General features: G+C 45.1%; 1 protein-coding gene and 2 pseudogenes across 11 annotated transcripts; all 3 read left to right on the forward strand.

Annotated features, from left to right (window-relative positions):
* Window positions 1–49,606: 49,606 nt before the first annotated feature.
* Window positions 49,607–49,725, forward strand: LOC148523756 (5S ribosomal RNA; annotated as a pseudogene).
* A 32,358-nt stretch (window positions 49,726–82,083) lies between these two features.
* Window positions 82,084–211,397, forward strand: RAF1 (Raf-1 proto-oncogene, serine/threonine kinase). 10 transcript variants are annotated; one of them, XM_088472703.1, is made up of 18 exons: window positions 82,084–82,367; window positions 122,590–122,802; window positions 145,467–145,579; window positions 160,573–160,675; window positions 174,728–174,885; window positions 179,037–179,132; window positions 180,918–181,071; window positions 182,679–182,738; window positions 185,406–185,433; window positions 185,967–186,073; window positions 186,725–186,842; window positions 195,624–195,708; window positions 197,239–197,415; window positions 199,396–199,442; window positions 202,731–202,849; window positions 206,328–206,459; window positions 208,303–208,437; window positions 210,433–211,397. In XM_088472703.1, the coding sequence occupies exons 2-18, from the start codon at window positions 122,596–122,598 to the stop codon at window positions 210,571–210,573; spliced, it is 1,980 nt and encodes a 659-aa protein (XP_088328829.1). In that variant the 5' UTR covers window positions 82,084–82,367; window positions 122,590–122,595; the 3' UTR covers window positions 210,574–211,397. The 10 variants fall into 10 exon arrangements, with proteins under 10 accessions (XP_088328829.1, XP_088328827.1, XP_088328828.1 ...); XM_088472701.1 differs by having other exon boundaries at window positions 82,085–82,367; window positions 179,034–179,132; XM_088472702.1 differs by having other exon boundaries at window positions 82,085–82,367; window positions 160,576–160,675; window positions 179,034–179,132.
* Window positions 190,416–193,035, forward strand: LOC148523758 (uncharacterized; annotated as a pseudogene). The gene is made up of 2 exons (XR_015878424.1): window positions 190,416–191,089; window positions 191,295–193,035. The product of XR_015878424.1 is annotated as an uncharacterized LOC148523758 (transcript).
* Window positions 211,398–227,832: the final 16,435 nt, after the last annotated feature.

Here is a 227,832-nt window from a genome sequence, read left to right on the forward strand (position 1 = left end):
CGGGGGTTTCTAGTAGTTGTGCGGGGGGCAGGCTGCAGCCGGGAGGCTTGCCTGCCTTTCCGGGGGGTCGGAGCGGCACCCGATATTCGGGAGGCTCCCGACCAAATCGGGAGGGTAGGCAAGCCTGCAGTGGGCCCTTACTATTGCAATCCCCTGGTAGGCCCGTTATGCCCCAGTCCGACACTGGCTAGAGGTGCCAGCTCCTGCGGAAGCAGCTAGATCCCCAGTTTCTGCCGCAATGTATTAGTGAGCAGCGCGCCCGGCTGTCTCTGTCTGCCTCCCCGAGTAACTCCTATGTTGGCGCACCCTGATGCAGAGGGGAGTGAGATGTTAGGGAGTCATGCCAGCTAGAAGAATAGCAGTTTACAAGAGGAGCAAACGTGCACCTCCCTGGCCAGCCGCAGCCGAGCCCCATCAGTGACCAGGAGAGGAAGAAACTGAATAACAGGTAAGTAAAAAAAGAAGGGCACACAAGACCACTGAACACATACACAAATACTGTATAGGGAAAGGGTAAAGGTGGTCTTGGGGGGATAAAAAATCCTAAAATACATATATATTACATATATATATTCTAAGGAGTGTGGGGGAAGGCATAAATGCAATAAATATATAAGTGATGGGGTGGGGCTTGGAACGCGAAATCCTAAAATATATAAGTGGGGGAGTGTAAAAAAAACAGAGAGAGAAGGGGGGCTGGGGAGACACTGCGGGGCTGAAGTTGCAGGAACACGGATGGGGGGGCCCTGCTATTTTGTCAGTCCCGGGCACTACAATTTCTGATGGCAGCCCTGCACAGAGCACCCCTTTCCCCAATCCACATCCCACAAAGCACCCCTATCCACATCCCACACGCTGCTCCCCTTCCCCTATCCACATCCCACACACTAATCCCCTTCTATCCACATCCCACACACTATTCCCCTTCCCCTGTCCACAGCTCACACACTGCCTCCACATCCTCTATCCACATCCCACACACTGCTTCCCTTCCCCATCCACATTCCACACAGTGGCCCTTCCCCTATCCACATCCTACACAGCACCCCCTTCCCCTATCCACATCCCACACACTGCTCCCCTTTCCCTATCCACAGCCCACACAGCACCCCTTTCCCCTATCCACATCCCACACAGCACCCCTTTCCCCTATCCACATCCCACACACTGCTCCCCTTCCCGTATCCACATCCCACACACTGCTCCCCTTCCCCTATCCGCATCACACATAGTGGCTCTGCCCCTCCTCATAATCCCACAGTAACCCTCCCAGTGGTTGTGGCCCCCCTCACCTTGTGGTGGACATACTATACTAGAAAGTCGCCGGCTGCCGCTGGAAAGGAAAGGCTCAAGTTTATGGCTATTGCTGGCTCGGCTGTAGAGGCTAAGCACTGGGGTGGGGGCGTGGCTGTCTTATGACTCTGCACCTGCTGTGGCACAGAGAATTCTGAAGACTACCGGTGTCGGGGATCGGAGACAGAGTGCCAGGTTGCGGCCTAGGATCGGCCATTACTTATCCCAGCGCCGGCTTCCCCTAATCCCTTTGGTGGTCAGAAGCCAGGTGCGGCGGTGAGTGAAGCGCTGAGCATTATACCTAGAGCCATGTGGACATCCATGAGCTGTGCCATGCCTTGGTTACTGCGGTCGCCATCATGGATGCAGCTATGACAGTCTCCATCACCTGACTACCCTTTAATCAATGGTAGCATGGCAGTGGTCAGCTGACGCTGTCCACCAATGATCTGCTACCGCAGGGAATAAAGCCAGTCTCCGGACAGCAGGAACTTGCCTGTGCTACGTTGTCGCTACCTTTTGTATACTTGCCGTTACCTCGTTCCAGGTTCCCTTGTCGTGATACCCTCGAGTCTACAAGTGCCATCTCCTTTTGCAACAGTGCGTCAAAACATCTTGCCTGTGTGCTATACAAGTGACGTCTCCTTGTGCAATAGTGTCTGAACATCTTGCCTGTGTGCTATACAAGTGCCATCTCATTGTGCAACAATGCGTCCTAAACACCTTGCCTGTGTGCCATTCAAGTGCCATCTCATTGTGCCGCAGTGCGTCAGAACACCTCACCTGCGTGCAGTTACAAGTGCCACCTCTTGGTGCAGCAGTGCGTCAAAACACCTTGCCGACATACAGTTACAAGTGCCACTCCTTGGTGCAATTGTGCGTCAAGACACCTTTGCCAGTGTACAGTTACAAGTGCTACCTCGTTGTGCAAATATGTGCGTCAGAAACCCTTACTTGTGTACAACTACTAATACTTACTCTTGGTGCAGCTGTACTTCTTCCTGAAGTATTTCTCTTGGGCCATTGTTGTATTTTCTCTATTCCTGTGGATATCGGATACCTGACCAAAGGACCGTGACCTGCCTGCTGGGTGCAGCTTAAACCCATATCCCGCTTGGAGGGGTTACTGGTGAACACCTCCCGGCAGGTTAGACTCCGCACCTTTGGTCAGGTCACGCCAACGTCCGATATTCGTGGATGAGGAGATCTTATATACAGGCCCCACGTCTCCGATTCCTCCCTCAACCCGAGAGCTCAGTTTCCACCCCTTCAGTAGGTGATTTCCCAAAGCCAAACATGACACAGAGGCTCGGAGCACTGCCCTCTTTGGCAGCGCCCCTCTCTGCTGGGCCTCCCAACTAGCCCAGGGCACATACCCTGCTCGAACCCCCCCAAACACACACATTACGCTACTGTCAGCTGCACATATAGTAATATGTCAGAACGGAATCGGTTCGATTCCCGACAGCGCCTGGCCGACACATGAGCAAAGCCCGGCAGCGGATGCCCGACAGTGCTGGAAATCACGATCGTCGCTAAGGTAAGTATATACTAACCTAACCCCCTAACCCTCCTTAGGGGTGCCTAACCCTAACCTCCCCCCCAAGTGCCTAACCCTAACCCTCCCTCCCCCTAGCCTAGCCCTAACCCTCCCGGAGGGGTGCCTAACCCTAAGTCCCCCCCCCGGGTGCCCTAAACCTAACCCTCCCCCCCGCGGCTATCCGCTCGCGGCGCCCGGCATCCCTTCGATCGGAATGCCGGGCGCCGGTCTCCCAGCGTCGGGGAAATGTCAGGCGTCTACATGTAGACGCCCGGCATTTCACCCTCGCCGGCATATGACAGTCGGGAAGCCGGCTGCCGGTATTAAGGCAGCCAGTTTCCCGATTGTATACCGGTCAGAACAGGTCAAGCATAGTCTTGTTGTATATAAATATAAATATTTGGGCTTGAGGCTGCCGATAACAGACTTATATAGAATGTCCCATAATTTGTGCACTCTTTGGCCTGTGTATCAGTTTTAGAGAAGGCTAAATAGGGTCCACAGACCCTTTATTCAGTGCATGATGACTCCCCCCTCCCAAATGCCAGCAATCCACCATTATTTACGACTGGTATACAGCAATGAATGCCACTTTATTCATCTGCTTATAGTCCTGCAGCTGGTGTGACATCACATGTAATTAAGGTTTGACAGGAGTTGCGCTGACGTCACATCTGGAGTAACCTCTGAAGTGCAGACTGGCTCTGTGCACCTTGTGAGGTTTTGCAGTAGGATTCCTGATAAAGACTGACCTATGCATTTATGTAGTAGAGAGCAAACAACTTAAATGTCAACCCACCATGAACCACCATGTTAAACGTGCAGGGAATAGATAGTTATTTAGAGTTGTAATGTTCCAGATAATGATGTACCTATTGCAATATATGGAACATATAACATTCCTTGTCTTTAATAGAGTATAGCTTAAAGTTGTTAAAATTGCTATAAAAATATATTTGATGAGTGCAGTTGTTCCACAGTTTTCATTTTTTAACTACTTGTGGTACAGCACAATACTTTCTAACCTTTTTGTTTGTTAGCTTCGGCTACTGTGACATGCTTCACATTTTGTTGGCGTAATTACACCTACCATTGCTTAGTGCTTTAGCTTTGCCTATCACTGATGTCTCCGGGTATAGTGATGTACTAATCCCGTCTACTTTGGTGTTGGTTCCACCCGCGTGAGGCCACTTCTAGAAATTTTTCTAGAGCCACTCTTAGGGCCTGATTCAGAGCCGGACGCTATTTGCGGTCTGTTCACGCCTCTATGTCTGAACGAGCGAACAAAACATGCGAACGTAATTTTGAAAAAAACGCCCCCTGGCCGCTCGCATCATACGTCATGTCCGCTATTTATTAGATTACTCGAGTACATCGGACGGCGTATGAACTGCTCGCTATTCTTGTGGTTGGTCTTTCCTACCACAATCATGCGAGCAGTTCTGACTATAAAACAACCAACTGACGTGGTCGATGACGCTGCTTTGTTAATTATGCACACCCTTAAAACGCCCGTTTTGACCGTTTGGCATGCCTGCGTTCGGATCTCCACTCCCCTTTTTCAAGCACCTTCCCCTGTTACCACCCACAAACGCCTCATCCTGTCACTCAAAATAGCAGGCATTCGCTATTTAGTGAGCACATGATTTTCGGCCGCACTGACTGGTTCGCGCATGCGTATTAAAATCCGTACGCATGCGCAGTTGTGCAAACATCGGTAGGAACGAACGAGCGGCTCTGAATCAGGCCCTTAGTTCCCAATTCGCCCCTGCTAAGCACCACAATACTGATAATTCCAATGCTATCTCCTATTTTACACCGTTGTGGAGTAGGAATTAAGTGTTAGTAAATTATGTTAGTAAATTTGATTACAGAGAAATGTGTGTTTACGTGAAGCTGTTCTCAGACTATTAATCAGATAGCTCCAAGTAGAAGCAAATAATAAGTATCTACTGAATGAAAGTAAAGCACAAACATCTAGAGCAGCGCTTCTGAAAATATGTGTCGAGTTGGTGCCTATTGTGTTACATACAGTAAATCCTTGGTGTGTCGCAAACGGAATCGGTATGAAATACAGACGGATGAGATGACGGCTGTCAGTACACTGACAGCGGCATCCCGATGGTTGTAACCCCAACAGGGGAATGGTGAGTACTGTTCCCCTGTCCTATTTACCCCCTAACCCAGACCCTGTCTTTTTGTACGCTCACACTAACCCTCCCTACCCCACACCCTAACCCTCTCAGAAAAGTGTCTAAACCTAACCCTCCCCCCTTAGTGCCTAACCCTAACCTTCCCCCCTTAGTGCATAACCCTAACCTTCCTCTGGTGGTGCCTAAACCTAACTCCCCTGTCTGGAGCCTAATCCTAACCTCCCCCCTCCCACAGCCTAACCCTAAATCCCCCTGGGGTGCCTAAACCTAACCCTCCCCCGCCCCCTACACGACCGATACTTACCTTGCCCAGGTCTCCTTGCGATCGGGATGCCGGCTGCCGGGATTATAAAGTCGGCATCCCCAGTCATGTTGGGATTCTGGCGCCGGTGTTCTCTCAGTGATCAAGATTCTGGCGCCGGGATTTCAGCAGTCGGTATCCCAATCATAGGGATATTAATCGCATCCCATCGCAAACAATGACAGCGGAGTGAAAGGCTGGGTCCTGTATGAGGACGTGTTCAGGGCAATCAGTACAGCAAGGAGGGGAGAGTGTGCTTTCCAGCTCTCTCCCCTGCTACAGGAGGTGCTCTAGGCAATCAGCAGAGCAAGGGGAGGATTATGTACTTTCCCGCTTCCCCACCACTTCACTGGCTGTCATGTACCGCATCCTAAATAATGCACGATTTGGGTGGTTTATGGCGAGGTGGTTGGGGGTGGGGGTTTATTGGTGTGGTATGTAAATAATTGCTGGGAGTGTGCGCTTTGGGTGGGTTTGGTAAGATGTGTTAGGGGTGTTATCAGCACAGTATGTAAAGAGCTAAGAGTGTGCTTTGGGTGGGTATGAAGAGATGGGGGTTTAGGGGTGTTATCGGTGCAGTATGTAAAGAACTGCTGGGAGTGTGCTCATTGGGAGGATATGAAGAGATGGGGTTTAGGGGTGCTATCGGTGCAGTATGTAAAGAACTGCTGGGAGTGTGCTCATTGGGAGGATATGAAGAGATGGGGGTTTAGGGGTGTTATCGGTGCAGTATGTAAAGAACTGCTGGGAGTGTGCGCATTGGGTGGGTATGAAGAGATGGGGGTTTAGGGGTGTTATCGGTGCAGTATGTAAAGAACTGCTGGGAGTGTGCGCATTGGGTGGTTATGAAGAGATGGGGGTTTAGGGGTGCTATCAGCGCAGTACTGTATGTAAAGAACTGCTGGGAGTGTGCGCATTGGGTGGTTATGAAGAGATGGGGGTTTAGGGGTGCTATCGGTGCAGTATGTAAAGAACTGCTGGGAGTGTGCGCATTGGGTGGGTATGAAGAGATGGGGGTTTAGGGGTGCTATCGGTGCAGTATGTAAAGAACTGCTGGGAGTGTGCTCATTGGGTACATATGAAGAGATGGGGGTTTAGGGGTGTTATCGGTGCAGTATGTAAAGAACTGCTGGGAGTGTGCTCATTGGGTGGGTATGAAGAGATGGGGGTTTAGGGGTGTTATCGTTGCAGTATGTAAAGAACTGCTGGGAGTGTGCGCATTGGGTGGTTATGAAGAGATGGGGGTTTAGGGGTGTTATCGGTGCAGTATGTAAAGAACTGCTGGGAGTGTGCGCATTGGGTGGCTATGAAGAGATGGGGGTTATGGGGTGCTATCAGCGCAGTACTGTATGTAAAGAACTGCTGGGAATGTACACTTTGGGTGGGTATGGTGAGATGGGAGGGTTATCTGTGTTTTATGTAAACAATTGCTGAGAGTGTTAGCTTTACTCAGGTATGTCTAGCAGATTTTAATAGTAAACTAAGATTAATTAACATTTACTTTTATATCTTTAAAATATTGGTCATATTTACCTCTCTTCAGTGTGTCATGGCAGAAAAAAGCACTACTGATCTGGAACTAAGGGCCTGATTCAGAGCCGGACGCTATTTGCGCTCGCTCGTTCAGAAAAAAGGGGTGGCTATTCAAATGAACCGTTCGCTCTTTGCGGTCTGTTCACGCCTCTAGGTCTGAACGAGCGAACCAAACATGCCAACTGCATGCGCAGTTGTGCAAACATCGCTCGGAACGAACGAGCGGCCGCTTACGAGCGGCTCTGAATCAGGCCCTAAGGGCGGGATTCAATTAGCCCCATTAACTGAATGAATGCTAATTGATCACCGGCCTGGAATCAATTAGCCCCGCTCATTGGAGATTTCTTTTCGGGTCTCCTGAGACCTGAAAAGAAATCCCCGTTAACTGTGCTGTTATCGGGTTATTATAACTGACAGTTAACGCACAGGTCTATGAACTTGTTACAAATCCTGTGCATATAGGTAGATATTGATTAATCTGAAACATTTTGTCACGACCAGAGTTGTTGTACCTGGCGGTTCGCGGTCTCTGCCTGTGCGGGTGATTTGGCGCGATCCTACCGGTGGGGGTGCTGGTGTCTGGAGGTTGGTGCGAGGTGCGCGTGGTGGTTGTTCCAAGGGTACAGGCCATCTGGTGACAGGTGAGACTGGTAGCGCTGCCACGCTCGGGACTGCTGGGCGCCATCATCTTGTTTTTGGGCATGTGACCTGAATGGGCCAATCAGGTTGGAGCTTCTGGCATGTTACTCTCAGCAGCCTATCATGCACTTTCCCATGGTACTTAAGGGTGTTTAGCACACCCTCTAGTTGCCAGTGCAACGTGTACACAGCGCAAGCTGTGTGAGAGTTCTCTGTGCTCTTTAGCTCAGTGTGATTATTGCAGTCCCAGCAGTGCTCCGTTTCCTGCTCTCTCTCCACCTCAGGCTGTTCCCGGATACCCGCATCTACCATGCTATATCCCATTACTCACCCCACAGTTGTGACTCCCCCAGCTCTCCGGACTCAGAGCCCACTCCAGTACTTCAGATCTCTGTTCCTCAATCTCACCTCCATTGGATTTTATTTCTCTGCCTGACACACCTGTTTCCAGCCTCATTATTTGGACTTTGGGCCTGATTCAGAGCCGGACGCAATTTGCGCTCGCTCGTCCAGAAAATAGGGGTGGCTATTCAAATGAACCGTTCTGTTCACGCCTCTAGTTCTGAACGAGCGAACAAAACATGCGAACATAATTTTGAAAAAAACGCCCCCTGGCCGCTCGCATCCTACGTCATGTCCGCTATTTATTAGATTAATCGAGTACATCGACCAGCGTATGAACTGCTCGCTATTCTTGTGGTTGTTTTTTGCTACCACAATTTTGTGAGCAGTTCTGGCTATAAAATAATCCAGTGACGTGGTCAATGACGCGGCTGTATTAATTATGCACACCCATAAAACGCCCGTTTTGACCTTTAAGCACGCCTGCATTCGGATCTCCACTCCATGTTTTCAAGCACCTTCCCCTGTTACCACCCACATACGCCTCATTCTGTCACTCAAAATAGCAGGCATTCGCTATTTAGTGAACAAACGATTTTCGGCCGCACTGACTGGTTCGCGCATGCGTATTACGATCCGTACGCATGCGCAGTTGGGCAAACATTGCTCGGAGCGAACGAGCGGCCGCTTACGAGCGGCTCTGAATCAGGCCCTTTGTTTTTCTGTCAGAAATTTGTTTTCAGCCTTACATCATTTGGATTTATTTATTTTCTGCCAGTTTATATGCCTATTACCATTTCATGAATTGTAATACTGCTATTAAACCTGCTGCATTTCAATACTGCAAACCCGTTCCAGATTTTTCTCCTGCATCCAAACCGGGTTCAACAAATAATCCAGACCTGACACATTTAGCTAATGATGGTGTCCATCAGCATGTATTTGCAGTAGCCACCAGGCACCCGCAAGTGATATGGCTACTAATGATACTGACAGGCACATATGCTTCCATTGGTGAGTGTGCATCAGCTTACTATTAGGCGAACACCCCTTTACTGTAATTAGTCTTGCATGCACCTTTATTCCCCCATTCTGTATTTTGAAGCAAAAGGTAGGCTTAGACACCAGTGTATGTTTATGTTACTGCATGCGCTGTACAAATGTGTATATTTCACACTAAGCAAACAGTATATGTCTGACTCAGGATGAGTTATCAACACTCCAGTAACTATCGCTTTCCTATATCTACTTTCCCATATTTTAACAAAAATGTGTGCTTAGTGATATAGTCATTGTTTGGATCTTTGTATGTGATAGTTGGCTATTGCTGCTTATCTCCCTGTCCACATTCTCACTGTCTAGTTCACTGAGTAAGCAGTTAGAATGAAACCACACTGCTGTTTACTTGACATTATCCTGTCATTAGGAACAATGGGTGGCTAACAAGAACGGTGTAAAATGTTGCATACCACTGGGATCAAAGAACCCTTTGCAGTTAACAGAAGGATTCATATATTGTAATGGGATGTAGTTATGATCCCGGTACTCAGGATTCCGGCACTCAGAATGCCGGTGCCAGAATCCCGACACCAGTCAGAATCCCACCGCCAGTATTTTGACCGCTGATATCCCCACAGTAAGTATTGGGGTTAGGGGGAGGGTTAAGCACTAGGAAGAGGCTTAGGCACTGCATAGGCAAATGCGGGGGGGGGGGGGGGGGTTCCGTCTGCCTGGAAACCCCCCTCCCCAGCCCACACCATGACCACAATAGAAAGAGTAATATAATAGAATTTTACTAGTGCTGCATTTTATTCTCAGTATCACAAATGAAATAATTAGCACCACTTGTGGATCTTTTAACATGTATCAGCCAGTGATAAATAACCTGTGCACCAACTAGGAGATCTGGAAAACATGTACTGTTAGGGATGCACTGCTATAGAGCCAAATATGTACATATATGTCCAGGGCAGTGCTAGGTCCTTCTGCTGCTCCTACAGGATCCTGAACTTGCTCCAATGCTCTGGAATGGTGCTCACATCTAAAATAAATACATTCAGCTCAGGCAGGATGGCCCTACTGCTGCATATAATGGGTTACTGTGATCGCTGGTCCTGTATATGCTGGAATTATCACACACTTACAGTATGTATGACGCACATAATGGCTTACTGTGATCACTGGTCCTGTATATGCTGGAATTATCACACACAATACAGTATGTAGGACGCATATTAAAGCTGTTTAAGTACTAATTATGCCCTCTTCATGGACTGGCCACACTCGCTCTAAAATCAGGCATTTGGAAACCCCCCTCTAGAAGTCCTGTGTTTGCCACTGCACTAGGAGGAGGTTTAGGGTTAGGCACTAGGGGACGGGTTAGGGTTAGGCATTAGGAAGAGGGTTAGGTTTAGACACCAGGGGAGGGTTAGGGTTAGGCACTTGGAGGAGGGTTAGGCACTAGGGGGAGGGTTAGGGTTATGCACTAGGAGGAGGGTTAGGCACTAGGAGGAGGGTTAGGGCTAGACACCTGGGGGAAGGTTAGGCACTAGGAGGAGGGATAGGCATTAGGGGGATGGTTAGGGTTAGGCACTAGGAGGAGGGTTAGGGTTAGACACCTGTGGGAAGGTTAGGCACTAGGAGGAGGGTTAGGCATTAGGGGGATGGTTAGGGTTAGACACTTGGAGGAGGGTTAGGCATTAGGAGGAGGGTTAGGCATAAGAGGGTTAGGGTTAGGCATTAGGAGGAGGGTTAGGCATAAAGGGGTTAGGGTTAGGCATTAGGAGGAGGGTTAGGCAAAAGGGGGTTAGGGTTAGGCATTAGGAGGAGAGTTAGGGTTAGGCACGGAGGAGGGTTAGGGTTAGGCATAAGGGGGTTAGGGTTAGGCATTAGGAGGAGGGTTAGGCATAAGGGGGTTAGGGTTAGGCATTAGGAGGAGGGTTAGGCATAAGGGGGTTAGGGTTAGGCATTAGGAGGAGGGTTAGGCTCTAGGAGGAGGGTTAGGCACTAGGGGGAGGGTTAGGCTGTGGAGGGGAGGTTTAGGCTACGGGGGAGAGGTTTAGGCTGCAGGGGAGGAGGTTTAGGCTGCATAGAGGGATGGTTGGGTTTTGGGGTAGGGTTATGATTAGGATACTTACCAGTAGCTGTCAGCATTCTAACCCAGTCGGGATGCTGGCTTTGGGATTCTGAGCTCCAGGATCTTGAGCGCCGGCATCCCGTACCCAATGCATTGTAATAACTATATAGGATGCAGGAACTTAAACAAACCAACAACTAAACCAACTAAAACATTCATTTCTAAAACAAGGGGCACTGAATATTAAATAAAGGAGCATCTGAGTTGTAACATCGAAGGGTTCATCTATCTCCTTGAACAGGGGCTGGCTGGCAACTTTTACCCTGGGGGGCAAATGCATGCAGGCGGCCTTGGCAGAGGAGTAGCGTGTAGCCAGGGTGCCCGAAGAACGTGCGTGCTACGACGCCCCCCTCAAGTGTTCCAGGGAGGAGGCGGGTCCATATGGGATTAATGTAAAGTAAAAATAAAGATTAAGGACAGCCCCATCGTGGTGCCCATATGCAGTGCCCCCCTGTGCCCCAGGAGAAGACCCCCTTATGCAAGCTTCCAGTAGTGCCCCAGTAGTGATCCCCCCTGTGCAGTGCCCCTTTTACAGTGGCCCCAGTAGTGGTCCCCCCTGTGCAGTGCCCCTTGTGCCCCCAGTAGTAAGCCCCTTATATAGTGCCCCCTTTAGTGGTACCCCCTATGCAGTGCTCCTTATATAGTGCCCCCAGTAGAGTCCACACCCCATACAGTGCCCACAATAGTGGTAACCCTTATGCAGTGTCCCTTAAATAGTGGCCCCAGTTGTAGTCTTCCCCCTATGCAGGACCCCCAGTATTGCACTTTTTATAGAGCCCTCAGCAATGGTCCCTCGATGCAGTGCCCCCAGTGGTAGTCCCCTCCCCCCTATGTAGTGCCCCTAGTAGTAGTCCCCTCCCCCCTCTGCAGTACCCCTAGTAGTTGTCCCCTCCCCTTGTAGTGTCCATAGTAGTAGTAGTCCCCCCCTTGTAGTAGTCCCCCCCCTTGTAGTGCCCCCAGTAGTAGTTCCCCCCCTTGAAGTGCCCCCAGTTATAATCCCCATTAGTGGTCCCCCCTTGTAGTGCCCCCAGTAGTGATCTCCCCCTTGTAGTACCCCCAGTAGTGGTCTCCCTCTTCTAGTGCCCCCAGTAGTAGTCTGTCACGCTGGGAGGCGGTTTTCTGGAAGCTGAGGCCTGAGACTGTGGGAGGAAACGGAGGCGAGGGGCCTGAATGTACGACCTCCGCATCCACGGGTCTTAGTCGTTGGCGAGACCTAGTCAAAGGTGCGGAATCTAACCCACGAGGTGGTGTTCGCCAGTGACCCCAACAATCGGGATATGGGCTTGAGCTGCACCTCATAAGCAGGTCGCGGTCCTTTGACTAGGTGACCAAAGCCTGCGGGAAAAAGGAGAGACGAACACTCGTGGCCCAAAGGGTCGGTGCCAGTAAGGGGCACGTAAGGACACTGTACTTGAGGTACAAGGAAGTGTGCACTGCGGACACACTCTACCGGGTTGCCGGTCAGAAAGAGTGCACCATGGTGCAATACTGTAACACAAAAGTAGGGACCACAGAGTCTAGTAACGAGGTGGGTAGTAGTACTGGAGCCAGCCAGAGATTATAACGCTGGAGATTTTGGTACTTATAACTACACTCAGGCTGTGATGGTAAAGCACTGGTGAAATGGATAGTATACTGCACACAGGCGGCGGTGGTGACGCACTGGTGGAATGGAGGTATACTGCACACAGGCGAGGTGGTAACGCACTGATGAGATGAATGATATAGCTGCACACAGGCTGGGGTTGTAAAGCACTGGTGAGATGAATGATATAGCTGCACACAGGCTGAGGTGGTAAAGCACTGATGATATAGCTGCACACAGGCTGAGGTGGTAAAGCACTGGTGAGATGAATGATATAGCTGCACACAGGCTGAGGTGGTAAAGCACTGGTGAGATGAATGATATAGCTGCACACAGGCTGAGGTGGTAAAGCACTGATGATATAGCTGCACACAGGCTGAGGTGGTTAAGCACTGATGATATAGCTGCACACAGGCTGAGGTGGTTAAGCACTGGTGAAATGGACGATATAGCTGCACACAGGCTGAGGTGGTAAAGCACTGGTGAGATAAACGATATAGCTGCACACACTAATAGATCACTGGAAGCAAGGGAACCTGGAACGAGAGACCACTAGTAACACTAGCAGCGACAATGGTTGTTCAGGCAACTACCTGATACACAGGAGCCGGATATATACCCCTGGAAGTCCACTGATTGGTCCACAGCATCAGCTGACCGGCCAGACTGTCAGGGAAGGAAGGACAGTCAGATAAGGAAGTGTCATGGAGGCGCCCATGACAGGGACTCTGGCACCAGGCCACCCGAGACACCAGCATCAAGGAGAATGCTCAGCACCTCCCACGTCGCCGCACCAGCCGCCCGACTGCCCGGGAAGTGAGAGGAAGCCGGCGGGACGGTAAGGGATGGCCGATCCCCGGCTGAACTCTGACAGTACCCCCCCTTTCAGGGTGGACACTGGACACCCACCAGGTTTACCAGGAAATCTAATATGGAAGGCTCGAACCATTTGAGGCGCGTGAACATCTGTGGCTCTGATCCATGCCCTTTCTTCCGGACCGTACCCTTTCCAGTCAATGAGATATTGGAGGTTGTTAGATTTGGTAAATCGAGAGTCCAAAATCCTCCCTACCTCGAACTCTGTACCTTGAGAAGTTTGCACTTGAGGTAACTTGGGAGCAGAAGTTTGAAAACGATTCAGCACTAGAGGACGCAGCAAAGAAATATGAAAGGTATTGGATATTCTTAGTTGAGGAGGCAGTTCCAACTTATACGCGACTGGGTTGATGACCTTGCGAACACAGTAAGGACCAATGAAGCGCGGGGCTAGCTTCATACTGGGTACTTTCAATCGGATGTTCCTGAAGGATACCCAGACTTTATCTCCAACTCTCAGCAGAGGAACAGCGACACGTCGTCTATCCGCAAATTTTTTGTAGTTCTTAGACGACTGCTTCAGAGAAGAATGAACCCTCTTCCAAATGGTTGCGAAAGACTCCACCAATTTAGACACTGCAGAGACCTCTACTGTAGGTAAATTTCGAAAATCTGGGACTCGAGGATGTCTCAGAAAACACCATAAAAAAGGAGTGGCTTTGGAGGAAGTGTGATATTTGAAGTCGTGTGAAAATTCTGCCCAAGGTAATAGATCCAGCCAGTTATCTTGTGAGGAGGAAACGAAGAGTCTTATGAAAGTCTCCAGCTCTTGGTTAACTCTTTCGGTTTGCCCATTAGTTTGTGGTCACCAATTCCGTAGTTCTTTTCGCCAATGGAAAACTTACGAGAAAAATACCCACAGGGATGGCACTTTCCATCACTTGAGATATGAGACAGTACTGCCCCCACCCCTACTGAAGAAGCATCTACCTCAACTGTGAACGGTTTGTCCAATTGGGGTTGGCACAGGATAGGTGCAGTGGAGAAGGCTTCTTTTAATTTTTGGAAGGCTTGGATGGCAGTATCAGGCCAGCGAATGGGATTGGCACCCTTCTTTGTGAGATTTGTGATAGGTGACACCAGTGTGGAAAAATTTGGTATAAACCTCCGGTAATAATTTGAAAAACACAAGAAGCGTTGAGTAGCCTTCAAGGATTTTGGTAACGGCCAGTCAGAAATGGCTTTTAACTTCTCCGGATCCATCCGGAGGGTCTTTCCAGAAATTATGTGCCCTACGAAGGGTACCGAGGTTTGTTCGAAAAGGCACTTGGATATTTTTCCATAAAGATGATGCTTCCGGAGGCGTGACAAGACTTCGCGGACATGCTGGCGATGATCTTGCAAATTTTTGGAAAAAATTAGAATATCATCCAAATAGACTATAACAAAACTGTAGAGGACATCCCGGAAGATCTCGCTCACATAACCCTGAAATATCGCTGGGGCATTGCAGAGTCCGAAGGGCATTACGAGATATTCGAAGTGGCCGTCTCTGGTGTTAAAAGCGGTCTTCCACTCATCTCCAGCTTTAATACGTATTAAATTATACGCACCCCGCAGATCAAGTTTGGTGAACAAAGAGGCCCAGCGAACTTTATCAAAAAGCTCCGGAATCAGAGGCAGAGGATATCGATTCTTTACAGTAATCTGGTTGAGACCACGGTAGTCAATACAAGGCCGAAGCCCGCCGTCCTTCTTGCTAACAAAAAAACCCCCTGCCCCTGCTGGAGAAGTGGAGGGCCGGATAAACCCCTTAGCTAGATTTTCTTTTATATATGCCGCCATAGCGGCTGTTTCAGGAACTGATAATGGGTAGGTTCGACCCCGAGGAGGGTTCTCCCTGGCAGGAGCTCAATACCACAGTCCCAGGAACGATGAGGTGGAAGTTTATCTGCAGCCAGTTCGCAAAATACATCGGCAAAATATTCATAAGCTGCTGGTAGACCGGTAACAGAGGAACACTGGAGGACACTGCGTTAGTGCGGACAGGGAGTACTTGGAGGAGACATTCATGGAAACAACTTGGACCCCACGATAAAATCTGCATACTGGACCACTCAAACGTAGGATTGTGCTTTTGTAGCCAGGGGAGGCCTAGAACTAGTTCATAGGCTGAGTTGGGAAGAACAAAAAATTCAATTGTCTCCTGGTGCAGACATCCAATCTGGAGGAACACTGCCAGGGTTCCTGAGGAAATAGATCTCCCTAGCAAGGTCTTGCCATCTACACCAGAGAGCAGTAATCTGTTTGGCAATAGAACCACCGGAATGCCTAGGGTCTGAACCAGTGACTTAGAAATAAAACTGCCGGCAGCCCCAGAATCCACAAGGGCTTTAACCATCCTTGTCCTGGACCAGTAGGAGAGCGACACAGGCAATAAACTGTCATTTATTTGGGAGGAGTCAGAAATAACCCCCAATTGCATGCTCCCAACATCAATTAGGGTTTCGCGTTTCCCGCCAATACAGGACAATTCCTTAATATGTGCTCCGGAGCAGCACAATACAAGCACAATTTATTTTGAAAACGCAGGTTCCGTTTGGTGGTACTTAACCGGGATCTGTTAATTTGCATCGGCTCCACACTGCTAGAGAAGGAAGGAGAGGAATGACCTCACAAGGATGGGCGATCACGAGGACGATCTCCATGCCCCCTATTTCCCCACCGCTCTCTATGGCGAAGGTCAATTTTAATACAGAGGGATATAACATCCGAGAAGGTGGGAGGTAAATCCCTAGATGCCAATTCATCCTTCATCCTCTCGGATAAGCCATGTAGGAAGGCTGCCTTAAGTGCTTCCTCGTTCCATTTTAGTTCGGACGCCAGGGTTTGAAATTGTACTACATATTGCCCAACGGACCGGGTACCCTGACGGACACGAAGCAAATCTGAAGAAGCAGAGACCGATCTTCCGGGTTCATCGAAGATCCACGAACTCTTCATATCTAGATACGAGCGGATCTGCTCGTTCCCACAAGGGGGAGACCCAATCCAGAGCTGCCCCGGTTAGTAATGAAATTACATAGGCCACCTTAGACCGGGAGGTAGGGAAATTCTGGGGTAGGCATTCGAACTGGATCTCACACTGGTTTATGAAACCACGACATCATTGAGGAGTACCATCGAACCTCTGGGGAGTAGCCAAATGCAAACGGGATTTTTGAGGAATGACCCCCGAAGGCAATACAGGAGAAACCGTAGGAGCGACAGAAGGTGGAGCATGTGACATAGCTGCCAGAATGTTCTGAATAGACAGGAGCTGACCAGATAATTCCTGTAGGTACTGGGCCACATGTTGCTGTGCCGCCTCTTGGTTATCCATGTGAGCCGTTAGCTCCTGGAGATTCCCAGTACCTGGGGAGCCTGTAGCTTCCATTGGGCCTGAACAAACTGTCACGCTGGGAGGCGGTTTTCTGGAAGCTGAGGCCTGAGGCTGCGGGAGGAAACGGAGGCGAGGGGCCTGAATGTACGACCTCCGCATCCACGGGTCTTGGTCGTTGGCGAGACCTAGTCAAAGGTGCGGAATCTAACCCACGAGATGGTGTTCGCCAGTGACCCCAACAATCGGGATATGGGCTTGAGCTGCACCTCGTAAGCAGGTCGTGGTCCTTTGACAAGGTGACCAAAGCCTGCGGGAAAAAGGAGAGACGAACACTCGTGGCCCAAAGGGTTGGTGCCAGTAAGGGGCACGTAGGGACACTGTACTTGAGGTACAAGGAAGTGTGCACTGCGGACACACTCTACCGGGTTGCCGGTCAGAAAGAGTGCACCACGGTGCAATACTGTAACACAAAAGTAGGGACCACAGAGTCTAGTAACGAGGTGGGTAGTAGTACTGGAGCCAGCCAGAGATTATAACGCTGGAGATTTTGGTACGTATAACTACACTCAGGCTGTGATGGTAAAGCACTGGTGAAATGGATAGTATACTGCACACAGGCGGCGGTGGTAACGCACTGGTGGAATGGAGGTATACTGCACACAGGCGAGGTGGTAACGCACTGATGAGATGAATGATATAGCTGCACACAGCCTGGGGTGGTAAAGCACTGGTGAGATGAATGATATAGCTGCACACAGGCTGAGGTGGTTAAGCACTGATGATATAGCTGCACACATGCTGAGGTGGTTAAGCACTGGTGAAATGGACGATATAGCTGCACACAGGCTGAGGTGGTAAAGCACTGGTGAGATAAACGATATAGCTGCACACAGGAATAGATCACTGGAAGCAAGGGAACCTGGAACGAGAGAACACTAGTAACACTAGCAGCGACAATGGTTGTTCAGGCAACTACCTGATACACAGGAGCCGGATATATACCCCTGGAAGCCCACTGATTGGTCAACAGCGTCAGCTGGCCGGCCAGACTGTAAGGGAAGGAAGGACAGTGAGAAAAGGAAGTGTCATGCCGGCGCCCATGACAGGGACTCCGATCCCCGCGCACCAGGCCACCCGAGACACCAGCATCAGGGAGAATGCTCAGCACCTCCCACGTCGCCGCACCAGCCGCCCGACTGCCCGGGAAGTCAGAGGAAGCCGGCGGGACGGTAAGGGACGGCCGATCCCCGGCTGAACTCTGACATAGTCCCTCCCTCTTGTAGTGCCCCCAGTAGTGGTACCCCGTTTGTAGTGCCCCCAGTAGTCCCCCCCCTTGTAGTGCCCCCAGTAGTAGTAGTCCCCTCCTTGTACTGCCCCCATTAGTAGTAGTCCCCCCCTTGCAGTGCCTCCAGTAGTGGTCTCCCCCTTGCAGTGCCCCCAGTAGTGGTCTCCCCCTTGTAGTGCCCCCAGCAGTGGTCTCCCCTTTGTAGTGCCCCCCACATAGTGAAAAAAACAAAAAACACCTCAATCCCCGCTCCGGCCGTCGCCGTCCTCTCCTCAGCCTGTCCTACCAGGACCGCTCTGCATTATGGGAGAGACATCATATGACGTTATGACGCCTCTCCCATTGGCCACTGTAGGAGCCGGAAGATGGAGCGGCTCCCGCAGTGGGCGCAGCAGCAGCTAATGAGAGTCTGACAGACTCTCATTGGCTGCTGATCAAAACAAACGCACAGCTGCCGGAGCTGGCTGCTGTGTGTTTGGCACTTGTGTAGTGCTGACCGAACTCCGTCCAGTCAGCGCTACACACGCGGTGCAGTCTGTGTCACAGTGACACAGACTGCCCGCGCCCCGCATGATGTTGCGGCCCAGGGGGCACATGGCATCCTGCCCCCCTGGCCCAGCCCGCCACTGCCCTTGAATGACCTTGTGGCCAAGAATATATTGGCCGCACAAAAAGAACATTTACAATTAGAATTGGAGAACACATTAGTAATATTAAAAAGGGTTTCAGAACACATAGTGTGTCAAATCACTTCCTCACACTGGGCGGGGTGTACTAAAAAGTAAAATGCAGTGAAAACCCCGAAAATGCAGTTTTCAGGGATTTTACCGCATTCCCCATATGTACAAAGCACAGCTTCATCCCGATGAGTTACGCCATGTTCAGGTGGCATTACCTAATAGATTGGGACGCCTGTCCTGGGAGGGATCCAATCGTATTCCTCCCATTACCCCACGCATGCGCAGAAGGGAAGTCCCTCTAGCCGAGGGAATCGCAAAAGACAGCTCTTATCAGGAGAGCTGTCCTTTGCGATATTCTAGGTAATCAACCACATGTACCCGAAGAGAGGCGGGATGTTCCGCACCACGAATGCGATGCTTAGTGCTTCCTGCTCCGTGCATGAAAAAAATTCAAAAGGACTAAAATTCCTTGCAATCCAAAATATAAAACTGGATTGGAGAGGTGGTGATTATCTGGAGAGAATTTCAAAATCAGAGTCCAAATGGATCTACAAAATGAATACACAGCATCCAGATGGTTTAAATCTAGATCTTGATCTAAGGGCCTGATTCAGACCCGTCGCTAAGCTGCGAACGCACGCTATGGGCGATTATCGCACATTTGCGCATGCATATGCGTCAAAGTATGTATGCGCGAACCAGTCACTGCGGCCAGGAATCATGCTCTCATAAGACCTGATTCAGACCCGCTCGCAAGATGCAATCGCTCGCTGGCAAAAAGGGGCCGGATATTTAAATGAAGCGCTCGCACTACGTCGCGTAAGGATGCCCACTATGTTTTAGCGAGCTACAGCAAAGTGCACTAGCAAGTGTTTGAAGATGCCCCCTTGCCACTCGCAACACACGTCATCTCCAGGAAATGAAGGATTAATCAGGACCATCGAGAGCCATAGGAGCAGCTCGCAGCCCTTGGGGTTGTCTTAGCCTGCCGAAAGCACAGCGATCAGTGCTGGCTGAAATACATGCATGTCACGTGTACAATGACGCTACTAATTATGCACGCCCTTTAAATGGCGTTTTGGCGGCCTGACACGCCTGCGTTCGCACATCCACTGCCCCGTTCCCAAGCACCTTCCCCTGTTACCACCCACAAATGGCACTATCTGTCACACAAAGCAGCGATAGTGATAGTGGCTTACGAGCAACCAAAATCAGATTGCAACGAATGGCTTGCGCACGCGCACTGAGAATTATACACATACGCAGATGGGCGAAAATCGCTCAGAGCCAGCGTTCATGCCTTAGGGAGCGGGTCTGAATCAGGTCCATAGTAAACAGACTGGACACTACTATGAGTGACAAATAGCGCCGTTTGTGGGTGGTAACAGGGGAAGGTGCTTGTGAACGGGGGAGTGGTGCTGGAAACGCAGGCGTGTCTGGCCGTCCAAACAGAGTTTTATGGGTGTGCATAATTAGCAAAGAAGCGGCATTGCACATGTCACTTAGTTGTATTTCAGTCTGCAGTGATCGCAGTGTCACCGATTAATCACACACTTCCTGGAGATGACGTGCTATGAAAGAAAGGTGGGCGTCTTTATACTCCTGGCGTGCACTCACTGCTGTCGCTCTATAAGGCACAGAGGGTGTCCATTCACCATACAGTGCAATCGCGGCATTGCGTACCCGACCCATTTTAGCTGCATGAGAGCGCAGCTTAGCATCCGGGTCTGAATGAGCTCCAAAGTTCCTTTTGAAAAATATAAACTGTGTACTTAAAACAATTAATTTTGCTTTTAATAAATAATCCTGTGGGGACGGACTTTCAATAATGTAGCAGTTTTTGTGATTGCTGAGATTTGCAACAATAGATGTATTAATGTTACCTGTATAGACCGCTAAATTATTTAAATTGATCACAAGGATCTTGTTCTGTAATGTGTTAACAGAACCTTTAAAGGATTTAAAGTTATTTTAATGAACTAACAAATCATTTTGTTTTATTTTTATCTGCCCTGAATTAGACCAATCAGCAGAGACCTGAAACAATAAAGATTGTAAGGGGAAATTGTTCAGGCTACTTTGACAAAGTTACTTATGCTAAAGAAATGCGTTAGTTAACCTGTTGTGCATGCGCACTGCTCCCGCTGCTACTTTGGGACCAGGAGAGAACAACAACCTGGGAGCCAGCACATTTGGGCGTGTTCCCCATCCTGACGCCACTAGTGTGGAGTGAAGCAAACACAGCTGGCTCTGGGAGAGGCTGGGGGCTATCCAGCAGCTCCCGTGGTGGGAAAGCCCCTAGCATAAAAAACGAGGGCGTGGCTCGCTGTTACGGCATTTCACGTGAGGCCACATTTCCTAATTTTGGCGATCATAATTGTCCCGACCTCCACCTCACAAAAGTTGGGAGGTATTGTATTGCCTTTTAAGAAAGTGTAAAACAAAATGAAGACAGATATAATTTATCAGAAAACCACAATGATACAGGGTGTTTTATAAGAAAAAAGTGTTATACAGTTCTCACACTGAGCGTCTTTGTGCCATACGGTTTGAGCTCGGGCGCAGTGAGGAGGAGTTTACTAATTGCCCGGGCCAGTTGCTGAGGGGGACAAATGTCCCTCTTCTCAGCGCGCATAGTATTTTACAGCGTGCATATTATTTTTGCCCAGAGAGGTGTGGCGGTGCCTCCTGGATTTAGCTCTGTCCCCTTCTGTATCCAGGCCCTGTGGTCCTCTGAATGGCGCTGGGTGCAAGACAGCCAGCGTGACTAAGATGCTTCGCGACGAATAGTATACCATATTTTTTTTAAATTTAGCATCTTAGATGCAGACGCAGTTAAAAGTTGCTCACAGTATACCAGAGACGCTAGGCTGCATCTTTAAGCGCACAGGAATTTGGTTTTACACGCGTACAAAAGACGCAGATAAAGCACAATTGAACTTAACATGAGGTAAAGCTGCGGCTGCTTTCAGTTGTTTCATTTATTCAATTAAGAAGACACACGGGGAAGAGCTAATTGAAGCCACATCTGTACATTGAAAATATTGATAAACTGAATATAGTAAAATTCCTGGTGGGTAACTGGTGTTCATAGCATCGATTTGTATAATGGAAAGTGGTAGGTAAAGTACAAACTAGTTACGGTCATACCCTTTCATTAGCTAATCATACTCCCTGTCAACACACAATTTCATAGGCTCTTCAGGGCTCTATTTACTAAGCAGTGTTAGGAGACAGAGTGAAAAGTGATAAGGTGCCAGCCAATCCTCTCCTAACTGCCATCTCACAGGCTGTGCTTGAAAAATTACAATTGGGAGCTGATTAGCTGGAACCTTATCAATTTTCACTCTGTCTATTAACACTGCTTAGTAAATAGACCCCCTCAGTCTTATACAGGATAATGGGAGAGACACAAATGATTTCCATTATAGTAAAATGAAGACTGAAGTCGCCTTTCACAAGTTCCTTACCAGAAAGCACTTTAGGGCCACATCTAGGACATGATCAAGTATGGGTTTTCTGTCCTGCGCTCTGGAATGTTAATTACTTGTTTTTGGGAGCTGCTCTAATACTGGAGATGTCCTTCCTCCCCTTGCTCCTATTTTTGAGGTATATCGCAATGGGGGGTTGATTATAGCGCTACACCCAGATCATGCCTTTATGTAGTGCAGTATTCTCTATTGTACTTATATGGTGTGTTAATATTCACAAGGCTGACGTGCATTTGCCTTTATATTCTATAATGAAACACAATGCTCTAGATATAAATAAAATAAGGGGGTATGATTTTGAGTGTTAAGGGTGTAGGATACTCCTTCAGGGAGCACCTCGTGTACATACCTGGTCCAGCTGGCCTTGATGTACATATCCTGAATGTATACTCAGAGGTTCTGTTTGTTCCTCTTGTTGTGATATCCTGATGTGCTATGCGGCATCCTGCAGCGAGGAGACAATCGCACCATGGGTACTTCAAATGGATGTTTTTCGGCTGTTGCCTTTAGTAAGTGGTAACAGTAGTACTCTTGTCTCAGCAGCAAATCCAAATTTGTTAGTCTGAGGTGGGGACTCCTGGAGTATTGCCGCTTTGTCAGTTTTGTAACAAATCTTTACCAGCTCAATCAGGGTGTCATAAATCTTAGCCGGTAGTGTGTCTGTGCCGGGCTCCAATCCCTACCTCTCACCCTGCCACCAACTATGTACTCGGCAGTGTAGTTGTCCATTGCTCGGAGGAGGAGTTCTTGTTCTATGAGTGTCCTTCAAATGCATTTCAGCCTACGTCGAAACGCGTTGTGAGGACACTCATTGAACAAGAAGACTACATTTTGTATTGACTTTTTAATCACTCATTGACTTTCCAGGAATAGCGGCACATCTCTCAGCTGCGACATACCCCCGGACTCCTCAAGACGGCTGTGCCACACGAGACCTAGGGTTGGTCAACCCAAGAGTACTACAAGGATAGGTGTTATGGGAATATACACTGCCATTTACCAGAAGAAAACAGAGGCTTTCAGCTGCATATACTTCCACTTTCCTAGGGAAGAATTGTTCAGGATAATTAATTTTTCTGTATAGCATAGTCCACTTGCAGTCTTTTATTAATGCAGATCTTATATTTGGTTTATGTTTCCCATTGCCAACACAGCTTAGATCTTAGCAATATACATAGCAGATATGTGCTGAGTGTCCTTACCAATCTATTATACAGTATGATTTAGCAATCTAATAGACATTTTTTCAGCACACCTTCCCTTACCTTGATCTCTTGCTATTGAAATCATTCATCATTTGCGCATACGGAATAGAAACATCGCTGGGAAACACCATTTTCTCGGAGACCTGAACATGTGCAGTAGACTGTGGCACAACACCAGAGTCTACTCCATGTGCCGCCGGCTAGAGAGGAAGGGCCCCAGACAGAGATTGCACACAGGCCCCCTTCTCTCCTAATACTCCCGTGCCTGCTGATGACTTACCAGAGGACAAAGGGCCTGATTCAGAGCCGGACGCTATTTGCGCTCGCTCGTTCATTAAAAAGGGGTGGCTATTCAAATGAATCGTTCGCACTTTGCGGTTTGTTCACGCCTCTATGTCTGAACTAGGGGTGTGCACCGGCCACTTTTCGTGTTTTGTGTTTTGGTTTTGGATCTGGATCTTTCTTCATGTTTTGGATCTGGATTGGTTTTGCCAAAACCACCCTTCCGTGTTTTGGGTTCTGGGTTTTGTGTTTTGGATCTGTATTTATTTTTAAAAACCATAAAAACAGCTAAAATCACAGAATTTGTTGGTTTCTCTGCTCCTATGCTATTATTAACCTCAATAACCTTAATTTCCACTCATTTCCAGTCTATTCTGAACACCTCACACCTCACAATAGTGTTTTCATGTCCAAAAGGTTGCACCGAGGTAGCTGGATGACTATGCTAAGCGACACGAGTGGGCGGCACAAACACGTGACCCATCTAGGAGTGACACTGCAGTGGCAGACAGGATGGCAGTTAGAAAAACTAGGCACCAAACTGTACATAATGCAAAGAAAAAAAAGAAGTGCAAGATGGAATTGTCCTTGGGCCCTCCCACCCACCCTTATGTTGTATAAACAGGACATGCACACTTTAACAAATCAATCATTTCAGCGCCAGGGTCTGCCACACAACTGTGGCTGAAATGATTGGTTCGTTTGGGCCCCCACAAAACAAGCTGGCAATTAATGTGTCCCTGCACAAACTGGCTCTACGGAGGCAAGATGTCATCCTCATCCTCCTCATCCACCGATTCCTCACCCTCTTCAGTGTGTACATCCTCATCCTCACAAAGTATTAACTCGTCCCCACTTGAATCCACCACCACAGGTCCCTCTGTACCTTCTGGAGGCTGGTCTCCCTGGAAGAGCTGATAATTCATTTTGATGAACATCATCTTCTCCACATTCTGTGGAAGCAACCTCCTACGCCTTTCGCTGACAAGGTTCCCGGCTGCACTAAACACTCTTTCGGAGTACACACTGGAGGGGGGGCAACTCAGGTAAAATAGAGCCAGCTTGTACAGGGGCCTCCAAATTGCCTCTTTTTCCTGCCAGTACAGGTATGGACTGTCTGACATGCCTACTTGGATGCTGTCACCGATGTAATCCTCCACCATTCTGTCAATGGTGACAGTATCATATGCAGTGACAGTAGACATGTCAGAAATTGTTGCCAGGTCCTTCAGTCCGGACCAGATGTCCAAACTTGGTCCTGCCTGCCCTGCATCACCGCCAGCGGGTTGCTTAGGATACCTAAGTTTTTTCCTGGCAGCCCCAGTTGCGGGAGAAAATGAAGAAGGAGCCGTTGACGTGTCACGTTCCGCTTCAGCTGACAGTGTGTTCACCAGCAGGTCTTTGCACCTCTGCAGGCTTGTGTCGGCCGGAAAGAGAGACACCACATAGGCTTTAAACCTAGGATCAAGCACGGTGGCCAAAATGTAGTGGTCTGATTTCAACAGATTGACCACCCTGGAATCCTGGCAAAGCGAATGAAGGGCTTCATCCACAAGTCCCACATGCCGAGCGGAATCACTCCGTCTTAGCTCCTCCTTCACTTTCTCCAGCTGCTTCTGCAAAAGCCTGATGAGGGGAATGACCTGACTCAAGCTGGCTGTGTCTGAACTGACTTCACGTGTGGCAAGTTCGAAGGGCTGGAGAACCTTGCACAACACGGAAATCATTCTCCACTGCGCTTGAGTCAGGTGCATACCCCCTCCTTTGCCTATGTCATAGGTGGATGTATAGGCTTGTATGGCCTTTTGCTGCTCCTCCATCCTCTGAAGCATATAGAGGGTTGAGTTCCACCGCGTCACAACCTCTTGCTTCAGGTGATGGCGGGGCAGGTTCAAGAGTGTTTGCTGGCGCTCCAGTCTTCGGCACGCAGTCGCTGAATGGCGAAAGTGGCCAGAAATTTTTCGGGCCACCCAAAGCGTCTCCTGCACGCCCCTGTCGCTTTTCAGAAAATTCTGCACCACCAAGTTTATTGTGTGAGCAAAACATGGGACGTGCTGGAATTTGCCCAGATGTAATGCCCGCACAATATTGGTGGCGTTGTCAGATATCACAAATCCCCAGGAGAGTCTAAGTGGGGTAAGCCACTGGGCGATGATTTCCCTCAGTTTCTCTAAGAGGTTGTCGGCGGTGTGCCTCTTACTGAAACCGGTGATACACAGCGTAGCCTGCCTTGTAACGAGCTGGCGTTTCTGAGATGCTGCTACTGGTGACGCTGCTGCTGTTGCTGCGTAAGGTGATACATCTACCCAGTGGGCTGTCACAGTCATATAGTCCTTAGTCTGCCCTGTTCCACTTGTCCACATGTCCGTGGTTAAGTGGACATTGTGTACAACGGCATTTTTCAGGACACTGAGGACACTTTTTCTGACGTTTCTGTACAGTCTCGGTATCGCCTGCCTAGTGAAGTGGAATCTAGACGGGATTTGGAACCGGGGACACACTACCTCCATCAATTGTCTAAATCCCACTGCACTAATGGCGGATACCGGACGCACGTCTAACACCAACATAGCAGTCAAGGCCTCAGTTATACGTTTTGCTTCAGGATGACTGCTGTCGTACTTCATCCTCCTCGCTAAGGACTGTTGGAGGGTCAATTGTTTAGTAAAAGTAGTGGTGTTCCTACTTCCTCTCTGGGATGATGAACGACTCCCAGCAGCAGCAACAGCAGCAGCGGCAGCAGTAGGCGTAGCAATGCAGGATCCTCCAGAGGAATCCCGGATAGGAGAGTCAGTCATGCCAGTGACATGGCCTGCAGGACTACTTCCGATCCTGACTAAGGAGGAAATTGACGAGGAGGGAGTTGACGGTGTGGTTTGCAGGCGCTTGGATACAACAGGACAACGGGATTTAGGTGTCCCTGGACTGCTTACGGTCTTAGCCAAAGTTTCTGAACTTGACAGTAACTTTTTATGAACGCGCTGCAGGTGCCGTATAAGGGAGGATGTTCCTAGGTGGTTGACGTCCCTACCCCTACTTATTTCACCTTTACATATGGTACATATGGCAAGACAGTTGTTGTCCGGATTTGGATAGAAATATTGCCAGACCAAAGAGGTGGAATGTTTGGTCTTCTGCCCAGGCATGACCGTGATGGGCTTTTTCATCCCACGGACAACAACTGTCTCCCCCGGAGCCTGATTTAAACAAACCACATCACCATCAGAATCCTCCTCGCCAACTTCCTCCTCAGCGCCAGCTACACCAGTATCCTCATCCTGTTGTACTTCAACAGTGACATCTTCAATTTGCATATCAGCAAGTGGACTGTGGGTGCTCCTTTCAGCACTTGCAGGGGGCGTGCAAATGGTGGAAAGAGCCACCTCTTCCCGTCCAGTGCTGGGAAGGTCAGGCATCGCAACCACCACCACACTTGGACTCTCCTTGGGGATTTGTGATATCTTCTTAGAAAGCACAGTTCTTCGCTGTGCTTTTGCCAGCTTAACTCTTTTGATTTTTTTAGTGGGAGGAGGGCTTCCATCGTCATGTGAAGCTGAACCACTAGTCATGAACATACTAGGGATTGACCTTAGCCGTTCCTTGCCACTCCGTGTCGTAAATGGCATATTGGCAAGTTTACGTTTCTCTTCAGCTGATTTAAATGTCTTTTTCAAGGTCATATTCCTGAACTTTGCCATTTGGGATTGTATGTGCCCTCTACTATGACATTGGGCATCGGCCTTGGCAGACGACGTTGATGGCATGTTATCGTCTATGTCATGACTAGTGGCAGCAGCTTCAGCACTAGGAGGAAGTGGTTCTTGATCTTTCTCTATTTTATTTTTATCGGAGAAAGTTTGGTCCTCCATTTATGTTATATCGATTTGATATATACGTGCGGCTAAACACAGAAAATAATTTTTTTTTTGGTTTGGACTGGAGTGTACTTTGTGGGTTACAGCACCCTTTAACGGTCAAGCCAGCCGGCCCTTTACTTATGACACAGGCGCACTCTTGGCACTACTTTGTTGATGCACGTGCGGCTACTGCGCACACAATTCACAAACACAGAAAATAATTTTTTTTTGGTTTGGACTGGAGTGTACTTTCGGGGGTTACAGCACCCTTAACGGTCAAGCCAGCCGGCCCTTTACTTATGACACAGGCGCACGCTTGGCACTACTTTGTTGATGCACGTGCGGCTACTGCGCACACAATTCACAAACACAGAAAATAATTTTTTTTTGGTTTGGACTGGAGTGTACTTTCGGGGGTTACAGCACCCTTTAACGGTCAAGCCAGCCGGCCCTTTACTTATGACACAGGCGCACGCTTGGCACTACTTTGTTGATGCACGTGCGGCTACTGCGCACACAATTCACAAACACAGAAAATAATTTTTTTTTGGTTTGGACTGGAGTGTACTTTCGGGGGTTACAGCACCCTTTAACGGTCAAGCCAGCCGGCCCTTTACTTATGACACAGGCGCACGCTTGGCACTACTTTGTTGATGCACGTGCGGCTACTGCGCACACAATTCACAAACACAGAAAATATTTTTTTTTTTGGTTTGGACTGGAGTGTACTTTGGGGGTTACAGCACCCTTTAATGGTCAAGCCAGCCGGCCCTTTACTTATGACACAGGCGCACGCTTGGCACTACTTTGTTGATGCACGTGCGGCTACTGCGCACACAATTCACAAACACAGAAAATAATTTTTTTTTGGTTTGGACTGGAGTGTACTTTCGGGGGTTACAGCACCCTTTAACGGTCAAGCCAGCCGGCCCTTTACTTATGACACAGGCGCACGCTTGGCACTACTTTGTTGATGCACGTGCGGCTACTGCGCACACAATTCACAAACACAGAAAATAATTTTTTTTTGGTTTGGACTGGAGTGTACTTTCGGGGGTTACAGCACCCTTTAACGGTCAAGCCAGCCGGCCCTTTACTTATGACACAGGCGCACTCTTGGCACTACTTTGTTGATGCACGTGCGGCTACTGCGCACACAATTCACAAACACAGAAAATAATTTTTTTTTGGTTTGGACTGGAGTGTACTTTCGGGGGTTACAGCACCCTTAACGGTCAAGCCAGCCGGCCCTTTACTTATGACACAGGCGCACGCTTGGCACTACTTTGTTGATGCACGTGCGGCTACTGCGCACACAATTCACAAACACAGAAAATAATTTTTTTTGGGTTTGGACTGGAGTGTACTTTCGGGGGTTACAGCACCCTTTAACGGTCAAGCCAGCCGGCCCTTTACTTATGACACAGGCGCACGCTTGGCACTACTTTGTTGATGCACGTGCGGCTACTGCGCACACAATTCACAAACACAGAAAATAATTTTTTTTTGGTTTGGACTGGAGTGTACTTTCGGGGGTTACAGCACCCTTAACGGTCAAGCCAGCCGGCCCTTTACTTATGACACAGGCGCACGCTTGGCACTACTTTGTTGATGCACGTGCGGCTACTGCGCACACAATTCACAAACACAGAAAATAATTTTTTTTTGGTTTGGACTGGAGTGTACTTTCGGGGGTTACAGCACCCTTAACGGTCAAGCCAGCCGGCCCTTTACTTATGACACAGGCGCACGCTTGGCACTACTTTGTTGATGCACGTGCGGCTACTGCGCACACAATTCACAAACACAGAAAATAATTTTTTTTTGGTTTGGACTGGAGTGTACTTTCGGGGGTTACAGCACCCTTTAACGGTCAAGCCAGCCGGCCCTTTACTTATGACACAGGCGCACGCTTGGCACTACTTTGTTGATGCACGTGCGGCTACTGCGCACACAATTCACAAACACAGAAAATATATTATTTTTTTAGCACTTGGGTCGAGCACCCCTGATGGACAGAGCACCCCCTGGACAACACTACAGCACTCCTTTAGGACTGGGACACTGCACAGGACTTTGGAGTGGACACAGCCCCTATGGAGAACTGACTGCACAACACAGTCCAGCCAGCCCCTATGGACTTTGAAGTAGTGGACACAGCCCCTATTAACAACAGCAGCACAGCACAACACAGCCAGCCCCTATGGACTTTGAAGTAGTGGACAACAGCAGCACTACACTACACTACACTACACAGCCCTAACTCCCACCCTCCCTCTTCACTGTCCACAGCCGAGTGAGAAAATGGCGCCGACGCGGGTACCTTATATAGGATCCAAAACCCGCGAGACTCGGAAGGCGGGATGATGACGTTTTGCCTCGATTTCAGATCCGAGTCAGGCGGGAAAAGTCGAGCCTGACTCGGATCGGACTCGGATCGGGGGGCTCGGGGGGGTTCGGATTTCAGAAATCCGAACCCGCTCACCCCTAGTCTGAACGAGCGAACAAAACTTGCGGTCGTAATTTTGAAAAAGACGCCCCCTGGCCGCTCGCACCATACGTCATGTCCGCTATTTAATAGATTAATCGAGTACATCGAACAGCATATGAACTGCTCGCTATTCTTGTGGTTGATTTTTCCTACCACAAACTTGCGAGCAGTTCTGACTATAAATCAACCAAGTGACGTGGTCAATGAAGCTCCTGTATTAATTATGCACACCCATAAAACGCCCGTTTTGACCTTTAAGCACGCCTGCGTTCTGATTTCCACTCCCCGTTTTCAAGCACCTTCCCCTGTTACCACCCACATACGCCTCCTCCTGTCACTAAAAATAGCAGGCATTCGCTATTTAGTGAACAAACGATATTCGGCCGCAATGACTGGTTCGCGCATGCGTATTAAAATCCGTACGCATGCGCAGTTGTGCGAACATCGGTCGGAACGAACGAGTGGCCGCTTACGAGCGGCTCTGAATCAGGCCCAAATTCTGCTAATGGTTCATTTATAGCATATATATTTATGTCAAATAGGTCTTGAGTCTTGATCCATGTTAAATCAGCTTTCCTCTGATCACAAAGTATATTTCTCCCACACCAGACATGTAATACTAATTAGGGGTGATGTATCATGCCCTGGAGAGAGATAAAGTGGAAAAGTTGCCCAAAGCAACTAGTGAGCTTCTAACTGTCAATTTAGTGACTGTGGGGGGAATTAAATTCAGCGGGATGGTGAATAGCCACAGGAGGGAGCTCCCGCAGCTATTCAATTCAATGCGCTGTGTGCCTTGTCGGGAAGCAGGTAAGTTAGAGAATGCCAGTTCTAACGACTTAACCTGGGTGTTAAGGCGCGGTAACCGACATTCTATGACTAAAGTGCTGGGGCGCGGCTGTTAGCGCCGCGCTATACCAGCAAACAGCTGCGTGCCCGGCACTTTTGTCGGATTTCTCCTCGCATCCCCAGGGGGGTGCGAGTAGAAATCCTTTGCCCGCCCACACAGCGCGTTGAATTGAATAGCTGCGGGAGCTCCCTCCCGCGGCTATTCACTGTCGCGCTGAATTGAATTCCCCCCTGTGTTAGCAATAGTAATTACGTACAGTATCGCTAACACTTGAGAAGGGGTTTGCGATCCCTGGACGCATCAGGGTGGAGACTGGGAGGTGACCTAAAGTGATTACAAAAAGGGGCGAGTTATGGGAGTACCATAAGCGTGTCTGGGGACGTTGCTGCGTTCCCAATTGCAAATCCATAGCTTCAGAGGCCATGTTTAGTTGGATTTGAGCAGAGTAGCTAGAATAGATCCCAGGCTACCGCAAATGTCGATGGTGCGACCGATGTTGCAATGATGTTGGAGTGTTTGCAAACTCCATCGCAAATGCACAGATAGCAAAGCCTGAAAGTGAGCGTCTCACTGCTCCTACACATCGCACCGTGGAGCACAACTGAAAGGCAGAGATTATCATTTTCATAATTCCGTAACCGCTACTGAGAGAGTGACTGCCACGGCGGCTGCATTACCAACCATCTCTGAGTCAAGCCCAGTATAATTCAAACTTATTACCTATGTCTTTTGTGCTGCAACCTGAAATGTTTAGCAGCCGTTAAGATGTGCCTGATTTTGGAATGGAAATAAAGCAATCTAATTTAGATGTACAGAAAAATTTGAGTGAGAGGGACGCAGAACATTTGGTGAGTTCAGCTCTCTCTAAGGACTGGTCAGCAGCAGCTGAAAGATACGATCTCCATCGTAGTGTTAGAGCGCTGGAATGTCAGGGGACAATTTTATCTTATATTTAGCATGTAATTATATAGAGGTGTAACATGACATTATAAATGCAGGCTGTTTATTTTTAGTTACGGTCACTCCCCACCATAGCGTAACCTCAGTTGACTTAGATGTTGAATGGGTGTGCCATAATAATATCTGGTTTAGTGGAGTCTTGAAATAACACTTGTTAGGTGCTATAATGATACAGAAGATTCTATCTTATTTCACAATTTGTTCATCTGTCCATGACCTGAATGCTAGTAAGTTTTACACGGGAGAACTTTGGCTATATGACAAGTATTACAGCCTGGTATTGAGGGAAGAGCAAATGGATTTTTATAGTCCCTCCCTATGCATTTCATTACTTTCTGTTTGTGGCCTCTCACTTATGCTGGGCATACACGGCAAGATAAAATGTCTGTCAGACCGACAGACATTTTATCTGGCCGGCTGCCAGCCGCAGATGTCCGCGGCATACACTGTGAGATTTCTCTCACAGTGAATTAGGCACATCTGCGCTCCGCCCCCGGGGGAGTAGACAGTTCCCTGTTCCTTCCATAGGAAGGAACACAGGAAATGTCTGTCTGTCGGCCGCGCTGGGCATACACTGCCCGATGCGGCCGACAGTTACCGGGTAAATATCGCATCGGACGGGCATGCTGGACAATCCAGCATGCCCGACCGAGCAATATTTAACCCTCGGTTGCCCCCCCCCACGCTACAATTATCGCGGCGATCCGCCGATATCGGGCGGATCGTCCCGATAATTGCAGCGTGTATGGCCAGCATTAGAAATACCAGTGCAGATGTGTAAATCTCAGCACCTATGAAATATACTCTGTAAGGCATTATTGTAACTAGTTAGCAAACATGTAGCATGTCTGTAGCTTGTATTGCAAACCTATAAGGGTCGGTGTGGTCATTCCACACTGGGTGAGTGTCAGCAGCATATTGGGTCATTCACATCCCTCATACTTGCCGAGTTTTAAAAATCCCCCTTAAAGACTTCCAGATGTGGCATAGGTGAGGGGGGGAGCTTTGGTGTGGCTCTGTGATCAAGTCGTCTTAGTTTGAAGCTGTGATTTGCGCCGGGGCTATAAGGAGGGCAGGGCGGCCACTGCCTTCGCACAGGGCGTGATGCCAGCTGTACTTACCCTCCGCGGCAACCCACACCTTGTTCTGGTTTGTGACTCCTGAACTGTGTGTGGCGAGACATTATATCTTCTCCCACACTGCCATGGGATCTGATCACTCCTTCATTCTCCAATTTAATACTCACAAAATCCATGAAGCAGGTCCACTTCAGTCCAATTTGCATCCACGGGTCTTTGCAAAATTCTAAACCGAAGAACTGTCTCTATGAAGAGTCCCATCCAAATGATAGGGTCATTCGCAGACACTCTCCAGAGAAATTAAATGGGGAAGAGCTGAGTGGTTGAGAGTGCTGCTCCCACACTCTAGCCAATCAGTGTTTCCCAATTAATTCTATGGAGTGAACACAAGTGACACGGTCACATTCATGATGGACCATGCAAGGGGACAGTTTGTCTGTTTTTTTGTCTCATTTTGACAAGATCGTGGATGCTTCTAATGACATGAATCCTGGATTTTGTAAGTATTAAAGTGGAGAACCAGGGATGTGTGTGGGAAGTGGTTAATAAAATTATACAATGGTTGGTGTATGTGTCGTCTTTTTTTTTACAGGTCGACTACAGGGACCAGCGGGCCCTTAATATCTAGGTGAGTGAGTGCCGGATTATACCTATTTATATTCCATGATAGATGATGATATATAAATTATAAATAGATCTATGGTAAAATGCATGCAGGAAGTGATTTTTCACACAGTATACTGATCACGTGACTTGTTACATCATAGACAGCCTTTGTGATGTCACTGAGCTTTGGCAGAAAGGCCACCATTTTGTATAGAGCTGTCAGTTTTCAAATGTATCTGCTGATTTCACATCTCACAATGTAAGGTATGGCTATTTTAATCTTAATGTTATATATGAAAAAATAATGTTAAATAAACAGAGATAGATAGATAGATAGATAGATAGATAGATAGATAGATAGATAGATAGATAGATAGATAGATATGGTTAAATATAGGTAGGATGTGATTTATTACCTTAAAGGTACGTACACACTAGACGATATTTTGTACGATTTTCCCGATTTCGATGCATCGGAACGACAAATTGTGTAAAATATGTCCAAGTCATGAGTGTCCACTTACGATCATGATGGTGATTCACGTACCGGCGGGTCGTACATTGCATCTTTAGATCTTGCCTATTGCAGGCAAGATCTGCCAATCATACACGATCTGGCGGAATATCGTTCAGTGTTAATTCCTGAACGTTATGACGTTCGGATCCGTATACGATGACGACGTCACTTGCATGCACGGATCAGGGAGATCCGTGATGCATGCATCTGTGCAAAAAAATTAAGCACAGATGCATGGACGGATCAGTGAGATCCGTCTATGCATCTCTGTTAAAAAAATGAATACAAAGTGAAATAATAAAATAAAAATTGTGTGCCCCCCCCCCCCCAAAAAAAAAGCACAACCAGCCCTGGGCTTTGGAGACCCAGTACTGGCTGTGCTAAGTACAGGGGACAAACAACGTAGGGTTCCCCTGTATTAAACAAAGCCAACACCAGGCTTTTCAGAACCAGCGCCCTGGTTGCCAAAATGCAAAGGACAAACAACATATTTAGCGCAACCAGCACTGGGCACTGATCCTTTCCTGGTTCTGGAAATACAGGGGAAAAAAATGAGTAGGGTTCTCCTGTATTTACCAGAACCAGCACCGGACTGTTTCTAACATGAGGGGGGTAATGCCACAGCCAGGGAAACCCTTTCACCGGGTCCCCCAGCCAAAGCATTACCCCTGACTGCTAGTCAGCCCAGGACGGAGATCCCTGGGGAGTTGGGGCCCCCCCAAAACAAGGGGTCCCCCTCTCCAGTGCACTCCAGGCCTAGGCTGATAGCCCGGAGGTATCCCGGGACACCTGGCCGGTAGGTGCCGGGTTGATAATGTAGTGTGGTACATTTGAAATAGTTAGAAAAATGTTGTCTTTTGCTGTGGAACTACAGGTCCCAGCAAGCCTCCCTGCATGCTGGTACTTGTAAAACAACAAGTATTAGCATAGGGGGCATTACGGGCCCATTGCTACCTGTAGTTCCACAGCAATATTTTAAAAACCACAAAACACACACACCATAGAAAGTAAAACTTTATTAAAACATACATGCACACACATGTACACACTCATTAACAAACACTATCTCACATACCCACCTATGTATCCCTGTAGCCCATCGCGTCCTCTTTTTCAGTAGAATATCCATAGGGAATCTGTAAAAAAAAAATCCATACTCACCTGCTCCTATGTGTGAATCATGTCCTCTTCTGTCCATGTAAGCATCCACGGGCTTGGCAAAACAAAAAAACGGAAATACCTGAACCTGTGAACTAAGGGTCTGATTCAAAGCCGGACGCTATTTGCGGACGGACGTTCTGATAAAGGGGCCGGATATTTAAATTAAGCGCTCGCTCTTTGTGGTCTGTTGACGCCTCTATGTCTGAACGAGCGAACAAAACATGCGGTCGCTATTTTGACAAAAACGCCCCCTGGCCGCTTGCACCATACGTCATCTCCGCTATTTATTTGATTAATCGAGTACATCGAACGGCGTCTGAACATCTCGCTATTCTTGTGGTAGCATTTTCCTACCGCAATCATGCGAGCAGTTCAGGCTACAAGACAACCAAGTGACGTGGTCAATGACGCTTCTCTGTTAATTATGCACACCCTTAAAACGCCCGTTTTGACCGTTTGGCACGCCTGCGTTCGGATCTCCACTCCCCGTTTTCAAGCACCTTCCCCTGTTACCACCCACAAACGCCTCATTCTGTCACTCAAATTAGCAGGCATTCGCTATTTTGCGAGCACACGAATTCCGGCCGCACTGACTGGTTCGCGCATGCGTATTACAACCCATATGCATGCGCAGATGTGTGCGAACATCGCTCGGAGCGAGCGATCGGCCGCTTACGAGCGGCTCTGAATCAGGCCCTAAGTACCATCCTCTAAGGACAGTGCTACCCGAATGACCACTCAGTTGCGGGATTTCACTATGGAAATCCCGGTGCTTAGCGCTCATTGGCTGGGAGAGGAGAGCCTTCCGCCTCTCAGCCAATGAGCTGTTCCCACCATTGACTTCAATGGGGAGAATCGTGAGGTTACTTAAGGTTACCTTGCGGTTCTCACCATTGACTTCAATAGAGAGTATCGCTCACTGGCTGAGAGGCGGAAGGTTTGCCTCTCCCAGCCAATGAGTGCTCAGCACCAGTCATTCGGGATGTATCCTCCTCGTTCGCGGGTCCGGGTATTTCCATTTTTTTGTTTTGACAAGACCGGGTATTGCCTACATGGACTGAAGAGGACATGAACAATGCAAAGGATGAGGTGAGCATGGATTTTTTTTTACAGGTACCCATGGATGCTACATGGAGAAGAGGACGTGATGGGCTACAGGGATACATAGGTGAGTATGTGAGATAGTGTGTGAGCATGTATGTTTTACTTTCTACGGTGTGTGTTCTGTGGTTTTTTAATATTGCTTTTGCTGTGGAACTACAGGTACCAGTGGGCCCGTAATGCCCCACATGCTGGTACTTGTGGTTCTCCAAGTACCAGCAGGTAGGGGAGGCTTGCTGGGACCTGTAGTTCCACAGCAAAAGACAATATTTTAACTATTTCAACTGCACTAAATAATCATTTCGGCACACACTAGCAAGGGGTGCCGGGGATAGCCACGGGCTATCAGCCTAGGCTTGGGGTGCCCTGGAGAGGGGGACTTTTTTATTGGGGGGTCCCCAACTCCCCAGGGATCTCTGGCCTGGGCTGACTAGCGGTATGGGGTAATGCTATAGCTGGGGGACCCGGTGAAAGGGTTTCCCTGGCTGTGGCATTACCCCCCCCCCCACTAGAAACAGTCTGGTGCTGGTTCTGGTAAATACAGGGGAACCCTACTAATTTTTTACCCTGTATTTCCAGAACCAGGACCGGATCAGATCCCAGTGCTGGCTGCGCTAAATACAGGGGGCCCCTACGTCTTTTTGTCCTCTGTATTTTGGCAACCAGGGCTGGTTCTGAATAGCCTGGTGCTGGTTGTGCTTAATACAGGGGACCCCTATATTGTTTGTCCCCTGTATTTAGCACAACCAGTACTGGGTCTCCAAAGCCCGGTGCTGGTTGGTCTCTTTTTTTTTGGGGGGGGGGGGGGGCACGATGCCGTTTTTTTTTATGTTTACACAGGTTATTCATTTTTTAACCATAGCAGCACAGACGGATCTCAGTGATCCCGTCCGGGCATCTGTGTTTATTTTTTTTTACACTCTTTCACCAGTGCAAGCATCTGTGTCTCTGCTATGAAGCACGATCTAAAGATTGGCAAATCGTTAGATCGTGCAGGATAGATCTTGTGTCATATCGTGCAGCTTTTGCTGCACATCGTGTCCTGGAGTGCCAGGGTGCTGCTGGGGAGAGTTCAAGGGAAATTGCTCACGATATCGCATAATGAGCATATCGTCTAGTAGTGTGTTCACACCTTTAAAGGTTGATCATGTTACTTACTATGGAACTGTCAGTTATAAACTGTATCTACAAGGTCTACTGACCTTGTCATGTAAGATTATTTTAGCCTAAATGATAGATTGATTATAAATAGATAGCAATGGCAAAATGCATTGAGGAGGTGATTTTTCACCCCAGTATACCGACCATGTGACTTGTTACATCATAAACAGCCTTTGTGATGTTACCATTTTGTAGAGAACTGTCAACTGTATCTGTAAATATGCCTACTGACTGTGTAATGTAAGCTTATTTTAACCTAAATGATAAATAAATTATAAATAGAGAGAGATACAGGTAGGATGTGATTTATAACCTCAACAGGCTGATCATGTGACTTCCTAAAGATCTGTCAGATTTCAACTGTATCGGTTAATATGTCTACTGATCTTGTAATGTAAACTTATTTTAACCTAAATGATAAATAGATCATAAATAGATAGATGGCAACAAGTATACAGGAGGTGATTTTTCACCCCAGTATACTGATCATGTGACTTGTTACATCATAAACAGCCTTTGTGATTTCTCTCAGCTTTGGTAGAGAGGTCACCATTTTCAGGGCAAGAATAATGGCTACATGGGCTTGAGGCTGAAAATGTGCAAGGGCTTATACAGGTGCGTATTAAGAGAGGAGGGGGCCCGTGTTCACTCACCCTCTGGTGGCCACAGTGCACTGACAGGTTCAGTAGACTCCGGGCACTAGTCTGTGTCCGAAGTCTACTGCATACTGACCTACTCTCCCAGGAGTCGCAGAAGGCTCATGATTTTTTAGGTAACCCCCCGCACCACTGAAAGAGTAGGCAAATCTCCTGCATCCCGTCCACTTCCTAGTGAAGTGGGCGGGATGGGGAGATTTTCCGAGACATTTGTGGGTCCGTGCGAATCACACCATTTAGCCCCGTCCCCTCCTCACGGACCCGCGAATTGCGGGTGTTTCCTTTATAGGGGGCAGAGGCTAATGCCGACTATTGTCTGACCCCGCCCCTCGAAGATGAAAGAAGCAGGTCCTTTCCATCAGCTCCCGGAATGCTGCCCTGCAAAGTCGGTAAGTATGGTCTACTGCACATGCGCAGGACACCGGGAGAATTATTGCAGCGGCCATTTTCTAGGCATTTTGTGTAGCGCCTCTCCAGCCATCGTGGGGTTTTGGAGAGGTAAGTATTAGAAAGTATGGGTGCAGGGTGTACGGTGTGGGCCCCCTTGGCCTATACTGAAAAAAGGGAGGAGCTGTAACCAGTGCTGTGTGGGTGTGACCAGAGCCCCATGTGTGTGCATACCCCATATACTGTCAGCCCCACTGTCTCCCTAAACAGTGACATCACAAGGGGAGTACGGGGGGTGCGGGCCGCACCCGGGTGTCACCCACCGAGGGGTGACACCAAGGTGCAGACTCCCCCTCAGTGACAGGAGCAGGGGTGCTGCACTGTATAATAAGTGCAGCACGCGGCTTGGCTCCTGACACTGTTAGGTAGCCGGCCGGCACTGCACACAGGGCAGTCCGCACCTCCAGCACCCTCCCTGCCCCCCAGTAATAACGGGACCACGGGGGTTCAGTCGTGAGGCCACACCCCCTTTTTGCTGGAGCGCAACTTCGCCGCGCACACAGCATCCCTCCCCGCAGCGGTTGACACCACGGGGAGGGTCACCACTGTCCCTATATACATAAAAATAAAAACAAAAAGCGTAATTTTGTAAGAAAACTAGAAAAACTATTTTAATACTTATAGTTTATGGCTGACTGTGTGACCAGCTAGGCAGCTGATCATGATCATGCTGATGATGGGCCTATTTTTATGTGGAAACCTGGAACTGTAGTTCCATCCTCCCCACTGTTAACCTAGACCTGCTCCCAGCATGACATGAAACCTCAAATGCCAGGGGGTGTGGCCTACCTAACATGAGACCATGCCCCCTTTTGTGCGTCCACGCCGAAGGTCTGTGCGAGGAATCCCAGGTTGGGACAGTAAAATGTTGGGAGGAATGGGTAAAGGGTCATAACAAGTTACATTAGGGCAATTAACACAATTTGTTTTGCTCAGCTGAGGAAGCACAGAGCAAAATATAGCATTCAAAAAAAAAAAGTAAAATAACAGCATAATAAGGGTAAAAAAAAAACATGTTCAAAAGAATATCTTTATGACTTATTCAATATGGTATTTAATCTCTGTGAGATTTCATCCAATTTTTCCCAGTGCCTAGAACTTTTGCTGGAGATGCCAAATGGGAGGGCAACCTGACCCATGTCTTCTGGTCTAGTCCTATGTTGTTCTTGCTTATATGATAGAAGCACTGGTAAAGTGATAATGGCAGGTACATTTGTCCTAGGTTTTTGGCCTATGTGTTCTAAAAAACCCCAGGAGAAGTCTGTTTTGTAAACAGACCAGAGTATTGGCTTTTGGAAAAGCCGGTTTGGATCCTGGGGATGTGGATGTGAGGAGAGGGAGGGCTCCATCCACAGGCCACTCCAGGGTTTGGGCCTTTCAGCCTGGTAGCAGGCTCATTAGGGCTTATACCTGGAACTTGCTGATTTAAGCTGTGTTCAGTTGTAGCTGAGTGTCTCATACCTGGGAGAGCAGGCCGCAGGTTACCTTGCTCTGAGACACTCTTGGCTGTACACCAGAAGGTACTGTGGATGGGGATTTTGTTTAGTGTTCTGATAGTGAGGGAACTTAGGGCCTGATTCAGAGCCGGACGCTGTGACCAGAGCGCTCGCTCTGAATCAGGGCCCTCCTACCTAAACCTGGAGCGGCCTCCTGGCCGCTCGCATAGCTGTGGGTGACCACCCACAGCATATGCGAGCGGCCAAAAAGATGGTCGCGATGGTCAAGACCATCGCGACCCTCGGGCTTGCGACGAGACCCTGCGGTAGGGTCTCGGTGACCGCAAGCCCTGGAGTGATTTTGGCTCTGTCAGAGCCAAAATCTCTCCCACTGACATCACTAGTGATGTCAGTGGGGCCGGACCCAGACGGTAGGCGTTCCCATGGGAACGCCTCCGTCTGGCAGCCACGCCCCCGGCATGCCCACCAAAGGGGGCGTGCTGTCAATCAACATCGACAGCACGCCCCCTTTGGTGTGAGACCCATAACGACGGCTAACCCATCGTTATTCGGGTCTCGCGCATGCGCACGACGGAGCTCCCTCCATCGTGCGCATGCGCACTAGGGCACCATCGACCCGCTTGCGAGCGCTCAGTGCTCGCGAGCGCTCAGTGCTCGCGAGTGCTCAGTGCTCGCGAGCGGGTCAGAATCAGGCCCTTACTGTCTAGTTAGAACCCAGACTGGTTAGGATTTTGTTTGTTTTGTTTTATTTATGTACCTGACAATAAAGACTGGCTCCAACCAGCTTATACAAGAACCCCAGAATTGTGTCCTGTTTCTCCGGCTGCGGTGTGTGTAAAGAGGGAGTCCGTCTACTCCAGGAGGGGGACCCCTATCCCGACTGTGTCACACTATGAAAAAAGGTAATTTAATCTACAATATTACAAATGTAAATTCCCAGTGGCTCTCTCTTAATACCGTCTCCCACACCACCCAATTCCAAACACCCCCATACTGAGCACTGGTCACTGACCTGAAAGAGAATCTACCATCAGTCTTTTTCATGTTTAGCTACCAGCTGCTGTTCCTCTGTCTTTAAACGATTGGGAGTGTGGCAATGAAATCTCCTTGTCTGAGGAAGAGATGAGAGGGGCAGGTGTCACCTAATGCACATTCAAAGCTCCCACCAGCCCTGAAACCAATCTACTTTGATTCTGTGTACTACACACTATGCTTATCATAACTCTATTGTTCTGGCTGATGTCAGCTGCAAGTGATTATTAATAGAGTATTTTACTAATTGACCCCGTAGTTCTGCTGAGAGGAGAGTACACTTTGTGTACTCACTGTATATACTACTACCCACATAAATACAGTATACACAAACTAGGTCACCTTCAGGGGCTAGGAGGGCTGGTGTATGGGGTTGATACTTGTCAGGGAGCTACCATAGACTGACTAGATGGACCTCTAAATCTGCCAGTCGATGATCCTGGGCCTTCCAGGGTAGTGCAGCCTTGCCCTCAAGATGTTGTGGCCACTACACCAGAAGCATGTGAAAGGAGTCCTGGCATTTGGAACTGGATATGCCCCCGCATGTTTGGTCATGCTCACCCAGCAGGGGCATATCAAATGATCACTGGTCTCCTGTTTGCTCTGTGCAGTGTCCCGCAGACAGCTGTCATTAATAAATGATCCCTGGTTTCCTTCTGTCTCCTCTGCTCTTATCAGTGTCCTCCATTGATTGTTAATGTGTATCAGGCTTCTTATATGTCCCTTTATATCAGAAACATTTAAAATTAGAGAGACTAATTTCTAATATATCTCTTCTCCCACAATACCCACCACATACCAATCACCACTCACTAATTCCCATATGTCAACCTTGCAGGAAAAGAGTGCAAGCACCACATCAACCACAATGCTCTATTCGCACGGTAATTTGCATATATGCAAATTATCTTGCCCACAATGCACCTTGTTTGTTATTGATGCCCTCTTTTCCTGTGTTGTTGATATATAGAAATTAATAAACTGTGCTTGCATGTAGTAAGTGTTATAACTGAAAAAATATAAAAATATATATATATATTAAAAAAAAAGTATATATATATATATATATATATATATATATATGTCTCCCTATTTCTACAGGCGTGTAAATTGAACTACCTCCAGTGTAAGTACTAATAAATTTATCTTTTTCTCAGTATGGAGAATTGACCATGATCTCTCTAGATTGTGGATACTCAGGTGTTAGGATTAAAACATGATCCTTATGGACTGTTTTTATTATTGTGTGTGAGATAGTAATGGACCCGTGTGGGTTGTTTTTTTCAGTGAATTATATGGCAGAGTTAAAAAGCATAATGCAGTGTACAGTCCAATTTGAAAATATGTAAATTATTTTACCCATAATGCATGTTTGTTTTTGATGCTATGTTTCAAGCTTTTCCTGTGTTTTTTGGCATTAGTAAATAGTGGTTTGCAATAGAGTAAGTTCTGTAAAAGATATATATATTAAAAAGAGAAATAAAAAAAATTATTCTCCCTATTTCTACGGGTGTCTGAATTAAACTACCCCCAGTGTGTGTTATTTTATTTTTTCAAGTAGAAGCAGTCATTGGAGGGGGGCGCCATTCCCTTAGGTTGCCAGGGGCGCTCGGACCCCAAGATACACCCCTGCCACCCAGTACCATTGCCCAACAGATCTCCTGGCAGCCCTGTACACAAATCACAATACATTTATGGGGAGAAAAAAAAAACATTTAATTTTTGACAATGTTACATTTTACAGTATAACATGAATTCATATAAATTTGCTCATATGGATACATACGAATTTACATTTGCACTGACACTTACAGCCAGATGTTCAGTAGTATCAGTTTTCTCTGAATCACTTATAGTAGAATCTCATGACTGCTGCAGTTTTATTGAGGCCCGTTGCAGAAAAATTGCTGGACTTTGCAAAACGGTGCACACATGCCAAGGCACACAAGTTAGCCTTACTAGGCAACTGCAAACAAAATCAACATAACAGCAGTGAATATCTATATATTAAGCGAGAAAGCGTGTCTGTTTGTCTGTTCATCTGTTTGTCTTTTATGCATGACCAGATTTTTGGACCTAGCTCCAAAAAATTTGGCATGGTGGTGTAGTTTGACCAGGATTAGGTTTTTCCCTAGGTTTGAACTTCATTAGGGCCACACACTGTCACACAATCCCTAAAAATGAGGCCACTCTTAAATTACACAGGTTCCAAGGCTGGCTCCAGTGGAAATTGGCAGTCTGCCAAAAACCTGTGAGAAAGCTACAAAAGTGTCCTTTTGACCTCAGGGCCTGATTCAGATTGAGAAGCATTCACTCGCTGCACATAGACAGCCCGGCAGAATGAGTAGCAGGACAAGCCATTTGTGGGTGGTGACAGAGGTTGGTCTTTGAAAACGGGGGTGTGGAGGTGCGAATGCAGGTGTGCCTGAGCATCCTAACGCCATTTCAGAGGCATGTATAATTAAGACGGAGCATCATAGTACACGTCACATGGCTGGATTTTACACTGAAGCACTCGCAGTGCTTGCGGTAGGGTATGGTCAACCACAAATGCTGCGTTTGCATCCGATGGTACCGATGGTTGCATACACTTCCTGCAGATGACTTGCATCAGTGGGCGTCTTAAGACAGGCTGGTTGGCATCTTAATACACACCGCAATCGCACGCCATGACATAGTGGGTGTGCTAATGCCTTGCTGTGCAATCGCCTGCCTTTGCAGGATTTGCATACGCTGGGTGCAAGTGAACACATCTAGCAAGCGGGTCTGAATCGAGCCCTCAGTCTTAGCAAACTTGATGACTCATGCAAGTTCATATTAAATCCTGAGCCTCTGTGTTTGCATGGAAGTGTGTAACTAGAAATTTGTGGGCCACATAGCAAGATCTTAGGGCCCCCCCAAAGGTAAAATTGAAACATACATTTGCCCCCACACAGAGCCCATTCATGTAATGCCACACAGAACCCATTCAGGTTTTGCCACTCAGAGCCCATTTAGGTTATGCCACACAGTAGTACCCCTTATACACATTATGACACGCAGTAGTAGTGCCTATTATACATTATGCCACACAGTAATGATCCTTACACTACAAAGTAATGCCCCTTACACATTATACCACACAGTAATGCCCTTTACAGATTATGCCACCTAGTAGTAATGCCCCATATAACACATTATTCAACACAATAGTAGTGACCCTTACAACTTAATCCCCCCAAGCAACTCACCTCCTCGTGTTCCTCCAGCAGCCTCTTGCCTCCCCCTGTGTGCCATCAGCAGCCATCAGGTGTGGATTTGAGGCCAGGCCATCAGATAATTATAGCTGGCGCAGCGGCAGACAGCACAGGTGCAATTTGAATCTGGCGCTGATCACAAGCCAATCAGAGCTTGCGGACTGGCAGAAAATCAGGAGCCACCACTGTTGATTGGCTGCCGGTCCACGAGCTCTGTTTGCTTAGGGACCGGCGGCGCTGTGTCACCATGACTGCCTGCCAGGGAGCTAGTTGTAATCAGCTTGCAGACCAGCACAAAATCAACATTGCTGACAACCGGGTCCCCCTTGTTGGCCCTGACTGGACCGGCCCACCTTGTGAGCGTGACTGGGTGCAGGGGTAGCGGCTGGCCACAGAGACAGCTCGGACACTGTAAGTGCTACATCCCTGGCACCCACGATAGTTACGCCACTGTTTGCATGTAAGTTAGCAAACAGTGGGGTCCTTTTCAGGATCAATAAAATAGAGTTATAGGTGAGGACAATGTAAACAAATATAGGCTGCAGGTGTACTTCAGGGTCCAGTCTTCAACCTGGGAAACGGCGGGTATCCCAGCTAGTAGTAAATAAAAAAATAACAAAACACTGTTCGTCACTTGGTGCTGCTTGGTGTTAGATATGTCATTCTCTCAAAGATCATAGTGCTCTATTCATTATTCATTCATTATGTTAATTATCGGGGTCCGATAATGAACATTTCAACTCACGGCGATCCGAATATCACCTGTCTCCACAAATCTTATCACTGCTCCTTTTGGAGCAGAGAAACTTAGCACTGTCAACTCTGACTCGGCAATGCTAGTCCGCCTGCGTGAAATATTTATTTATTATTATTTATTTATTACCAGTTATTTATATAGCGCACATATATTTTGCAGTGATTTACAGAGAGAATATTTGGCCACGCAGGCACACAAAAGCCCCGACGGAAGGAGCCAGACAGGGGTAGAGGGATCCCAAAGGTGACTCTTTCCCAGGGCCGGCAACAGAAATCTTGGGGCCCAGCACACGTATATATGTTTTTGGGGCCCCTGTCTCCTCCCAGTGGGTACATGCAGGTTGGCTACTGTGTCTCTAAGCTTCAGCCCCTGTGTCTGTCAGCCTCAAACCCAGCCCCTGTGTCTCATAGCCCAAACGCTTCACAATCCCAGCCCCAGCGTCTCACAACCACAGCATCTCACAGCCCCAGTCCTTGCGTCTCACAACCCCAGCTCCTGTGTCTCACAGCCACAGCATCTCACAGCCCCAGCCCTTGCGTCTCACAGCCCCAGCTCCTGTGTCTCACAGCTCCAGCATCTCACTTCCCCAGCATTTCACAGCCTGAGCCCTTGTACCTCACAATCCCAGCCTGTGTCTCACAACCCCAGGGCTTGTGTCTCACATCCCCAGCCCATGTTTCCTCTCCAGCCCTGTGTCTTCATCTCCACCCCCCCTGCCACTTTATCTCCATTTTCCCCAACCCAAATAGTGTCTCCCCAGCCCCCATAACCGCCTGACCCGTGTCTTTCCACCCCAACCAACACTTACTGTACCTGTTGCTTGCTCTTCCTGTTTCCCGGCGGCTTAGACCCGGCTCATCTCTGACCCAGCGGCGCAACATCACGACATCACACGCGCTGCGCCGGGATAAAAAAAACTTTATTGTTCCAGGCTGCATGCGGCTGCCCTTCCTCTGTGTGCCCTGCTGAATACACTATAGGCAAGGGGGACACTCACAATCTTGAGGCCCAGTACATGTGTCCCCTTTGTGCCCCCTTGTTGCCAGGCCTGCTCCTTCCCATAGGAAGGAGCTGGTTGCCGGAGCAAACGCTATCTGAAGATGGCGAATGCTCCCGTAGTCAAGCTCTGAAAATATTATATTTTCGGTGCTTGATGATTTTACGTCCTCATACTAGTGTATGGGGACAGCGGACCAGATTGTGAGAGAAAGGTAAGCAAGAGATATCTGTGATATCTCCTACTTTACCTTTTTGATGAATGGCCAGAAAACTTCATTTCTATAAAAGCAGGTGAAAATGTTCATTTTCACCTGCTTTTGTAGAAATTAAGTGATAATGAATAGACCCATAGTATTGAAAACTACATCAGTAAATTAGCTTTGCCTTATAAAATTAAGGTATTAATTAGCAGGCTCCATGGAAATTAAAAATGTATTTTAAAATCAGTGTTCTTGTCATCTTTGTGCAAAAGTTTTCCATCCAACCATCAGGTTCAATGTTATGGGTAAGCATCACAGTTCAGCCACTCAAAGAAAAAAACAAGAGAAATATAGTATAGTGCAATAAAGTTTATTATACTATAAAAGACAGATAAGATTCCCAGAGGTGAGGAGTTTACAGGCATACAAATGAATGCATAAGTGCAGAACACTCCTATTGACTAGAATTGTTTAGCAGTGATCATGTGACCATTCAGCCCTGAAGATGGTGTCAGTAATAAATTAGGACTGGGGTAGGCTTCCAGCTAAGGAACGCCATCTCAGTTTACAAAGCCCACAGTTTATAATTCCACCAGGGAAATCAGCATTATGCAATATATAATATAATGCATGATATGAAAAAGAGATATTTCAATGGCAGAAAATTATCACTCAGTGTCAGTACATTTGGTTTTATCTACCTTTTATTGTATAATAAGTCATATTGCAGTAAACTCCTCTTCTTGTTTCTGTGAGCACCTGCGCTATGATGTTTACCCAATAAATATATTCAGAATAAATAATAAGTAGCTAAGGATGAAAGTCAAACAAGAAGCTAAGGATCAATAGCATACAAATGATGCCAAATACAAGCCAGGTCAATAATGCATAGACAGTAACAACAGAGAACCTATAACGAGTAGTCTGACAGCTTGTTCATGCATTGAGGCAGTGAGCGGACTGGCGTAAATAGACAAGAGTGGTCTGTGGCGTAAGTTCATCCCAGACATCCGGAGGCCATGTATTGGGCGGCCGTGATGGTACACTCCGGGTACATAGATACAGCCCTAAGTGGGGTGAATATGCTGTGGACAATAGAGGAGGTGCCCCTACAGAGCTGGAGCCCGGCGGCAGGCGCCTCCATTGTCTCCCATAGTTCTCCCCCTGAGACGGGTGATTTCAGCAGGTGTGAGAACATGCGCGTGTGCCGTAGGTCACAAGAAACGGGAAGAGAGGTGTTTGCAAAGAAAATATATGGAATGTGATAGGCTCCATTCTAGGCACCCTTGCTATAGTGGGGTGGGTGAAGACAGAGGTAAAAATGTGTAGAATAAATCCCTAGAACAAGGGTAGGCATGCTCTTCACCTTTAGGGGGGAAATCCAGTTGCAATATATTAAAAAACCCACGTCGCAGGGTTTTTCCCACAGCTGCAGGGTTTTGCTATTCAATTAGGGGAATGTAAATGTGATGCGGTGATTTCTATAGAAATCACCGCATCTTTTTTCTCGTACCTCCAGAGCAAGTCTGATTTTTTCTAAAATCGTTAAAATCTTAGGAAAAATCAGCGAGATTTGCTCTGGGACCCCTGCGGCACTCTCCCTGAAGACTAATTAAGCAATTGGAAGTTTCCAATGAGCTTAATTAGTCCTTAATTACTCACCTTCTGAAGTGGTGTCTCCTGCATCCAGCGTCGAGAGCTGGTTCTTCTGCAGCAGGGTGAGTATGTGAGTGTGTGTGAGTGTTTGTAAGTGTGTATGAGTGTGTGTATGTGTGCATGAGCGTGTGTATGAGTGACCCCCGGTGTGTGTGACGCCCCCGTCGCTTGAGTGTATACACCCCTGTAGCTGGCGCTTGGAGACCTACATCTCCCAGTCACCTTTGCGCCTCACAGCAGCCCCCAAGACTCCCAGCAGACCCCTCCCCAGTGACAAGATGGAGGGGAGGCCACTGGGAGCTGTGGAGACCATAGGACAGGTGAGTATTTTTTTTTATTATTATTATTTTTACACACTGCAGGGTTTCCAGAGCTGAAAACTCTGCAACCACATTTTTTTATTGGATATCGCGGGTATCGGGAGCGCAATTACCCACAGTAATCCAATATTGGGTGCTAGGCTTTTTACCTTGCGCCCAATTGAATCTCCCCCTTAGTATGTCTCGTTTCCTTAAAGCAGAAGGTGCTTACCGGTACTAGGTTGCCTCTAGGACTTCGACACATTGTAGAACGGTCTTTTTCTGAAACTGACTCTAGCTTTAGATATATAGGGAAGAGGGTAATAGCCGGAAACATAGTAAATGCATTGAAAAATTCACAAACAATGTAAAGTGTACTGAAAAAGCTGGGAATCATATAACATATATTGAAAAAGCAGGAAACCATAGTAAATGTATGAAAAAGCTGCAAACCATAGTAAATTAGTTGAAAAAGCCAGAAATCATATTAAACGCATTGAAAAAGCCGAAAACCATGTAAAGTGTATAGAAAAAGCCGGAACTCATAGTCAATAGCTTTATAATGGTTTCTGGCTTTTTCAATACACTTTACCTGGTTTCCAGCTTTTTCAATACACTTTACATGATTTCTGTTTTTTTCAATGCATTTACTATGTTTCCGGCTTTTACCCACACCCGATATATGGGGACACTACCGTCATGTAATACTGTACCATAATATGAAATCTAGGCACTCACAAAGCCAGGAGTCTGTACAGAACTCGAGCAACCTCTAAAATATAGTCACCATTCACTCACATGTCTAAGCTGACAAGCAAATGTTAGTGATTCAAAGAGTAGTGAAAGTCCATAGTTAAGGTCAAGGCATGTGGGAATCCAGAGATCCAAAGGGAAGTCAAAGTGTTAATTAATGGTCAGGGCAGGCAGCAATCTAAAGAAAAGTTTGTCTCAAAGCACGGCTCAACACCAGAATCATAACAGCAGAAGAATTGAGCTGTCTAAACCACAGGTTCTCAAACTCGGTCCTCAGGACCCCAAATAGTGCATGTTTTGTAGGTCTCCTCACAGGATAACAAGTGAGATATTAGCTCCACCTGTGGATCTTTTAAAGTGTGTCAGTGAGTAATGAATACACCTGTGCTCCTGCTAGGTGACCTGGAAAACGTGATCTGTGTGGGGTCCTGAGGACCGAGTTTGAGGACCACTGCTTTAAACTATAAAGAACAGCGAGACAACCAACTTGACTATGCTGTGATGTAATATATGTGACAAGTTGTTTTAATACAATTAAACTACGCTCATGCAATACTTTTGTTGATACTGTGTATTATTTAATAAAGTGGACTCCTCTGATGAGTTAGTCCTACAAACACTTCTGCATTGTGTATATCTGGGCATTCACATCCCCCACCCAGGCAATTAACTACAATCATACCATACTGGATATGCCCAATCTCGTCTGATCTTGGAAGCTATGCAGTAATGTGCCTGGCCAGTACCTAGATGGGAGACCACTTGGGAATACCAGGTGCTGTAGGTTATTAATATTGGAGGTGGATTGGGACGGTTTGGCAACACAGCAGAGAGTTAATTCAGTATCATAATTATGGTTTCTATAATCATTTAGGGATTATCATATTCCAGATATTAGTTATCATTGGACATACGACCAGGTTATTAGGGTATTTAAACAAAAAGTATGGTGGTCGCTCAGCGACCGACCAGGGTGATGGTCGCGATGGTCAAGACCTAAGGTTGGGTCTCGGCAACCGCAAGCCCCAGGGAGCTTCCTGCTCTGATCGAGCAGGAAACTCTCCACTGACATCACTGCTGATGTCAGTGGGGCCGCCCACAAAACGGCAAGCGTTCCATCAGGAACGCCTCTGTTTGTGTAGCCACCCTCCCGCCACGCCTACAAAACGGGCCGAGCTGTCGATCAACATCGACAGCCGGACCTTTTGTAGTGAGCTCCGGAGTGAGAGAGTTTGTCTCTCACTCCGGGGCTTGTGCACGCGCAGTGCGGCCGCTGCGCGTGCACAGGTCCAAAACATCGACCCGGTTGCAAGCGCACAGCGCTTGCGACTGGGTCTGAATGAGGTCCTGTGTGTGTAAGGGGCATACTTCCCTATCCTCCCGCATCCTTATTCAGTGCAGGATACACCCTGAATGGCAGCAGATATGCCCACAGGTGGAGTTAGACATGCCCTTTGAGCAGAGCATTACACATCCCATTAACAGCGCGCCGCGTTTCACATTCTACTACCAACTACAATCAACCTGAAATTAGTTTTCAAAAGTAGGCAAGTATGTTTCTAGGAGGCATCCATAGCAACCCAGCAGCTGGGCAAGGAAGTGGAGGATCACAGTGGAATGTGTTTGTGCTCCTAACTCATTGCAAGTGGACTCAATTAACATGGAAAGCCTGTACATCCAAGGCCAGGATATTTCTTTTGGACTGCACCCTTTTCAATCTACATGACAGAATAATTTTATATGAGGAATTTAAGAATCAAAGATGATATTCAGTCAGTAGTTTGTGAAGCAGTTGTTTGAAGAGAAAATTATTTATCACTCAAATTATTGATCACTCAAAGAGGTAAATTTACTAAAGTGAGAGTTTTTTTTAAGTCAGTTTTAAAAGTGATGTTGCCCATAGCAACTAATCAGATTCTTGCTATTATCTTCTAGAAGGTGCTAGTTAAATGTTAAGTAGAATCTGATTGTTTGCTATGGGCAACCTCACTTCTAAAACTCTTCACTTTAGTAAATTTACCCCAAAGTCTGAAAACAAATATTTGCTATCCAGAGCCAGAAGGGCAACTTGAGCCAGAAAAAAAAATATTGTTTGTGGACTTTGTGTGGACAAATAAATACATCAAGGAAAAAAACAATGGTACACTTGGGGCCTCATTTATCATCGAGTTTTATCATTCACGAGTGATAAAACTTGTTGCGTATGATAATTGGTGCTCCAGCCATCAGCTACCAACTGTCATCTTTCAAACAGATGACAGTTGGGAGCTGATTGGCTGGAGCACCATTTATCATACGCAACAAGTTTTATCACTCGTTGTGAATGATAAAACTCATTGATAAATAGGTCCCTGAGTCTGATGATCTTGGCAGAAAATTGTACTTTATTTACAGCACATAAGAGAGGTGCATGTCTGTGTTGTGTAGCTGAGACTATTTTAATGAGCATAAACTTGGAGAGGAGAGTGTTGTGCATTGGTACACTAAAAAGTAGGTGTTTAGTAAGTTTGGAATGTGAACCACACATGAGGAGGAAAAAAAGTTTTTTTTATGACTTATGAGTAGTTTAACCAGTATTTTTTTTTGGATGGGAAGGGTCTTTCCCAAGGAAAAAATTACACCCATTTAGTATTATTAACTTTTAATTATAAGGCACCACAAAAGTGTAAACAGCGCCATACTAGGTATACATAGTGAACAGGGTATCAGGGTATAAATACAACATGCACTGGCCCATCATAGCATAAGTTCATAGCAAAAATATCAAACAACACACCACAGACTGGGTAGGATATGTTGCAGGGGCAGGGATAGGGCAACTCACTAAAGCTAGCAAGAGCATACATAAGTGAGTCTGTTAATTGCCCAGTGTCTTGTACTATATGGCCAAGCAAACAAAGTCAGAGTCACTGAATGGGAGAAGGAGACAAGGGAGCAGAGCGCAGCACTGGTGACAGGGCAAGTGTGGTTCAAAGGATGGGCGGGCTGGTAGGGCTATTGCCCAGGGCACTGCAACATGGGGTCACAGCCGCAGTCACCCCGCCAGCGCCATCTGTTAGAGGTATGCTCTGTGCTGCCTCTGTTACTGTTGGGCACTAGGAGTCTGCTCTATTGCCGCCGGCACTCACTATTATGTTGTGTATGTACTGTATGTATTTTGGACTTTTTTCTTTCAAAGAGGGAAGTCAAAACGCACATCTATATATGGTGAACAGATAACCATGACAGGTGCATGGTGTGCACTAATGAGACAGAGGGGGTCATTCAGAGCCGCTTGCGAGCGAAGGTCGCTCGCAAGCGGGTTGATGTTGGGCGAATGTGCATGCGCACGATGGAGGGAGCTCCGTCGTGCGCATGCGCGAGACCCGGCGAGCGACGAGAAATACGTCGCTCGGGGTCTCGCACTAAAGGGGGCGTGCTGTCATTGGTGACTGACAGCACGCCCCCTTTGGTGGGCATGCCGGGGGCGTGGCTGCCAGACGGAGGCGTTCCCATGGGAACGCCTACCGTCTGGGTCCGGCCCCACTGACATCACTAGTGATGTCAGTGGGAGTGATTTTGGCTCTGATAGAGCCAAAATCACTCCAGGGCTTGCGGTCACCGAGACCCTACCGCAGGGTCTCGTCGCAAGCCCGATGGTCGCGATGGTCTTGACCATCGCGACCATCATCATGGACGCTCGCTATAGCTGTGGGTGGTAACCCACAGCTATGCGAGCGTCCATGAGGGCGCCCCACAAACAGGTAGGAGGGCCCTGATTCAGAGCGAGCGCTCTGGTCAGAGCGTTCAGCTCTGAATCAGGCCCAGATATCACTGGTAATGACCTACTACTGTTTGATGTGATCCTGCTTTATAGCATTATGAAGTGGGCATCCGAAACTACTAACAATTGCTAGCAATCTGCTTATGCGTGGTCTGGATGCACTAATGCCAGAGACTTGCACCTGGCAGATCTTCCTCCTACTAAACTTGCACACAGACTAACATAATTGAAAAGCTGTACATAGAAATTTGAAGGAAAGACATGCTTGCATGGAGACCTTTTAGTTTAGTAAACAATGTTACACACTGAGCAATGGCTGGCTTTCTTTTGCTAGTAGTATATTTCAGTTATTAGATAACTAAAAATGACTAAGTTTATTGGAACTTGCCATAAAAGATGCATTTATTTTGTTTAAACAAACTGTGCATATTAATGAGCTACTGACAGTGTAGGACTGGAGCATAAAGGGCCAACCGGGGGAATGCAGTGATTGGGTCCCATGCGTAAGTCCACCACAGTAGCTTGACTAACTATTAGGCAAATTTTCTTGTAGTTTCTATAGAAGCAAACCAAGAACCGATTTATTAGTGGTCCTGCTCGACCGAGTAACTGACCCTCTAATAGTGTAACAATGTAGAATTCATTGCACAGTCTGGAAAATTACACCTAGAGGAGAGGGTGGGGTCCTCAGGCAGTGGGGCCCACCAGGGATTTCCCCTGTATCCCTGTGGGCCAGTCCAAGCCTTGCTGCAGAGCAAGAACGTTCACATCATTTATCATATGTAGGCAAACAAAGTTGATTTAGGAAGAAGTGCGCAGCAAATATTGTATTATGACTGAAAGAAATGTGTGCCCCATTATTGTAAGAAATGAGTATTTACTAGTCATCCCCAAACAATAAGTCAACAAGACAAACCTACAAAGTACATTTCAGACATACAGTACTTAGGGCCTCATTCAGAGCCGCTCGTTACCAGCAGTACGCTCGTTGCGTTCCGATGTTGACTAACCGCGCATGCGTCGGTGTTACACTGCGCATGTGCGTACGGCAGATTGCGAGCTTATTTTGTCTCGTTCGTCAAATAGCGTACAGGAAGTGACATATCAAATGTGATTGACAGAACAGGGCGTTTTTGGGTGTTGACGGGGGAGGAGATGGAAAAACGCAGGCGTGGCGAGGCGTTTTTTGGGCGTACATACATTAACAAATGTGAACGTCAAATGTGTTCGTACCAACTCATACGTCACTGGATGATCCTCTTTCCCTTCAAAATGCTCGCACAGCTTAGGGGCTGGATAACTCGAGCACAGTGGCGATGGCCTTTTCCTCCGTCCCGGCACTCCACGATGTAGCATCGATTAATCACGGCTTGTCAGAAAATCAATTAGTGTTTGATTGAAAACCGGCTTGGTATGTGTTTGGGAAGCAGTTTTTTGGGATAGCACAAAACCGAACGCAGGTGGAAATCATAGCTGCTAATGTCTGGATTACACAATCAATTAGCGTACATTTGTGGGGGTGTATTTTGGCCGCAATGTGTTGTTTTTGGACTATTGTAACAATAATGTCATCATGTTTAGGTTTGGTGCCTCATTTTGTGTTTGCAAGGTGATTTTCCTCCTTAGGTAATGTTTTAAACGTTCCTTAACGAGCCCTTTTTTTCCAATGTGTAAATTTTGTGGTTGAACGTTGTTGGCTTGTGGGCCCGGATTAAATGTAACCCATTTTTACAATAATGTCAGAATACAAAGTCGTACATTTGATGTAAATTTATTGGTATCCCCCAAAAAATAAATGCACATATTTAACCAAAACATTTTTGGCAGTGTTCATTCCACAATATTGATTAATTGTGCAAACAATAAATTTTTGGTAAACGTAAATGCAAAAAATAAAATCAATTCACAAGAAAGGAGAGGGAGGTTTTGGCCAGAAAGGAATATGAGGCAAGCACAGAAGGAGTGTGGGAAAAGTAGCCAATGTTGTCACCGTTTTTTCGGCCGTTTGGCTGGGGGAGGGAGGGCGCCAGACCGGGTCCGGGATGTCATCGGGCTGGCCTGTCCAGAGGCAGATGTTGTGGCCTCTGGACTAGGCACAGGGCTAGGCACATTTGGAGGATTGGCTGATGTTGTGCCAGAGGTGGAGGATCCTGATGTTCCGGCAGGAAGGGAGGTCGGCTCCACCATGTGCTGGTGAACGAGCTGCTCCAGGGCAGTGGCGATGCGGATGTTGGCCCTGGTATTTTCCGCCAGGGCCTGACCAATGGTCACGTTGGCCGCAGCATTTTGCTCCAGGGCCTCAGCCACCCGTACCAGACTGGCGTCCATCCTCTGCAGAATCTCCGTATGGAAATCCGATTTAAAATTGAGTTCTGTGAGGAGGGACACTGCCTGCGAGGGGGATTGCCCTGGACTGGCTTCTGCAGGGTCCTCAGCCGGATGTACTGGTTCCTCCCCTGCAGAGCCAGCAGAAATTCTGTGGCCAAGGCTCCCCTCTGGAGCAGACTCATCCGCCTGTGTCTCTGTTGGAAAAATGAGAAAAGACTCACATTAGAATCTACATATTGGCACAATAACATTTCAGAGTTGGTGACATCACAATATTTACCTGGGACAACATGAGGAGCCGCAAAGTCTGGCATGTCCGTATCCATGTTGGACATGCCAAACACCTCCACAGGCTGCACACACCCCTGTGCCAGCTCTTCTAAATCAGTCAACTCCAATGACACAGGGGTGGGACCCCCACCTGTCCCCCTTGCATGCCTAGCCCTATCCGCCAGTTTTTGCTTCAGGCGATATTTGAAGTCGGCCCATCTGTGGGATGAAATTGGAACCATTATCCTTTTGTTTAAAATGTGTTTTGGTTTTAGGGGGGGCAAGTGTTTACTTACCGCCGTTTGACATCCCGGGCTAGACGGACATAATCACCCACCCTATTGACATCCACGGCTACCTCTTCCCACATTCTCCACTTCTGGCTTGCACTCATATTACTGTCTGCCTGTGACAGGATGTCCACACACTTCTGAATCAAAACCACCATCTCCTTTCTTGTGAATTGTGGCTGCCTTTTCTATTTGGCAGGTTTGCCCGGAATACTGGGCCCAGCAGCCTCTTCCATGTCATCCTCCTCACCTATTTGTGTAAATTTGGAGAATTGTCAACTTCACAACTTGCACAATATTATGTTTCTAATTAATCATTGAGTCAAAATGCCTGAAATACTTAACGCCAGACTGTTGTCCATTGTTTCCCTGGTCTGTAGCCATGTCTGAGCTCCAAACAAGAAGTACACCAGAATGTTTGGTTTGGCTCGTGACGTATTTATACATGCAACCTTATTTTTCGGCCGCATCATTGATTGTGCGTTCCTATGTTCCCTCCTTAATTTGTGCGGGAAACTAAACACTATTTATGGCTTGGGGCATCTCGAATCGAGGTGGCGTTTTTTGAATGTTGGAGGTTACGTTTGTTGGAGTTGATTGTTGGCTGGTGTAGGAGTTTTCGATTTTGGAAGTATTTTTTTTGGATATATTCGTTTTTTTAGTTCCGTTCGCTTTTTATCGTTTCTAATTTTTTTGGCTGTTTCCAGTTGTGGTAAGTTTTGGGAAGTCAAACTTTGGTTCAATTTGTGTCTCCTTCTGTTTAAGATTTTTCAAATTTTTTTTGGGCGTCATTTAATCTCTCTTAGGTTTTATTTTGGCTCTGCCCCAAAGACCTTTTGATCCGGATTCTTATATATTATCTCTTGGTAAGTTCATTTGTTAAATTGTTTTGTAAATGTTCTTGTTTGTCTTTACGCAACTTTGGTTGGCCTTACACATGTAACCTTTGATTTTCTCAATCCGAAGTTTTTATTTTATTTTTTGGTTTTTAGGTGCGTTTTTATAACTTGTATTTGCAAACTAATTAGCGCATTTTTACTACTTACTATTGTGACTTGTATTTGCGAACTAATTAGCGCATTTTTACTACTTACTATTGTGACTTGTATTTGCGAACTAATTAGCGCTTTGTGAAATGCTTATTCATCCCTTAAAATTGTTAGTGTTTTCTCGGTAGCATTTGTTGCTTACATTTGGCCTCAATTTGACGTAGTGTGCGCAACGTTGTTTTGCTCTTTGCCCAAATGTGTGTGTCTCCCCTTTTATGTTTTGTCTTGCTTAAATTGTTGAAACAGAAATGGCCAGCATAAAATGATGTATATTTATGTTGTGATTATTTCCAGTTTCCACATATCATGACAATACCCTGGCATGTAAGCATCAATGGATGGTATCTTCAAGCTAAGTAAAAATTTTTATTTTTGGGGGGGTTAAAAAGCCTGACATTCAAATCTTGCCATTTCAGGTTGATATGGGTCGGATTGTTCTGGCCCTGCTCCCGGAAGCCGCCCAACCTCAATCTCGTCCCAGGCATAGGCATCGTAGGCGTGCAAGGCCCCAGATATTTCGAACACGTGTCACCCTTTTTGGAATGCCCGATGATGAGGTTTTAAGATGCTACCCTCTTCCTCCCAAAACCATCATAGACACTCTCTCATTAATAGAGAGTGATCTTGAGCGGCAAATTGACAGTCCTACAGCAATACCACCACTTACGCAAATTATGGCGGTGTTACATTTCTGTGCCTCAGGATCGTTCCAAACAACGGTGGGAATAGTGGCGGGCATATCACAATCCTCCTTTTCCCGGATCCTGAGGGCAGTGATGGAGGCACTTTTCAAGCACCTCCATCATTTTATTCAAATGCCTTTGGATATGGGTGCCCTTAGTGTGGCCAAGGCCAATTTTTACCAAATAGCTGGCTTCCCACACATCATAGGGGTTGTGGATGGTACTCACATACCACTTCAGCCTCCAGCACGGCTGTCAGTATGTGGGGAGGCCATACGCGATGATGTGGTGGCCAGATTTTTTAGGTAATTATTGACAAAACAACAGTGTTTATACCTAATGTGGTAGGGTTTGTTTAAGAACATCTAATTATTTATTTTTATTTTCTCCATCTTCTGTTTTTTCACATAATCTTTGGCACTCCAACGATGACTACTTCCTGCTACCCTTAAAAAACCTGTATGTGGACATTTTGGGGATATATTATGGAACCCATATTGCAAAGCCATATTTGTGGAATCATGTTGGCATGGTCCTTCGTCAACCAGTTCTTGATTTGTTGTTTTTTTATTTGGTTTTGTTGGTATGTGTTGTATTTGTGATTATCACTGTGTGTTTTTTTTGTGAGTGACCACTTTGATTTTTCAGTTATGTTGTGAATAAATGTTTTGAGAGTGAAATGTTGTACCTTTTTTGGAGCGTAACAAGCAAGTGTAACCAGGTTCACACACGTTACATTTGACTAAGGGGTAATCCAGTACTGACGCCAGTTGAGCTAAAATGTAATATGTTTTCAGGGTCCAAACCAACACCCAAAGGAATCCTGTACAATCATTTGGCTTTGTAAGATTGGCCTAAGCAGCTTGCACCCCAACTAGGAACCTGTAAAATGTAGTAATATCTAATTGTGACTACACCAAAAAAGGGAAATGAGATTGTTACTGTTAGGTGTTTCTTGTGGCTGTTTTACATAAAAATACAACACACAATCTTAGTGTCAAAAATTGGTAATCCTTGCAGGAACAGTCTACTTATGTCAGGGTAAAAAATCTGTGATTTCGAAAAAACGAATGAGCCAGAACGTTACTTAGAAAATAACACTTTATTTATAAAATGGGCAAAAAAAAAAAAAACTAATCCCTAAGGAGGACCGACATATGGTCAAGGACCACCAGCACACCGATTATATTGTGGCGCATCCGGGCCACACAGGCGGATAATTCTGCCCAATGCCTCTGTTCCTCTGTGGGTGAGAAAAGTGTGGGGATTAATACAACAATACTGAAACCACATTAAAAAACAAGCCAAAACCAAAACCCCCAAAAAATTTAAAAAAAACAAAAAAACATAATTACACCATTAAAACACATCAAACAAAAATGGTGTAGGCCAAAAATACAAGGGCAATGTACAAATTCTGACAGGTGTGATATGTGTATGTTGAAATCAGCAGTAACAGGTAAAGGCAATCGGCAAAATACACAAAAGTGTAGCCAAAAACCCCCAAAAAAGGAACCACACATGATTACATACAAACAGTTTGTGTCGATAAAAAATCACAAAGAAAAACATACCGGAAGATACAACGCCAGCTCCGGAAGGCCCTCCATCGTCCTCCTCGGAGGTGCCTCCATTCCCCAAAGATCGGGGTGGGGTAATTACCGACTCCGAGGAGGGGGTAATTCTAAGAGGGGTGGTTGGAGGAGAGGGGGAATTGGGACGGAGGGGAAGGAGCCCCGAAATTTCTGCCTGAGGGTCTTGGAAGGCTGGGGAGGAGTGGGGAATAGGGGAATTAGTGGTAGTGGAGTGTTGGCTGGGGGTTGGGGAGAGTGGCCGTGAGCTCTGTCTGGCCGGACGATGACGGCGTAGTCTTCGCTGGGCCCCTAAAAGATGTGAAACAAATTGTGGTTAGTTTCAACACAAATCCGCGAAAAACAACATTTTCGAATCCCCCCCCAAAAAAACGAACCATGCAGATATGAGTACAATGAATAAATATGAAATACAGGGAAAACATGGCCATGCAGATATGAGTACAATGAATAAATATGAAATACAGGGAAAACATGGCCATGCAGATATGAGTACAATGAATAAATATGAAATACAGGGAAAACATGGCCATGCAGATATGAGTACAATGAATAAATATGAAATACAGGGAAAACATGGCCATGCAGATATGAGTACAATGAATAAATATGAAATACAGGGAAAACATGCACACGCAGTTAAGGCCACAAAGACAAACATGAAAACCACAGTCCATAAAACTTACTTTCGGTGATCTGCATGCGAAAGCATGTCAGCAAGCGGGGCGTCCGCCGTTGCAGGTCCGACCACCTGCGCTCCAGCTGCCCGATCTGGCGGCGTGAGCCGAAGGAGCGCAGACGGGCCCGTACCTCCGCATATGCGGAACGCTTTTCGCGGTTGGTGATGGGTGGAGGCTGGCTGGTGATCCGCCTATCCATGACCTCCGTTAGCACCAGCAGCTCGCGCCTGGTGAATGCGGAGGCTCTCATGATGGCAATGGTGTTTTTAATAAAAATCATTTTTAATAAAGTGCCCCAAAAAATTTTGATTGGCTAATGTATTTGGGTAATTAACAGGACCAATTCTATTGGTTAGTGTATGAGTCATGTGTTCGACAGGGCCAGAAATCTCTTGAGACTTATGATAGGCTTGATGCAGTGACATACGTAAGCAAATTTAAATAAAGAAATGAACTCCGAGAAATATGCGGGTAGAAAAACAAATAGAACAATTATTTAATTGGGGCTAACATGTATTTTGACAATTAAAAGCGAATGTGTAAGCCGTACGTATTCTGCGGGTAAACACAAACACGGACATGAATAAAGTTTATTGCATTGTGTTAAAAAAAAAAAAAAAAAAACAATTAAGCTAATTGATATATTGATTGGCATGATACGATTGAGGGAGGTAGGCAGAATAAACGAGCAGTTAATCGAAATCTGACAGTCCAACTTCCGGGTAGTACTAGTGCGTGCGTTCCCTTCAAGCCACTTCGGGGATGTACGCTCGCTATTTGGCACGCTCGTTAGTTAGAGGAGGGGTCGCTTGAGTTTGGGGAGGATGTTTGGCTGCGTTCGAAAATACGAGCGAGTGCTTGAATTTAAATATTTTTTTACGTACGCCGAACGTACGAACGGCCACTTGCGTCCGGCTCTGAATCAGGGCCTTACTCCTTTGTGTGCGATACAGTGGAATGCGTTTCATATCACATGAACGTTATCCATTTCCCACGCTAATTAATTTCTAACATTTATAAATCTTAACCTAAATATAAAAAAAATGTATGTGTTTTTTATTCACACACATAAGACTGTATATATCACTCTCATATTGGTGTAGATATTGACTGATGGTATTTCTCTTTTGTAAGTTACACCTACTTATAATAATATGAAGGACCAGAGTGACATAGGGCCTTATTCAAAGGTGCACACCATTTGAACGCAAAGCTGATGTTCACATTGTTGAGAGATCATTTGCAAGTGCGAATGTGCAAAAAATTCTGAAAATCCCTACGACGCATGCATTACACAGAGCGCACGCACAATACGATTGGGACAGATGGCATGAGAGATGGGGCAGTAAAGTGATGGGCGTTCCTGGGGGAATGTGTATGGATGCCCGGTGGACCCTAATCTCCCCCCATGGGTGCCTAACGCTATTCTCCCCATCCCCGCTAAGCCTCATAGCCACAAACTTCAGAATGCCGGCAGTCGGGATGCCGACGACGGTATCCTCATCCTGTTCGGGATAGCAATGTCGGCATCTTCATCCTCTTCGGGATTCCAGCGTCGGTATATCAACGTCCGGCATCCCGTCCGCTGGCATCGTGACTACATCCCTTTCCTGGGTGGTGACTGGAAGGTTGCCTGAAGCGAACGCAAAAAAAAAAGTCTGTCTCATGGGCGTGTTATGGTACTGCAGCAGGTGTTTCAGTAAAAGTGGTTGCATTCTGAGATGCAGAGCCACAGGCACCAAGGCCATGGTCAGACAGAGAAACTGCACCTGCCATACAGCCAGTGCAGATGTCAATGGTGCACGTGATGGTGTGCCAATGGTGGAGTGTCATGAATCACCGGCAGTGTTACAATGTGCAGAGATGCTGAAAGTGGGCATTTCAGGGCTTGCTTATTGAGACCCAGGAGGGATGTAGTCCGGAATCCGATGGTCTAAATCCTGACCGCCGGCTTCCAGACGCTGTAATCCCGGCGTGGTACTAATGACAAGCATCGAAAACTCGCCGCCTGTCATTAACCAGACACCGAAAGACCGACGCCCGGCATACCGAACGAAGGTAAGCCGGGTTCCGGGCAGCTTCGGGCGGAGGGTTAGGTTAGGCACCCCCCTGGGAGGGTTAGGCTAGGGGAAGGGGGGGTTAGGGCTAGGCACCCTCGGGGAGATATTAGGGTTAGGCACCCCCCTGGGAGACTTAGGTTTAGGCAGTGGGGAAGGGGGGTTAGGTTTAGGCACTTACAGGTGGGATTAGGGTTAGGCACTTGGGGGGAGGTTAGGGTTAGGCACTCCTAAGGGAGGGTTAGGGTAGGGAATTAGGTTAGCGATACTTACCTTAGGACGATCAGGATTTTCACCCTTGCCGGGCAGCCGCTGTCGGGCTTTGTAATACTTACCACACCCACTCAGGATATTGCACCAGGGAAAGGCTGATACTAGTATTTGCATATTATCGCAGCCACAACTCAGCCAACAGACGCAACAGTGTCTACCTCTCCTGAGCCTTGCTGCTGCATTTGATGGTGTTGAACACTCTCTACTCATACAAATGTTACATTGTCTAGGTCTTCAGGACACCGGGCTTCATTCAGAGGCGGCCGTACGGTCTACGACCGCACGGCCGCCTCGATGTTTGTCCAGGGCGCATGCGCACGAGGGAGCCGGCTCCTTCGTGCGCATGCGTGAGACCCGCTACGACCGACAGCGCCGGTCGTAGCGGGTCTCTTTCCAAAGGGGGCGAGCTGTCAATGTTGATTGACAGCTCGCCCCCTTTGGAAGGCGGGCCGGGGGGGTGGCAGCCCAAACGGAGGCGTTCCCATGGGAACGCCTGCCGTTTGGGGGAGGCCCCACTGACATCACTAGTGATGTCAGTGGAGAGCTTCTGGCTCTGACAGAGCCAGAAGCTCTCCGGGGCTTACGACAAGTGAGACCCTACCCTAGGGTCTCGTCGTAAGCCCCGATGGTCGCGATGGTCTATGACCATCGCGACCATCACCCTAGCCATCGTTAGAGCTGTGGGTGTAAACCCACAGCCTAACGACCGAAACAGAGGCGGCCGGTCAGGATGCAAGCGGCCGCCCAGTTTCTGAGCGACCGCTTGCATCCTCCGACAGCCTCTGAATGAGGGCCACAGTCCTATACTAATTTTCACTGCAAAACTTTCTTCTACTACTGCTCTGCTCTGTCAGTCCCTACATTGGTTGTCTCTATTTTACAAATACAATACTCTACTACAATACAAGGCCATAAAAAAATGGCCCCAACATATAGTGGCATATTCAAGCGAGGTTTTCCTGCAGGTGCAGGATTTTTGCTATTCAATTAGGTGCATATTTTTTCTTTTTTTGTGCTCTGGGAGTGTTTTTTTCTCACACCTCCTGAGCAAGTGTGATTTTTTTCTGAAATCGTTAATTTTATGCAAAATCAGCAGGACTTGCTCTGGGACCCCGGTGGCACCCCCCGGAAGCTGGGTCTTCTGCAGCAGGGTGAGTATGTCAGTGTGTGTGGTGTGAGTGTTTGTAAGTGTGTATGAGTAAGTGCGTGTGTGTGTGTATCATACCCCTTTTACACCGGAGCTAAAACCTGGGTTTTTGAAGGGTTAACCCGGGCAGCTCCCTGGTGTAAAAGGGCAGAGGGTTGGATCGCCGGGTCGAGTGACCTGGCAATCCAACCCAGGTAACTAGCAGGGTTTAACACGGGTGTAGCCCGTGAAACCCTGCTATGGGAACAGCGCACTCCGGGTCACGATGACCTGGAGTGCGCTACTAGCTGGCCGATTGGTCCGGCTTCAGTGGCGCTTGGAGATGACGTCATCTCCAAGCGTCCACTTTCACTCCGCAAAAGCCGGGTCTATGCAGACCCGACTGCGATGTGAGCGGCGCTGACTCGGGAATATCCCGAGTCAGCGCCGGCAAAATTCCGGGTCTGATCCGGATAGGAACTTTGGGCCTGATTCAGAGCCGTTCGCTATTTGCGGTTGTTCGTTCAAAAACAAGGGGTGGCTATTCAAATGATCCGTTCGCAAATTGCAGTCTGTTCCCACCTCTAAGTCTGAACGAGCGAGCAAAACATACGCTCGTTTATTTGATAAAAACGCCCCCTGGCCACACGCACCATACGTCATGTCCGCTATTTATTAGATTAATCGAGTACATCGTACAGCGTATGAACTGCTCGCTATTCTTGTGGTTGGTGTTTTCAACCGCTATTTTGCGAGCAGTTCTGAGTTTAAAAAAACCAAGTGACGTGGTCAATGACGCTGCTTTGTTAATTATGCACTCCCTTAAAACGCCCGTTTTGACCTTTAAGCACGCCTGCGTTCGGATCTCCACTCCCCGTTTTCAAGCACCTTCCCCTGTTACCACCCACATACGCCTCATTCTGTCACTCAAAATAGCAGGCCCTCGCTATATTGCGTACCAACGATTTTCGGCCGCACTGACTGGTTCGCGCATGCGTACTAAAAACCGTACGCATGCGCAGATGTGCGAACATCGCTCGGAACGAGCGTACTGCCGCTAGCGAGTGGCTCTGAATGAGGGCCCTTGTTCCAACTCCGGGTCAGACCCGGAATTTAAGTGGAAAAGGGGTATCAGGGATGTGCGCTGGACCATTTTTGCTGGATTTGGATTTGGTTCTAATTCGTCGTCCGGCTTTGGATTTGTATTTGCCAAACTGCGGTGACTGGATTTGGGTTTGGATTTTTTTTTTAAAATTGACAGAAAAAGCTAAAATCACATAAATTGTTTTTTTTTTCTCTTCCTACAGTATTATTAACCTCGATAACATTAATTTCCAGTCAATTTAGCCCACCTCATAGCTTATAGTATTGTTTTCACCAATATTGGCCAAAGGTTGCAGTGAGCTGACTGGTTACTAAGTGACAAAGCAGCGGCACAGCAACACAGACACCACAGTTTAAAGCACATCTATGAAACATTACCACACAGCAGTGGCAGAAATGAAAAGTAGTGCACCCACCCAGCGGGGTACGGCCAGCAGAATCACAGTACTTGTATACACAGGTGGCTACGGCCCAAGGAGTCACAGTGCACAATCTTATTCATATTACACCACAAATAGGGCCTGATTCAGACCTGGTCGTAAGCGCTGAGTGCTCGCAACCGGGTCGATGTTTGCCCACTCCGTCGTGCGCATGCGCGAGTCCTGGCTAGCTCTGGGTGCTCCGTCGCTCCGGGTTTCGCACCAAAGGGGACGAGCTGTCGATGGTGAGTGACAGCTCGCCCCGTTTGGTGGGTGGGCCAGGGGGGTGGCCGGCCAAATGGAGGCGTTCCCAGCGGAACGCTTCCCATTTTGGGGCGGCCCCACTGACATCACCAGTGATGTCAGTGGGAGAGCTTCTGGCTCTGTTAGAGCCGAAACTCTCTGGGGCTTGCGGCCACGAGACCCTACCACAAGGGTCTTGTCGCAAGACCATCGCGACCATCATCATGGCCACTCGCTATAGCTGTGGGTGGTCACCCACAGCTATGTGAGCGGCCAGGAGGCCGCTCCTAAAAAAAACCTGCGCCCGCCCTGATTCAGAGCGAGTGCCCCTGATTCAGAGGCGCTCGCTGTTTGCGAGCACTCGCTCTGAATCAGGGCGGGCCATCGGGCTTGCGAGGAGACCCTGCAGTAGGGTCTCAGCTCTCACAAGCCCGAGAGGACTTCCTGATCTAATAGAGCAGGAAGTCCACTACTGACATCACGAGTAATATCAGTAGGGCAGCCCACAAACACCAGGCGTTCATAAGGGAATGCCTACGTTTGTGCAGCCACCCCCCCTCCCTGCCTACAAAACGGGGCAAGCTGTCAATCAACATCGACAGCCGCCCCGTCTTGTAGCGAGACCCGTTGCGACGGAGCTGCCGTCGCAGTACGGGTCTCGTGCATGTGCATGCTGGAGGCGGCACATGCATAGTCAGGGACCATTGACCCGCTTGCGAGCGCTGTACGCTTGCGAGTGGTTCTGAATCAGGCCCCTAGTGCCCTTGATTCACATTACACCATAAAGTACTGTCAATTATTTATGTTACGACACAGTAGTGCTCCTTTTACACAATGCCCACAGTAGTGACCCTTTTACACAATGCCCAAAGTAGTGACCCTTTTACACAATACCCAAAGTAGTGACCCTTTTACACAATGCCCAAAGTAGTGACCCTTTTACACAATGCCCACAGTAGTGACCCTTTTACACAATGCCCACAGTAGTGACCCTTTTACACAATGCCCACAGTAGTGACCCTTATACACAAAGCCCACAGTAGTAATGCCCCTTATCAGGGCCATCTCTTTCATTGGGCTTGTTGGGCAGTTGCCCAAGGGCCCGAAGCTTGTAGGGGCCCACCAACCCGCCCCCCTGCAGCCCAGCCAGTTGGTAAATTTGTGATATTTTTATAAGCCAGCCGCCGATGCACTGTATTCTGATCTAACCTCCCCCACTCCATCCTTCCCGGTGATGAGTATTCATCTCAGTCCCAGTTTCACTTCATCTGCCAGCTTCAGACAGAGTCTTTCTGCATGTGTGGTAGGTCTGATGGGCATGCAGGAGAGTTTAATTTTATTGACCATTTACATTTTCTTCCCGTGAATGGATGGGTAGGGGCCCCAGTGCATTGCTTTGCCCAGGGCCCACACTGCTGTTAAGACAACCCTGCCCCTTATACAATGCCCACAGTAGTAGTGCCACTTATACAATGCCCACAGCAATAGTGTCCTTTACACAATGCCCCCAGCAGTGGTGTCCCTTACACAATGCCCTTAGTAGTGGTGCCCCCTATGCAGTCCCCTTAGTAGTAGGGCCCCCTATGCAGTGTCCCCAGTAGTAGTGCCCCCAGTAGTATGTCCCCAATAGCAGTGCCCCCAGTAGTAAGCCCCCCAGTAGCTGTGCCCCCACTAGTAGTATGCCCCCCAGTAGTATGCCCCCATTAGCAGTGCCCCCAGTAGTATGCCCTCATTAGCAGTGCCCCCAGTAGTATGCCCCCATTAGTAGTATGCCCCCCATTAGTAGTGCCCCCAGTAGTATGCCCCCAGTAGCAGTGCCCCCAGTAGCAGTGCTGCCCCCAGTAGTATGCCCCCAGCAGCACCCCCTTACACACACACACACACACATATAAATTTTTTTTAAAAAACTTACCTGAATCCCGCTCCGGCTGCTGTCCATTCTGCTCTGTCACCTGCTAAGGAGGGAGCCGGAAGATGGAGCTTATGAATGAGCTCCACCCGGCTCCCTCCGTGCAGCAGCAAATGAGAGTCTGTGTGACTCTCATTGGCTGCTATAACAAACACACAATTGCCGCAGGCGGCTGTGTGTTTGTTTCTGTGTAGGGCAGACCGCTATCACTGCGGTCTGCCCTACACTAATGGGGCCCTGACATCGGATTCTCTTGCGAGAATCCGAAATCAGGAGGCTGCTGTTTGGCCTCGGAGGTCCGAGTCAGACGGGAACACCCGAACAGGGTTCGAGTAGACTCTGATCCCCAATGTTTGGAGCGGTTCGGATTCCACAGAATCCGAACCGCTCATCTCTAGTGTGTATAAGTGTTGTGTGTGTGACTCCTGGTGTGTGTGGCCCCCACAGTGTCTATGTGCCCCCCGGAATGGGCGGAGAACTACATCTCCCAGCAGCCCTTGCCCCTCTCACCTGCCCCTTGAGCCTCCTATCTAGTGAGAAGATAGAGGGGAAAGCCACCAGGAGCCATGGAGACCACCGGAGACCACTGGGCAGGTGTCACAGTTGGTGTTAGTGAGTTACCTGTCTCAGGTGATGAACTGGAATCACTGGAGGCCAGCTGGACTGGAACCATGGGGAACATGAATAGCTCTTTCAATATAGGAATTGGGTAGCAGTGAGAACTGCCTTTGGTGATGAGTGACTGGAACTGGAAACTAGCAACGTTGGAGTGAGACCAGAAGGAACTTGGAGGGACCGGACTGGGATCGGCAGGTAGGCTGACTGAGCTGGTCGGGGTACCAGTAGATGAGTTTGCAGATGGATGGTAGCACGGAAGCTACTTGGTGCAGCTAATGAGCCGTGAGAAGAGTGGACTTGGAGGAACCGGACTGGGACCGGCAGGAAGGCTGATTGAGCTGGTCGGGTTTCTAGTAGATGGGCTTGCAGATGGATGGTAGCGTGGAAGCTACTTGTTGTGGCTTGGGAAGCTGTGGGTAGACTTTGGTAGCTGGGTGGCTACGTGGAGTGGCTGGATAGCCGTGAGTAGACGCTGGTAGCTGGTAGCTACGTGGAGCGGCTGTATAGCCGTGGGTAGACGCTGGTAGCTGGGTGGCTACGTGAAGTGGCTGAATAGCCGTGGGTAGATGCTGGTAGCTGGGTGGCTACGTGGAGCGGCTGGATAGCCGTGGGTGGACGCTGATAGCTGGGTGGCTACGTGGAGCAGCTGGATAGCCGTGGGTAGACGCTGGTAGCTGGGTGGCTACGAGGAGCGGCTGGATAGCCGTGGGTAGACGCTGGTAGCTGGGTGGCTACGTGGAGCGGCTGGATAGCCGTGGGTGGACGCTGGTAGCTGGGTGGCTACGTGGAGTGGCCAGATAGCCGTGAGTAGATGCTGGTAGCTGGGTGGCTACGTGGAGCGGCTGGATAACTGTAGGTAGACACTGGTAGCTGGGTGGCTACGTGGAGCGGCTGGATAGCCGTGGGTAGACGCTGGTAGCTGGGTAGCTACATGGAGCGGCTGGATAGCTGTGGGTAGACGCTGGTAGCTGGGTGGCTACGTGGAGCGGCTGGATAGCCGTGGGTATACGCTTGTCACGGCCAGGGTATTTCAGCATGGTGCTAGACGGGTGTTACCTGTGAGGTCGTTGTGGCGCGGGCTGTCTGGTGGCGGAGCTGGTGTCTGGCGGGGGGCTTATGCTACGCGCGTTGTTGTACGGCCCTGTTGTCACTCTGCGCTGGTGAGGCCTGGCGGCGTCTCCGTTCCGTTTGGCATGGGCGCCGCCATCTTGCCTTCTGGCCATGTGATGCGGCTGGCCAATCCTGGTGAGTCACATGTTCCCTCCGGCCAGTAACAGCACGGCATGGGGTATTTAGGAAGGGTCAGTGCCTTCCTTCTTTGCCAGTGCAATGTGTATCTCAGCCTAGCTGAGAGGGAGTTCTCTGTGCTTTCCTGTTCCTGTGAATTCACTGTCTGCCAGTCTGCCTGTCAGCTCCTAGCTCCCACTGGACTACCCCGCTTCCTCCATCACCCTTGCCCATACCTGAGTGCCTGAGCCTGCTGACATCCTGCGCTTCAGTTCACTACCTGTATACCTGGCTTGTTTATTTTCAGTTCACTACCTGCATACCTGGTTTGATTATTTTCAGTTTCACTACCTGCACACCTGGACAGCTCTAATTGTTTCTACTTGGACATTAACCCTTTTACTCCTGCCACAGAACTCTTGTGCACATTTATATATTCCTGGACTTTTATTTACTGCCATTATATGTCTACTCAAGCGCTTATTAAAAATTCTAGTTTTATTTTCAAATCTGCTTCTGTGATCGCTCCTGCTACCACCCCGGGTCCACAAACAACCCAGAACATCACAACGCTGGTAGCTGGGTGGCTACGTGGAGCGGCTGGATAGCCGTGGGTAGACGCTGGTAGCTTGGTGGCTACGTGGAGCGGCTGGATAGCCGTGGGAGAAGCTGGTAGCGTGGAAGCTACTTGGAGCGACTTGGGAGCCGTAGGTGAGAAATGGTAGCGTGGAAGCTACTTGGAGCGACTTGGGAGCCGTAGGTGAGAGATGGTAGCATGGAAGCTACTTGGTGCGGCCTGGGAGCCGTGGGTGAGAGATGGTAGCATGGAAGCTACTTGGTGCGGCCTGGGAGCCGTGTGGAGAAGCTGGTAGCGTGGAAGCTACTTGGAGCGGCCTGAAAGCCGTAGGTGAGAGGCTGGTAGCGTGGATAGCTGAACGCAGCAGGCTTACGGATAGCTCTGGTCTAGGCACCAGCAGGAGCCTGGGACATACTGGTACTCAGAGGTACAGCTATAGCACAAGTTGTACACCACGGAACATAACGAGATGTTCAAGCACTGAGTGCTATTAGAGGAGGATCTATATACCTAGAGTCTGTCAGCGATTGGTGGATACAGACAGGTGGTCTGGCAGTGGCATTCTGAGTGGAGCAAGGCACAACATGCAGAGGGAGTAATCATCTCTGCAGCCCTTGAGAATCAGGACCACACCTGTGATTCCAATTAAGACTAGCAATGCTCACAGACAGAGCAGGGTCCAAGTGATTAATCAGTTTGGGAAGGAGAGCAGTCTGCACATACAGAGATGTCACAGCCAGCATGATTCAGCCAGAGCAGATGTCCCAGGAGAATTACAAAACACAGATCCATGGAGCAGCTGGCAGAGGTAAGTCACAAAAGGTAAAAACTAGCCAGGATTGTGACAGTACCCCCTCTTTATGGGTGGACTCTGAACACCCAAATAAATACATAGGAGATCATGAAAAAATGAGACACCCAGGAAACTGAAAAACTTTCTTCCAAACATGACATTACAGGAGCTTCAAACATAGGGACACCATCACTCTAGAAACATCTCTTTAGACATCTTCTTAATTCTTACATTATTTGGGATACCAGGAGTGGAAAATCTTCAAAGGGGATGGTTCAAGACCTTCGTCGATTCTTCTTTCTGCTGCGAGAACGTTTTGTGCCAATCAACGGACATGGGATCTCTGGTAACTCCTGTGGAAATACATGACTGGAAAGGACAGGGTCAAATGGCAGATGGTTTTCAGGGAATGGAGAATTATCATATGCAGGATCGAGTTCAGACTTCGAGTCAGTATCTAAAGGTAAAATCGAAGGTTTAGTAGGACTTGAACATTGATAGGACTCCTGGGAGGAACTAAGCGAAATATAACCAATTTTGATGGTGTTTTGGGAGGTACCGCAGTATGAAGAGGACAAGGAGGTGGGCGCACATCTCATGTACAGGGATGCCGATTCTATAGTGCCACTCTCCTTGGATGCTTCGAATTCAGCATGTTGGCCCTTGAAAACTTGACCTTGTTCGGATTTCAGGGAAGTGGAGGACTCAGCAGAGGATGATTCCTTATTATAACCGACAGACTGCTTGGAGCGATTTTTAGAACTGAGAATTTCACTAGAATTGCGTTTGACAGGTTTAAGACCAAATTCTTTAATAACAGCTTCACTGAAAGTCCTTATTTTTAGAAGCACAGGATCTTTAGACTCGATGAAAGGATTGGCCCAGTCCAATGCCTTACCTCTAAAGGAAGAGAGAAGGTACTTAGTAAAGTTGGTAGGAGTGATACCACAAGCTGGATCTGCTTCCATGATTGCAGCATATTGCTCCAGTAATGCAAAGTATTGCGATAAGTCCCCATCAAAATATATGCATCCTGGAGTATCCGATGAAGTTTGTGTGTTCGAGGATTGTGGAGCACATTCAGGTGCAGAGCTGGAAGAGACTTGAGGATGCTCCAATTGATGAGGAGTCAAAACAACTGAAGTTGACAGCTGTTCGGTACTTGGACTAACTAAAGGAACTGGAAGGAGTCCTGAGCAGCCAGAGACAGCAGCTTCAACAATCGAGGCTGAGAACAGACTACAGAAACTGTCATCCTCTGGAACGATATTAGCAGGAGACGTTGAACAGGAACCATGATCAGATTTTGTAGTACAAGACACTTCTCCCTGATAACTGGAACTTGAAACCCCTTCCTGAGGCATGAGACTCCCTCCTGGGGTGCGCGACTTGAGACCCCCTCCTTGGGTGTGAGACTTGAGACCCTTTCCTGGGGTGCGAGACTTGAGACCCCCTCCTTGGGTGCGAGACTTGAGACCCCCTCCTGGGGTGCGAGACTGGAGACCCCCTCCTGGGGTGCGAGACTTGAAACCCCCTCCTGGGGTACGAGACTTGAGATCCCCTTCTGGAATGAGGCACTTGAATTCCCCTCCTGGGGAATAGCACTAGAAACCCCATCCTGGGGTATGAGACTTGAGACCCCCTCCTGGGGTGCGAGACTTAAGACCCCCTCCTGGGGTGTGAGACTTGAAACCCCCTCCTGTGGTGCGAGACTTGAAACCCCCTCCTGGGGCACGAGACTTGAGACCCCTTCCTGGGGTGTGAGACTTGAGATCCCTTCCTTTGGTGCGAGACTTGAGACCCCTTCCAGGGGTGCGAGACTTGAGACCCCCTCCTGGGGCACAATTCTTGTAACCCTCTCCTGGGGTGAGAGACTTAAGGTCCCCTCCTGGAGTACAGAACTTGACACTCCGTGTTGGAGTATGGGACCCAAAATCCCCTTCTGGGGAAGCTGACTCGACTTTTCCTTTTGGGGTATGGAACATAAACCCCCCTTTTGGGATGCGAGGACAGAGACTTCCTCCTGGTTGTGAGTGACTCAAAACCCCTTCTTGGGTTACGAGACTTGAGGACCCTCCTGGGGTTGAGAACTGGAGTCCCCTACCGGAACAGGCAGAATCCGGGCTGGGACCGGAACAGGCAAAATCCGGGACGGGACCGGAACAGGCATTCAGAAGTTGACACATTGTTATACTGCTGGAATTGCAAAAGGGGACAGCCTTTGATAAAGTGGTCAGAAGCTCCACAATAGCGACAGAGATGTAAATCTTTACGCCGCTGGCGTTCAGCCACAGAGAGCTTGGAGCGCGGGTAACTTTGATGTCTCACTTTACTTGGCATGGAAGAATGTTTGGTTCTTAGAGATTCCAACACAGAGTTTTTAGTTGAGACAGAGGTAGCTCTAAGAAATTCAGGAATGATCTGAAAGATTTTGCTGAGTAGAGCCTGTAGCTGTTCCAGCAGTTGTTGGAAAGTTGTTAGCGGTTCAGGTAAGATTTGGGTATCATCTAGCCGGTTAGTCAGAATTTGCAGAAGCTGTAGTACTTGATGCTGTACCGCCACCTGTGAATCCAAACGAGTGATTAGGTTATGGAAAGCACTTGATCCAGGATTAGGTGCTTGATCCGCCACCATCGTTAGGCTTGAACATACTGTCACAGTTGGTGTTAGTGAGTTACCTGTCTCAGGTGATGAACTGGAATCACTGGAGGCCGGCTGGACTGGAACCATGGGGAACATGAATAGCTCTTTTAATATAGGAATTGGGTAGCAGTGAGAACTGCCTTTGGTGATGAGTGACTGGAACTGGAAACTAGCAACGTTGGAGTGAGACCAGAAGGAACTTGGAGGGACCGGACTGGGATCGGCATGTAGGCTGACTGAGCTGGTCGGGGTACCAGTAGATGATCTTGCAGATGGATGGTAGCATGGAAGCTATTTGGTGCAGCTAATGAGCCGTGAGGTGAGTGGACTTGGAGGAACCGGACTGGGACTGGCAGGAAGGCTGACTGAGCTGGTCGGGTTTCTAGTAGATGGGCTTGCAGATGGATGGTAGCATGGAAGCTACTTGTTGTGGCTTGGGAAGCCGTGGGTAGACGCTGGAAGCTGGGTGGCTATGTGGAGCAGCTGGATAGCCGTGGGTCGACGCTTGTACCTGGGTGGCTACGTGGAGCGGCTGGATAGCCGTGGGTAGACGCTGGTAGCTGGGTGGCTACGTGGAGCAGCTGGATAGCCGTGGGTGGACGCTGGTAGCTGGGTGGCTACGTGGAGTGGCCGGATAGCCGTGAGTAGACGCTGGTAGCTGGGTGGCTACGTGGAGTGGCTGGATAGCCATGGGTAGACGCTGGTAGCTGGGTAGCTACGTGGAGTGGCTGGATAGCCGTGGGTAGATGCTGGTAGCTGGGTGGCTACGTGGAGCGGCTGGATAGCCGTGGGTGGATGCTGGTAGCTGGGTGGCTACGTGGAGCGGCTGGATAGCAGTGGGTAGACGCTGGTAGCTGGATGGCTACGTGGAGCGGCTGGATAGCAGTGGGTAGACGCTGGTAGCTGGGTGGCTACGTGGAGTGGCTGGATAGCCGTGGGTGGACGCTGGTAGCTGGGTGGCTACGTGGAGCGGCTGGATAACCGTGGGTGGACGCTGGTAGCTGGGTGGCTACGTGGAGCGGCTGGATAACCGTGGGTAGATGCTGGTAGCTGGGTGGCTACGTGGAGCTGCTGGATAGCTGTGGGTAGACGCTGGTATCTGGGTAGCTACGTGGAGCGGCTGGATAGCCGTGGGTAGACGCTGGTAGCTGGGTGGCTACGTGGAGCAGCTGGATAGCCGTGGGTAGACGCTGGTAGCTGGGTGGCTACGTGGAGCGGCTGGATAACCGTGGGTAGATGCTGGTAGCGTGGAAGCTACTTGGAGCGGCTTGGGAGCCGTAGGTGAGAGATGGTAGCGTGGAAGCTACTTGGTGCGGCCTGGGAGCCGTGGGTGAGAGATGGTAGCATGGAAGCTACTTGGTGCGGCCTGGGAGCCGTGTGGAGAAGCTGGTAGCGTGGAAGCTACTTGGAGCGGCCTGTGAGCCGTAGGTGAGAGGCTGGTAGCGTGGATAGCTGAACGCAGCAGGCTTACGGATAGCACTGGTCTAGGCACCAGCAGGAGCCTGGGACATACTGGTACTCAGAGGTACAGCTATAGCACAAGTTGTACACCATGGAACGTAACGAGATGTTCAAGCACTGAGTGCTATTAGAGGAGGATCTATATACCTAGAGTCTGGCAGCGATTGGTGGATACAGACAGGTGGTCTGGCAGTGGCATTCTGAGTGGAGCAAGGCACAACATGCAGAGGTAGTAATCATCTCTGCAGCCCTTGAGAATCAGGACCACACCTGTGATTCCAATTAAGACTAGCTATGCTCACAGACAGAGCAGGGTCCAGGTGATTAATCAGTTTGGGAAGGAGAGCAGTCTGCACACACAGAGATGTCACAGCCAGCATGATTCAGCCAGAGCAGATGTCCCAGGAGAATTACAAAACACAGATCCATGGAGCAGCTGGCAGAGGTAAGTCACAAAAGGTAAAAACTAGCCAGGATTGTGACAGCAGGTAAGTGCAGAAATTTTTTTTACATTTTTTTTACGTGGCGTGGGGTTTTCAGAGCTAAAAACCCCGCAACCACTTTTTTTTAATTGGATACCACGGGTTTCGGGAGCTTGCACACCCGTGGTAATCCAAAATTGGGCGCAAGGCTTTTTACCTTGCTAAACCTCGCCCCCCAATTGAATGTGCCCCATAGTTAGGTCTATATATATTTGGACACTGACACAATTTTCATAATATTGGCTCTGTACACCACCATAATGGATCTGATATTTAACAATAGAGATTCAAATGAAGTGCAGTTTTAATTCAAGGGATTGAACAAAAATATCATATGAAAAGATTAGGAATTGTAACTTTTTTTTACACAATCCCCTATTTTGAGGGGCTCAAATGTAATTGCCATGTAGATCTACATGGTGCCCACCAAGTAGGCCATGGAGTCTCTGTTTTGAAACTTTTAATTTAAGCAGATTCTCTCAGGATGTCTTTCACTGCCTACAACTGCACTGATCTGAAGGCACAGGCTGATATGTACCAGTGGGGGCCAGGCAGAGCTCCAACGGAAGAGCAGTGAGTCAGATGATCAACTGTAACACTGCACCTGCACTGACAGTTACTAATTTCCTCCAAGCACATTTCCATATGCCATGGTCTGTGCATTATCCAACTGAATTTTTAAACTGCCAGGAACCACCAGGGATGCCTCTGCACAAATTATTTTTGAAGTTTGGTACACCCGATCATGCTGCTTAGAATGGTACAAGACTTTGCATAAAAACTTTCAGAGCCCAAGTCATGAAGCCACTATCATAACAGGATGTATTACATGATAGGATGTGTTCATTCCTTCCATCCCACTCATACCAACAGACATGCCATTTGAATTCAAGAGATTGAAATTTCCAACCCTACTCTCTTTTACAATGACCATCAATAAGACCCAAGGTCAGTCTTTGGAGGTAGCAAGTATTGACCTGCAAACTCCTTGGTTTCCCATGAGCAGTTGTATGTGGCATGCTCAAGAGTGGGGGCTTCCAACGGCCTTTTCATTCTGGCTCCTAATGGAAAAACATCAACTTTGTATAGCTCAGTGTTGAGGTAACAGTGTCTAAATACTCTATATAAATGGATATATAGGTCCTTTTCAGGGCTAAAACCATGTTAGCAAACAGAGGGTCCTTCTCAGGATCAATTGCATGGGATTATAGACAAGGAAAATGTAAAAAATGAAGGTTGCAGATGTACTTCAAGAAACATTCTTCAACCAGGGCAATGCCGGGCATCCCAGCTAATTTTTAATGTTTTGTTGAGAATCCTTTGTAGGCATTGACTGCCTAAAGTGTGGAACCCATGAACATCACCAAATGCTGGGTTTCCTCTTTGATTATACTTTGCCAGTCCCTTACTGCAGCTATCTGCAGTTGTTTATTGTTAATGGGTCTTTCTGCCTTTAATTTTGTCTTCAGCAAGTGAAATGCATGAACAATTGGGTTGCGATCAGGTGATTGACTTGGCCATTGCAGAATATTCAACTTCTTTGTCTTAAAAAACTCCTGGGTTGCTTTCGGGGTATGTTTTGGGTCATTGTCCATCTGTACTGTGAAGCGCCATCCAGTCAACTTTGCTGAATTTTGGCTGAATCTTAACAGACATTAAATTCCTATACACTTCAGAATTTATCCAGCTGCTTCTGTCCCTTCATCAATAAAAAATACTGACCCCATGCCATTGGAGCCGTGTATGTTCATGCCATCACACTGCCTCCACCATTTTACAAATGATGTGGTACTATATGCTTCAGATCATCCCAAGGCTTTTCCATACTTTTTTCTTCTAATCATTCTGGTACAGATTAATCATAGGGATATATTTACTAAAGTGAGAGTTTTTAGAATTGGAGATGTTGCCCATAGCAACCAATCAGATTCTATTATCTTCTAGAATGTGCTAGTTAAATGTTAAGTTAAATGTTATGCTGGGTACACACTGAACGATGTGTGCCCAGCACGATCCCATTCACGACGGGACTCGGTGGGGGACCCGGCATCGGCAAGTGCATACACACTTGCACACTTGACGGTCACTGTATGTGATCAATATTTCATGTAAACAGCTGCTTCGGCCCAAAAATTTTCACTGAGATTTGAATCCCTCAGCATAGCTCTGGCTCTCTCAGCTATTGTTCTGTTAGCTCTTTCACTGACACCATTTTGTTGTAGTGCATAGGCAATAGTTAGCTGATGCTGGACGACATTTTCTTTTATGTACTTGGCTAGTACCCCATTCTCGTGTTCTCCACAGTTTCAGCTTCTGACCTGTTTATTTTTCAGTTAGATTTTTGTACACTTTGACCCCATTTGTTACTTTGCTTTTGTTCTTCAAGAAATAAACATGTGTTGTCCTTGTAGCATCGTTGATGAGTGTCATGAAGTAATGCCTGCCATTACTGGATTCAACCTTCATATGTCCACATGCGTCAGCATGTACTAATTCCAAAGGCACTAGTGCTCTGGATGTGAACTTAGGAAAGGTGCAATATGTTTCACACAGCTCTCACATGATGGTATTTTTGGATTGCCTTAAATATCCCAGTCACCGTACCACTCTGAAGCTTCTGTACTCAGCCATCGCGTAAGTAACCCAAACGCCTGTGCCACCGTTCCATTGTTTGGGTGGATTCCTCAGCGACCATTGCACGGCACTCCACAGTGTCAAGGGTTTATAGTTGTTGGTACCGGTAGCTGCGGTAATAACAGTCCCTTTTTGGTTGTAAAAAATGCTCTGACCCTATGCAAACTGGACTTTATATCCTCTTCACTCAAGAACACTCACAGCAACCAAGTTGATTCTTAAGTTAGGTACAAACAGTGGGCCTGATTCAGACCCAGTCGCTAAGCTGCGTTCTCTCGCAGCTAAAAGGGTCCGGGTATGCAAATGATGCGATCGCACTGTCTGGTGTACGGACGCCCTCTATGTCTTAGAGAGCGACGGCAGAGCTAACGCACGCCAGTCTTTACTTTCTTAACACACGTCATCTCCAGGAAGTGTATGATTAATCATGTCCATCGAGAGCCATCGGAGCTGCTTGCAGCCCTTGAGGTCGACCCTACCCCACTGCAAGCACTGCGATCACTGCAGGCTGAAAGACAAGCAAGTGACGTGTACAATGAGGCTTCTTTGCTAATTATGCACACCCATAAGACACCGTTTTGACACCCAGACACGCCTGCGTTCGCAGCACCACTCCCCCGTTCACAAGCACCTTCCCGTTACCACCCACCAACGGCGCTATCTGTCACTCAAAGTAGCATCCAGTCTGTGTACTACGAGCGCACGATTCCTGGAGGCAGCGACTGGTTCGTGCAAGCGTACTTTGACACATATGCGAACGTGCAATAATCGCCCATAGCGTGCGTCCGCAGCTTAGCGACTGGGTCTGAATCGGGTCCTGTATGTCTTCCACGTCAGTGACAACTTCCTTGTCGCTCGCTCTTGGGCATAGTGCAATTGTCCTGACTTGCGAAGCATATAAGATCTTACCCCCTATACCTCGGACCTTAGTTGACTCACACTTATCTACACAAGCCATTTGTAGTGCTGTCCAAATATGATATAAGTTGTATCTTTTCCGTAGATAATAGAATAAACATGCAATTCCACTACTAGACCAATTTTCCCCATAGCTCTGTCTACATCTTCAAGACTTGGATTGTCACAGGGGCTACTAGTAACCTTCTACATTTTTAACTGCATCAATGGCACACTTCCATGTAGAGTAGTTGTCATCACCTTTCAGCTTTTCAAAAGATGTACTGTGCCCAGCACTGTACATTTTTATCATACAAATTAATAAGGGTCTGGCCGTACTCACTTAGATCCTCTTCATTTGTGTCATCTGCGACTTTGGTGATCTTGGTATCAGCGTATACTACACCAGGGGTATCAGGACTTTCCGCAGCCAGATTTGTGCACTGTAACGGCCTTGAAACAGATACGGCTTGCGCTAGCCTATTGATTAGAGAGATCTTTAACCTGTGGTAGATAATAACTGCTAGCACGCAGTTACTGGGCACATAACATTTTAGCTGAGACGGTGGTAACAACAGGTGATAGTGTAAATTGTCACAATGATGCGCATGCGGAATTTGCTGGGAGCAATAGTTCTCCAGATGGCCAGTGTGTGAGTGATGTTGTTTAGATGTACAGGGTGTTTCACTCGCTATTGACCCCAAAGTTTTTCTTATAACTTTTAAAGTAATTGATGTAATTTAGCGGAATTTGACACATACACACCTTGGTCGATGAGAAACATGAGGAAGTCATAGCAAGTGTTGAAAGTGTTCGCCATTAGCATCCAGGTCAGCTGTTCGCACTTGCGCGAAGTGAAGGCCAGCTGTTCACCTCCCTAGTTAGCAGCACAGTCCAAAATTCAAATAGGGGAGCCACACCAACTGCCAGCGAGAATATAACCAGTGAGGGCGGCAGTTGGTGTGGTTCCTATATTTGAATTTTGGACTATGCTGCAACCCCTCTTCTGAAACGTCAATTACTTTAAACGTTATAAGAAAAAGTTTGTGGACAATAGCGAGTGAAACACCCTGTGTAACGCAGTAGTTGGCTCTGGTGGTAGATAGTCCACATGTGGTATGCTTAACATGTTCTTAGAATTATTTTATATCAGGTAGAACAACAGGTAGCATTTGATACAGGAAATTACACAGGTGCAACAGCAAAACAAGAGAAATGAAACAGTACTCCCTGATGGGTGGGATACACTTCCCAGCAATATAACATTTAACTTTTATTTGTTATTCCTTAAAATATGGATAGTACTAGCTATAAGACTGAAAACACAAATGAGCTAAAAATACAGACCCAAAAAATGAAATGTTTGTGGTGATATTTTAATCTGTGTTGCCCATATCTTTACCATTTGTTTATCTTCACTCCTATTTTGCCTTCTCAAAGCACACCTTGTTTTACTATAGGGGTAACTGCTTTATACCTCATACATATGACTTGTTAGATTTCTTAAATGTACAATTGTATTTTCCTCACCTTTTTGTTTACATATGTAATGGAAAGTGTAAAATCTTATGTACATTTAAGCTATGCTTAAACAGGTAAAATGTGATTGTTTCAATTGCATGCACTTAGAATAGATTATACTGTCACAGGTATTATGTTGTTAATTGTTTCAATGACATGTATTTTTAAGACACTTTTCTCATTTTTTGAATCTGTATTTTTAGCTTGTTTGTGTCCTTAATAAAGTTATATTTTACATTGCAGGGAAGTGTGCTGCCCCGTCAGAGAGTACTGTTTCTTTTCTTTATTTTTGCTTACAAATATCTATTTCTATTTATTAATAGATAATAAGAAATATACATTTGCAGGATCTTCTGTGTATCAAACCAATGCCCTTACCCTATTTCCCTTTATACTTAATCTACAGGTGTAACAGCAGTAGATGTAATACACTGTTTGTAGCAGCCTGCACTAGTGCATGCAAGGGGGGGTTTCTGAGTACCTAGAACCGCCCCTGGACGGCTCGATTCCCCCCTGCACTGGCCACAGTGGGTGAGGAGCCAAAATGGCAAGACCTGCCCCCATACCACCGCGAATTGTGGCATTACGCCACAAATTGACAGGGCCTAATGAATGCAGGTGCCCGTCCCTATTAGCAACCTGCACCTACAGCAGCTGCTGCATCAAAAGTGTATTTATGTGTAATGTTTTAGTGTGTATCAGTGATGTGTAGTTAGGTGAGGCAGAGCCTTTCCTGTCATACAGGTATACTCCAGAGTTTTGACAACAAAAATTATAAGAAAAATTGAAAGAAAATATTATATTCGTTGTATTATTCAAATCATTTTTATAGTCAAAACTCTGGAGTAAAAGGTGTATGGCAGGTGAGGCACTGCCTCCCTTGTCTACTTTTTCCACACATCCCTGATTAGAACACACCAAATTTCCAGCACTATATACTGCTGCACCTTTGTATAATGCCCACATGAACCCTCGTGTTCATATATGTATCTGTAATTCTGGCTCTGATACTAGCCAGTGCATTCCCAGCCATTTACCTCACCGCACATCATTGGTGTGTATATATGTGTATGTATGTGTTAGTGTGTATATATACACAGGTGGTTCAATAAGTAAGGAAACAAGACCTGTCACGTGTGTAATGTTCTCTATTTCATTCTAATTTGCGGCCAGCCCAGAGCAGGTAGACCACTGCTTCCCCTCAAGGCCATTAGACTGCGCCTCATATCAGTCATACTGTCCCAACATCAGTTGTAAGATGGCGGGGCTGGCGGAAACTTGGTCAAACAATGAGGTGCACAGTGTAATCAAAAGGGCACATCAGCAGCTGAAACACACACACTATATATATACTGTATGTGGTATATGGTCAATATCCCGGGCACATGGGATGCCGGTGCTTTGAATACCGCCAGCATCCCAAAGGTAAGTAGCAGGATTAGGGGGAGGGTTGGGGTTAGGCACTAGGGGGAGGGTTAGGTTTAAAACTAGGGGGGGGGGAGGGTTAGGCACTAAGGGGGAGATTAGGTTTAGGCACCAGGGAGGGAGGGTTAGAAGAGTTAGAACACTGACCGATCTTGAGCACCGGAATCCCGTACCCAACCCACTGTGTGTGTGTGTGTATATATATACAGCAAATCCCCTCCCCCCAGCAGATTCTGCGTTTGCCCCTGGCCTGGAGCTCAGGGTATTGCTTGGTGTTGTAGTGCATGTTTGTGGTTCTGACACGGGCAGATAGTAGCACTGGTGATCTAGTGTATAACGGTGATGGTATAGTGCACTTGCGGGCATACAGCAGGGCACTGTAGGGCTCTTTGGTGGTGCGAGTTTCCTGGTCCGACCTGTCCTCATGGTTGCTGGGGAGTAAAGATGCGCGACAGACATCAGACCTCTCCTAATTGAGTCCCAGTGGGTTCTAATGACTACCAACTCGCTCCTACCTATATAGTGCTGGAGGAAGTCAGCTCAGGAGAACACTCCATCGAACAATCCTTGCTACTCCTACTGCCAAGTCAATGCTGCCACACTGCCACTATGGATCTATGCTCTTTTACAAACTACATATTACTAACACACATCCAAACTTCCTCACTTACCAACCTGTCCATTTACTAGTATAGCAAAGAATAAATAACTTTTAACTTGTATTATACTAACTAATTGTACAATATTCTCTCTCTAAACAGAGCAACAGCCTAGTACATCATACTAATTGGTAATATACTATACATCATGTGCCTCCCCTCACACTGACTAATACCCACCATCTCTCCCCTCTAGGAGTAGTGATGGAAACTTATTTAAAAAAATATTTTCTTGGCAAATGTAGGCGGGGCCTGCTGTCCAGGAGGCGGAGAGAGTGGGCGTGGTTTATGTCAGAGAATGAGACTCGCTAACAATTCCAAGTCTACCTATCAGTGGGCGAGGGTGTTGCTTTCCTGGTGTCTCTCGCAGTTGGCAGGGGGCGGGGCTAATGACGAGGGCGGGGTGAGCCATCCAGCAGCGGCCAGGGGAGAGGTCCCGGACAGGGGGTTATGCAGCAGGATAACTCCTCAGCCGTTGTGTCCCGAACCTCCCCGTTCTTCAGTGATGTTTATTAATGGACGCGTCCACCCCCTCCCACCGCCATGCGCGACTCTGAGCTCCTGCTGGGACGGTGAAGCTCGGGAGTGACTGTGTCCCGGCCGGGAGTCTTCGCTCCGGTCCCCGCGCTCCAGTCGCCACAGGACGGGACCATATGTGCTGACTTCTCTGGACACATCTCTCCGAGATTACAGAGCCGCGGCTGAGGTACTTGTCACTGACAACGGGAAGTCTGTGTGTGGCTCAGAGCTGACTTCTGGTGCCTGTTGTTACTGCTGGAGTTTGGGCTGGTTTTCTTTGGATGTTACCGTTTTGGGGTACATGGAGCAGTTTGTTGGGACACAGGGAGCACTGGTGCTGTGTGTTGTTGGGGCATAGGGAGAATTGTCGGGGGCATGGTGTGCAGATTGAGGAGTTGGGGCACAGGGAGAATTGTCGGGGGCATGGTGTGCAGATTGCAGAGTTGGGGTACAGGGAGAATTGTGGTGTTGGGGCACAGGGTACAGAGTGGTGAAGTGTGGTGGTGGGGAACATGGGGAGTAGTGTGCAGGATGCAGAGTGGTATTGGGGCTCAACGAGCAGTATGTGGTCGGGCACAGGGTGCTATTGGGGGTGCAGTGTGGCATTGAGGTGCAGAGTTGGGGCACAGTGTACAGAGTGGTGTCACACGGTGCAGTGTGGATTTGGGGAGCAGAGTGGTGTTGGGGCACATAATGCAGTATGGTGTTGGGGGCACAGGATGCAGGCTTTGTCCACAGTACGTTGTATTGGGATGCAGGTCGCAGTGTTGGGGCACGGTGTACAGAGTTGTGTCATGTGGTGCAGTGTGGTATTGGAGACATGGGGAGTAGTGTGTATTTGGGGCGCAGAGTGGCTTTGGGGCACATAATACTGTATTGGGTTGGGGTTCGGAGCACAGTGGTGTTGGGGCACGTTATCAGTGTGCTGCTTTGTGGAGCAGAGTGGCAGCGCTAACCAGGCAAATAAGTGTAATCTATCAGTTGGGTAAGGTAGCTAATTTTGATTTTCCTGCTGTAGATTTCACGTCATCTTTTATCTCCCTTTGACTTTGTGTGAGCTTATTCCTTTCAATATTTATGACTGTCTTGCGTAAAACAATAGTGAGTATTTTCATGCACTATATACTTGTAAAGGCACCTACACACTAAAAAAAAAGTCTAAACAATATGGCCGATTCCAATGCATCAGAACGACAAATCGATCAAATCGTCAAGTGTGTATGCGTTCCCGTGGCGGCGTCCGTCACATCTTCCGATCTTTACGTGCAGCGCAATCTGTCAATCTTGTTAACTCTTCCCTGCAGATTGTGCAGTGTGTACGCTCTACTGGATGACACGTTAACATTGTATAGTTAACGATCTAACCACCAAACGATGCACAATATATCGTTTGTTAGATTGCACAGTGTGTATGCACTAGATCGTTTGTCCGGGAGTTCAAGGGAAATGTTGACGACCCCTTCTTTTTATTTATTCTTTTATTTGTTTTTATGGTCGGATTTTTGTTTGTTTAAATTACTCATTATAAAAATTTAAAAACCCCTGGTTCTACATTTCCATCTGTACTGTATTGGTTTATTTTTTTTTCAGTGAAAGTTGCACAACGCCAAAGAATTTGCAGCGTCCAAATGTTATTTTTCAAGCATAAGTGTTTGTGTGCCAAGATCTAACCCAGTGTATAAACATGTTTAATTCTTTTGGGTGGAAGAAGAGTCAGTTGGAACGATTGCCTTCTTCTAACAGAGAATGAGCTGGGTTTCCTAAAGGGGCCTTTCAGTTTTTAACCCAACCTCTGCCAGTATGTCAGCAGGCTGCCTGTATAGGATGACTGGTGTCCCTTTATCGATTGCCAATGTGCACTGCCCTGCTATGTAACCCCTGCCCTGTCAGTTGAGCTGATGTCGCTCTCAGCCGAATATTCATTTCTCTTTGCCAAGCTGCCTGTTTTTCTGGCTAACATTGGTACTTCCTGGATTTCATTTGCATACGCTTATCCCCCTCCTCCCTCTATGCACAACAGTTCTGCTTCAGAACTTGTTGGGATTTTAGCTATAAACAAGCCACAGCTGGGACACAATCTGAAATGGGTGAATTTTAGTTTTCCCGTTGAAATATCTTTGTACAAGCTCTAGATCAGTGATGGGCAACCTGATACACTTCAGTGTGGCCCCCGCTACCCTTCAAAAGGGCTGCACATTGCTCTCAATTTCAGTAGTAAGTTAAATGAATACAATTCTGTAATAACATATCAGCAGGCCTATTAAACAAATGCTTCAATATACAACAAAGAAATACGACAACACAGCAGGAAGGAACTGGGCACATTAAGTGAACGTTTGGAGGGTCGCCTGTTGCCCACCACTGCTCTAGATGGGCACCGTATGTCTGTGTTTAGATTGTCTCCTTTCCTCCAGTGGGAAATTGTGGAAGTGACGATGAAAACTATTGTTAAATACAAGTGAGTTTGCTATGTATGTCGACATGAGAACATGAACATGGTTATAGCATGTCAACATTGTTAGAATGTCGACATGCTAGTTTTCTACTGATTCTGTCCATATCCGTCATAGGAATCCTAAGGCTGCTGGAAATGTCAACATGTCGACATTTCCGATCTTTGCTTTAATGATGTTGACATTTTATCCACGTTGTCATCATTCATGTCGATCTTCTGCTGTCGACATTGTGAACGAGAGATGGTGATTGCATGTCTGGGTCATCGCACACCTGTGTATTGAAGTGTATCTTCATTTACCCTGTGCTTTTGCATAAATCGCCATGCATGCATTAGGCACACATTACCATGTGTAATGTTTTTGTGCTCATCAGTTTACAGTTCTGTTTGGCACATCACTATGTACAGATTTGCTTTGTATATAATGTAACTTGGAAACCATTGTTTCACAGTGTCCCTTTTAAACCATGCTGTGTGCTGCCCTGCTATCGGTGTTCTACTGTACGTATCCTCTGTAGTAAATGTACCTAAATAATATTTTTTAGCCACTATTATAGGTTGTCCCCTTTTTTACTTGATTTAAATGTCTATTAATGCAGTACTAATTTTATTGAATTTGATATGATTATAACTTTAAAACATTGTGTTGAACTAAAATAAAAATCTGTAGCAGTTGATCAAATTACTTTATTTTTTATTTTGTTGGCAATGTCAGGTTTCTTATTGCTAGACAACATTGACCAGGGTATAGCCGTACAAGGTTAGAGACTTCGTTTTGCAATAACAGAATCTTTTGCTGGGCTCGGAGTGCTTGTGTGGCATGAGCAAGTTGGTGTCATTTACGTGGGGGAGGGGTAGTTCATAAAATTCTGTACAGAACTGACGCAATCCTGTGTAAGTGAAGTGGGGTTTACAGCCGTTCTGTATCTTAGGTATGTTAATTTTGAATATTTTGTGTGACATTTATCTCCTTCCATTCTTTACATGTTTTTATGGGAAAGTACTGAATACTTAAGCAGTATATTTATTAACTAATCACTTATCCTGTATATATTAGGGCATAATGTTTTTGTTTGCTTTTAAAAATTATATATTGCATTCCAGCTTTGCGTGTACGAGTATACTGATCACAATTTAACCTTGGAACATTATCCAACTGTGCCTGGGTAGTATCACAATTATCACGTAAGATTCATTTTGCCAGACTACATAGTCGCTACCATATTTACACAACATCAATCTGTGGCTAGCATAAAATTGGATTTGGGTCACACCTAGCCTGTATCTGGGCAATTCCACGTTCTGCCGGGGTCGGGGGATCTGAGAAATCCAACATGTTGAACAATCTTGATTCCCCGATTCTGACCCAAAAATGGATGAAATCAGTGAGTCGGGGATTTTTAACATGTTGAATATCCCATATTCCCAGACAGATCACCAATCATGTATGTACGCCGATTAGCGTTTTTTTTGTAATTGGTAGATTTGATTGGTGTTGACAGAACGGGGAATTGGGCTGTAGACGTATGGGCCGCATAAGCTTGTTTATTTTTGTATTCATGACAACAAAAATAAACTTATCTGCCTGGCTAGATACCACTTTGGGAAACACTTCCTCTTTATATGTAAATGTTTCCACTTCTTAACACACATTTGACGTCCTATATTTTTATATAGGGGACCTCTTCCCATGCGAATATCCTACATAATGGGGCACTGTGGGTTTCAGCTCTTGAGTTGTGTTTTTAGACAGTAGACAACCAGTAGATGGTCCAGCTGGTGATGATAAGTTACAATTCCTAACCTGTTCCATTGGCAGCTGCACTATGTTGTATTTGTGTGTTGGGTTTTTTTTGTATGGGAAATATGCACATACGTATGTTGCAAAATGTTCTTTCCTATAGGAGTATCTCTTGTTAAAGTATACATTTCCTCCCAACTCCTTAAACATTACATCCTGTTTCTTTTGTACCACAACTGCCAGTTTCCTTGGGCTGATTGTGCCCTGCCATGTTAGGACAGTGGAAGCTGTACATTGTTTTGGTCCTCTCTGGATAGTCCTTCTACAGCAGTGGTGTCAAACTCAGGCCCTCCAGCTGCTGTGGGACTACATATCCCAGCAAGCCTTGTCCCAGTTTTAGCATTTCCTAATAGCAAAACTTTGGCAGTGCATGCTGGGATGTGTAGCTCCACTGCAGCTGAAGGGCCCGAGTTTGACACCACTGTTCTACAGTCTACACCAGTGTTGGCTAACCTTGACACTCCAGCTGTGGAACTACATAACCCAGCATGCACTGCTACAGTTTTTGCTATTAGGGCATGCTAAAACTGTGGCAGGGCATGCTGGGATATATAGTTCCACAACAGCTGGAGTGTCAAGGTTAGCCAACACTGGTCTACACTATGCATTGGTAAAGCTCTCAAAAATGATTGTTGGAAGCAGTTTGGAGATCTAACTTTTTTTTTTTTTTTTTTTTTTTAACCATGCTACTACTGGGGAAAATACTGTGTACTTTAACTTGTTTTTAATGATTATATACGATCTCTCTTTGCATTAATTAATACACCTGTGAACAACTGCTGTCTTGTCTTTTACATGGTCTTGGGATTTTTTTTTTTATTTTATTTTAAATTGCTAATGTTTTGCAGACAGAGCTCTATGTCTGAACATGTACCTAGCCCACAGTTTGTCTCATGTGGTTGTAAACCAGACAGGAATGTGAAATGATTCTAAAATAGATAAAAAAAAATGTAGCATTTCTATTGTAATCTATCTCTTACCTGGTTTATGTGATTTTCTCTACGAGGAGATTTTTTGATGTGCACTGTAGGGGTGCTTTATGTATCTTATATGCTATTCATAGAGATATTTCTTAGAAAGTGCCTGGAATTCTGATGTGCCCAGATAACTGCAAAATAAGTTATCTATAACCTATGGCAGCCAATCAGATCCTTTAGCACAGAAAATGAAATCAAACCTCAAGTTACAATGTTTGATTTTTTTTTTTTTGCACAGATGCCTGTGTGCCAGTTATTCCTCGCAGAGGTGACCCAAATTGTTGGCAGTGACATAACAGATTAATGCGATGTGTGTACCCAGCGATGGGACGATGTTACAGCACAATACATCACGCCGTCTGTACACATAGTGCAATCTGTAGTTCCATGCTGCATTTAGCAGCATGGCGTCCACCGCATCATCCTATCTGCTGTACTGCACAGCAGATGGGAGAAAGTGATGAACGATTCACGGGCATGTGCGCTCAGGTGTACACACCATGCGATCCGGACGATATATCGTTCAATGGATCACATAATGTGTACCCATTTTAAGTACATGAGGGTGGTTTTAATTATGTACTGGAGTGGGGATGTAGTTATCCCGGCTGTAGGGAAGCCGGCGGCGGAATCCCGACACCAGTCAGGCTACCGGCTCCTGCATCCTGGCAGTAAATATTGAGGTTAGGCACTAGGGGGGAGGGTTAGGTTTTAGGCTGCGGGAAAGGGAGGTTAGATTTAGGCTGCCAGGAAGGAGGGTTAGGGGTATGTTAGGGGTCCTTCTGTCAAGTTTGTGACCCTGTCGGGATGCCGACCGCCGACATCCCATTCCCAACCCCTGGAGTGATGGCGTTCTAAAAATATGATCAGGTGTGGATTAGCAGGGTACGGTGTGTCATACTGACGGAGGGTCACAGGACTGCTGAGTGCTCTGAAGCTGGGATACATGTAGAGGTTGCTGGAATTGTTTTCAGTAATTGAATGAATGGTAAATGTAATTTAAAAAAAAAACAACAAACATTTGAAATAGTGCCATGATTCAGAATTATGGTGCTATGAAGGTGTATTAAGCTAAAGATCAGTTGATTTTCATCCTATAGATTGTAAGCTTGTGAGCAGGGCCCTCAAACCTTTTATGTCTGTCTGTTACTACCCGGTTTTGTTTTATTAATGTTGTTTCCAATTGTGAAGGGCAATGCAATATGCTGTGCTATATAAGAATCTTAATGACTCCGGCTGTTGCTTTTTGCTAACGTGAAGTCTTTGTTTTTGCTCTAAGCACCAGCTCTTCTTCTTTCTACTAGTTTCCGCTTTGTGTGATATCTGGTGCGATATGGCAAGAACAAGATGTTATTGCAAATTGCCACACTCTTGTCCTTGCAGTAGTGTGTTTGTGTGTGTGTGTGTATATTGCATAAGAGTAGGTGAAAGCAAATAATCACTGTTGCAATATGATTTTATACTGAAACACCTTCTTATGAAGATACTGTTTTGCTGAATAAAATGACTGATTACAGGTTTGGGGAATTGTCACGGTGAACACAAGATGCTGTAGCTGCATTGTGTAGGATTTCATAGCAGAAGACTACAAGCCAGATGTGAATATTTCCATTTTTTAGGAGCGTTAACAGCTGATTAAAACTCGTATACTTTCCATAAGACACCTGCTTTGAGCTTGACCTCATTGTGCATAAGAGACTCCATAGGATGCACATTTGACATTTGTGTAACTGTTACTTGAGGTTTTCTAATCTATTACTGAGAAAAATGCTTAATTCCCATTATCTGTGTTCAGCAGACCTTTACAGCAGGGACCCCCAAATACCAGGTGGTATGCTTAGTGTATTGTGGTGTTACAATATCTAGGAGACAAATTATAGCATAAGATATCACAGTATCAAACTTTAATGGTGGACTTTGAAAGGGTCATCAGTTGGAATTGTTTCATTAAAGTCGGGATACTCCATATTTTCCTGAATTGGCCCCCCGCCACCCCCCCCCACCACCACACAATATTGACTACTCCTACTACAATAAAATATATTAGAATTAGAAAATATAACCGTGCAACATGCTAACTACAGTCCCTTAGTAAGACCATCTCCTTGGCAGAGTTCATCTTTGTTGTCATTTGATACTAGTGCTATGGATATTTCGTAGACAGTGTTCGCTGTACATGCGATCATAGCACTATTAACCAGTGACAGCATTCCTTTAACCTTCAGTGAAATAGGTGGGGCATGACATACCCCAGCAAGATTTAAACTTTTTTAAAAATGCTGCTCTTCCACGGTCTGATCTGATTGACGTGCCGCCCACGCCTGTCGGATTTTACATCATTTTTTTTCCTGTTGGTTTTTTTTACATTTTTTTTTTTTGTCATTTCTTTTCCTTCTTTATTATTTGAAGCTCATACACTGTTGGTCTTGGTTTCAAATACTGGGTACCTTATTTTCTGTTTTTAATCTTCTATTCTGTAATTTCGCTGATATACCAAATGTATTTTTCACCCATATTATACTGAACATTGTATGATTTATATGCTGTCTTTGCTTGTTCTTGACTAAATGAGTTTAGAAAAAAAAATACTGTGCGTAAGTTGACGTTTTGTGTAGCTGAAGTTGTGATGTTGTTAATTTGCATAGTGGCAGCGGTTTAGCGCGGCGAGCGCTAGTACATGCGCTTAAAGTGCGGGTGGGCATATCATACCCCACCTAGTTTGGCACCTGCATTGATGTCAGGGGAGAGTGATCTCATTAAGAGAGCGTTCCTGCTAGGCTGTTTTAGTGGGGCGCTGCGCCCTGCCCTATTTCTAAACGGTTAAAAGCACCCTGTCCTCCGGTGCGGTGCCCTGCTGGAACAGCCTGCGGGTGCCATCCTCACCTGCGGGTCGCAGTGTCCCACGGGTGAAGGGATGCCTTGACAGCAGCGCTTGGGGGTAGCCCGACATGTCCATAAGTGCCGGGCACGCCCCCAAGAGACACCAAAAGGGCACGCGTCTGAAAGGCACCACCTTTTTTTTCTGTCACGCCCCCTTTTTGGGGATGTGCCCTTTCTCCCTACCCGGGGGCCAGACCTACAGTGAGAACTATAAGACTGTTTATTTTAATTATTTCCTATTATTCATACATTTAATTTTTACTAACAATTGTGATTGAAATGTGTTCCAAAGATCTTTTTCAAAAAATTTGTTACTAGAAGACTTATGGTGGGTACACACTGGGCGATATTACTGAGCGACTGCACAATTACGACATCGTAATCGTGCAGTCGCTCAGTATTCGTGCACATTTATGTCAGAAACTATCAGCGATGCGCACTCCCGCTGGTCGTTTCCGACATTGTCCATCGCCTGAACATACAGCACAATCTGCCGATAACGACAGATTGGCATGTTCAGGAATGATGGACAGTGCCTCTACTGAACGACTGATGGTTCAGTGCAGACACTACAGGGGATCAGGAACGACTGTACGATTACGATGTCATAATCATACTGTCTTTCCTGATCGCCTAGTGTGTACGCACCTTTACAAGTTTTTAGTTTGTAAAAAAAAAAGTTTCATTCTTGTTCATCTTTTAAAACAAGAACACGAGTTTATTTTATTATTATTTATTTTTATACCTTGAGACAAAAAGCGATGACAGTCGGAATTGCTGTCGCACTAAATTTGTATACTTCTGGTCTAGTATAATGGGGCAGAGGTCCCAAAAGTGGTCCTCAAGGCACCCCAATAGTCGTTAGATCAGGTTTTAGAGATCCATGGTTGAGCATAGGTGGTTAAATCAAATTGACTGAGGTACTAAAGTCACCTGTGGTCAAGCATGGATATCCTTAAAACCTGGACTGTTCGCGTGCCTTGAGGGACGAGTTTGGGAACCTCTGGCATGGGGTGTGAGATACCCCACATGATTCGCCATGTTGTTTTTTTTTTTTCAACCTGGTATACAGAAGGTTAATGGTCCAACATATTTAATAGCTTAATCACACTTTTCAATATTTATGGAAAACAAAGAAGCCACATAAATTTGGTTTGCATCTTAACACAGGGCTCAGTAAATCCCATAAGTAGCCAATGTGCCTAATAATAATAATAATAATGCTGAAAAAAAAAAAACCCACACTGTTGGTTTTAAACCCTTGTATATAACTCTGTTTGCTGAAGAAGTGTGTGTGTGTGTGTGTGTGTGTGTGTGTGTATATATATATATATATATATATATATATATATATATGTGTCTATGTATAATATATATATATGTGTGTGTGTGTGTGTATCTATGTATAATATATATATATAATTTATTTAAAAAAAAAAAAAAATTATTTGGCTATGACTGAGCATCTATTTATGGTGCCCTCCTCTGCCATAGCCTGGAATGAATCGGATCTAACAGATGTTCCTAAACTCTGCCGTTACAATCCAGTTTTAAGGATATCCATGCTTGAGTCCAGATGGTCAAATCAAATTGACTGAGGTAGTAATTAAGTCACCTGTGCTCAAACATGGATATCCTTACAACGTGGACTGTAATGACGGCGTTTGGGAACCTCTAGGATATAACATTGAACTTTTAAAATGGCACAGTTCAACAGCAGTAATGTTCTTTGTTAGGCTTCATGAAGTTATATATAAAAATCTGCTGCAAGGTGACCCTTAGGACCATTTGTCAGCTGCGGATCTGTGTTTACACTATAGCATTATAACCTGACCTTACTAATTCACAACAGTTTTTGTATTTTAGTTAACTCCAATAACTATATAATTTTAAATCGCGGATACTCAATACTGACATCTAGTCATACAGAATCACAGACATCAACTCACCAACTACTTGTTTGAAAGGATTAGCACCAACATGATTTTCCAAGAACAAAAGGCCTCATTACATAACATCACAAACTTGTGTGTGTACATATATATTTATATATATGTATGTATATATTCTACTTTTTTCACACGTTCATAAATCCATGAAACAAATGAGTAAATGGTGCTGTCCCTTTATTGCTTTCTATAACTTTAACCTTACCGTCACAGTTGTAGAATGCAGCCTGCACCAATGTCTCATATGCTAATGTGACTGCAGTAGACTGTTACAAGGAACAATGCATGAAAAATGCATGGGAATATACACACACACACACACACACACACACACACAACTTAAGCGTGCATAAATTGTAATGTGTTTTTAAAAAAAATAAATAAATGTGAGCAAGCCCTAACACACACTTGTAGTCCTTCTCGTGGTAATTTGTGCACTTGACAGACTGTCCCATAAACGACTTAATTTTTAAACAACTTGAATGCCCGTTGAGTGTTCTAACCTCTGTCTGATTTGCAAATAATCATTACAACTATTATAATTGCTGTATAATGAGAATCAGCTGTGCTAGAGTTTGCATTTCGATGGGCCATGTCTACATGATAGAATTTTGTTCCTCCTCTCTTACCCGTTCAGGCAGTGCACCTTTGGACTCCATTGATCCACTTCAGCTGTCTGCCATAATCTGAATTCTCTCTCTTACCTCCTGTGTGTCCCAGTGGATAGAGCAAAGCTATGTTCATAGGCATGGCACACCTGTGCGCTCCCATTCCCTACCAATCACCTGTAAGATTTCTCCCCATTTAGCAGCACTTGACGGAGTGCGCTGCATGACTGACAGCTCTGTCTAAAAGGGGAGTGCCACGATGGTAATGAGATCACAGGAAGCGAACTTGTGACATACAGTATGCACCTTAATTCACCTTTACAATACTCTGCTGTAACAGTGATAGACTATACTGATCTAAACATATGCCTTTGCAAACCCTGCTCAATGCACAGCTTTCTACCTGGCTAATAACGTTTTAGGGAGCAATTATTTATTTAGAAATGGTGCCCACACAGTTCCTCTTTACAGTCAGTTTGTATTTCCGATCCTGTCAGCTGAAATGGTAATTGCACAATCTGACCTGTGTTCATCCCTGAGCCAGGTTTGTGTGTATCAGTCGCCTGTTTTTAAGCATAGAGTAGGAAGTACTGAATAAATGGTCGAGGAGGCTGGCACAGTCTTACTCAGTACTGGAATAATTCTTTCCACGTATGAAGTTTTAGTTGCTGGCACTATATAAGTAAATGTTGTTCTATATAATTGTAGAAGGACCTCTCCGGCTCCTCCTTGCACTCACAGTGGAAGCCTGGGCACGCACCCGAACTCCTCCTACTGCGAGCCTGCAAGGGAGACGAGACAGACTTTGGAGAGGAGGACCGGATGCCGGGAACAAGCTAAGGCTGCGTACACACCTATAGATATGCAAACAAAAAGTATGGTGGTCGCTCATATCAGCTTAATGACATTGCACAGGTGCTCGTAAAGGGCGGGGTTTACACTGAACCACAGAAAAAAAAAAGATTCCCTCCAGCTCACTGCAGCAATATCAACAAAAAATACTTAAATCCTACATGATAATAGAGATTCAGAGGTATTAGTTACATACATTTGCAAATATATGATTAAGTGCCAGGCCATCGTCAAGGCTCCTCTATACTGGCGTCCCTAACATTTAAGGGGGTCACGTCCGAGAAGAAAGGTACCCCAAAAAATTCCAGCCAAGGACCATCCCCAGGGCATCACACGAAAAGGGGAAAAAAGGTGATAGTGATGTGTAAAGATAAATCAATATAACACCTAATAGATATCTGTTTAATCTAGTAATGTATGGGAGAAAATAACAGTAGAGATTTGCTCCCAAACACTGGAAAACGGGCCATATTATCTTTCCCACCAGACAGATATATCTCTAGGTGTGTACGCAGCCTAAGTATAGGAGCGGGTTGGACAGACCAACTGGGGGGGAGAGGGTTGATGACACCCAGGTGGGTAGAGGCTGGAGTCAGAACAGAGGGGGCGTGGAGGGTGGGATCGGAGGTCGGCGGGGGAGAGGGACACAAGTGGGATGTAGAGGTTGGGGACAGGACAGGGGTGGGATGGGGGCGGAGTCTGAGGTGACCAGGGTCCAAGTAAATGAATTACTGAGCGTCACACTCAAATGTCTGAGCCATTTACATATTATCATGTCAGCAGATTATTTTTATATTAACCATAGGGATTAATTTCTATCATCTTTCAAACCTCTTTGCTTTCTAAATCCATAGCAAAGGGAAAGGGACTCCCCATGTTCAATGGAGACAGTCTGATTTTAAAATGTTGTTACTCTTACAATTCCTTGTAAACACACAGAGGTAGCATCGGTAGGAATGGACAATATGCAAACCATTCACCATGTGAAATGTTTGACCTGTAGTGTTTTCTGCCCTATGGGGTCTATTTACTAAGCTTCGGATGGAGATAAAGTACCAGCCAATCGTCTCCCAATTGTCATGTCACAGGCTGTGTTTAAAAAATGGCAGTTAGGAGCTGGTTTGTTGGTACTTTATCTCTGTCCACTTTATCTCCATCCAAGGCTTAGTAAATGGACCCCTTAATCCTCTTTGTAGTGTTCATGTTTGAGTGACCATACTGAGCTAGGACAGGGGTCGACAACCTTTTTTGCCATCAGTGTGCGAGATAAAATCTAGTTGAGCTTAGTGTTCGATTTTATATATGAATGTTTTTGTATGCAGAGCCAGATTAACGACACGGCATCCGGGGCCCTCCCATACAGCTACATCACCAGTGTGGGGGCACTATGGTATATGTGAACTGGGGTTTCTATGTGGCACATTGTAACTTGGGGCCAGTGAGTGATGCTGGGAGTATTTACACATTATACTTTTTAATAACATCGCATCATATCATATTGACCATTTTATTGGTAGGGTCCCCCCACAAGTTAGTTGACCCGGGGCTCCACACAAACCTTAATCCTGCCGTGTGTGCGTGGGTTTCCTTTTTTTTTTCTCCGTTAATCTACGTTGGTTCTTTGTGTCTCAATGATGTCACTGATTCTTAGTGACTTGATAAGTTGCGTTCTCGTAAATAATGGTTCAGCCCACAAAATGTCTGCCTCCACTCTGTATAGGTTTCAGGTTCACATTAAAGGCACATCTGCTCTGTTTCCTACCTCCACCCTCCTAATGTTAGTGGCCAGAGGGGGTTGTATGAAAATATGAAGAGGTGTAGATCTGATACTACTGAAAGTGACCCTTATAGCAAGACTTACATTTTTGTTTGCACTTTACATAATGAATTAGATATATAGCACATCATTTTATTGAGGTTGCTTATGTGTTGCAGCTATATATGTGGACAGCATAAACAGCATGGCGTAGGGATCATTAGATCCGGGTGGGTTACGTTGTCATTTGGAAAGCAACATGAGTAGTTCCTAAAAAGGCATCCATCTATACAAGCTCTAAATGATGCTGACTGTAGTGTCCTTCCACAGGTTTACTGACAAGCCTGCTGCGTGTAAGAAAACAAAATGATTTCTTTATGCCAGGTACACAGTATGCAATATGTAGTTCAGCCGATGAATAACCTCTCACATAAAGCATCTGTATTTCTCCTGAAGATATGTCTGAACGTCATTCGCAGACATCGCGTCGGCCCTTCAGTACAGATATCTTGCAGATTTATCAGTGCATCTGGCGGTGTGTACTGGCAACCTGCTAATTGCCCGCAGGGGCAGCTAAATTGTGATGTCAGCGCAGACTCATCGAGCAGCAGATTGGTAAGGGTGTATTGGCTTACTAATCGGCTGCTGGGTCTGCAGATCCCTGGGTGGGCAGACAAGTCACCCAGGTGTGTACCGAGCCTTAATCACGGCTTAATCTAAAATACCTTTTCAATTTAAATAGGCTTCTAAAAACATTTACATAAATATATATATATAAATTTTTTTTTATAAAAGGCATCTTTTATTTAGTGCGCACACATTCCACAGCGCTTTACAGCGAATATTTTGTTATTCACATCAGTCCCTGCCCTAGTGGAGCTTACAATCTACTATATATTCCTTGCCACGTGGACAAACTTAACAGTAGGGTTCATGTTCTTCATACAAAGACATGGAGAACATACATATGTGGTTGGGAATACAGTAGAAGCCATGACCTCAGTGTTGTGAGGCAGTAATGCTAACCACTACGCCACTACTGTACTGGAAGCAATTTATTCATTCACATCAATATTCAGTCACTCGCATCTGTTATATTATAGTTTTATTGTTTCTTGTTTTTTTTTAACCCGTAACCACATATACAAATTGGTGTTTAGAGTTATTTTTATGTTCTGTGACTGGCTACTTTAAGATTTTGTAGTTTTGTGTTGCGTATGCTGTAATGTATCTTCCTGTTTTTTGTTTATTTATGTGTCAATATGTAATCGTGGTTAGCCAGTGCTATGTATGTGGTTTTTATGCAAATGACACACACGGTGAAATATACATATGGTATATAATAATAGTGTGTGTGTATATACATACATACATACATACATACATACATACATACATACATACATAGACCGGCACTCAGGAAAATATCATACTGCAACGGGCCCGGGTGCCTCTCCAGAGATGGACTCATAGATAAACAAAAATGATGGACGGAACTCCGGGGCTAGTAATGCAAATAATCACAGCAAGCTGTATTGATGTCAACGTTTATAAGAGCACCTATGCTCTTTTATCAAGACAGAGTTCCGTCCATCATTTTTGTGTGTGTATAATATATATATAATATACACACACAAACACAATTAAATAATTTTTGGGTGCCCCTTGTTGCGCCAACTTAGACCGTGTACAGCTGCTAAGTCCATCTAACTTCCTAGTTGAGGCGTCCAAACCACTGACTTTTCGCCCATTTCAGCTTGCCTTCTGGGCTGGCGGCTGTTCGCACCCAATCGGAGCAACTATTGAATTGCTTTGTTGTGTGCCCGACACTGACAGCTGCCGGCACTAACGTTTGACTTGCCCCCTCTAAGTGGCCAAATTATTATGACCACAGAGTTAGTACTTAGTTAGGCCACCTTTTGCCCTTAATATGGCTTGATTTCTTCTAGGCATGTATTCTACTAACTGTCGGTGTGTTTTGTGGGGTATATTAGCCCAAATGTGATACTGCGTCTCCATAACTTTGCCTCCGCCAGCTTGAAGAATCGTGACTGTGCAAGAAGGTTCAGTGCTTTTGTGCTGTTGCCTGCATATCCTCCGCCTACCATCTGCATTATGTGATTCGTCAGACCACATGACTCGTCCAATGCCTGTGTGAGCAGATTGAAGGCGTTTCTCCCTGTTTGCAGCAGATAGCATTGGCATATGGGCAGGCCTTTTGCCTCTGTAGCCCATATGATGTACTGTTTGTTGAGAGGGCATCCAGTAGCTGTTTACGAGTACAGACCCAGTTTTTTTGTCTGCTGGTCCGTTCTGTGTACACTTGACTGAATGGCGCCCTCGAACAATTCATCAGTGCAGCCATTTTGCTAATGCTTGCACTACTGCGCGAAGGTCAGCAATCATTCTGACTACAAAGTCCATCGGATTACGTTGTTTACACATTATTTCATTAGTCTCTGCGTAGCCTTTATGTTCTTACACCGAGTCAGACATCCTACGATCGCATTTTCTGCAGAATACATACTATCTACTAGGTTGTGATGTTAAAATTGGTCCTTAAGACCAGCAAGCAGTTATGCAGACAGTAGCAGAATAACCTGTCTTAACCAAGATTGGAACATGTTATGCAGTCTTTGCCCTTAGATCAGTGCTTTAGTGAATGCTGGGTACACTCTGAGATGACTGGTCAACAGACTGATCCGCCATCCTAGCGGCCGATTGGTAAGCTATACACACTAACAGGGGTATTCAATATGAAACGTAAACTTCGCCGTCTATGCGGGTCGAAGTTTTCGCCGCACATCGGAGTTTTTGCCGGCGAAAAAGTATCGCGCGCGCCCCCAATTTATACCCATATTCAATATGAAATTGCCGAAAACGGCACCCGGCGATGGGGAAATCTGCAAAAACGTCGCAGATTTTTTGGGAAATGACCCTAGCACCCCCAAAAAGATGCTCTGACATGGGGGATCACTCTGGATACCCCCGATTAGCCCTGCTGAAGGCTTTTGGGGTCTTTAAACGGGCTCAATAGCTGCTATTTTGGGGATTTGGGAAGGTGGTGAAGAATAGTATTTAGAAGTGTTTTTTCCTGAAAATAAGTAGTCTCCAGCAAATTTGGGGTACTTGAAAATGGGGGTGAGCATATTTAAAAGTTGCTAAAGTAAAGTATTAATGTGAAAAATCCACCTGCCCCAAACACCTGCAGTGAAAAAAACACCTGGGGCATACTTGGGGACCCCCCTAGATTGTAGTTCGCTAGTTTTTAACTTTGTGCCCCCAAAATGAAAGTGCCTTTTTTTGGGGTCCTCTGAGGTATATTTTTATAAATTTTTTGACAGTTTACCTTTGGGGGACTGTCTGAAGGTTGCAGGGTGGTTTCCGAAATGTTGCACCCCAAAACCCCAATTCTGCACTTTTTTTTCGCCACCCATTCCTTGGTGATACTTTTCTGCAGGGTCGAATGCAATATACTTTTCGCACCGGCGAAAAGTTTTCAAATTGAATACGGTGTAAAAGTAAAAGCGGCGAAAATGACGTCATCCGAGCGAAAAACTCGCAGAAACACCGTTTTCGCTCCATATTGAATATCCCTATTAATGTTTTAGGGATGATCCTGCACCGGACTAAAATATGAAGGTATATCTTGGACCGACTTATCATTCAAATTTGATTATTTAATCTAAGTACATATTATGGTTGCTGGTGCTCCCTAGGAAAATACAAAATTTAGCAAGAGGCTAGAAAGAGGAAATTCCTTTTGTGGGGCACTCATTTGTCTATAATCTATAACGTGTTAGAATGAAAAAGGGGACATTTTAGTATTGATTACCTTATTAGTTCCATTTAAAATACAGGGGTTTAATAATCAGACTCAGATTAAATGGCGAGTCTGCCCACAAAACAAAAAAACATATCAATTATCATAAAAATGGTGTAGCGAAGAATACAGTAATCTCAAATAAATACTCAATTGTACCGAACCACATAGGAGCACAAAAATGTTAAAACTTTACTGTATAAATATGTTCACAGATGTCCTGTAAAAACTCACACTATTAGGCTATTAATTTTTAAGCGTATATTCTCTTATTTGCAGACATAACTATCATGGTGATGAATAATCGTATGGGGTTCACATTAGTTTAGCAGTCTACATATAGCTCATCCACATATCACAGTGATCTTATGAGCAGGGCCCTCTACCCTCTTGTACTACTCCCTACTTTAGTTTCATCTACTTCTTACTCACCACTAGGGCACCTAACACTTGGTTGCTTATGCTCTGTTGCTTATCTGGGTGTTATGGTCACTAATATAACAATATATAGTATCCATGTCCTGGTCCTGTATTGTATTATGTAAGTTGCTTGTCTACAACTAGTTTATGTACTTTGTAAGGCGCTGCGGAACATTTGTGGCGCCATATAAATAAAAGATAATAATAGTAATGGAATACGTGAACGCTGTTCCCCACTATAGCTCAAATTTTTTAAGAATTCTCAGAAACAGTGTCTATTCATTCACATGTTATAATAACCCTTGATTTGATGAGCATAGATGAGCCCTTAAAATAACGTATCCCCACTTCTGTGATATCAGCTGATGTCAATTTGGACAAGTTTGTTCACATATTGTAATCTGGTTTTAAAGGAGCTTGAGCCCCTGACAAAATTAAGCTGGCCACACACTAGACCAACTTTCATCCAACCAGCCAACTAGTTGATTGGTTGTAATGAAAATCTGGTAACGTATGGGAGTAACTCTGATTCGGATCTCTAATACACACCGTACTGCAGCCCTTGCCAATATCTATCAGAGCGCTCTCTCATTTGAGTTCCTGGTTCATGACTCCCCCTGCAATGCCCTTGTGGTAACAGGGGAGAGACGTGGCTTTTTCTCAGACAGCAGAAGCGCTGTCTCTTTCTTCTGGGCTAATACGTGGGGAATACTCTCTCATCCCCTGTTTGATTCAGACAGGGGAAAGTAGAAGTACCCTCACGCTTTCTATAGCCCAGACTTACTTTTTTCCTCAGTGCCTTATTATAATATTTTGATTGTCATATGACACAGATGTGTACTATTCATGCATGCCTTCTGTGATACTTTACAACTTATGTATTATTGAACGATTGTCATGATATGCCACCTATATAATTGGTTGCAATCCTCTTGGCACTGGTTTAATTAATCTTTCAATCAAATATACCTTTTCCCTTATCCATTTCTAATGGGCTGATTGCAGTACACTGATTATGTATGCTATTAAGCACTTTATATTTATGGTCCTATTTACAGGTGTGTTATAATTATCTCCTTGTGATTTTCACGTTACATTTTGAGATTGAGATCCATCATATTTTCACCCTTTTCTTTATCACAATTATTGTTTCCTATATTTATTTATACTTTTTATTGTGATATGCTCTTGTATGTTTGGTATCCCTAATTGGCAATATATTGGGAATCCATATTAATTCTTCCTTTATACAAGCTGTTTTGCTCATTGTTTTTCTTGATTGGTCTATAACTGCTTACTTCTCAAAATTTTTTTTGATTTCTATGTGATCTTGCATTCTCTTTACTTAGTAATATTTGTTTTGTCAGGAGAGAATTGTATTTTAGGTACTATAATAAATGTTAAGTTTTAATTTTATTTCAATCATCATTTTCATGTCCTATTATTTTGAGAAGATCCTTTTTTCTTTCTCTAAAGAGTGCCCCAACCAAGGCATATTTGTCTTTATTTCTCCTATAATTTTTTGCCCTTTGCAAAAAGTTTTTTTTCTTATATATGTGTACTGCACAAAATCCCCGGGGCGCACTACCAACCTAGAGTCATCTAATAACGATAGACCTTAATGTTGGTAATTCTATATTTCTAATATTGTGATCTACTAATTATCATTTATCACTCTAATCTGTGAACCAGTGCGGACTCCAATCATCTCTCTTGTTTACCATACCAACATATCTAATAGATATACCGGCATTGGCTGTACTTCAAGGCCGACCTTATGTCTGTGAACGACAGCAACTGATGCACTCTCAATATATTGTTCGTCGAACGAACAATATATCAATAAGTATGCACCCAACTTAAGTCAGTGGCTAATGCTATGCACAAGTTGTCAGAGGAGGGAAGGGTATTCATAAAGTGATAGCCAGTGAACATTTATTTCGCCTGGAGAAAAATGATAGTGGAGTACATCATGTATCTATCCCGCTATAGGATAGATTTCCATTGCGGTCACTGTGGTCATATACTGTTCTTGACCGAAGTGGAAATGTCGCCTATAGATGGGCAACAATCTTGTGAGATTACACATTACATGCAGAGAGTGCAGCATAGAGGTGTGTTTAAGATGGGCAGGAAAGCTTGATGAATTGATGAGATATCTGCAAGTTATGTGAGCATGCAGAAAATGAGGATCTTTAAAGCCCTACCTTCCTCCTTACTGGAGAAGCTGCTCTGCTGAATTGATAAGAATAGGGAGAGATTAAAGTAACAAGCTCGACTTTGGTTTAGATGTTCCACTGGCACCCAAATTTTAGCTTTGAGCAGAACGTTTTTACAGGTATAGCCCCTCGATGTGTAAATCTAGAGACTTCAACCTAGTGCAGAGGCACAGAACCCTCCTTTGTGTTATTGCTAGGCCTCTTGCTGCTGTTTTTAGCTATCCCGCCCTGTCTCTAGAGATCCGTCACTGAAAGTCGACTGCTTCAAAGGTTAAATCTCTCACTGCTGAGCCCATAGTAAACGTTTTGTTCTGCCTTTTCATTATTCAGGATCTTGGTAATCTGTGTGTATGCAGAGTAATTCGCTGTTTCTCTGTTTTATGTGTATTGGGCTATGTGTGGTTTCTCTATGGTCATTGCTGCCTTGTTACTGAAAGTTGATAAATTTATTTAGACAGGAGAACAAGGGTTGCATTGAAACTATTTTCAGAATTAAGTGTGCCTCTGCCTGTTTTGATGAAACAGTTGGACATTCTGAGTTTATGAACTATTATCCTTCCCTCCCCAAGCTCTCTAATTGCTGGCTTTCTGTAGACATGACCTTGGGCAGATGATTGTATGTCAGGTTATGCTTGATTCAGGGGGTGATTGTGCAGGGATAGTTTGGCTTTCAGTGCTGCTGACTAGCTGTCCAGAAGGGTCTGGTACGGAATGCTGGTTCTCTGGATCCCGGCGCTCAGAATCCCGAAGCTGGTATCTCGTCAGGGTTAGGATACAGACACCTATCGGCAAGTATCCTAACCCTCCCTTCCCGCATCCTAAACCTTACCTCTCCCTCTAGTGCCTAACCATCCCCCCTAATCCCACTACTTTGTGTCGGGATTCTGATGCCGGCATTCTGAGCGCCGACAGCCGGGATGTCAACTACATACTGTCTTGAATCTAGATATGTGGAACAGAAAACTGCATTTACTAGAGCAAAATGTGCATCTGCTGTTTTCTTGTTACTTTTGAGCTAGTGAATTTACTTTTCACGTTATTAGTTTTGGCTTTGTTACTAATAGATTTCTTCCATAGCCACTATCCTTAGAGGTATGGATAAAATATTGTGCTCACGATAAAGTTCTCCATGTAGATCTTCCGTGATGGTATCCCCCTCTCTGTGCTTTGTTTAACCTTCTAGGTAAATGTTTAAAGGAGAATGAACATGAGCACCCTGCAAAACAGATTGTTAATGCTGCACTTTAAAAAAAATAAAAATAAAAATTGTGTCACACTATGGACCCCATGTATAATACACTGAGTAGACAAAAGTGATTGGACAGCCCCGTGCAAGCGAGATGCATACCATTGCTCACAAGTTCCAAATAGCCACTAATTTGGTGCTTTCGACAAGAACACTTCGTAGGGAGACCCATGCACTTGCAGTTCTCCGGAAACAATTAATGTTTTTTTTTTTATCAGCACAACAATAATTCCAGGGCGGCGCTGGACTGGTATATAGAAAATTCGGTTACCCAGATGGACTGGCCAGCTCAGAGTGCAGATCTTAACCCCATTGAGAACCTCTGTGACGAATTGGAGCTACTGGTGCGTTCTAGGCTGATTCAACCTTTTTCAGTGTCACAGTTGGTCACTGTACTTAAGGCGGAAAGACAAAACGTACCGCCTGCTGTTGTCCAGGAACTTGCGGACAGTTTGCCAAGAAGGGTGTCTGCAGTAATCCCTGCCCGTGGTGGACCTACAAAGTACTGATGTCAATAAAATCTTGTTGATCTGTTTGCTGTCCAATTACTTTTGTCTACATAGTGTACTTATAGAGTCTTACTGGATCATTCCATGGTAACTCATGTTAGAAAGTGACGTAGCAAGTATATGCATGGCTATCAATAGCAAAAGGTATTTATTTGAAATGATTTTCTCAGTAAATAAAATAAAGACCGGTTATGCTTTAGAAAACTGTATACAGGAATTGCTAATTGTTTGCTATTTCACTTTGTAATGTGAGTCACCACAGAATGACCCTACTGCTTTAACCATTCAAGTTCTATTATTACCATTTAAAAAAAAAAAAAATGGCGCTTCAGTATTGATACAATATGGATCTTTTGTATAATATATGCTGACACCATAAAAATGGCATCCTTTGTTCCAGATATTTTGTTTTCTCCCATTGAGCAGAAGACAAAGAAAAGTACTTACCAATGGAAAGGCTCTGCTCTTAATTTGAAAACTGCTCCCAGGTAGGGTGAAAAATTATCTTTCCACGGACACCCATCACTAGAGCCCAGGGGGGGCTGCTCCGTGTAGCCATTTTCTGGAATGGTTCGTGGCTTCATGGTTCATCTCACAGTACTGAGAGATATGTACTAAGCCTTGGAGAGTGATAAAGTACCAACTAGTCCTCTCCTAACTCACTTAATAGGCTGTGTCTGAAAAAAGAGCTGATTGGTTGGTACTTTATCACTGTCCACTTCATCACTGTCCAAGGCTTAGTGCATCTTGTGTACATTGTTTCATAGGAAAGACTCCCTGTAAAACATAACGTAAGACTCCTAAATTCACCAATTGTAAAGCAACTTTTTATGTTTTTAAACTCCTTACCCCCCCTCTCTCTTTTTCAAAGCCATGAGTAAAGTGGCTTAAAATAGACTCCAAATACTACAACTGCTGTTGCATAACGCTAGCTATGACCACAGATACCAGCCCCCTCCTCTATGGATACGTGTTGCGTATACTATTCCAGGAGCAATGGCTAATGTTAGTTTATGTAATGTGACTGTCTGCAGACTGTGAGCTGATACTCTGTCTGTGTGCACTAAGAGGTTACAGTGGTTTGCTACTCCTGACCATAGTTGTGTGACTCTTTTTGAAGAGGGTAACTTTTATTTATCCAATGTTCACACACAATGCACGTGTTCAGGTGGTACGTTTGCTTAAAGGGCCAGTGCTCCTCAGTCTTTGGAGTGTTCACTTAAGCACATTAGTAAACCTTCAGTATTGTGCTCCACTGACACCTAAAAATTGCCAGTGTGTAACAGACCTGGGGCTAGTGAGGTATGGAGGCGACCGCACTTAATGAGCTAATTATTAGCGTTATAAAAGCTCCACCCTTCTAACCTCTCCTCAGTTTGAACCTAAAAAGCCTAAAGGACAGGTTGAAGAACAACTATAGTCCTCTTATGGCCGGTACACACTAGACGATATGTTGTCTGATCCAGAAAGATCGGATGACATGGCAACGTGTGTACACTCAATGTCGCTGACTATGCGCGCTCCTGCGCATCGTAAGCGATAAAGCCCGTCGGACCTGCATGCAGGACCGACAGGCAACATCGTCAGCAAGGGCCATGCTTCCGAATGCAGCATGGCCCCCGCCATCGCAATGTCGCTCCCAACATTGGCATGTTTGTATGCACTTGCCGATGCCTGGTCCCGTCGCACGATAGGTCGGCTGGGTACACATCGTTAAATGTGTACCCAGCTTTACTCATAGATTCGACCAATGAGGGAGGGATGGAAGTGTCCCCTAGATGGAGTCTTGTTGTTTTGATAACTGAAGCTATTTCATGTAAAAATAAATCATTACTGTAGTTTTTCTCCCTCAGCCTCAATTGGGTGTTGTATATTTTGTTGACATACATACTTTCAGCATTGTGAAGGTCGGCATGTTGACAGTGAAATTTGCTATTAAGTCTAAACTCTAACCCTAAAATTGGCTGTTTACATTGTCAGTGTGGACTTTCTGTACTTTCTGAATGTCGACAAGCTGACAGCATACTCCTCAATCATTCGCTACTTATCACTGTACTGCGTGATGACAGCCAGCAGCAGTACTGCTAATAAGCAGATTACGTGGCCAAAGCCAGATCCCCTGACGAGGATGACTGCTGTGCTAGACTCTTGCAGAGACTTGGGGCTCCATTTACCGTGCAGCACATGTCAAAGCAGCGGCACTTTCAGCCAGTGGATTTAAAGGGACCGTTAACTTTGAATACGGAACACGTCTGGTTTGTATTAAATAAATTAATTTTGGAGAATGCCGCACAGTAAATTTAACCCTCGGTGGATCTGAAAATAGTGGTTTCAGAATTATTGCAGCAGAGAATCCGATAATTAAAACAACATAATCTAAAAATAAAAGGATAAACTTTTTTTTTTTTTTGTTTTGTGGTGTCAAATCTCCATATTCCCACAGAAATTGGACACCGCTTTGGGATCCATGTCTAGATGCTCTGATTTAGAAACATGTTGGCAAAGCCTTTTCGACCTAAAATTTGACTACTGAAGTTTTAACCTCACCCATTTCATTGCTCAATCATCATGTCGACCGCCAGGAGATCGGCAGGAGAATGTCGGCGGCAGTATACTGACGAGATTAAAATGGAGCTTAATACATTTTGTCAGCAATATAACTGTAACCATGCTGGTAAAGCAGCATGTTTACAGCAATACTGCCGACACCGTGAAAATGTTATAGGCTCCATCTTGACAATGGGCTCGATTCTATTGATCGCGAAGTAAATAGTGCCGGGAGGGAGCTCCCGGCTCCATTTAATTCAGCGCACTGGTAAGGATCTCTTCTTGCACCCTTCAAGGGGTGCTCGCAGAAATCCGACAAAAATACAGGCGCGATGCTGCTTTCTACCCTTAGCGCCGGGAAAACAGCATCGTGCCGGGACGTTTAGTCAGAGAAGGCCCGTTCTCGCGACCAAACACCCTGTTTAAGGTGCGAGGGGCGGGAGAACGGGCATTCCCCGATCTAACAGCGCGCAGAATTGAATAGTTCCAGGAGCTCCCTCCCGGCGCTATTTACTTCACGATCAATTGAATCGAGCCCTTTGTCGGTTTACTGCCACCGACATACTCCTGTCAACATAATGACTGTCAATATGCAGAATGCATCCCAAAATGTCTTTACTGTACAGTATGTTAATAGAGATACTGCCAATAACTTTGCCTCTGCTAAGTATACTGTAGCTGCCAAGCTTCCCCCATTAGACAGCCTGGGTATCGGGGAATTGCTTGCACCATAGTAATGCCACTTGAGGATTCTTGGTCCATTTTTCTATTTTTATTGTAAAGTGCTTGTTAATTATAAAATTACAAAGTGTGTGTGTGTGTGTGTGTATGTATATATATATATATATATATATATATATATATATATATATATATATATATATATATATATATATATATAATGACTCTCGTGCTCTCACTTTTATATTGTGGGGGTCAAGAACCCCCACAATATAAGCAGCAAGGGAAAATAGGCGGCACTCAGACTCCAGTATTCAAACAAATCACCCCATGACCGGGGTGTTTATTGGCGTGGTCGACATTTCGAGGAGCGTCTCCCCTTCATCAGGACAAACTGTTTTAATATATAACACTATTGCGCGGCCAGCAGGTCACAGATACACCGGTATATCTGCATTGGCTGTACAGCAGGGCTGACCTGATATGTCTGTGAACGGCGTCTTCTGCACACACGGACAGATGCATTGTGCCAGAGGTTCCCAAACTCCACTGTTACAGTCCAGGTTTTAAGGATATCCATACTTGAGTCCAGATGGTTAAATCAAATTCAAAGGGCTATCCTTAAAATGTGGACTGTAATGGCGGAGTTTCGGAACCTCTACACTATGCAATATTTCATTCGTCAGCTAATTTGAACGACCTCAAATAGTGCACCCGAATTCAGAGATATACGCTAGCCCGATAGTTAGTGCACATCTCCAATGTCGTCTTCTCTGCATGTGCACAGGACCTGTTCTGCGCATGTGCAGAACGGGTCCTGCGGTAGCACACGGAGTTTCCCCAAGCCTCTGCCTATTGGGGGGGCAGAATAGATGGGGGGGGGGTCACCCTGTGGCCCTCTGGCAGTGCTGAGACCAGGGTCTGCATGGCCACGCAAGCCGCTAGGACCCAGTCGGGCTGCGGCAAGCTTCAGCTACCGCAGCCTGGACAAAGGGACAACAATCGTGACTGACAGGTTGAGATTGTTCCATTGGTAATCCCAGGCTGCGACCTCAGTTGCTGCAAAGTGGTGTCTATTTCCTAAAGACGCCACCTGCTGCATTTCCATTTGAGATGGATGGAATTGCAAAGACTCTTGTGTGCGGCTCTGAAATGCCGTCCATCTCTTAATCAGGCCAGGTGTGTACCCAGTCTGAAGCACCCATCCACTAGACAACAGGCAAAAGACTGCACGATTTCGACATTGTAATTGTGCGGTCGTTTGTCTGTGATGTGCCTACACTGAGCGAGCAGTTGTTCAGTGACGGCACATCAATCATCTGCAAACATGTTGAACCTGACGATATTGTCAGGTTGTACAACATATTTATACAATGATAATGTCTAAACGACCAACGATTTTCTAATGATATTGTTCAATTGCTCAATTTAATCGTCTAGTGGATGTGTGCCTTAAGGCTTCATCTTAGCGAATATTTCTAGTAGCCGCTAAAGTGAGAAAGCTTTTGTGTGCAACTGCACACAAGAAGCACGACTTTTACACAATGTATTACCATAACGCCAGTCTTGATACGATTATCTGTTTTAAGACGTTAAGTAGTCTACTTGGGGCCATATTCAATTTGGAGCGAAAAGCCGTTGGTGATATCATTTACGCCGTTTTCACTTTTCCCCTTTTCAATTTCAAAGACTTTTCGCAGGTGCGAAAAGTCTTTGCAAAAATCCAGGGAAAAGTTTTCACCATAGAATAGGTGGCGCAAAAAAGTGCAGAATTGGGGTTTTTGGGAAACAAACAAACAAAAAAAAAACAAAAAAAGCGGCTGCACCCCTTGGACTGACCCTCAAAGGTATTCAGTGTCCCAAAAAAAATGAAAGTTCCACAGGACACCCCAGAAAATTTACTTTAGTTTTGGGGGCGAAAAAAAAGTTTGGGGAAAAGTTTTTAAACTAGCGAAATAGACTGTGTGCGGGTGGGGGGGGGGGGGGGAGGTCCACAACTATGCCCCAGGTTTTTTTTTTTTTTTTTTAATTGCAGTTAGTTGCGGCAGGTGGATTTTTAACTATTTAAAAGTTCACTTTAGGGACTTAAAAATCTGCTTGCACCCTTTTTCATGTACCCCAAATTTGATGGGACTAGTTATTTTTCCCCAAAAATGTGACTAGATGCTATTCTTCACCACCTATTGAGACAGTTTAAATATCCCAAATGCCTTTAGCAGGGCTTTTCGGGGGTACCCCATGTCAGTGCATCTCTTGGGGGGTGACAGGCTGATTTACCCAAAAATGACAGAACTTTTCGCTAATTACCTTTTCGTCGGGTCCCGTTTTCGCCTATTTTAAATTGGATACGCGGGCACGCGCTCCGATGACGGCGAAAAGTCCGGCAACTGACCTTTTGCCTCAAATTGAATATGGCCCTTAGTGTTACCTGTAGAACCAAGGCCATGTTCTAGGGATCTCCTAAGAATCTGCAAAAAAAGAACTTTGAAATGCAATAATTTTAAACTTTTTTGCGATTAACCACTAAGTTGTTTACATAGAGGCTCATTTAGTGTTGAATGCCTGAGTCAAAAGCTCAGATGTAAGTTGCACGGTGCAAAAAAAATGCATTTATTTTCAGTTGTGCGTAGCTTGCAATACCTTCCAGTAGGGTTAACCTTTTAAAGACACTATTCATCCTCATCACGATGGCATTAAAATAAAAAAATATAATATTCTTAATTTTATTTTATTTTTTACATTTAAAAGGAAAAATTTTATGTCACAGGTGGTATTTGAACCCAAAAAATGGCTATACACATAGGTTGCAACAATGCTTCTCTTTACATGTAGAATGGTGTTAACCTGTGTTGCAATCGTGGCACCTACAAATGACTAACTACAATGGAACTGGACTGCCAGTCATTCCTGTGCACACCTGGTCAAGATCCCCAGGGCACCAATGCGTGCTGTAACAAGCCAGCTCAACGCCCTCCCTTTACATCACTGTCACTCAAACACATTTATTGTTCCTGAAATGGATAACTGACAATATTTAAATTGCCTTATCTAGCCAGAAGGACAACATTCCTCAGATTAGGCTTTGTGAACATCTTTTTAATGTTATTCTAAAACTAGCTATTGCCCGCTGTTTCACCCATGATGAAATCGTTTCTGCCAACATTTATATTATTTAAGGTGTTATAGTTGTATTGCTTGCATTGGGGACCTGTCACAGGTCCTTCACCATCACTCACACCAATGTCACTGTGTGCCCTGTGCACGGACTGCTATGTAGCCTCCTATTCACCTACCACTCACACTAATGTCACTGTGTGCCCTGTGCACAGACTGCTATGTAACCTATCCTATTCATCCACCACTCACACCAATGTCACTGTGTGCCCTGTGCACATACTGCTATGTAGCCTCCTATTCATCCACCACTCACACCAATGTCACTTGTGCCCTGTGCACAGACTGCTATGTAGCCTCCTATTCATCAACCACTCACCAATGTCACTGTGTGCCCTGTGCACAGACTGCTGTGTAACCTATCCTATTCACCCACCACTCACACCAATGTCACTGTGTGCCCTGTGCACAGACTGCTATGTAGCCTATCCTATTCACCTACCACTCACACTAATGTCACTGTGTGCCCTGTGCACAGACTGCTATGTAGCCTATCCTATTCACCTACCACTCACACTAATGTCACTGTGTGCCCTGTGCACAGACTGCTATGTAGCCTCCTATTCACCCACCACTCACACCAATGTCACTGTGTGCCCTGTGCACAGACTGCTATGTAGCCTCCTATTCATCAACCACTCACACCAATGTCACTGTGTGCCCTGTGCAGAGACTGCTATGTAGCCTCCTATTCCAGTGACTGCAGGCCCAAAATCCTCTCTCCCCACACCTCTCTACGGCCTCGCGTATGGTGCCACACCTATCTCTTGTATTGATGATGTCAATATATGTAATTTTTGTTATTGCTCAGTTTTAACTTGACGGGTCGAGCTGAAACATAGTGCAGGTTATTTCTAGGAGTTTCCACTACAAAATGATGCAGTTTTCATGGAAATCGGTTCAGTAGTTTTTGTGCCAATTTTGAACATACAGACACAACTTTCTTATTTATATATTAGTATAGAGAAGTCAATAGATTCAGTGTACTAAACTGAAAAATGATCTTGGTATGTCTTACCACAGATTAGTGCCTCTACCATAGGAAAAACAATGGTGTTTGCACTTGCATGTAGGTAAGTGAAGCAATTAGACTCTTGTAGGTAATGAATGTTTGAGACCAGGTGATGTACGTTCGAGAACAATTGCTCTAATGCGTAATAAATGTCATATAAGGGAGGTATGTAGTAAATGTACACTATAGATTGTCATTACACTGAATAGAATAGCTTTTTAACACTGGATTCTTTATGAAAAGTGACTGACTGGTGTAAGTGTCATTAATGTTAGAATGTTTTTCTAGCGTTCAAACATGGCAATCAGAAGCAAACTAGAATTTAGTAACCTACTTTTAAATGTATTTTCACACTAAAGTGTATGTAAAACGCATGAAAGTTGGCATGATATTACCACATACCCATTGACATTACTTGTATTACCGGGAAGTTTGCAGTGATTTCTGAATTGCAAGCAAAACTCTTATGAGCATATGTACAAATGATTAACATGTGACGGTGTTGGAACTTCTCTATTTATATGTGTTATTATTAGCTCTATCCTATACGGAGATTTTGTATATTTTTAACTTGAGACTTTTTATATTGTGAGTAACTTTTCCTGACACAAATTATAGCTTTCCCGTTAGGCTACCCGATTTCAAAAGGGTAGAATGCACCCTGCCCCTTCTTACAGCGCCCCGCTAAAACAGCCTGGGTGTGCCGTCCCCACACGCGGACCCGCAGTATCTGTGGATAGATGCCGGACGCATGCATCAATTAATGATGCCTGTGTTTGTAAGGGTTGGTTACAGGGTTAGAATACTGACACCTGTCGGTAAGTATTCTAACCCTACCCCTAAACCTAACCTTTCCCCTCCCCTAGTGCCTAACCCTAACCCCACTACTTACCGCCGGGATTTTGACTGGTGTTGGGATTCCGGTGACAGCATTTTGAGCGCCTGCATCCCAGCTGTCGGGGATAGTACATCGGGAGTGTCATTCTTACGGCTGTATTCAATTCGAAAAGTGCCATTTGACTAAAAGTTTCTGCAGATTATGACTTTCCGCGTGTTTTCAAAGCATCTCCATATTCCATTCCAGGACGTTTTCACCTTAGCGAAACCACCCAGAACCCTTGGGACAGTCCCCCAAAAGACAAATCTGAGGTGTGTGGTTTTTTTTTTTGTTTTTTTTTTCCAGTACACCCCAAAAAAGTACTTTTATTTTGTGGGATAAAAAATGGGGGGACAAGCATAAAAACTTGCGAAATAGACTTCTTGGGGGGGGTCTGCCTAGATGGGTCAGGTGTTTTTAGGATCGCAGGTGCATGTCGTAGGTGCGTTTTTTTACATTTTTTTAAAAGTTCACTTTAGAGACACAAAATTCTGCTTGCACACATTTAGTACCCCAAATTTGACTGGACTACTTATTTTCACCAAAATATACTGCTTTATGCCATTCTTCACCACTTTTGCAAAGACTAATAAGAAGCCATTTAAACAACTTAAGTACCCCAAACACTTTTTTTAGGGCTATTAGTACACATCTACATTGATTCCCTATGTTAGTGCATCTTTTTTTGGGGTACAGACTGATTTCCCCAATTCTGAGAGTACGTTCCGCCTGTTAAGCATTTGCCATTTTCGTGCGGTTTTGAATTGAATAGGGTGAAAAGCGTTGACACGCCCGATTAGTTTTCGCGTCTGAAACTGGCGACGTAGGCGGAAAGTCAGACAAGCAAAACCTTTCCGCCTCTAATTGAATACGGCCCTTAATGCCTTTAATTCTCCAGAAGACATTAGTCTCTGTGAGGTCACATGCTCTTGGTCCTTCCAGCAGCACAAAGGAACTGCGTCTATAAACAGTTTGTTGGCACTGGGGTAAAAGCTACAAGTGAGTGTACAGGCATCACTATGTAAACAGTTGATCTCCGCATGTCCCCTAAGGACAGGCCAGCAAAAATCCACAAGCAGTTTACCTGTGGTCAGTGGTGAGAACATTAACTATTCATTGTTTTATTATACAGTCTTTATGCTGTTAAGTCTGATCTTCTGCTTTCTGTAATATGCTGTAAATGGCATTTTCATACCCATCTCATTATAATTAACTGTTCTTTAACTGGGTCTTTCTTTAACTTTCTTTTTTAATATTGCAAGAGTACCTTCTGACAAGTTTTGCGATTGTGCTATCTGTCTGGTGGCTCACAGGAATGATTGTACTTCCAGCTTTCCAGAAAAACTACAGAACGTTAAATGACTTTACTTTTTTCATTTATATTTGGCCTGCAACTGCAATTACAATGTAAATGTATCCGTCTTTATTAAAGCAATAGTCCAGTTTGGTGGCATTTTATTTAATGACATGCAGGTATCAAAAATGGTCCTTTAACAGTATAGAGTATATTTGATATGCCATAATTGACCACTTGATGTAGGTTCTGTACTTTTAGACAGGGGTCTGTGCTTTAAAAATATTGTGCCTTCTTGATCTCTCTTTAACAATACATACATAAACACAGGTGTGTATTGGTATGTTTTTTTTTTTTTTAAGTTGTTGGATACTATGCTAAAACATCTATTCATTCACTTGGGATGTAGTCAGGAAGCCGACGGTCTAAATGCCGACTGCCGGCTTCCCGACTGTCTAATCCCGGCAAGGTACTAATGACGGGCGTCGAAATCCCGACGCCTGTCATTAGACCTACGCTGGGAGACTGATGCCCGGCATACCGAACGAAGGTAAGCTGGGCGCGAACAGCCGCGGGGGGGAGGGTTAGGTTTTAGGGCTCCCGGGGGAACTTAGGGCTAGACACCCCCCCCTCGGGAGACTTAGGGTCAGGATATGGGGCAGGGGAGGGTTAGGTTTAGACACTCAGATGGAGGTTATGGTTAGGCACTAGGGTGGTGGGAGGTTAGGGTTAGGCACCCCTAAAGAATGGTTGGGGGCTGGGGGGGAGTAGGGATAGTAGCACTTACCTTAATTAGCAATCGGAATCTTCACCCCTGCCAGGCTACCATGCGGCCGGCGGTAATACCTACTATACCCATTCACTTGTATGGTGCTGAAAATAAGTAAATAAAAAAAATTCACAAATGCCTTTTAAAATAAGGACCACCTCATTTCCATTTCTGGGACTGGTGATTGGAAAAGAGGCTTATTGCGTTTTTAAAGAGTGAAATGTCTGTATACTATAAACCTTTAAAATAAATAAAAAATAATCGAAGTAAAAAAAAAAAAAAAAAAAGTTGAATAATCTTCTATTCTAAGTTCTCATTCAGTTGTGGAGTCGGAGTATCTAAAATGTAAAGTCCACAATAGGAGATTGTAGAATTTTTTATTTTTATTTTCAAACTCCTCCTTTTACATGCTCAGTTCACTCTTATAGGGAGCCGTTTTACCCTAGTACTGAGACTATGGAGTCCTTGCACTTAGAGGGGAAGTGACACTGCAATGACTCGTGAATGTCGGCATATCACCCCGACCTCACGGATTGTAGAACAGAAATCTGTGAGTCTGGGGCTACCATAAGTGCAGTATACGTCTGCGCTTACTCGCGCCATGTGATGACTCGCAGTTAATTGAATTGCCCCCTGTGTGCATTCTGAGAGCTTATTAAATGGGCTGTGCCTCGGAACAACACAGTAGTATAGGCAAATGGATCTGTATACACCCATGCATTCCTGCAAGTGTGCACTTCACGTCCATGCCTGCATCATTCAGTAGCCTATAATACTTAGTACAATACAATGGTGTTCTATGAGCAGCCTACTTATGCAGCGCAACATGCTGTAAAGCAGCTTTCAGATGCGATAATGTAATAACTACGCTCTGCTATAGTGATGACAGTGTAAGTTTTCATCTATGCTTTAACTAGTGCTTCCTAACACCTGTGTACAGGTCCTAATATACCCACCTTGCAGTTTTTTTACTGTAACTCAGTTACTTTTGTTCTATAAACGTGCTGATAAGGGTGTGTGTTTCCTAACTATGATGAATTTACCTACATTGCTAAATAGTGGAGTTGATAGTAAGTTTCAGCAGAAATGTATGTTTCGGACACAATACCCTATTTGATACCTGACAAAGTGCATTTTCATATAGAATGTAGTGTTATATACAGCATGAAATGCTCCCGTAAGCAATAGGCTTGAACTCATTATGATTTCATTATGAAATATGAATATCACATCTGTGTGAACCCGCCATCCAGGACATAGACTGCTCGTAGCTCTGTTTGGTTATCTTTCTCTTGTGCGAGCTGGAGAAAACCTGCTTATGTTCATCTTTTCATTCTAACCTGTTTACTTTGGACAGACTGACCACTGGCTGAGCCTATTTATAATACTGTCCTTTTGACCTGTCCCTGGAGACCCACAGTGAGGAATGAGTGTGCCAAAATAAATATTTATAGGTCCTGTGGCTGTGCCTTTTGTTACATGGTAAACATGTGGAGCATCTCATAAACTGATTGGATCCATGGTCTTCAGTTTTGTTGTTGTAGCCTTTCGTTGGAAAGGTAATAGATTATCTGCTTTGTAACATTTAAATTGTGTAGTAAGTTGCCTGATAGCGGGCATAGTGCTTTATTCTACAGCAGTGGTTCCCAAACTGGGTGCCTCGTGTTGGTGGTCCAGTACCAAATAAAATTATTTTTTGTCAGTGTGATAGGCAAAACCAGTGCCAATGGCTGACAGTCAAAAAATATGTGGACAAAAAGAAGCACTGCCCTGTCAACCACCACATAAGGGAACCGAAGGGTGACCTATAAGCACAAACTACTACTTTTCATTTTTGCTGGATTTCTCAATAAGAAACTTAGCGCAGGGGTGCCATGGAAAAAATGCTGATACTCTAGGGCGCCATGATATGGAAAAGTTAGGGAACCACTGTGCTCCAGGCTAGCCTACTGTATAGTGTGCAGTGGTTTGCTAGTGGTGTAAGGGAGTGTAAACGGTATCTGGACCTTTTCTTACACATGCATAGTGCAATAATAATTTAATGCTAAAGTGATGGACCCTATCTAGCTGAATGATAGCGGTTTTCTTCAGTTGTTCAAGCTTCTATTAACTTACAAGCAGGAAGCTTGCTGATCATTCTCCACCAGCACAACCATATATCAAATGTTTAGTGCTCCTGAAAGTTCTGCAGCAAGTTTACAGTAAGCTGAAATGAGTCTTAAAACCCTCCACTGTAAACAGTGCAGTCATTAGGCTTAAGGTTTACTAAAGGTCGTCTTAAAGGAGACCTGTGAATTTCCCCAGCCAGTTTTGGATCTGGATCTTCATCTTGGGAGTTGTGTGTAGCGTCGGTTCCTTTTTAACATCTAAAGTGTGTTGTTTTTATTGTTCGGTCTGTGTTCTAAGCACTGAGGGAAATGATGGAATCTGATTGTTAGCGATAGGTAACGGGGTACTATCTATTATACATGCCTCTGCACAACTAATAGTACATTCTATGGAGGCTTTAAATACTCACATGAAACTGGGAGGAAGTACAGAATGAGCGGCTATAGCCCATGTTTGTGGGACTGTCACCTGTTGATTATGTAATATAGTGTCTGTTTAATGTTTTTATACCAGTATTTATGTATATGGACCTCCATCTTTGGGATTTAATGAACTCTGGCATACTGTATTCATCTGCTCTTGTTTTACATTACAGAAAGTCAGCTCACTCAACTTCAGCTTTCTAATATTATCTTGTACAGATGCTTATATATGCACGTGTGTAAATAAATATATATTATATATACACTACCGTTCAAAAGTTTGGGGTCACTTAGTGCTTTTTCTTTCAAAAATAAGGAAATTTCTGTTTTGTTTTTTGTTTTTCAATGAAGACAACATCAGAAATACACTTTATACATTGTTAATGCGGTAAATGACTATACGAACTGCAAACGTCTGGTTTTTAAAGGAATATCTACATAGGTGTATAGAGGCCTATTTCCAGCAACCATAACTCCAGTGTTCTAATGGTACATTGTGTTTGCTAAGCGCGTTAAAGACTAATGGATAATTAGAAAACGCTTGTGCAATTATGTTAGCACAGCTGAAAACGGGTTTGCTCATTAAAGAAGCTATAAAACTGGCCTTCCTTTGAGCTAGTTGAGTATCTAGAGCATCACATTTGTGGGTTTGATTATACTCTCTAAATGACCAGAAAAAGAGAACTTTCATGTGAAACTCGACAGTCTATTCTTGTTCTTAGAAATGAAGTCTATTCCATGCAAGAAATTGCCAAGAAACTGAACAATTCCTACAACTGTGACTGTGAGACTGATGTGATTGACTAAATCTTATTTGTAAAATGCTGCATAGTATGTGTGCACTATATAAACAATAGTTTATAATAATTACCATGGTGGCCCATCCCGTAGCCAAAGACCCAGGGGCTGACCGCAACTAATTCTCTCAAGCCAGGTTGACAATTTGGATCCGGAAGAAGGGTTGTGGGTGTAATGACCTTTTGGAAAGCTGTTAAGAGATTTCTCCTCCTTCTCACACCCTTCCTAAGCAGCCATTTGATGTTGGTTAACTAAGGGGGCAATTCGATTCAGTGGGAGTTGAATAGAGCCGGGAGGTAGCTCCCAGAGCTATTCAATTGACCGCGCTGTTAGTACGACTTCTTGTTGCACCCACCTGAGAGTGCAAGGAGAAATTACTGAAGTGCCAGGCGTGAGGCTGTTTTCCGGCTTAGCATGGTGCTAACAGCCTCGCAGCTGGCACTTCAGACAGAGAATGCCGGTTCTTGCGACTAAACACCCAGGTTAAGTTGTGAGAACCGGCATTCTCTAACTTAACTTGTAAGTGTCGCGCTAAACAGCGCAGTGAATTGAATAGCTCCAGAACCAACTTTCCGGCACTATTCAACTCCTGCCGAATTGAATCGCCCCCTAAATTACAGACCCAGCAAAGAATTAAATGTTTGGTTACCTTCTAATTCAAAACTAAAAACCACCAATGACCTGTAAGTGTGTTTGACATGGAATCAGTATGATTTACCGCCAGCCGCATGGCCGGCGGTACTAATCCCGACGGCCGCAGCCCAGCAGGGGTGAAGATCCCGATTTGTTCTTTCTGGTAAGTATCGCTAACCTAATTCCCTACCCTAACCCTCCTTTAGGGGTGCCTAACCCTAACCTCCTCCCGGGGGTGCCTAACCCTAAGTCGTGGCTTTCCGCACCCGGCTTATCTTCGATCAGTATGCCGGGTGTCGGCCTCCCAGCATAGGTCTAATGACAGGCGTCGGGATCTCGACACCTGTCATTAGTACCTTGCCGGGATTAAACAGTCGGGAAGCCGGCGGTCGGGATTTCGGACGTCGACTTCCCGACTGCTTCTCGTTTGACATGCATTGGATAATGAATACTCATACACTCATTCAGATGATTGCACTTCACTTACCTCACTGTGTTTGCTTGCGATGAAGCAAAGAATGGAGCACTTGTCACCCCCAAAACTGATAACAAAAGGTTCTCAAACCCAAGTATAAATGATGTTGAGTATGAAACCCATAGGCAAACGCAGAGGGGGTTTCTGGATGCCTGGAAACCCCCCTCCCCAGCCCATAACCACAATAGAAATTGTAATATAATAGAATTTTATTAGTGCTGCATGTTCTTCTCAGTATCACAAATGAAATAAATAGCACCCCATGTTGATCTTTTAACATGTCAGTCAGTATTAAATACACCTGTGCACCAACCAGGAGATCTGGAAAACATGCACGGTTAGGGGAGCAATGCGATAGACCATCAGTAGGGTTAATTATTAATACTGTATAATACACTATTTAGTGCATAAGAAGACCAGTATGTACATATATGCCCAGTGCAGTTCTAGGTTCTTCTGCTGCACCCCCAGACTCCCGGACTTGCTCCAATGCTCTGGAATGGTGCCCACATCTGAAATGAATACATTTAGCTCAGACAGGATGGCCCTACTGCGACATTTAATGCTTACAGTGATCGCTGGATATGCTGGAACTATGATGCATATTACACTTTGTATGACTCATATTAAAGATGTTTAAGTACTAATTATGCCCTCTTCATGGGCTGGCCACACTCATCAAACATTTGGAAACCCCCCCTCTAATAATCCTGCGTTTGCCACTGAAACCCAAGTATGAATGATGTTAGAGACGGTGGGTTCCAGTATCATCCCTTTTAACATGAGTTCATTTAACATTAAAAAGGTTATTCGACAAGTCTTTACAAGTTGCTACCAGGTTTATTACATATGATTTTCCCATCCTATTCTCTGTGTTGGATTAAACAAACTCACATTTCAGGTTATTCAAGCAGCTGAAGGCATCTAGCAACATTGGAAGCAATCCTCACCACCTCCCATGGCTGCAGATAAAAATAGAATATGGCTTATAATAATAATGGAATGAATAACCCATTATCATCATGACAAATTATTTTAAATGTTGGGATCCTTGCTTTACTCACAATGCTGGCTCCAGAAAAACATGATACAGTTGTGTCCTCAAGCATCTGGCTTCAGTATGCCACGTGGCACAAGTGAACCGCCAGGTCCTATGCAGCTCTGCTAGTGCCGGATGTCGTCTTCTTTTTTTTAGCTGCTTTTGTGCCGAAAATGCGCCCTAGTTGATATGTGACACTTGTATATCTGTGTGCGACTGAGTCTGTAAACAAAACACAATGGAACTTGGCGTTGGAAAAAGTTGCGGCTGCTGCATCATGGTGCTTTGTATATAGATTCAGAGACTGTCACACACAGATTTACAAGTGTCTCATATTAAATTAATTAGCATAATTTCGTGGTGTGTCCAAGATGCATTTTAGGGCAAAAAAGATTCCTACCGCTAACAGAGTTGCATGCGACCTAGTGTGCACCAAGAGGGGCTGTTTATAGCTTCATTGGATGATTTTATTTAAAGCTGTATTTTTCCTTGTTGGGTTCCTTGAATTTTTGGAAAACCTCACTCTCCACTTCCCCCAACCCCTCTCTCCAGGTACATCTTAATGTGTACCTAACTAATAGATCAGCTTTGTAATGGTCTACTGGCAGGCTACATTTGTTCACACAATTCTTGAGAAAAATCAGATCTTAAATTGGCCCCTTACCTCTGTGTTCAGGGTGATAGTGACTGGTAGATGACTGCTCAGCCTGGATGTACCAACACTGTTCTCTGTCTTCTGATGTGGCTGCATTTGCTATCACCTCTACAGTTCCTGTACATGCCAGGTGTTAATAGGCTAATGGTGGCTGACTGTTGGAGGGGGGAAGGGGTGGGGAGAGGGGTGCGACTTGCCAGTTACAGTGCATCCAGAAAGTATTCACAGCGCTTCACTTTTTCCACATTTTGTTATGTTACAGACTTATTCCAAAATGGAATAAGTTAATTTTTGTCCTCATAATTTTACACACAATAACCCATAATGACAATGTGTAAACATATTTTTTTTTTTTTTTAGATTTTTGCAAATTTAATAAAAAATAATAAAAAAACTAAGAAATCATTCAGCTTGGCACACTTATATTTGGTAGGTTTCGCCCATTCCTCTATGCAGCACCTCTTAAGCTCCATCAGGTTGGATGGGAAGCGTCGGTGCACAGCCATTTCCAGATCTCTCCAGAGATGTTCAATTGGATTCAAGGCTGGGCTCTGGCTGGGTCACTCAAGGACATTCACAGAGTTGTCCTGAAGCCACTCCTTTTACATCTTGGCTGTGTGCTTAGTGTCGTTGTCCTGCTGAAAAATGAACCGTCGCCCCAGTCTGAGGTCAAGAGCGCTCTGGAGCAGGTTTTCATCCAGTACATTCCTGCATTCATCTTTCCCTCTATTCTATGCTTCACTGTAGGGATGGTATTGGCCTGGTGATGAGCGGTGCTTGGTTCCCTCCAAACATAACACCTGGCATTCACACCAAAGAGTTCAAGCTTTTTCTCATCAGACCAGAGAATTTTGTTTCTAATGGTCTGAGAGTCCTTCAGGTGCATTTTGGCACCAGGCGGGTTGCTATGTGCTTTTAACCTTGGAGTGGCTTCTGTCTGGCCACTCTACCATACAGGCCTGATTGGTGGATTGCTGCAGAGTTGGTTGTCCTTCTGGAAGGTTCTCCTCTCTCCACAGAGGAATGCTGTAGCTCTGACAGCTTGACCATCAGGTTCTTGGTCACCTCCCTGACTTGGCCCCTTCTCCCCTGATTGCTCAGTTTAGACGGCCGTCAACTCTAGGAAGAGACCTGGTGGTTCCGAACTTCTTCCATTTACAGATGATGGAGACCACTATGCTCATTGGGACCTTCAAAGCAGCAGATATTTTTCTGTACCATTCCCCAGATTTGCGCCTCGTGACAATCTTGTCTCGGAGGTCTACAGACAATTCCTTGGACTTCATGCTTGGTTTGTGCTCTGACATGCACTGTCAAATGTGGGACCTTATATAGACAGGTATATGCCTTTCAAAATCCTATCCAATCAACTGAATTTACCACAGGTGGACTCCCAATTAAGCTGTAGGAATATCTCAAGGATGACCAGTGGAAATGGGATGCACCTGAGCTCAATTTTGAGCTCCATGGCAAAGGCTGTGAATACTTATGTGCATGTGATTTCTTAGTTTTGCTTATTTGTTTTTTGTTTTTACATTAAATTTCCTAAAATCTCAAAAGAACTTTTTACACGTTGTCATTATGGGGTATTGTGTGTAGAATTTTGAAGACAAAAATGTATTTCTTCCATTTTGGAATAAGGCTGTAACATAACAAAATGTGGAAAAAATGAAGAGCTGTGAATACATTCCGGATGCGCTGTACTTACAGTTGGAGGGGTTGTTTTATGCACCAGGAGTCATACAGTTTCTTTGTGCACCAGGGGCATTGCAGTTGGAGAGGGGCTGTAGAGATGAAGGAAAGTTTTGTTCCCCTCAGGGCACAGGTGGAGTTTTGTGGTTCTGTGTGCCATATGCTGATCTGTTGTGAGAAGGAAGGGGGTATAGCTGTCGGGGCCTTGCAGGTTGGAATAAAAAAAATATATTCTTAAATGTCACGTTTTAGGCTACAATTTAGTATGTGAAATCTAGTGAGAAGTTGAAGAAATGCCAACATTTAAGCAAAAAGCAAGAGCGGAAATGCTGTAACTCGATGTAATCCTTCCTGACGTGACAATGATGGGTTGCTGCTTTTTTATTTTATTTAATTAAAAGAATGTGGAATATCTTTTCTCTCTCTCATTTTGCGCATTTAGCCACTGGCATGAGGAGCGACTGCCAAGCGGAAAGTGAGAAGACTGATTCGGAATGCAAGCACTACCCTAGACCATAGGCTACCATTTCTGTTTTGCTTGTTTGTCCTATGCAATATAACTTTGCCAATTAATTCACTGCTGTACCTCTAGTCATTTTTTTTTTTTTTTTCTTTGTTTTGGTTTTTAAGGGAAGGATCTTTGAGATCAAAATAAGCGTATCCTGAACATTAAAGATGTAAAAAAAAAAATTGGGCACATTTTTGTAAACTTGAGTAACCAATTGTTTATCTTGCAGGCCATAATGGAGCATATTCAAGGAGCGTGGGTGCGGATCAGTAATGGGTTTGGTCTGAAGGACTCAGTATTTGATGGTTCTAGTTGCATGTCCCCTACCATTGTGCAACAGTTTGGCTACCAGCGACGAGCATCTGATGATGGAAAACTGGCAGACACCTCAAAAGCGAGCAGTACAATCCGTGTCTACTTACCCAACAAGCAAAGAACTGTAGTAAGTTGTTGGGTTTTTTTTTTTTAGCAGCTTTTATATTTATTGTACTTCCCTTTTGCTTCCAATGTTTTGGAGTATGGATAGTTGGAATTCCCAAAGTTTAATAGATGCATCATTTAGCTGCGTAAGGTCCACGTGGTTGTGCCAATTTACTTTTTGCTTTTATATATATTTATTTACAATGCAATTAAATGCCACATCAGACCTGTTCTCTGGACAATGTAAAATTAGGTTATCTGTGGGACAAGGCAAAGAGACGCTCTCAATATTGTTTTTTTTTTCCAAGCACCATTAGTTTTATCTCCGGATACAAAGAAGATTAAAAAAAAAAAAAGAAACAGGATGCAGAAAATAACATTAAAGAAGAGAAAAATAACAACTAAACAAAGCCTAGATGATTGCATGCCCCTTGGCTGCTGTTTTTGCTACTCAAAGCTCTCCTGAATTGCGATCTAGGCAAAAGAAAAGTCACTTTAGCAGATCGTGTTCAATTTTTTCTAAAATCTCATGTTTTTCTATATACTTGGCTCATATATCAGCGTTAACTGCCTTCATGACAGGTAGCGTTTCACCCGTACTTTTCACTTATATCTCAAACTACCAAAGCAAATTGTACTGGGATATTTCTATTTTAAATGCATTATAAAGATAAAAACAAATAATAAAACCATACCTTTTCCATGATTCGGACCACTCGTATATATTTTTTTCTAATATTTATTGCAACCCCACCTCATCCATATATAGATTATCCTTCTTTTATATAGCATCAACATTTGACAATTTTGTGTACACAAGATCAAATGCTGTTGTAGGACCCTAAACTAATCAAATTCTTGTTTCACTCTTTAACTGGATCCCAGAGCTGTCAACGGGATCCAGTCCTAGATCACCAGCGCCAGAATTTTGACACCTGTCAGAATCCCGGCTCCGGCATCCCAAAGTAGTGGGGATAAGGGTTAGGCACAAGGGGGAGGTTTAGACACTAGGGGGGGGGGGGAGGTTAGGGATAGGAGAATGGCTAGGATACCTACCGACTGGTATCTGTATCCAAACCCTATCGGGATGCCGGCGTCTTGATTTTGACCACTGAAATCCTGAGCACCGGCATCCCGTACCCAACCCCTATCAACTGTTTGGTATTATTTATAGAGGGAGGACTACTTAACCGTCCTTTTCCCCATCCTACATGTGCAACTAGAGTAGTATTATTATTTTATGTCTCCACCAAGTGTCCATAGCATTATGCAGGCAGATGTTAAAATGGTACAAACAATCGAGTATAAAAAGGTTAAACATACAGGGGGAATCAAACAGTGAGCTAATTACACAACTGTAATAAATAGAAGCACTCAATGACCTCAATGACCTAGTGCTTTGGGAAGAGGCAGACAGAAAGGAGCAGAGCTGCTGACTCTGCGGGAGCGCACTAGAAAAGGGGAGATTCAATTAGCCGAGGCTCTTACTGCAGTTTTTTAGCTCCCTGCTTAAGTGCCCAGAGCTGTTTAATTACTGCCCATGGTAAGCCCACGACTAGACCCAAGGGTGCTTTTAACACTGATTTCTGCTCACACCCTCCTGTGGTGCGATCAGAAATCCACATTAACTAGTACTACTGGGGCTAGTTGTGATGATACAGTAGACTGTAATTGCATAGCTCTGGGCACTTACCCCGAGAGCTATGGCTTACTGTGCAAAATAATTGAATATCTCTGAGCACTAAACCCCAGAGCTAAAACACAGCAGTAAGTCCTGCTGCTAAAGCGGCCGCATAGATTGTGCAGTGGTATGATGGGAGCTGCTCGTGAGAGCTTACACTCTATAAGGTATAGGTTTACTAAAGTGAGAGTTTTTTAGAAGTGGAGATGTTGCCCATAGCAACCAATCATATTTTAGCTATTATCTAGAAGGTGCTAGTTAAATGTTAGGTAGAATCTGATTGGTTGCTATGGGCAACATCTCCACTTCTAAAAATTCTCACTTTAGTAAATTTACCCCTGGGGTTAAAATGGGAAGGGAATTGGGAAGAGATGAGGAGGGAGGACATAGGACATGAGGTAAGAGTGTAAGGAGGGGGCTATACACGGAATTGTATGGTATTCAGTGATCGCAAAATACCCACTATAGCGCATATTTACACACTACAGGCACTAAGGGACCCAGTTTTTTAAAAGTCCCCGGGTCCTGTAGGATGCGCTGTGTGTGCGCCGCAGGTGCTGACTCAGTGACATCCCTTAGTGTTTCCCAACCACTGACCACGGGAAGCAGTCTCTCATCATCCAGTTGGCGTCTGAGACCTCTGCCTGCCGGTCACGTGACGCCAGTGGCCTCTGTCTCTGTGTCTCTCTCTGTCTCTGTCTATCTCTTTCTGTCTCTCTCCTTCCTCCCGGATCTCTGAGGTGGAGCTGAGCCACGATTTGCCTTCAGCAGCTTCCCGTTCCCTGCGCCGCGCGGGCAGGCTAACAGTGTGGCTTCCATGCTCTGGTTTGCTAACAGCCCGGGGCTGTCCTCCACCAGCAAGGACACAGGGTTAGGATCGGCAGTTGCAAGCAAGCTGCAACTCCGAAGACACTGCACACCCCGGTACATGGAAGCTAACAGTCCGCCCGGAGGTGGTGAGCACTGATGGGTAATGGCACTCCCGCTGCAGCCTCTGCTCAATGGAGCTTACTGCACACTAAACTAGGATCAGCCCTGAATAATAAACAATAGTAAAGCCTGCACCATAGCAAACATTATAAATACCACTCCAGAGGATTACTGTGACATACGCTTGGCAGTGTTGACAATAGGGTTAGGAGTACTGCAAAATGGATTAGAACATGTAACAAGCTGTAATTAGCATTAAGCACATATAGGGGGAGTTTTTTTTACATGATACAGCACTCCCGCTGCAGCCTGTGCTCCTGTACCCTTCAACACAGCACAAATAGCGCTGATTTTACACCGAGCCCACTCATCCGTAAGCCGGCGGCCGCTATATTACTTGCCTCGCCAGGAGCGTAAACCACACTGTCATCCAGAATTATTCAGACATTGAGACTGTGCACCATCAGCCGTCTACTTTATCCAGCAAAGGTTCTGCTGCTCCTGCACCTTGCTTCAGCCAAAACTCTCTTCGTTTGAAAGCCCCCTAACCCCCCTCCTCTTTGCCCCCCAGTACTGCGTCAGCTGCTATCTTCCCTTGCCCCTAGCCCCCTCCTTGCCTCGCAGCACTGTCACAACCACTGTCTGCACTTGTACCCTCCCTACCTATCCCCAGCACTGCCCGGCCTACTCCCCTCTACCCCCAGTTCTACCCCAACTTCTCCCTGCCTTTACCCCCAGCTCTTCCCCAACTACTGCTTGCCCTTAACCCCTCTACCCCAACTGCTACCTGCCCCCAGAACTGTCCCAACTGCTGCCTGCCCTCACCCCCTATAATTTGTGATGGGACCCAGGAACAGTGAAGTAGGACCCTGATTTTGTAAAGTGGGGGGAGGTCCCAGGGACCCACAATTTTTTTTTTTTTGCTCAGCACAATCACTTGGTATTATATGTAAAGTTCATCATGTTGTCATTTCCTCAGGCCTACTTCATAGAAACAAAACAGATTTGTTTAGTGAGGGTTGTTTTTTATATATATATATATATATATATATATATATATATATATATATATATATATATATATATATTTGAGAAAGTTTGGAACACGTCATAGAGAGAGACAAAAATTGTCAATTAGAAAATAAAAAACCAATGGGACCTTAAATTACCACAGAGTGATTATAAACTTGTCTCTTTTTGAGAGCTGATGTAAGATCACTAAAATATCTCATTTGCCCTTCATTACATTATTGTGCAGTTAGCTTGTGGTGGTTTATGACCGTTGTTTTATGGCATTTTGTACACGTGTCGTGGATGATCCTTCTAGAGGGTGTGAAGTAATGGTGATTGCCCTGGCACACCTACTTGACACACTTGTTACTCCGCATTGCTGTACAGATTTTATCTATACATACATAAATGATATATTTTATTGTAGTCGTCTAATGATGCTGAATTTAGGAATGTCTTTCCCTCATTAACTCAATTGGTTACATGATGAAGTGACTGTTGGAATGTAGATGTGAACACACCCATCGCAAGTGCTAATCTTTTTTTTTTTTCCTGCCGTTTTTGATTTAATCATGGGAACAGTACAGATGTGTCCTTATACATCTTTGCTGCAGTCTCGCTAAAAAGCCTCACGGCGAGTCAGTTCCGTGAGACTCTGCTAGCACCGCGTATCTTTTTGTAGTGGCTGAAGTTTTTTTTCATTCCAAGTTCTGTTGTGCTTCATATACAGACTCGGGTGCACACAGATATACAAGTGTCACACATCAAATGAATCATCACAGTCTGCTGATGCGTCCTAGTCACATCGCAAAAAAGACGACCCAACGCTTGCAGAGTAGCACAGGACCTGGTGGCTCAGTCACGCCAGGCAAGTCACGCTGTGTGGCATATTGAGGCTAGATGTATGAGGACACATCTGTACATAGGACAGGTCTGCAAACACCCACATTTATGTGATCGGAAAGTGTTCCTGAGTTTGATGTCTTGTTGGCACAACCACTGCTCTGTTCTTGAGAAGTGCCTCAAGAGAAGACACTTGTAACCAAACACGTATCAAAGCCACTGTGTTCAGCATGGATGAAGATGGATGCCGTTCTTCTTTAGATTGTTGCTATGGGGCTCACTTTGCACCTTTGGTAAAACCCTATTGCACTGCTGGTGGGGCAGATGTAAAATATAGGGGTATATGTATCAAAGCTTGATGTGTGATGAAATTGCGAAATTATATCACCAACCAATCAGCTCCTAACTATCATTTCTTAAACACAGCCTGCAAAATGTAAGTTAGAAGCTGATTGGTTGGTGATATAATGTCACAATTTTATCGCAAATCAAGCTTTGATACATATGCCCCATAGTTGTGAGAGGGGTGTGTCCAAGCTGAAATCTAAATTGCAGTGTAAAAATAAAACTAACTGGCATTAATGGACTACATGCAGAAGCAGCCAGCAAAAAAACAAAACAAAATAAAAATGTATTTGTTCAAGATGCAAAATTCGAGTTGCCTTCTCTTAAAGAGCTACTAATACTATTTCAGAAGTCTTTGGGGGCTATTAAATTGATTGCAATGTTGAATAGCCCCGGGAAGGAGGTACCGGAGCTATTCAATTCACCAACTTAAGTGCTGCTAGTCAGACTTAACAGCGCGCTGTTAAGTCTGATTAGAACCACTTAAGTCGGAGAATGCCTGTTAGCGCGACTAAAGCAGGGTGTTTAGTCACAAGAACCAGCTTGTTCCGACTTAAGTGCCTGCCAGGAAGCTGCTAGCGCCACGCTAAGCTGTAAAACAGTATCGCGGCCGGCTCTTTGTGACCGCCAGTTAACCCGGGAGATGCATCTCCTGGTTTAAGTGCCAGGTGTGATACACCACACGTTAAGACTGCGATTAGCCCAGAGGCACTAGTTAGCGTGTATTTCTGCTCACATCTTTAACGGGGTGCGGGCAAAAATAAGTTCGTCACGGACTTAGAGTGAGGCATTGAATAGCTCGGGCAGTTGACCTGGGAGCTACAACCCCACGATGCTAATTGAAATACCACCCTTAGTTTGTAATGAATGTGTGATTGGTGATGCCATTGAAGGGAACTGCAGTCAGTCTTTACAGACAGAATTAGCTAACTGGAGAGAGTAACCCAGAGGTTCCCAAACATGGTCCTCAAGGCTCCCCAACAGTGCAGGTTTTAGAGACATCCATGGTTGAGCACAGGTGGTTAAATCAAATTGACTGAGGTACTAATTAAGTCACCTGTGCTCAACCATGGATATCTCTAAAACCTGAACTGTTGGGGCGCCTTGAGGACCGCTATTGGGAATCTCTGGAATAGGGGATTGTTTGCACTCGCACATCGAATGTTACATTTCATAATGTATAATCTGGATGTAGTTAGCAGACCGGTGGACGAGATGCCGCTAATCTAAATCCTGATGGTGCAAGCCTGACACTGGACTTGAGATAGGCATCGAAATACCGATGCCTATCTTAATCCCGATGCCGGAATACAGACAGACGCCATCCCGAACAAGGTAAGCCGGGGGCGTTTTAGCTGTTAGCCGGACAGGGGGGAGAGAGAGGGTGTCAGGTTTAGGTAGCATAGCGGGGTTAGGTTTTGGGGGGGGGGGGGGCAAGGGTTAGGCACTAAGGGGGGAGGGTTAGGTTTAAGCACGAAGGGGGTAGACTTCGGTTTAGGCACTAACTGGGAGGGTTAGTGGTAGGCTACAAGAAGAGAGGGTTAGGAGGGAGAAGGGGGCAGGGTAAGTATACTTAACCCGAGCCCTGTCGAGATACCGACCATCGGGATGCCGCTGTCGGTTTTTTGAAAAGAGGCATCCCGACTGCCGGTATTGCATACCCATTACATATAATCATGTTATGCATTTAGTGTATATATAATTTTAAATGCATTGCATTGATCATGATTTTTGCCTGTGTATTAGGTTGTTTTAAATGGCAGCATTTATGGACCCAGAAAGATTGCAGAGCAACATTTGACTGGACCATGACTGTGTCTGGCAGTAGGTCGTCTTCGACCAAACATGCTATTAATGCCTTTATAATTTCAGAAAGTGACCTAATCTGACCAAGAAGATTATTTATTTATTAACCGTTATTTTTATGGCGCACAGATATATTCTGCAGTGCTTTACGGAGAATATTTAGTCATTCACATCAGTGTAGCTTACAATCTATGGGGTCTATTTACTAAGCCTTGGATGGAGATAAAGTACCAGTTTGAAAAATGACAGGAGCTGGTTGGTTGGTACTTTATGTCCGTTCACTTTATCTCCATCCAAGGCCTAGTAAATAGACCCCTTTTATTCCCTACAACATGTTCACACACCTATATACTGTACACTAGGTTTAATTTTTTTGGTTGTTGTTAGAATCCAAAAACATACTGGTAGGTTAACTGGATGCTGAGAGATAACCAGAGGAAACTTGTGCAAACACTGGGATTACATGAAAACTCTACACAGATAGGGCCATGATGGGAAACGAACCCACGACCTCCGTACTGTGAGGCAGCAAGACCACCGTACTGCCCAGTGGTGGTCTGGCATAGCTGCTGGATCGGTCTGTGTCTGGGCATCATTTCAGTTTTTCTAGACCATCTTTAATTTGAGGTACATCTGTAATATTTTAAGCACATTTTACCCCGTTCTTTCTTCTGACGTTGCATGGGCACTGGTTATCTGATGAAATTGTTTATATGAGCCCCTTCTGTTAACTGTTGGAAAACGCACATGGTGATCATATCTGTGTGTGTATTAAATATAATGGAATGTGTTTGTATTACATTGAATAATTTATTATTCGTATTATTTATTATTATTTGTTTATGAAGCAAAAAACATGCTGTTCTGTATAATGATGGGATCAGAGTACAAATACATTTAAGTGCAACAGAAGATCACGCTGGCCCTCCCCAAATGAATTTACATTTAAAGAGGTGGGGGGAAAATTAGTAAATAAGTTAGTGAAATAGCGACCATAGGTGTGGTGTGGTATGGTTGGAATGAGGAGAGATGGTGAAAGGTGGAGACATAAACGATGAAGTAGTCATTGTAGAAATCTTAAAATACTCTGCTGGCAACCATGTCTGTCCTTCACCATTTACAGTCCGGTGCATAAATATTGGGACATTGACAAAATTTTCATATTTTTGCCTCTATTCACCACCACAATGGCTTTGAAATGAAACAAACAAGGTATGCTTAAACTGCAGACTTTCAGATTTAATTTGAGGGTAATTACATCCAAATCAGGTGAAGTGTAGGAATTACAACGGTTTCTATATGTGCCTCCCACTTTTTAAGGGGCCAAAAGTAATGGGACAAACTAAACAATCCTAAATCTAATGGGGGGTATCCACTAGACGATAAAGTTGAACGATAATGATAAAATCGTTCGATAATCGTTCAAACATCGTTTGCAAATCGTGCAGTAATTGTTTTTAACGATGTACGATGCGCGCTCCCGCTGGTCGTTTGATCGTCTCCTCCATCGACTGAACATGCAGGTCAATTTCACTTGATTGCTTACACATCGTTTACGCTGAACGATCAAATGATGAACCACTATCTGCCCACTATAGCTGAAAGCTCTCAATCACAGATTAAAACAACATAGTTTATTGTTAGATCTTTTGCAAATCTTTTGCAAATTGTTCAGAGTGGAAGATCATATTTCAAGGGAAACTTCAAGGGAAAATCGTTAAGAGGTTGCAGCCTGCAGTCTGGAACGCATAGATATCACCAGACGCTGGGTTTCATCCCTGGTGATGCTCTGCCAGGCCTCTACTGCAAATGTCTTCAGTTCCTGCTTGTTCTTGGGGCATTTTCCCTTCAGTTTTGTCTTCATCAAGTGAAGTGCATGCTCAATCGGATTCAGGTCAGGGGATTAACTTGGCCATTGCATAACATTCCACTTTTTAGCCATAAAAAAACTCTTTGGTTGCTTTTGAAGTATGCTTCGGGTCATTGTCCATCTGCACTGTGAAGCACCGTCCAATGAGTTCTGAAGCATTTGACTGAATATGAGCATATAATATTGCCGAAACACTTCAGAATTCATTCTGCTGCTTTTGTCAGCAGTCACATCATCAATAAATACAAGGGAACCAGTTCCATTGGCAGCCATACATGCCCACGCCATGACACTACCACCACCATGCTTCACTGATGAGGTGGTATGTTTTGGATCATGAGCAGTTCCTTTCCTTCTCCATACTCTTCACTTCCCATCACTCTGGTGCAAGTTGATCTTTGTCTCATCTGTCCATAGGATGTTGTTCCAGAACTGTAATGGCTTTTTTAGATGTTGTTTGGCAAACTCTAATCTGGTCTTCCTGTTTTTGTGGCTCACCAATGGTTTACATCTTGTGTTGAACCCTCTATATTCACTCTTGTGAAGTCTTCTCTTGATTGTTGACTTTGACACATATACACCTACCTCCTGGAGAGTGTTCTTGATTTGGCCAACTGTTGTGAAGGAGTTTTTCTTCTGCAGGGAAATAATTCTTCTGTCGTCCACCACAGTTTTTCTCCGTGGTCTTCCATGTCTTTTGGTGTTGCTGAGCTCTCCGGTGCGTTCTTTCTTTTTAAGAATGTTCCAAACAGTTGATTTGGCCACACCTAATGTTTTTGCTATCTCTCTGATGGGTTTGTTTTGATTTTTCATCCTAATGATGGCTTGCTTCACTGATACTGACAGCTCTTGGATCTCATATTGAGAGTCGACAGCAACTGATTCCAAATGCAAATGTCACACCTAGAATCAACTCCAGACCTTTTACCTGCTTAATTGAAAATGAAATAATGAGGGAATAGCCCACACCTGTCCATGAAATAGCTTTTGAGTTGATAGTCCCATTACTTTTGGCCTCTTAAAAAGTGTAAGGCACATATAGAAACCGTTGTAATTCCTACACTGTTCACCTGATTTGGAAGTAATTACCCTCAAATTAAATCTGAAAGTCTGCAGTTAAAACACATCTTGTTTGTTTCATTTCAAAGCCATTGTGGTGGTGAATAGAGGCCAAAATATGAAAATTCTGTCAATGTCCCAATATTTATGCACCTGACTGTACATCAGCAGAGACTCCTTTGTATTCAGTTTATTAGAGGAAGATGTTTGAAACCTTCTACAAAGGACAAGTGGAGCTGTGTTGCCATAGTAACCCATCAAATTCTTGCTGTCATTATCTAGTACTAGTCTTCATTCTAGCACCCTGCACCTATCACAAACTGTGCAGTTCCTCTATCCTGCCTGGGGTGTCTCTCTCTGCTCTGGTGCTTCTAACATACTCAGCTGATGCAACAAACTGCTGAAATTCAGCCGTTTGTGTGCTAGAAGCACCAGAGCAGAGAACGACACCCCAGGTAGGAAAGAGGAACTGCATGGGTTTTAACAAATGCAGGGTGCTAGAATGAACACTATAGCTAGAATCTGATTGGTTGCTAAGGTCAGTACCTCCACTTTAGACTATTTGATACTTCTCCCCCTTAGTTATTTATGTTGTATTACATTGAATGTTGTTAGTTATTTTATAAAATGTTGGCTACATTTGTTGCAGTCTAAATGTGTCTACACACTTGGCGCTGTGCTCTAGATCCAACACTGTGTCCGATTTTTCCCTTCGAACTCTCCCCAGCAGCTCCCCAGCAGTCGTGGGCACGATTTGGTGTTAAAAACTGTCCAATGTGACAAACAATCTATCGTGCCTCCTAACTATTCCAGTGCATCCTGACTGAGATTGTCAGATCTGCCCTACAGCACGGCAGATCTGAAGATGTGATGTACGACCTGCAGGGACGCACATCGTGGTCGTGAGTGGACACTCACGATTTGGGCATATTTTACACGATTTGTCATCACGATGCGTCAGAATCTGGCAAATCGTGTAAAATATTGCTAAGTGTGTAGGCACCGTTAGCGTGTGTATGTTTCTGTGTGTGGCCCTAAAATGATCAGCATGTCCAATAATCTTGTCGGGTGCAGTTATCTGCTGACAACGCTAGCAAGTTCCCTTGAAATTCTTCCCACCCTCAATGTTATAGGGACAAATTGGCAATGGATCAAATAAGTTTGTTCTCACTCTGCATATTCTATGATTTTATATTGTATACATGATTGATACAGCTCAGACACGCTGTAGCCATCTATGTTGAAGTGACATAATACTACCATGGGCAATGTTAAAGCTATGGGCACTCAATCCACAACATACAGGGCATGCAGATGGCAGTAGATATGACCGCACTTCGGTCCACATTATTATTATTCCACAAATCTAAAATAGTTTTAGAGGCAGTAGGGAATTTCTAGGTGGTACCAAGGAGGGTCCCTACATAAAATTCAGATTTGTTTTAAAGATCTAATGGAATTTTATATACAGTGCATCCGGAAAGTATTCACAGCGCTTAAGTTTTTCCACATTTTGTTATGTTATAGCCTTATTCCATCATGGAATAAATTCATTTTTGTCCTCAAAATTCTATACACAGTACCCCATAATAACAATGTGTAAAAAGTTTTTTTTTTTTTGAAAATTTTAATTTAAAAAAACCCCAATAACTAAGAAATCACATGTACATAAGTATTCACAGCCTTTGCCATGAAGCTCAAAATTGATCTCAGGTGCATACTGTTTCCACTGATCATCCTTGATACGTTCCTACAGCTTAACTGGAGTCTACCTGTGGTAAATTCAGTTGTCTGGACATAATTTTGAAAGGCATCCACACCTGTCTATATAAGGTCCCACACTTGACAGTGCATGTCAGAGCACAAACCAAGCATGAAGTCCAAGGAATTGTCTGTAGACCTCTGAGACAGGATTGTCTCGAGGCACAAATCTGGGGAAGGGTACAGAAAAATATCTGCTGCTTTTGAAGGTCCCAATGAGCACAGTGGCCTCCATCATTCGTAAATGGATGAAGTTCAGAACCACCAGGACTCTTCCTAGAGTTGGCCGGCCATCTAAATTGAGCGATCGCGGGAGAAGGGCCCTAGTCACAGAGGTGACCAAGAACCTGATGGTCACTCTGCCAGAGCTACAGCATTCCTCTGTGGAGAGAGGAGAACCTACCAGAAGGACAATAATCTCTGCAACAATCCACCTATCAGGCCTGTATGGTAGAGTGGCCAGATGGAAGCCACTCCTTAGTAAAAAGCACATGGCAGCCCATCTGGAGTTTGCCAAAATGCACTTGAAGGACTCTCAGACCATGAAAAACAAAATTCTCTGGTCTGATGAGAAAAAGATTGAACTTATCTTTGGAGGAAACCAGGCACCGCTCATCACCAGGCCAATACCGTCCTTACAGTGAAGCATAGCGGTGGCAGCATCATGCTGTGGGGATGTTTTTCAGCAGCAGGAACTGGGAAGTTAGTCAGGATGGGTGGCAGTTGGGAAGCCGACGGACGTAAACCCGACTGCCGGCTTCCCGACTGTCTAATCCCAGCAAGTGTCTAATGACAGACGTCGAAATCCTGACGCCTGTCATTAGACATACACCGGGAGCCCGATGCCCGGCATCCCGATCGAAGGGACGCCGGGCACCGATAGCCGCGGGGGGGAGAGGAGGGTTAAGTTTAACGCTCCCGGGGGGGACTTACGGTTAGGCACCCCCCGGAAGGTTAGGCTAGGAGAAGGAGTGGTTAGGGTTAGGCAAACCCCGGGGGGGAGGTTAGGGTTAAGCACCCCCCCCGGGCTGCGGGGAAGGGGGGTTAGGTTTAGGCACATAGAGGGGGGATTAGGGATAGGCACTCGGGGGGGGGGGGGGGTGTTAGGGGTAGAATAGCTTAGCAAATATTTACCTTAGGACGATCGGGATATTCACTGCTGCTGGGATGCTGGTGTCGGGATTCCGTCAGATTAGAGGGAAAGATGAATGCAGCAATGTGCAGAGACATCCAGGATGAAAACCTGCTCCAGAGCACTCTTGACCTCAGACTGGGGCGACGTGTCATCTTTCAGCAGGACAACGACCCTAAGTACACAGCCAAGATATCAAAGGAGTGGCTTCAGGACAACTCTGAATGTCCTTGAGTGGCCCAGACCTGAAACCGATTGAACATCTCTGGAGAGATCTGAAAATGGCTGTGCACCGATGCTTCCCATCCAACCTGATTGAGCTTAAGAGGTGCTGCAAAGAGGAATGGGCGAAACTGGCCAAAGATAGGTGTGCAAAGCTGCCAAAGGTGCATCAACAAAGTATTGAGCAAAGGCTGTGAATACTTGTACATGTGATTTCTTAGTTTTTTTTATTTATTTATTATTTTTGCAAAAATCTTCTTTTTACACGTTGTCATTATGGGGTATTGTGTGTAGAATTTTGAGGACAAAAATGTATTTTTCTACTTCAGGGTCCATAGGGTATCCACAGGATACCTTGGGGTATAGGTGTGACGTCAGTCGCAGGGCACCAAAGAGTTAAGCTTTCAGCCTCCCAGGATGCACTAGGTCCCCCTCCTATACCCCGCCCCCGGGCCAAGGCACCTCAGTTTAGTTTGGTGGCCGACGTCGGGTGCACCTGTCGGAGTGGGGGCTAGAAGAGCCCCTGAAGCTTTCTTCAGTGCAGCTGTGGCTGCACATCTGGATGTACAGCATGGACAGTCAGTCCTGACGTCCATGCTGTCTTCCCTACACCCCCGCCGGTACCAGAACGCCGGTACCGATCCGGGGATGCTGGTGAGCATCTGGGGTCACAGCTAGCGGTGACCCCAGATGTTCCGGACCATGGCCGGATCCAAGGGGGACAAAGGTAAGCAGCGGGGTCCTGCGGTGGGTCCCCGCTGGTCACATGGTCCTAAGTCCCCAGGCAGGGGGCTCCCTGGGGACTGGCTGCAGCGTGGAGCCAGGTACTGAACCTGCGCTTTCCACTACCCCCTGGGACAGCGGACCGCAGCAGAGCGGTAGCGCTGCGGCGTCCCAGGGGTTAAATGCATGCCAGGGGAGCGCGCCTTCCCTGTCTCACAGCCGGCGCCTCCCCCGCTGCACACAGCCCTCTCTGCACTGTGCTGACTGGTCCTGTGTCAGCGCTCCTCCCCCAGGCCAGCTTCTCTCTGCTCCTCGGCGGCCATCTTCTCTGCAACGCATGGTGAACGCTGCTGGAAGCCTGGAAGGAAGCATCGTGGTCTGGGTCCCCCCGCATACCTCTCCTCCGCTGTGGCTCAGGTCTGTGTATGCAGTGCTATGTCCTACCAGGCCCTGTGTCTGTGTAGTTGAGTGATCAGCGCTGTTAGTGCAGGAATTGTTATTTCTCTGCATTGTATGTGACTGTGCTAGCGCTGCCTGTAACTTTTCTTCTCTAAACTGTAAGCTTTATTACTGTCCCTGTTCTTTCTGCTAAAGCCCTTGCGGTGCGGTGCTGCAGGGTGGTCTCTCGCCTATTTAATACTTAATTGGTGAGAGAGGTCACATACGTGGTGCCATCATGTCTGAAAGTGATTTTCCCCTCCGGCTACAGTGTACCACGTGCAAAGTACCGTTAGCGGAGGGGGAGGGTAGCGCGTAGGGCCTTTGCCGGCAGTGTTTGTCCATGGCGCGGCCTATTATGGTTACAGCACCGGTACAGGAGCCGCCCTGGGCTTGTTTCGCTCAGGCGTTAACAGCTTTAGTGGGCCGGTTAGCTCCGCAGCCCGCGTTTACTCCGATGGGTTTGTCCCAGCAGTCTGTGGTGTCGTCACCCATGCAGGGGTTCCCACAACAATTGGTGGTACCCCACAGTCTCCCTATTTCCCCGCTCCCTGGTTCTCAGGAGCCAGCGTGGGTTAACTCCCTGACGAGTTCTGTACAGCACTTGTCGGATGTGTTGCAAGGGGAGTCTGTGATGCGGCCTCATAAAAGGCCGGTGGCGTCTCTGTCCGCTCCTTATGAGGATGACGAAGGGACGTCTGATGATGGGGAGATTCTGGATCCTTACGATCAGGAACCTCTCCATACTAAGGACGCTGATGCTAAGTCCAAAGTATATATTCCTGGACTTATTCAGGCGGTCCGCACAGCCTTGGTGATTGAGGACGAAGTTCCCCCAGCGGCTAAATCTAAGTATGCCTTTTTCAAAGATGTGAAGGGCGATGCCACAGTCTTTCCTCTTTCGGGTCAGTTGGTGGACCATTTAGAGGAGGCGTGGAAACAACCTGGCAAAATATACCAGCCGCAGAGACGCCTGGCGGTGGCTTATCCGTTCGCGGATAATTATTTTGCTAAGTGGGAATCCCCTCCACAGGTGGATTCTCACGTGACCCGTCTTGTCCGTAGTGCCACATTGCCGATGCCATCCATGTCCTCCCTTAAGGATGCTACGGACCGCAAGGTAGAAATCTGCCTGAAGTCCGCTTATTCCCTTGCAGGGGGGGCAGCACGGCCGGCTATGGCCATTTGCTGGGTTGCCAGAGCGATGGAGCGCTGGGCGGATTCACTAGAGGCTTCTTTTGAATCCGACTGTCCGGCCGAACAGGCGGAGTTGATTGGCAATCTCCGTGATTCGGCCACCTACATCAACGAGGCGGCTCTAGACATTAGTACTCTGGTGTCTAGAATTTCTTCAGCAGCGGTAGCTGCTCGTCGCACCTTGTGGCTGCGATCCTGGAAGGCGGACGCAGATTCCAAGAAAGGTCTGGAAGCGTTGCCGTTTACCGGAGAAGTTCTCTTCGGTCCGGATCTGGATAAGATTGTGGCCACGCTGGCGGCAGCCAAATCTGCTTGTCTCCTGTCGGCCGCTGCTCCTTCTGGTTCTGGACCATCGTCCTTTCGGTCATCTAGGGCCCAGGGCAGGCCCAAACCACAGTCGTTTCCTCGACAGGCTGGCCCTAAGAAATCGGTCAGGCCCCGGAAACAGGCATGGAGTACCAGACGTCCGGCCCCCAAGTCAGATGACAAGCCTGCGGCCTGACGGTCCGGGCCTCCCTTTGGGGGATCCCAGGGTGGGAGGCCGCCTGCTGCAGTTCTCCCGGTGTTGGTCATTCACTACGACAGACACTTGGGTTCTGGAGGTGGTCTCCCACGGGTACGCCCTCTCTTTCCGGCACAGACCCCCGGCTCGATTCTTCACCACGGGTCTACCATCAGACCGGAACAAGGCTACGGAGCTGCGGAAGGTATTGCACACTATGCTCCAGGCTGGAGTTATAGTGCCCGTTCCATTCTCCCAGAGGGGCCAGGGTTTCTATCCAAATCTATTTTTGGTACAGAAACCCAATGGGTCATATCGTCCGATTCTCAACCTCAAAGCACTCAACAAGTCTTTGCGGGTCCCGAAGTTTCGGATGGAGACCCTACGGTCCATCATTCTGGTGCTGGAACCTGGGGACTACATGGTGTCATTGGACATACAGGACGCTTACCTGCATGTCCCTATTCTTTTGCGCCATCAAGAGTTCCTTCGGTTTGCAATCCGCAGCGACCACTTCCAGTTTCGGGCGTTACCTTTTGGCCTGGCGACAGCACCACGTGTTTTCACCAAGGTGATGGCGGTCATGGCGGTTTCTCTGCGGCTGCAAGGAGTCCGCATGTTGCCGTACTTGGACGACCTGTTATTGGTGGCAGGATCTCCAGAGCTCCTGTTACGCCACTTGGACCTGACCATTGCACTACTGCAACGGCACGGCTGGCTAATCAACTGGCAGAAGTCCACTCTAATCCCGTCTCGGAGGATTCTGCATCTTGGAGCCTTATTGGACTCGGGACAGCAAAGGATCTTCGTGACGGAGGACAAGATCTCTGCTTTACAGTCAAGGGTGCGCAGTTGTCTGCACAGCCGCCGGGTGTCCTTACACTCGGCGATGAGGTTACTGGGCTCCATGGTGTCGGTGTTCGACATGGTGGAATACGCCCAGTTTCACTCCAGACCTCTGCAGCACCTGATCCTGTCCAAGTGGAACGGGCTGCCTCAGTCTCTAAAGTCCCAGACAATTGTGCTCACCCCGGAGGTTTGCCTGTCCTTTGCGTGGTGGTTAAAGACGACCCACCTCAACAAGGGACGTCCGTTCTGGGTTCCAAATTGGGTCCTGTTGACAACGGACGCCAGTCTTCGGGGCTGGGGAGCAGTTTCGGGTCCACACTTGTTCCAGGGCAGGTGGACGCCGACAGAAGCGGAGCTTCCAATAAATATCTTGGAACTCCGTGCGGTCTTCAATGCTCTCCTGCAGGCACAGCGGTTTCTCCAGGGTCACCCGGTGCAGGTCCAGTCGGACAACGCTACCACCGTGGCCTACATAAACAGGCAAGGAGGAACTCGCAGTCGGGCGGCTCTCGTAGAGGTCTCTCGGATCCTGGTTTGGGCGGAGCGCAATCTTCCGGCCATATCAGCGGTCTTCATCCCGGGAGTGCTAAATTGGGAGGCGGACTTTCTAAGTCACCAGGACGTTCATCCAGGGGAATGGTCCCTGCACCCGGACGTTTTTCAACTACTGGTGGACAGGTGGGGTCTTCCAGAAATCGACCTCATGGCGTCCCGGCACAACAACAAGTTGCCGGTGTACGGGTCTCGCACAAGAGACAAAGGGGCGTCTCTGGTGGTTGCTCTGTCCGTCCGGTGGACGTTCCGGTTCGCATACCTGTTCCCTCCGGTCTCCCTTCTTCCACGGGTAATCCGGAAATTCAAACAGGAAGGAGGGACGCTCCTGTTGATAGCTCCCGCGTGGCCCAGACGGCACTGGTTCTCAGACCTTCAGGGTCTGTCCGTGGACAGTCCTCTGCGGTTGCCGCTACGACCGGACCTTCTGTCTCCGGGTCCTTGCCTTCACCCGGACCTGACTCGGCTGTCTTTGACGGTGTGGCTGTTGAGACGGCCATGCTGAGGTCCCGGGGGTTTTCCAGCTCTGTGGTGCGTACCATGTTACGAGCTCGGAAACAATCTTCCGCGAGGATATACCATCGCGTGTGGCATACGTTCTTCCAGTGGTGTCGACCGAGAGGTTATGCACCGCGGGAGTTTCGTCTGTCTCGGATTCTCGCCTTCCTGCAAGTGGGACTAGATCATGGGCTTCGCCTTTGCTTCTTTGAAGGTACAGGTTTCGGCCCTATCTGTCTGGTTTCACCGTAGGATTGCTACAATCCCGGATGTGCGCACCTTTATGCAAGGTGTTCTCCGTATTCAGCCGCCCTTTGTTCCACCTGTGGCGCCTTGGGATTTGGCTGTGGTCCTGAGGGCTCTCCAAGGACCGCCGTTTGAACCACTGGGCTCAGTGGATATTAAATGGCTAACAGCTAAGACTGTTTTCCTTCTGGCCATTGCTTCGGCCAGACGTGTTTCTGAGTTAGGGGCTCTTTCTTGTAGACCCCCTTTCTTGGTTTTTCATGGGAACAGGGCAGTGCTCCGCACTCGGCCCGAGTTTCTTCCCAAAGTTGTTTCCCAGTTTCATGTTAACGAGGAAATAGTTGTTCCGGCCTTTAACTCACCGGGTCTTTCCGTGGGTGAGGCCTCTTTGGATGTTGTGCGTGCCTTAAGGACTTATGTTGCCCGCACTTCTTCGTTTAGGAAGTCGGACGCTTTGTTTGTCCTCTATGGCTTCCGCCACCTGTGCTGCAGATGGGCTTTGCTCTGGTCACCGGTTTTCCGTCTCCCTCTGGTGAGAATGTGATTCTTGTATGTGTCCAGATCTTTGTTCTCTCTCTTCCTTCTCCTCCTCCGGCCTATGGCTTGGTAACTAACTGAGGTGCCTTGGCCCGGGGGCGGGGTATAGGAGGGGGACCTAGTGCATCCTGGGAGGCTGAAAGCTTAACTCTTTGGTGCCCTGCGACTGACGTCACACCTATACCCCAAGGTATCCTGTGGAACCCTATGGACTTCGTAGAAATAGAGATAACAAGGGTAAGTTCTTACCATATCTCATATTATTCCATTTTGGAATAAGGCTGTAACAGAACAAAATGTTGAAAAAGTGGATCATTGTGAATACTTTCTGGATGCACTGTATGACTACCTGAAGTACCCAGCATTGCCTGGGTTCAAATCTTCAAGTTATTTTTTTATGTGATGTCGTTGAAATCCATCCAGTGGACGGCCCGTAACAGGCTCCCTGGGTCAAAGTCCTGCCCAGCGTACACAAACGGGAGGTCCGACCGGGACCCTAACCCCACAAAAACCTGGCCAGGATCCAACTGGACCACCTCACGTTAGTTTCATCCCAATCCGTGCAGGGCTGTCCGAATGCATAACCAGACAGACAACAAATAAACAGACCAATGAATTTTATATGTAAAATATACATGATCATATGGTAATAAATATTGTTTATTCTAGTAAATAGAAATGCCAGTGGATTACTTCCCTTTTTAATAAGAATAAGTCTTTAGTTTCCTGGTGTCTTTCTGTTTTGCCTAATCTGTTTCTCAGTAAAGGCGTTGTGCCTCTCAACACGTTCTTGTGAAGACTACAATGCGTCATTTTCTAACACTTCATGGAAATCCAGTCCACTTAATTCCTGGGATATAGTACACAGATTTACTGGAATTATGTTTCGGGGATTTCATCTTTGCAGATACCTACTCCAGAGCATGTAGGTGTCAGTGCATCTTCATTTTCAAGAGCTTCAGCTATTTTAAGCAGGTGGTACTGGGCCGTTATTCAAACCAAACTTTTGTACTTGGAAGTTGCAGTTCTTTGGGTGCTTGCAGGCCATTATATTAGATGATATGCAGTTCATGTAATCTCCGTGAAGGGAGTGCTCGGTGTACGTGACTGCACGGTAGCACGATGGTGATTGCAAATCTTTTGATGTGAAAAGAGGTGGGGGGCAGGAATTTTACTGGGAGCCTGGATTTAGATAACAGGATATCAGATTTGATGGTTTGGATAAGAAGAACTTTGGAGTGGGTGTGTGAAGGAAGAGACTGGAGGGGGAACTTAGTTTGATTTGAAATGAATAGCTTGTGTGGGTAACCTAGAAAGCAATACTTTTGGCGCTATAGATTAATGGAAGATATAAGGAGTTACTGATGGTAAAGCAACCCTTTATCTAGTTTAGAAGAGTGTTGGAATAGTGTGAAAGGAAATGGAAGATTGTGGTGAGGAGACTTGGTATGTGAATGCACTGATCATTGTTGGCTGGAGTATGTCGATTGAGGTGAAATGACTGTCGTCTGATTGAATTTGGTTTGTGGATTGAAGTTAGTGGACTGATTTAGATGAGTTTCGACTTGTGATGAAATAAGCAAGTTTACACACTAATACAGGTTGTCTCCCATATACAAATATTCCGAAATACGGAATTCTTTTTGTCATGACTGAGATAATGAAACCTTTTGATTTTTGATGGTTAAATGTACACAAACTTTGCTTGAGCCACAAAAATATTGAAAATATTGTATAAAATTACCTGCAGGCTGTGTGTATAAGGTGTATATAATGCATAAATGCATTCTGTGTGTATATTGGGGACCCATTCCCAAGATATTTCATTATGATATGCAATTATTCCAAAATACGGAATATTCCCTTATCCAAAATTCCCCTTGTCCCAAGCATTTTGGATATGGGAGACTCAACCTGTACAAACATACTAGTGTAGTATGTAGCGAAAGGAATAGATTGGGACCTGTAGATGGACCCTCTGAGCTCTTTGGTCATAGCCCTCTTCCATCTTGTAGGTATCAGTCTGCTTAATATCGTACTGAAAGCTGATTTTAATGAATCCAGTAAGTTTCCCAGCATTGGTATCTCTATCAGCATTTGTGGACTGAAATGGGTGTGTGCTTGTCTGTTAATCATTTCCAATATATTTCTCATACTGGCGAGTTGTCCCCCAGTTGGATATTCCCTGTACCTGTAGGAAATTCTTCACTGTTAGTGTGTCTCTGCATTTATGAAATGTTATATTATTTGATGTATATAATGTGTGTTCTGCAGTCCTCCCCCAAGCCTTGGATCTTTCCCAATAGCAAGCGATGACAGAAATATGGAGGAATTGCTGTCAATGGCTTGTAGTGTGCTACATACAGGCAGTTCACTGACTTTCCAGACGTGTCGTCCAAGATAAATATTAGTGAGAGCATAGCTTGGATCTAAATACGAAAAATACACTAGTCTACATAACTCACCTCTAACACCATTAAAAATAACAAACATTTCTGAGCGATTCCCCCTATAAGAACATAGGTGCCATAATACTATGTCTTTTTTTTTTTTTTCAGAACTTCAAGACAAACTAGGCACAAAATGAACGTATTATTTATTAAGTCTGAAACAGTAAGGAAACTGATAGAGCTATTTCACTGTGGCCTTTCTCCTAGAAGGAGGTACACTGGTAAAATGGAAAACCAACGTTCCTTTTTAAGTGATATGTTTTTAATGCATTTTCCATGGGGTTTTCATGATATGTGATGATCACAACTACTATTGTACTGGAAGTGTGCATTGAAGTAGGTTACGCTGCGTTCTAAAGTTTTATATACTTGGCATTAAAAGCACTCTGATGAGAATGAGCCTATAAGAAACCATTCTTCATAGTTTTTATGCACATTCAGCCAAAACACATTAACAGTTGATAGAACCCAACAAGCCATCAATGTTTTATTGCTGATCTTTTCTGCAACTGACATAAGGTGAAGTTCTTTTGCAAATTATGTAGTATATGATTCTTTCATGTATATTGTTCAACTTGTGCAACATTGTATTTATTGGTCAGATATTTGTAGCTTTGATGCAAGATGTTTAATACATGATCAAAAAAATATGGGTACGGGATGCTGGTATCCCGATAGGGTTAGAACACCGACACTTGTCGGTCAGTATTCTAACCCTCCCCCTACCATAACCTTCCCTCCTCGGTGGCTGACCCTAACCTCAGCTTCTAGTGCCTATACCTAATATCCCCCTCCCCACACCCTAAACCTAACCCACCCCTTCTAGTGCCTAAACCTAATGTCCCCTCCCCCGCACCCTAAACCTAACCCTCTCCCATTAGTGCCTAACCCTGCTACTTACATTCAGGAGTCAGTCAGGATGTTGGCAAGTGTCTTGATTCCGGCACTCTGAGCGCCGGAATCCCCGCAGTCAGGATATTGACTGCATCCCATCCAAAATATTTAAGTTTTGGGGAATGCATGCAACCCAGAAGTGCTTCTAAAGCTGGGGTACACTCTTGAGTGAAACAGCCCTTCTATTCGCACCATGGTGTTACTCTGTATCGCCAAACATCTTTTTGTGCGACTTTTTCCCTTTGCATGCGTCTTTTTTTGCACAGTGATGTGAAGAGTATCCTCAAGCAGCTTCTTCTGATTAAAATAAGCGGCATGCCTATGTTCTGTGTGCGACTACAGGTGTATCTGCATGCAAAACGCTACATTAATGTCACTGACGTAGCATTTTGCATGCATATACACCAGTAGTCGCACACACAATATAGTCATGTTAATCAACAGAAGCTGCTTGTACGTCCTAGGTGCATCGCTGTATGAATAAGACTCATTGAAAGTTGCGCGAAAAGACGCTCGGTGCTACTGAGCCATGGCGCACATATGTATCGCATAGTGTGTATGCACGATCCCGTGGGCTGTGTTTTCGCATAGTCCCATCTGCTGTGCAGTAAAGCAGATGGGAAGATGCAATGAATGACCCCATACTGCTAAAGGCAGCATGGAATTACATATCGCATCGTCCACCACACCAAGCCGAGGTGTTCATGGCCAGCACGATGTATAACTCGCGCCGTGCCTTCTCTGGGTACACACTGCGTATCGTGTACCCAGCTTTAGTCGCGCCATGTAGCCATTGTTTCCAAATCAAAATAATGCATTTTTCATTGATGTTAAACCTAAACAAGCGGGTTGACTGAATCTCAACCTATTCTTTAATCTGACCTGGCTCAGGCTCTCGAGACTTCTGGTTACCTTCTGATCGTACAACTACTTATTATTCAACACCAGAGTAAATGGTTGCAGACCACTAATGAGAGAAACTACAGATTTCAACAAGAACCATAAAATCTAAGTGACAAGTTAATTATATTAAAAACATACGTATGTATATGTAATGTATATTTTATTTTATAATGCTCTGAAAGGAATAATGTTTTTTTTTCTTTCGTCCTCTTCCCTTTTCCGTCCACCCTGTTATAGGTAAATGTGCGGAACGGCATGAGTTTACATGATTGTCTTATGAAAGCATTGAAGGTGCGAGGGCTCCAGCCAGAATGTTGTGCAGTTTTTCGCCTAATCCAAGACGCCAAAGGGTAATACCATATTTTATTTATATCCACATACATACTCACACTTTTTTCATTTTATTTATTTGCCAGACTTTCCCCATTTAAATGTTCTATCCACACGACCAATTCACTCTATTTGAATAGCCAACAAAATCTAGTTATGGTCTTGGTTTTACAGGACTGCCATAATTTCAAGTAAAATAATGAATATAGGGTTAGGCACCACTAAGGGAGGGGTAGGGAGAGGAGAGGGTTAGGGTACTTACCTGCTGCAGTCGGGATTTCGATCCGTCGGGCTGTCAGTATTTGATCCGGCGGCTAGACAACTGCCGGCATTACATAACGATTCCCTTTGTAACCCTTTTCAACCAATGCTAGATGGTCATCCGCATGAGTCAGGTGTCCTTGTTTTCGAAGAGTGGCTATAGTACACTGAAGTGCCAAAAGTCATGGGGCAAGGCGACGTGAATTATTACAGTTCGAATAGGGCATTATAATGGGTGCCGCCCGATGGATGGGGACAGTGCATTTCTGAAGCTGTACGGACATTCAACATTACTCGATCCATGGTGTTACGTGTGTACCGGGAAAACCTCACGGAAGACATTACCACCCACTGTGGACAGCGCAGTGGCAGACCATGGGTGCTTAAAAATCGTGACCAGCAGCGTCTGCCCAAAATTGTCCGTGGTAACAGACAAGCTACACTGGCTCAACATCCACGTTCAACGTTGGAGGTACCAGACGCATATCCAGTAGGTCAGTGCTGCATTCTTTAACTTCCATGGGATATGGGAACAGAAGACCCAACAAAATGCCCCTGTTAACACTACGACACAGGACACAGCGCCTCACCTCGGCTTGTAACGTCGCTAATTAGATCCTGGAGGATTGGCAACATGTGATTATCGTCCAATGAGTTACAGTTCCAGTTGTTTCGGGCTGATGGTGGGGTTCGTGTGTGGGCAGACCCATGAGGCCATGGCCCCTAGTTGATAACATGGCACCGTAAAGGCTTGTGGTGATGCCATAATGGTATGGAGAGTGTTCACGTGGCATGGGTTGGGTCCGCTGGTCTGTCTGAACACGTCATTGACCGGTAACCGATATGTTGCATTGCTTGATGACCAGTTGCATGGACTTCATGAACCCCCACAAGAATGGAGAGAGACCGCAATAGTGTAATAAAGTTTTATTCTAGTGACAATTTGTTAAAATAATGTAGAGGCTGCGTACCAGACATCCAGGTGTATAATAACATAATAAAGCATATTAGTAGTAATTACAGGGTACCTCCTGGGCTCAAGAATCCACCCTCTCTGCTTGGGTCTGGGACAGCTGTTCCTCCAATATCCACAATATTTAACCCGGATGAACTAACACAACAATTTTTAATTTATGACTATGTGGCTTCAGGCATGGTAATTCCAATATATCACTATTGGAAAGTAATTTCCCATTGGGGTTTATGCGCAAGGATAATGCACCGTGTCATGGGTCCCAAGTTATCCAGAGTTGGCACGAGTAGAATTCTAGAGAGTTCTGACGAATGGTGTGGCCACCACGTTCACCCAACATGAACCCAATCAAGAATTTATGGGACCATTTGCACCCAAGATCCTGCACCGACAAATATCAGGGTGCTTTGGGAAGCTATCCAGATGGCATGGGTCAACATCTCTCTAGAGGTCTTCCATCCACTTGTGAAATCGATGCACTTCGCCGGGCTAGAGGGGGTCCTACACAATACTAGGCATCTATCCCATGACTTTTGGCACTTCAGTGTAATTCTTTGTTCTCTTTGCACCAGTCATTTCAGTAGTTCGCTTATGGCCAAGGAGATAACCAGAGAAACCACTCAACTACAAGAGCTCTCCGTAAAATGAGGTTAAGAATCACATGGATAGGACAGAAATCAGTGATTATTCATCTTACAATGGATATCAGAGATGTGAGTTTAGATATTTTCGTGGCTGATGCCACAAAAATAAGTGTATGTCCGCACATATGCAGAGCTGTACACATCTGACTGTGCTCCGTCTCTACAGAGCCGTAATAGACTTTCTGGTGCCCTGTGCCAGAGAGCGCATTACCCCCCCCCCCCCCCCCCATTTTTTTAAATGGGGACATAAGAGAGTGCACCTGAAGAAGGGCCATGGCCTCATGGGGATGGCCAGGGGAGAATGTTCATAAACCGTCAAATTGACAGTTCCAAATAGCGCCCCCTGCCCAGCGGTGCCCTGTGCCAAGGCACTGGACGCACTACCCTAGTTACGGCTCTGCATCCGCACCGTGTGCACTTGGTTTATGACCGTTCATCATCCGCGTGTATTGCTCCTGCCCTGTAGCAGGTGCATAAGTCTAGCCTCCAAGCAGACTTATAAGCGTGTTTCTGCAGGTATACGAGAGCAGTGTATGACTAAACACATCTTCACTGTGCACTAGATCATTCTTTCCTACCACTGTTCCACCTTCCCAGTTGTAGGCTGTCATCGTGTCAGTGTGTTTTATTTGCTCTGCACATGCTTAGAAAGCAAACTGTAGTACCTACTCTCATACAGCCCTTTTTATTTGCAAAACTATTACTCTGCTATATAAGATTATATTTTGCAATAAAAATAAATCTGCTTGGTTGTCCTTTTACAGAACTTTGATTCTCCCACAGTATTGAGAAGTATCAGTAATTGTGGACAGATTCTTTTGCAACTAATTTTATTAGTAGGCTAATTTTATTAGGGTTATGTTTTGTCATTGTATCTTATCTTATGGCTGACTAGCAGTTATATTCCTAGACCAACTCGTGACTAAATCGGCACATAAGGCACAGCAGCTTTGTAGATTTGGATTTTGTATTTGCTTGTGCCACTTTGGTAAGGAGTCAGTTTTGCAGATGGATTTTGTACGTTTTTGCACTGTGTGCGCTCCATTGATGAGTGCGTACCTTTACGACCAATTCACTAGCCATGTACTTGGGTGGTAATAGGGAGCTCGCATGTAGGCAAAGTTTACAGACTAACTAGATTACGGGCAAGGCAGTTTTCTGCGCGCGCGAAGATATAACTGTTATTAACGATAGAGCCAATGCAAGTGCATACTGATAATGATGTCCGCTCTCAAACCAATCGTATGGATTCCTTTCACACAATGCTGGGTGTAATTATGGATGACTTGCAAAGTTATAAACACTGCAACTGCCCCAAAAAACTTTTTTCAGACTGGCTGATTACAAACTGCAGTGCCAGATTTGCCATCCATTAATTTTTATGATTTATAATTTTTTGTTTTTTTTATTCTCTTTGGTGAGATTGGATTGCATTTAAGAGTGACACCTGTACAAAGGCGTTTGACTTAAAGTTGTACAACTGATTACTAAAATGTGGCCACAAAATAAGACCTAAATCTCATATGTCTAACAGAAGATTTTAATACCATATTTTAAGGTGTGATGATGATGTAATGAGTGACCTCCAACCCTGGTAGACCCTGGTCCCTCCTGTGGTGCAGTACTGACATTATATAGTGCAGCCTTTCATTGGACGTCTCATATATGGGCTGTTGTCATAACTATTCAGGGTGGCTTCAGGCATTCTGTTCCCTGAACATTAAACAAAAGGGGTCACATCATAGCATCACTGGAGCTTCTGCTGTTAGAGATAAACTATGGTATAGTGCAACATTTTGGACCCTATTGGAGAGCCCTGGTATATACTCAGGCTAGGTTATTGTAATGCCATTATATGTACTAGATAAGAGTGATTTGGTCACCAGCTTTTTGGCTTCCTAGAGTTCTGGGTTAGACTTTATCTTCTTATATTGTGGAGTGAGGAGCTCTTCTGTGAGTTGTGTAACGAGATGAAATCTTGCTCTGGAGCAGAGTTGTGAGATTCTGGTTGGAGCTGTGGCCTCCTTCTCCCTCCCCCACCTACACTTGGCAAGAGTCGGGCTACAGTTGGAAGTGCTGGGACGTTTCCCAGAGCAAGTTTTGTTTTGGTTGAGGTAATCAGATACTAAGTTTCTGTAGGTGGGGACAAGTCACGCAACTTTATTCCTCTGGGATTTGAGAAACTGCTGTGTTTGTCAGCCAACAGATACAATGACTTTCTAGCTGTGCCTTTCCAAATATTCCATTGAAATTCACAAATAGAACTTGAGGTGTGTACCCAGCACATAATCATGGTGTGTGTGCACCAGCTGGGATGACTCTAGCACATTGCCTCGGGCTGTACTTTGAATCTATTTATGGATTCTCTCTACAGCATCAATATAGCACATACGCACACACCCCCCATCCCACATTTCCATTTATGCTATTCCAAATGTACTTTTAGATAGCGTGCAGAATTTTCTCAGCCAACAGAGGAAAAGCTGTGGCTATAGCTTCTTGGCCTTTTTCGGATCTCTGTCAGATTTTACTGTATAGGAGATCCAGCCACTGTTGCAGCCTATAAGGAGTTTTGCTAATCTGCACCCTGATTCATAGATGAACACACATGGCACAGCCATGTGTCTTTGTATAATGCTAATGCTGCAGAAGGCGTCTAGTCTAGTATAAAAAAGATGCCTATTGTAGACATCTCGGATCTGAGGGCTGTGTCCGAAGAAGCTGCATCTGATCTAAATCGCGACCATCGGTCGCAGCGTCGGCCATCTGAGCGAGCCTAAAGCTAGGTACACCCTGTACAATTATTGGGCTGATTTGCCAATAATCGGGTGATCGGCCTGATTTGTTGTACGGCGTGTAGACATGAGTGTTTTTTGTTTATAAAACGGTTAAAAACCATCCACAAACGCGTTCCTTTGACTATCCTATCGGTCGGCCAAGACAGAATCTTGCCTCAATCTCCCGCTATCGAGCTGTGTGTGCATTCCCGATACCCTTCCCGTATTTCCTCTGTTTTCCCGTCACTACGTCATGCTTTTTGTGGGCGGACATCTGCAAAATCAGTGTGGTGTGGCCGAAAGTTGGTAACGTCTAATAAAAATCGCATAATGTATAGCATTGATATAGAGGCCGAAAAATCACCCCGTTTGCCGGTCCAATCAAAGAAAATCAGTCAGTGTGTACCTAGTTTATGGCAACTCAGTATGGCTGCCTCATCTCCTCTGCCGAGGTCCGTAAATCTGCGTCTGAAGATGTAGTTACTGCACTCCCACAAAACGGAGGCGACACACCTCCATTTTGGGAAGAGGTCCTTGTCTCCAGCCCGGAACGCCTGCAGCCTGATAATTAGGCTGCAGTGTCCAGAGCACTGCAAACAAGGTAGCAGGACGAGATCTGCACATGCGCAGTGCGGCTTCTGCGCATGTGCAGATCTAAAGCCATCAGATGTATGTAAATATCAAAGTCCCATACTTCTCTGAATTAGGCCATTTGTTCCTGATATTCGCTTGCAGTTTTCTAACGAGCATACGGCACGATTCTATTCAACATGAAGTGTATAGCGCCGGGAATCAGCTCCCAGAATTATTCAATTCATTGCGCTGCTAAGCCCGACTAAGGATTTCTTCTGGCATCCCTCCTGGGGTGCGAGCAGAAATCCAACAAAAGTCCAGGCGCGATGCTGTTTTCTGCCCTTAGCGCCGGGAAATCAGCATCATGCCGGGAAGCTTAGTCAGAGAATGCCTGTTCTCACGCCTAAACACCCTGTTTAAGGCGCGAAAATGAGTATTCCCTGACCTAACTTTGCGCAGAATTGAATAACTGCGGGAGCTCATTCCCGGCGCTATTTACTTTGCGTTTATTTGAAATGTATATTATATATACAGTCCGGTGCATAAATATTGGGACATTGACAGAATTTTCATATTTTGGCCTCTATTCACCACCACAATGGCTTTGAAACGAAACAAATGTGCTTTAACTGCAGACTTTCAGATTTACTTTGAGGGTAATTACATCCAAATTAGGTGAACGGTGTAGGAATTACAACGGTTTCTATATGTGCCTCCCACTTTTTAAGGGGCCAAAAGTAATGGAACTATCAACTGAAAAGCTATTTCATTGACAGGTGTGGGCTATTCCCTCGTTATTTCATTATCAATTAAGCAGGTAAAAGGTCTGGAGTTGATACTAGGGTGACATTTGCATTTCGAATCAATTGCTGTCGACTCTCAATATGAGATCCAAATAGCTGTCACTATCTGTTTGGAACATTCTTAAAAAGAAAGAACGCATCGGAGAGCTCAGCAACACCAAAAGACCACGGAAAACAACTGTGGTGGATGACAGAAGAATTATTTCCCTGGTGAAGAAAAACACCTTCACAACAGTTGGCCAAATCAAGAACACTCTCCAGGAGGTAGGTGTATATGTGTCAAAGTCAACAATCAAGAGAAGACTTCACAAGAATGAATATAGAGGGTTCACCACAAGATGTAAACCACTGGTGAGCCACAAAAACAGGAAGACCAGATTAGAGTTTGCCAAACAACATCTAAAAAAAAGTCATTACAGTTCTGGAACAACATCCTATGGACAGAGGAGACAAAGATCAACTTGTAGCAGAGTGATGGGAAGAGAAGAGTATGGAGAAGGAAAGGAACTGCTCATGATCCAAAACATACCACCTCATCAGTGAAGCATGGTGGTGGTAGTGTCATGGCGTGGGCATGTATGGCTGCCAATGGAACTGGTTCCCTTGTATTTATTGATGATGTGACTGCTGACAAAAGCAGCAGAATGAATTCTGAAGTGTTTCGGGCAATATTATATGCTCATATTCAGTCAAATGCTTCAGAACTCATTGGACGGCGCTTCACAGTGCAGATGGACAATGACCCGAAGCATACTGCAAAAGCAACCAAAGAGTTTTTTTAAGGCTAAAAAGTGGAATGTTATGCAATGGCCAAGTCAATCCCCTGACCTGAATCCGATTTGAGCATGCATTTCACTTGATGAAGACAAAACTGAAGGGAAAATGCACCAAGAACAAGCAGGAACTGAAGACATTTGCAGTAGAGGCCTGGCAGAGCATCACCAGGGATGAAACCCAGCGTCTGGTGATGTCTATGCGTTCCAGACTTCAGGCTGTAATTGCCTGCAAAGGATTTGCAACAAAGTATTAAAAAGTGAAAGTTAGATTTAGGATTGTTTAGTTTGTCCCATTACTTTTGGCCCCTTAAAAAGTGGGAGGCACATATAAAAACCGTTGTAATTCCTACACCGTTCACCTGATTTGGATGTAATTACTCTCAAATTAAATCTGAAAGTCTGCAGTTAAAGCACATCTTGTATGTTTCATTTCAAAGCCATTGTGGTGGTGAATAGAGGCCAAAATATGAAAATTCTGTCAATGTCCCAATATTTATGCACTTGACTGTATGTATATTTTTTTTCAATAGTGCCCTTTGTTCCAATCTTCATTAATGCAATAGGTGTTTAAGCTTAAAAATAAAATGTAGTACATGATTGTTATTTCCCATTAAAGGAGGATCATATTCCAAAAGGTCTCATGCTATTATTTAGGTGCCACCTACTGTCATTCTGCAGGTGGCAGGGCTGTGCCAGGTGTTGGCAGTATCTCTGTGGATGTCTTTTACACCTGTCCGATGAAGTGCAGCCTTCCTGCATCATTTGAAAATTCTCCAGGCATCTTTGCCAGGAAACTATGTCCTTCGTGGATATATACCAGTTAGTGGGTGTTCAGGACCTTATGATCCGACAATCTACCCTGGACAGTTTGATAAGGGGAAAGAAACTGAGGAAAAGTCTCCTCTTCTGTCTCGGGCATGAAGTATATATATATTGTTTTAGTGAAGATGTGTTTAAAAATCTAAACCTTTGCAAAAGTGTAAACGTAGAATTGAAGGAACACAATTGCATGTGCTGCATTTGTTTTCAGTACTGTGCATAATGTATTATAGTTTGTATGTCTTTCTTTTTATGCAGCATAGCTTGTTGTAGAGCAGCGGTGGGGAACCTTTTTTCTGCCGAGGGCCACTTTGATATATTTCATATTATTTGTGGGCCCGGTGCAGGCCACGCCCACTCCGTGTGACCTCACACGTGGGCAGGGTCACAATCGCCAGTGATTACAGCAATGCCCGGGGCATCCTGAAGATGCTGTGGGGAGCTGTAAGGGCAGCGGTGTGACCATTTGATGCGTCCGAAGGACGTTCCAGGCAGCACTGCTGCATAGATTTTGGCTGCAGGGTGGCATTCTAGGCACCCTGCTAGCCAGAGCAGGCTAGCATAAAAATGCTCAGAGGGCCAGACCAAATGATTCTGGGGGCCTTGTACAAGGCCCCCGGGCCTGAGGTTCCCCATCCCTGTTATATAGGATGGTATCTGTGTTACAGCGTGATGTTTCTGTAATAGCAGTATGCTTTTATTCCTAAAGCTTTACACTGAAGTTATGTTGTCTGCCTGGATAGCGAACCTCTCCAAGCTGGAAAATGTGGCTCTGTATACCCTTTTCTCATATGTATTGCTTTACAGTGTTGCATGTAATACAATATAATATTCTGTACCTGAGCTTGTCTACTCATTGACTGTGACATTCCTATTTGGTTTTTAATGCCTACCTCTATGACCACCCTGACATCTGTAGTTAAGTATTTGATCATATATCATTGGATTTTTGTATTACACAGTTCTTGTTTGAAACTTCTTTTTTTTTTTTTTTCTTTCTTTCTTCAGGGTCCATAGGCTTCACAGGGAGACCTTGGGGTGTAGGTGATGGGAACCAATCCGGGCACCACGCAGTTAAAGCTTTCAGCTCCCAGGATGCTTTGGGTCCACTCTCCCTATACCTGGTTCCCGAGCCAGAGGCACCTCAGTTTTGTTGCTGTCCGGCCGGAGTCTGATCACCATTTTGCATGGGGGCTGTTAATTGGCCCCTAAAGCTTATTTCTTAATTTTAGTTACTTTACTTCTGTACGCGACTGCCGCTCAGTCACCCCTCCGGTGCCGCGACATCAGTACTGATCTGGGGATCTCAGCGGCTGGGAAAGGGCCGGAAAGGGCCCAGGCTGCACCCGGACATCAGAGGACAGGTAAGGCAGGTCGTTTCTCGCTGTGACCCGCGTAATCTCGGGACAGACCAGAGGTGCTGGGTATGGACGCAGGCTCCGGCCATTGCGCTCCAATTTGACCACCAGGGACATATTGGTGCTGGAAACCAGCGTCCCAGGGGTTAATAACCGGCCAGGGGAGACTGCTTCCCTGTTTAAGCAGCTCCTCAGCTCAGCGCGCCTTTCCACTGTGGTCTGGCTTCCCTGAGTTGCTCTCCTCCTCTGGAGACGCCCCCTCTGAGGTCTCCGGCAGCCATTTTCTAAGTGTGCAGTCGCAGTTCTCCAAGGACAGCGCGTGGTCCGGTCCCCCTGCATACGGGTCAGTGTATGTAGCGCTATTTCTACCAGACACTGCGTCCGAGTCGTTGAGTATAGTGCCGCTTTGCAGCGTCTTTACTGCATTGTATGTGACTTGTGCTAGCACTATCTATCTGTCAACTTATTACGATACCTTTTCTCTCACTTCTTCCCTAATATAGGTGTTAGGGTAGCTCATACTTGACTTCATATATAATAATTCAATATATCTGAGGTCTGTCGCATACTGTTGTGTGCTGCACTGTGCCATATTGGCAACGGGTTCCTGCAGCTTTCATAAGCATAAGACAGGACCAGTCTATTGCTCCCCGCTATTGTGCATCATTTACCCCGCAGACATGTCTGACACCGGTAATGAACATATTCCTGCACTTACGCTGCAATTTTGCAGATTATGTACTGCAGTTTTCAGTGAGGATGTGGTTCGGGATGTATAAGGTGCTATAACTCACCATGTGCTTCGACCCCCCCCCCCCCCCCCCCCACCGATCATCAGCAGTGGAGCCCCCTTGGGCGTTCTTTTTCTCAGATGCTGGCCTCCATTGTTGACCGCCTAGCGGTCCCGGCTGTTATTCCTCCTATGGGGGTACCACAGCAGCCCGTCCCTCACTCACAGGGACTACCTCTGATTATGCAGACCCCTCCTGTACATCAGCGGGCAGTCATTCCCACAGTGGGATTACTACAGGTTGGACCTCCACCATGGGTGGATGTTTTCTCTACCTCAGTACAGAGTCTGGCTACAACCTCTACGGCCATTCAGACCATTTTGCAGAGTGAGAAACCTGTAAGAGCAGCTAAGCGTCCTGTGTTGTCATCTCAATCCACACAGCTGTCAGAATCTGAGATGTCATCTGATGATGGAGAGGTGGCTGATACCTCTAACCCCGACTCCCCTCGGCAAGAGGAGGAGCCTAAGTCAAGGATTAATATTCCTGCCTTGGTGTGTGCGGTCAGATCTGCATTGGTTATAGAGTATGACGAACCAGCCCCTAAATCCAAACACCCTCTGTTTAAACAGATAAGTGTCTTCGGTAGTATTCCCTCTGTCAGATCAGCTGGTGGATCACATGGCTGAGACTTGATAAGAGGTATCAACCTCAGAAACGTTTGACCTCATGTTTCCCATTTCCTGAGGCTCATTGTAAGAAGTGGGAATCGCCCCCTGCAGTGGATTCACACGTTACATGGTTAATTAAGAGTGCAACGTTACCCCTGCCTTCCATTTCTTCCTTAAAGGATCCTACGGATAGGAAGGTGGAAACTTGCCTAAAGTCTATATACTCTTTCAGGAGCTGTGGCCCGGCCGTCCATGGGTATCTCCTGGGTAGCTAAGGCTATAGACACTTGAGGACTCCTTGGACGTTCCAGAGAATCAGGTGTCACTGGTCGGCCATATTGGGGATACAGCTGCATATATCGGTGAGGCCGCTCTGGGTGTTAGTTTACGGATATCCAGGGTCTCTCCCATGGCCGTGCCTGCTCGCCGTTCCCTGTGGTTATGCTATTGCAGCGCAGATGCTGATTTTAAGAAAGGCCTAGAGGCCTTACACTATAATGGGGAGATTTTGTTTGGTCCAGACCTGGACAAGATTGTTGACATGTTGGGCAAATCAAAATCTGCGTATCTGCCCTCAGCATCTGCTCCTGCAAAGTCTCGAAGCTCCTCCTTTAGGTCCTTTCGTCCTCAAGGAAAAGCCAAAGGGCAGTCCTTTCCTAGGCAGTCCGCTGGCAAGCCTAAGAAACAGGCCTGGAGCACAAGACACCCGGCCTCCAAACAGGAGGATAAACCCGCAGCCTGACGGGGCGGGCCTCCCTCTGGGAGACCCCAGAGTCGGAGGCCGACTTCTTCAGTTCGCCCACTGCTGGTGTCAAACCACCAAGGATGCTTGGATAAGAGAAGTGGTCTCTCAGGGGTACGCCCTCGCATTCCTTCGAAGGCCTCCCCACCAGTTTTTCTGCACAGGCCCTCCTTCAACCAAAGCCAAGGCCTTGCAGATCCAGAAAGCCATACAGTCCTTGCTGCAAGCAAGGGTAATTGTACCAGTTCCACTTTCTCAACGAGGGACTGGTTATTATTCTACTCTTTCTGGTTCAGAAACCGAAAGGGTCTCATAGCCTATCCTCAACCTCAAATCTCTGAACAAGTTCCTCAGGGTGCCCAGGTTCAGGATGAAAACCTTAGGATCCATCATATTGGCTATGGAACCTGGGGATTACATGGTATCACTGAACATTCAGGATGCATACCTACATGTTACCATAACGCTTTCTTACCAGCGTTCTCTGTGGTTTGCTATACTTCAACGACACTTCCAGTTTCGGGTGCTGCCCTTTGGCCTATCTACAGCTCCAAGGGTATTTACGAAAATTATAGCTGTCATAGCAGCCCACCTGCGGAGTCAGGGTATCCAGCTCCTACCATATCTGGACGACCACCTCTTGTTGGTGAGTTCTCCAGAAGTGCTTCATCACCTACAACTGACAGTTGCTTGTCTACAAGCACACGGGTGGTTAATCAACTGGAAAAGTCCTCCCTAATTCCCTCACAGAGGATGGTTCATTTGGGAGCCCTTCTGGATTCTCACCAGCAGAGAATCTTTCTACTCCAAGAAACGGCACTACACTGCAGCTGCGAGTACGCAGATGTCTCCACAGTCGCCGGGTGTCAGTCCACTCGGCGATGCAGGTTCTGGGATCCATGGTGTCCACATTCGACATGATGGAATATGCTCCGTTTCCATTCCAGGCCCCTGCAGGGGCTGATCCTCTCCAGGTGGAACGTATTACCCCACCGAATCAGAGCTCAGACGATGGAACTCTTTCCGTAGGTGCGTCTGTCCTGGGTAGCCTAGGCTATAGAGAGTTGGGCCGATACACTTGAGGACTCCTTGGACGTTCCAGAGAATCAGGTGTCGCTGGTCGGCCATATTGGGAATGCAGCTGCATATATCGGTGAGGCCGCTCTGGATGTTAGTTTACGGACATCCAGGGTCTCTGCCATGGCCGTGCCTGCTCGCCGTGTGGAACGTACTCAGAGCTCAGACGATGGAACTCTCTCCGGAGGTGCGTCTGTCCCTCTCTTGGGGGCTCCAGACATCTCATCTAACCTTTTGGATCCCGGACTGAATACTCCTAACAACGGACGCCAGTCTCCAGGGATGGGGCACAGTGACTGGTCCACACTCCTTTCAGGGCCAGTGGATAATCGAGGCATCCCTGCCCATCAACATATTGGAACTTCGGACTGTGTACAGGGCCCTCATGATGGCAAAGCACATTCTACACGGAAAGCCTGTGCAGGTTCAGTCCGACAACACCACCACAATGGCTTACATAAACCGTCAGGGAGGCACTCGAAATCGTGCAGCAATGACACAAGTGTCATGCATTCTGACATGGGCAGAATCTCATCTCCCGGCCATTTTGGCAGTGTTCATTCCGGGAGTTCTCAATTGGGAAGCGAACTTCCTCAGCTGTCACGACATGCATCCAGGGGAATGGTCTCTTCACCAAGAGGTGTTTCAATTCCTAGTGGACAGATGGGGTCTCCCAGAGATGGACCTCATGGCCTCCCGACACAATCACAAGTTACCTGTGTACAGGTCCAGAACAAGAGATGTCGAAGCAAGCATGGTGGATGCTCTGTCAGTAAAATGGACCTTCTGGTTTGCGTACCCATTTCCTCCAGTCTCTCTGCTTCCTCGAGTTCTTCGGAAGTTCAAGCAAGACTGAGGCATTGTCCTGCTGGTGGCGCCAGCTTGGCCGAGACGTCATTGATACTCAGATCTTCGAAGTCTCTCCATCTACACTACGTTTCTGCTGCCTCAATGTCCGGACCTGTTTCAGGGTCCTTGACTTTACCCAGACCTAGATAGTCTGTCTTTGATGGCGTGGCTCTTGAGCCATCCCTCCTAAGGTCCAAAGGATTCTCTAGCTTAGTCATCAATGCGATGCTGAGAGCGTGTACACCTGCCTCCGCCAGGATCTACCACAGTGTATGGCATACATATTTCCAGTGGTGTCGTACTAGAGATTACGACCCTCAGGTGTTTCGAATTTCCAGAATACTGGCATTCCTTCAAGCTGGATTGGACCTTGGCCTACGCCTGGCCTTGTTGAAAGTGCATGTCTCTGCACTGTCAGTGTGGTTCCAATGTAGAATTGCTCAGCTTCCGGATATCCACACCTTCCTCCAGTGTGTCCTCAGGATTCAATCTCCCTTTGTTCCACCAGTGGCTCCCTGTGATTTGGCAGTTTTTCTTCTGACCCTCCAGGGTCCTCCATTTGAACCACTAGATTCACTGGAACTTAAGTGGTTAACAGCTAAGGCTCTTTTTCTTCTGGCTATTGCATCTGTCAGGAGGGTGTCAGAATTGGGAGCGCTCTCCTGTCATTCTCCTTTTCTGATAATTCACCAGGGCAGGGTGGTGCTTCGAACTCTCCCCTGAGTTTCTTCCTAAGGTTGTGTAGTTTCCATATTAACCAGGAAATTATAGTACCAGCCTTCCTATCACCAGACCTCTCAGCAGTTAAGGCCTCATTGGATGTGGTCCGCGCCCTCAGGATTTACGTGGACCGTACCAGTTCTCTTCGGAAATCAGACTCCTTGTTTGTGCTTTATGTTTTCACAAGAAGGGATGGCCAGCCAATAAAGAAACCATGGCTAGATGGCTGCGTATGACTATCTCAGAAGCTTACACGCAGGCAGGCCTGCCTGTTCCGTCTTCTGTTAAGGCTGCTCGGTCTGTGCGTCCTTCGTGTGCAGCTCGCCGTGGTGCCTTGGCTGTTCAGCTTTGCAAGGCGGCCACGTGGTCTTCTGTCCAGACCTTTCTAAGGTTCTATGCGTTTGATACCTTCGCCGCACAGGAGCGTCCCCACCCTTGAAAGGACTGCTTTGGGACACCCCCAAGGTCTTCCTGTGGAGCCTATGGACCCTGAAGAAGAAAATTAGTTATGGTAAGATCTTACCTTGGTTAATTTTCTTCGAAGTCCATAGGGTCCATACGGCACCCGCCCTGACGCACCTAGCTTCATATGGGCTATTGTATTGGTCACCGGTTTCCCGTCTCCTTCTCTGTGAGAGTGATCTTGAGTGTTCCAGTCTTCCTTCTCTCTTATCCTCCACCAGTCTTTGGCTTTTTACCAACTGAGGTGGCTCGGGGGCGGGGTATAGGGAGAGTGGACCCAATGCATCCTAGGAGCTGAAAGCTCTAACTGCGTGGTGCCCGGATTGGTTCCCACCACCTACACCCCAAGGTCTCCCTGTGGACCCTATGGATTTCGAAGAAAGAGACTTAAAGGTAAGTTCTTACATAACTCTAAATTTTTTGCTAAACTGTGCATCTTTAAAATGCAATAGGATGTGCTGGCTCTTGGTCGCATATAGAAATTGACTTATGTGACATGCACTCTGCCTCATGGATTGAAAATATATATATATATATATATATATATATATATATATTTCTCCCGCCAGTTAGTAATATGTTTTGGATGACAAAAGGGAGATTGTTTTTTAGACTGAGGTTTTCCTATCAACTGGGTGTAGCTCTGTTACAAATTTAAATCTGTAAACCGCTAAAACAAAGCCACGACCCCTGCACAAAGAAGCTTTTTTTGCTGTAGGAAGATGCAGAACATTTTGGTAGGGGCTCTTTGCTATGCTTACGTGTCTTATGCTCTAGCAGGAAGCAGCGGCTGGACTGGAGCACAGACGCCATGTCGTTAATTGGGGCAGAGCTGCAAGTGGATTTCTTGGATCACGTTCCGCTCACAACCCATAATTTTGTAAGTCCGTTGTTTTGTTCTCTATGATTTTCATGATCTGTTCAATATCATTTTTTTTTTCCTCTGATGACCTTGACTAATCTTAAATATTTTCTTCCTATAGATGTGGTCTGTGAATTGCATTTCTCCATGAAAAACTTGGTTTATCTTTATTACATTAATTATAGGTGTACAAAGGCACATCATACTAAAATGTTGCTTGCATTAATGTGTTATAGAGCACTTGTAGTGGAACAAGTACAACCCTTTCTGAGAAATGTTGTGTTCCCAGGAGATTCCTTGGTAAAGTTATGCAACTGTTCAGCTTTTGCTCACTAGCTGGACTGCTCCAGGAATAACCTTTCCTGTAATGTTGGCTGAACAATCATATGACTGGTACAATAGAGACCACTATGCCGAGAAACAAGGTTATCTAGAATACTGTGACTTGCATCAATATGTTATAATGAATATGTATGCGATGAGTTAGGGAGATTTCTAAGATAGTCTCCTTAGGAAGAATATTTTCATAATCCGAAAGAATTGGCTCCTGGTAATGAAATTTATATTGCAGCCTCTTAATGAATGCTCCACGCACTGGGTAATTGTAACTATACACATGTATCTGTACAGGTCCATGTCATGCTCTAAGCTCACAGGAACATGTAAGTGTCATAACACAGAACTCTGTCCTTGTTTTGGAGAAGTTTGTATGTTTGAAAGCAACTTAATGTCACATGCTAAGGCAGAACTTTTAACACTCAGTGATAGGGATGGCCATTGACTGGTCTATAATCGATGATGCCATCGGTAGTTTACATTGATGATGAGAAACCATTGATGGTTCAAACCTTCACCAGCCATCAATGCAGCTGCACTGAATGAGGCAGAACTTGGCGGCCCAATCGGGAAGGAGGAAGGGCTTTGCGCAACACTAAGCTCCTTCACCCCTGGCATCGTGGTAGAAGAAAAAAATCATTGGGCTCTCAATTGCTGTTAACCTGCGATGGTCAATGGCCATCCCTACTCAGTGTCCACTATATTGGATACACCTACCTACTAGCTAATGCTAATTTTTAATCATTCAATCATGTGGCAGTAACTCATGCCATGGACAGCACAGGTGGTGTGATCAACGGCAGTGCAGGGCTTTATGCTGCCCTCTGCCGGCCCCAGCCCCTAAACACATGATTTCATGATGTGTCATATAGGAGGCGGGGCTGTCAGCTCCACCACCGGGCTCGGAAAGTATCCTAAGGAAACTCCTGGCAGCTCCACAGACTGCCTGCCTTGTGCCCCTATACACTGAGGACGCCTCTGCAGTAGCGTTAGTGGCTGCAGGGTGCCATGGGGCAGTGACTGTCCACAGAGAGCCCTGATGGTCTTGGATTCAATTCCCACCACGATCCTACCTGTGGAGTTTATATTTCTATATGGTATCCACAGGGATACCATGGGGATAACGTGGTTGGAGTGATCCAGCCATAAAAACAGTTAAAGCTTTCAGCTCCCAGGATGCCTCTGGTCCTCCTCCACATATACCCCGCCCCTGCCCACAGGCATTAAGTTATTCGCTTGGTGCGGCAGGATTCAGATGCACTGTTGTAACAGGCAGTCCTAAGCTTTGATTTTCTGTTTTATTTTCTATATGTTTGTTTGAGTTAGCAGTGCTGAGTTTCTGAATTAAGGCACATGCACTGCTACTCAGTCTACCTCCGCCGGGCCGCAACACCAGTAACGGATGGTGATTTCGGCGGGTCACTGCAGAGCTTGCTAGCAGCGATGCTGGGGCCCAGACTGCAACCTGACACACGGAGATGTCAGGTAAAGCGATTCCTTGCTTATGGGGAATCGTGCGCGGCAGTCCTTGCTTCTGGAGACTCACCGGAAGCCGCTGCAGTGAGAGCCCGGAGTGTCCACATCCTCACTAGACCACCGGGACCTTATCGTCTGACGCTGTGGATCGGCAGCAGACTCTTCTGCTGCGATGAGGCCAGCGTACCCGGCTGGTTGATGCAGCTTAGGGGAGGTAGGCTCTCCCCCGGCAGCTCCTCCGCAGACCCAGACGCAGTTCCTTCAAAGGTTTTTGCACGTCTAGGTCACTCCTCCTACCTGCCTCATGTATATGAGACGCTCAGTCCACTATCTGTGCGCTGCTGTAGCTGTTGGTCTCAGGAGGTTTTGGGTCAGTTTCCCTGTATACCTTTCCCATGGGTCAGGTATATAGTGCTCTATAGCCTACCAAGCATCGTGTTTTGAGTAGTTGATTCAGAGCCAATTGCAACTAAATTTACATATGCATTGAATGTGACTGTTTGCTAGCTGCTGTGTTGATATACTGCCTTTTATTTCTGACTGTCAGTTGTAACTATCACTGTTTTTCTTCTCATCCCTCTGTTACAGGTGTATGGAGGTTTTTCCTCTATACTTTACATTTACTTATTATTTGTGAAGGCTGTCGCATTACATTACATTGCATTGTTACTTTTATAATTGATATGTCAAAAAGTAAAGTGAATCAGGAGGGGGAATTCCCTGTGCTGGTTTCATGTAAATCCTGTTTGGCGGGCTTCTCCTGTCAGGACAATATAAAGGATGGTTTGTGTGCTCACAAGTCCAGTATACCAGTCCCTGTACAGGAGCCATCTTGGGTGTCCTTGTCTCAGGTAATGAAGCAGTTTGTGGATCGTATGGATACTCCCATGCTGCCTCCTTGTATGGGGTACCCACAGCATGCTATGTTTGCAGCACTTATACATCCTTCTTGGATGGATGCTTATGCCCACTCAAGTCAGTCAGCTGTTGCGAGCAGACCGGTAGCCACTAAGGCACCTAAACGGAAGTTATCTTTTTATTAGTCTGTTCAGCATATGGTTTCAGACGCACCATCAGAGGAATCTTCTTCGTGGTCTAGCTCGGCAGAGGAGGACCATCCTTCTACAGTGGATGTTCCTTCTTTGGTAAGGGGGGTCAAATTCGTCCTAGATATACAGGATGATGAACCAGCTTCCTAGTAAGAAGGCTCCAGTGTGTAAACACCAGAAGATAGTAAAAGCTGAGCTTCCGAAATCCGAGCAGCTCACTGAACTTATGGAAGAGGCATGGGGTAACCCAGATAAATGGTTTTATATTACTAAAAGATTAGCATCGTTGTATCCTTTACCAGCTTCTGAATGTACTAAGTGGGAAGTCCCTTCAACTGTGGATGCTCATGTGACACACTTAGTCAGGAATGCTACGTTGCCTATTCCGTCAGCATCTTCTCTTAATGATCCTACAGATGGGAAAACTGTCTTAAGGCAATATGTTCATCATCTGGAGCTGTTACTCATCCGGGTATGGCTGGGGCTTAGGTAGCCAAAGCAGTTGAAGAATGGACTGGGGCATTGGAGATTTCTTTACCAGATGCTTCCAGAAAACAGCTCACATATATCTCCCACATACGGGAAGCAGCCTCCTATTTGGGAGGAGCTGCAATAGATTCAGGACTCTTCGCTTCTAAAGCATCAGCAGCCTCAGTGGTGGCTCGTAGGGTCCTTTTGGTTAAGGTCCTGGGAAGCTGATACACTGTCAAAGAAGGCTCTGGAATCCTTACCTTTCTATGGAAATATACTTTTTGGGGCAGAGTTAGATAAGCTAATAGCTACTCTGGCAGCTTCAAAAACTGCAGATATGCCATCTACAGCTACATTAAAGTCTAGGCAGTTTTCTTTTCGGTCTTTTCATCCTCAGGGACAAGCAAAGGAACAGTCTTCTTCCAGGCAGTCTAGTTTTTACAGAACAAGCAGGCTACAGAGGTCTGGGCCGGCCAGACATCCAGCTTCTAAGCCAGACGATAAACCTTCTGCCTGATGGGGCAGGCATCCTCCTGGGGGATCCCTCCTCCCGGGGGCCTTCTTCAATTTGCGGATTATTGGCATCAAACAACAACAGACGCCATGGTCCGAGAAGTGGTCTCTCAGGGGTATGACCTCAATTTCCGGAGGCATCCTCCCCATTTTTTTGGGGGGGTACAAATCCCCCATCAGATGCGATCAAGGCCTTGGCTCTTTAGGAGGCCATTTACTCCCTGCTGCAGGCAAGGATGATAATCCCAGTTCCTGTGTTTCAGCAAGGAAGGGTTGTTCCAATCTATTTTTAGTTCAGAAACCGAGTTGGTCTCATCTCCCTATTCTAAATCTAAAAACCCAAGTTCCGTATGGAAACTCTTCGGTCAATTATTTTGGCAATGGAGCCTGGGGATTTTATGGTTTCCCTGGACATTCAGGATGCGTATCTGCATGTGCCTATTATGCCATCCCACCAACAATTTCTACGGTTTGATGTCCTGCAACATTACCAATTTCAGGCACTACCCTTTGGTCTATCAACGGCCCCTCGGGTCTTTAACAAAATAATGGCTGTTATGATGGCCTATCTCAGGCGTTAGGGAATCAGAATACTACCACATCTGGACGACCTTCTGATACTGGCACAGTCTCCAGCTGTTTTACAACACCATCTCCAACTGACCATTTCCTGCCTACAGAAGCACGGCTGGATTATCAAATGGAAGAAATCCTCTCTTTCTCCAACACAGCAGATGGTACATCTAGGGGCACTTCTGGATTCTCAGGCACAAAGGGTGTTTCTGCCAGAGGACAAGATTATGGCCATATCATCGCGAATACGCAAGTGAAGATATCCATTCTGTCAGCGATGCAGGTCCTGGTTTCTATGGTATCCACCTTCGACATAGTGGGATATGCTCTGTTCCATTCCAGGCCTCTGCAAAATTTGATTCTCAGGTGGAACGGACAGTATCATCGAAGGTCCCAGAGGATTCTTCTCACTCCAGAGGTTTGTGATGTCTACAAAAGGATCACCTGGACAAAGGTCGCCCATTCTGGATTCCAAATTGGGTGCTTCTCACCACGGACGCCAGTCTTAGCAGATGGGGGCAGTGACAGGTCATCACACCTTTCAGGGAAGATGGGCAAATCAGGAAAGTCATCTGCCCATAAATATTCTGGAGCTTCGAGCAGTATACAAAGCACTCATTGTGATACAGGACCTCCAGTGCAGGCTGGTCCAGATCCAGTCCGACAACAAGAACGCGACCACAGTAGCGATCTCGGCAATATTCATCCCGGTAGTCCTCAATTGAGAAGCGAACTTCCTAAGTCTTCCATGACATACACGCTGGAGAGTGGTCTCTCCACCTGGAGGTTTTCAACTTCTGGTGAACAAATGGAGCCTACCAGACATAGACCTCATGGCATCACATCACAACCACAAGGTCCCCAGGTACGGGTCCAGGACCAGAGATCCCTCAGCAGCTGTCATGGGCGCACTAGCAGTAAGATGGGACTTCAAGCTGGCGTATCTCTTTGCTCTGGTTTCCCTCATCCCATGGGTTCTCAGGAAATTCAAGCAGGAAGGCGGAACAGTAATACTAGTGGCTCCTGCTTGGCCCAGATGTTCTATCCATAGACAGTCTGTACCCTCTTCCTCTATGGCCGGATCTCATAGCTTGCATCTGGACTTACCTCACCTGTCTTTGATGGCGTGGCTCTTGAGTCTTCCATCTTAAGAGCCAAGGGTTTCTCCAGCTCTGATTCAAACGATGCTTAGGGCACAAAAGCCTTCCTCTGCCCGCATCTATTACAGAGTTTGGCATTCTTTTGGTCAGTGGTGTTCCCACGGAAAATATGACCCTAAGGTGTTTAGGGTTTTCCGGGTACTGACTTTTCTCCAGGCTGGATTAGACCTTGGTCTCCATCTGGACACTTTGAGAGTGCAGGTTTCTGCACTGTCAGTCAGGTTCCAGAGAAAGATTGCTTCTTTACCAGATGTTAGAATTTTTTTTTCCGGCGGCTATCCGAGTTCAGCCTCCTTTTGTCCCACCGGTAGTACCATGGGATTTGTCTTTTGGTTCTCAAGGAGCTACAAGCTCCCCCATTTGAACCTGTGGACTCTGTAGACTTGAAATGGTTGACAGCAAAGACACCTTTTTCTTCTAGATTTTTCTTCTGCATGCAGAGTCTTTTACTTGGCAGCGCTCTCTTGTTACTCACCATTTTTTATTTTTCACCAGGATAGAGCTGTTCTTTGTACAAGGGAGGGTTACCTTCCCAAGGTAGTGTCCCATTTTCATATGAATGAAGAAATTGTGGTTCCAGCTTTTCAGGCTTCAGATTTTTCTGTGGGTGAAGCCTCCCTGGATGTAGTTCGTGCTTTCCGTATCTGCAGCGTGCAAACTCTTTTTTTTTTTTTAAAGAAAATCAGATACTCTTTTGTGTGGTTTTCACAAATGAGATGGCCAGCGAACAAACAGACTCTGGCTAGATTGTTACGTATGACTATCTCTCAGGTATACACACAGGCTGATCTCCCTGTTCCAAACACGGTGACAGCACATTCTACTCTGTCTGTAGGGCCATCATGGGTGTTTAGTCGTGGTGCCTCTGTTGAGCAATTGCGAAGGTAGCCACGTGGTCACTTTTCTCAGGTTCTACGCCTTTTGATACTTTTGCATCTCAGGATGCTTCCTTTGGGTAACAAGTTCTCCTTTCTGCTCAGGAGCGTCCCCATCCTTAGGGTAACTGCTTTAGGACATCCCTATGGTATCCCTGTAGATTCCAATGGAATCTGAAGAAGAAAATAAGTTTGGTAGACTTACCATTGATGACACTTTTTTTTTTTTCGAGGTCCACAGGGCACCTGGCTGCATTGGGTAATTTTTTTTCGGTTCACGGATTCCCTCTTCTTGTATGAGAGTGTTTCTGGTGTACGATTGTTCTTCCTGCTCCTACCTTGGTCTTGTTTACAAAACTGAATTCCTGTGGCCAGGGGTGGGGTATATGTGGAGGAGGACCAGAGGCGTCCTGGGAGCTGAAAGCTTTAACTGTTTGGTGCCTGGATCAATCCAACCACATTATACCCATGATATCCCTGTGGATCCTATGGACCTCAAAGAAAGAGTTGTCAATGGTAAGTTATAGTTATACATAACGTGTAAGCGTCATGTGACTCGGTAGCGCAGAGTATACTCTGCGACTTTTTCCCTTCAAATGCGAATAGGGCGCAGAAGCAGCTTCTGCTGACTAAAATTATATGCTGCATGCCTATATTCTGTGTGCGACTGCTGGTGTATCTTCATGTGAAATGCTACGTTACAGCGTCAGCGGCTGTGACATTGTAGCGTAGCATTTTGCATGCAGATGCTCCCGCAGTCGCACACGGAATCTAGGCATGTGCGACTAGAAGGACTGTTTAATGTGCAAGGAGGATAGATGTATGTGGACACATCTGTAACCATGATGAAAACAGTGGTAAGTAGAATAGAATTTCTGAACACATCACAACAAATCTTGGAAGGGGATGGGCTGCAGCAGCAGATGACCACACCAGGTTCACAGGAAACTGAGGCTACATTGGGAACAGGCTCTCCAACAATGATGGGAATAAATGTCACCTGTGCTGTTTACTTTAGATTTCTGCTACAAAACACCATAAGATGTGTAGACCACATGGAGCCATCCTGCTTTGTGTCAGCAGTTCAGGCTGGTTGTAGTTGTGGTGGTGTAATGGTATGAGGAAAGTTTCCTTGGCACACATTGGGCCCTTTTATCAACAAGTGAATGTAATTTAAATGCTACAACCTACCTGGAAATTGTTCCTGGCCATGTGTGTCTCTTTGTCAGCAATCTACCCATGTTCTCATGGCTACCTCCAGCAGGATAATGCACCATGTCACAAAGCACACATCATCCAAAGCTGGTTCCACAAACATGACAGTGGGGGAGATTATGCGTTATGCGCGCTGATACCGCTTCTCCCCGATGTATGATCAGGGGGTTGTGCTGTAAATGATAAAGTGCCCTCTTCAGTTCAAGATAATCTTTTTGGCCAAACCGGCTGGCTGTCAGGTGGATGTGTCATGTTCCATATCTTGGAGCATGATGCATTTTTTTTTTTGTACAAAGTACTGTAGGAATTGGCTGGCTGTTATGGTTTGTCACCACTTTGTACATTTGCATGTGCATCGGTTTTTATGTCCCCCACTAGATACTTATCTATATAATAAGCAAGAAGGGTGTCTGTCTGTCTGTCTTTTTGTCCTTTATGCACAGCCAGAGTTTGGTACCTAGCCCCACCAAATTTAGCATGGTGGTGTAGTTTGACCTGGATTAGGTTTTTGTCTAGCTTCATACTTTGTCAGGGCCACACACTGTGACACAATCCCTTAAATTACACAGGTTCCAGGACTGGCTCATGTGGAAATTGGCAGTCCGCCAAAAACCTGTGTGAAAGCTACAAAAGTATCTTTGTAACCTCATATGGGTCAATCCTATTAGGTGCGAAGGGTGCGATGTGCCGTTGCAACGGCGTTCATGCGCCGGCACCGCATCTCGCACCCTTCGCTACCCAACCAGAGCCTGAATTTGCATCATTTTGCTCAGAGCCCTATGGCTCTGAGCAAAGTGGGGTCCTTTTCAGGATCAATGGAATGGGGTTATAGGCGAGGACAATGTAAACAAAGGCTGCAGGTATACTTCAGGGTCCAGTCTTCAACATGGGCAATGCCGGGTATCCCAGCTAGCTTTGCATAATAGAAAGTTTTCCTTGCACCATAAAAGGAATCTGTATGATTTTGTAGTTCCATTCACTAAAGGCCAAATGGTGGCATTCTGAAATCATACATTGTTCTTTGGCAAGTTCTCTTGAAAATCCCAGAGCCAGAGCTGTTCCCAACAAGGATCACAGTTGCTAATACGCACGCAATCGGCCGATTGTTTCACACTGCTCATGCATCGCAGTGCGTGAACCAGCTGCTGCGATCGCATTGGTGACGCAGAGTGATTGACAGGAAGTGGCGTTTGTGGGTGGTGATGGTGGGGTGGGCAGGCGAACGCAGGTGTGCCAGTGCATTTTGGTGGTGGTGCAGGGGCATGCATAAATTATCTACTGCGATACCATACGTAGCCTGAGGTCTTATAGCGTGCGCTGAAGTTAGCAATTCCTGAGTGAGGTCTGACCCTGCCTTAACTGTGCATATGGGTCCGACGTTACCAATTGGTTCGCTATATTGCCAAAGTATACGGATGTGTGTAAGGGGAAGTAGGCGTCCTTATGTTAGGCTGCGTCTGCAATGCGAATGCAAAATGTACATATCACCACTGATATTAGCAACTGCGTTGTGTGCGTATTTGCAGAATAGCGATACAGGGCCTGATTCAGCAACGATTTGCTGACAACTGAGTCACTGCGATGCCTATAGAGCAGTGGTTCTCAACCCTCAAGTTTCTCCAATAGGTCCTGTAATGAGGATTTCTGTCTGTGGAAGCAGGTGGAATAATTGCTAACTCAACTAAATAAATTAACTTACCTGTGCATGATTAAAGAAATCCACAACACATGACTTGTTCGGGGTACTTGGTGACTGGAGTTGAGATCCCCTGATATATAAGCCCGCAAATAGCTTTAGACCCCGGGTTACATACTGGAGGTATTCAATTACTTCCTGCGGAAAGCCTGCATCTAGCCCCAAGGGTGCACTTAACGCAGATTTTTCCTCACAGCCTCTGGAGCTGTGAGGAAAAATCTGCATTAAATGCACCCTAGAAGCTAGTCGCTGGCTTACCGCAGGCAGAAATTTTAATAGCTTCGGGCACTTATACCTATAACTAAAGCCGCGCAGTAAAGACAGCGGCTAATTTAATCTGCCCCTTAATGTTTAATACCTTATTACAATTTTATACTTTTGTAAATGTCCCATTTGGCTGTGGCATACTGAACAGTGACTGTCATAAATGTCATACCGTGGATGGGGGTAAAGCTAGGTACACACTGTCCGTTTTTTGGGGGGGGTTTCGGGGCGGCAAAAGGGGTGATTTTTCGGCAAATTGAAAGCCCCAATATCTGTGCTACACATTATGCAATTTTTTATTAGACGCTACAGATTTTCCTATAATTGTATAGTGTGTACCTAGCTTTAGGCACAGTTTCTGAAACTCCGTTATTACAGTCCAGGTTTTAAGGATAGCCATGCTTGAGCAAAGGTTACTTAATTAGTACCTTACTCAATATGATTTAACCATCTAGACTCATGCATGGATTTCTTTTAAAACATGGACTGTAATGGCGTAGTATAAGAAACCCTGGGGTAGGGGATTGCCCATGAAAGCCAAAAGGGGCAAAACCATTACATACAATACACATATGCCAGCAGGAGGTACAATCAATGTGCAGGGTGCACATAATCCGTGTCCCGGTGGCACATTGCCTGCATCACACCTATATCACTTTTTGATTGAATTACCCCCAGTGTGTCCAGAAAGGAGGCCAGGAAACAGTCCATTAAGTTAAAATATCTGCACTGTCTTCTGCATATTACATAAAGTTATAATTGTTTTGTATGGTGCCTCATTGTTCCGCAGTACCAGACAATGGTAAAAACGGGAAACCTAAAACATGCTATACAAGGTAGACAAAATAAATGCAAGCATGAAAACAAAGGGTAGTGAGGACCCTGCTCGAGAGTTTACAACATAATCGGAAGAGGGCACAGCTTAACGAGAGGAGATTAGGGAGCTGTGAGGGTTGCACTAGTGTCTGTAGTTAAGGGTGTAGGATGAATTAATAAAGATCTGAGTTTTCAGAAAGCGTTTGAAAGATTTGAGGCCTACGGGAGAGTGGTAGGTCATTGTATGGAACTCTGTGTGTTGGGTAGAGGCACCAGAGAAGTCCTGTAGGCAGGAGTGACATATTGTTACCAGAGGTCAGGTAGAGCTAACAAGAGGGTTATTTCAAAATGAGAATTGTGATGGGGTGGTGAGGCTGAATAATTTAAATTGCTTTCTGGAGTATTTACAGAGTGGTTTGACAGATGTGGAGCTGCAAGAGGAAGATCAGTTATTTAGCGGCATTTAGGATTAAAGTGGGGATAGATGGGTGAGGGGGAGTGACAGGAGGGGGTTTCAGTAAGCAAGTTGGGAGATTAGCGAATTACTAAATGTTTGGTAACCTCTATGATTTATTGCCATACACTATGGGGGCCCCTTAGTAAAATTTCCACAGGGCTCCCCTGTGTAAATTATTTAGCAGTGTATCCATTTTGATTGTAAAATATCTAATATTTGCACTAAACTGACTACTCAGGTGACATGCAGGATTAAATGAATTTTGATTAGCATATTGTAAGTATTATAAGCATATATATATTCTATCTATATAATATTTTTTATTTTTTTTTTGAGATTGCATAGTCTCCCGAATCCCAATTGTTTGATATAACATGGTATATAAGGGTCATGATTCACTAATACATTACTTAGTGAGGAGAGACCGAGGCGGTGACGACCATGCCAGTGACAGCTGATGCCCTGGTGAGAGTAGAAAGGCCAGGGCTTAGGAGATGGCAGTGTAACTCAGTGGAGGGAGGCGGCCCGGACACTGTAGCAGCAGCACGCCCTGCACCTACTGTAGCTACACCCTTGCCTGTTAGTGGCAGCTGGTCTGCCAAAGATTGAAAGAATGTGTACGGTGACACAATCCTTTTAGCAGATCTGAGGTCTACTGCAAAATTGGACAGCTGTGTAGGCGTATATTGTGCGTTGAATCTGCGTCTAGGTGTGCAGCTGGAGCGTGTCAACAGTTTGGTCTGGAGTTGGGTACACACTTATCCAATACTACGGGGATCCATCTTAAGTCATGCAGCATCATATCAGATGAGTAATTTATTTTATCCATTGTTTCTAAATTAAAAACTGCAGATAAAATAGAGGAAGGGGTAAAGGGTGACAGGCCAACATTTGTTATATAGTTCTTACCTGAAGATGTTCTTTAAATTCTTTTTCTGAAGATGTTGTTGATCAGGACCCTATTGGAAGATGTAATCCAAAGTCCTTATCAGTAGTCATTATCTAAAGTTGCTTAAAGAAAGCAGGAACTACTCTGTATCAATGTAAGACACAATATCACCACAAAATGGCTGCCAGTAGCTGGGCATCCTCTATATAGGGCTGTGACCTGCATTGTGACATCACAATGCATTCAGGCAGCAGCTGGAGATGGCTGTAGCTTAGATCAGCTCTGGGCCCTATCTGCTACATTTATATAACATCTGTAAATGTTTATGAAGGCTGGTGCTTCCTTGGTGAATCTCTGATCTTCATCAGTGTTATACCTGCATGACAGGGGGTGTAACTAGGTATTTGAATAGCAGAAGTTTATAAGGGCCCCTATGTACCACCCAATGGTGAAAAATGTATATTACTTTTGACAAGGAAGATGGATCCCACTTCTCTCTGGGCCCCATAGCAGCTGCACCCCTTGCACCAATGGTAGCTACGCCCATGCACTCAGGCCAGAGTTGCTGCTGCTGTGCTCCTGCACAGAAGCCAGCAGGAGGGGGAGTGATGTTGCTGCCCGATCATTGCTGGCCACGGTGATTGGGACACACTGGGGGAGGGGCGTGGCTGCTGTGCTTCTAGTGCTGACTGCAGTCTCCACTGAAGCTAGTAGGAGGAGGAGTGATGTTGCTGCCCGATCACTGCTGGCCACGGTGATTGGGACACACTGGGGGAGGGGCGTGGCTGCTGTGCTTCTAGTGCTGACTGCAGTCTCCACTGAAGCTAGTAGGAGGAGGAGTGATGTTGCTGTGCTGTAGCAGGAGAGAAGCTGCAGCTCCATTCAACGTGCAGTCTCTATTGCCCTGAAACTGCCGGGTGGGTGTGCATCGGGTAAACCTGATCACTCTGGCCAGCAGTGATCTCAGTGGCGTCCCTCCCTGCTGCGACACCCAGTGCAGCGAGGGTTGTAGTGCGTGCAGCGGCAAAAAAGGGGGAGTGGCCTTGCGGCCCAAACCCCCGTTTTAGTCACTCCGGGGGTCCCAGAGGTGCGGGCTGCCCCCGGGGACCAGTCTGTGTGCCGTGCCAGCTCCCTCATTGTGTCACATAATGCTACAGTGCAGCACCCAGCTCTTGTCACTAAGGAGTCGGCACTTTGGTGTCACCCCTCAGGAGGTGAAACCCGGTTGCGGCATGCACCCCCATTGTGATGCCACTGAGTGATTGGGACAAATTGGAGGTGAAGCAGCAGGTGCAGTGGGGTAGGGAGGTCCCTCTGAGATTGATGGCTGCTGGAAGTTAGCGAAAGACCAGCCTGGGGTGGTTGCATCTAATGCGACCAGCCCAGGCAAGTGGTTTAGTATTAATAAAGATGCAGAATTTAAATAAAAAGTAGGATAAAGTATGGAAAAGTTACCTATGCAATGCTCATAGAATATACTGTATGCTACATATGTGTCCTCATATACCTACTAACATTACTCTATGCCGCGCAAGACACCTGGTGCAAGTGAGCTGCCAAGATCCCATGTGTCTCTGCTTGCGCCAAGTGTCTTTTCCGCCCAAAAGTCTTAGTCGCAAACAGATGTGACACACTGCTTTACAAGACTGCACTGATTAATTTGATATGTAACACTTGCAACTAAATCTGTATATGAAGCACACAGAACTTGGCGTGGAAAAAAGCCACGGCTGCTGCATCGTAGCCCTTCGTATACAGATTCAGACTTCGTCGCACAAAGATATAGAAGTGTCATAAATCAAATGAATCAGTGCAGTCTGAAGTGGTATTGTTGCATCTATTTGCAATTTACAGGTGAAAAAGACGCTCTGCGCAAGCAGTCACATGGGGCTGTTTGGTGCGACTGCAACAATAGTGTATGACGCATCTATAGTGCAATAGTGCATGACTCATGCAGTAATAGAAAATTTGCTTGGGCACATAAAATAATTAGTTATTCCAGGCAAAACTGATGCAGTGTAAAATTCGGTTTGGTCATTTTCATTTTCTGCCACTTTAAATGTGAGAAAGTTGAGTAGAAATAAATCTATTTATATGTACTACCAACTCCAATGTTAATTACTATTACTGGTTTTTACTTTTTTTTTTTTTTTTATTATAAATGATGAATGTACAATTGTACTTTGTAGACAAGCAAGACTTTTTTTTTAAAAGAAGAAAGTAACTCAGTGGAAAAACTTTAATTTTAGATTAATGGCCCACGTGACTTTTTTATTACAGGTACGAAAGACTTTCCTAAAGCTGGCCTTCTGTGACATCTGCCAGAAGTTTCTTTTGAACGGTTTTCGGTGTCAGACGTGTGGATACAAATTTCACGAGCACTGCAGCACCAAGGTCCCGACCATGTGTTTGGACTGGAGCAACATCTGGCAGCGGCTGTGAGTGAGCGCCGTAGGCATGACCCATTTCTAGAGCCCGACGGGCTGCTTCATTTCTGTCACTATAGAAAGCGTGCAACTCGGAAAATGTCAGCCAATTGCATCAGTAGAGATTCCAGCTCTTGGGAAACAACTCAATGAACCAGTTTATTCTATTTTTAAACAAACTTATATTATTGTAACTGAAATGACAGTGGGATGAGCAAAGTGCATAAACACGGCCTTCATCCAACTAATTACCACAGGCTTTTATCATGCTGGAATAGAAAGTACACAAAGGGAGTTTTCCTCTTGAACAGGGCTATGTAACCACGCCAGCACACATGTATGTAGAATGTAAATAATTATCTGATTAATTTCTAGCATATGTTCAGGATTTCATCAAATCTTAAAAGGATTTGAGTAATTCTATCATCTGTTACTATTTGTCTTTTTCTAATTCCTGTCTTGTCGTCAAGGACTTTTTTTTATAAGACCACCCAGGCCTTTAGCATGCTACGTGTTAGGGTTTAGATACATAAGCGCGCCAAGGATCCTGACCCGGCACTTTTTCTAAGAAACCAAAAATGAAGCGCTCACAGCACAAATCTACCCTCACGGTATCACTGAATGTAGATCTACTGTACTGGCTGGAGCTTATATAGGGTGCAGGCGCTTGTGTAAATAGTAGATTTCATCTATACATTTCAGTGCTATGTGCTCGGCTATCACGTATTCGTGAGTCTGCATAGATGTTATTTTGTATTTAACAGGTACTAGGGGGTCTATGTACTAAGCCTTGGAGAGAGATAAAGTGGATGGAGATAAAGCACCAACCAATCAGCTCCTAACTGTCACTTTACAGACTGTGGGCCGTATTCAATTAGCCGCGATAAGTCCGTTTCTGCGGAAAAGTTTAGCTGGTGACGTAATTTCGCCATGCGAAACGTTTCCTCCGTATTCAATTCCAAAGACTTTTCGCCGGTGCGGAAACTCTATGCAATGGGACCTGCAATAAATTTTCGCCTATGAATAGGTGTCAGGGAAAAAAAGTGCAGAATTGGGATTTTGGGGTGCAAAGCTGTGGGAACCCCCCTGCACCCTTGGGACAGTCCCCCAAAGGTAAACTGCATCAAAAAAAAGTTGTGTCCTTAGATCACCCCAAAAAAGTACTTTCGTTTTGGGGGCTAAAAAGTCCAAAGTTGGGGGACAAGCTTAAAAACTAGTAAAATAGACTCCCGGGGGTCCCCAAGGATGCCCCAGGTGTTTTTAAGTTTGCAGGTGTTTGCGGCAGGTGGAATTTTATGATTTTTAAAACTTCACTTTAACAACTTAAAAATATGCTAGCTCCAATTTTCATGTACCCCAAATTTGCTGGGACTAGTTATTTTCTCCCAAAAAACCTGCTAAATGCTATTCTTCACCACCTCTACAAAGACGCTAAATAGCAGCTATTGAGACCATTTAAGTACCCCAAATGCCGTCAGCAGGCCTATTTGGGGGTAACTAGAGTGAACCCTAATGTCAGTGCATCTTTTGGGGGGGTGTCAGGCTGATTTCCCCAAATCTGACAGTACTTTTCGCATATTACAGTTTCGCTGGGTCGCGTTTTCGCCAATTTCTAATTTAATACGGTATAAGCGGGGATGCGCGCAATACTTTTTCGCATTGCAAACCAGCGATGTCGGCGAAAAGTACACCATGCAGCTAATTGTATACGGCCCTGTGTTTGAAAAATCAGTTAGGAGCTGATTGATTGGTACTTTATCTCCGTCCACTTTATCTCTCTCCAAGACTTAGTACATAGGGCTCGATTCAATTGAGCGGGAATTAAATAGAGGTGGGAAGGAGCTCCCGGAGCTATTCAATTCTGCACATTGTTAGGTCGGGAAATGCCTGTTCTCATGCCCCTCGCGCCTTAAACATGGTGTTTAGTCGCGAGAACGGGCATTCTCCAACTAAACTGCCGGCGCAATGCTGTTAAGGGCAGAAAACCGCATCGCACCTGTACTTTGTTGGATTTCTGCTCTCACCCCTGCTCGCTGATTTGAATAGCTCCGGGAGTTCCTTCCCAGCGCTATTTAATTCGCATTCAATTGAATCGAGCCCATAGACCCCTATGTTTTTTGTGTCTGTCTGATATTTCAGTTTTGTTTTTCTTGTGATAACTGGATTACCATAGGGCAATGTGTGATTGTACATTTATGTACACCCATGATGTGTATTTATTGATTTAAAGGGAATATGACGGCACACTCCTAATAAATGTATTACTATTGGAAGATGAACATTAAAAGCTCTTGTGTGTCACTGTGTAACTTGTAATGGCTTGAACATTATGCTCTGCGTAATATATGGTTTGTGTTATAACCTAGCTGGTATTGTCTGTGCTTATTTCAATCTGGCTTCTATTGCTTGTCTTCTGAGATATTCTTGTGTATTTTGTTAGCTGGCTGATTTATATTGCCTGTCTTATGAGTTGATTCTCTGGATATAATAACCTGTAAAGTGCTGTTCCTTTTATATATTCTAACCTGGACTATATTGCCTGTTTTGCATAATTTTCCTATGTAGAGTCTAAGGGATACATTTACTAAAGTGAGAGTTTTTAGAAGTGAGTTTTAAGTGATGTTGCCCATAGTAACCAATCAGATTCTACTTAACATTTAAATAGCACCCTTCTAGAAGATAATAGCTAGAATCTGATTGGTTGTTATGGGCAACATCACTTTTAAAACTCACTTCTAAAAACTCTTGCTTTAGTAAATTTACCCCTAATGTTCTACAAATGTTCAGTATTGCCTTTCCACAGGTGTATTCTTGTGTATACTATGAGTTGGCCTATTGCCTGTCCTGTGTGCTTGTGTGTTGTATAAACTAGGATTACATTGTGCCTGTTCTATGTGATCTAAATATATCCTGACAAACTGCTTGGGATTCACTGCTGTGTACATATTAGAAGATGGTCTGTATATCCTGTTCTAGGTGATACTGCTGTGTGTACAGCTATGGCCAAAAGTTTTGAGAATGACACAAGTATTGCTTTTCACAAAGTTTGCTACTTGTGTCTTTAGACCTTTTTGTCAGATGTTACTTTGGTATACTGAAGTAACATTACAAGCATTTCATAAGTGTCAAAGGCTTTTATTGACAATTACATTAAGTTTATGCAAAGAGTCAATATTTGCAGTGTTGACCCTTCTTTTTCAAGACCTCTGCAATTCGCCCTGGCATGCTGTCAATCAACTTCTGGGCCACATACTGACTGAATGGCCGCCCATTCTTGCCTAATCAATGCTTGGAGTTGTCAGAATTTGTGGGGTTTTGTTTGTCCACCTGCCTCTTGAGGATTGAACACAAATTCTCAATGGGATTAAGGTCTGGGGAGTTTCCTGGCCATGGACCCAAAATTTTGATTTTTTTTTCCCCGAGCCACTTAGTTATCACTTTTGCCTTATTGCAAGGTGCTTCATCAAGCTGGAAAAGGCTTTGTTCATCACCAAACTGTTCTTGGATGGTTGGGAGAAGTTGCTCTTGGAGGCTGTTTTGGTACCATTCTTTAATCATGGCTGTATTCTTAGGCAAAATTGTGTGTGAGCCCCACTGCCTTGGCTGAGAAGAAACCCCACACATGAATGGTCTCGGGATGCTTTACTGTTGGCATGACACAGGACTGATGGCAGCGCTCACCTTTCCTTCTCCGGACAAGCGTTTTTCCAGATGCCCCAAACAATCTGAAAGGGATTCATCAGAGAAAATAACTTTACCCCAGTCCTCAGCAGTCCAATCCCTGTACCTTTTGCAGAATATCAGTCTGTCCCTGATGGTTTTTCCTGGAGAGAAGTGGCTTCTTTGCTGCCCTTCTTGACACAAGGCCATCCTCCAAAAGTCTTCACCCTGTGTCATGCCCAACAGTAAAGCATCCTGAGTAACATCTGACAAAAAGGTCTAAAAACACAAGCAGCGAAGTTTGTGAAAACCAATACTTGTGTCATTCTCAAAACTTTTGGCACCTGGCTTTGTTTTGCCTGTCCAGTGTGATGTCAGTGTATGTTTTAAGTTGTCATTTACTACCTGTCCGATTTTTAAATGTTCTTGTGTGTATCCTATTTTTATGATGACATCAAAGAGAAATATATTTACACCAATTTCTGCATTCTTTCTCTTAGCAGGTTGTTTCCGAACCCAAATAACGTAGAAGGTGGCATGCCAGCATTATCATCGCTTACTATGCGACGGATGCGAGAATCAGTCCGTGGCCCATCTAGGTAAATTAATTTGATAGCATTTCAGTGTTCAACCATTGTATACTCCACATTAAAAACACACACATCCACATATATATATAATTTATTCCAAGGTCTTGCACTCTCACCTTTTGAAACTGTCGCCAGGGGGGTGCCACTAAGATCAATGAGGTCAAAATATAAATGTACAGTCCAGAGTTTCAGGACAAGGGCACTCTCCAAAGTGACATCAGACAAAGCTCTTTTCACTCACCTGTTTTCCCAGTGTGTGTGAGCGAGTGGTACACACGCGTGATCCATGTGGGTTGTTTGTGGATCTCCCAGTGACTATTTATGCTCCGTCATATCCACGGATCCACTGACTTTGTGAACCTCCATGTGGCATTTTTGGATGTAATCTGCTTCCTGTTGGCCTAGTGTCCCACGTGTGACAGATCATGTTGTATATATTATTGGTTCATTAACAATTTTGCAGCTGTTGATTAATGTCCTCAGGAAAGTCCGTCAAGGACACCGAAACATTGACAAACAACCGGACAACATATTGTGAACTGAATTTGGCCACATGAAGCCGTAATAAAAACAGTTTTGTCTAATATTACTTAGGAGAGTGCCCTTGTCCTGAAACTCTGGACTGTGTGTATGTATGTGTATGTATGTATGTATGTATATATAATATATATATATATATATAATGTGTGTATGTATGTGTGTGTATATATATATATATATATATATATATATATATATATATATATATATATATATTTTTTTTTTTTTTTTTTTCCAAAACAGCGGGCGGCACTCCTCGGCTTTCTCATTCAAACATCACCACATTTGGTATTTATTGTGGTGATGTTTGAATGAGAAAGCCGAGGAGTGCCGCCCGCTGTTTTGGAGTTTGGATTTGGAGGTGATTTACTTCCCGGGGAGGGCACCCAGGTATTTAAAGTAATGTTTTCCGGAGTGCCGGTCTAAACAAAGCTATATTATTATTATATTTTGTTCTGGAACAGGGGTCAATCCATATCAAGTGGACCAACTTTGAAGATCGTTCCCACCTGACTATCTGCAAGTTTAATTAGATTATACATGAAGTAGTGTTCATTCTAGCATGCTGCACCTGTCATAACCAGTACAGTTCCTTTTTCCTGCTTGGGGTCTTGCTCTCTGCTCTGGTACTTCTAGCACACTCTGGTCTGTTTCTCAGCAGTTTGTTACATCAGCTGAGTGTGCTAGAAGCACCAGACCAGAGAGCGACACCCCAGGCAGGAAAGAGGACCTGCACGGGTTGTGAGAGGTGCAGGGTGCTAGAATGAACACTACATGAAGGTTGACATGTATATCAGACTAACTTTGGCAAAAATGAAATTCACAATATGCAATAGTAACAAAACTATGACCATCAAATTGGGGGTGGGTGCAACAATCAAAATTGGAGATGGTCAGGGGAATGGTGCACAAGATGATAATTACAGCGTGCAAATGCACCGGCTGTGTGTTGCAGTGTTATTTTTCTGAATGGTATTATATAATGCAGTTCAGCAGGAAGTATCCATCGGACCAGGCCGTTACTTGTCTGGATATAATAGTCACGTGATCATGCAGTGTATGACACGCTACTCTGGGATGATTGCGTTAAGCAGCGCGTTTCGGCCCCGTGCCTGCATTAACTTTTACAGTCGCAATACCAAAACAGTATGTGAAGTATCAAAACTTTGTGCTGTGTCTTACAGCAATATACGTTACAAGTCCCAGCAGAGAGCATTTATACTTATACATATCTCTGTATTTCTTATTATGCAGTTCCCAACACAGATATTCTACACCTTATGCCTTCACCTTCACAACGCCAAATCCATCTCCCGAATGTTCCCTTTCTCAGAGACAGCGCTCAACCTCCACACCCAACGTGCACATGGTCAGCACAACAATGCCAGTGGATAAAGGGATGATCGAGGTAACCACTAATTTATCGTTCTTCCTCCATGAGATAAAGCAACGGTGGGCAATAAGCGGCCCTCCAGCTGTTGTGGAACTATACATTCCAGCATGCCCTGCCACAATTTTGCTATCAAGGCATGCTAAAACTGTATCTGGGATGTGTGATTCTGCAGCAGCTGGCAGGCTGCTTATTGCCCACCCCTGAGAAAGTGTAGCCACAAGTTCAAAACAGCGATATTTGTACTGTGCAGGTGTATCGGGGAACGGCTGGGGCATACTGTTGGGCTGTTTAGTACATTTTAGCTTTAATTTAGAGATTCTATTTGGGTTGCTTTTTCTGTTGAGGAGAAAACCGTAAAGCAGGGATACAAGTGTTGATTGGCTGGCTGGTATGTTGTGTGGATGTGCTACAGACATTGGCATCTTCCTCTCCCCATCCTTCTCTTGCTGATGTCAGATGGGTTTATTTACTTTTTATTATTAGTTTTTCTTCCGGCCTATTTTGGAGGTATCTTAGCTGAAATTGTAAAGAAAATGTATTGCTGCTTCTTATTCGATGTCTAGAAACCTCTAGGGCGCACAAATGTATGTATTGTACACTAGTATAGACATAGGAGTAGTGTAGAGTATTCATCAATCTTGTTTCTAGAAGGGGATCGATTTTTTTTTTTTTTTTTTTGAAACGTACGAGAGTGGTTCACTAATTAAGGTAACAAGACCTCTCATCGCGGAAATTTATTCAACTCGTACATATACATATAATCAATAGTATGGCTTTTGTACAGATTATAATCCCCATACTTGCCTAAGCATTTGTTCCAACAGTACACCAAGGCATCTATCCTGGCATAGACGAAATCGGTGTCAAGCGCCTGAAGCCAGGACATGTCGGCTTGCTCTACTTCACTATCTATTGCCAATTGCTTTCCAACCAGGTGCTTCTTCAGCGGTCAGCAATATGACTAACACGAATGAATCAGACCTTCAATGCGGCATAAATTGTCATCTGTGTTGGATGTGCTTGGCCGGCCGGATAATCTGTTCACCAAATCTGTTTATCAAAGTCCGTTCACCAAACCTGTTTCCATTATATGACATTTATCACCATAGACCTCGACAAGTTGGCAATGAATTTCAGCTGCTGATGTTCCCTTTAGGCGCAGAAATCTGATCACATTATGCTCTTCAATGTGTGACCATGTTTCCGCCAGCCTCACCATCTTCCCCCTGATGGTGGGACAGTATGACTGGTATGAGGGGCATGTCTAATGGCTGTGAGGGGATGCAGTGTACCTGCTCTGGCCTGGTGGGAAATTAGAATGAAATAGAGAAGATTACACACGTGACAGGTCTTGTTACCTTACTTACTGAACTACCCGTGTATTTATTGTAAAGCTTTATTATTCTCTTATTTTTTTTCTCTGTGTTTGGAGGGGGCTCGATGACAAAACACTCCTGATATATAAGAGGAACAGTGATATTTAAAGGCTTAAATTAAAATGAAAATATAGTGCATAGATTGTCACCTTTTCCTATACGTTTCAATTCTGTTTCTCTCCATTTAGTTTCTGCTGTCTATTTTTCCCCTTTGTCCTTCTCATCTGTCTTGCTCTCTCTGACTAGAATAACTGGCTCAATACTTCTCCAAAGTCCCGCTGCAGACGTTTCTGTTTGTGGGGCAGAGTAGGTATCTCTTCTTTTCTTGTAGCAATTATGAGATGAGACTGCTCTGTCTTTCTCCTGTCTGTCTGTCAGTGGCAGAGTCCTCTGTCATTATGGGATTAATGGCTTGTTATGGATGCATATATATTATATGTACTGCAAAGTGGATAATACTGCCTAACCTGTACTAATATCTGGTTACCCTTAGAGGGCGTGCACACTCTGGGACAATTCACCTCTGTAGTGGCCACCCCCACTTTTCCCCAGTGTAACCTCCTTTAGGTCCTCCATCTCTATCTGAGCAGTGCCTCCAGTTCACACTGCTCTGCAGCAAGAAGATAAGATATTTATATGCATAGGAGGAGAGATCTGAACCACTAAACTGCTGGGATGGAAGGAATTAAGGAACTTGGTCTCTTTTTGGATACGAGGGACGTTCACCCAGCCAGCTTACTACATTTATTACTCCTAGCAGACTGCATCCTAGGATAGCTAAAGTCCCCCAGTGCTGAAAGCTGTCTTGCTCTTACTTCTCGGAAACAGGGCTGTCTATCCTGCAGCAGTTCTCTAGTAACCTTCTCTCGGGCACTGGACGTGGGGGCGTATGAGGTCAGTTATTAAAAAGGGAGAGGGCTTGTCCCAAAGTGAAGCTACCCTTTAATACAGCATGTGAGGAGGTTTGCATGTGTGTACTATTTAATTAAACTCAAATATTTGTTAATGCACTGTCACTCCCACATGTTAGTGTGTCAGCCATCAGCGTTTTTAACAGAAATGAATTAATTGGAAGAATGTTGTTGTAAGTCTGTAAAGAGGCTGTCGCATGAACTGTCCAGTAGAACTGGAATTTTTAGATTAATTTAATATATCTAACATGTTTGTGTTTAAACTGCTTGTACTACTTGTCGTATGATTACTTTTTTGCCTGGTAAGTTAAATACAAACATAGAAATGTGGGAGTTTTGATGAATCCTTTTTTTTTTTTTTTTCATTTGTGTTCTTAACGTTTATGAAATACACATATATACTGGCACAGGAAAATGATTGAAGAAACTGAGCTGTATAGTTAATGGGGGAATACTATAGATCCAGTGGCGTAACTACTGCCCCCGCAGCCCCCGCGGTGGCTTGGAGGCGCTGGGTAGCTTGGGGGCGACGGGGGCAGTAGTAGTAACTACGGAGGGTGCAGGGGGTGCGGTCGCACCCCCTGCACCCTCCATCTGCCGGGCACCCGCTGAATGTGTTACCAGCGGGCGCCCGGCTCCTATTCAAACCCCCGGCGGCAGCCGGAGGACGGAGCTCCCTCCGGCTTCCGGGTCCCGCAGGGCACTATGGGAGTGACGTAATGACGTCACTCCCATAGTGCCGAGGAGCGGACGCCGGGGACGGAGCTCAGGAGTGAGCTCCGTCTTCCGGGTCCCGCAGAGCACTATGGGAGTGACGTAATGACGTCACTCCCATAGTGCCAAGGAGCGGACGCCGGGGTATGGACGGCAGCAGCACTGGAGCGGGGATAAAGGTAAGTGCTTGTGTTTTTTTCTTTTGTGTGTGTTTGTTTGTGTGCGTGCGGAGGGGGGGAGCAACTACAGGCGGCTGCCTACAGGGGGCTAACTACTAGAAGGGGCACTACAGGGGGCTAACTACTAGAAGGGGGCACTACAGGGGGCCCTGCATAATGGGCACTACTACAGGGGGACTACTTTAATGGTCACTACTACAGGGGGCCCTGCATAAGGGGCACTACTACAGGGGGCCCTGCATAAGGGGCACTACTACAGGGGGCCCTGCATAAGGGGCACTACTACAGGGGACATTGCATAAGGGGCACTACTACAGGGGACATTGCATCAGGGGCACTACTACAGGGGGCATTGCATAAGGGGCACTAATTTGATACACAGTTTACAGGTTATAAACTATGTTCCCAATAATTTGGTTCTACACGGACATAAAAACTGTGCAACCTGTCTTGAGCTGAGGTGACGGACTGGCAGGAGCAGAAAGGAGGGTTGGTGAAGTAGATCAGTCAGGGTGGGATGTAATGGGCATTACTGTTTGGCATTACTGTGTGCACAATGTGCTATTAGGGGCATTACTGTGTGGCATAATGTGTAAGGGGCATTACTGTGTGGCATAATGTGTTGTATGTGGCATAATCTGTTGTATGTGGTTCTACAGTGTGGCATAATGTGAAATAGGGGCATTACAGCATGGCATAAATTTGTTATAAGCGCTTTACTGTATGTCATTATGTGTTATATGTGGCATTATTGTGTGGGATTTGTAAGGGGCATTGCTGTGTGGCATAATGTGTTGTAAGGGGCACTCCGGTGTGGCATAATGTGTTGTAAGGGGCATTCCGGTGTGGCACACTGTGTTATAAGTGGCATTACTTAGTGTGTCATAATGTGTAAGGCACGTTGCTGTATCATGTAACCACACACCTTAAACGTAGTCTTTGGGTGTGGGGGGGGGGGTTGCCTGAAACTTTTTTGGCATGGGGGAGCAAAATTTATAGTTACGCCACTGTATAGATCCTAAACCTTTGCTTTATTTTTAACTACTGAAATGAGCAACCAGACCCGCATGTAGTGCTTCTGCTTACCTGTGACTTTGTGCTATTGCATAATCTCAGTGGAAATGTGCTTGATTGGCCTTAATGAACCCCCTATATGTCCTGTGTTGCAGGATGCGGTTCGAATTCACAGCGAATCAGGTAAATGAATACAATTCGCTTCCTTGGCCACTTCTTCCTGTGTTTGACTCTAATTGTACTTTCTGGGGCTCATGCAGCGTTGAAAGCAAGTTGGCCGTAATCACATTGCGTGCATAAAGAAGAATGCGGATATTCGCACCCCCCCTCCTTATGCTGAACGCTTCTATGTGACCACATGGTCTCCATCTGTACGCTTGGTTTAATAGCAGATGACATGATCAGTGCACACGTACATCACCTCCATCTGTGGTGCAAGTGACCATCTGAAAACAGGCGAATCTCTGCATACTCGCCACTCTACAAAGCTCGTAAATCCATCGACACAAACTCTCCAAACTTTGCCTACGTGTGAAACACCCGGTTACGTGACTTAGTTGGGCGTGACTGACTCTTCTGTATTTGCGTTTGCTCAGCTTCGGAGCATACGTTGGGCCAAAAACGCACAACAGCCCTCCGAAAAAAACGGACTTGCTTTCAAATCTGCATTTTTGTGTCTTTATTGCAGCCTAAACTTTCTCCTATCTCATTATCAGGGAGTCCCAATAATATGAGTCCTACAGGATGGTCCCAGTCCAAAACTCCAGCCCCTACACACAGAGAGAAATCCGCTGTGTCCAGCAGCCAGGAGAAAAATAAAATCGTGAGTACAGCCATGCTCCGTGATCTATGTATGCAGGGGCGTAACTAGACCTAGGGGGCTCCATAGCAAAGTTTTCACAGGCCCCCCTAGGTTCTGCTGACCCCCCATCCCCCAACCATCCCCTCTCCTCGACTTACCTGCGCTGTGGTCACACTGCGCAGGGCAGGCACACCTCCTCTCCCGGGCGGCTCCATCTCACCTCACTGACTGATGCTGGGAGGAGGCAGTTACGCCTCCTCCAGTATCAGTCAATGAGGGAAGGCGGAGCCGAGGGGGAGGACGCGACCACTGAGGGGTGGGCACGACCACAGAGAAGATAAGTCGAGGGGAGGGGGAGCCACGGACCTAGGCCTAGCACTGTAGGTGCAGGGGGAAGGCCAGGCCCCATTGCAGGCTCACCTACGGTAGTTATGCCACTGTATGTATGCCCATTGTCCGAAATGCATTTTGGTAATACAGAAAATAAAACGCTCTTACATTGTCAAAGGGGTTATCGGCAGGGCCCTGGGCAGGATAGTGTTGGTTGGATGGCAGTATTGGGTTGGAGGCACTGAGCTGGGAAATGAGATCTGGGAGAATAGGGCCACAATTATGTAGCACAGTGGGAGTAGGGTCTCACAATGTTACAGGAATGACACATTTGTTTCACAGCGCTCCCGGGGGCAGCGAGACTCCAGTTACTACTGGGAAATAGAGGCCAGCGAGGTGGTGCTGTCTACCAGAATAGGATCGGGATCATTTGGGACCGTATATAAAGGCAAATGGCATGGTAAGTACCATTGCTGCTTGTGTCTCTCTCCTACTGATGCACCATACTTCATCATGTGCGTGGTATAAAAAGTGTTTATATGCCATGCCCTCAGCACATAACATGAGGAAGGCTCATACAACATTTGTAACATTCTGTATAGAACATGTGCTGTATTTGTTTTATTATACCCAATTATAGCTGTCTAACTCAACTCAAAAGTTTGTCCACCAAGAGGCAGGAGAGAAGTTGTGCAAAATCTCTATTTTGGGCTATACATTTGGTAAATTTGGTTCAGGACCCTTTGGACAACCCCCCTAATAACTAATTAGGTCAAAAAATTCTTAATTCCCCCTTGGGGTGAAAATGTAGTTTGAAAATGGGTATAAAGTACTGGGTCTGGTATTTTGGGGTGCTGTATGGATCGTACAGGTGTTTTTAGGATTGCAGGAGGCTGCAGCAGGTGTATTTGTTTTTTAAATTAAAAAGCAAAATATTAGAGACCCAAAAATATACTAGTATCCATTTAAATGTACCCATAATTTAACTACAGCAATTATTTTTCACAAAATAAAAAAAATTTCCACAATTATTCAAATATGCATATAACAGCCCTTTGACTCAATTTAAGAACTCTAAATACTTTTATTAGGGTTATTAATGCACTATATTGATTTCCAGGGACAGTTAGGCTTTTTGCTAGTTCCGCCATTCGCACATTTGCATTTTTCGCCTGTTTTGGAATTGAATATGGTGAAAAGCGGGAGCGCGCATTGTGAAATCCGCGATAAGTTTGCGTCAAAACAGGCAAATGAGGCGAAAAGATTGCAACAGCCAATACATTTCGCCGGCTGCGACTTTTCTCCTCTAATTGAATTTGGCCCTTGGTCTCAGAACATTTGAGTGAGTAATGCGGTCTGGCTTAGCCAATTTGAGTCATGTTAAATCCAGCCAGAGAGCATACAAGGACAGCCAGCCAGAGAGCATGCAAGGACAGCCAGCCAGAGAGCATGCAAGGACAGCCAGCCAGAGAGCATGCAAGGACAGCCAGCCAGAGAGCATGCAAGGACAGCCAGCCAGAGAGCATGCAAGGACAGCCAGCCAGAGAGCATGCAAGGACAGCCAGCCAGAGAGCATGCAAGGACAGCCAGCCAGAGAGCATGCAAGGACAGCCAGCCAGAGAGCATGCAAGGACAGCCAGCCAGAGAGCATGCAAGGACAGCCAGCCAGAGAGCATGCAAGGACAGCCAGCCAGAGAGCGTGTTTAAAAAAAAAAAAAAAAAAAAGGTTTTAAGCTGCATACACACACAATGATTTTTTAAACGATATCGTTTAACGATAATCATTTGAAAAAATCGATCACTTTCTGAGTCAATGAACGATTATCGTTCATGCGCGTTCACGTTTGTAGTTCAGTCAGACTTGTCAACTCAACGATTTTCGTTAAGTCAATATGCAGAAATCGTTTGTAGTTCAAAAAAATCGTTTATTACACCTTAAAAAAATCTGACAGAAAATTGTTGGTAACAAAATCGTTGTGTGTGTATGCAGCTTTAGTATTAAAGCCATCATATTAATACAAACCAGAAAATAAAAATCAATTAATGGTCTGCTAATTAAATTGTTTTTGTTCTTTAAAAAAAACAATTTAATAATGTCTTCAGAATTTCTCCCCTAGACAGAGATCTCCACTATTCGACACTGCTGACGTCTGGCTACCATTCCCTTCTGCAGGTGGATCCCCACTTTATCATATTTTCATAATATTATTTTTGTGCATATTCCAATGCATTTATTACATCCACTTAAGATAGAATATGTTACAGACTGAATAATATCCCTAGAAAATGACATTTTAAATTGATTAAACGCGTTTAATGTACATTATCTTGAGCGTGACGAGCGTTCGCATTCACTTTTAATCATTCCTGCAAGTGGATTGTAAAAGCTACATTGGAGTACAGGTGGTGTATCCACGCGTGTCCAAACTCGTCAGCTGAGATAAACTGTTCATTGTACTGAACGTCATCTTGCAGCTGAAACAGACTTTACAATACTTAATTCCACCATAAGTCTAGCAGATGTTACCAGTAAATAGATTTAGCTGCAGACCCTCCACTATGACAGCTGTGTGTGTGTGTGTGTGTGTGTGTGTGTGTGTGTGTGTGTGTGTGTGTACATGCCATCCTACCACTTTTGCTAAATACAAATATTTGTGTATTTCCTGCTGTGCTTTTCAGCAGTGTGTTTATATCATCAGACGGACACCTATCTGTTGAGCTGTCTGTATTGGTAAAATTGAAAGTAACAAGCGCGTTATATCCTAGTTTATTGAGAACAAATGGCTCTTCCTTCTGGTAAAAAATACATGGCTAAAAAGAACATAACTCTTGCAAAGAAAGAGCTTTTTGTAATAGTTACTGTAGGGCATATACAAGTCAGTACTTTAAAATTAACATGGGCAGTGGGGTTAGTGGTAAAATGAGGTGCTTGACCTATCATGCCTGGTTTTTTTTTTTTTTAGTTTCCCCCATGTGATGGCAAACGCTATAAATAAGTGTATACCAGGTGGAATGATGAGATTTCGTATTGAAAGAAAGAAAAAAATAATAAATAAATATATATATATATATATTATATTACACACACACACAGTGTATATGTGTGTGTACACACACTCCAGACAATGAAAAAATCCTGCAGGGGTGCCCTCACAAAGAGATAAATAGAAAACTGAAAGTTTTCTATTTATCTCTTTGTGAGGGCACCCCTGCAGGATTCTTTCATTGTCTGGAGTGTGTGTGTGTGCATATATATATATATATGTATGTATGTATGTATGTGTATATATATATATATATATATATATATATATTTATATTATACTGTGTGTGTATGTATATCTGTGTGCGACCGAGTCTGAATCTGTATACAAAGTTGTACGATGCAGCGGCCGTAGCTTTTTCCCACGCCATGTTCCGTTGTGCTTCATATACAGATATACAAGTGTTGCATTTCCATTTAATCAGTGCAGTCTCCTGGTGCATCTTAGTCGCCTTGCAACGAAGACGCATTTTCGGCGAAAAGGGTCTCGGCACAAGCAGAGTTGCACAGGACCTGGTAGCTCACTCCCGCCAGGTGTCTCGGCCCTAGGCGTATGAGGACACATCTGTAATATACACACAGATCTCTTTATGTACATAGAAAATGTTCCCTGTGCTGCACAGAGTAACCAAAGAAACACCACTGCACTGAGGGATGTGGCCGTCTATCTGTGCAATCCTGTGCAGCACTGGGGTTTCCTTATTTAGATTACCCGAACTGTGTCTGGTATACACATCACAACACAGAGCTGCGTTTGGGACACTGGTTTTATACGTGCTTATACCCCTTTCAGACAGAAAAGAACCCGGTAATTTTCCAGCTCTTGCCGGGTCGACCCGGTTTTTTTCTGTCTGAAAAGGTCAACACGGGACCTAATTCCCAGTACTTCGACCCAGGTATTTACCAGGGTTTTTCCCGGGTCTTACACGGGTTGGCGGCTGTCTGAAAGGCTTGGAGTTTTTCAACTCCGGGCATAGTAAACAGCGCTTATTGGCTGAGATGGCGGTGCACAGGCTGATTGACTGAGCGGCTGGGTCTCCCTGATTGGCTGAGCGGGCGGGGCAGTGGCGCTGGCGTCTGATGTCACAATTGTGCTGCAGAAAAGGAGAGAGAGAGAGAAGCATGGCACACTGGAAGGATGAGGAGATCCGTGAGCTGCTGGCAGTCAGAGGGGAGGAGGAGATCCGCAAACAGATCAGTGGCACAGTGAAGGACGCGATAGTCTACACAAACTTAGCTAAGGTCCTCACCTCAAGGGGCATTGTGCAGACCCAGCAGCAGGTAGTGAACAAACTGAAAGCTCTACGCAAATACTACAACAAAGTAAAATAACAGGCGGAAAAATGATGCTGCCAGAATGGAATGGGTTTACTACGATCAGTGTAATGAAGTCTTTGGCAATTCTGCACTGGTTAATCCCGTTGCCATATCATCGTCTAGTTGTGCATCTTCACGAAGTGTTACCCCGGAGAACAGCCAATCCTGCCCAATGACACCACCAATACTCTTTGATGACATCACAGAGATAAGTGACACAGATCCGATGGCTGCCACGGGGATCCCAGACACCAATACACTTGAGGGTGTGGTTGAGGCGAGTGGAAGCAGTGCGAGTGGGACGCCAACTCCTGCACTGACTGAGACTCCGACATTGCGCAGGAACAGTAAGTTACTATACACCCACTATTTTTGGGATGTTAACATTGTCCTTTATTGACTTGTCATTATAGTATGACTATGCTGAAATCTAAACTCAATGTATCTGTTGCAATGTGAAGCTAGTGTGCAGTAGGCCACAAGCACATATATGTTTACATTACGGCTTTGAATTCATTTGTAAATGTGTTTTTTCTTTTCTTCTATTCCTAGTTTTTGAAGTACCAGAGCGGAAGAAAAAAACTTCCAAGATGGAGCTAGCAACGCGCACAATGACCTGAATCCTGGTAAATCAGCTGCGAGATTCTGATGCTGAATTCCAGGCACAGGAGGATGCCCGACTCCAGCGCTTCTTTGACAATGAAAGAGAGTTACAAAATTCATATGTCAGTCAGCTTGTTGGTCTACACGAACAAATTTCACGTGAAAACAGAGAGGCACAGATGTCCTTCCTTAACGGTCTAGTGTCTAGGTTACACGCTCCACAGCCTTATGTAATGTATCCTCCTCAGTACTCTGAGGGTCCTGTTAGATCTAGTGTCTAGGTTACACGCTCCACAGCCTTATGTAATGTATCCTCCTCAGTACTCTGAGGGTCCTGTTAGATCTAGTGTCTAGGTTACACACTCCACAACCTTATGTAATGTATCCTCCTCAGTACTCTGAGGGTCCTGTTAGAAATTACCAACAGCATAGCAGAGGGCTACCATTTCTGCAAAGTAACACCTCCAATCCACCTCATGCTACTCCACATGGCACAGTGCATAGTTATCCAGATGGCACAGGGAATAGTAATCCACATGTCACTGTACAGAGCAGTCCACATGCCAGTACCAGTCCAGAGGGCACAGTGCCTAGCACTCCACATGTCACTGTGCATAATAGTCCTGACGGCACAGGAAATACTAATCAATATGGCACTGTGCATACTTATGCAGATGGCACGGGGATTAATACACAGGATGGCAGAGTGCATAGTTATTCAGATGGCAGTCATCATAACACTCCACTTGGCACTATTGCCAGCACTGCCTACAGACAGTTGTAGACTTGTATGATGTTTTACATGTTTGCTGTCTACTTTATATTTCTTTTTTGTTGAAGCTTGTTGTTTTTGACAATATTGTTTATCCTGCCGTTACAGGCCTGGCAAGAGCTTAGGGCAATGTGTGGGTGCCCTTTAAGTCAGCTACGTGTATATATGGGGGTGTACATAATTTAGAATGTACACACATTACCTCCATTTCTTTTGTATTTAAAAATTTGTATGCTGCACTTAACAGGCCAGTCATGAGCTTTCTCCCAGGTGTGGCCGTTGTATTACCAAATGTATACTGTATATGTGCTGTTTCTAAGGCTGGCCCTGACATACAGTTCTAATAGTTGGGGTGCCTCCCCTATTATATTTTTCAGTTCCATGACAGCACAACCTATTTTTCTATTGTGTGTGTGTGTGTGTGTGTGTGTGTGTATTTATTTATTTATTTAAATTGTTAAATGCATTAAGGCCATGTTGTTGAAAAATAAAGGAAGCACTTTAAAAAATGTAATACAGCAGGTGTTACATGTGACATAACATGTACATAACATGAGGCTTTCAAATAAAAAAAAATTTGATTGCAAAACAAGACTTGTGACGTCTATACTATGTCATTGTATGTATGCAGTGAGCAGACACCACCCACTTTTCATGACCTCATCTCTGTGTGCCATAAAAGCAGTCCATTTATTATGACACACTGTATAGTGCAGGGATAATCTGGGTTCTGTGTGAAAGGGGTCTACCCAGGAATTTCCTGGGAATTATGTGCTGTGTGAAAGGGGGTTAGGAGCAAATTCCCGGGTCCTTCCTGGGTTGAACGATACGGGAAAAACCCGGGTTTTGGGGATTTTTCTGTCTGAAAGTGGTATTATTGCGAATTGTTTAAAGTGGTTTATAATCCTCCTTACTGCCCCTTCCATGTCACTACCTGTGGTCTAGCTTTAGCTCACTGCCATGTTTTATCATACCAGGTGAAAGCTATGGCACATTTTTGGTACTGTTGCTTCGAAATGCATTTTTCTTTTGTTCAGATTATAACACTATTACCCTAGGCCGTGTGACCTCCTGGATAATATCTCATTAAACTCCTGATAATTGATTTGTACTCTATCCAGTAAGTCTGTGGTAATGTTTCTTTGGGAACACACAGAAAAGTTAAGTTTTGGCAGATGGTTGTAAGTTTGGGTGTTGCCCTTGAAGTGGGAATTACATCATAAGCATTCTGACTTGACAAGGAAATAGAGAACCTATTGCCCATTACGCTGTACACGGTAACCCTCTCCATCTGTCAGCTCCAGATATATATTATCTATCATTAGCAATAATTTACTTTTTAGATTATGGTTGTTGTTTTTTTTGTTGTTGTTTTTTTAAATGTGCATTCTGGTTATATTTTCATGGTAGAATTTACTAATAATCTGTCCATGACCCCCAGAAAAATACTTGTATACAACTTCTGACAACTGTATTGTGATTATGAACATATGTCCTTCGTCACTTCTGCTGTCGGCCGGGTCGTCTAGTGTGTACCCGGCTTAACTTTGTTACCATAGCCAAGGAGGAAGATACAGTAGTACTTTGACAACCTGGACACATTTTGTTTGCTTCCTTTTTAGTGCTGGAAGGTTTGGGTGGTTGCACATCTCTTTTTGGTGGCTTTTACGAAGTTCTGAGTAACATTTTATGAACCTGTTGTTGGTGTGCACCAGGTTTTTTTTAGAAGTGGGCATAGAGTTACCTGTAGCCAATCGGACCAATGTAATGTTCGGTGCAGCACAAACAATTTTAAGAAATAAATGTGCAAATCTTTGGGGTGGCTGTGAGACGTCCACGTACGTGAATGAGTATTTTAGGCTGGGACAGTGTCGCAATATGTGGAGGGAATTTGACGCAACAACAGAGAGGTGTGACGCGATGCTGCCCTCAAACTTATTAGCGGGAAGGTTGTGATATTAAAATGAAACCTTTATGTGAAATGAAAGTCACATAACCAATTTGTTTTAGATTTCTTTTACAGTTGCATGAATATAGCGTGTACTTTAGGGGCTCTGGTTGGGTGCTTTATAGGTTGATTTAGTGGGTCACATGCAGTCTGCGTATGCAACAAAGGTGCAGAGAACTCTTATAAAGACCCTGCTTGTTCCTCTCCACTACGCACTGAGGAAGGTGGTAACCACCAAATTGGCAACTACTTAACGCGTTAATTCATGATGTGGTTGGCAGAAGTCCGGCCACAATATGCTGTTTTGAAAGAAGCGATTTGTCCAGGGGATAAGACTTGTGACGTCAGCAAATGAGATTTGTGTTTTAGATCTAAACATGTAGGCAGTAATCCACTGGCCTGGTTTACGCTGTAGAAAGTGCTGTGTTGTGACAGTAAATAGTTGCTTAAACTTCAGTTAACTATTTGTGCTGTAAATAGAGTGGATTTAATAACGATAGACCTATGTAGTAAGGTATTCTAGCTTGATGGACAAGACAAAGGTCATCTAAATTTACTGCATGGTAAAGCCGAGACATTTGCTGCTGTTGTTTTTATGTTTTGGAACAATGGCTGACACATATAATACAGACTGATTTTATATTGTTACCACTGCATAGACAATCTGGCAGCTCCTGCTTATATTGGCACTTCTAAATCTACAGAGCAATTCTAATAGTTACCCGTGTCTTTTTCATGTAAAGTGGAGGCATTTGGGGCACCTGTTTTAGTTAACATTATGTACACTCATCCATATGCTTTGGCTGCCATCATTCAAAAGGTGCACTAAGTTACGATCCATTCATGAAATTGTGATTTGACCTCTTAAACTGGCATTTACCTACATCCTTCCATCCATCCAAGTTGTGCACTGCCTGAGCCTTGCTATCTAATACTCCAGTGACTATACACTGTAGGTGGGCTTCTGGCACTGCCTGAGCCTTGCTATCTAGAATACTCCAGTGACTATACACTGTAGGTGGGCTTCTGGCACTGCCTGAGCCTTGCTATCTAATACTCCAGTGACTATATACTGTAGGTGGGCTTCTGGCACTGCCTGAGCCTTGCTATCTAATACTTCAGTGACTATACACTGTAGGTGGGCTTCTGGCACTGCCTGAGCCTTGCTATCTAGAATACTCCAGTGACTATACACTGTAGGTGGGCTTCTGGCACTGCCTGAGCCTTGCTATCTAATACTCCAGTGACTATACACTGTAGATGGGCTTCTGGGCCAAAGTCACTTGCCACCTCCAATCTATTGCAAATAAATGGGCCTTGGTTCTTTAAGCGTACAAAACAGGCGTCTGTTTGTCTCCATCTACTGGCTGTGTGTCACTCTCCATTTCACATGTTGTCACGTCTACTCTGCCCCCACGTGGAACAGAATCTGTGGTTGTCAGAACTTTAAAAGCTGAAGCTTGTTCTGGTATTTAACAAAAACAGTTTGTAAACATGCTGTAAGCACTTATCAAGCACTGACCTATGTTCCCACACAATATGTTCTGGTCTCTTGCAGGTGATGTAGCTGTGAAAATCCTCAAAGTTACAGATCCGACCCCAGAACAGTTTCAAGCCTTTAGAAATGAAGTTGCTGTTCTCAGGTTGGTATTTTAAATTGCTCTAAATGTTGCTTTACACCAGCCCACTAATTGCAAAAATACTTTGATTAGTATGAGATTTTCATTACTCTGCATAAATATCATCAGGGATAGACATCCTGTTATTTTATGATGGTTTTTTTTTTTTTTTTTTAAAGACCACAAATGTAATTACTCCATAGTGTGCCATGCCATTTTCCTACGCATTTTGTCTGGGAACTTCATCAGGGGGCTTGTCTCCTATATCATATGTAAATATATTGTTTGTTCAACAAAAAAGAGAGCATGTGCGAAACAGTAAGGGCATCTTACTACTTCCATAGCAGTGAAGAAGGTAGTTTTGAACAAGCTGCTGCTTACATTGTACATCATGAAGAGTGACCATCAATATGTAAATGCTGAACTTTAGTTGAAGCATTCAGGTTTGTGTCCACTCCATGCCAACTAGGTGTAATCTTCCGTAATCTTAGAAACAACCGTTACTGACAATTTAGTCCCTCATTCTACAGTGAGGTAGAATATGTTTAAATGGAATACTTTTGAAGACCCACAGCCAATCTTCTCATGAGTGGGAATTCCAGAAAATTCACCCAAACACAGACCTTATGGTGACCTGAAAAATTGCAAAAACAACACTCTGGCTACTTCCAGAGAACGTCAGGCTTCTGTCAACACAGTACATGTTAAGACTCTTCCATAGGAAAAAGATGGAATAAGTATGACTTTTATGAAAGGTTAGCCAAACAAAAGCTCCTTCTCTCCAATGGAAACTAATTAATTAAATCATCTGTGCTCAACCATGGATATCTCTAAAACCTGAACTGTTGGGGAACCTTGAGGAACCGCGTCTGGGAACCTCTACTGTAAAGGAAGGCCACCTGTCTGTCCATTTGTAGAATGGCTGAAAATAGATACTACAAACGGACAATGACCCTAAGATTACCATCTAATCTACTGTCAAGTGGCTCAAAGATCAAAAGTATCAAGGTTTGTTGAAGTCCATACCAAAACCCATTGTGATGCTATGGCGGGACCTTAAGAGAGCTGTGCATAAATAAATGTTCTCAAACCTTGATGAACTAAAGCAGTGTTGTAATGAGGAGGTTGGTTAGATATCCTGAGATAAGATATAAGAGACTGATAACTCCTACAGGAACAGTTACCTCAAGTTATTGCTGCTGAAGGTGGGTTCTACAAGCAAGAAAATAGTGATGCTGGCTTCTGTTTTGTTGAATGACAGTCCTGTCAAATTAGAGGACCTGGATAGGACTAGGTGATTTGTTAACTCTGTAACGATATTTGTCAATGATATATGTCCTCTCCATGTCCACAAATTTTAATATTATACTGTGTGTGTGTGTGTGTGTGTGTGTGTGTATGTGTATGTATATATGTGTATATATAATGTATGTGTGTGTGTATATATACATACAATATTTATTATGTGTTTGAGAACCTTAAAGCTTAATTGTGCCCTTAGGTCTAATCTAATAGCTAAAGTGATTGAATGATTACCTTGTTGCTGTCCCACAGAAAAACGCGGCATGTGAACATTTTGCTGTTCATGGGCTACATGACGAAAGATAATCTGGCCATTGTCACACAGTGGTGTGAGGGCAGCAGCCTGTACAAACATCTGCACGTACAGGAGACCAAATTCCAGATGTTCCAGCTGATAGACATCGCCAGACAGACTGCACAAGGAATGGAGTAAGTGTCGCCCTGACAGCGTGCTGCACTCAGTCTGCAGCTCATCCTGAAAAACGTTAAACAGAACAGACGTCTGGGAAGTACTCTGTATATGGCACATATACACACTGGGTATTTAGGCCTTAGCATAGCCCTATGCTGGTACAGAATTCCCAGCTACAGACTGTTATGTGCTTAGGGTGATTAGTCAGTGAGAAATTTGACTTGTAGTTTCACAACAGCTTGAGACCCTTTGGCTGGCCAGGCCTGCCATAGGGGCAAAATGCAAAGAAATACCTTTAGCCTTGTTTAGTCTCTAAGAGGGGTATTCAATATGAAACGTTAACTTCACTGTCGAAGTTAATGTTTCATATCGGAGTTTTTACCTGTGTTAAAGTATCGGGCGCGCTCCCGCTTATCCCCGTATTCAATATAAAATTAACGAAAACGGGAAACTCCGAAGTTGGATTTATGTAAAGTTATGAATTTTTCCTTAGAAAAATTGTAAGACCCCCCCCCTAAAGTAGTAAAAACATGTGGGAACACTATGGGTACCCCCGTTTTAGCCTTTAATTGAAAGTCGGGGATTTAAATAGCCGCAGCAGGTGTTTTTTTCCCGACATTGAAGAAGTGATGCAGAAGAGCACTTAGGTTATTTTTTTCGTTTTGTTAAGTGGTCCCATCAAATTTGGGGTACATGAAAATGGGTACTAGCATATTTTTATTTCCCTAAAGTAAGTTTTTAAAAATTCTGCATTTGTGCACCTGCCGCTATAATTCTATTCTAGAAAACATCTGCCGCATACATGCAGAATAGCCCTGAACCTATTTCCCTATTCTTAAACAATTTTTTCCCATTTTTTTTTTTTCACCCCAATTTTTAAATTATTTTTTGTGGGGTGTCCCTATTTTTTTTTTTTTGTACTTTTTTTGACAGTTCTTTTTTAAATGTCATTCCCAGGGGTGCAGGCTATTTTTTTTTAAGCCTGCACCCCTAAACCCCAATTCTGCACTTTTTTTCGACACCTATTCAATGGTGAAAAGTTATCCCCGTTTTTTATCAAAGACTTTTCAAAACTGTGATAAGTCTTTGAAATTGAATAGGGTGTAAAAGTCAAACCTGCGATAATGACGTCAAAAGTGCGATATTAACGCAAAAACGATGTTATCGCACCCATATTGAATACCCCTGTAAAACTGGTTACATGTAGAGCAGAAAGCCTTGTACACTGGCCCTCTCCTTTCAAAACGAGGCGGTCTGTCTGTGAGTGGGGATTCTTTATCAGGTACTGGCCTGTGTAATGTTCTGAAGATCCAGTACATCAAGCAGTCATTCAACAACTGCCAGCCTGTCCTTGTAAGTGGGAGAGGCTTATTTTCACCATCTCCATATGAGCACATTAAAAGTCTCCATAACCTTTTTTTATTGCTTCAGTGAATCCCCCTCACCCTACTAACATAGTAGTGACAACAAGGTAGTAACATAGTCACAGCGAGGTCACCATACTTCTAAAAATGTACTTTGTTTTGCTTTCACCATTTGGTTGTTAGGTGAGCAGAATAAGTCTATTGGGTAGTGTGTGTGTATATATGTATATATATATATTCATATTCATATTCTCAGTTGAAACATCATTATAAAGGTAGGCATTTTCTCCAGTCTGGTATTTTATTAGGATTGCAGATCCCAGGTTCTTCCAGTTCTCAGCAAATAACATTTCTTGATATATTTGCTTGACGACTCACGTGTGCTGCCAAGCAGGATATTTACCGATGTATGAGCTAAATGTCACCATCGCTCGGTGACAGCAGGCTGGGGACTTCTTCTGTATTGTTCTTTACAGCACAGTGATTAAGAACATGAAGTATAAAAGCAAAATCCAGTCTATGCAATAATGTGGAACAACCTTTAACCAGTTTATGGCGGTCTAGCCAAGTGATTCTTTTGTTTGTATTCTTTTATTTTTCTTTGATGTTTAACAGCTCTTTGTTCCCTCGCAGCTATTTACATGCAAAGAACATCATACACAGAGACATGAAGTCAAATAGTATCCTTTTCTGGGTCATCGTAGCGCAAATATCATCTCATCTGGGTAGAAGTTACTGGTGACGTGAAATGCAGCTGTGAGGGCGAGAGTAATGTATTATTTTTTATCACATAATGTAGTGGTTGAAGTGGGAATTTTGAAGTGAGGGTATGGAGGTGTAACGTGGCGTGTGGGGTAAAAATGGGCGTGGTCACATGGTACAAGGGGTGTGGCTATGTCATGAGGGGTGTGGCCACTCAAAAGAGGTGTTCCCACAGCTATCTAATTGTTTTCCCTGCGTCTGGCGCTTAGTTGGGAGATGCTGGTTAATGCGCCTTAAGCCAGGTGTTTAGGCGCACTAACTGGTATTTTCCAACTGAAGTGCTGGTTGCGATGCTGTCAGCGCCGTGCTAAACTGAAAAACAGTATCGCGGTCGGCACTTTAGTTGGATTTTTGCTTGCACCCTCCTGAGCGTATAAATCTTTTAGACGAACAGCACGGTCAATTGAATGGTTTCAGGAACCCTCTCCTGGCGCTATTCAACTTATTGCTAAATTGAAATGTCCGCAATGGCACGATAGGAAAATAAAGAAATACATAGGCCACAGGAGAAACTCAATCAGCCAGCTGCACAGTCATCCTCACTGCGGAGGACAGTATGAGGGGCTGTCTGGCTGTCACTATTGTTACTGAATCTAGCGGGGAATGGGCACACACTGGCATGCTGCATGTAATTGATGCTGTAGAGACCTTTCAACGGGGGCAGGCACCTGGCACGGGCGGGCATCGAACGGGCACCCGACACATGCCGGTGGGGGTTCAGAGGCACAAGGTTCAAGTCTGCTGCTTTGATGTTGCAGGGTCCTTCTGACGGGGGACGGCTACCAGCACGCGCTGGTGGGCAAGGAGTTTGGATTGGGCGGGCAGCGGCATACTGCCAGACTCCTGCTTTTTCACTGAGCCAGCCGCATAAACACACACTGCAGCTAGCTTTAGGGGCTGTCCTTAGTGACTGACAGTCTGTGGGCATTGTCAGTCACTGATAGTAGTGGGCAACTAAACAAATCATTGCTTGAAGTGCCGGTATGCCATACCGTTGCATACTGGCACACTTCGAGCACTGACTTAAATGCATTGACCACCAATGTCTTATGGCATTATCACTTTTCATGGATCTATAAAGTTTTAATTATTCTTCTGTTATTTTAAGGCAGGCCTAAAGGTTAACAACACCCAAAAATAAATGAACTTATAAAGTTATTCTACAGTACATAATTGTAATTACCTAGAGTCTTGCATCCCCCACACATAGCCACATAGAGGGGAGAATGCTGTCACTACGGTTCAATGTGTCAAATTTCTGTAGCGTATAGTTGTCGGGCAGGAACTCTTTTTAAGTACCGTGTAGACTGAAGTCACCTTGTTCCAGGTGATTGGCTGTCTGTGTATGTATGTACAGTGTGTATATTAAACAGATTAAGCAACCAGCACACCTAATATATGCAAAAAGTATCAAATAAAATTATTGACACAGGCCAAGCAATATAGGTGGCAGCTTTAGCACCATCATAGTCATTTGTGTCACTGTGTCCCCGTATGGGTCACAGTGACACTGCACTGCTTAATTGTGTGCTGGACATGCTGTATTGCTTAGCCTGTTAACCCTATGTGGCAATAAATATTTTGATACTTTTTCAAAATATATTAGGTATGCGGGTTGCTGCATTTGATTTTGGTTGCATTATTTATGATTTTTATTTACAATGCACCCTATGTTTTTTCATTGCTTTGTGTGTGTGTAATTATCAGACTTTCTGTATAGCTAGATAGGTATGTATGAATCTATAAGGGCCATCCCCAAATTGTTGCCACAAAGTTTGAAGAATATAATTTGTAGAATATTATTGTATGCTGTAGCATTTAAGATTTCCCTTCACTGGAACAAAGAGGCTAAAACCAAACCATTATAAGCAGGCCCATATTATTACTCTCTCCACCATGACCTTACAGATGGCATTCATAAAGGAATGTTCTCCTGGCATCTGCGAAACCCTGATTCATCTGTCAGACTGTGCCAGTGTACCCATGCATTGTAATTTTGTCACATTAGCGATGCAAATAAGATGCATATATTGCATAAAGTCTATGGCAAGTCGCATGGCGTGGCTTAGTAGCAAAGTCTGTTTTGTGCCAAATGGGATTGCTTAGCGCGATTTATGGATAGGTATATGTGGACATGCTGTAGCTATAGTTTGGCATTGTGCTTGGTGATCTGCATCTTGTCTAGGGTGCTTAGCCATGGAAACCCAATCCATGTGGCTTCTAGCATCCAGTTCTTATGCTGATGTTTCTTCCAGAGGCAGTTTGGAACTCGTTAGTGAGTGTTGCAACTGTAGAGACAGACTATTGTTATGTGCACCACCACTCTATGGTCCCATTCTGTGAGCATGTGTGGCCTTCCACATTGTGGCTGAGCCTATGTTCCTAGATATCTTAACTTCACATAGAACCACTCCGGATAAACAAAGTGCTGCTATCAGGGCAGAAATTTGAAGAACTGATGTGTTGGAAAGGTGGCATCCTACAACAGTGTCATAATGAAAGTCATGGAGCTCTTCCACATCAATGCTAATGTTTGACTGCAGAGACTGCATTGCCGTATGTTTGTTCCTATGCACCTGTTAGCAATGGGTGTGGCTGAAATGGTCAAACACACTAAGTAGAGGGGGTGTTCACATACTTTTGGCCATATAGTGTGTATGTATAGCTCCTGATTGATTGAATTAGCTGAGAAAGGAACTTGTCAGTTAACACATAATTAAGGAACACAATTTGCTGGAATCTAATTCTGGGTACACACTGAAACTACAGATTGATCAGAAGACTGATCCAGCTTACGGGTGGCTGATTGGTAAGTGTGTATAGCCTACCAATCAGCTGCTCAATATGTCTGGCCCGACATCACAACTGGACGTTCATTTAAATTTATTCGCCTGGTTTTGAGGTCAGTGTAGGCCGTATGTTATATATACAAGATATATCAGCATCGACTGTGCTGCAAGGCCGACCTGATATGTGAACTACGTCGTTCACAGACCTATCAGGTGTACACGCCCACCGATGCACTTGTGAATATATTGTTCGATCGGTCTCTTAACGTATTGAATATTCCTGATTCCGGCGTATTGCAGAATGGGGAATTGCCCCAATACGTCGTAGCGCAGTTATTACACCCATTTACGTTCCATTCATAGCTTTTTCAGAGATTTATATCAGTTTTGTCTTGCAGTTCCTATACTGTAATACAGACATATTTCTGCATGAAGGGCTAACAGTGAAAATTGGGGATTTTGGCCTGGCCACAGTGAAGTCCAGGTGGAGCGGTTCTCAACAAGTAGAGCAGCCAACCGGATCGATCCTGTGGATGGTAAGATAATGGGAAGTTTTGTTTTTTTCTTGATCGGCATTCGTGAACCACATACAGTTTGTTTTACTGTTGATCTCTAAACCTTTTGCTTGTTTATACCTGAAGCGTCCTCTGGCCTACGGTCAGTAAAGTTCACGTTCACCTTGTCCATGTTTTCTGAAGTGTAACTTGCCAAACAATGTGTGCTCAGCAAAAATAACCCAGCAGTATACAAATCAGGTGCCTTAGATTTATTAGCGGTTTGCAGAGGAAAAAGGTCTATGTAGTACCAATGTGGAACCTAAAATACACACACTGGAGTGGGACGTACAACTGTAACTATCAATACTTTTATAAAAGTACAAATATCTGTTCTCCTATACGTCTGTGAAACGGATTTTGGAAAGCATTATTAAAAGAGCGTATTTCGTACTGCAGCTCATCTGTCCCTACATAACACCAACACAATACTGAGGTGTCCTCATACACCTAGCCTCAATATACCCATGCAGCGCGAGATGTCTGGTGCGAGTGAGCTGCACCGAGCAGTGTAGCATCTTTTTCGCTCTAATGTGCAACTTGGCTGCAACGCATTGTGATAAAACCGCTTCATGAGACTGCACTGATTGATTTTATATGCGACACTTGTATATCTGTCTGCAACTGAGTCTGAATTTGTACAACAGAACTTGGGGTGGAAAAAAGCTGCACTTCATATACAGACTCAGGGGTCTATTTACTAAGCAGTGTTAGGAGACAGAGTGAAAAGTGATAAGTAAGTGATAAGGTGCCAGCCAATCAGCTCCCAACTGTCATCTCACAGGCTGTGTTTGAAAAATGACAGTTGGGAGCTGATTGGCTGGGACCTTATCACTTGTCACTCTGTCTCCTAGCACTGCTTAGTAAATAGACTCCTCAGTCTTGCACAGCTGTAAAAGTGCTGCATATCAAATTAATTAGTACACAGTCTGGTGAAACTGTTTTGTCGCACAGAGTTGTGATTTAAGATGCACATTTAAACGAAAAAGTTGGTTGGCGCAAGGCGAGATGCACGGGACCTGGAGCGCCATGGAGGGCTGTTTGGTGCAACTGTGGCCATAATGTATGAGGGCACATCTGTACAATTACATTTTATTTTTCTAAGGTGTTACCAAAGGAAAACCCTATCTGTCTTGAGGGCAAAAATAACACTTTTTTTTTTTTTATGGACTGAAAGATTTAAACAATAGCATTATGCCTAATGTAAATGAAGCCCGGGCCCTTCCCTGCACCCCTTACCGGTGGGTTCAGTGGTAATGTGAAAAATAGATTGATACTATTGTTTTTTCACACTGAAACTACAGGTGCCTGCCCATTGGTACTTGTGGAACTACAAGTGCCAGCAGATGGTCGGCACCCGTACACGCACGGTAAAAAAAACAAAACACAGTACACAAAAAACTTTTGAAAGTATTACATACAAAACACACTCACACATACTTGCCTTCTGCCAGATGTTCGGTCCCCTTATCCACTAGAAATTCCACGGTTTTCTCATCCTGGCATAGCTCAGTCCTCTTCTCTAGTACACTCCCTGGGATTTGGCAAAAAAAAAAAAGGATTAGCGCAGACCCCTGGGACATGTAGAGATGTATGTGATAACATACATACATCTCTACCCCGGTAAATGTCAAACCGCGTGGTTTCGGTCATTAGCCGGGCCCACCAGCCAATCAGAGGCTGTGCTACAGTAAGCGGTTGCTGATTGGCTGTGACCCACGTGGCTGTTGATTGTTGTACTTTTTACAGTGGGGGTACGGGTGCTGGCACTTGTAGTTCCACAAGCACCAAACCTCTTCACCCACTGGACAGGGATGCAGGGAAGAGCTCCATGCTTCGACCTAAGCCTGTTGTGCTGGGGATCCCTTTATTGGGGGGTCCCCACCTCCCCTGAGATCCCCGGCTTGGGATGTTAATGCTTTGGCCGGGGAGACCCAGTGAAAGGGTCCCCTGACTTGATGCATTACACCCTGGCTAGGTTTGAGTCTGTTGCTGGTTTTAAAAATAGGGGACCCCCTGCCATTTTTTCCCCTATTTTTAAAACCAGGACTGGCTGAGGGAGCCCAGTGCTGTTTCCTAAAGGAGCCCGGGCTAGTCATGCTTTGTGGGGGAAGGGGGGCTCTGTCTCTTTTTTTTTTTTTTTTTTTTTTTTTCCCCCACACACACAAGCAGCCTGCACTGATATGTGCAGGCTGCATGTTCAGGTGAGTTTCGCTGCGGTAAGACTCAAGGAACTCGGATAATCACTATCGAAAAACGTGATTCAGCAAATCACGATTCTTGGTAATTTTGAAAGTTTCAGCAGGCAACAGTCTCCCGAGTTTCAGCGATGCTGTGAATGTTTGAACTCTGACCAGGCACAATTCTTAGTATACTAAAACAAATTGGCAAAATCACAGGCACAAAATGGCCGTGGACATTGACCTCCCATAACGCCACCAATACTGAATCGCAACACATTTGACATCCAGATATTTATCCAGTCTGCGGACCACAGAGAAGGTGGAGGAGAACCAAGCAAACCCAGTGACTGCGAGGGTTGCAATAGTCAGCCTGTAAAACGTATATATAATCTAAGCATCCTGGCACCATAATATTTATTCATTCACTTTTCTGTAACCAATGTCTGTCTGTATAAAGTCCCTTGATGTGTAGTATTAGATCAACCCTCCCATGGTGCATGGCTAGTGATAATAGGTGCACCTGGCCCCATGGTGTACCGCATTATCTAGCTAGCTTTCATCAAATTCTATTTCCTTGTCTGTATAATGATTGTCCTCCGTCTAGATCACTGGACAGCTATTGCGTCTGTACCAGGAATTTCCCTCTGTTCCTGGTTACAGGTCATGTCTGACTTCTCTAGAACAATGTGTTCTTTTGTATAGCACTTTAGAAAAAAAAATTACTTTCTAGACAAAAATATCTGCGTGTTTATAAAAATAAAGAAAATATGATAAAAAAAAAAGCAAACATTATACAGCATCACAGCTGGGAAATCCAAAAAGTACTTGACCTAAAGACCTAAGAACACCCCTGAGGCATTAAGCACAACTTGGCTGTCTCCACAGTGTTCAACCCGATTTACATAGCTCATAATACACATTGCAGAACAACAGTGGGATTACTCGCGCGTTAGTGCTCATTCACACATTTTTGCACTGGGAACATGGGTAAAATGCATTACAACGAAAGCACTGTTCAGATGCGTTTTGGGCTGGCACTTTACATGAGATACACTGTTATTCTGTTGTAGCGGGTGTTACTGCTTGAGAAATAACTCGTACTGCGCTGTAAACCACAATGTTGGTACTGCTATCGTACGCAGCCATTCATCCTATTTTTAATACGGTTTTCATGAGTGAAAATTGACTAAACAATGGATAGGTATAAATCCTCTTATTCTCTGCATTACTGTGCTGTCCACGTGTTTAATGTGCTTCCGTATATATTTTGTCTCTAGGCTCCGGAAGTGATCCGATTGCAAGATGATAACCCATTCAGTTTCCAGTCGGATGTTTACTCATACGGAATAGTTCTGTATGAGCTGATGACCGGGGAATTGCCGTACTCTCACATCAGGGACCGAGACCAGGTAAGTGCAGCTAGAATATTCTCACACCTCTGAAATCCAGCATTCCATCTTTTACCGTAGTGAGTAAAATGAGCCAAGAGAAGGATACTGTAAATAAATGTGCACCATTCCAAATGATTACTTATGTAATGGCTGTATTATAGATCAGGGAAATTGCCCACTCCATTTTACCCATGAATGCTGATTGCACGGCATTCTACGGTGCAAAATAGGCATGTCATGTTGGTAGTCACATGCCCCTGCATTACCACCCAGCGGCCGATCAGAAAGCAGACATCATTTCTGCACATGGCCCTGTGTTGTGTAAAGGGCTGCATCCATAATGCGCATTATCTGCACAGGTGCTTGGCACTGTACCAGCCTAAGTGCTGCCTATGAAATTCACATTTTACGTCTTATTAAACTAGATTTAACTTAGTAATTTAACTTGCATTGCTCACTTCACCCTCTGATTTAATATGAAGCTACTTGTTGGGGGTGAGGTTTTTGGTGCTTTCTTCAGTGCCGGGTCAGCTTGGCTATGTAAGAGGGCATTTTATTAACATTGATACTGCTGAAGAGCTTTCACTTGTACCTTAGCTGAAAGAGGTGAGCCCCCATTTAACAACTATAGAAGTGTATTACTGGCATGTGGGGTACTGAAGAATATCTGTGATGGAATTTTTTTTTTTTCTTAAAAAGCAATTGTAGTCTGTTCATTTTACAGCAGTGTTGTAATTTTGTGTTGAAAATACACTAAACCGTTCTTACAATAAATACTATTAAAATTGTATTGATAGATTTTGTAAATTCAGAATATTTTTGTATGGCCCTTGTGACTGTTTACTAAAACTTGTCAATTCTCTGTGTTTGCCTGACTCTTTCTGTATTGCATGGATGTTACTAGAATGCTCTCTGTATTGTATAGAGACCACTAGAACAGTCTCTCTGGTTTGTCAAATGGGGCTGGTAGATTTATTAACAGTTACTTCTATAGGGCCCGCATATTTTTGGGGAAGAAAACCGTAATAAAACAAGACTGGGTAATAGACAGACAAAGATGTAAGAGTGCCTTGATCATAAGCTTACAATCTATAGGGAAATAGGCATTGATACACAAGGATAAGTGCTACCTATAGCATATTGGCCCAGCCAGATTGCAGAGGTTCTTGGTGGGTTGTATTATCCACACAGGAATGTTAGCTTGGGGTCAGCATTATGTGAAAGTGAATAAACAGAACATATATAAAGTTATGTATGGACTGTGTAGAGGAGATGTAATTGGGTAGGATAGTTTTTGGAGGTGGCTCTGGGATTTGCTTGTCTAAAGAGGTGTGTTTTCAGGGAACACTTGAAGGTTTGGAGACTAGAGAAAAGTCTTATTGTGCAGCATGGGTGGGTACAGCCCGAATAAAAAGGTCATGTACCCATGAATAGGAGAAGGTAATGATTGTGGATGAGAGATACAGATCTTGTACTATTTGGAGAGGTCAAGCTGGGAGATTCTTTGAGATAAGCCGAGATGTATTTGATTACAGATCTTTGAAACAAATTTTATATAACATTGACTGCATAAACCACACCTGCATGTTCCACCTTTCTGTTGCACCGTTCTAGTATAAAAGATGGAGCCACTTGTTTGTTTGACCCCTCTCCATCAAGCTAAAAGTTGCCAGCAAGCTTATGGTTAGCCAATGGCACATTTATTTTCACTGTGTCTGCCACATACAAATGCAAACACTGCTATGAAATCCCTACAGTTTGTGTAGCGCATTCAAAATATTTTAGTTTGTGGCCCATGTCTGTTTTCTAAAACTTGTCAATTCTTTAATTTTTATTTTATTTTGTTTGCTTCCTTGTTTAGATCATATTTCTAGTTGGCCGAGGATGCTTAGTGCCTGATCTTAGTAAGTTATACAAGAACTGTCCCAAAGCAATGAAGAGACTTGTTGCAAACTGTATCCAGAAAGTCAAGGATGAAAGACCGCTGTTTCCCCAAGTGAGTGGATTTGTAATCACATGTAAATATGTCCTGTACTGTTGTGAAGATGAACGGTTGCACTTAATGGACTTTAGAACTCGCGTAATTTTGATTTGAACATTTTTTTTTTTTTGCTTCATTTCCTAAAACACTGTGTACAACAATGTTACCCCCCCACTGATCACGTCTGGGAAAGCCTCAAAGAAATTATTCTGCACCTTTTTGTGTGAATAGTAAACGGTGCAGTGACTGCCCCCTGCAGGAGAGAGCTTTTACCGTAGCTTTAACCGAATTATCAAGGATATTAAAGAGAGTGCACAGTTTCACTGAGGCTGAGCAAAGACAACAGGTTTTGTAAATAAGTTAGTCTGTAGAAATGTAAAAGAAAACCCATAGAAGCATCTCCCAATTTATCGTAATGGACGGGATCCTGACCATAGGTGATTCAGAGATGTACACAGAACCAATGGTTTGCGCACTTCTCCGATGGTGGGGACTGCGCATGTACAGAACAGGTCCTGCAAGATCGCTCGCAGTGCCCCCTAAGCTGCAGCCTGATTGACAAGCAGTACCCATTTGGGGGTGCAGAGAGGGGGTAGCATAAGATGGTGTTCCCAAAAACTAGGATGTGTCGTCCCCATTTTCTTTGAATGTCGAGGCCAGTGTCCGTAGATTTATGGGCCTAGGCAGTGCAGGTGCGGTGGCCAATCGGGGTGGCCTATGCTGCAAACATTGCGATTGATGGTCGCAATGTTAATCCTATCCTGCCTCCCCAGATGTAGGCATGGGATCTGAGATGCTGGCTGGAAGCGTCTTTTTTTTTTTTTTCTTCAGATGCCTCCTGCAGCGATAGCATATATGTACAAAGACGCAGCTGCTCTGTGCATAGCGTACATCTCTGACTCGCCAAGAAGATTAATTTCTCTGAACTAATTAGCCCAATCTGTTCACTATAAGTGTTAATACAATTCCTTAGAAAAATAAATATGGGTTGATTGCCTCTTTTTTTCTTTTTTCTTTTTTTTTAAATAATCCTTCCAGTGATTACTACCTCCCTCAGTAATGGTTTCTACATTCCACCCTTACTATCTTGGTAGTGAAAACCTTGTTCCTCCAGTAGAAGTGTGTGCTCCTTTGTCCCTGTACAGTCCATGTGTAAAAAACATGTCATACATTAGTATTGTTGAATTAAGTCATCAATTAGGCCACCACTACCTACGGTGCCTTTATTCCTAAACATTCCCCAGTTTGGCAAGTATGTCAAGGAATCTGCAAAATGACACTTTCTTCGCTGTGCCGGTTTAGCTACCCCAAGATTTTATTCGCTCGCCAAGCGATGACACTGGGTACTGTTAGTATGCCCAAATCTTTTTCCGTCTCTCGTCTAGCCAGTTGTGTCCCATGTGCTGTATAACACAGCTATCATCATGGCCTAATTCAGGGGTCAGCAACCCCCAGCACGTGTGCCAGATGAGGCACATGGAACAGTTTTATAAGTGGCATGGCGAAGGTACAGAATACATTACATATTTTTTTTATTATAGAAAATGTGTTCTGTTGATCCCATTATTAATCCTCATGCATATAAATGTAGAACTGGCACACTGAGCTTAACTACTGTAGATTTTAGCTGGCACGTTATTTTGCCAGCACAACATTGATTGTCTTCTGTTCTCTCTCTTCTGTGCCCACCTCATTCGTTGTGGAGAGGAATATGGAGTAGTAATTAGGATTGTGCCTTTCTCTTGCCTGGCGTGCCCAGCTATTTGAGGTGTGTTGTGAAACTGGACATAGCACAGAGAAAACGCAGTTACTTACTTGCTGTCCAGAACCAGCAAGTCTGCCATCATTCCTATTATTTAGTGTCCTCTTGTCCTGTTCTCAGGGTAGCGCCCTGGTCTGATAGATGGTATTGGCTCATTTTACAGCTATAGTGCATAGATTTGTTGTAAATTTAGAAATAATATAACTTTTTGGGTTGTAACTTTTTTTTTTTTTGCTGTTCATTTCTAGATTCTCTCCTCCATTGAGCTGTTACAACACTCTCTCCCCAAAATCAACCGAAGTGCTTCAGAACCGTCCCTGCACCGAGCCGCCCACACAGAAGACATTAACTCGTGTACGTTGACGTCCACGCGATTGCCTGTCTTTTGAAGAGACTGTTACCCGCCCACCTTCCTTGCTTTTGGTCTTCCGAAGAAAACATTTGTGTATAAGCTGAAAGAGTTTTTCTCTCACCCTTTGATATTATTATTTTTAAGAAAATGCTGCTACGATTGCATTTCCGAGGCCATCGTTACTGGATCTATGATGAATTAAATGGAGAGGACTTGCCGATTTTCCTATTTCTATAAACTGCACCTCTTGAGCCAAGAGCTAACCACATCCGCCCGAACTTGTCTGGCCTCTGTGTTTTTATCTCTTGAATTTGTTACAATACATTTACGTGTTACATGGGTGCCAACGGGTCATTAATGAGCCTGGAGCTGTCCAGCATAAAGACTTTAGTTTTCCAGGCTGGAAAGATGAACGAAGAAAAAAACTAAACTTTGTCTTCTGCTGATGGACAGAATTTTTCATGCTTTCAAATGGAAGGAGATTCTTTAGACTATTTTGCACAATTATGGACATAGAAGGAGAGTGAATAGTTTGACTGAACTTTCCTTTGAGTGAACTACGAATACCCTGACACCGCACAATCTGCTTCACTCTGGTACTCTGGTAATGTAGTGATTACTCAGCACCAGAACAGCTTTATACAATGGAGGCGTGTCTGCAGAGCATTACCTACGTGCATATGTACGGTTTGTGTGTTTATATGCACACATGGAAATCTGCACTAGGAAGGGGAATCTGTGTGCACACCGTCTTATTTTTGATTTGGGTTTAATTTTTTGGTTTGTTCTTCTATTGCATTTATTGTAAACTACAGCTGTCCTGATTACCCAGTTTTAATAAATTAAGTGTTTAACATTTTAGCCATTTTATTGGTGTTTCCATTCTGTGTGCAGCTTCATTATTATGTTCTTCACTAAGGGCAGAGCACGTACCTGGTGCCTAATTCATAGTGCATGGCGGAATATGAACACATCCCTTCTACATTACATATAGTTGTGTGTGTGTATATATATATATGTGTAGGTGAAGAAAGGATGGCACTCCATAGACTTGCAGAATAATGTAAAAGCAGTCCTTTATTGATGTTTCGGGGTTTCCCCCTTCCTCAGGGACAACAGTACAAATAACACATACAAAGTACAGATATATAAAGCCACATAATCACTGAACATCACACTCACCTGCAGAACCCACGCGTCCGGCACCACGAAATCGCGCCGGGCTACATATATATATATAACCAATTGTTATGTGAATGAAGTAAACCGTTTACTTTATTCCATACTGGAAACTGTTTGCATTAGTTCTGCTTGATGGGTTATTGTTTATATTTGAATTGGGGTCGAATAAAAAATGTCAGCAAGCTTCTTATTAAAGTGAGAAACCTCTATATGCTTCTGCACACCATCTAGACAGTATGTACAATGCTAGATAATGTGTTTTTTACCTAGGATACAAGAAAAAACAATTCAGTATTAGAAATTAAAATTGTATATTTAATAGCTTGTGCTCTTCCTTCTAACTACACTGACCTAAATGTAAGCTTTCCTGACCGATAACACTGCCACGACGATACCCCTTTCACACTGCCAACCCAGGCTATTTTGTGTGAACGCGCAGCAACCCGGGATATTGCGCAGTGTGAAAGGGCCCATTTGAAATAACCCAGGTCGAGAGACCCGGCTCGCGGTGCAGTGTGAACAGGTAACCCGGGACGATGCGACCTGGGATCCGTTCACAGCACAGAAAGAGCCGGCACTTGGAGATGATCTCAACACCGAGCGCTGGCTCTGCACGTGACAAAGGGATGTCATTGACCAGTCAATAAGCCAGGTCAGGCTACCAGTCTGAAAGGGGTCTCAGCCGGGAAGGACCGGTGTGCAATGCAGTGTGTGAGGGGTATAAGTCTGCCCGTTCACCCAGGTCGCCATTTTCTTCTTTGACTCTGACTGTTCATCACTCTCCAAGCTCTGCTACTTCAAGAAGTGCAAAATACTATCCATCATGGCTTGGGTTCCACTAAACTACTTAGTGCTGTTGAATATATTCTCTAGATTGTCCTTAATCCTTTTCTAACTTACAAAGTTCTCCATCATCCCATTGCACCGTACGACTGTGACTTTGAAGAGGGTCCATTAGGTTGTGTGTAGCTCAGCCATACTTCCCAACACTACACAGAGGCTGCGTTGACTAAAGTGGTCAATGATGTGATCACTGCTACATCCAAAGGCCGTTACTCTCTTCTAATTCTCCTAGACCTCTCTGCTGCACTTGACACTGTTGGTCATAGTCTTCTCATACAAATACTAGGTCTTCAGGACTTTGGGGGTCATTCAGACCCGGTCGTTAGCGCCGATGCGCTCGGACCGGGTCGATGGCCCCCCACAGAGCATGCGCACGCCGTCGTGCACATGCGTGAGACCCGCTACGACCGACAGCGCCGGTCGTAGCGGGCCTCGATCCAAAGGGGGCGAGCTGTCGATGTTGATTGACAGCTCGCCCCGTTTGGAAGGCGGGCCGGGGGGGTGGCAGCCCAAACGGAGGCGTTCCTATGGGAATGCCTGCCGTTTGGGGGAGGCCCCACTGACATCACTAGTGATGTCAGTGGAGAGCTTCCGGCTCAGACAGAGCCAGAAGCTCTCCGGGGCTTACGACAAGGAAGACCCTACCCTAGGGTCTCGTTGTAAGCCCCGATGCGCGATGGTCTCTGACCATCACAACCATCACCGGAGCGGTCGTTAGAGCTGTGGGTGTTAACCCACAGCCTAACGACCGCAACAGAGGCGGGCGGTCAGGATGCAAGTGGCCGCCCAGTTTCTGAGCGACCGCTTGCATCCTCCGACCGCCTCTGAATGAGGCCCTTTGTCCTTTTCTGAATCTCCTCTTCTCAAACCTCCTTTATTGTTCATTTCTCTGGAACCAATGCCTTTATATCTGGTGAATAACCACATGGTTTGGTAATAGGTCCTCTACTATTATCTATAGCACTTCACTTGGAGAACTAATATGCTTTTTCTTTTGGATTTCAGTATCTCTGTATGCAGATAATACCCAAATCTATCCTCTCTAGATCTCTCACCATCTGTGTAGGGACCAGGTTGGTGAATATCTTATCTAAAAAAGCAAAGATTACTCCTGGCACTGCTCATCAAATCTCAACCAAGAATTTTACCCAGGTGGTGCTCATAAACTAATTAGGGAGCCTTCCAACTTGGATTCTAAAGTCCCACAATTGTGGAATTTATATTATGGACACTCTGTGCAGCAAACAGTGTTGTCATTGTGCAACCTGCTACTTGATGCTGTCAGAATAAAATTTAGGCAAATAGAGTGCCCAGACTATCATTCCCACATTTGGCTGAATATATATCTAGAGAAGAGGGTATGAGATTTGAAGTTTAGATGGGTATAGTGTAAATACACAATATAATTATCCACAATGAGTTTGCCAACTATTCTAGAATGTAATAGTAAATAATTACAGGTTGAGCTTCCCATATCCAAAACGCTTGGGACCAGGGGTATTTTGGATATCGGAATATTACGTATTTTGGAATATTTGCATACCATAATAAGATCTTGGGAATGGGAACCCAATCTAAACACAGAATGCATTTATGTTTTATATACATCTTATATACACAGCTTGCAGGTAATTTTATACAATATATTCAATAATTTTGTGGCTCAAACTAATTTTGTGTATATACATCAATTTCATTACACAAAGCCTGAAGATAATTTTATACAATAGTTTTAATCATTTTGTGCCTCAAATAAAGTTTGTGTACACTGAACCATCAAAAAGCATAGGTTTCACTGTCTGTCATGCTAAAAATATTCTGTATTTTGAAATATTTGGGAGACTCAACCTGTACTAGCGTTGGCGGTGCACCAGGGAGTAGGAAATTAGAATATATACAGGGACTGGACCTAGATGCAGACCAGAGAAAGCTAGACAACTTGTTTGGTGCACTCTTATCTTGACAAAACAGTTCAAATATAACTTTTAATATAAGTTTTTAAGACAAATTAGCGAGGACACAAATACATACGAAATAAATAGCATACAATAATCTTATCAATATATATGAAAATTCCAATTATTGATTATATAAAAAAAAATCTGAGGTAAGTATATCATCGATGTACACTAACCTTTGAAAAACACCAATAGATATGAGATCTCTTTCTTAACAGAATGTATGTGTATATATGTATGTATGTGTATATGTGTATATATATATATGTGTATAAATATATGTGTATAAATAATGTGATGGATGTCCGGCACTCCAAAAGAATAAATACAACAGCTGACCCAGCTGCCTGTCCTGAGGTACTCTCAAATATAGCCAAAGAACTGTGGGACGGCACTCCGGAATAAGTAATAAATCACAATGCCCCTTGTGGTTGTCAACGTTTTAGAGCTCTCTGCTCTTTTATCAAGACAATAAAAATTATAAATCTGTATATCTGGTAACGCTACGTGAGTAGTCCAACACCACACAGGTCACTCCAGGGCTTTCCAAGAAAGGTTTAATGTGATCGACGTTTCGAGACTGAACAGAGAGTCCCTTTGTCAAGATACAAGGCAATATAGAAAACAGTACAAAAACGTGCTTAACTTATATCCTTAATGCGGTGATCTAAGCTTCCATCGGAGGTGTGAGCGGCGTGCACGCTGATCCGGGGGCGCACTGCAGATTATGTCAACGCCCAAAGGAGGTCTGTTACCATGGTAACACAAAGCTCCGTCTCCCCATCCGGCGGACAGCTAGAATAGAGATTAAAAACAGTCAAGAGTGATGACTATGTCCACTCAAATATGTGCGCACAATTCTGTTATATCAGTAAGAATAAATCTATTTCTTTATCAACTCCTGCGTCTAGTTAACTGCGCATGGATGAAACTGCAACATTATGTCATAATCTATTTGTTAATATCAAGCAACTTCTGAGTGATATCTATTGTGCATCCAATTAACATCAAATAAAGCATATATGTCTAAGACACAAAAGTAGTTGCGATATTGAGAGTGCAAAAGTGAAACTTATACTATACATAGTATACTAATGATACATTGAAAATTAAAGAGAATTCCAATTTATTTTTTCATTGAGTCAGTGTGGATGCAGGGTATTCAATTGTAATATCCACTTGCTTTCCAATTTTAGCAAGTCCTGTGCTCTATCTCCCCCTCTAATTTTAAGAGGGATGTGGTCTATGATCATGTATCGTAAGAATGCAAGCGAATGTTGATGTAATTTAAAATGTTTTGCCACTGGCTGTTCTATGGTTTTCCCGGCCAATGCTTGTTTTATTGCAGATCGATGTAAAGCCATCCGTTCTTTGAATGTACGTGTGGTCATCCCAACGTAGTACATGCTACATGGACACACAATAACATATACCACAAATTGTGATGAGCAATTGAGAACATGTCTGATGTAATATGTCCTATTGGAGTGTGGATGTTTGAATTCAGATCCTGCTTTTAGAAAACCACAAGTGGTACACAATAGGCATTTGTAGCAACCAGGTTTTTTGACCTGGCCAAAAGGACCTACGTTTGGTGTACGACTAGTGACGTCTGCTTTGATCAAAATATCCCATAGATTTTGTCCCCTTCTGTAACTCGTCATCTGCCTAGTATTTTTAAAACTGGGAAGTTCTTGGTCACTAGCGACTATCGGCCATGTGGCTCTTAATGCTCTAGGAATGACAGGACTCGCTGTCGAATATTGGGTCGACCACATGAAAGTATTTTGGTCTTTTGATGTTATATTTAGCATTTGTATTTTCAAATAATTGGGATTTTTCCATATTCAAAATTTTATTTTTCAAAATTTAAGATGCTGTAACCTGTATCCTTTGTCTAAATTTTTCAACCACAATGTCCACAGCTTTGGGTAGATCGTCCTTATTGCTGGTAATCCTACCTACTCTGTGCATCTGAGACATTGGGAGACCCTCTATTAAAGCTGTAGGATGATGACTACTGGCTTCAAGCAGTGTGTTTCTGTCAGTCTTTTTATAATGTACTGCTGTGGAGATGTGTCCCTCAGTGAGAGTAATTTGTACATCCAGGAACTCAATGCTGTTTTTATTACATTTATATGTGAATTTGATTGGAGTGTTGAGTTCATTAATAGATGACATAATTTCATTAAATTGGTATGTGCTTCCAATCTAGAGTACAAACAGGTCATCAATATATCTAGTATACCACAAGGTATATTGGCTGTAGATGGGATCTTGTAGGATGTATTCTTTTTCAAATTTGAACATATACAGTATGTGTTAGCATACGCTGGGGCCAGCCTGTTGTAAGTAATAGGCTCCATCCAAAAATAAAGTAATTCCTAATGAGCGTCAATTGTAGTTAGTGTAGGAATAAGTCTACTTCCAGTCCTTCATTCAAGAACTGTGTCATTGCCAACATACGAAACCTGTGAACCCGGATGAATGTGTTAAGTTCTTTTAGATACAGAATAGGACGGTAGGACCCATCGGGTTTTTGAATCAAAAACAGGTTGGAATAATAACCCTTTCCCAGTTGAATCACTGGAACCTGGATTATCACCCCTGATACTAGCAGAGAGTGAATAGCTTGCTGGAGGGCCAAAGTTTTCGCCGACACCGCTGCCGGAATAGTGCAGAAAAACCTCTGCGGGGGACTTATCCAGAAAGTAAGGGCATACCCTTGAGAGACTACCTCTCGAACCCAGGCATCTGTTTTTGTGAGATGCCATGTGTCTGAAAACTGAAGAAGTTGGCCTCCTACCCTGGGATCCCCCAGGGGTAGGACTGCCCCATCAGGCTGTAGGTTTATCCTTGGAACTGGAAGCCAGATGTATGTTTGGCCAGGATTTACTGGATTGCGGCTTCCTGCGAGAACTGGTTCTGGAGGAAGGCTGACCCTTTGCTTTTCCTTGTGGCCGAAAGGCTCAAAAGGACGACTGCCTGGGTCTGGGAGTAAATGCTGAAGGCAGACCAGCTGTTTTAGAGGCTGCCACTGTAGCCACAATTTTATCCAGTTCTGTGCCAAACAGAATGCCCCCCGGTAAACGGAAGGCATTCCAGGGCTTTCTTGGACCCTGCATCAGCTTTCCAGTCCCTTAACCAAAGCTGATCTGGGAAAAGGAAGCCCAATGGGGTTCCTGCCCAGAGGCTGGTAGGTTTGACTGATGTGGTGTCTCTTAAAACAGTGACCACATAATCCATCTTGTATGAAATGCTGTGGGGATAACCCCGCTTTGCAGGCCATACATGATCCCAGCACAAGGGCCTCAGCCACCTGTTTCTTAGTACATAACAATGCATAACATAACAATGTGCTATGCAAAGTTCTTATGCAAAGTGACGGGAAGCCGACGGACGTAATCCCGACTGCCGGCTTCCCGACTGCTTAATCCCGGAAAGGCACTAATGACAGGTGTCGAAATCCTGACGCCTGTCATTAGACCTACGCTGGGAGCCCGACACCCAGCTTACCGATCGAAGGTAAGCCGGGCGCTGACAGTCGCGGGTGGGTAGGGTTAGGCACCCCCCCCTGGGAGGTTAGGTTTAGGCTAGGGGATGGGGGGGTTAGGGTTAGGCACCCCCCCCCGGGGGACTTAGGTCTAGGCTGCGGGGAAGGAGGGGTTAGGTTTAGGCACTCAGAGGGAGGTTAGGATTAGGCACCCCTAAGGGAGGGTTAGGGGGTAGAATTAGGTTAGCTAGTACTTACCTTAGCAACATCGGGATTCCTCCTCTGTCGGGATTCCCCCGTGACAATGTTTCACACCCAAATATAACCCACACACCTGCAGTAGAGGGCTTATGAGAGGAAACAGCAGTGATAGTTCATAACTGACAGTTAATTAAAAAAAGGCAGTACGACATACACAGTTCACAAGTCAAATGCAATGATATATATACACTGGTGGCCAAAATTGAGGACACATTTTGAAATTTGAATGTTTATCAACTTCGAATGCTTATAAAACCTGTTTTACTTCATGCAGTGCAATGATTCATATATCAAATGAAAGGCAATTTAACGCTGAATTCAACACAATAAACAGAAGTCAAATATTTTGATTACAAGGGAAGTTATGCCGTGAAAACAACACTTAGGACAGTAACATCATAAGTACACAGGAATTTTCACCCTATCAGTATTTCGTTGGGTATCCTTTATTTTTGAAGACCGCAGCACAGCGACGTGATGCAGGATTGTGGTGTTAAGTGAAAATGGTCTTTCGTATGCAGCAATTGCGAGAGAAATTGGTGGGAATGTGACAACATCAGGAGTACGAAAGTTTTGATAACGCTATCAGGAAACACAATCTATACAAAACAAAGAAGGAAAAGGCCGGAAAAAGTGCACAACAGCTGTTGAGGATGGGAGAATAAAACGAATTTGCGTCAGGGACAGATGGATGTCATCTGCGGCCATTAGCAGTGAACTGAGTGCAACTGGTGTTTTTGTCAGTGCAAGAACGGAACAGAGAAGATTAACGGAGGTTGGCCTAAAAGGTAGGATTCCCCGAAAAAAGCCATTGCTGAATAAAAAAGCAGCAGCATAAACTAATACAGTGGGCAAAATAACATGATATGGACAGAAGGTCAGTGGAAACAAGTTGTATGGAGTGACGAAACTAAGATATCGATATTTGGTAGTGATGGGAGAAAATGTGTGAGACGTCGCATCGGGGAAGAGGTACATCCAGATTTTATTCAAGCGACAAATCCTACAAGGGTTATGATCTGGGCATGTATGACAGCAGATGCTGTAGGGCGCCGTTATGTCATAGATGGCACACTGAACAGCAGAAAGTACATTGACACCATCCTACAACCAAAACTTCTACCTTCTATCAGGGATCTATTTCTAGATAATGCCCCATTTTTTTTCCAGCAGGATTCAGCTACCTGCCACACTGCATGGATATACAAAAAGGGGTTCACAGAGAATGACATACAGGTGCTGGGATGGCCAGGAAACAGACCAGACCTGAACCCCATAGAACATTTGTGGTTCTGTTTGAAAAAACTGGTACATCTGAGGCATTCAATCCAATAAACGACAATTATTTGAGGCTATAATTGTCTCATGGCACCACATAAAAAAGAAGGAAGAGCTCCAACCATTGAAAAATAAAGGATACCCAACGAAATACTGATAGGACAGTAACATCATAAGTACACAGGGATTTTCACCCTAAGTGTTGATTTCACCGCATAACTTCCCTTGTAATGCAAATATCTGACCTCTGTTTGTGTTGAATTCAGCATAAAATTTCCTTTCATTTGATATATGAATCATTGCACTGCATGAAGTGTAACAGTTTTTAGAAGCATTTGAAGTTGAAGAACATTCAAATTTCAAAAAGTGTCCGCAATTTTGGCCACCACTGCAGGCTTGCCTACCCTCCCGATTTGGCCGGGAGCCTCTCGATTTTTGGGTGCCGCTCCCGGCCCGCCGAAAAGGCAGGCAAGCCTCCTGGCATCACCCCAGAATTAACTAGAAACCCACGCAGCGGGAGGGCCAGTGACGCGATTCGCGCTGAATTGCGTCGTAACCCCTCCCCCTGCTTCACAATGCTGAAAATAACGGCATTGTGAAGAGGGGGCGGGGCCACAATGACGCAATCGCGCAGCTCCGCCCCCAATTTGCCGTCAGTGTCTGGCCACGCCCCCCGCTGTTAGCCGACAATCAGCTCCCTCCCGGAAGGAGGGAGCTGATTGTTGGCAAGTATGCACCACTGTTTGTGTATATATACATACAGTCAGGTCCATAAATATTGGGACATTGACAGAATTTTCATTTTTTCACCTCTATTCACCACCACAATGGCTTTGAAATAAAACAAACAAGATGTGATTTAACTGCAGACTTTCAGATTTAATTTGAGGGTAATTACATCCAAATCAGATGAACAGTGTAGGAATTACAATGGTTTCTATATGTGCCTCCCACTTTTTAAGGGGCCAAAAGTAATGGGACAAACTAAACGATCCTAAATCTAACTTTCACTTTTTAATACTTTGTTGCAAATCCTTTGCAGGCAATTACAGCCTGAAGTCTGGAACGCATAGACATCACCAGACGCTGGGTTTCATCCCTGGTGATGCTCTGCCAGGCTTCTACTGCAAATGTCTTCAGTTCCTGCTTGTTCTTGGGGCATTTTCCCTTCAGTTTTGTCTTCATCAAGTGAAATGCATGCTCAATCGGATTCAGGTCAGGGGATTGACTTGGCCATTGCATAACATTCCACTTTTTAACCTTAAAAAACTCTTTGGTTGCTTTTGCAGTATGCTTCGGGTCATTGTTCATCTGCACTGTGAAGCGCCGTCCAATGAGTTCTGAAGCATTTGACTGAATATGAGAATATAATATTGCCCGAAACACTTTAGAATTAATTCTGCTGCTTTTGTCAGCAGTCACATCATCAATAAATACAAGGGAACCAGTTCCATTGGCAGCCATACATGCCCACGCCATGACACTACCACCACCAAGCTTCACTGATGAGGTGGTATGTTTTGGATCATGAGCAGTTACTTTCCTTCTCTTCCCATCATTCTGGTTCAAGTTGATCTTTGTCTCATCTGTCCATAGGATGTTGTGCCAGAACTGTAATGGCTTTTTTAGATGTTGTTTGGCAAACTCTAATCTGGTCTTCCTGTTTTTGTGGCTCACCAATGGTTTGCATCTTGTGGTGAACCCTCTATATTCACTCTTCTGAAGTCTTCTCTTGATTGTTGACTTTGAAACATATACACCTACCTCCTGGAGAGTGTTCTTGATTTGGCCAACTGTTGTGAAGGGGTTTTTCTTCACCAGGGAAATAATTCTTCTGTCATCCACCACAGTTGTTTTCTGTGGTCTTCCGGGTCTTTTGGTGTTGCTGAGCTCTCTGGAACATTCTTAAAAAGAAAGAACGCACCAAACAGTTGATTTGGCCACACCTAATGTTTTGCTATCTCTCTGATGGGTTTGTTTTGATTTTTCAGCCTATTGATGGCTTGCTTCACTGATAGTGACAGCTCTTTGGATCTCATATTGAGAGTCGACAGCAACTGATTCCAAATGCAAATGTCACACCTAGAATCAACTCCAGACCTTTTACCTGCTTAATTGATAATGAAATAACGAGGGAATAGCCCACACCTGTCCATGAAATAGCTTTTGAGTTGATAGTCCCATTACTTTTGGCCCCTTAAAAAGTGGGAGGCACATATTGAAACTGTTGTAATTCCTACACCGTTCACCCGATTTGGATGTAATTACCCTCAAATTAAATCTGAAAGACTGCAGTTAAAGCACATCTTTTTTGTTTCATTTCAAAACCATTGTGGTGGTGAATAGAGGCCAAAATCTGAAAATTCTGTCAATGTCCCAATATTTATGGACCTGACTGTATATATGATATTGTATCTTTGCAATAGGCTCTTTAATCAACTACAAAAGCACAAGCAGCTTAGTAGGATATTTGAGCTCTGTATAACCTGAACACAGAAGGAAAGATGTACAGGGAGACGGACCCAAGCTCCTGAGAACACAGCCATCGAGGGCACCTGAGAGTGGCCTCTGGCAGACTCATATATAGGGAGTCTGGGAGGAGCAACCAAGACGCGGGAAACCTCGAATCTTGACCAGCATCTGTCGAGGGAGGGGCCGCCGGGGAGAGCGAACCTTCCCTTTGCTGTGTGGATCCACCCGGCACACTGACATGGCCGCCACCATTACAAGCCCCGGCTGTCAGGATCACTCATGTCCCGGTGGTCTAGTGTTGGAGGCAGTTTACAAGTGGCTCCTCACTACAACATCCTCTGGCAAGTCTCCACCATCGGAGGCACGGACTGCTACATGGTTCTCCTATCCATCAGCACGTGCCGCTGCTCAGTAAAAAAAAAAAAAAATTTGTTTGGGACTGCTGCCATAGTCCCACTGTCAGCAAGGTGCAGGGAGAGGTATATATGGAGGAGGACCCAGTGCACCCTGGGAGCTGAAGCTTGTTAACTGTTTGGTGCCTGGATCACTCCAACCACATACCCCAAGGTAATTCCCGTGGACCCTGAAGAAAATATATATAGCGGCCACAGTATTACCTCCAAGACACCTCAGTCTATATCTTGATAGCGCCTGTTCAATGCTTCGCCTGGAGTTCTTACCGGCTTCCCTTACAAGAGATGCTGCAGACATGGGAGCGGACCGTTGGGCATCGATCTTTGGTTTGCTGGGCGGATCAGAGCCGCCACAGGTTGCCTTGTGGGGGGCTTGCCGCGGAGGTTCTTTACCTTCCTCTCCCGATGCTGGGCTAGCTGCTGGTGGTCTTTTAGTGACTTCCGGGTTGGCACCCGGTGGCTTCGGTCACGTGACACGAGGGCTTGCTGTTAGGTGAAGGTATGGTGTTGCCGCATAGAAGTCTGCTGTGTACTGGGTTCCAACGCGTTTCAGCCGATTGGCCTTCCTCTGGGGGTGTGGATAGGTGGTTTACCTGCGTTAACTTGTTAAATGGGTGTGTCTGGTTCCTCCCACGCCCAATAAGAAAAGTGGGACGACCCAGACATACCTATCTGAACCTCCGCGGCAAGCCCCCCATAAGGAAACCCGCGGTGAAACTGATCTGACCAGCAGGCCCCGTCAGAGATACCCAACGGTCCTCCCCCATAAGGTATGCCGTCTGCAGCATCTCCTGTAAGGGAAGCCGGTAAGAACTCCAGGCGAAGCTTTGAACCACTGAACAGGCGCTATCACGACATAGACTGAGGTGTATTGGAGGTAAAACTGTGGCCGCTCTATATATTTTTTTTGCAAAATGTTATTCTCCTGCTGCTACAATCCGTCTGTTCCTACGGATTCAGTATGATTTACCGCCGGCAGCATGGTTCAAATCTGGACAGCGGCAGCCCGACAAGGCTGAAAATCCCGATCGTCATTGGTAAGTATTCACTAACCTAATTTCCCCTCTAATTGCCTAAACCTAACCCCTCCTTCGCCGCCACCTAACCCTAACCTCCCCCTGGGTGTGCCTAACCCTCCCATCCCCTAACCTATCCTCCCGGGGGGGTGCCTAACCCTAAGTCCCTCCCGGGAACCCTAATCCTAACCCGACCCCCCGACCCGTCCATTGGCTTCCCGTTCCTACAGTACATCAGTTTTACTCAATCACATAGATTTCTACTACTGTAACATACAAAGCCAATAACAAAACTGCACTTCCCTTGTCCCAACTAACGCTTCTACTCTGCCAACCACACGCAAGCTGCTCACATTCCCATAATAGGACTTTATTTGGGATGCACCCACACACTGGAATTCCCTCATACATGTCCTCTTGCCTGCAAACAGTCCCCTAAAGCTCCATCTCTTTAGGCCAGTGTTGGCTAACCTTGACCCTCCAGCTGTTGTGGAACTATATATCCCAGCATGCCCTGCCAGTTTTAGCATGCCCTAATAGCAAAACTGTAGCAGTGCATGCTGGTTATGTAGTTCCATAACAGCTGGAGTGTCAAGGATAGCCAACACTGCTTTAGGCGATCACATCAAATTCCCAAGCCACCATCTTAACCTCACAAGTCTGCTACCCATTCAAAACTCCTCTGACCCTGCCTTGATCATATAGCGCCTCCTTTTTCCCATTGCTATTTAGTATGTTTCCTTTTTACCTATAGATTGTAAGCTTGCAAGCAGGGCCCTCTTACCCGCTTCCTCTGATGCTACTAGCCAGTGTCTGCAATTGTAAATCATTACAGAGTATGCTGCTACTAGATAAACAAATATTGACAATAAGTACACTCCTATAGGAAAGCAGAAGATATTTGAACTTGCGCTTCCAAGGCATTCCCTGTGCTGTGCTTCAAGGGAACTCATTACCTTGCCTTGTACTTTAATTGTGGATTATAAAACTCCCCTTTATATTAAACTCTTGATGGACCTATTTTCTCTGCACTTGTCTTTTTTTTTTAATGAACAAGGCTATATTCTGTTAGTTATCCAGTTTTTTGTTTTGAATGAGTTCTCTCCTATCACACGCCAAGGGTGCACCATGAAGGGGTCCACTGACACTTGCCGTTACCAGCTTAATCACTCTTCCAGCGTTCAAATCTTTAAACACACTGACATTGTCCTATAGTACACCCATACTAATGCACCCTCTACACTGTCCCAATCACTACTCTAGACCACATTCACACCTAACTTCAGCTATATCCTCTTCCAATTAGAATGTAAGATCTCTCACGAGCAGGGTTCTCCCTACCTTGTTTCATGTATGCATTCATTTCAATTTCTTTGTGAGTTATGTCCTTGGCTATGGAACCTTACAAATCTGCAATAGTAGATTATCTATATAGTATTTTATTTGCTACTGTATGTAATGCCTAGGGAAGCTTCTCTGACAAAGTAATAGGTGTTCCTGTTCCATAGTTCTCCTTATATACACATTTAACATCACGGCCAGGTCAATTTGATGTATTATTCTGATGCAAAGACTTCTTGACCGGTTGGAGATTTGATGTGATATGACCTGTTTCAGCTTTGGATCCCTGTAACTGGCTGTCAGGGACAGATTGGTAATACACCGTGCCTCGACTTTTGAGGCTAGAGTCTAGTTCTTTACCCTTTAATACAATTTTGTATATATTTATTGGTTAAACAATGGGAGTTATATTGGCTCTTCAACACATGATAATTATGCTAGTCCCACACAATGAAATACTCATTTGCAAAAAGGGGGGGTTACAAAGATGTATGAAATCCTGATATATAAACAACCTAACAATATATAAGGCACTAATTCTACATCTTGCAAATGGAATCCAGTTTTGAGTAGCGCACTATAAGTTGGACATAGGAATTGAAGGTACAGAGGAAGGCAACCTCAGACGGGAAAAGGGAGACTTGGGAGATTGATGGAGGAAATTCATCAAACTGCTGGTTTCAATGTCCAGAATGTATAAAGTTAACTTTCCAACTCTCACACTGGGGCTAACAAGGAATCTGCTAGTTTCACCTATCACAAACAGCTTATTGGTGGTATCAGTCTATTGTGATAACTAATACAGTACAAATCACATTGTTAAGATAAACCCATATCTAAATTTACTAAGCGGTGGCTTTTATAAGTCACAAATTCTTGGTGGTTTTGACAGTGAAAAACAGCCATAATACAAATTAACGCAAAACATAATCTATTTGTATTTATTATTATTGGTGTTTTTCAATTTCAGTGTCAAAGCTGCCCGGAATCAGCTGCATAGCAAATCTAGCCCCCATACCTTTTAATGATGTGCATACTAGATTTAGAATTTCAGAGCAGGATATATTACAAAGGAAAGAATTGTGCTTGTAAGAAAACCAGCAACTGCATGAAATCTCCTCTGCAAATGTGGCCCTTGTGTCAGTTAATGGACCTCTGAATAATGATCAATAAACTTTCTGGTTATGCACAATTTTAAGGCTTCTTCTATAATAACAACTTCCAGGTGACAGCCCCAGGCAGAGAGCGGCCATCGCTGTGTCTGGCAGCAGGGTTACACAGTAGTGAAATAGACATCCGGTGAGCGAGAGACACCCAGCAGCCTTGTCTGTCAGGAGGATTGAGCAGGACCCAGAGCCCCATCACAGTGCCTCCACCATCCAGGATCTTCTGGTCATTGTCTCTCCCGTGGAACTCACCAACAAGAGCATCACTATCCCAAACAAAGCCCTTGCCATTGTGGTTCCTGGGGTGAATATTGGTTTACAGCTAAAGAAATTATATGCTCTCCACATACTTATTTTATGTAAGCATCCTCTAATTAATGAGCTCATCTGAGGCGATTGCATGTGCTCCTGTGACAGCAGAGGGTCTTCACTTTCAATTATCTCACTACTTCTATTTCAGCAACACAAGGTGTGAAATAGGTACTTCTAGGTTGTTCTTAACACATTTTTAATTGTTCATTTACATATCTTTACACTTGTGAGGACCTTTGACCAAAGAATTAGAGGTGCCCCTTTCCTAAATTTGGAATTTTACTTAATCTTTATGTAAATACATTCCATCTGCTGAAACAAGATTGGCACAAGAATCCATTACCTATATATATTTACTGTCACAGTTATGTGTTTGTCGGCTAAAGCTCGGTACACACTATACAGTGTGTACATATCCTTTGCCATACACCGTACACACACTGCAGGATCCGGTGTATGACTGTACAATATAGTTACATTCTCTATGGCATCATTCATTGCATCATCCCACCTGCCACACAGAACTGCAGATGGGACAATGCAACGAACGACAGCTCGGACATACACACTAGACGATATATCAGCCAACAGATTGTATAGTATGTACCCAGCTTAAGTGTCCATGCCCACTTTGTTACATTCTCTGTAAGGAAACATGGGCAGTCATTAAAGGTGTTACGATTCATAACTTGAGTGCCATCTCCTAATGTCACACGGTGGTGATCCACAAGTAACCAGACCAGGTACAATGGAGTGAAGAAAAAAAAAAAAATCAATTGAAATATGAATAATACCACTTGTATATCACACATCTTAGTACGTTGCATATTCCAGCTGATATTCCTTGTTCCAGGATTATTAATACCACCCCACAACATTGGTCCAAACATATACAAGGCAGATCCTACACCCAGGAGACAAGCACTTGGCAGATGTAAATATCAGAGGAACATATTACACACATCTATATAACACATCCTTACTGATCACTACTTGTGCTGTGACAGTAATACATTTCCATACCAGAGTTATCATAGAATACTGCATGTCCAACAGGCTGCAAGGAAGCAGAGGCCTGCACAATACATATTAAATTACTTTGAGGGAGATTGGTTTAAAACAGGTATTCTTTTTGGAAGTTGGTCATAATTCTTTTTGGAATTTGGCCTTTATGACCAAATTCCAAAAAGAATATCTGGTCAATAAAAAAAAAGTGTTCTTTATTTCTTAACCCAAATCACATTTCATACTGCTAAAATAAAAATGGTCTAGACGCAGCCCAGATCTCCTGGTGGGATGTAGTCACAATGCCAGCGGTAAGTATTAAGGTTAGGGCACTTACCTGCTTGAGTCAGGATTCTGACTGTTGGTACTCTGACCACTGGCATCCCGTACCCAACCCCTCCTGCTCTAATGCTGCATACACACGGGACTATTCTCCTGAACGATAACATTGAACAATATATTGTTCATTTTCAGGCAGTGAACGATCAACCAACGATGCACATTCCCGCATGGACGATAAAGATATCTTTCAGCGTCCATGCATGCAGGCCAACTT

The sequence above is a fragment of the Taudactylus pleione genome, unplaced genomic scaffold (genome assembly GCF_031769625.1).
Source record: "Taudactylus pleione unplaced genomic scaffold, aTauple2 ptg000128l, whole genome shotgun sequence".
Classification (NCBI taxonomy): Eukaryota; Metazoa; Chordata; class Amphibia; order Anura; family Myobatrachidae; genus Taudactylus; species Taudactylus pleione.

Excerpts from the sequence above, each read along its gene's own strand:
- RAF1 (XM_088472701.1), top strand. The coding sequence starts at position 122,596 with ATGGAGCATATTCAAGGAGCGTGGGTGCGGATCAGTAATGGGTTTGGT. Across the intron at positions 186,074-186,724 it reads GCCAGGAGAAAAATAAAATC|CGCTCCCGGGGGCAGCGAGA; the intron begins GTGAGTACAGCC and ends TTTGTTTCACAG. Across the intron at positions 197,416-199,395 it reads CAGACTGCACAAGGAATGGA|CTATTTACATGCAAAGAACA; the intron begins GTAAGTGTCGCC and ends GTTCCCTCGCAG.